The following is a 266146-nucleotide window of genomic DNA, read 5'->3' on the forward strand; positions in this document are numbered from 1 at the left end:
TCAGACTTTTAATCATGTAAAAATTTAGGTAACAGGAATACTGACCCCAACCTTAGCAAAGGCTAGATTTTGAAAGAAAATTGTATATAAATGGGGACTTTTTGCTTCTCTATTTCAACTCAGGAGCTGAGTGAGAGAATTCAAAATCAGGCCAAATACATAAGCGCAGGATGAATGAAAATGGATTGAAATGAGTTGAAAATTAATTTAATTACAACATATTACAGTGATGCATTCAATAGTTGCATCTCATACAGCATTTGGCAAGTAGGAATCCAAATTTTGTCCTGAGGCCTGTAAACACAACAGTAAAAAAAAAGTTCCCTTTTTGAATCCTCAAGAAAAGTCTTAGGAAAGAATGGCCTTCACATGGATGCATAAGCTGTCAAAAATACTACAACAATTAAATACCAGGAATTGCAAATTTATTGCATAATTTAAGAAAATCTTGCACATTTAAAAGGTAAGAAGTAGGACTGAGCCTCCAAGCAACAATATATTTAAATATTTAAATGAAATTCCTATCCACAAGAGAGAAACTGCTATTTATGACATGAAGGCAAATCTCTGTTGTGAGGATAAGAACAGCAAAGAGCAACCAGAGCATTTTACTTCGTTTTCAAATGTCAGGCGTTAAGTTGGGAAAATTTGCATGTGGCCATGGTTTGAGCTGTGCTTTGGCCCCACTCTTTTGTGCCACTCATCCTGCCTTTCCCACAGGGAGAGGTGGGATGTTGTGTCCAGAAAGGGGATCCTTCCTCCCTCCCTGTGCTTTCAGGCAGTGTGACTCTCTGGGTGATAAAGCCTGTCTGATGCTGCAGGAGAGAAGGATTATTAAGGCTTTACACAGTAGAGGTGTCATCTCGTTCCAGGTTGGTTTCTTCTATGGGAATGTTCCAAATGGCATCTGATATTTAACCATAATTGAGACATTTAGAAGCAAACTGATATTTTAGAACAGCCACTCCCGTTTTCTAGCATTGTATCGTTGTGAGCTGCATGTAGCATAAAAATTACCATGAGATTTTTCTGTTTCATTCTCCATTCTTAACCCATAGGTAAAACTCTTGGTCACAGATACATCCTATTAAGCTCTATCATGATAATGGCTGTTTTTCACAGGAGCTCACATAATGCCAAAGTCCCTCTTAAGCTCTGGAACTGAGAGGATCCCTATACCTTATATTGGGAAGGGTCATCATGCAGCAATCTTTTGTAAATAAAGTACAGAAATAGGAGGTGAAATCCAGCAACCCAAACATCAGGTTGAAATAATATGCCAAAATATGATACAATGTGGGTTAAACCATAATATATATCTCTGTACATAATGAGAGCACTCAGAAAACATAATATTTTTAGCATCTGAATAAAAAATAATTTAACAGAGCAAACTTGTGTTTCAGGAAGGAGTGAGTACGATGCAGGAGATGGATACTTTTAACTCACCACACTCTAAGTGGGAGGGGTTCCTAAGCAAAACTGCATGTTAACCTGAAACATGGCTATGGTCTTTTGTACCTGTAATTATGGGATCAGGAATTCACAAATGTATCTTTTGGCGGTACGACACACCTCATCCACCCACTTGCCTTGGGATGAAAGAGAAAAAAACACACAGTTCTCACGCTTGCCCCCATTGGGCTGGGCACGATCCCAGTTGAAGTACTGCAGAACCATGCCATTGACATCAACAAATTTCCCTTCATTGATCATGTCAGTGACCCCCAGCCAGAACTCGGATGCTCTGGGCGTGCTTCTCCTGCCGTAATCTCGCAGAATGTTTGTTTCCTCGTTATTCCTTGGGATAGCCAGTGTCCCTCCCTTGGTTATGCAGTCTTCATTGGCTTCATGGAAATGCTTGGTGCCTTCTGACATGAGGTAGCACTTCTTATGGGCCTTTGTCCCACGGAGACACACTGGGAATAGAAATGAGTTTGTACGTTCAGTACAAGTGTGGGCAAGAGCTTTCAATGATGGTTCTTCTAAAGATAATTTTCTAAAGGTGTGTTGAAAATGGAGCAGACAAGTCCCTCAGCAAGTGAAAGGCTTTGACTTCCCAGAGTGGAGTTTCTTCTTTTACTGAATAACCCTGCTTTCACATATTTTTTATCTTATTTCATCAGTCTTGAATAGATAACTTATGGATGTTTATATTGCTGGCAGATGTGAATTGGTCATCAGGAAACCTTTGTAGTAGAGACAGATCTTTATGGTAGAGACAGATCTCAATGTCTTTTAATATTTATGCTATTTAAGTGCTAAAGTAAAGTAAATTTTTATACCTTAACTAAGCTCAGTTTCCAGCAAGCAAAGGCAGGAGTGAAAAGTGCTGTATTAAATGTGTCCTGCTTACCAGAAAAAAGACTGATTTGAAATTTATAATGCAGATCTTTGAATGATTGATAAAAGTGTATTTCCACTTGCAGAGTTCATATTCACCTCTTTAGGTGTTAATTTCTTTCCAACAAAGTCCCCCCCTTCAAACTCTAAATTCAAATGAAGTAAAGTGACTTACATCTATAAGCACTTTTAAAAAGTGCACACTTATTACTGAGCTTGCAGGACAATCTGGACCAAATCTTCTAAATATTTGCATTTATAAATCTGTTTGCTTTTACTTCTAGTGGAAAATATAAGGGAAGTCTTGATGTAAAGTCCAAATGCACTAGAACATTAATTTGGCATATGCTCTGTAACTGGAATTGCCTTGCAGAGCCGCTGTCGGAGTCCTTCCAGCCCAAGGTCTGTGAGGGAATCCTTAAACTTTGCTTTCCAACTCTCCTAATGCAGATATGTGAAAAACTGATTCTCCCAAGAAAAATACTTACAGCAAGAGAACCCTCCTTCTGAGCTGAGGAAGGCAGCAAAGGCCTTGAATAAACTCCTGTGACAATTATATTTAGAATTCTACATGTGGCTACTTGCAGATTATTTCATTTATTGCTTAACCCCATCTTGTACTTACAACATCTTCTGCCCTGATGTTTTCTATAATCTGTTTCTAATTCCTGTCGTCTGTTCTTGTAAGAAAGTAATTATGTCTCTGATCAACAGGATATGGAAATCCACTTTGGACCATATCCTATGTCTCAGTTTTTAGTATTTCCAGTTGTAGTATTCACTGCATTCCTTAGCTGCATTTCATGGTCATAATTTTATATTAGGGCTTAAATTTCAAATTTTAACCCTTCCAACTGCTAATGGCCAAAGAGGAGTAATAAACGTATTTGTTAAATGTGGAATGCTTTAACAAATTTATATTTGTGGGAAAGATCAGAGAGACTTTATCTACTTCAGCAATGCTGCATCAATGATAAAGACAGGCCATCTTTAAGGAGAGAGTGATGTGTGGCAGCATTTCACATTTCACGCCATGTAAAAAGGAGACCTAGGAAACTCAAGCAAAAGAAGATTTTTAATGTGTATTTTAGAAATGTCCATAAGCTAAAAAAGCAGCTCCTTTTTCAGTTATCATAAGGACATTAACAAATACAGTCAGAGCTGGGGTGGTGATAGGTCTCTTTTTGTCAGAATTGGAATCCAGTTGAACAGTGTGGGTTATGAATTTAGAATAAAGTTCAAAATAAGTTTTGAGGATAAAAAAATCTCCTGGCTCTGGTTTCATTTCTAAGCCACTGTGTGCTTACTCTCAAGCTCCTTCTGGAAGCAACACAAGAGTTACTTTTAAACAAGAGTTACTTGTCTAGCACAGGCTCCCTCTTTTAAGAAACTTCTAAAGCCTTATTATAAGACATTTGAAATAAAAATATTTTGTAAAGCTCAAAAAGCTCTGTTTAACCCAAGGCATAAAACTGGACAACCCAGATATTACCATCCCTAAGGAAAATATGTTCTGTTTCATGGGAATGATGTAATTTCCTCTGTAGTGTCTTCTTGTACAAGATTAAATGCCAAATTTTATGTCAACAGCTGTGAAAAAGCACAACTGTCTAGTAGGTGCATGTGTATTTATCCTTCTGATTTTGTTTGGAAATTTCCATCTGGTTATTTAAATACTTAAAGGACTCTGCACATTGGTGCAGGGCATTTCTGAACTCACAGTGGATATAACTTCGAAGTTTTATGGCAACATTCAAATTTGAATGTTGCAAACTGCACATTTTAAATAGGCTCTGTCCTTTTAGCTTCCTTTTTGGGGTATTCTCAGCCTTTTCCATGAATGCTTTTGCCTTTCTAGTTAGCCCATGTTCATATCAAAGCCGGGCACCTCACTCTGACCACTTAAACCCTCAAACCCAGAAACCCTCGTTGTGTTGCCTTTGATGATATCAAAACTCACAGCTCTAAGTTGTGCAAAGACAAACGTAGTTTTTGTTCTAGATTGACTCTTGCTCTCAGACTTGATTTTATTTGTTCAGACTTGATTTTATTTGAATCCTTGCTTCCTTGTCTCACTGGTACAGCTGTGGCACACCATGCTCTTAAGCAGTTGTATACCTTAGTCACAAAATCCCATGAAAGAAAGGGATGGGAGTGAAGGGGAGAGGCATTGAGAACTTCTGGAAGCCATTGACCAGTGTAAGCTGCTTTACCTGTCTGGAGTGCTTGCATTTCTTTCAGAGCATTTACTTCTCGCCACAATTTGTCAATCTGGGTCTTCAGGTCATCTTTTTCTTAAATAAAATCAATATACAATATCAATATCAATAACAGATATGCGCACACACACAAATTAAAAAATTATATGTTAAAAGCTGTTTCGAAATATCATGGGTTGCTGCATTGCTGAGATGTGTTTTGATTATTTTTAAAGATTTGTCCTTAATGAAAGAATTCCTGCAGGATTCCTACAGACCTGTGTTACCTCCCCAGTCCTCCAGCTGCACCCTGGAAAGCTCCTCTCCACATTCCCTGCTGCCTGTGGGTATAAACCTCACTGTCCTCCATGGCTTCCCCAAGGCAGGACTTCAGGTTCTCCAATCTGTGCTACTCTGTGCTGGCACAAATGGTGTATAAGCAGTCTGTCCTTAGGATCCCAAACTTAAAACCCTGGAGATTCCAATGTCTATAACTGCATGGCTCCAGAGCAGTGCAATCTTCTTGTACAATGGCTTTATCAAAGTGTTTTTTTCATTAGCCAGGAGTTCAAATATTTGCCACCAGTGTAACCTCCATCATACCCTCTTTTATTAGAAATAAGTCTTTAAATTAAATACACAGACATCTCCAAACAGCATTCTGTGGTTTTGTATTTGCTCTGTAAGCTTTGCTGTGGGAATTGATCCTTTATCTTTTCCTGCTAATCCTTTTTCATTGGTTTGACTTGCCATTTCACAGTACTTTTCACACAAGTAGAGTAATATTCCACAAGTATTAGACAGATATTCTGTTAAAATTAGAAAATGGTGCAAAAATCTGAACAATAATCCTTGGAGACTGAATACTTTATTCTGCTTTCCCCCCCCCAAACATGAATTTCCATTTTTCTGATTTTAATCAATATAACTGTGTAACTAAGAATGACTGGCCAGAGTCCTCTCTCAGCTGTACCTGTGAGTTCTAAATAATGTTGACAGAGGTAAACAGACATAACAGAGCAATATATTTACAGCTTCTATACTGCTCTATTTCCATAACTCATACTGGCACCTTATTCTTGGCTTTGCTAACTCACATATAAATGTTTTAAAGACAAATATAGTACAAATGTCCTTTGTTATTAAGCATTTGTATAATGTAAGTTTCTGGTTCATGCAATGCTATTTAAAGTACACAGTAAATTTGCACAGACTATAAACTTCTATCCCTCCTCCCAGTTAAGACCCAGTACCTTTCACTCTACGTTTGCTGTGCCTCCTGGCTTTGAATTTGGAAGCCTGGCTGATGGTCTGATCCACCAGTAGTAAACTTATGAGTAGGAAAATCATAAGTCCAGTTTGTGCCATATCTCTTTGAAAGACCTTAACAAGGACCTTCAAGAGATTCTCTTCAGCAGCTCTGAGAGCAAGTCACACAGACACATCTCAGTGGGGACTGCCTGAGGTCAGGTTTATAAAGTGTGGTGCTAGGGTTGGCTGTGCTCCTTGCTTACTAACTGTGTGTAATACTTAAGCTGGCTGTAGCATAAGACACCCCCTTGTTCTCATATCCCATCTGAAATTCCTATTTCCATTTTGAGCTCAGTTGTACCAGCACTGAACAGTGCCCTGATTGCCTCACTTGTAAGCGCCGTATCTCCTGTTTTAACATTGAAGCCAAAATGTATGGAAGATCAGATGAATGCCCAAAACCACGCTGTGCAATGCCAGCCCCAAAGAGGGGGAGCCAGAAGATTTCTACAAATGTCACAGGCTCACCCAGAATGTCTCTGTGCCAAGCTGGTGAAGTCATGACGGTGACCATCCTCTTACACTGAAACAAAACCAGAACATCCTTCCCTGAGTTAATGCAAACACTGCAACTACAGACCCACATGGAGTATATATACAGTAAGATCACATTATGTGAGGGGTGCTTTTATTGCTTTATGAAGAGTTAATAAATGCCTGATAGATATGACTGCATTTCTGAGTTAGAACAGTCCATGCAACCAGCAGGGTCTAATCAGGGGAACAAAAGGTAGTAATGCTCTTCCAAAGGTTCCCAAGTCCTGTCTGTAGGGTCTAGGAAGAGTAAAACACAACATGCTTGAAGCAGGACAGTGTCTCTCTGGATTCTTGAGAACTCTCTGCATTTGGATTTCTTTTATTTACTCTTGGGCTCTGTGGACTTTTGTGGGGCTACCTTTAACTGGGGTTGCTATGGGAAGTAGAACCTCTTACTGATTTTGGTGGACAAATGAAATTGTCACAAAACCGTGCCCATCCATCACATTTCTCCCTTTTTTTGTTGTTTTGTTTTGTTTAGTTGTCTGTTTGTTTGTGTTTGTTTGTTTGGGGTTTTTTTTTGTTTCTTTTTTCCCCAGTGAGAGAGAGTTTGTCTAAAATGTTGACACCAAAGCCATTGCTAGGTGCTGGGTGCTGGCAGGTGTAGTTCATGCCCTTCAGAGCTGTTCTTTCAGACATCCCTTTGCTATTTCTGCTTTGACTACATTCTGCTGCCTTTTTTTCAGAACTGCAACAGCAAGAGACTTATTGCTTTACTAAATGAAAGCTGAGATTTAGGAACATGCTGGTGTACTACCTAAATGCATACTGGCTTTTTCCAACCCCCACATAGAGTCTAAAAGCACTTCATGATTTACAATGCACACCTACCCCATGTGTCCTGGACACCTTTAAACAACTTGCTGTACTCTCATAGTCAGTAACTAGTAATTATCTCCTAATCATTAGTTAAGAAACTCTCCATAAATGCATCCCGATGTAATAAAACTTAGTTCCAGTGGTCCTGCTCCAAAATATTTAAGTATTAACATACATTTGGTAGGGAAACCTCTGAATTTTTGTGGTTGCTCAGTTCTCAGTGCTATTACAGAGCACAGCACACTGGAAATGGCTGTTGTGGGTCCCACCCATCCAGAACTGCCCAAAACATCCCACAGAGCTGCACATTTCAGTCCATGGTAAACGTGGAATGGGCTGGCATTCCAACTAGCACACCAGGAGCTGAAACTTTAGCTGGTGGGGAGGAAAACAAGGAGCTTTGCAAGGGTCTAGTTCAAGATTTGATCTTTCATTTAGAACAAGCCCTAAGTCCAGGCTTGATCCATATTTTATTCCAGTGATATTAGGGCATCAATAGAAGTTAATTAAGGGCAGATGGCTGAATCAATAACTGCCTCCAGTTAGTTTTTCACTTGGTGCCTTCTCAGATCTTGTGGAATTGCACCCAAAGCTGATCCTGAACCACTGGAGCTTACAACCTGACTAATTAAACTAGTGCTAATTCTGGGTTACCTTGATAAGGGAGCTTTAAACCCCTGGAGCTGTTTCATGTGGAGCTTAACTGTCCCACAGGCTTTGGGGGAGGCAGGACCAGTAGCTGGAGTCAATAAGCCTTTTAGTGTGCGTGTTTAAGGTCTCGGGATCAGAATGGATTTGTTCTTGCCCCAAGGAACTTCAGTTTGCTAACACAAGCTTCTTTTCTTTCTCTGAAATGAGTCTGACAGAGAAAGATTTGTGCTCTGCTGAGGTAACACACACCTCAGTAGAAATGGAGGGATAAAGAAAACACAGATCTGGTATTCTGACAGTTCCTGGCCAAGAGTCTGAGTAAAAAACCTGCTTTTTGGAGTATGCCATGTAATGTCCTTTTAAGAACAGGGCTGAAATTCTGTTTTGAAAGCTTCAATGCCCTCGTTCACTAGTCTCTCTGACCATTTAACCAGTTTGCAAGCAGCTCAGCTGGACCTCACTCTTAAAAAGGGTATCACAAAGCTGCCCTTGCAGCTTCTGGGATAGACCACAAGGATATAGGGTCTAGAATTCATCTAGAGTACCTGAGAAATAGCTTTCATACTTATGACTAATCTACAGCAACTGAGGAAGCAATTTTAACTTCTTGTATATGGTATGTGGGCAGGAGAGCCAGAGAAAAGTCAAAATATGCTGCTGAAAAGATGTAACCTCCCAGTGCTACTGTGAGGAAGCAGGAAATGGAGCCACACAGGAGGCCTAGAGCCTCCCTGAAGTGAGTACCTGGTCTTGTATGGGCTTGAAACAAACATTATAATGTCATTTAGAGATGGAATTTTTCTTTTACTAGCATAGTTACAGTAATATAATACAGGCCAGGGAGTGAACATAATTATATATGAATAGAAGTAATTTATTCCTGGAACAAATTATTCCACTTTCCATAACAGAATGTGCTATACAAATATAAATATTCTCATAGTTTTATAGCTGCATCCAGACTAGGATGGAATCATGCTTTTTTTATTTGCACCAGTACAGTAGAACTTGAGCACACAGACAAAATTGTGGTTTCTCTTGAAGTGCTTAGTTCACTTCAAAGCACTCTTGAAGTACTCTGTCTGGTAAGAAACATCTTTCAAAAGCCATAGCTGTACTGCACTGGCACCAGGGGTTTTGGCTCCTGTCTCCCCACCTCATTCTGTTTGCTTTCAGACAACTGGACCATTCAGAGCAAAACCATCCTTTGGTAAAAGGTTTATTTCAGTTTCTCCACAGAGAGTCTTCAAGGTAAAACATCTATTTACTTCAGAGACAGTTCTGCCTTTATATGCTCCTGTTAATTGGCTGCTTTTTCCTCTTCATTCTCAGCCACCCCTGGGTTTCTGGAAAGAACAGGCAATGGGACAGAGTATGAGAAATCAGTGTGAGATGAGGACTGGATGCTGGGCTGAGCTCCTGAAATAGGTCTGGCTGCAGAAGTACCACAGTACTTATAAAAAGTAAAATCTTTAAAAAGATTTAGTGCTCCAGTCTGTTGGAAAGTGAACTGCTCACATGTTGCCAGTAGACTGTCTGTGTTTTACTGAGACCTACAGCCCCCTCGTGCTTCAGAGCTAATTGTGCTGGGGGATGTTTGACCAAATGGGAAATGGATGGGCTGCATCTGCTACTGGAGTCAGAGCAAACACTTGTTTTTTGCAGCATTTCAATTCTGGAAAATTCAGCTCAGCTTCAGGATTTGTCAAAAAAAGCCTTGTATGTGAGTAACCATTTGTCCCTTCTGCTCACTATAAAGAGAAAATGAAAACTGAACAGAGCTGTTGCCAGGCTAAGGAAGTGCAAGTGGGGCAATCTAAAGAGCCAGTATGGCCAACAAAAGTAGGTAACACAAAGATTAGTGAAAGATTTATCACCTCTGACACATCAGTTTTTACCACTGTCTTGGGTGCTAAATGGGATCCACTGGTTGATTTTTATTTGTTTCAATTTAATGTAGCAAATTTTGCAAACTCTCCAAGTCACGGATTATGTCATGTTTGGAAAATTACAGTAAGCTTGGTTTCTTTGGCCTTGAAAAGTCTTACAAGTCTTTCTTAAGGATTTTATCTCAGTCTAGTCAGGTATGAGGCAGGATTATGGCTGACATCCCAATACCAAAGCTATTTTGGGGAAATTTGTGCAAACAAACCACGTTTAGAAAAGGGAAGGGCTGGCCTTATGGTATGGGAGGTTTTGTGAAACTTATTAATGATATTTTGGGGGTTTGCCACCAGTTTCAAGTTTTTTCCTGTCATGCTAATTTGGTGTTCTGAAAGAAAATTTGCTGTGTACGAGTCATCTGCTCTGTCTGTCAGCATTAAAGGAGGTCCCAGGTTTATTGCAGAACCAGGCTGCCCACCAGTGACCTGCACTGAATGTCACGGAGGTTTGAAATGAGGGCATTCATGTCTTCTTTAAATATGTGATGCTGCTCTCCCAGGCACATGCCTCACCTTGGCACTGTGGCACTGATACTGGGATTGATCAATAAACTGGCTTCTCAGGGTGGTATTTTCCTGTTCCAAACTGAGCTGTTTTACCTACAGGTCTGGTACTTTTCACTTCCCATGCTTTAAATAGAAGCTTCAAAAAAAGAAGAAGTTGAAGATATAAATAATGTATGTGTACTGAAAAGCAATTAGGGCAGTATTTCGAGCTTCTGGAATAAGTGCTCTTTGTATCTCTGATTTTGGGGTCATTGTAACAAAGCACCTCACAGCTCGGTCTCAGCAAGCAGAAAGGAGGCGAAATGGTTTGCAAGAGGCAGCAGAAAGACTTGTCTTACACCTATCACAGATATTTAAGGCAAATAGCATCATCTTGTCTATGTGACCAAACTGTCTCACCTGTATTCCTTTAATTCTCCTGTAATGGCAGTGGATATGGATTATAGGTTGTAAAGTGGAGAAAATGCAGTTTATCAAAGTCAGAAGAGACTTGGAATTCAGAAGAGATTCACCAAATCTACACAAAGCAACGTGAAAAAAGCCACTGAGCTCTTCTTTTGGTTACCTGTCCACTGCAGTCTGCACTGACATTGTGCCTTTTAAAGATGTTCAGGTGTCTCAAAGGAATCACGGAGTTGCCAATTAATTTTTACTTCAGGCTTTTAGCTGCAAAAATAAGAAGGTGCCTTGTGTTTTTCTGATTGTCATTGTCTAGTTCTTTAAGCAGGAAGGACCCCAAAGAAATGGGTGTTTATTTAGAGATAAATGTTTTGACGACCATGTGAAATGTGCACAGAGAGCAAACCATGATCCTCCTCAAAAAAGAGACCTTTTACAGGTCAGCTGACTCTGGCATCTCTAAAAGATAAGGGAGTTTAGGAGAAAAATTAAAGCAGTTTCTTTGCAGTCCAGGTGCAAATAGAAGAGTTGAATAGGGTCTTTTAAAATGCTACTCCCACGGACTTGGCAAAGTTACCATGTTGGGAATTCCTGGCAGCAGCTCAGCCCTTTTAGCCCTTGGGATGTGTGTGAGAATGTATCTCTTTCTCTTTTGTAAACACAAATTACCTGTTGTGCTATTTTTTTCTCCTGTAATGTGTGCTGCCTTTTTTCCTCCCTGGAAATGACCTGAAAACATCCTGAGCATTTGATTTCCCCCTTTAAGTATTTAATTTTTGATCATCATAGTGTCCCCAATATGAGGTTTTCCAGCTTCACATTAACATGATCTTAATTGGTTCTGCTCATCCTTACATGGGCCAGACAAACTGATCTGGACAAAGCCTTGCTTTAGGCACTGTGAAACTCTCCAGACACTCTGGGTTGCACATCCACAGGTTCACAGCAGGTTTCCAACAGTGCAGCTTTGCACACACTGCCAGGAGGGCTGGGCAGAGTGGGGATTATGTTTTTGGCATGTGTAGGTGTTTGTAGGATTTTCCTAAACAGGATGGAAAATCAGACTTTGTCAGGAGTGTGATCGTGTCTGCCTTTGGTGGCTGCACTTTAACAAGGACTTGGAGGTTCTGCTCAAAGGCTGAGGCTTTCTGCTTTGCTAATCCAAAACTCGAGTTCCCTTCTCATGTATGGCCATATATATTGCCTTTGAGCTCCCCAGCTTCTGCACCACAGCCTTTTTCCAGAGGTGCTCCCAGAGATGCTCCTGGTGCTGCTGCTCCCACCCGGATGTGTGGCTGCCCACTGACAAGGAGATGCTTTGACTGGACTTGATGATCTTAAGGGTCTTTTCCAACCTTAATGATTCTGTGCTTCAGCTGGGGCTCCCAGCCTGGCTCAAGACAAAAAGCCAAACCATGGCTCTGCTGTTCAGGGCTGTCACAGGATCTGCAAACACCTTACCCTGCTTTACTGTGTCTTAGGAGCAGCCCTACCCCCATGCACAGGCATAATCATCTCCTGTGCCAGGCCCTGGGCTTGGAAAACATGGGATGTAGTCAAATAAACCACTGCTCTTTACAATGTAAAGGAAATTTTCAGCTGCCTAGTCAGGAAGGTAAAATAGTACCTAAATGTAACTGCTTGGGAGATGCCTGCTTGTCTCTGCGGGCAAATTCAAGCAGTGGAAGTGGCCCTGGCTTGCTGGAGGCTGGGAAGGGGCAGCTGGGGGCAGGACAAATCCTGCACCAAGCCTGACCCCCCATACACTGTGCATGTCCCTGCCCCACGATGGGAGGGAAGTGCAAACTACAAATCAGCAACTGGATGATGCTCAGACAAGGATGCTGAGAGTGCAAAAGAAAAACTAACCTGTGTAATTTTCACTAATGGCCCAATACTTCCAGTCAGAAATAACATTTCTCTCTGGGAGGGCTGCCCACTGGGAAGCTCTAACAGGACCTGGAATCACAACACAATAGAATTTTTAAGCAAGAGGTTTGTAAACAAGATTTGTAAGTAAAGAGGGAAAGAGATTTGTGTGATCTCCTGTTGCTTACACCCATTCAAAGCCTGAAACCTGTCTGGGACTTCAGTGCCAGCACATGATGCTACTTATTGTCCATGTGTGTCTGTTGCATGACCTCACACATCAGGGATGAAGGGAGTTCAAAGGCTGCATTCACACTTGCAGTTTTTAGAAACTGAAATTTGATTCCTCAGCAGCAACTAGAATGGCAGGAATAAACAGGCTATTCAAATATTTTTGAATACTTTCAAATAGAAAATATTCTAGCATTTTTTGAGCAATTTAGGCACTGTCTCAGTATAAACCTCTCAGAAATATTCATTATTCATTCCATCATGCACATTCTTATTGCAGTTTATACTCATTTCCAGCAGATGTCTTCAGTGCCCTAGGAATGATCAGGAGAGCTGTGATTTTATATTGCTTATCCATCGAATTAAAAGAGAAAATGTCAGGCTTTCCTCTGCCTGCTTAATGCTCAGGGTAAATCCACCTTGTTGTATAGCCTCACACCAGTGCTACCCAGTAAAAGATCAAGTTCAGATGATACATTTTCTAGATGCCTCTTTATTCTCAGAAGAGCAGCTGCAGACAAACACCCATCAGGTCAATCATGTCTGTAAATTGGGGTGTCCATGTTGTACAGGCATGGTACAAAGGAAAGGGAGACAGTTTGTCCTGGCTTTGTCAATACTGTTTCCCAAAATAATGGGGTCTACATGGAATATATCAGCTTCATGTAGCAAGGTGACATGATTTCACAAGTTACATCCCCACTGCTCCATCCCACAGAACAAACCCCCAGCTCAGGTCCTCTGACTGCATCTGCTTTGTGGGATTGTGGCACATGGAGGGGATGCTGCACTGGGCTGGAAACATGTGGGAGATGGGCAGTGATCTGGGGGTGTGATGTGAGGGTCACACATAGCCCAAGCAGTGCACAGAGACACAAACATATCATTGGCATCACCCAACTCTACCAGAGGAATCTCATTTTTCCAGAAGAAAAGAAGATGAAGAGAAGTGGGCATTTGTGTCCCACCTTTCAGGGCCAACAGGCATTTTCAGGCAGTTGTAATGTTACAGCATGAATTTCTTCAGTTCTAAGGGATAGTCTGTCCAGACCCATCTCTGCTTATGAAGTCTCCCTAAGATGCAAATGGCTGCACCCTCTCAGGTACAACTGCAGCCACATGCCGTGGTTCCTCCTCTCTCACATGCACTGGGATATCAAACACTGATATGTTTGATAAAGCAGAGAGCTGTTTTTATGGCTTTAGCAAGCCCTGTGCCCTCCCTTGCTTAACAGACTTGCATACTACTGGGAGGCTCTCAGCCTACAGGAATGGGAAAGTGGAAATTCCTGTCAGTTAAATTCTCACTAAAGGCAACAGAGCTTTGCTAGCAGAATGCCAACAGTCTTTCCTGCTTCTCTGATAACTAATGGCAAAACTGTCTGGGGCCATCTCTCTGTGGAGAAAAAAACTGATGCCAGGTCGCCAAAGCTGGACATGCACAAGTGAGCCACCAACATGTGTGCAGCACTAGATTTGAGCTAACCCAGCCTGCTGAGGTGGCCAGGCTGTTTCCAGGTAAGATGGCAGGTGCACAGTCCCTCCTTCTGCTACATGGATTTAACAACTTGGGGCTCCACGGGCTGGAGGAACTCGGCACTGCACGCTGCTCCTTGGTGTAGATGCTCCCCAGGTTGCAAGCAATGAATGGTCTCTCAAGGCAGCCCCTTGGCAAGGGATCTCACCTGACCAGGACACAAACAGCTGTTCTAAAGAAAGGCTGGCAAATTCACCTCCCCACATGCAGGATCTGTGAGACAAGTGCTTGCTTTGCATATCCAAGCGTCCTAAACCCCCTGGCACTTGCTGCAGGAGCTTGGCTGCCCTTAGCACACTGCTGCTGGCAGAGCTGAGGGCAGTGAGGCCCCTGGACTGTCAAATGCAGCACACCTGCAAATGCAGAGGAGCAGCTGTATTCTCTGTACAACGATTTTCCATTTTATACTTCATTTGCTTATTCTAGCCGCTCCATAAAACCGGTATAAACCAATATTGCATCCTCAAGAAAGATAACTGGGTTTGGCAATGCGTATTTTAACATGGAGGGTTGAGTAAGGATTTAAAAAGGAATCCTGTGGGGTTTTTCCCCCACCCAGTAAGTTGCAACATGGACATAAATACTACTCACTGAATTTTTAATGCTGCAGCTATGATTAGATTCATTTAGAGGACCAATCAGCTTGATGCTGTCCCTATCAAAGCCAGTGGGAGCAGACCTGTGAGATTCCAGTTTAAGTTGAGCTTACCATTTTAATGGGAATAAGGAAGGAAGCTTGCAACAATTACCCTTTTATTTTCCTGTTTTGCTCGTTGATTAGTGAACAGAACACTGTAATGACTTTATGCATCTCTGACGTGTTGAACAAAATACAGATCAAAAATCTCATATGAATCACGTTAGGTATGCTTTATTAAGTTAACCTACAACCCCAGGGAATGTGCTGCAAGAAAGACAATAATGAAATGAGACTAACATTTAATAGGGGAATGGTGAGAACTGGCCAAGAGCAAGTGTTGCACAGCACAGCCGGTGGCATCCAGCATGTTTAGGTGAGCAGATGCAGATCAATCATTCAAGTGAGACCTTAAGGACAATTCCTTCTGTAAATCTCCTGCCCTGTGCCTGTGCTGAGCCTGAGCTCTGCCCCTCTCTAGTGCCACCCTGCACAAACACACCATGATGTGCAGGTCCAGTGTCCCCTGGCAATCAGACTTCATGAGGGCTCTCATTTTTACATTTCAGGATGCAACACCATTTCCCAGCTGATCCTCAGGTGGAGCTGCCTCAGTTCTCCACGAGGTGAAGATGAACCAGAAGGGCTGGATCTGCAGCCTCCTCTTGAATCCAGGCACCACTAGTAGGCAAAAGGCTGGGTTTGGGGATCTGGGTCCCTCCTTTCCCTGTAAGTCCCTACCAGAGGCCATTACTCAGATGTGCATGGAGAGAATGATAAAAAAAATAGTAGAAAATTCTTACAATGGCCACATTCAGTGTTGGTTTAGGCTCTGAGTTACCTGATGGAAAAGCAAGGAAAATTTAGACTATTGTCTCTCAAATGCCTGTATTTCTATGGGGCTTTGCTTGACCAGGTCTCAGCTGAGGGCATTCTGAATTCAGTTCTGTGCATCTCCATTGCTTTGGAGCATGTATGACTTAAGCCAGCTTTCAGCCATAGAGGCAAAGCTTCCAGCTCAGCTGCTAAATTAATCAGGATTCCTTGGTAAATGGAGAATTAAATACCAGAGAACTGTAAGTCCTTAAACCAAATGGCAGTATTATGGCATTTGGATTAATTTAATTTTCCCTGTCTACAGTAGAAATGGCTCAGGAACTCAAAGGGATGTTTTTATACAAGCAAAGATACTTGGCAAGTCACAGAAGACTTGGTTTGATTTATTTTTTTTTTTTTTTACAGTGGGAAAATATTCCTAATATGAAATGCAGACATTAGAAGGAAAAAACAGCAGCAGAGAAACAGAAAAATAATCTGCCAAATCAAACTGACTTAGAAAAAACACTTCATTTATCATCATCTCTCTTCTGTGTTAGCAAAAAAAAAATGTTTTCTCCCATAAGACTCTGGAAGACATCACTGACCTGAGAGGGCCTCCAGGCACAGAATGCCTGTGTCACCAGAAGACACCCCACTCACCATTCAGCAAACTTCACATACCAACCATTACAAATATTTGGTTATTAGCTTATCACCTGGCCAGGCCATGGGCTGGCCATTTCAGGCAAAGTAGAGAAATCCTTATCCTAAATAATGCATCCAGCATGTCTGCCATCTCAGAAGATGCTGTGTCATGTCCTGCTGCACGGCACGGGGAGCCCCAGCTCTCCATGTGGGAAGTGCATTTACACAGATTACCCGACGGGCACAAAAGGATTTGTACTGGAACCTGCGGCTTATCAGGACGATGATGTTTGGCAGGGACACAGCTGATGTCTGGCAGGACGTAGCACATTTCCAGCTCTGGCAGTTGCAAAGGCAGAGCTGCTTCCAGCAGGGCTGCAGGAGCAGGAGGCTGGATGGCTCCAAACCTGGACCTGTGGTGGGCAGAGCCCCTGGGCTGGGTGGGCACAGCAGCTTACAGGAGCAGTGGACATGGGTGGCCCAGGTGCTTCACAGCTGTGGCTCTAAGAGCAAACCTGCACCCAGCAAAACACTCAGCTTCTATTCCCCAACCCCTCAGCCCTCATAGTAAAACAGTTTTTCCTTCGGTACTTTCCCCCCAGTTCTTTTGGGTTAATTGTAGCATCTCAGCCTGGTCACTAGGCAAGAAAAAAAAGCTCTTTCTGACAGATCAAAGCCCTCTAAATGTCAGAAGGAAAATCAGCAGGTCCCCACCCCTACAGCCTGCCCTCTGTCACAGACTACATCCCCCAAACCACAACCCTCTGCCCCTTTCCATAGTTGGCAGCTGCTGGTCTTAAACTAACAAGTGCCAGTGGCAGCTCTTAATTTAATCCCATTTAATCCCTGGCTGCCCAGTTTTTCCAGTGTTGTCTGTAACAGGCATGAAACACCATGAGGGTTCAGAAGCTGAAAGGTTAAAGGGTCTTCCTTTGACTTTATAGATGATGTTTTAGTTGAGACAGATTCAAAGCTTCTACCAACGATGCAGCCTGTTCCCTCCTAAATGAAAGCTGTTCTTACATGATGCAGGTGTAGGAGTTTTTAAGAGACAGGCCAATCACTATGAGGGTTGTCAATGCCTGTTCCTTCCCTTTTTTTCCCTCATCCTGCCCAAAATGCCTGAAGTTCCTGTAAGTGAGAGGAAAGGTTTCCAGATGTGAAGGGCTAATCTAGCTGTGTTAAATCCACCTGGAGTTTGTCTGTCACTCTGTGGGGGATGAAAATGAACATGACCATATTCTTCAGAAGGTAAATATTAATTTTTCCTGAAGTGCAACCAGAGAACAACAGTGATGATTGAGTATTGCAGGGACTCTGGAGCCCCTGCAGAGAAAGGCTGGGACCCCCATGCCAAACCAGGTGAGAGGTGAGGGACTGGTAAAGTATCTCCAAGGAGGACAGGGACTTCAGCAACAGCACTGTGGGTGTCATCTTTTGAACCTTCCCTTTTTTGGCTCTAAGCAGGCCTGGCTGGGGTGGGATGCAATGGTACAGCTGTCCCATTTAACCCCCAGGTCTGTGTTTGTGGCCTGGCAAACATCCATGGCTTCCTACAGAGAGACAGGAGCCAAACTGAGCTCTGAGTACCAGTTTCCCTGAAGTGAGGCAGGTTTCCAGTGAGGGGGTAAAAACCAGAGCAAAACCACAGAGCCTCCAAGGCTGCTCAGGAGTGTGACCCTCTGGACAGTGACTGAACCAGCCCTGTAACAAACCACCTCAGGTACCACACAGGAACCAACACGTAACGCTGCAAATCCCGCTCACTTGTTACTCTGGGGCACAATTCATTTATTTTCCTACATTCATCCTCTAACTCTTCCTCATCTGCACTGCTCTCCCAGCACCTTCCAGCGTGCCAGGGGGGAGGTGCCCAACACAGTGTTGTCACAAAAGTGTTCAGAAACCCCTGCCATCCACTGCAGAGGGAGCTGACAGAGCCAGGCCAGGTAAACACAGAAGCAATGGCTTGGGTAGGGTCAGCCAGGCACCATCAATCAGCAGGACAGGACTGAGGAGATAAAGTGACATTTTGCATTCATTTTTTAACCTGTCCTCTCAGAGAACACTGGGATGTTTGCCTAGGAGTTACAAATTACTTGGGAAAAAGGTGCTTTGATGCAGATAGCAATTAGAGTGTGTTGATTGCTTTGGTTCTTTCTGCAGTGGAACAAAACACTGGCTGACATCGAGGGACCTCAGTGCTGCCAGGGGGAGAAACTTCCACACAGTTTTCCTGGAGCTGGGGGGATTAGGGGTTTGTGCTGGCAATCATGGCCATACCAGAAGAATCTTTTTTGACAAAACCCAATCAGGATGAATTGCTCAGCTCACAGAAAACGAGAGGGGAAGCACAAAATGGTGAATCGGGAACCAGAGGCACTCAGGATCCTAGGCAGATTTTTTTCATTTCTTCCAGAGTGATGCCACCAAAAGACAACCTGCTGCATCCCTGCTCTGTGTTAGAGTGTGTGACAGAGGAGTACAGACAGCCCTGGGGGAAAGCTAGTAAAGGCAGAGCTTTATTAGTAATCACAGAGAGTTTGCAAAAGGCTATGGCTGTTTGCTTTCAGCCTCATCTGACCCTGTCATTAGGGATGCACTGATCATTATTTGCTTGTTAGGGCTTGAAAACAGAGGGCAGAAATTCACTCTGCTCCTCTTCACACTCAGAAGTGTTCCTATCATCTTTTAGATGTGAGATTTTCCAAGGACTTACAAGCTTTGGAATTTGTCCTGCATGACTGGAATGAACCAAAGCCAACACTTCCTCTTTGTTTAGATACTAAACTGAAGGTTTTTTGGATAATTTCTTCCCTTCATGAGAGAGACCTTTAAAGCCATGTACTCAAGTACAGTGTAAGGTTTGGTAACCATTACCAGTTCTTTCAAAGACATGGTGAAAGCCTCCTTGCAACCCTGAGTTAAGACCAAGGCCCAGGAGAGTGGGATTTAAGATTCAATCATGTCCTCCTGCTTTATTAGCTGATTTGGTGGTGGCTGCTTTGTACTCTAATTTAAAATTATATCCTCAGAGGATCTCAGTTTCTGAAAGGAGCTGTCTCTCTGAGGATAATTTCTGTGGCAATCTATCTCCCAGTGCAATCTGAGTCCCAAAATTCTGGAAACCAGTTTCTCTTCATATCAAATACACTTCCCTGAGCATTTAATGAATGGTGCTTATACAATATTTTGAATTTCTTAGACTGTGACATTCAACATGTTATATCCAAATTGTTAATGTTCTGTAAAGTAGCACACAGCCATTTTAATAATCTCAATTAAATCCTTACCAGAAAAAATAAATTCTTCCTATATCTCACAGTGACCAAAACAAGACCTCAAATTTTCCTCTCAACCAATTCCAAGTTAGTTCCCTAATGTGACCATAATATTAGAATAAAATATGGAGGCAAAGGATAATGCTATGCTCAACATTTTATTTATATTTTTGTGTAAACATAATTTGCTTTGTAGGCACAATATAACAAAAGCTCTAAAGCAACAAATACAATTAAACAGTGTTTCAGTTCACTTCAATCAGGCTTAAGTTAAAGAGAAGCTTTCACAGTTCCTTTAAGGCAAATTGAGAAATAATTTGTTTCACTTGAAGAAACTACCCAATTGTCTCAGAGTTGTTTAAACAACACTGTCAGTAGTAAGCACAAACCTTCATTTCTGCTACAGTGAGACTTGGTCAGTACCCAGTCTCGGCTTCACCAGTTTGTACAGCACAGTCTCCACCCCTCCAGGCGCGATACTACTGCTTGTGGTCTTCTGAAAGGTACTTAGGGCTTGTGGGCCAAATTCTGCTAGCACACATCCTGCTTCCCGAGTGGATACCAGAAAAACTTCCATTCATTTCAGTAGTAACCCTCCTGCATGCCATGTTAATAGCAGTAAAACACAAGAGCAGAGTTTAGCTTGCTGATGGTCATCCTCAGCTGTGTTGCAGTCAGGTAGTTCCAGAAGTACTCCTTTGTACTCACTGCAATTACCTGATATTCTGCTGATCAGAAAATGGCCCTAAAATTGGTATGAATCAGCATGAAGAGTAATTTTGCCTTGCTAACAAAACCAGAAAGAACTAGCCAAAATTATTTGATTGTTGTCCCTGTGGTGTCTGTGGCCATGACCAAGACCACCCATCTTTATTTGTCTTGCAGGGTAATTTAAGTGTAGAGCCCACCAGACTGTGGTTTAGAACAGAAGAACGGGTTTGCTATTCTGCTTGCCCTACTAATTTAAGGCCTTGAGAATGCCACTTACTGCCAGCTCAAAGGTCACCAGCAATATTGTTCACTTTGGCGTCAAATCAAAGTTCCTAGTTATGTTAAGGTCTGTTGCAGGACAACATCATTACACTAACTGCAAAACAAAATTGGGCATGTTTCCTACTGCTGTCAGCTTATGAGTCATGAAAACTTAATGGCCTTTCTTAAAAGTCCAATTGGCAAGCCCAGCAAATGGAAAACTGTCACTGAATATATATGTTCTGTGGATAAAGTCCCTGTTTGGGCCCGATATGGAACTGGAAGTGTAGGCAAGTCTACCTTGAAAAGAAACTCAACTACAATGAAGTTGTGCATCAACACCTAGAGAAAATGGAAGTTCTGGTTTGATTAATATTTCAAAAGCTTTTTTTGGCATTTTTCTCCACCGTTATTTCTTCTTGTTACCTTTGAATTTGTTTAGCCCAAGGGAAACTCCTTCAGAATGAACCATCTGCACAATTATCTGGCATTAGAACAGCGACTTCATGAGTACAGTGTAAAGAGATGGACATTAATACTCAGGCAGCAAGATCAAACAAACAGAAAAAACCAAAAGAGATTTTTCTAAAACCACACATAAAAGTCATCCAGACCCAGAAGTCTTTTCACATTGACAAAAGTCTGAGAAGACCTCCCTCTCCACTTTTCTGTATTAATTTTTTACTTCTATCACTAGAGGCTACTTGTAGATTTAGGTAAACAACTAGTCATGTCTGAGTAAATACTTTCATTTGCAGAAAAAAGAAGATCAGTTCAAAGCTGTATGGCATTATGCAAGGTCTCTGACAGTCCTTCAGCATTTCTACTGTAGGTGATTGCAGTAATTTTAAAATAATTGTTTTAACAAGATATTTGAGGACCTGAGTAGTTGCCATTTGGATAGGTGAAAGATATGGAAAAAATACTAAATTTTGTCATGTTTAGATATAGTTTCCACTAGTGGGAGGTAGATAAGACTAGCTGGTCTCTGAATACTTGATCCTGCAAGAAATTACAAACATAACTGTACATATGGAGCAGAGCTTTTGACAGAACAATTCACCTAGATAAAACGATCCCTGTGCATGATTTGTGGTAGGTTTAAGGCCTAAACCTCATTTTTTGCAGAGCTAACTTCTGCAGGAGTTCAGCTCCAGCTTGATAGTTGACCACACATTAGAGATTTCACAGCAGCAAACTCTGTCACCAAATTTCTTTCCACATACTGATGAGTGATCTTACCAATGCAATTTAAAAATGAAATTTAAAATTGGTTTGGGTTTTGGACACGGATGAGTCAATGTGTCCTTAAGCAGAAGAGGTTGATCAAAGTCTCTCAATTAATGAGTTCTTGCACAATTTCAGATTCCATGATTCTAAATGAGGTATTTTTGAAAATGAAAATAGGATTGCTTATGTAATGATAAAGTGTGACTGAGGAAAATGAAAACTCATCTTTGTTGCAACTTTTATTTGTGGTTCTCTAAAGGAAAAATATTTTAACACTGAAAATCCACAAACATAAAATTTTCCCTCCAGTTACTAGAATCTTCCAGACAGCAAGTGGGGAATTTTTTTTTTGTTACTGTTTCCAACTTGCAAAAGAAAGCTCAAACCTCCCAAATAACTTTATGGAAAATGTTGGAATTTGCATGAGAAAGATGCCCATCTAAAATTACACAGTAAGTTAATAAGGCTTTCAAACAGAAACAGAAAAATCCATGGGACTCCTACAGGGAAATTGGGTATCACACAGAAATGTCATAATACTGCACTGGATGAGAATGGCACTTGAGTTCAAAACAACAATGATCAACAGCTCATAGCTCAGCTGACTGCAAACAAATACAACACACACTGTACTACAGCATTTGTTCACTGATGCACAGAAGAGATTTCCCAGTCTTGTTCCCTTCTACTTCACCACTCTCCTGGCTCCAGCGCCCCTGGTGTTACTGGATGAAGGGCATGCGCTCCTTGTTGTCATTGTCCCCTTCGTGGTCCTCCTCCTCCTCTCCAGCCTCGCTTGTCTCTGTGCTGTCGTTGGCCATCTGCACCAGGAGAGACGAAGGACATCAGAGCACCTTTCTCACTGTCTGACTCCTCATTTCAGCTTGATTCCTCTGATAAGTGACTTTAGGAACTCAAAGAAGACAGACTCGCCACGTGAAAATAAACATCCTGCCCATGCAAAGCCTTTGCTGGCACTACACGCCTACCAGCTAAACCCATAAGCTGTTCCCTCATGGCTTACAGCTAAATTACCTAACAGAAAACTGCTTTGCAGGACAGTTGTACACACAGACTCTGCCCTGTGCACATGTAGTAAACTGATAGTAAGGCTCTCAGACAGGAAACAGCTGGGTAGGAAGTTTACAGAATGTCAGACCTCTGGTTTACAACTCCTGTATCCGCTCTTCTGGAAACAGGCAACTTAAAAGCAGGGAATGGATGGCTCCATCTGAGGCACAGTGTCATGAAAACTCAGAAAGCAATTTTTCTCTTTTATATATTAAAAAAAAAAATAATGAAACTTTATAGAGCAGTGGATATGTGGATGCTGGCAGAACACCCTCACAACAGAGTGCAGAACTCAGATCATACAGGAATGGGAAGAAACTGCACTTCTGTATTTTACTGAAGATGCCTGTATAGGTAGCAGGCAAATGCAGAAATTCGTAGTTCAGGACAGCATCTAAGGACTACACTGTGTGTTTTTTCACTTGGAAATATTTATTACAAGCTGTGTAAAGGTGCAAGATACTCCAGTACCTCACCCTGACAGTGTGACATCTCTCTGGAGGCACAAGAGTCTGGTTCACTGGAGGGGGGGTAATGTTTAACAGCACAGATTAGTGTGACTGGATTCTCTCATACACCCACATTACCTCCTGTAGGATGCAGAAGATTCCTGTAGTAGCTTATAATTACCACAAAACCAAATAAGCAAGGGACACATTTACTTTTTAAAGAGAAATGCAGTGATATTGTTCCTTCCCTGTTTGATTACTAGCCTATGCTGGAGATAAAAATCTCAAACACAAGCTGATGCTAATGCTCTGAAGTTACCCATATTTTTGACTTAACACCCTTTCATGAAAGTGTTTCAAATTAATTATCACCATCTTACCAGTGGCTGTTGTGAATATCAAGAGAACAGATGGAGTAAGTGTAATAATGTTGTGCTATGCATTCTTGTTTACAGTTCAGGATGCAATTCAGCTAGAAAATAATGCCCAGTTTCCACACGTGATGTCTCCAAAGCCTTCCTTTTCCTTGCAGCGATTTTGTGTGAGATTTGGGGGCAATTAGAGGTTGAGCTTGAGTTAGAGCTTAACTGTAATTCCATGTTATTTTCTGTTCTTTTGAAACAGGAGATAGCTCAGGCCTGAAAGCAACTTCATACATCAGTATTGATTTAAAGTCAGTTTTTCATTACCTCCTTTACTGCTCTTTCCTACATCCTCAGTGAACGCTCAGGCATGAGCCTGGGTTCCATTCACTGCTGCTCTCTGGAAGGTTTCAGGACCATGCTAAGTGCTCCAAATCCAGGGGAGCAGGGCTCCATCCCTACTGTCTGCCTTCAGGACATTTCTAGAAGTATTCAGGCATTATACTTCATATATTATAAAAACCAGTAAACTAAATTCCTACCAAAAGTATATTCTGACTTTAGTATGAAGATCAGAAAGCACTTTAATGTTTGCACACTGAAGTAACAGATTGGGGTTTTTTTCCTGTTCAATCAACTTATTAATACAGGATTTTTTTTTTTTTTTAGTGTGTGAAACATCTATTTTGGTTTTGTGAAATGTCTATTTTGTTTTACATCACAAGGACAGAAAGACATGTGGCAGCTTTACCCTGATTTAAGACTTGCAGGCACATTTTTGGAGAAGTAGACAGTCATTCAGCATAGAAAAGTAACTCCTGGGTCTTCAGGAATTACATTTCACTTTAGGTTAAATACAGAAATTATGATTACTGGTGGTATTTAGGTGCTATGGATTTAGAATAAATCAGCATTAAAAAAAATTGTGCAGGACATGTCTCCAAAAGTCACTGCCAGGCTTTAACGTGTGTGTGGCTGTTCAGCATGTCTGCAGTGCTTTGCACTCACCAGGGGAGTGGGTGCTTTCTCCACATCCAGAATGAGTTTTCCTATATTTCCTCGGTCATGGATTCTCTGCATGGCCTCCTTCACCTGAAAGAAAGATCACCTATTGATAATTGTCAGTCACACACAAGGAGAAGCCTGAATTCCTCCCTTCCAAAACCAGCAATACGCTTAAGGCATACCCTGTGCAAGGTCACTCAAACAGCTGCTTGAGAAAAGACTAATGGTCAAACATTTTTTAGTGAACTTGTAAGGCCTGGTTTTTGCATTGTGTTTGCTACTATGGGATGTGAGTCCTGATGACAGTTTCTGAATAACTTAACACATCCATAACGTTAATGCAGTGCCAAAGTGATGGAGAGATGAGGTGCAGAGAGAACTACAGGGAGGTGATCCTTACAGGGTGTTCATTACATTCTATCTTTCCAGAATATTTATCAAGAAGCCCTCCTTCGTACTGGAAGTATGAAATGTTTTTCTAATTAACCTATGGTATTTTTCAATTAATTTCCTTTGGGTTCCCACAGGGGAATGCCATGTCCAGGCAATGGCTGGGATTAACGCAGTACTGTGGCATCTTGCTACATAAGCAAACATTTATTTACTTCTTTTTCCCATTTTTAAAATTTTTTTTAAAAAATGTTAAATAAGTGGTGTCCTACTGATACCACTAAGACCATCTGTTTAACAGCTGGCTGCAATTAGTGCACGTGAGGAAGGAACAGAAACCACTTCTTATGAGTGCACTGGAGAGATACTTATTTTGATGTATGAAGTTTCAGAACTCAGGAGAGCTCAGTGTTGATGAACTGAAACTGTGTGTGTGTTCAATGTGCAGCATACAAACCACTGCTAAATCACTGGCACAGGCTGCTCAGAGAGGATGTGAACTCCCATCCCTGGAAGCGTTCAGGGCCAGGCTGGATGGGGCTTGGAGCAACCTGGTCCAGTGGAAGGTCTGCCCATGGCAGGGGGGTGGAATGAGATGAGCTTTAAGGTCTCTTCCATTCTATAAAGCACTGAAAATCAGAAAATGTCAAGTTTCCTCACTTTCATGGTGGGAAACTTCAGGAACTGAAAATATACACATAAAAAAGGCTGTTCCATACCCTCATCACACTACTTTTTGCCAGCATTACAGGGTTTGTTGAGACAAAAATGAGTTTTATGTTAATAGGATTTACCATCTCTGACATAGTTCTTTGAACATTTTAAGAATAACAGTATGTAAGTTTGAAAGAAAATGCTGAGTTGGGAACTGGTGGGTCCCACAGTACATTTAGAAGCCTGAATTGCGGTCCAGGTCCCTAAAATAATACCTGAATGTCTAATACAGCAGGATGTATGAGATTTTTAAAGATGTTAAGCAAATACAGTTTTCAACTTCCAATTAAATTTAATGGATGCTGGGCACAAAATGTCTTTCCCATCTGTCTACCTTACTTGGAAAGCCGACTGCAGTGAACTCAGTATTACCACTTGAATTTTGCAGAGATGTTCCCTCAATTGTTAAACACCAGACTTAAGAAAAAATCTATTAGAACAAAAGAAAAATTGCACTAAAAACACGATGGCTTTCTACCTTAGGGCATTATTGTAAATTAACCTGAGAAAACACAGTCTTATGAAACCCACTGGACAGAAGGCTGACCTCTAAATATAGTCCACAAAATCACAATGCCTTTTATGAAGGTACCTTAGAGCATAAACACCCCCTAACTATCCTGTCAGACTAGTTCTGCACCGTGGACAATATTCCTTTAAGAATATCCAACAAAGACTCTGAAGAAGCAGCAGCTGTATAATTTTTTATGACTGTTGTTAACCAAATCAAGCTTTTAGGAGGTTACAGCACAGCATAAATAACAGAATTGGAGAAATCAGCAAACACACTTGCCCGTCCATTGGAATTTATAACCAGAACATCATGTGGAAAGCAGGGTATGCAACATTTATTTTAATTTGTTCCATATCATATTTAGCAAGGCAAATTTGAGAAAATGTGCTTTTCCTGCATTTTTCACATATCAAATTTAAGCCCCTGGAGAAAGGTTCAGGAGTTGTTTCCAGGACACTTGTAGGTATCCTGCAAATGCAAACAGCAGGCAGAGGCAAAGGGAACAATAAAACTTATAACAGTAATAGTGGCTATGGAATCCAGATGGAGCTATTAAAATATATAAAAACATAGAACAAAATTTGAAGAGCTGATACAACATCTGCGAATTTTAGTGTTATTTGCAACTTACCTACCCAGTAAGTCAACTTCTCTACTAGTGCAATGCCATTCAGCACTCCATGTCTGGGTTAAGAGACCATGAGCTATTTTATAAATGAGTAGTTTTTATGTTTATGGCTGCTAACAGCCCACTTATTGAACCAAGACTGCAATTACTTGTTTCCCAAGGTGTCTGAATATTAAAATTATTCTCTCTTACCCTCTAGAAGACAGAGAGGCTTAAAAACCTTTGTTATGCAAGTATGGTTAAGGCTTAAGTTGTTCTGTGCAGACTATATAAGAGAATTTACTTTTCCCTGTGCCTTTTGTGGAGAGTGGAGCTTCTGTAAGTTTGTGCCCCAGTGTTTGCATGTTCCCAGTGAAGAAAGTGCATCACTCTGCACTTGGTTAAAACCAGACCCAGGCTTAACTGGTAGTACAGGGAGGCCTGTGGGAATCCTGGAAATTACTAGAGGATCCCTGAAGTGGCTGAAGTTTGATTCAAAATAAATATCCCTTCTAGCAGCAAGGATCACAAGGGTTTCCCTCTTCTTACACCACTGTGCCCCAAATCCCTTTTCACCAATTATTCCATATTGGTTGCTATTTGCATTTGTCAGTTCAGAGCCAAGTAAATGGATTTTACTTTTGTTTATATGGATGAGTTAATTGAAATTCTTCTTGGGCAGTATCGTGAGGGCTCTTGGATTGGAAACAGTGAAAAGGAGTGTTCATTGATCCAAAGATCTTCCATTGGAATAAAGGACAAAAACTCTCTTGGCCTGTGTTTGCTTTCATTATGGCCCAGCCCTTAGAGGGTCTGTGTCTGAACTAATGCCAAACTACAGATTTTAGCCTTGAGAGCCCCCAGTATGTACCACAGAGCTCTGCACTGGAATCAGAACTATTCTTACACAAGTGGACCACTGGTTCTTGTAGCAATGATGCAATGGATTGATAAAGTATCTCCAAAAAACCCCCATATTTCCATTTTTCCTTAGCTAATGATTTGTGAAGTTTTTATTTTACTAAAAGCAAAAGTGAATATAACAACACCCATAAATTATTCTCATCTGCTGAACACATCACCAGTGTATACACTGGGAATATGGTGTGATTTTATTGTAGCCATTCTGTCTTTGGTGAGCTGATAGCAATTTCAGTTTAAAATAAAGCACAACCTTGCATAAAAAAAAAAGGTAGAATACTAATTATTTTGGTTTCTTAGTACTATTTCTACAGTAGTAAAGTACTAATAGTAGCACTAAAAGTGAAGCACTAATACTACAAGTTAGATGTCAGTTTTTAGGAATCCCATTATATCCACAAATTACTTAAAAAAGTTTAATGAAGTGCTCTGTCAGCACTCCTAATTTGCAATACTCTTCTCTTTGAGAAATATATGTAAAAAAGCACAAAATTAAGCATGTTGTTATCTGTAACCACTCAGACAAAAAGAAAGGATCTCCGTATTGAAAATACAAATAGCAGGCACAACACATTTTTTACTCCAACAGTATCTTCAATTCTAAAGCAACGAAAACCAAGGTGTATTCCAAACAGAACAACTAACACAACATGCTATCAGAGGCTGACATGGTATTTGGATATTTGGAGCTAGCTTCTGATTACACTGGTTTTGATCTCAGGGTGTAAAATCAGTCCATTTTAAATTGACTAAAAGATTTTTTCCCCCCTGAAATGCAGCTTGTACGCTTGCCTTTGCTCCCTGTTCCCCCTATGTTTTCTTGGATTTTTCCTGTTTGTTTTCAGCACTAGGTTTTCCGCAGGTGGAATCAGTAACTGGGGCAGATTTCTTGTCTGGCTTTTCGAGTCATTCATTTCAGGTTTCCACCTCTGCTGTCCTGGTTCCTTTTCCTTTGGAAAGTTCCAGAATAGAGATGGTTTTGTGGGTGTAAGTCTGACCTTCTATAAATAACATAGGCCCGAAACAAACAATTGTGCTCCAACTTTCTATTGCTGTAGTCAAGCCTCCACTTATTTACCCATTTTACTTCAAACTAATTTGTTGGCTGTTTGCATTTGAAAGTAAGAGCCAACAATAATCTCTACTGAGATATTCATAAATGCTTGCTGACATTCAGTTGGCTCTGGAAATTCATTCTGCTGTTAGAATATAGCAAGAGCAGTCTACTGCCTTATAAATACAGGAAAATATAAATGGAAAATGTATTACTAATTATCTGTTGCACCATTTCACAGTGTGAAAGAGAAATGCAGCCTGCCTAAGAAACGGATGCTATTTTCAAGCCTTTGGATATTATTTTAAACATAATGATCCATTTCTGTATTTGGCTCTTACAAGGAACCAATCTCAGGAGTAAAATAAAAGAGACTGGGAAGTTGGAACACAAAACCACTCACTTTGCCAGTATAACACACTGGGGGCTTTAGGCCCACGTCAGGAATATGGATGTTTAATAGAGAGAAACAATGCAGGCAACATGCCATGGAAAAGCTTCCTAGTGGAAATGTCAAAACAATGCTTTTATCATCCTACATGAAGCTGTTTAGCTCAGTAATATGATTAATTGCATCAATTTTTTAAAAATAAAGTTAAACGTTTACTTCAGGAAAAAAAGGAATTGAAAGACACGTGCAATAGAAGAGTGGATATTCTTTAACTGCATGAGGTTAAATGCAGTCTGTTGCACAAAATGCCATCTACAGATTGCAGTTTCATTTTTACAGATAACTTCTTTACCCCCTTCACTCTCAGCAGGTTTATTGGATGGTGGCAGAGGATTGTGTTCTTTCTTTTCTTGGGCCCCTCTGATGGCAGTGGGTTTCCCTGAGGTATATGAAAGGATTTCTGCTTACAATAAATGAATCCTTCATTCCCCCTTTTGGTAAATCAGGCCATAGTACAAAAGGCTAAAGAATCTTATGCCAAAAGTGAAATTAGTTCAATTATCTCAGTGTAATCTGTCAAACTCCCCACTCATTCTACACGGTGTCGTCATGTGCTGTCGAAAAGGTGATCAGCATCCAAAGGAAGGGAACATCCCTCACCTCCAGATGGGCACAGCGAAGCAGAGCATCAGCTCAGGTTATGATCTACAACTGTAGTTTCCCCCTCATTAGTTCCACACCTTTAGGTTCAAGATTACCACTTATTTTTACACATCATCTCAAAGAATCACCTTTTGTCCTCTGTTTATACAGTGAGAATGTCCAAGCCTTCCAGCATGCCAAGATTGTTCCCCTCTAGCCATGAAATAATCCCCTCATCCACTGTAACCTGTGCTGCACACATCACCCCAAAGCCTCATTTTCCAGCTGCATTCCTCTCCTCTTTAATCTTTCAACTTATTCTTCAAGCTAAAAGCAAAGACATAAGTAGCACTATTTACTCTCTGCATCTGGCCACCAAACTGAGTCTCTTCTGTCCTCATCACCTCCTATGAGCACTTTTGTCCAGTATTATTTTAAGGACCCACATGATTTATTTTTTTTCCCCACAGAATAAAGTGTCCAACAAAGACATCTCCAAAACTTCAGTGATTCTTTACAGCAATTCCCCAAACAGCAATGTCACTGCACACCTCAAACCCTGCACTTACTGGCTCATACCAGGTGATGCTCTTGGACAGTTTCTGAAGCCTGGACTGTGTCTCCTTAGGGGGGTGCATGTCATGTCTACAGACCCCCCATCTGATTCTAGTCCAGCCTGCTCATCACAGCTGGAGCACCCAGAAATAGTAACACCACCTTTTAACCATCTGTTGTTGCCCAGCCCGTTTCATAAATAAGTAAAAGAGATGGAACAAAGCATTTTGCAACAGAAAAATAGTTTTATCTTGAAGGTTGGCTGGCTTCTGTTCTCCAAATAACATGGAGAGAAAGGAGGGAGCACCCTTTAGGCTGCTTAACCACCAGAAACAGAATTATGTCTCTTCCTAAAAGGTTGGTTTGTTTGTACTCTGTTGTCAACAAAAGTTCATAAGATAAAGAAGTAGCATAATGCAGAGGCCAGACACAAGAAATACAGAAACTAGGAAAGGGTTTGCTAATAGGGTCAGATAACAGTCTAAATATATAGGCATGTGCTAGAAATTAAAATTCAAAGCCTGGGTTCAGAAATAGGTTAGAAAAGACAAAGAACTATGAAATTATCTCATGGAACCTTTCTAACACTCAGCCTAGTATTTGGTTTGGTATCATGCAAAACAGATTAAAAATCTACTTCACAGTCCCACTGTTCAGTAGATGTTGGAAACAAAAGCACAGCATGACAGTTACTTTTTGAGGAGAATTTGGAATATTCTTTGCACACAAACAGATTTTGGTCCCTTTTTCACTCTTGTAGCCTCCCTGACGTCCCTGGGTTGTGTGTGAGTGAATAAGAGCAGGTACTGGGAGGGGAGTAAAGCCTCAGCTCATAAGGGAATACCAGTAGTGTTCAACAGCCTTCAGACACTCGACCCTACGTTCTGTAAAATCAGTATTATCATTCAATCATTCAAACATGATTTTCACACAGGTCAGCACTTTCTGAGCATCTCTCCCATCTAGGCTGAGCATGAACTTTCCATCAGGAGAACTCAGTATTTTCCTTACGGAAGCCAAGAGAGCTTCCCCCTGTTACCCCTGCCCTGGTCCTCTAAGTGCAGCTAAAACAAATAGGGAAAGTTTAGCTTCTGCTTGACTTCTCTGCAGGCTCTGTCTGACAGAGCAGAGCTGCCTGCAAGAGCACTCCTCACCAACAATTAATTCCTCTCTGAGCAGTCTGCAACTGCATCATGCCTGCAAAATCACATGGACAGGATCTCCATGGTGACAGTGTCATGTGGTGTGCAAACATCAGCTGGCTAGTCAAGGTTACTTTGGCAACCCAAGTGTCACAGGTAATGATCCAAATCCCCTTCATCAGATTTATGAAAGAATAATCTGAATTAAAACATGCCCATTTTTCATTCTAGGACTGGTTCTGTTCTGTTGCTGTTCATGACAGACACTATTTCAACGAGCCCAGACGTATCTCCATTAGAATTACAAATGTTAATATCAGGAATAATTATTTAAGCATCATTTCTATGCAGTAATGGAGAAAAAAGATGCATACAGCAGTCGATTCTAGCTGAGATACCACATAAGCAAAGCTTCAGCACTATAACTTTCATTAGTGCTACAGAGCAAAATAATTTTTGTTATCAGGCTCACTGATGTGGTCCATTAGAAAGCTGTGCTGTCTTTAATATGGACTGTGAGCTGCATTCTAATTGCAGATGCTCTTGTCGGACCAGGAGAAGGGTTTTTCTTTCACGTCCTTGGTACACATGGCTTTTAAAACTAACACTGCACTCCACACAAAGAAAAATCACACAGTCTGTCCTCTGGATTACATCTGTTTAGATTTGGTCTGCAGAAGGCAAGAAACTCAAGGAACCAAGGAGAACAGTTGCTCAGCTTGCTGGCAGCTCTGGGGGCAGTGACCTGGTACACCATTCCCTGCAGACTCTGCCAGGGTGCTTGGGAGCACAGAGCAGAGGTAAATCTTCCTTTTCAGCCACATTTGCCATCTGTTAGGGTGGCTTGGGCTAAGAGAAGGGACAGGCCACGGGCTCCCTGGACAGCCAGGACACACATATGGCCAGCAGCCACTGCCTCCTTTGCACTAATGACTGTGTCCTTCTACTCTCAAAAGTGACATCCATCAAAATTTAGTCCCCTTGTTTTGCTGGCATATTTCCTCCTTGACAATCTTGAAATGTTTCTCTCATGTTTATGCAATATGAAGTCATGGAGTAGCAGTTCACTGAAAAACATACTGACTGTAAGCTTTTTTTTATTTTTTTTTAAGTGCATTTGCAATACTTCCCTCTTCTGTACAAGCTTTTGTAGAAAAACTGTTTGCCTGTGTGATTACTGACAATTATCATACCAGACACAGTTATTTGGACAAAATCATCATTTGCTGGTAGGGATTATTTCCCTTGGGAGCAACGGAATAACCTGTATCCAGCACAACACACTTCCATGGGAATGATCTGTATTCATGACAGGAATATTTCCCTTGCACTGTGTAGCAGAATAGCTGGCAGAAAAGTGCTTCTAGTATTTAATGGACTTATCTGCTGTGACAAAATCCTCCAATTACCTGTTTGTGTGGGAGCTGGGGATACGGGAGACTGGCAAACCCACATCTGCAACCCACCTGGACTCTCCTCTCTTACCTACACCATTAATTCTGAAGAGGCCTCCCAAACTCTGCTCTCCTGGATGCTGAGGGCATGCAGCAGCTTGCATGACAGATGGAAAAGCAGCATAATATTTACAGGATTTTGAATAGGCTCTATTCCTGCCTGTGGTGAATGCAGCCAGCTCTTAAGATGCAGAAACTGAGCACTGAGAATATGCAAGAAGACACATCAAACTCAGGGTATCTGGGGCCCAATTTTCATAAATGCCTACTGGGGAAAAAAATGCATGGAGAAAACATGGATACAATCAAAATGTAAAAAGTTAGTCTCACTAGCAATGATTTTGAGCTGGTTAGAGTATTTTTCCTAGAGGGGTAGGGAAGTAACTTGGATCATGAAGTCTGTTTCCTTGCCATGAAGCAAACACATCATCTCATGTCATATCATGTCATCCTGCCAGTGCCCATCTGAAAGCCAAAATTACTTTATCCAACTCAACTGTTTATGCCCCGTCACGTTGAACTTTAGCCCCAGTGGTTTTTCCTGCCCATGTTGAAACAGAAAGTACTTTTTAAATCTCTCTCATCCCTCCACTGCTATTCACAGCTGCAAACAGCAGCTCTGGCCTCTATTCCCTTCTGCTGCCTGTCAGTTAGGACAGACCTTTTTGTCTGGAATACCTTTTAGCCTCTCTATGTTGCTATGGCAGCAAGACTAAAACCAGACCCAAGATGAGAAAAATGTCAAAGGAATAAAAACTGACACTACAGGCAAACTCTGAGTCCTCCCTTGGCTGCTGAAGATACCTATTAAGTGATATATCTTCTAGATGGGGAGCTACAGCTGCAGAGCTGTGCTGTTTTCACTCTTGCCTTATTCCTATAAGCTCCTGCTGACGTCAATGGGTATTTGTTTTGTCTCGGTAAAACTCTAAGAAAAAGAGATTTAAAGCCTTGTAATCACAGAATAACTGAGCCAAATCTCACCAGCCTTTACTTAGGGAGTCAATAGGGATAAAGCAGAAAAAAGGCTGAATCAACATCAAATTAAATATTTAGAAGAACTAAACAGCAGTGCCTAGACTATCAGCTTGGTGGGAGCTTTTCTACATGATAAAAGAGACAAAAACTTGAAATTTGATCCATCAACACAGAGAATTCCATCAAGTTAAGATGGGTCAGGGGTATTCAGCACTTTGACAGTTACAGACTAATGTGCTGGTTGCAGAGAAGTGCCATAGAATGGACATCTCTCTAAGACTATGTGCAGTATCTCAGAACCCACACAGAGCGACAACAGACACCAGTTTTGATTTAAATTTGCACAGCTTTTCTCTGTATCACTTATTATTAAGATAAGCTTAAGAGAAAAGTGATTTTTCCTCCATGAATATGGAAAATAATTATCTTAGTAATTTCAAAGTCAAGGGTTTCTTCTGAGGGGTAGAGATTTGGTGACAAAATCCCTTGGAACACAACTGAGTAGAAAAGACACATCTTGTGAATCAGGATGAAGCTTGAAGGATCCTGTGCTGGAATTTCTTTTAGAGCAGCAATAAAGCCAGAACTCCTAATCTATGCCTGTGAGCCACTGACTCCCTGCTGCTGGTTGAGCCTTTGGGATTGATGGCAGAAGTTATAAGAGCATGTTCCCAATTTCCCCTAGGAAGATGGCTTTAAGCACATCAAAGCCATGAGCAGAGGAGCTTGGAACTGGTCACCTTCATGCTGCCTTTCTCCACTCTGAGCATTAATGCCTCTTACAGTAAGTTGCAGCAAATTGTCCACACAGGGATGCTCCAGGCACACCTGAAGCTTGGGGTATTCAGGAGTGTTAGTGGTTCAGATTCTGCTCTGGTGAGGCTGGTTTGGTCTGCTGCAGCAGCTCTTACACTGGGAAAAATTCCTTTACCTGCGAAGGACCTCTGGGAATCGCAGGCAAAGAAACAGGCCCTCTGTATTTGGTTAGGATGAATCAGTCTCCTGCCTAAATTGAATTCATATATAATGTTCGGTTTGCTGTATTCCTGTATTGCATCACAATCTGCTTTAACAAATTACAGCAGGAAATAAACTTTACTACATTCATCACTATGCAATTAAAAAAAAAAAAGACATCTTACATTGTTATTGACTATCAAGCTCCACAACAAGGGTTTTTAAACTCTTTCCTCAGCAATGCTGCCCTGTGATGTCTTTGAGAAAAACTGCACCAACCCAAAAGAACATCTTATTTGTTCTCTTTCATGTCATCCTTACAAGTGTCATTAAACTCTCCCTCTCCTCCACCTCCTGAACTTGCATGCTCAATTCTAAGCACTTTGTTTTGTGCAGTGCTGTACTGTTGGCTTTCAAATCGTAAGGCCTAGACTATCAAAGGGGAATGTTGCTGCCTTGCAGCAGCAATCCTGCCCTGTGGGAATCTGGCAAACAGAGATCCCTCTTCACACCCAAGTGAAAGATCAGTCGGCCTCTCTGGAACAGCCATATGAGAACTCCAAGTCTGAAGTACTCCCAGAAGCACAGCTTTTCACAGGGACCATCTAGACACTTGCAGGACATGGCTTTAAGATAGAGGAATTTTTGATCACCACATTCCCAGCTGGCTCTGAGCTAATTAGCTTCAAGGTGTTCCAAGTCAATCCATGTCTTATCTCTGCCTCTGGGCAAACGGGCCCAAACATTGTCACTTGAGGCTGGGGGGATCCCCACAAAGCAGCTTGCAAAGGGGATTCTTGAATATGCATTTACCAAGAATCAATGACTATTCTACCACGTTTTGGACACATATGCAGTTACACCAGAACACACATGAACTACCAAAGGTTCTTTTCTGCAGGGTCTCCACTCACTCTGAGTGACATGTGGGACTGTGAGGCCCCCCCCGCCGAGGTTCCAGGCACAGCACACTTGGCATTACTGAATTAGACCTTCACAGTGACAGCAGATGTGGATATTATTTGTGGATTTAACACTGCTTCACTGTATGGCTGAGTGCAAACATCTGAATTCTATGCCCTGGTTTCTTTAAAACAACACACACAGTATTTACACAGCCCACAGGAATAGAGCTGTGTGCCAGCACATCCATCAGGTGGCCCTTCCAACCACACCACAGCTTCAGTGTACAGGCTACTACAATTGTTAGTGTTGAGGGTCAAATAACGTAACAACATTTTGCCAGAAAGCTCAAAGTGCCCGTTCCAGGTGAGATTTCTTTTATAGTCTCTAACTAGCAGCCCTTGCCATCTCAGAAGCTGGAGAATGGTGGAGATGGAACCCTGTTCTGACCTCATATGATGCAGATCTACACACCCCGTTTGGGTTTGTGTCTGTATGCATAAGATAATTTGTACTATCACTTTTTTGCTACTACAGTGAAAAAAAAAAAGCTATTCTTTTTTAAATGTATGTGTAGACCAAAAGCCCCTCCAATTACCTTAAGAATACAACAAAACCAAAACGCCAAGTGTGGCTACTTTCTTGATCTTTCCTAAGCTTTCATCAGCATCTGTTTATTCAAATTTCTGTTTACTGACAACAAAAGAGTTTATTTTATATAAAGGAGATTTTTTTGTGTGTGTACCTCTCTAGAGAGGATTTGCTTTGTTTCAGGAAGCTGCAAAACTACACAAAACTACACAAAACGAAGGTCCTTTTTTTATTTCCTATTGTTTTACCATCACTCCATGATGATGGCCTGTATTATTTCCACCTCATTTGTCTTTCCTGCTTGTTCCAGTTCTCCAATCCACCAGATTAAAAACTAATAACCGGACCTTCACAAAAAACCTAATTTCTGACTAGATTCCTTCTTTCATTAGATTGCTGGGATTGCTGATTCTGCCTTGCTTTCTTCTACTCGAACCTTGCAATAAGATCCTGCCTCATAAAAACATGTCTTTTTCCTGTACCTTTCCCAATGGCAGGTGATTCTTCTTGGAAGTCAGGCACAAAACCTGTGACCAACATGGCTTCTGCCACTAACATTGCATCTTATTTTCTAAACAATTCAAATGAGTCAAATATTTTTCTCCCAAAGGCCTTCTATCACATATTCCTCAGACTCTTCCTTCAGCTCTATTTTGAACTATTTATTTCACAATATGAGACCTTAAAATCAGTAATAAAAAAAAGGAGAAATTCCTGTACAACCTCGCTGCTTATTCCAAGGAACTTGGAGTCTTCCTTTATTACTTCTACGAAGAAGAAATTGTGCTTTATTCCAGAACCACAATTCCAAACCATGGGATCTAAACTTAGTGATTAAAAATTATAGCAAATATTCAGTCTCCCAGATGGTAAAGAGGTAATCAGTAAAAAGCCTTGACACTCCAATTTCCAAAGTCTGAGAAGCTTAATATACAAATCCACCTACTAGAATCAGATTATCAGAACACAGTAATATTGTGTTTTTGAAAAATATCTCCATGTCCTTTTGTAACAATGGCTTATCTTCATTAAAATACATCATCATTGAGTAAACTAATTATGTAAATTCCTGAAACTCATCAGGTAAATACCAAAGGTCTCTAGAGATACCAACGAGAAAATATTTTGATTTCTTGTGTAATTTTGTTTTGTTTTGTTTCAGAAATTAGTGCCATGAGGACTGCAAATCTAATTATTCAAAAGTCATCACAGTATTTTTTGATTATTCAAAAAGCTAAGTCAGATCTTACCATTGGGTGCCACTCTGTAACTCAATTAAAATTAAATTTAAACAAAACCAAAATGCACTGATATATTAAACTGTAATACAGTTGTAATATTAGAGACTATGATTCATGCTTAGCCTCAGTTTGAGCTACATTGCTTTACAGCAAGATTGAAATCATTCATCTAGGCAAGAGGAAAGGTATTTGAATTTTATCTTGTTCGCTAGTTGACAGTTTGACAATATATATTGCAGCCCTATTTGCTTTATTACTTAATATTTCTCCTGGCACTGTTAAAAAATGTCTCATTCTAAGCCTATATTAAAGATCTTAACTTCCCGTTAGCATTGTACCAGTGTGATTGCTATAAAATTGATTTAGTTTACAGCAAGTTTAATGCTCATGTGTGAGCACTCATTCAGCTCAGCATTACATTTTATCGACCCAAATCAAAACGCGATGTAATTGGTACTGGGGAGCCAAAGCACAAGTGTCCATGTGATAGAATGTCCCTGATGCAGCCAAGGCAGTTTCTAATCTAATTCAATTAAACTTGCATGTGTAGAGACACCCAATCCCCCCCCAGCATGTACACTGGCTACAGAAATGCAGGAGAATAGGCAAGAACTTCAATAACACACATTTTTTTAGCTCTAGGCCAAGGTAGGTTTAACTTGGAATTAAGCTGGATGTTTCCTTTAGATTAAGGGAAAAGACAGAGTACTGTGTTAGTGCTCCTAAAGAGTTCAAAGGTTATGCCCTTCTTGCTGAGGAAAATTTAAGATCTTTGAGATATTTTACACCCAGCATATAACCACAGCATGGAATAGAAAAAAACCCTCAGGTTCTTCTCAAGGTTGTAGGTATTTGGTGGTGGTCAGGAATTAACTTTTACACAACCTTTATTCTACTAAACTAAACACATTTAAACAAAGATTTGGACCTGTCTGTGATGTGTGAGGCTTTATTTCTTATAGATACAGCCTACATTTCCAGATGTGTGCAAGTACCATCTTCAAACCCTGAGCTTTGATACTCAAACTACCATCCTTGGTACAATCAAAACCCTGGGAAATCAGCTGTTCATTTGAAACTCTTCAATTACATTCCTTCCTTTTAGTATTGTTTTCTCAAAGTCAGTCATCATAACAGAGATTTTCCCTACAAAATACCCTTGTGTTCAATCATTCCCAGCAGATTAATATATATATACATACATACATATATATATATATATATATATATAGGAACCTTTTAGTATCAACAATGCATCTGCTTTGCTGCCTCAGTGTAAATTTATATCATTATCTGTAATGAGCAACAATATCATTACTAAACCGCAATACCACATAAAACTCTCAATTATCACATTAAATTTGGATTATGTTACGCTCAGAGATATCTTTATGCCCAAGAGTAATTTTACTTTTAAAACTCATCTGTGTTTAAAATGATTGAAAAGAATATATGAGCCATTTTCATTAGATGAGAACAATTATCTTGATTAATAATTGTTATGCACTAAAATAAGGTGTTATTTTGAGAAAATCATGGCATTTTGTTCAGGGTAAAATGATGAAAACCAGAAAAGCCAACTTGCTTCCAACTAGAGTCCCTACCGTACTTACAAAAGGAGAAGTTAATCATAGTACACACTAATGTTGTAAAATGCTATAATATCTTAATGCTTTAAGACTTTAAAAATCACATGACAGGGAATAAAGGCAATCTGGTAACCTAACTAGACTACTAGTATGAAAGAAAAAATAAATGAAACCAACCCAGGAGATTATTTTTGTGCTACTGCTCCAGAGATTTCCAAGATTTCTACCAGTCTGCCAAAACTAGTCATCAACATGATTAGTTCCTGAGAGACAAACTTGGTTTTGTTGATGGAATTGATAATTTACTTTGACTGCTGTTACATAGATACACCAACAAGCAGATCCTAGGAGAAGAGCTAGAATGTTAGAAACCTTAGAAAGGCATTTCTGTGACCAAAAAGGCCAATTTAATTTTATTTAATTACCAGAGTTCAGTATCTACTAACATCTAAATGTCTCTCTACTGTAGCTAAAAGCTTATGCCAACGTTTTCTCTTTATAGGTCAAGCACCCAAAATTCCCCAAGCAGAAAAATGTGAGGTAGAATTTACAGCACCTACTGGTGTTTCTCACCACACTAACGCAGCAGCCTCTGAAAGCATCTCATTTCCTTCTGCTCTATTAACCTTTCTGCCCCCTGTCAGTCATGGAAGAAGGGCACAGGGGTGATGTCACCAATGCAGCACCATTTAGACAAAATGGACCCATCAAATTTAAGTATACAGAGATATTTTCATTACTCTTATCTCCCACTGCCTTTTGATTCTTTTCAGTGACTTCTTAAGTGGCTTTCCAGGCATTAATTGATTAATGAAGTAATAGACTCATAGATTACAGCCAGAAAAAGAAACAAAATAACTAGTCTGATTTTTTAGCAAATCAAGTGGCCAAAACCTCATCCAAAATCATCAGGGATCTCTTCCCAGTTTGAAAATGGGAAGGTTTCAAAGGCAGGAGGAACCCAAATAATTTTTATTCTCTCTTGTACTAGACATATAGGGATGACCTCTCCAATCTCTCCCAACATCACCAAGTAGACTTCATTATTTCTCTCTCTCTTTTTTTTAATCCTTAGCATCTGTGAAAATAGGTCTGTCTTTAATTTGAATCGAGACCAAAAAAAGTTTCTGAGAGAATGTAATCACGAGGAACTGTTAACACAAACCTCAGATTTCTCCTTCATGCTCCCCTGAGAGAAAAGATGAATTTCTCACCCTAGCAGCCCCTGCCAGCTGAACTCCACTGACCAAGACCTTTCTTCCCAAACCAGTCAACTAATTAACAAAGAAGTGTGAGTGGAATTTTTTGACAGAGGGAAGTCCTCGGTTCCATTCACAGGCTGTGTGGCTTAAACTACACACATTAACAATGCACAGTACAAGAATGAAGCGACATCTAAATATGGCTTTGAAAACTTAGTTTCTAAATGTTCTCCCTTTAGTACCTGCTACTTTTGTCTAGTGAGTTTCATTCACAGGATCCAATAATTATTTCTGAGTGACAGAAAACAGTCATTGTTCTAAATCTTATGAATTCCTTGCCAATTAGTGGTACTACCAACACAGTAAACTTTCTGCTAGAATTCATTTAAAAGTATTTCTGCTGGTGGGTGCAATGTATTGGCATATATTTAATCCACATGCAAGTGTGGGAGAAGGCAGGTGGATGTTTCCTGCATTATCAGAGAGAAATTAAAAGGAATAGATTGAGGCATGCTTGGATCAAGGGTATAAAAGTAAGTAGCTTTTATTCTCTAATACTTAATGATGAGTGTAGAAATTGTTTTTGAATAGGGAAATGACTCCATGAAACCCTGTTTTCCTGACTCTTGAGAAGAGTGACACAGACAGTAAAAATGAAGTGGAAAACAACTGTGCTACAGCCATTATTCAAGATAATCAAAGAAGAAATATACTCTGTCTTCTGGAGTTACACACACAGGTTGGTGATTTTAAAGGCATCATGGATGTCTACAGCAAAGCTTTCCCTAACTAGATCTCTGTCTCCTTGCAGGGGAACAGTATCACCATATCAGTTCAACACATAAGGAATGTGTGTCAATTTATTACTTAGAAGCCAGCTAATATATTTCAGAAAACAGACTACTCCTGTAAAACACTGCTTCTTCACAGTAATTTATCAGCAGTTTGCTCAATGTAACAGGTTGGTCCCTATTTTTCTAATAAATGGCAGAGCAGTTTTCCCCATATCCAATCTCCTGTTGCTAATTTAATTAACTGGAAGCATGTGACTAGTTTCTCTTCAATAGTACACACTTTTTTCTTGAGAGGAACCTATCAATGCTTCCCATATTATTCTCCTGCCTATTTCCCCAAGCCCTCACATTATGCTTTAGGACCCAAGTCCACGTGTTCTTTCCCTTTGGCCTGTAGTTCCAGAAAGCTCTTATCTCTGTGGCACACAAGGGCAGACAGAAAAGACAGCCTGTCCTGACCCAGAAGCACGTATCATGACTCACCACTGCACTTTCAACATCCAGTGTCTCATGCCTTCCAGAATGTATTTTCTGCCTGTGTATCTCCATAACTAATTAATTCTTAGCAGAGTGCTTACTAAGTAGATGAGAAAAGTGCTGTAGCTGCAGGCTGTATTTATGTTAATTGAGAGGTTTAGTCTCACACTAGTCAGCTTCTAACCTTTGTGACAGCAACATCTGAATCAATGCTCATCAGAAATATTGCCAAAATACTTTTCCACGTTTGCCACTTCATTCCAAAACATGAAAATACAATTCCCCTGAAAATAAACAGCTTAGTGACCTCTGGTAGAACACACACCACTCTGAGACCAGAGCTCTGGATCACAGAGGCTCTGAGATGCTGATACACAGCCCAGGGCCTCGGCTGTGAGGGGCCAGAATTAGAAATTAGAGATTTTCAGGCTGATCCATGATCTTTACACTCCCATGTTGTATGGTCTCAGGCAAGTGATGATATCTCCACCACCTCTTTTGTTATTTATCTACTAAATGAGTATTATATCACGAATATTCTCAGTGTGCATAAAGGAACATTCTGAAGATTCAAGATGGCAAAATCGTTTAAACACAGGTATTCAACTGGCAGGCTAGACAAGGCAAGCTAAATTTCAGAAGCTGCAAAACAAAGTCATAGAAAGCACAGAGTTGGAATAAATTACTAGTTTAATTAAATTCTGTTCATGTAGCTTGAATTTCACACAGTGTTTATGAATAATTTATAGCAATTGAAAAGAATTGACTTCTGCTTACATACTTACCAAGGGAAGTCTAAGTTTCCTAAAACAGCTCATTTACCCAACCCAATTTTGTGGCAATCACAGCCAATGTCATGTATCTGGGGCCTTATTATGAAGCCATGGTACCTCTATAGAAGTCTTCTCTTGCTTCTTTCTCAGGCTTTTAATAAAATCATAATCATGTTACATTGCCATCAACAGTGTGTGAATCCAAAAAGACCACTGGGTTATGCCATCACTTCCTGATAGTGGCAGGAAGGGTAGAATAAGTTATGAAGTAACATGAAGTCCTGTTAAACAGCATTACATGGGGAAGAAGTGCAAATGAAATTATATAGGCACTTCATAGGAACACAGTAATTCATGTAAGAGCAGTGAAGATCCCATAATCAGGTATACACAATGTTTTGGAGGGAAAAATACCTAATTAACCTCCAGTACTTTCAAGGTATGTTTTACTCATCTGAGCATACAGAAACAAAATTATTTTGAGTTTTAATTACTATTTACTTCATATATGCATCTTGGGAAAAATTCTATGTCAAGTCTAAATTGAAAATCACCTTACTCATGGCTCAGTTTTCAGTCATTTAGAATTTGTTTTCACTACATTTAATGTCAGTGAGGTAAAATTCAAGTGGAATAGCTTTCCCCTTACTCTGAGCCTAGAGAAGAGAAGGTTTTGAGGGCTGCAGGAAGGATGGAGAGGGACTTGGATCAAGGTCATGGAGTGACAGGGCAAAGGGAAATCGCTTTTCACTGACCAAAGGCAGGGTTAGATGGGACACTGGAAAGCAATTCTTCCCTGAGAGGGTGGTGAGGCCCTGGCACAGGTTGCCAAGAGAAGCTGTGGCTGCCCCATCCCTGGAAGTGTCCAAGGCCAGGTTGGACGGGGCTTGGAGCAACCTGGGATAAAGGAGGGTGTCCCTGCCCATGGTAGGGGATTGGAACTGGATGGTCTTAAGGTCCATGATTCTATGATTCCCAAATTGGAAAGATATTTTGGCCTCTGTGTATATTTTGACTGCAAGCACAGAAGCAAGCTGCCCTGAATTATTCAGATTTTGCTTCTCAGCCTGCTTTCCCCACATCTCTGTTTTCAAACCTGTTGCATCAGTAAGACACAGTTCCTTGCATTTTTGCATGCTTTGATAACTGCATGAAGCTTGTATCAAACTTGTGTTAGACCTGTTTGTATACAACGAAACAACAGTGATGTACAGATAAAACACTTAAATTTACTTTGAACTACGGGTATTTATTTCGTACAGTCAGAGGGAACAGGATCCACACACAGGAAGAACAAAGAGAGTTATAAGGCAGCATCAGAGGACAGTGTATCTGCAGAGTTAATCCCTGTACATCAGGAAAGCTGTTCGTGAAGAACTGCAAAAGAATTTGTTCTGTCAAAGAAATAATCACAACACCAAACCAAGCAGAGTCTGCTCTGTAGTGCAGAGGAGCAAGCACAGCACAGACACACCAGCACACTCGTGGGAGGTTTCACAGAGTGAGTTACAGTTCCCTCTCTCGACACTATAATACTGCAAATTAAATTGTTTTATGCTTATGGAAAAATTAATCTTTTCTGTATTTCAGGGAGGCTGATTACTTTGGTTATAAATGTACTTCCACTTTTATCATGGTGCTCTCTGTTATTCTGAATACCCTGAAGAACAAATACAGGTTCTAAATGCTATAGAAGTCCTTGACTTCAAAGAAGGCACAGTTTGTTCTGCTGGAGAACGTTTTCATCAAGCTGAAAAGACAAAACCCTTTACATGCTATTATAGTATAACTTTAAAAACAAAAATAGACCCGAGATGGCATTTAGTATTCCTAACAAGGTACCAGCCTGATCTGATATTATTAGATTGCCCTCTTTCTATGTTAAAAGTAACTAATAGGTCAATTTTCTCCATGTCTCACCATGGTGATACATGACAGGCTTTTTGCCCTGAAGCCAAGATCAGAGAAAGGCACAAATAGCTTTTGATGAAATTAAAGTCTCTGCTTTAGGGGGCTCACTGTTATTATTCTGTTATGGGTTTAAGCTCTCCCGTCCCCCCCCGCCTCACATAATGATACTGTTGATATCTAAAAGCCTGCACTGAGATGGTAATTTATAAGAGAGGATGGGTTCAGTGGAAAAACACAGGTTTACAGTACCTGACTCATTTGAAGCCACTGAGCAGCGCTAAACCCAGACATATTGTGATTGCCTTGCCCTCCCCAAAACCTGCAACAAATTCTGTACAGAAAGTCTTCCTTCATCCAGTCCTCATCACTGGATTGCAACTCGATAGGGCTGAGATCTTAATGGAAGGTTTCTACTCTTTTCCTTTGCATGCTGATAACACTGGCAGCTAACCCAGAGAGCACAAAGGATGTGAGAACAGCAACCTGGGAGAAAATGTTAAAGGAAATTTTTGTATCAGCAGGTATTCTATAATGTCACTATAATGTGATTAGGTGCACTGCATTCCCTTAGCTTTAGGTTCTTAAACACAGCTTGGGTTTCCTTAGCAATTTACTACAGAGAAAAGCTCTGGCTTCAAGAGCAGGAAATCTCACTTATATAAAAACTGTACTTACAGTCAGACCTGCAACATCTCTCATAATTATTAAGCCAAAAATACCCAGCAACTGGTTGTGCAGTGATCATTACAAACTAAATTAAGGTGCAGGGCTCTTTCCACTTCTGTACTCTATGCACTGACCACTGTGCACAGTCATGAGAGTTCTCTGATATTCATATCAAGATCTGTAAGAGTATTTAGTGCCTTGATTCCGCTGATTTCAATCAGCTGAGTGCCATGGTGTATTCCTGGATCTGGCTACAGTTGTTGCATTACTATTCACCAAATGAGGTGTTGCTAAAGATATTATTGCATTATCACTCCAAAACAACAGCACAGAGGGATGTTCAGTGACTACTATAAGGTATCAGCCAATTGTTGATATGTTATCAGATTATCCTCTTGCTTTTTAAGAGTCAGTAACAATTCTATTCCACAGGTTTCAGTATCTTCATCACTCTGCCCTAGAGCAGTACCAGTCTCTGATATCACTATTACTACGTAACTGCACTCCTTTAAATCATCTGAGAGACAAGAGTCCTTTTTGAAACAGGCAGTCTATGGGGAGGGAAAGATGCCTCAGATATTTTGACAACATGGACCATGACTGGTAGTTTCTGTGCAAGAATTTTTGGGGTTTGTTTCACACACTCACTGCTGCCTTTAACTGCTGTAAATCACCAAAGAAGGTGAATATAACTTCTGTGTCAATAACCCATTCTACCTTGAGTATGCATTTTCTTTTGCAACTACAGACATGAAAAACCACAGAATTTTAATAGAATAGTGCAACATGCACATTTTTGTTCAGCAAACTAGATTTTTTGAGAACCTTCAGTTTTCATGCTGCTTACTAATCTTGAATTGTCATCTGTGTAAAGTCAAAGACTTACAGACCCTCAGGAGAATGCTAATGTATAAATGTGCTACAAATTAATCAGAACGAAGTCGAGTGACTAACTGGAAATTAAGGATCAGATAAGTAGTCACTGACAAAGAAAAAACCACAAAGCTCAACAAATATTCACTGAATACTAATTCTATTTTAAACTCTACTATTTGTAATGCAATGCAATCTTACCAGACAATCAGCTTTCTACTCCAGAACAGCATTTTAAGCATGCACCATCTACAAATCATCCCATCTTTTAAACACTTGAATGCATAAACAAATAGTTGCAAAACAGCAAGACATCTCACCAGCAGCTAATTTATTGTATGACTTCACTCGTCTCATGATGAATAATTCCCAAGTTGGATTTCCATTTTAAAGTATCTGTGGCTTTTATTACTGTCTCTTAGTTAAATCCTTCTTACTTTCACACAATAAAATGGTTCTAATTGCCTACTTGAGAAAAGACTTGACTTCACTAGGATTTATGGATGTAAATTTCTGATTAAAATTACCCTTCCCAAACAAACACCAACAGCTAACACAGCAATACAAATAGTTTTGTTCCACAGCAGTAGTCAAGAGTCTAGACCCCGACCTTCCTTGTGTCAGTACTAATCTGAAGAAATACACTTATTCTCTGAAGAAAACTGAGTCACTTCTAAGTTTCTCTCTTGGGTCAATTGGTAAATTCATTTAAGCAGCCTGTACTGAAGAGGCAGGGCAATCCTTATCCTAAAACAAAGGCCAGTGAAAATAGGAAGCCTTCCACGGACTTCATGGCCTTTGGATGCAGCCCTAAAGCAGAGAAATAAGGACACCAGGAGGGATTATATCCTAGTTAGAATGATCTTGTGGACACTCAGGCAAACTTTCATGGTTCAACAGGAACAGTATCAAGCTAAGTCCATCTAATAATTTCTGAACACTGCTGTCTTTAATATTATTTGACAATCAACAAGACATCACATAACATAGACTATGTGACAGAAAAATGGGAATCCAGTAACTTTCTCTAAATCCTGTGTTACTGTGACTTGAAACACTTTAAAATGGAAAATCTCACTGTAATTACAATATTCTCTAATCAGTATGTTCTTTTAAATTCAAACTGTCTGCTCCTGCAGAAAGTATTAAGAAATAAATCCTGTTCAAGGAACGATACTCAGCTTTTAGAACAAAGAAATACTTCTTTTACACAGTTCATGGAGACCTATTAAAACACTAAGCCTTTCTCTGGCTGTTCTCACAAGCACTAGAATATAAAGCCCTCAATTTTGGGGTTATCATGCAAAGAAGCAGTCCTGTACCAACCAGCCCTGAGCAGCAAAGGGGAACACCAGCACAGATATAACTCATTGTCTCCTAAGACTGCAAAGATGCTTTTCAGCTCTGACACATGAATGGCAACTGAAAAGATCAGTACTTGTACTTTAATACAGCTTTGAAAGGAAACCAGGTGTCTTCCATGTTGGCTTTAGAGAGTCTGCATTAATTTGTGAATTAATTTGCACAATGGAATACACGAAAACAAATGCAGATGCAGAGTGAATAAAGCCAGCTGAAGGGTATGCTGGGGATGTGCCTCTTATACAGAGATCAAAACTGCCATGTGATAATATATTCAGGTATTTAACATAAAACATTTGGAAAGGTGTCCCACGGTTGAGGCTCCTCTGTGAATTTTCCTTGAAATATTTTTATTTTGAATGTCTCTTACTGGATTCAAGCTCATTTCATGGCAGATTTTCTAGATAGAGGACAAATGGATTCTCCCATAAGCCTCTGGAGAAAGTAATATTCTTCCACAGAAAACTATTCAATCCTCCATTTTTAAATGCCATGTAGGCAGTCCACCTTTCTGACACTCTCGAGCTAAACATTCATCCTCAATGCTCTCTTGGGTCGGGAAGTTTCCTCAGGAAACCTCAAAGGTAACAACTGGTCATACACTGGTTTAGTGACAATCAATCGAATATCAGACTCTGAAGGGGGGAGATGTTAGAGCTATGGAGTTAAAAATAAAAACCTCCCAAAATGGAACAAATATACACACCAACCTTTCTTCAGTTTGGTTGCATTTAGTCCTCGGCTATGACACATTTTCTGTGTATCATATTAACTTAAGAGTCAGCCCTAAGTTATTTTTATACCTGCAAAAATATCCCCCAAATGATAATGCCCTGAATGAGTAATATTTCAGCAACACTTTGCAACTGAATAAGCAGCTCTTGCACTACTGTATCCCTGAAGATACCAGCCAGACATTTCCTTTGTGAATTACCAGACAGCTCATGGGAAGCGAGCAGGCGTGACAAATGAGCTGGAGTTTTCTAGACTGTGCTTTACAACAGACATATTTACACATTTCACAACCTACTGGTAGGGACGGTGCATCCTACTGCCAAATGTTAGATGAAACGTTATCAAACAGAAGTCTCCCAACAAATTCCCATCATGTTCACTACTCAGATCAGCCTGCCATGTGTAATTTTTCATGGTTATGTCCTCAATCAGGATTTTTAAGCTATTGTTACTTTTTTAATTACCCTTTTTTAACTCACCAGTACATGAAAAGTACGTATTTTACACGAACAAAGAAATTACAGAGTGCCTGTCTACAGACTTGTGCCACTTAAATTTTTAAATGACTCCATAAGCTTATTTAATAATTAAATTTAAAAATACCCCGCATCAAAAACATAAATCTCACAGAATTGTTGCAGCACCTTCTGAACAACAAAATACAACGGATACAGACACAATCAGCAGAGCTATTGCAGATTATGCATCTTAAGTGATGTGTCAGGTTCAGAGCACTTCACAAACACATAAACCACAAATATTAATCTGGTGGTGGTATATAACTATGGGTTTTTTTTCATATGATAATGTCTGTTCACACCTCCAAAAGTACTTCTGCCTCTTTATCAGCATCTTAAATATAAAGGTCTAGGAAACAGTGCTTTGGACAGGAGGTTTATAATTTGTCCAGGCTGTGAGCACAATAGTTTCTTTACGTGTCTTTAAGGAGAGTTGAGCAATTAGAAGGAAAGAAAACAAACAAAAAAAATATCCACAGTCGACAATTTTAACTTACTTTAAAAGTGAGTTATGATTTGATTGTCTTTGATACACTTCCAATAACCTCCTGAAAGCCTAGAAGCTTCCAAGGTTTTCTAGCACAACCATGGCACCGAAACTAAAGCTTATGTATTAAAAGCTACTCTGAGGAAAAGATCTAAGTTGTTTTCAATTTTAATGTATGCATTTCACTCTGCACTTGTTAGTCACACGTTTCATGCACCTAGGAAACAAAAAAGGTTTTCTAAGACTGAAAAAACACATTTATTATCAGTATTTTCAATAGATATATTTAGTGGAGAAATGTGTGGATAACTCTGGATCCTGGAGTTTCTGAATAGCAGGGGGCTCTGGAGACAACTTAAGCACAATAAAAAGCTGCATACATTAATAACTACAGAACATGTTTAAAATTGATTTTACACTTAAAAGTACATATTTTTCAGAAGTTTCAAAATGGGGAAAGAAATTTTGCTCCTACCTCTTCCAAAGCCCATAATGAATCAACCACAGGCTTGATCTTCTTATTGTTGTATAGATTTAGCAGTTTGTCCATCACACCCTTGATCAGGCCACTTCGATTCTGTTTGAAAAGTAGATTCAACAGGGAAAATCCAGCAATGACTTTGTTCTCCTCATACAGCTTGATAGGATTTACTTTCTCAACCTGCCACCACTGGAAACCAATAAACAACAGCATGGTTAGAAAAACATTTTTCACAGGAAAGTTCACAAGAAAACTGTCTGGGCAGGTGTGATAAACGACTCAACTGTCAGATCTAGAGCAACGGACGAGAGAAACAGCAAAAATTTGAATTAAGGATGAGGCAAAAAAAGTATGCAGCTGACTGACATGCAGAAATAAAACACAAATTTGTGTTTCCTGAGGCCAGGGTGTCAGAAGGATGGTGAAGAGATTTGGGGTTAGGATGTGAGTCAATAAGTAACGAGTTTGGACCTCTCTTCTTACTTTTGCTATCCTTTGTTATCTCAAGACAGCCACTCAAGCTCTCCAAACATTCACAGGCAACTCTTGACTATTACTCTTCTCTCAAAACCAAGGGAACCAGACTGCTTATCAGCTCCCAGTTACTTTACACCCATTATTATGTTTGTGATACTTGAGCAAACCTCATAATATCTAATGAAAGGATTTTATCTCATTTAGCCCAAGAGCATCATTGAGACTGAGATGCCACTTACTTGCAAATTTTATTTGAATGGGTAAATTTTTAATTATAATTTTCATACAATTTTGATGAGTTAATTTTGCAGCACAATTACATAAAGAAACTAGTTATACTTTCATACATTTTATATGCTTTCTAAATTAATTCAATTTCTTCATATTTATTCAGTCAATAAATACCAGTACTATCTGAAAACCATTTCAGTCGAAATTTATTTAATAGGGCCAACCTACCCTTCAAATTATATGCCTCTGGATATCCTGACATTAACAGTAAAAAGGCTGCATAGCAAAGATAATCTTTAGTTCATAAACACATGACAATAATAAGGATTGTCCCACTATAACCAATAAGGATGCAAAGAACAGCTCCTTGCTACAGTCTCTGAATTATCTTGTTTTCAACTACACAGGGACTTTTGAAGCCAATTCCTCCTGGGAAGGAGTTGTTGCTGGAAGCTGTAAGTGAGCTCTTGGCAGAGAGATCATATGACAGATCTTCAGACAAGACTTTCCCTCTGTTTTTCTTGTATAAAGGAATCACTTTCACTCCTGGATAACTTATTTCTCGTCAGCAGTTTGTTTGATATATTTGTCCCCTTTTTGATCTCTAGGATTTCTGTGCAGATTTTTGTAGTTAGCTGAAGAAAAAAAAATTAACATTTGAACTTTGAATTTCCCAGCATCGTCAATTAGGAAACAAATGCCACACCATCATCTCTTTGATGTCACTTGAAATGAACATAGAGAACAGAAAAATGCATTTTTGTAATGAAACAAACTCCTGAAAAGCTGGAAATGACTGGACACAGGCCCTATCTTGAGACATATTTCCTTTAATTCACTGCACTGTCGTGAGAGTGTCTTCAGATACAAGCAATCTGCAGGGTACAGTTATTCATATCCATGGAAATTCTATTCTGCCATAAGTAAATAAATAATGCAGCCTAAACTTAGCTGTATAACAGATCTATATCTGATAACTAACAATTTCAATAGGCACACAGATCCAATTGCTGTCTAGCTGTCCTGTCAAATGTAAACACGGCACAAAAACACCCTCTTTAGCAACATCAGGAATAACAACTCAGTAGAGATAAATGAATATTCTAAAGATGAAAATGCTACAGCAAAGACTGAAGTTGGAGAACAGAGCAGAATCACAGCACTGGGACACTTACTGATTTTGCAAAACTGAAGAAGCTTTTTGTCTCCCCAGTAACCATATTAGATGAACCTGTAAAAGAGGAGTACATTCACGCACAGCTTATTACATGCTAAAAGCAAACCATTTTATTATATGTAAAATAATTTCCATGACTCATATTTAGGGGGAAAAATGCCCAGGTTTAAAAGGGATTAGTAGAAATCCATATACTTTGGGAATAATTAAGAGGTCAAGGTGACTGAGCCCTACAAGTTTATAGGAATTTCAAGATGACACTGACAATCTCCCAAGTCTCCCAAGGGCAGGGACAATGCTGTCCCCTCCAGCAGCAGCTGGGCCAGCTTTACCCACACATAACAGGGCAGCCTGGCAGAACTGGCAGGGAAAATGTGTCTACTCCATCTGTGGGACAGTCCAGAAGCAGGAATGAAAATCTGAACAGAAGCCTGGGCTTGGATTCCTCAAAGTCGTGTCAGATAAAACCAACAGTATTCTCCCTGAAATTGCCCTTCAGCCTCCCCTCCCACAAAAACTCCACTGCAGTTTCCTTGGCCACACAAGGTGCGTGGAATGAGAGATCCAAACTTTCTCCCACACTTCTCCTGTATCACCCAATGATGTTTTAACAAGCTGAAACCTTACGTTCAGTTTCACTTTTGGATTTACATTTTTTAAATTTTTTTTTTAAAGACTTTCTTTGCATTACCTGTTGTTTCTCAATAATTTAGTCCATGCTCAGCTTCACTAAAATCCTTGCATGGAAATGGTTAAATTGAGAAAGCATAACATGTCAGTCACCAGTTCTGGAAGGAGTGGCACGGATGATTCCAAGCTTTGCAAAGCTTTAGTTATGAAACACGTCCTGTATTCAGGACATATTTCCACTCACCATATAAAATGTAAGTCCCAAGTGGTTTGAGAAGACTGAGGCCTTTCCCAGTATTTTCTCCACAAAGACAGTCCAAAACAATATCTACTCCATCTGTTGAGATTCTAAAGAGCAAGGAAAAAAAAAATCTTACTTTGCAATAAGATCCACAGGGCTGGTCAGCCAGCATGACACAGGCTGATTGTTAATGTAACACCAACATTGTCCAGGTACTTTAGAAAGAACTCTGAGGATGAGACTTTGACTACATGAAAACTTTACTCTCATCAAAAGACATTTCCAACTCATTCAGTGGTGGAATGCAGGTTTGCCAGGCTAGGCAACCTCTTAGGGTTAGAAGAGTGGGAAACCATCTTGTTCCTCCCTTTTGAGGGCTTTCAGTAAAGTTATGTTATCAAAAAACAGGTGATAGAGTTCTTTTTTTTTGAGTGAATGAAAATGTCACAAAATGTTACTTGTTTTTGGTCAATGAATATTATAGAGAAAAGGTATATTTTTCTTATACACCTATTCTGGTATTTTTCTGAATTCGTAAGGAAATGGATTTTCTTATCCCAGTTCTCAGACAAACTGACTTGTAAAGTTATTTAGAGAGCCTTGTATTTCAGACTTTATATCAATTAGATGTCAGCAAAGAGTTAAATCAAAGAGAAGTCACCAAGAGCTAGAAATCCTCAGGTCATATGAAAGAAAGTAGAAAATATTTATACTGTTTCAATAAACAGCATACTTATTACTTTCCAACAGTGTTGTGAATGCAATGTCAATATGATGCTAAAGAACTAAAAAAAAAAATGCCCAAATTTCCTGATTTAGGGGAAAGAGGTAAAGCTTTATGGCTTGTAATGCATCTGTTTCCTCACAAAACAAAGGTGAGACTCAGACATCCACTGGTTACAAAGACCACTATAACTGAGCAACTTCACACCTTGGCACTGCTGCCACATGTGGGGCAATAAATTGTTCCTGTTCAGGCCAATGGATGAGCCCTTGCTGGAAAGGAATAAAAACTTTACAATCAAACAGCTTTTGGTGGTTTCCCCAGTTGAACCGATTTCTCATGTCTTAGAAACAGTTTCACATTCACATCATCTCTGATGGGTCTTTTTGTTTGTTCATTTGTTCACCTGCTTGGAGTTCTAGGGGTTGGGTTTTGGTTTGGTTGCTTTTTGTTTTGTTTTGGGGGGTTGTTGTTGTTGTTTTGTTTTTTTTTTTAACTTTTCTCCCTCGCGAAAGCCTTTCCCTGGAACACGTTGGTCACCTGCAATAAAGCAGGTTCTTACCACTATCTTTTCTCTGCCACAGGTCCACCCTTTTCTGCTCACACACTTTTAAGAAAGGAACACCTTAGCAGAGCACAGTACACAGCTAATATCCATCAGGGCAAACAACTACACCACTCCCTCACTGCCTCTGCTAAAGGACAATTTGTTGTAACAGCTATCACAGAACTACCACTGTACTTTCATTAAAAATATTTTCATTTTCACTTTGAAATGTATTTTCACTTGAAAATGCACAGATCTGAGCAACAAACCAGAGTAGTGGCAGATTCTACAGGGTACCACTTCTGTCTTGCAATCAGGACTATTTACTGTGTTAATATTATACAGCTCTATACCAGGAAAGAAGCACCAACTGGCTTGCTGCTTTTATGTTTTGCCTTTTGTAGCCACTGGTTCCCTGCCTCATTGGCCTATTGCAAGGTGAAAAGGTATGTGAAAATGCAAGATCACCAAAAGGGATTTTAACAGACTTAACAGAGCAGAATTCCACCCACCCCTTGGTAGCCAGGTCTTTTGATTTCAGCAGCTGTGATCTGTTACACAGCCAGGGGTGGTGGCAGGGAACTGTCCCAGAAAGAACTACCCTGCTGAAGGGCAGAAGCAGCCCCAGGTTGGTTACCTGCAACCAAAGTCATCAGAACCTAAGGGGACTTTATTCACTTCCTAAGCACCAATTTCTGTCATATCTGCTCCCCCACCACATACCCAGATCAAATCTTGTGCTGCCCCAGCCAAGAGACAGGACTGAGGTTGGTGCTGAGCTCTGATTAATGTTTGCAAGTGTTCTCTCTTGGTTGTTTCTCAGGTGGGGATTCATCTCACTGCAGCAATTCTCCAGGGGCACCAAAACACTCAGGTTATGTGTACTTCCCCAAGAGAAAGGTTATCAAAAGGCTGAAAACCATGCTACAGTTATTCTGAGCTCTAAGGAAACGGTAGAAGTATCATCTGCTCAACAAATACTAATCTTTTTTTTTTTGGTGAAAATTCCCATATGGAAAATTTTTTCTTCAATATAAAATGTCCTTTGTGATGGATAATTTCAAATGTTCTCTTCAGCCCTGGGGAGTGCTCCAGAAACAGCAGCAGGACACCCTGATTTCTCCTGCAACATCAGCCTGGGTTGCCCACAGCTCAGACAGAAGTTCTGCCACCTGCATCAACATCAATATCTAAAAACAGCCAGACAAATAGGAAAACAAAGTATTTGAAAGCACATAAACAGAAACACACATGATGGCTTCAAAAGGCAACAGGATGATTTTAATCTGAATGCAAACAAACAAAATCTAAGGATCTGAAACTAAAGCAGACATCATGTGCTCCAGTATCAATCCCTGGCAGAGGATAAAAACCCAGGCAGATAGAAACACACCAGAGAACTCCAAAACCTGGATACCTTACAAATCCACTGAAAACATCTTATTTGGTGCATTGCAGTGAGCAAGTACAGATGCAAATCAAGGCAAAGTACATCCTGTTGTTAAGACGTTTAGTATTTTTCACATAATTTACTTTGCTCACAACAGATGTCCAAGTAGAAACATGGACTAAAAAAGCTTATGTTGCTTATAAAGAAATAGGGAGATGCTTGCTATCTTGTCTCTAGTGGGCAGATGGAATATCTGGAATAAACTACACCTCCCAAACTCACAAATGTAATTCTTTCCCATAAACAGGATCAGCCTGGTGCCTTTAATAGTATTTTGCCAGATACTATACAGACCTTACTCAGGAAAATACAAGATTACCTTTTTACTTCTTGAACATAGTCTGCATTTCTGTCAAACAGGTGAGTTACCGAGTTTTTGATTGCTTCATGTTTGAAAGATGAAGCTGTTCCAAAAACAGTAACATTGGGAATGGTTGAACAGAGCTGAGCAACAGCTTGACCCTGCAAACACATTATTATGTTAGTTCACTGACATGGAAACTGGTTGACAGACTTTGCAGCTGCCAATTCACTCATGACACAGCAAAATCCAAGACCAAACATGTGCAAGGACTTCCCAAACTAGTTTCTTTCCAATGAAATGCAGTTCAGCCACAGGAAAGAGACACGTAAATCACAAAGATACTCTGAAGACAAAACAACTGCAGGGATAAAAGTAATTTAATGTATCAAAAAATGTATTGGAAAATAGTTTTCTTATGGTTTCAGGAGGAGAGAGCAAGCTGCTATAAGAAATGCTGCACAGTAAAAACCATTTGGGTTACCTCTTGTTAATAATTATTACTGATTATTCAAAATGCAGGAATAGCCTCGAGTCCCACCAACTGGTCTGCTTAGGCCAGTGCCCCTGCCTGAAAACTGGTCACCAGCAAAGGGGCTGAAATGGCCTAGAGCACATCCAGGAAAATCATTCTCCTGGTCTGGGCAGGAACCTGCTGGGGTCCATCAGATGCTACGTCAGCATTTATGTGGGACTTGGGGCATTGGAGAATTTGTGCAGTCAAACATCTGTACTTCCAGTTTGCAGCTTTGGGCCCTGCATTTTAACCTCTAATGTCACGAGGCTGAGAGAAGAAGGGAAGGAAGCACTGCCTAACAGCTGAACCACCTGGATTTGAAAAACAGATCCCAACAGGTCATCTTTATACAGCCCCAGGTTTTGTTTTACTGTTAACACACTAACAACAGGAAGACAGGCTTTTGGTAGCCACATCCTATCTCTTCTTGTAACCCCATTATTCCACTGGAGCTTGCACGGTTACATGGATATGCCCAGAAGGAAAAAAAAAAATGGCACTGTCATTCTAAAAACAATGTCTGATGGAATTAATCACATTATGACTTATATTTACAGTCAAAAGACTGTAATTTGCAAACTGTATGCATGACTAGTAAAATCACCCACGGATAAACACATTTCTGTTCACTCAAAGCAGAAACACTGATTATTATTTGTACATACCAGTAATTAGACTTGGGTTTTATTTACTGTAGAATAATTAGCTAACCCTGCACACCCTGGGGGCCTTGGCATCTTCACACATACTGCTGAATGTAACTGCTAGTGACAATCCTCCAAGCTGAACATCACAAGAGAGGACAGCATTATTTATATGTGGTGGCATCCAGGAGTTCCAGACTGGTTTCCTACTGGATTAGTCAGTAAACACATACACAGCAGGGCACAGTCCAAGTGATCCTTCAGACAGGTACCAACAGACACAGGGAAGAGAGCAAGAGAAGGGATCCATTCTCTTCCCTATTTTATAGATGAGGAATGGAATACCACAGCAGACTTGTCCAACAGCTCAGAGAAACTCAAAGCAGGACCGAGGTAGGAGTGTTGATTCCTGGCATAGTAATCCAACACCAAACTAAAACGCCCTTTTCTTTTTAAAATCATCCACTGTTATCCTGGTTTGCAATCCTCAATCTCTTAAAAATCATAGGAAAATCCATTCCTAAGGGGCCTCATCTCACAACATGTTCTGTCTTTGGGGAGCAGAAAATGTTTCACTCTTTTCATACTTCATTTCTCTATTACTTACCATGTCATTCTAAATCCCTCCCAGATTTTAGCCTCCACAAATAATGTAACATAAAATTACAAGAAAAAAAATAAATTTGGATTTTGTATATGTCCTTCTCTTGGTCATTTTCACTAGCAATCCTCTTTTCCCACTTTCTGTGTCTCCCAGAAACCCATCACCCACAGTGATTTAGATAAATCAGTATTTTATAATGCATGCTAGTTGAATGAAATTCTGACATTATTGATCTATTCTCTAATTAGTTTTCTGCGTTTTCAATCCATCTTGGGAAGAGGAGGAATAATGAATACATCCTGAATCAAAACCACTGAATGTTTAAAAGGTCAAATATTCAAGAAGAAAGCAGGCTGATTTTTATCCTGCAGAAGACGATTAACATTTAACAAACTGACAGTCAGATGAATAGGAGAAAGGCACAAAAACCCCAGGACGTGAATAACCTATTTTCCTCCTGACTCCAACTCGTTAGTACACCTCTCCCTCCCCCCCCCCAGAGATAAGCTTATCTAAAATCCCAGATCAGAATACTTTCCAGCTTTCTGTAGATATTTGAAGTCTAAAACTGACTCATATGACCAGTACTTTTATAATTGGATGAACAACATCACTGAAGTATTTTGAGGCACTTCCATGAAACATTCTTCCACAGTTTTCTGAACACCTCAATTTGACATTGATTTGTACTTATTTTTGTGCAAAGTACTCTTAGTAGTTGTATCTCACAAACCTATGAATAAAGGCTGATATTGGACTTTTCATGCTTTCCCCACCAAAACAGGAGAACTGAACTCAACCTATGAACTCAAACACTTCCCTAATTTCTGTGGAATTCGACTAAGCTCCAAAACAGCACTGTGGCTATGCAAGTCACTCTTAAGTCTCCTTTCTAATCCCTTGAATCATGTAGCTGCCTCTGGATTAGCTGCTAGTGTTTAGAGGGTTATACATTTTAATTGCAAGCCTGTAAGCCCCAGCGTTCAGAATGTCCCCAGTTCACAAATGAAGCACAAAGGGTTTTGCTGCTGGAAGGACGAGCATCCTCTTCCCAGGGCTGCGGAGGAGCAGGAAAGGTATCCATGCTGTCCCCCTCCACACTCCCACCAGGAAGCACCCTTTGATCACAGGGGCACGCCAGCCTTGTCCTGCCTCTTGGATCCTAAAAACTGCTTTGTGGGAGACAAAGAGAAGAGAGATTTCTGTCTCCTCCCTGCCCAGAAAAAAAATCACATCACTCTGCTTCCAGCTTCTGGAGACCACAGGGATTTGGAAGAAGGAACTGTGTTATCAGAAACAGTGTATGAACTCTTAACACCTTCCAAGAAGGTGGTTAATTCCATAAGCATGATTTGAAAAATTAGAACAACATTCTTCACACATCTAATTTTTCATATACCATGCAAATTTCTACATGTAAGTACTGACTAGATTCTTGCTTCCTGAACACAGAAAAACTAGTAAGTTTTAATGGCAAAAAATAATTATCACTTGGACAATTAATTTTACCTTTAACGGAATCTAGCAGTCTTTGGGAAAATAAAATCAATCAATTACTGAAGGGATAGATATGGGTATAAAATATTCCCTAAAAGTGGAATTAATCTCCTTTAAAATATTAATATATTTTATATACTACTTATCAAAGAGTCATTATGGCTGGAAAAGACCTGTAAGACCATTGAGTCCAGCCACCAAACCCAGCACCACCACCATGGTCACCATTAAACCACGTCCTCAAGTGCCACATCCACATTTTTTGAACACTTCCAGCAATGCAGGACATCACATGGTGAATCCTCAAAGAAATTAATATCTTGGATTAAAGCATTTTTTGGAAATGAAGCACATCTCCTACTGCTGGATGTGTCTCTCTAGCTTCACAGTCTGTTCAGTGGATTCCTTTTCAAGGTATCTGGTCAATCTATAAGATCAGTATGTTGAACCTCATCTACACATATATTATTTCTATAAATTATTATAAATTGATATCCTAACAGTAGTTTCAGACCCTCTAAACCCCCCCCTGAGATTTCTTTCTATTCCATTGCATTAAAACTCAACTCTGAACCTGAAGGAGTGGAAACTTCTCATACCAAGATAATCACATAAAAGAATGGAAAAGTAGATTTCTAGGAAGCAAAAATTAAATAGGCTGTGCATTTAAACAATTTCTAAGTTAAAAAAAAGGCATTGATATTTAAAAGTCAATATAGAAAGCATGAACAGAAGAAAACTTACTAACTTCCAACTTACTAATCTAATTAGTTTATTAGCACTAATGTAATGCTGGATAAATATAAATAAGGTGTACAGTTTAGCAGATTTCCAAAAGGGTCTGACCTAATGCCACCAGCCAGACCTCAGTCTGACGTGCAAGCTGCACACTGAATTACAGCAGGTATAGGGCAGAATACTTTCAAGAAAGCATCTGTTTTGCTATTATGAAAACTGAGGTCAGATTTATAGCAAGAAAGAATAAACCATGTAAAAGACACCACCCTGCAAAACTACATCTATTAGAAGCAACAGCATCAGTAAAAAATTACCATTCCTGTGATATATTTTTGCAGTCCAAAGGTGCTACAGCGTTTTTAAAAATAGCATTCAGACTTAATCTTGCACGAGAAACTTGTCTGGAACTGAACGTGAGGAGAATCCCTGTTTCCAAAATGCTTTGATTCCACACAACCATACCCGAAGGTGAAGTACACAAACACAGCAAGCAAACTGCAAGAGAAAACACCCACTAATCTCCTGGCATCAAGGAAAACTTTTCTCCGGTGTTGGGTGAAGTCTCATACACAGCACTTCATCTCCTGAAGGTGTCATTTTCCCAATTACAGCAAAGGAAATGGGAAACCAAACACTGGGGTGAACACTGCAGAGTGGACAAACTGAAATGTGATTCTTGGACGAGCCTAAGGCAGTATCTGACACACTCAGTGCACCACAGCAAGTTTTAGAGTAGAAGGATGGGAAGAGTCACCACTAAATCATGCCCTGTTCTACCCTTTAAAATATTTTCTGCAACAATTAGCAGGGTGTGCTTTCCTACCCCTTTGTAGACTCGTGCAGCTGAGGTGAATCAAAAACTCAGGGCTGAATCGGAATGTGGCATAAACCCTCTGCAGTTCAGTGGAGCTACGACACCACATCCCAGCCCAGACTAGCCCAGAGGACACACTCTCTCCTTGGGAGGGCAGAACAGCCAAGGAAGAGTTAAGCACTGTCTGTGACCTGACTCAGCAGGTGACTCGGGGAAAGGACACGTCCTCTGGGGAGTGCAGGGCTGCGAGAGGAAAAAAGAAAGGCCTTCAAAGACTGCAGCTTGCTTTGGTCAGGGAAATTGCTTTTTGTGTATGGCTCACTGGGCTTTTGTGTTTGATTAACAGATTATGCTCTGAGGCAGTGTCTGGAAATAGCCTCAGCCCTGGCACTGGGGCTCTCCTGCGCTGCTGAGGGAGCACATCCCCTGCTTTGGAGGCATCCAGCAGCACAGGGCAGCTCAGCTCAGCCTCCTCACACCCTGTCTGGCTTTAAGTGAGAGAGCTTGGTACTTCAAGCAGCCTAGACTTGGTTAAACACAGCTCTGTGTGAGCTGATTTATTCCCTTCCTTGGCTGCCGGAGATGAACCAAGAGGAAAGCACTTTATCAAATGCAGAATGGCTACGAGCTGCTAATATGAAAAATAGCAAGTGCAGTCCTGGGAGGTATCAGGTAAAGGTGTCAGCAAAGTGGGCTGTACTAATGCTGTTGCACAGAGTGCTGGCCAGGACCACCACAGGAGCAGAGTAAATCCTAATTATTCACATTCAAGGAGTTCTGACTCGAACACAAGAGTGCTATTTAATGTGCTGCTACCTGCTAAGTGCCGACAGAGCAGCCTACCCATACAATGTTTAGAAGGATCAGGAATGCTGTGAGATCTATTTTAAAAGGCTCTGGTTTTCATACCAGTTTAGTGCTGCTTTTTGCTGCCAACCAGCTCAGAGCCAGGAAACACATCTGCCTGGAGCAGTGGCTGCAGGATGACCCAGGAAACAGACATCCAGCCTTACAAAAAAGGGGTATGAGCAAACAAACCTGCTTTTGGCCTGAAAAATACAGGCTCTGCAGGAGAGATTTGATTGTGAGCTTGCTGTAGCCACAAAAACATACACATCCTATCCAAAAGATCAGAAAGAAGTGCCCCAAGAGGGAACAGTAGCTAATTTTAATTCATTGACAATACCAGCAGAAGAAGAAACATACATTAACTGGTCACAAATACAGTCTGGAAATTGAAAAAGTTTTCTCACCAAGCGAGGTATTTTTTCAAGAAGAAATTTAATCATTCTCTTGAAAGGGTTCCTTTCTGCTGTCTGTGATAGCAGGTGACTAGATTTACTAAGAAACGCCAGATCATTGTCAGATAAAATATCACCACTTCAGTGCTTCAGTTTGGAACACATCCTCAAATATTTGCAATTTGTGCAGGGGAGACACAATAAAAAAAGAGGGTTCCTGCCAAGCAGTAACCAATCCTGCCAGGATGGCCTAAATCTGTTGCCAAGTCAGATCTACCCTTCAAATTCAAACATGAGAACTGCATCTGTAACTTACTCTGCTTGCACTTCCTCTGCTGCTGAGCCTGAAAGGGAAGGTCAGATCACAGCTTCAGGATGGCAATCAATGCTCCTGCGTGAAAGGCAGCTTATTTTTAGCATCTGCAAGATCAAAATGCTAAAGAATTGGCTAACAATTCTGCCTTGCTGAGGGGCCAAGTGATGAAACTGAAGTGTTTACAAAAACTTGGTAAATAACCAAGACTTTGTGCTCCAAATATCCAGAACAGGAAGTACATAGAGACAAACAAATAAGCAAATGGACATAATGGCTCTCTCTCACAAATCTAAACCTCTGAAAGCATTAATTTTACAGGTAGATATCACAAAGACTGGATTTATTAAAGCTCGAAGGGAAAAGCCTAAGAGTTTTTTCCCTTCTTTTTTTTTTTAATAGAATCCTGTATTTATACTAATTCAGATAATCCAGGATACAGTTTACAAGTTTACATTAATAATTTTAAGAGCAACTTTATAATCTCATAGAAGCCTGTGCTGTGACTTGCACTGAATGCATTGAAAGTCTTCATTTTAAAGAACTAATTGTTTCATGCAGCAGGCCAGTCCCAGCAGGGTGCACACTACTGCCCAGTTTTCTCAGGGTATTTGCTTCAGTCACCACTTTGCTTCACTTGAAATAAAGATGTGGGAGCATAATTGGGAAAGGAGCTACTCCACCACTGTCTTACAGTCATTTCAAACATTAATTACAGCACTTTACAGTTAAGATGGACCAATACATGTCCTACAGTAAGTCATATGTTCTTGCAAACTCATTATTCTGAGAACTGATCTTTATATACCAAGTTTAGTTAGCTGCTTTCTCCCTTTTTCAGCAACCAGTTCAGAAGGACACTCAGACACTTTTGCAGCTTTCAGCATTTAAAAATCTATTTGTATTAAGCAATTATATTTTTTGTTAATTACCAAACTGGCCTGCTACTCCATATAACAGTTGAAGCAGAAGCCCTAAGTATCTTGCCAAGCAGAGGGCTGAAAGGGAGTGTGTGACAACCTTGTTAGATCTTGGTCAGCAGCAGCTTGAGCAATGGTAACAGAATGATTTGTAAGGTATTCATCTCTTCTCAAAGCCTCAGTGAATCATGGAAGCAACTGTAAGTTTGTACTGTGCTGTCCAAGAAGGATATTTCTTCATCCTACTTCACTGCTCAGGTTGAGAGCTGAGTCAGTCTCCCTTAACTGCCCCATCTCACGGGGTAAAACTAGCCAGGAAAACCAAAGCAGCCCTTTTCCAAACAATCAAAATCAACAAGCCAGCCCTAGGAAAACCAAATGGAATGTTTCCTTTCAACCCCCACTTCTGAGCACTGCAGCAGGTCTTCCTGTTCTAAGGGAAGGCTACAACACAGCAACAGTGCCAGGGCTTGAGTGTCCACTTCTCTCCTGGTTGGGGGAGACAAGGTGCTTCCCTACAACAGCCACGTCTCATTCCATGACCAGGGAAGGTGGCATGATGCCCTGACCTTTCTGCTGAGTGGGTGGCAGAGAGGGTACTCATTTGGGCCAGGGAACAGGATTCAAATCTGTAACACAGAGACAGGTATGTGACACTTTTTTCAAGACAAGTTATCTCGGCACATTTCCTTTTTCTCTACATCATCTTCTGATGTCCCCTGGAACTTCTGGAATAAATAAGCTGACTTATCTAAAGGATCCTGTCAGACATTAAAGGATACTGTTCCCTACTAATCACACTCCAGGCACAGATGGGAAGACAATTGCTATAGTTACCTCACTACCAAAAATATCTATAAACAAAATAAGGCCACATAAATAAACTGAGATAATACAAAAGAGTAAAAGGTCCTAGAGAATTTTCACTGACTCGATTTACTGAAAAAGCTGCAGGATCCTCCTAAAGGGGACTGGGGAGCCATAACAAAGAACCTCAGAAACATTTTAGAAGCAACAAGTTCTTTTTCATAAACTGCCTGAAGCAGCTAAAATAATGATCTTGCATAATGAGAAAGGAACAATTAGAAACTTCTAGTCCCACAGGCAGCCTATTGTCTCATTAAAGTGTTGCGGAATTTCTCTGACATTTAGAAACAAACTGGACAGATTTCCCACTTGCAGAAAGTGGGAAAGGGCCTTCTATCTATTAAAGCAACAGCACAAAAAATACCTTTTCCTATAGCAATTTCAGTACCAGTTTTCTGTTCATTGACAAAGAGCTTTGCGAGAATGATTTGTTGGATTGAGGTTGTTAAATTTTTCAAAGGATTAAGAGACAGATTATTAGAGTAAGACAGATCCCTCTGAAATCTTCATGTCTGTTTAGCCAAAAGAAAAAAATTCCATGTACCTCCAGAGTGATTTTTTACCTGTAAAGCAATAGGAAAATTTCTTACCAATTCTAGCTGTACGTGCTCCACAGAACAAGGGGCTGGGTGAGGCACTCTCCCCTGGGACAGCAGTCACCATCCTGGCTTGCAGGTCAGCCAGCCCTGTCTCCCTCTCACATACACTCCCCCTGGATCCTACACAGCCCTTGACTGGGCAGCTTGGCTGTTCTTCCTGCATGTCTGGTCTTTCCCTTGGAAACTCTGCTTTATTTAACTACTTAGCAAGTGATGGATCTGATTTCTTGTTGTTCTCCTGGCAGCCAAGCAGGACCCATCCTTCCTTCAGCTTCTCTCAGAGAAGGTTCTGAGCAGCCACAGCAGAGGACCAGCCAAAAAAGCTGCTCATTGAGTATCTGGGATAAGAGAGGAAGCCAGTAGCTCCCTCCAGGAACAGCCCAGCACAGAGGTTGGGCACTAGTGCAGAAGACTATGTAAGCACAGAGCATTAACAGTCCTTCAGGAAGAGAAGGAAGAAATAACAGAGGTGAGTGAGGTCAGAGAGAGAAAGAAACAAAAGAAATTTAGCAAGGATGCTTTATCTTAAAAAGGAGTAGGAGTTCATTTTCTCCAGATACACACAGTATGTGCAGGGATTGCTTTGGGGCTAATTCTGTGTGCTCAGCCTGGGTCTGTGTAGCACCAGTTGGGCAAGTGGCCTTAGAGCTACAGCTGAGCCTTCAATTCCTGCAGAATATTCCCCTAAATGTGTGGCCTCATGTTGCTTTAACAGTCCCGAATTCCACACGAAGGGATTTAATATTAAAGAACAATAGTCAGCCCTAACACTCGGGGTTGTGCTGTGCCAAAGCATAATACGATTATAAATTCCATTCATTTACAGGAGTATTCCAATAGGACCATTTACTGCCAGAAGGATTACTGTTAGCTAAAAATACTTTGTACAGGGAACTCATGAATTTATTCCTTTGATTACAACCTTCATTTATATGAGAACCTGAAAGAAGGTCTAAGGGCACAGAATTAGGGAGAAAGTGTCTGGGGCTGCCCACCAGGCCTCAGTAGACAACAGAATATTAATTTAGCATAAATAAGGCATAACAGGAACACAGAAGAGGTACTCTGATTTGAAAGACTGCTCTCTGCTAATGTTCTCAGGTTGTAAAATCTGTCTTATGAAAAAGGACTTCATCGTTTCAAATGTAAACAAACTCCCGCCAGTATCTTAATATTCTGCACAAACTTAAACATTTTCCAAAGTAGAGAGATTTTCCTAAAAGATAGTTCAAGGAACTGGTTACACACAAATTGCTGACTATTTCATTGTGTGCCCTGGTATTCCCCCAAATTCATCCTGGTGTCGCTTTGCCTGTGCCACACAATGCCTCCTTTGGAATGATCCAAACTATGACACGCAGCAGCCACCACTCCAGACTCCAGTTCAGCATCTGTACCTTTTCCTCAGGGTTCACATGAGAACTTTTCACTGATTTCAATCCCTCTACAACAATGGGGAAAAAAAGTCTTCATAGAGAAAGCATCACACACGACTGCACATGGTATGTGCAGGAGTATTCCAAGAGGGACATTTACTATAAGGAGGATTATGATTACCTACAAATACCTTGTGCAGGGAGCTAATTTATTCCTGTCATTACAGACTTTATTTACATAGAAGTACAAGTGTGTAAGTTCAGCAGTGCAACATTTGAGACAACATTTGCTCCTCGATTGCTGACAACCAATTAGGGTTTTTTTTCGGCGAGGTTTTTAAGTCACAACATTTTTATTTCATCAGGAGCTCCTGCCAACCATTCACATCAGCATTTTGATGGGAAAACAGATGCAGTTCCTCCCACTGGAATCTCTCACACATAGGGAAGTCTGATATCAAATCAACAGCAGGTTCTGGCTCATTTCAGAAATCGAGGTGGATCAAACTGCTTCAGTTACTTGGTGACAGGAAAGTAAGAAAAGTTCCAACTTACCACCCCACCTCCTGCTGAGTGAACCAGCACAGACATGCCTTCCCTCAGGTTAGCAACCTCAAAGAGCATCATGTAGGCAGTTACAAAGTTCATGGGAAATGCAGCAGCTTCAGAAAAACTCATGTCATCTGGGATCTTGTAAACAAATTCTACTGGGGTACAGACTACTTCAGCCCAGGCATTGTAGTTTACAAAAGCCATGACTCTGTCTCCAATCTACAAATGAAGAAGAAAACAACGTTGACGATACGATTGAGACTGTAGAGAGAAACTTGTTAAGACCTTCTACATTTCTGTTCAAGCTGTGGGTCACTCACAGGCTGACTATGAAGAAAATGGTCCTCCACATCTTTGGCAAAGTAGCAGTTAAGATGCTCAGCTTTGGGCTTTTACCAATTTTTTAATTTAGCAAAAATAACCAGATCATCTTTTGCTAGCAGAGCTCCTAAATTACAAATGTAAACAATGAAACCAGCATTCTTACTAACTTGCTCAAAGACAGAAACAAGGGGGAAAGGTTATAATTATATTGATGAGATGCATGGAATAAAGAAAATTATACCTAAGATAATTTTCACTTTGTTTTCTCAGTCCTCACACTAATTTAGAGCTACTTTCCTCTCGGTGGATTGAGCAGGGGAGGCCTTGTACTCTGGTAGATGGAGCACATGAAAGGGTTCAGAAAGCACTCAGAAAATAACACCATCCGTATCCATTCTCTATTTTTATTATCTTATTAACTGATTCTACCAATACATACCCATGATTGTCATTTCTACAGCCATGTATCAGAGCACAATTTGATCCCGCAACATCAAATAAGCCACCTTAAACATCAAAAATATACCTCTGGATTTTAAGGCACTATGAAATCTACAAAGTGAATTGGACAGGATTTAAAGGAGCAGTGAAATGTTATCTTTGAATGCAACATTTCTCTACCCAGTTTCTTTGAAAAATACATGGTAGTGTGGAGAAATAAAGATTTTCTGTAAATATTAGATATAGTTGGTTGCTCCTCAGAGCTTTCAGAGGTCCAGGTACATCAGGTTCATATGTTTGTCTATGGCCTTCATTGCAGCTTCAGGTTTTTAAAACAGAGATACTGACTCCCCACAGGTGGACAAGAATAACAACAAGGCAACAGGAGCTCTGAGGCTTCTGCAGGGGTACAACCTTAAAGCAGAAATTGAGCTGCTGGGGCTACGAGGGAGAGCCACAGTGAGCAAACGTTTGTCCAGTGTATATTAAAACCTTCACAGGCACAGTTCTCACAAATACTCCATAATGGCTTGTCACCAGCAGCCCCTACACACCTCTTTCCTTGCCTTAGCCCCTTTGCCTTTCTAGATTACACCAACAAAACCAGCATCCTTAACCATGAAAGGAGCTCTTCAATGGAGCCACAGTATAACTCAGGAATAGCAAACTTCAGGCCTTTATGTTTTAACTAAAACTAACAGCAACTGTCCCTCTAAAATAACTTTGCTTACCTGCCTTATACTCTTACATTCTGCTAATACCTCTAATACTTTATAAACACTACAGGTGTGTAATAAAGCACAATACTTTTGCCTTCAGGCAAATGTTTACAGCACAAGCACATTTTGGTCTCCCAAGTACTTGTCATCACTTTGGCTTTGGGATATCTCAGGTTTGCTAAAAGCTAAGATGCTGCTGGCAGCTCTGAAGGGTTTATCTCTTTTAGAATGAGAATGCTGAAACAGAACTGTCACTCCAATTTCACTGAGATGCCCCCTCCTTTTGAAAAACATTCAAATTAACAATGCCTCAAGTGGTAACCACTCTGTGGTTCCCTCCTGCACTTAGAGAAGTGTCTAAAATAGAAAGGCTGCTGGGGCTAATTAGTGCAGATGTTAACGTGCCCTGTATCCTTGCCATAAACCATAAATGATTACCAAAAAGAATGCAGAGAAGTCCCTCTTGGTGATTCCCAAGGGATTTCTTAGTAACAACACACACCACATTTTACCACAAATGCTATACAGAGCCCAGTCATCACGTCAGATTAGACCTCAGTTCCTGAGAATCATCCCCCCAACTGGAGAGAAATCAGGCCTGATACAGCAGAGATGATTAGAAACCACCTTTCTCTTTTCTCTTTAAATGGGAGAAGGAATAGGCATTAATTACACCATTATTCCACAAAAAAGACAGTAACTGGATGGCAATATCTCAGGTAGCACAGGCTAAGGGTCTGTAAGACATTTTTACCGGGTGCAAAATGTCCACGACTTTAAACAGGACTTGAACTAGAGTAGATCTACAAAGGGAAAGAAGGCTAGAAGATATAGGATGCAATCTTTGTCATTCCTGCCATTGCTCTGGACAGAGGTAACAACATATGCCAAGGGGACACCAAGCATCTAGTGTGCTCCCATTCTGTGCAAGAATTCCATAAAGAAACCAACAGAACGTTCTTGCATCTTCCTCATGGCATGTTCTCCTGCTGATGGATTCACACCTACACACAGGAGTGGCTCTGAGTCTTGACCCTTCTTCTGGATCACTCAAACACTACCATGGCTATGCAGATCACATGCAGAAAATAAAATACCATGGCTTGTTTCAATTACAGGGAGTACACCAGTGCACAGACATGTTCCACAGTCAGAACAAAGATGTAATTTTAAAAAAAGACACAATATATTCAGTCAGGTGCCACGTTATTCAAACAAGCACCATATGCTGTAACCTCATGATGCCCTTTAAAAATATCAAGAACTTCTAAAATGAGAATGTTGATCTAGAGCAGAGACTTTCTATACTCCTCTCATAAAATATTCTGTGATATGGAGCATAACTATAAAACACAGATACTAGAGTGGAACTACTGAGGCAGGAGTGTTTTTCAAACAACAAAATTATTGTTCAGTTATTGCTTGTAGTAAAATACATTGAAAGACTATGACTTGTTTCAAGGCAGAGATGGGGCAGGAGTGGAACAGAGAGAAATGTCCTAAGAAGACCATCACTGAGACACTACTTGGAACTAACTTGGCCATTATATTCATTCAACTGAGAAATTTTACAGCTTTTCTAGAAGAGCAAAATGTTATCTTTAAATGAAAATATCTGTATTTATTTTTACCTTCTTAAGATGTAATAAGAATTCAGAAAATGTGATTACTTGATGACATGACTGACTCCACAAATACCTAAGATAGGACTGACATGTATTAACTCAGGTTTTATTTCCAAAATTTTCTACCTACTCAGGAAATAAAGTGCAAGATTGAAGAGAATACACATGTTTACTATCAATAAAAGAACAGAAGGTAGGACAAAATGCTGTTTATATGTTATAGGAGATACAAAAGAGTCCATAAACAGTTATGAAAGCTTTATGATATACATTAACTATTTCTCATTTATCACATTCTGTTAGGTAAAATGGATCCCTTTCCTGAGCAGTCAGAACAAGTCCTATACCCAGAATCAGGGTCCAAATTTAATCTGCATCTCCTGAATGCACACAATTGTAAGAAGCAATGCTTATTGTAGATGGGGCTCTTGCTAATTCAAGATCAAAAGCTGGAACTAGAATCAGCAGCACCTTGGCTTTGAGGAAAAAAACAGTGATGACAGCAAATACAGCCAAGAAAAGAAACTTAACAAGGTAATTTAATTGCTTTCACTTTAGTAGAAGACATCAGTTATGCTTTCCAGTTCCTGTTTAGCCATCAGGATACACACATGGCAAAAGTGACTTTTCAGGAGGGATTTTAAAGAGATGACAGTGGCAGCTTCAGAAACTAATTCCAGAGGTCATTCTCATGCTTGGGAAGCAGCAAGGAAAAACTGACCTTTCAAACCTCAGCAGCGTGGTGAAGGCTCCTGTCACTGGCACAGCAGAAGGGACGAGGGACAACAGAGTGAACTGGTGATTATTTATATGAGACTTATATATCCCACTATGGAAATAAAAAAATATTACCTCGAATCCTTTCACACTGTCTCCAAGAGCTTCTACGATTCCAGAACATTCAAACCCAGGAACAAGTGGCGTCTTGGGAGGGTTGTCGATGTTCCCCTGTCGCACCATCAGATCAATGAAGTTCAAACCACTGTAAGACACAGGAAAAATAAAATCAAGACTATTGCCACAGATGAAAGTAGAGGAGGAAAACCTGAGCTAAGGGATGGGAAAACCAGGAAACTTTGGGGCAGCATTAAAAAGCTCTGCAGGGACCCAGCAGACATTCCTACTCCCTGTACTCTGTGCCTCGGGCAGAGGGTGCACGTGCCAGGCAACCACATCTGCCATCAGCCCCAAGCTTACCAGACTGTTTAGGAGTCACACAGGGCACTTAAAAACTCAATACAGGGAAACATTATAATTTCTATGAATGCATTACTAGCTGGCAAGTAAACTCAGGTCAATTTAAGAATAAAATCCCAAACCTCACCATTTATAGATATCTTGGGCTAAGAAGCTACATGATGTAACGGTCCTAACTTTTGATGTGACCCCAGGAATGCATCTTGTATTTGTTCCAGGCAGGAGTCCAAACTTTTACATGAACTTATTAAGTAGCAGATAGCAAATAGCCTCTTGTTTTAAAACTGTTCCTTCCTGGATCACGTTTGAGCAGTTCTGCAAAAGTTATTTAGGTCTTTGAAGTCCTCAGGGTTGCTGCTCAGAAAAAATATACAGGTCTTCCCCTGTAGTTTCAGTTTTGCAAAAATCTTAAAGCACCTTTGATTTGTTTTTTGTATGCTATACAATTTTATTAAGGAAAATTTTGTGGTTTTCTAGGCAGCCACAAAAAAAGGCACCACTTATCTACTATGTGCGTATACTGATTACTGGCCTTAATGCCATAGTTAAAACTCTAAAACTGCTAACTAGTTAGAATACATCTCAGCATTAATCCACTACACCAAAACACAGCCCTGTATTTGTTGTTAGCCAAACACACAGCCAGTCCTACTCACACATATGACCCCAGCAACTGCGTGGACACGTAACGTTACTGACGTGCACAAGGATTTATTAGATGGAGCCTTAGTCAGACACTAATCAAGACACAAACAGATTGAACAGACCCATCCAATTAAAAGACAGAGCAGACACACAGCCTAAGCACAAAGACAACACAGCATTCATGGGATGTAGGTCACTGGGGAGAGGGAGGGAAATCCCACCAAATGTAAGCATTCATAATTGTGGTGGAGGGTTTAAGAGCAACCTGAACTCATAACTTTCAACATGCTCATACACCAAGTTTATAATATCAAGCTTATAATATCAATCAGACCACCTCCTTACATTGCTGCTGTAATGTTGATAATGAAAGAGAAATTCCATTCCAAATAGCAAAATGCATGTAAGGAAGTCATCATCTGGGGGAGAGGACCAAAAACAGACAAAAAAACCCCCAAAACACACCACAAACCCAGAATCCCCACAGCACTGATGGTGGCAATCACTGTCTGTGCACGTTAACTTCAGGCCTTTTGAATAAGTGCAAAAAGGGCACAGTTTCTTGCAGTTGTGTTTTTGATCCTAAATCAAGAGCTGGATGCAAACGAAGATAGGGGAGGATACTAATTACCACAGGGCTCTGCAAGAACCTTTCTGTGACAGAGTAGGGATGTCTCTCTGAACTGTACAAGACTGGATTACCTGTGCACTGCTGGAGGCAAACTTTATCAAACACAGAACTATCCCTGAGTCTGACTTTTCTAAGTCTACCTTAACACCAGTTTTGAGAATCTTGAATACTACTTTTTACATTTGTGGTTTAGCTTTGCTGCATTTTTATTTCCTTTTTTTTTTTAAGTGTAGGAAGTCCTGTGGGAAGCAACAATCAACTTGTTTCTCCTTGCTCTGTCCCACACACTTGAGTATGCCCGACACCTTCTACTGCAAAATCCCAAGTTATGCAGGCCACCCCTCACACTTTGGTTTGGAGAGGTGCTGCTTTTGATCTGTCTTTCTTATTTCACTGTAAAGCTCCACTGAAATGAAATGCCAACAATCATTAAAAAAAAAAAAAAAAAAAAGGAAAGGTTTAAAATTATCAGATCTCATGCTTTTTATCCAGGAACACCCATACCATATGATCAAGACACTGATAAAGTGTCCACTAGTCTGTTACACTCAGGATTCCTTTTAACTGCTGCAGTTTTTGTAAAGTGCTGTTACCTCATAGTTAGAGAGTCAGAGGGTCACTTCTGCCTCATTCCTCATGACGCACATGTACAGTGGCACAAGGAAGAAATAGTTATAAGAGAGAAAAGAAAAACACAGGGAGGTAATTACAGGGCACCATTCCTTATTCACACCCCCATCTGATCTACTGCTTTGGTTTGTCTCATCGTTTAAACAATATGTATACTAATGTTCTGCTGCCTGCAAATTACAGTACAAACAAATACAGCAATTTCAACTGCTTCATCATTATCAATCAAAAATTGTTTCAGGAAACATACAAAGCTGTGACTCAGCTTGGACATCAATGGTTGTTCCATTTCTTAGTCACTGAACGAGGCTAACACATGACTCATCTCAGCTGACACATTTTCAACTGGATCATTGATATTCCAGACCTTCAAAGGAATTATTCATCTGGCTTAGTGCTAATAGCAACATATCCTCCATTTCTAGTACCATACTACAAAATGTGTACATACGACCTAAGTGGTTTTCATTCCCAGGGAATTCAGAGACCACACAAAACTTTCACTTTTTACTGGTATATACTATTTATTGTGCAAGGTGCACATTATTCTTAAAATAAAGATTATTTTTCTCCATCAATCTGTCAAGAAAAATAGTAATCATCTACAATGATGGTCAGCTGCCAAGCTGATACAACTGAAAGCATGATTTGTACCACGTATTGATGACCGGAGCAGCCCATTTTCGGTGTGCTCAGCACTGCATCCATCAACATGTGCACGCTGCCCTGGGCAAAGCCAACAGCTCTCTCACTCCGTCTCCCAGACTACAGCCCAAGTCCATCATCATCCCGATCAATCTCCTGCATTTACAGGCTTGGGTCAAGAAGATTGGCAAATTGATTTTGCTTTGCTTGGAAGCACACTTTGGTGACCAGGTCACATTTCAAGCCCCGTGGTCGACTCCAGTCAGGAATGACAAGCAGATGCCATGCAGCCTTCAGGCTCCCTCTGGCTCGAAGGGAAGCTTCCCAAACACACGTGGCATTGTGCAACCTGGCAGTTAACTAAGGAGCACTGATGTCAAACAGCACGTGTGCAACTCACACAGCTCACTACTGACACTGCAACCCTGGAGAGCAACGGCAGCTGTAGCAGAGCCGAATATTTCTGTTTTACAGCCAAGTGTTCTTGTGCAGGTAATTTGCTATTTGTGATACACACATAGATACTGCTCTGATGAAAGCGGAATTCATACAGGCACTGGAGAGTGCTGTAAACCCCTCAGGTATTTAAAGGGATATGTCCAAGTACTCAGAACATTTTTAAGTTTTGCATGTTAACTTCTGTTAAACCAGTGGCTGAGAAAAAAAACAGATCACTCAGCAAACAAGACAGACTGTTCTCAAATGGAATTACAGCCCTGCTTCATAGCAAAATGAGCTTCCCAGCAGCTACTATGCTACCATTCTTACATTCACTTAGCACAGAATTTCTTGCTTTTCCCCATGTGACCAGTGGAGAGAAAAAAAAGAGTGCAAAAAAATCTCAACTCTTTATTTATTGGTCCTTATTCAGATTGATGGATATCACAATAAGCAACACCTTGGCATGGAGAATACTCACACAGGTCACAAATCTTATGATCCCCTCAAGTACACGATGAAAAACCCAGTGTCTGAACAGGTCAAGACACAGTTACCTTAACCTACCAGCAAATTCCAAGATCTGAGGTATATCCACTGGATACATCACTCAAAGGAAGCTTACTGCCCCATACCAGCAAAATTTTTAATGCAAGTTACTTCTGAAGTAAACAACTTGGCCTTCACCTTGGAATTTATCTTCCAGAAGCACCATGTTTTCACATAGCAGAAGAGGACAACAGAAGATACATCCCTGCCTAAGCAAAATTAATTCAGTCTTTGGTACACATCAAGTTGTGTAATAAGATCCTAATGTTGCTTCTTTCACTTAAAAGAATTAATCCCATTTTCATGAAGGAACACGTGCACTAAGAACCGGTGAATCTAGGAAAAACAACAGTCTGCTGCGATTTTCTGGGAGTTTAAAAAAAAAAGCCATCTAGGAAAGCTCGCTCAAGGATGCTGCCAGACCGCAGCCACTTGTCACCTGGGCACAGGGACTAACACTGATAAGTTCTCCCGAGCTCCAGCCGCGCTGCCACACCAGCTCCAGAGAAAAAAGGATGGTGACCTAAGTGATTCCCAGCAGAAAAACAACAGCCACTGTCAGAAGGGAAAGGGGGACGGGTGCTGAGCAATACACACAAGCTGCTGTCCACATTTCTCAAAGAAAACAAATCCCTGAATGCAGCTGGCCGGGTTTTTCCCCTCGTTTCTCCCAGCTAATACCGTGAAATTCAACAGCAATTTTTCCCCCTTCGCAGCTGCTGCTGAGCGCACACAGCCCCCTGCCTGGACCAGGGCGGCCCGAGCTGAACACCGACCCGGGGGGAGGGACGGGGAGCAGCGGGAGCGGGGCTCCCCCCGCGGGGAAGCCACAGGTGAGGGAAGCTGGAGCGACAGGCGGGGGGCTGCGAGCCCGGGGATGCCCCGCGGCAGGAACACGCGGGACCCCCGCCCCGCTCCCCGCGCGGGTCCCGCACCGCGCCCGCCCCCCGGGGAAAAGAGAGGGCGAGGGGCGATACTGGACCAGGCTTTGACGCGGATCTTCAGCTCGCCCTCCTGCGGCTCCGGCATGGCTTTCTTGGACACGCGGAGCTTGTTGAGCCCGCCGAAGGCGGACAGCACCACGGCTCGCATCTCCTTCGCGTCCCCGGCGCGCAGGCTGCCGGCCGCGCCGCCCTCGGCCGCCTCCTTGCCGCCCTCCTTCTCGATCATCTGCTCCGTCTCCTCGGCTCGCTGCGCTCCCTCCTTGGCCATGGCGGGGCTGCGGCGGCTCCCGCGGTGCCGGCGCGGTGCGGAGCGGAATGGCCGCGGAGCGCCCGGGCCCGCCCGCCGCACTGCACCGGCTGCGCCGCGCCGTCCGCCCGCCCCCGCGGGGCCGCCGGGCCGGGGGCAGCGCCCCGCACCGCGCCCCTGCCGCGCACAGGCACGGAGTCACGGGACGGAGGAGGCTGGGAGACACCTCTGCGAGTCCAGCTTGTGAGCAAACACCACCTTGTCGGCTGGAGCAGAGCACTGAGTGCCACGTCCAGTCTTTCCTCAAACACCTCCACGGGGATGGAGACTCCACCACCTCCCTGGGCAGTCCATTGCGATGTCTAATCTCCCCTTCTGTGAAGAAATTCCTCCTAGGGTCCAACCTAAATCTCTCCTGGTGCAGCTTTAGTACATCCTCTCTCCTGTCACTTGTTACCTCACCCGACCCACACCTGGCTACACCCCCCTTTCAGGTAGTTGTAGAGAGCCATAAGGTCACCCTTCTTCTCCAGGCTAAAGAGAAGAGCCTCCTCCTCTCCAGGCTAAACAACCCCATTGTCCCCTTAGGCCAGGGTACAGCCCAAAGCCCCCGGGAGCTGAGCGTGGGGGCAGGTGAAAGGCTGGCTGGTCACACCACCTACTCTATCATTCCGTGGCATCATGGATTAAGTCTCCACTCGAGGTGCCCAGATCTTGAGCCTCACTGGGGAGCCTGGTGTGCTAAGTTGCTCCTTCCTAATTCCTTGTCCTGGAGCTGTTCTTGGGGCCAAACCAATGAACACTTAGCATCAGAAAAACCATACATGAGGCAGCTGCCTCACGACTGATTCGTGCACAGAAATACAAGCTTGAGGCTCTGCTGTAATGCACTTTTAAGCCTTTATACTGCACGTCTTTTCCTGTGATTGATGCCAGTCTCTGCTGTTCCTGTGGGGAGCTTAATCCTTTAATGGGAGCACAGGGCATAGGACACTCACCAGCCGGAGCTTCCAGGGACTGGCCTGGTTTGAAGCCCTAATGAGGCTCAGGCATCAGCCATTTAGTTAATGATGGTCAGTGCCTGCAGCCTCACCTGGGATAGGTGAGCCTGGATTTTGAGGGATTGCTAGTTGTGGTTCCATGGATGTTGACAGAGCGCCTGTTTTCATTCACATTAACAAAGTGAGATAGTGGAGGAATGGGTAGAGTTTACATATTCCTTTGTACTTTTTATATAACACTTTTGGTTTTTTTCTGTCTAGTCTCTTTGCGGACAAAGTATTTTTTAAAGGCCATTTCTGAGAATTTGTCATCTAAGCCTGTCATAAGTGAAGCAGTAAACAAATACCTGTTAGGAACAAGGGAGAAGGAGTACTAGCCTCAGGGAAGCTTCACTAGCTTTGTTATCTCAAGAAGCTCAAACAGATTTTATCAGAAGTGAAGTCTGATGCCTTAAACACCTCTTACACCTTTGGACAAAGATTCAGAACCAGCCCATTAACACCATCAAGAATTTTCTGAGTGATGTGTTAAAGTGATGGCATCCACTTCATTCTAAGTAACTCTGTGGATGGATCAAACAGTTTTACAGGTCAGGAACCTTTTTTCCTCTCTTGCTCCCCTGGTAATACCATGAATATCCCTTCCCTGTTCCCTACACTTGGCTGATTCAGTGCTGTAACAGGGAATACAGAGTTCTGTCACTTTAGATCTGGCCATTTGAATGCATGACCAGGCGGGAAGCAGCTGAATAAAGAATAACATGCATTTGACTCCAGATGATTCACTCAGCTGGCATCTTGTTACAGTTCTAACTCAAATGAATGGTGAAGTGCAGAATGACTGGGGAAAGTAAAACAGATAACATATGGCAACTAAGTGACATCCAGAAAGATGAAGAGATTGCGGGACAGCTCACTCGTGTCACTCCAGCAGTCTGGGACAGCCAAAGAAGTGAATCTGGACCTTCAGACTATATTTGTTTTGCAATGGTTTGTGAGTCTTCTGATCAACTCTCCCCACAATGATTTAAAGCTATCTCTTGCTTTAAGTTACCCTTAGTCCTGAACCAAACGTAATTTATCCTAAGTACCTTCACCATGCGCTGCTTGCAAGTCAAAATGTTGATGGATGGTTATGTCGTGGAAACACAATGTATGGCAGAACCAGCACTTGCACAGGTCAGTTGTGGCAACTGAGGTAACATGTAGCAGATATTTTTCCATAATCCTGACTCCATTATTTTGATTTAATTCGTAACCACTCCTTTAAGAATATTAGATGATGCAGTACAGAAGATTACACTGAGATATAAAAGCAGGATTTATTCTCACAGTTGACTGTAAATTTAACCACTTTAGGAATAGGCTGTGGGATGGCCGTTCCTATCACTTAAGACTTCAGTAAAAGCATTCCAGTGGTGGCTTTCCACTGACTTCAGTGGCCACTGTAAAAGTGAAAACACAGGGCTCAATTTGACGGGTATAGACAAATAATGTAATAGTAATGGACATGCTGTGAGAACCTAAACAGAAGGGAATCAAGAGTTCTTTTGTCACCATCTTCTTCTGCTGGCAAAGTTGGTGATATCTGTTCCTTGCAATAGTGATTTTCAAAATGCTGTGCAGAAAAGGAGGGGAATGGAAATAAATCCTGCATAAATCCTGGCAGTTGCAGTCAACATCTCCTCCTCATTCAGATCCTTTATTTTCAGAACATAATCATTTGTTCTGCAAAAGAACATAGATTATATATATATTTTATATCTATATATCCCCCTATATATGACTATATCAGGGACAAATTGAGGGTTCAGACCTGAATTTCATGGAGGGGAGCTGGCATTTAGGAGAAATCTAACTGTAGTATCACCATAGTTTTGGAATAAGTTACCAGAAGAAATTGAATTTGCTACTGGAAATACAGACTGGGTGGAAGGTCGATCAAAAACATAGATGAAGTAAATGCAAGGTTTGATGCTGTGTGGAGATGAAACCAAACCAAACCAAATAACCCTTAGACCTTTGTGGAAAAGAACTATCCTGCACTAGAACTATCCTACACCACTCCTAAAAGAACTATTCCACACCACTCATTATGTACTTTATATCACTTTTTTTTGAAGAACAATGAGGTTTGTGTTCAAGAAGGACTTGATGTCATTGTATCAGTTTCTCTTCTTAGCAGGAACAACAAGTAAGACCCTGAATAATGGCTAATCACTTTGCTCAAAGGAAGTAACACATAAGTGGCAAAAACAAATCCTCAGTTAGCGTGCATAATACTGCAGTTTTATCTCAGTAATTTTCTCTGAGGCATAAATCACATTTTGTCTTAGAGAATAAAGTATGAAAAACATTTTTTGAAGTTAAATTATGTATTTTTTTTCCCAACAGTTATAAATTAAATTAGTAAAATCATATTGATATATGTTCTGGCTGCCTTAATGCATAATCAAGGCAGCTTTTAATACATTGAGTTCCAAAACATTGTTTTCTTTACAGTCTGCTGTTACAAAATTCTGTCTAGTGCAGAAAACAAATCCTCAGGACTCCTGTAACTTTTCAATCTTATTCAACATCTTCCTGGTACAGCTTTTTGTGCTATAAAACATTCATATTGCTTGACAGTAGATGCATCTTATGTTTTGCATGTTCAGAATACCTACTTCAGCTGTTGTTATACCCTATAGTTCACAACATCTCTTATCAATAGGAAAAAAATTTTAGTGACTTTTCTCATCTATATCCATGTGTAGAATGTATTAACAATGACAGACATTTCCAAAGGAATCTCTAAGAGTATAGGATGCTAGATTTATTTGTTTGGGCTTTTAAAAACAAGAGACCTTAATTTCCTAAGGTTAATTCCCATTAATATAATTGTTTTATTTTATTTTAGCCAGGGGCTTTCTCTTACTGGTGAAGCTGTGTATGAATCATAGCAGCAATGAAGCAATTCTCTGTTTATAGTCACTAAAAACAACGGTACAGTTCCCTTCAGCAGATAGTCACAGTTTAAAGCTCCTCAGAATCATCAAAACTGATGAAAATGTGTTGCATTTTAAATTAAAGAGGAAAAGAACTGAAAGCATTCACACAGGATTTGGCAAGGCCAATATATACCAATATGATTTATCCTGTTCACTGCTCAGTTATCGTAGTCCTTCATTGCTTTACCAATTGTCTTGTACAGAGATTGTGCTCAGTGATGGGTAAAACAGAAATTAAATAAATCATAGGTGATCAAGAAATAATACAATTTAGGAAAATTTAAATGGATTGTGGAATCTTTACATGATGGTGATGATAGTTGTCACATGCAGACCAAAATAAGCCCTTTTAACAAAGCTTCAGTTCTATATTTGTTCCTCGAGCTATAGTATCCATTTGTTTGGCTGATGTGGTATAATGAAAAAATACTGTTTGGTATCTTCTCCTCCTGGTTATGCATTCCAGCACTTCTGTTGTGTTTTCTGAAAGCTCTGAGTATTTTTTACTCTGAAAAAAAATATTATTATATTATTTTGGTAGTAAAATTGAAGTTCTGTGTTTCCTTTCGGCGATCAGCTGGGAAATGTGGGGAAAAAAAGGTCAGAAAAAAATTGCAGAGGTGGATAGTAAATCACAAGGAGCAAAGTTACAGGATATAAGTACATTGTCATTGCTTAAAAGTGTCACTCACAACAAGCAGACTGGCTACACTGTCCCACTCCATCATTTCAACTCTCCATGACTTGTTTCCCACGTTGTAAAGCTGAGTTGAACCATGTTTACCTTGTATCAATAATAACTAGTAGTACACACAGTTACCTTCTCACAAGTGCTAGGTAACCTTAGACTTTTCTTAGGATGCCATCCCTGAATTCCAACAGGTTCAAGACATTATTCCTATGTTATTCTTTTAGGTAATTCACAGCAAAAGTAAAATATTTCTGCATGTGTTACATCTCCTGTTGTAGGTCCTGTGGTCAGTAACTGGACTGGTCTGTGTCTGGGGATACACAGGTTTTATGTGCTTATTCATTCTGTGTGACTTTGAGCACTGAGAAGGAGTAATCCCCCTTGGCATTTTGACTCTGGTCTCAGTAATTATGGATCTGGAGTAACTTGTTAAAAGCGTGTGAAAAAATGTCTCTGAACTTCACAGCAGAGCTGAAGTGTGCAAAAGAATGAGAATTCAATGAATACTGAGAATAAGTTTGGAAAAGCATATCCAGTTATCAGACTGTTTATGTCCAGTTGTTATCCACTGTTACAGTACCATGCACAATATCAGCAGGAGCATTGCTCTGTGAATGTCACCTTCCAGACCGATCACATATAATAACACACTGTATTTCTGATCAAAGTTACTTTCTACAAATTACCAAGCTATTTTGCCTTTTTGTGGCTCTTGTTTTTTTTCTTGTTAAGTATTTACATGTGTAATACAGGTAGCTCTTGGAAGGAAACAAAAGTGAGCTTTTATGTTTACCAAGCTGAGGTCTGCTTTGCCTGTTTCTGTAGTTACAGTCTAAGAGCATGCGACAGAAAGGTTGCTGCTCTGGGAGCAGGGATGCTTCTAGCTTGAATTTAAACTTGAAGGCATTGTACTAATTGACAGCTCTTATGAGAGCTCTATCACTGCACAGAATTTCCACAGGATTTACAATACAAAGCACTCTCCTCTTCCCTCACAAGCTCTTGATGCAGCTTTCTGTGCTGCTCTGGTTGTGCCCTCTGTGATGGGCCTTTTGCAGATATTCTTTAGCATAATTGTGTTTTCTATGGAGTGTTTTATCACGGTCTATTAACATTCTCTTTTCCTCAGTTCCACAGCTACTTACTGCTTTCTAACTCATTGATTTTAATAAACCAGCTGAGCATGCTGCTGTATTCTCTTCTACTCTCCCTGTATTCTCTTCTACTCTCCCTCCAGAGGAAAAAATATTACCCATAACAACAAACATAAGCACCAGCCTTTCTGGAGACTGGTTTGCTCTTAAGATGCTAATGGAACTGTTCATTATAAAGCTTCTAGGTTAGCTCTCACTTGGCTGGCAGAAAGAGGGATTTTCACTGAATAAATGCATATGAGTTTGCAGGCAAGGTTTAGAGCCTGTATTCTGTTTTGCTGGGATGGAGTTATCTTTCTTCATAGCAGCTCATATGATGCCATGTTTTGGATTTATGACCCCAACAGTGCTGATAACACAGCAGTGTTTTTGTTATTGCTGAGCAGTGCTTACACAGTGCCAAGGCCTTTTCTGCTTCTCACGCCACCCCACCAGGGTGGGGTGATAATGGCTGGGGGTGCACGGGGAGCTGGGAGGGGACACAGCTGGGACAGCTCACCCCAGCTGATGGAAGGGGTGTCCTGTACCATATGGCATCTTGCTGAGCAATAAAGGCTGGGGGAAAGAAGGAGGGAGGGGAACATTTGGAGTTATGGCTGTGGCCCTACTCTCCTGGAAATGACTGAACATCTGCCTCCCTGGAAAGCAGGGAATAAATTCCTTATTTTCCTTTGCTTGCATATTGTGAAGCTCTGCTTCACTTACTAATCTGTCTTTATCTGAACTCATGAGTTTTCTCAGTTTTGCCCTTCCAATTCTCTGCCCCACCCCACTGCAGGGGAGAGAGGGAGCAACTGTGAGGGGCTTACCTGCCTGTCAGAGGTGATCCACAACCCAAGCAAAAAGTCTTCTTTTTATAGTGATTTTAATAGGGAAACTGATAAATAAGGAAACAGGACTCAAAAATCTTAATGCCTTTTTCACCTAGAGAAGTAATTCCTTATTTTATAGTTAGGCATACTAGTGAATACTTTGGGTAAGCTTTTACTATTGATAATGGCACTGTACCAAATGTTTATAATGAAAAGGCTGAGAGAATTGGGATTGTTCTGCCTGAAGAAGAGAAGCTTTGGGGTGCCCTAATTGCAGCCTTCCAGTGCCTGAAGGGAGCCCACAAGAAAGATGGAGAGGGACTATTTACAAGGGCCTGGAGTGACAGGACAAGGGGGAATGGCTTCACACTGAGAGAGGGCAAATTTAGATTGGATATTAGGAAGAAATTCTTCCCTGGGAGGGTGGGGAGGCCCTGGCACAGGTTGCCCAGAGAAGCTGTGGCTGCCCCATCCCTGGAAGTGTCCAAGGCCAGGTTGGACAGGGCTTGGAGCAACCTGGGCTAGTGGAAGGTGTCCCTGCCCATGGCAGGGGGTGGAACGAGATGAGCTTTAAAGTCCCTTACAACCCAAACAGTTTTGTAGTTCTATGAGTCTATGACTCAGTAATTTATTTATTGCATCTGTAGGTGTATTGCACCGTACTGAAAGATAACATAAAAAAAAGAATTGTAGTCCGAAATGGAACCATTTGCTGACAGCAGTGTTACTACACAGGAGGACTGACTGTGCCATTCTGTTTTTTATCCTGTCCCAGCGTGGGCTCACTGCCTGGTGCACAGTGCCAGTTCACACAGCAAGGTGAGGTATTTCTATTTTTCATTCTAGTTTGTGCAAACTGGGGAGCTGGGCCATAACCCACAAAAGGCTGGTTCTGCGATCATCAAAAATTTACACCATTTATACATTTTAGCAAACAAGGGCATCAGTATTCATTGGCTACAAGTTACCTAGTTCTCCTATTAATTAGCATTCTACCTTCTGTTGGTTAAATGATTTTCTGGCTTCTCATGCTAATCAGTTCACATGCTCAGTCTTTCTCCCCCTGCAATCTCCTACCTTAAAGGTACTGGAGTTACCCTCTGCCCCGTCGGGGCTGATTTCAGCACAGTTGCTGAGCTGGCTTTGTTAGTTTCTTCCTTATCTTGGGAGTCCTGCCAAGTGTCCTTGTGGCCCATAAATTCTGCATTCTCTGTGCCCATTATCAGTAGCACATCCTTCTTCCCAAGCTTTGTTAACCTCCCCCGGGTCTGAGATCGTTGAAGCATGTCAAGACCTAAACCTTAACAAGGCAGTTCTACCAACAACTAGTTTATCTCTCTAACAGCTGGGCACCATTTAGGGGCTTTGAAGAAGTCCTGGTGTAATTTCCAGTGTGCTTTTCAATAATAATCAGCTAAATGTCACGTAAAGATGATTTCTGGAGACAAGATCAAGGTAAACACCACATAGCAAACCTTCCTAGGTGCAACCAAGACAAATGATTCTTCAGTGCTCCAGCCTTTTGAGAAATCAGATCTGGTCCAATAGATTCCATGATTTGTAAGTGCATTTGGAAATTTGGGGCGGGAGGGAGGGTCAGGAGATGAGAGCCCATAGAGCATTCTCACTTCTTTCACTGAGGCCAAGTTTGTGCTTTGAGGGACATCTTAGTAGCAGGGTAGGATGTGGTTGTAGACTCAAGGTAGACAACACATCGTGTTGCATAAGGGAAGCATTCAATTCTTCTCCCTCTAGAAATTCTGCAGATTGATTAGAATGCCTGTGAACTATCAGGAACAAGTATTCAGATAAGGTATTAAAACATGAATGGCCACAGTGGCCACTTGGCCACAGTAGCCATTGTTAAAGGGCTTCAAAGTCCTAATGAAATGATCTTCTATGTGGAAGTTTTAGACCATAGCCACTATCTCCCTGTCTGACCTAACACAATTAGATATCAATGTAAACCATAATTTTCTCGATTTTTTGTCCAGTCTAAGAAAACCTGCAAGAAAATTTGGGCACTCTGGATAAATCTTTTTCCTTCAGGGTAAAATGGAAGGGTCACAAATACTTCCTGAGCATGCAGTTTGATTTCCCCTCACTTTGAGATAATTTCATATCTAAAGCCTAGCTGGTTGATACATCAGATGATTTAAAGTAAAATTTGAAACCATTTTAGGCAAGAGTTTGGAATGCAGCCAAGAGTCTCTTTGTAAAATCACAGTACAAGGTGGACTACACAAGTGCTGGCATTTGCTTTACTCTTTAAAGAAATAATTCAAAATGCAGTTTATATCTACAGTCAAAACTAAAAGTCGGGAAGTGAAGTCAGGACAAAGGAAATTGAGATTTCTAGGGAAATGGGTATTTTGCACTATAAAAATAGAAAAGCTCCTTTTTTTTAACATAAGAAAAATATACAGAAACTTTTCTGCTTGATGTTTTAACCATGAGCTAAGCAATGTCCTTTCATGGTAGGTAACCAGCCAGCATCTCTCTTTAAATGTGGAGATGCTGACTAGTATCTGGAATCTCAGGTGGAGAAGGGGGATTGTGTTACCAGATCAGATCCAAATACCAATACTATCTTGGTTAAGCTGCAGCATCAGAATTATTTCTGCTGAATGTCACCCAAGTTTCCTCAGAGACCTTGAAATCGGAGGGATTAACAGGCATGTGCAGTCCAAAAAGGAATTTTTGTAATAAGGGGCTGGACCTTTTGTCACCTTGAAGTCACCTCCCTTGTAGCAAGATGGAAAAAGGCTTGCCCTACTTTCAAGTTTTTAACTGAAGGGTTTAATTTCTCCAGTTTAGAAAAGATAAAGCTATTGTTGGGTTAATCAAGTTAAAAGAGGAGCAATTATTAGCTAGGTTCAGAAAAGATGAACAGTGCTCCAGGAAGTTAACCTTGCAGGGTATTTCTCTTATTTTAACAAGGTGGTGGCAGGGGTGTTGAGCTTCCTATATTTTGAGAGAGAAGTGTGGGTAGGAACATGAAGAAATGAAGGGAGAAGGCAGTGCCCCACAGACACACCTAAGCTAAAGAATCTGGTATCAGCTCATGGGAAGCAGGTACATCAAAAGAGAAATCTGTGTGAAGCCCTCCAGAAAGGTTTGTGGGTTACTTCTGAAAGTGTATGCCCTATCCAAATAGAACATTCCTTCAAGACAGGCAGGAATTCTTTGAAATAGCAGGATGAGTGTTCAGTGGTCTGAGGTACTGTGATCCATCAGGCACACAGAACAATACTTCCTTCAGTGATGCCCCAGCTCCAGGGCTACTGAGACTGAGCTCTGCAGGAGATTTCAAAAGCTCTGCAGAAACAACTGAACAGCACAACCTATCAGCAAACTTCCTGCATGACCAGACAGCCGTGAACTGTCACCAAAGCCCTCCTCAGATAAAAATACAGAGCCAAGTCTTGCTGAATTTTAGAGGAAACTGCCAACAATTTTAGCAAAGATTCTGAGGGACAGTTACAGTGATCACAGCCCACTCTGCTGGTGAGCAGCATCAGAAATAGAACAACTGCAGTTAAAAGGCAGGAGGTCATTTTAACCATTGAAACAAGAGAAAATGGAGGCCTTTAATTGGAAAACTGTGACAAAGACACATCAGTGTCGAAAACAGTGACAGCACATTATCCCCATCCTACAGTGCTGCAGTGCAAGAACAGGTTCCTGCCAGGCTCTGATAGGTGTGCTCAAGCACCTCAGCCAGGAGCTGGGTTTCTTTGCCAGAATGGAGAACAGGAGATTCCTTCATCAGGAAAAAGCCATTCTGAGAGGGTTAGTGCAGCCTACTGGCAGCATATCCTTATCCTGAACACATGTGCTCCTTGACAGGATTACAAGATACGCTTATGATACATCCCTGACAATAACTCCCCTTTATCATCGCTCTCTCTGTTGAATTGTGCCATCTAAGCAAGAAGTGCTCGTGCAGTAGATCCTGTAATACCCCAGGCAATGTGTTCCTGATGCCTGAATCACAACCTACACAACATGGCTATGCTGCTGATTGGTGACAGAGCTTAAAACAACCCCTGAGTCACAACTTCCAGTTCTCCTCTTACTGATTTAGGCCTGTGATTGATATCATGCCTTGCTGAGTTACTTCCTATCATCTGAGCTGCAGTAATGGATTTTGCACATCCACAGATCACCTAATCTGTGAGGTGAATCTCTTTTTCAACCAGACCACAGAGCAGGGTAGGAAAAGAGCACATTATCATTCCACAGGAAGATTAGCTGTCAGGAACTAACTAACTATAAATCAAGCTGCAACTCACAAAGTTTCCAGCAGTTTCAGGCATTCTCACTTCCCTCTTGCCCATTCCCACAGACCCTTGCAAGGTGTTGCCTCTTCAGCTGGGCTGGCCCAGCCCCTGATGTGGCCACACTGACACACCAGGGAGCTGCCAGGGCTTAAAACACCCCAGTGTCAACTGTGGGAAATAAACATCTATGCAACAAGAACTTACAGGAACACTTTCGGTACTTTTTAACCCAGTGATCTCTTTCCCAGAGTTTTTCATTTCCCAGGCGGTACCAAAGACCCTCTTGCATACAATGTGTCACCTTATGTGCCAAGTTGTGGACAAATAATTCAATATGGGATTCCTGTTGTTAAATACTTCCTGCTCTCTGCAGTCACAAAGGTACATTCAGCCAGGGATGGGCCTGATGCTGCTGCTGCAGCTCTTCCTCTCCCTTCTGGACACTTTCCCATCAATCAGTGGGATTTCAGACTCCAGGGGAGGAGGAGCCTCAGTAAGGTGCACTCCCAAAGACAAGGGTAGTCTAAAGTGAAAATCACTGCCCTAACTCGTGCCACTTTGCTTCTGATTTTAACAAGAGAAGCATCCCCACAAACACCCATTTTTGCATGCTCTCTACCTCCAGCCTTAAGCAGAACTCAGTAATTTAGCAGTGATGACTCAGTATTAACAGGTAAGTCTTGCCTCCACTCCATTAAAACTATACTTTCATACTGGTTCTAGGTAGACTAAACAAGAGTTGGACTTTTTTTGGTGTAAAGTGTAATGGTTTGTGCAGAGTCATCAGGTGCCAAGGACAACCTATACACTGTAGCAGTTCAGATGAAGCAGTTGCCACGACAACTCAATTAAGTAAATAAACGTACCTGTTTGCAGCAGCAGCTCATGTCCTCTGCATCATCTGTACCTCCACACAGACCATATGTGCCAGGGAATCTGTCCCTCCTCCCCTCCCAACCAGGGGAAATGAGGTACCACCCAGTACTGCTCATTCCCAGCTGGAATCTGACAGGAGTGTAGCTGCTTCTGACAGTGCAGAAATCTGGGTCAACTCATTGTCATCTTCCTTTTCCTCCCACTCCTCCCCAGCCTCCCCTTGATGTTGGCTGAATAGGTTCGCCTTTCAGGAATTATCTTCTAGCTCTGTTCTAATTAAAGGCAAAAAAAGGACAGTTTGGGGGTAAATACACAGTAAACTACCTGCTTGCCCATAAAATCCGTTTGTACACAAAGAACTAGGACAATCAAACAGCACAGCCAGCCCGAGGTTGTCTTTAGATCAGCAGGTTTTGGCAATGCATGGTCTTTTAGAAATATGTACCACAGCAACTTAAGTTACTCATATATAGCTTTAGCCACCAGAGAGCTCTGGAGTAACTGACATATCTGAGTCAATGCTTAGGTCACAACTAAGTTTTAATTGCCTTTACTACAAAAGGAATGTAACGTTTCTCCATAAAGGAGTAACTGTTCTAATATCTCCCTCAAAACACAAAGCCTGAAGGAACAGAATAGATAAACCCCAAGGGTTCCTTATTAGAAAGCTGTTGAGGTTACTGCAGGTTGAGGCCCTAAATGCAATATAAAACCCAGATAACATCCACCTGCAATCCCTGAGCATCAATGGCCTTTCTTAATCTTTGGCAGCATCTATTTTTGTGTTCCATCTTTTACCCCCTATATATTTACACCCTCTATACATTTAAACCCCAGCAACAATCCTCCCCAAAACCCCACATAAAGCTTAAATAGTGTATTCTCAAAGGATAACATCTCACTATCAAATTCCTGGGCTGTCAGATTTAAGCAGAAAATGATGGATGAACTAAATCAGCATTGATTTAAAATATAATCCTCAATTTAGGAGAATAGACAGATGTTATAACTGTTTTTGAGGTGCATCATCCCATTGTACTACTGTGAAAACATGAAGCCTAAGGATTCAGAGTCTGTTTTCTCAGGCACATATACCTGAAATTCAATAGAAAGTGGCAAATTGAAGAAATTCAGTCCACAGAAGGTTTAATTATACAGAGTGGAAATAAAAGACTGATGATTATTCTGAAGAATTTCAGAAATGTTACTAGAAATTGTGAGAAGTTTTGGGTTTGTTGCCCAGGCTGGTGGAAAGGAATTGGGTGTTCCTCTGCTTGGTCTGCCTTTGCAAGGTAGCCCAGGAGCCCGTGATGGCTAAAAGGCACTGAAATCTGGGCAAGTGTAATGGGACTTATGCTGACAGGAGCTGGGAGAACACCTGGATTGCCAATTCAGGATTCAGGCAGAGCTCTGGTCCTGTTTATCTCATCAGTCTCACTGCGTGCAACAAGAACTTCTCCAAGCTTTTGAATAAAACACATTTTTGTTCAGAATAAAGCCAGAATTCCCCATGCCTGCTTTTCTAATGGATAACTCCACACAGCAGACGAATCATCAGTATCTCTGGAACTAATTTCCAGCAGCTGCAGATCTGACTCACAGCACCTAAATGAAACAGAAATTTCTTTATATCCTGAGCTCCACAATACGTCTGCAGGAGCCATATGACTGCCCACCACAGTGTTGTGAACCATCTGTCTCTCCTGCTTAATAAGCCTTAATGTTTAATAAGTAAATTAAATATTGAACATTTCCAGAAATCAGGCTGCAGGTTGTGCAGTCGCCAAATGCAAAATGGCCAAAAGAACACACACAGCTGCATGCCTGCCTCTGTGGATGGAGCTGAGGAACTCTTCTGATGCCAGACACTTTCTGATATGAGTATTTCTTAATGAGCAACTTTCAAGAGCAGAAAGTCTTCCTATTCTTTTGGGAGAAAGGGCGCTTGTGTATTAAGTAGGGCCTCTGGACACAAATGCAGGTATTAATAAATGGGATCAATAGTTCAAGCAACTAAACTTTTTTTCCCCTTCTTCCATCCTTCTCCGCTTGTCTCTTTAAATTCTAAATTTACTTCTTTTTCTTCATGTTAACACTCACAACATAAAATGGTAAAAAGGCTCACCTAAAACTTTTCAGCTTGGATGTCTCTGAATAACCAGCTCAGATGTACAAGACAACTTGGAGGATGTCAAAAGAACTTTCTTACTCACAGACAGGACCCAAGACACTTATCTAAGTGTGGCCTGTTTGCAAGATTAGATACTAGCCCTCAGATGTGATAGCTGGGCAAGAATCTAACAGTGCTACTCCATAAAGTCTTACTGGTGCATTTATTTTGACTGATGCTCTTAAATTCAGAGCAAGGCTTTATGTAGTACATAGATCAGTGTGGTAATCAGCTATCTTCAGTCAAAGTTGGGTAAATACCACAGCAAATTCTATGCATTAGAATCAGTGTTACAGTTTTAAATAACAGGAATATATCTGGAAGACAGGTCTCAGACCAAAGATATTTTTTCCTTTCCTTGCTTGTGGTCAGTGATGTGATGCTGAGGAGATCTACAGCTACAGTCCTGTTCTGCACAGCTGTACATCCTCCTTCTGGATAACCCTCTCTCTCCTGCCCCACAGAGCACAACACCCACTCTAAGGTAGCTCTAACCAGGTGGTACCTTTTCCTTGCAGCCTTCTAGAGCTCCTCCCAGGCTGACAGGCTCTCAGATCCAGAGGCCTCAATCAGAGCAGCTGCCTTTTAGCCCTTTCAGCCTGATGGCTGTAGAGAATGTGCTCCATCCACTGCACACACCTTTTTCCTTTTCCTAAAGTAAGGAACAACTTGATGCCAGGTGTATAAGATCAACTTCCTTTCTTTCAATGGTATTCCCAGTTTTTCAAATAGCAGTGGGCCTTCATTTACATCTGTTATTAATTCATCAGTGCTTTTGTAGTTAACAGTTAATAGTTGAAATCCACAAATAATGAATTCTGTAGAGCTCCATTTTTAACAAAGAAACCTGGCAATGAACTATAGCAATCCCATTTTATTCATTTTGCTTCCCATAAATATCAGTGAATCAGTACTGTAGATGATCTAAAAAGATGTTGCTCTTGGATTTAAAATTACACTCAGTATTTTAAGAACAACTAACAATATATTCTAAACAAAGGCTTCTTTAAAAGTACTGATTTATTAAGTAGAACTATTAATAGCACCTGTTACACAAATTCTAAGAAATAATTGAAAGATACAAGATAAAATGTAACAGATAATATGTGTTATCAGTTAAATTAGGTATGCAGTATAAACTAAGGCCTCAGAGGATGTACTTTGGAACAGCTATGGTAAGGTCAATGAAATTGCTGTGATTTTTGCAACTACAGATCTGCAGCAATTAAATGATGAGAAAAATAAAATGGTTTCATTAATTTTATCCAAATAGAGAATAAATAAACACCATTTAGGCGTTCTGTTTGTCAACCCCTTTTCTACAGGTGTTTGTTTCTATGTACAAATCCATCTATGTAAAAATCCATCTCAATAGAGATTTACATCACTATGTCCATAATCTTTTGAACTTATACAGAACCCTTTGTCTGGAATTATTCATATTCATGTCAACAATTGGATATGTGGCTCTTATGGGGGGCTCTGGAGGAGCATTACAATCTACACAAATTTAGCTTTTCTCTGAACAGCAGTTCCTGTTCAGAGAAAAGCTAGCACTTCACCACAACAGCCATAGCATAAAAATATTTTAGAGCAGCTGTGCTGGTGGTCAAACACTGCAGCAGCTGCAGAATGAATGCCAGGGGTGTCTCTTCCAAGGCCAGGTTGGACAGGGCTTGGAGCAACCAACTGGAAGGTGTCCCTGCCCAGGGCAGGGGTGGAACGAGGTGAGCTTTATGGTCCTTTCCAAAGCAAACCTTCCTGTGAGCCTGTTAACTTTAATAAAATATATGTCCAAATGAAATATAGTGGAGATCAAGGCAGACAAACAGCCAAGCCTGGACAGTCTGAAGGATTAGAGACCCCAGGATGAGAAGAGGTAAATATGCCCACAGTAATGACTCTCTTTGCAGCCAGAGAACAATCCTGCCCCTGCAGCAGGCTCTGACAAACAGGATGACTCTTCTTCATTAATGTTACATTATTACTTGGATGTTTTCCTTCCTAGCACATGTACTTTTAATTTTGAAAAACAAACAAAAACCTACCCTAAATCTGAACTGCTAAGGAACAGGCAACCATTCAATGTAGTATATTTAGTTAACATCATAAAGCATAAAGAAATCTATGTTAAAACTCATAATCCCATACACTAAGTGAGCATTCTGACTGCAGAATGAGCTTCTGCAAGGAATCAGAAAAAGTGTGATTCTTTTTTTCTCTTCCTTATTTCTTAGATTACATTTTGGGAAGAGTAAGGTTAGGGGGACAGAGGGATTACCTAATGACCCTTTTTACTGTAACTATTTCTTTTAAGCTGGAGATGATTTAACATTTACTGTTGTGAAAGCTGCATTGCTATGGCAACCTTCTAAAAAAAGGGATCACTGTAGGTACATCACATTCATATTGACATGCAAACACAGACATGGGGTTTTTCTTGAAAGACAGAAGCATCTCCAGATTTTCTATTTTATTTACATGATTTAGGCACAGGTTGAATAGAAGTAATCTGCTTTCTTGAATATTTACATTCTCATCTATCTATACATGCCTTAACCCTGTATGAACTCCAGCTGCATTTTAACTGAGCAACACACACTGAACTGCTAGAGATGAAAGGAACATTTTGTTTTTTCCTCACGCAAATGTGCTGCAAACTAGTCTAAATACTCTTTTAAGTAATTTTTATTATTTTTATATGGCTATAATTGTTAAATACCAGTTTACTTATCCAATATATGTGCTTTATGTTCACATAAATGTTAAATACCAAAAGCCTGATTTGAGAACTGAAAAATATAGAAATGTTAAATGTTGAATCACTGCACATTAACTAAAAGAATGACTAACAACTCACATTCAACTGTACACCACTTATTTTTAGATAATTTTATATCATATCAGTAATTTTCTTGTTCTGATACAAGCCTTTGTACCCATTTCACTGTCATGCTAACATCAGTTATCCCATAGCTGGAGAATATAATCTGGAATTTATTTTTCATACCTTTTCTCAACTGAGTAATGACCTTGGTGATTTGTTTGTAAGAAAAGCTCAAGGAATAAATATACATATGTACAAACCACCTTTTCAGATTAGAAGCTATATTAACATACTATACTTAAGGTATCAGTGCATTTGCAATCGATAATGCAAAGTACAGGCACCCTTTAAAATCACTACATTCAAAATAAAAGTGGGTGGAAATAAATTTTAGTAATATTCAGATATAACACAGGAACAGTAGAAAAGAACCCTGCCCAGGTTGAAGGGATTTGTGTTCTAGTTCCTGCCCCAAAAAACTGTGGAAGATTTTTATCAGAAGATTGCCTAAGGTAACAATTTCCAATTAATAAATGTGGGACTTGCAGAATTATAGTTTTGGTAGCAAGCACTGAAATTTCCTTCTATTACTTTTGTGCTTAAAGTAGTTTTTTTGGCACTCAAATCCCAGATGGATACCTAAACAAACAATGAGTCTTTTGAGTTAAGAAAGTACTTCCCAAATTTCCAAACTAACAGCAGTAAAATTACATAGGATGCTCAGTGTGAAGCATGAAGCCCCACTGGTTTAACTGTAAATCACTCAAGAATTTGTGGCTGGACCTCTGTAAGTTTTGTTTTTCAACAAGTTCAAATGGCTGATTTATAAATCAACACAATTTACATTTTCTAAAAGGAGCAACAGCTGGAACTGCTGGTGCTGTGTTGACAGTTTCCCACAATAATGTTTAAATAGAGAACTAAAGCCAAACAATGGTTTGAATTTGTACAATTTGTGCAATTTCTGTTCAGATCAGGTTGAGAGATGAAAAGAAAAAAGTCACCTGGGAGCAGAGGAGGATGCTAAGTAATTATGTCTCTTGGTACCTGTTTTGTTTACTAATCAAAGGTCTAATTGCTTTGCTCTATTTTAATTAAAAACATTCTTGTTTTAATTACTTACTTTTCCTGCACACATTAAGCACTGAGAGAAAGCACTGAGGCTAGAAGTAATATGATGAAGAGTTTGAAACTGCACAAGTGCAAACACCCACAGGAACAACTGAGAGTTTTTGTTCCTCTACTTCAAGACTAGCACTAGGGCACGAGATTCTGAGAGACACTGCCTGCCTTCAACTCACCTTGGTACCCAGGGAAAATCAGCTGTCCAGGCCTGGTAACACTTGGAGTTGTGAACAACATCTCAAATCCAAACTAAGTCACTTTAACTTTTAAAAACTTCACCATTTGCCAGCAAGGTCACGACCACTGTGAACAAGCTTCTACTTCTCCAGCAATGAGGGAACAAGCACTAAGAGCACCACGTGTCTGACACTGCCAGGGTGCCTGGGGAAGGAAGAGCCAACCATACATTAGCATTTTTGTCCTTGTGAATACTCACCTCCACTTGTCTTTCCTGGAGATGACTCCCCAGTAGGGATGCTAACAAGATGCTGAGGAGCAACGTTAATTCCTGTTGCCTCTATCCTAAGTTTTCCACAGCCCACAGAATTTCCTTGCGAGAAACGATGAAATGAGCAAGATTCATTAAACATATCATCCCACCCTCTTCCCTCCACAAGCCCAAGCAAAACAAAACAAGACTGTGAAAGCAGCCAACACTTTTAATATTTTTATTGTGCGTTTTGTAAGTGCTTAAAGACACCACATCAGACTGTATCCATTGTGTTGTCCATACGTAGTTTGCCACATATAAAAAGACAGGCAGACCCCCCAGAGCTTTCATATTCCAACTCAAAGAGACACAAATTAGATACAATAGTATCATCTCATTATACAGAAGGCAAACCATAGAAAGTATCTCCGATCACACAAAACAGAGGCAGGAACTGAAACAGACCTTCCAGAACTGTGTTTCATCAAAAATGCTGCGTGCTTCTGGCAACTTTAAAAGAGATTAAAAATTATGTTAATCTAGTCAACCGAAAAACATTAGTTAGAAATAAGCTTTAAGAAGTTCCCGATTCAGAAAAAAATTCAAGTGTCACTTTCAAACAAATAACAGGTACAGTGGGAATAAACAAAACCCTTTTTCCTCCTTCAGTATAAACTGATTGCCAGACCAGTTTGTCACAGATTACTCTTCTTTCTTTCATATATAGAAGCATACAAATTAATAAAGTAATTCTCGGAGGATGAAATCAAGTTGTCAAGGTCATAATCCACTTCAAAGGTAGGTCTCTCTCCAAAAATTACAAGAGCAAGAAATACAGCAAAGTGTGCAGTAAGTCCCCATATCTTGAATGACTTTTTATGTTCCTGGTCATAATATATAAAGCAGTGCATCAGAGTTAAGGAACCTGATGAGGTTTTATAGGACAAGGCCTTGTACTTTAAGGGCTTGATGAAGTACTCCAAAGGCACAAAAAAAACCTCGCTCACTTCATCTGGATTAGGAGTGGCCTGGAATGCATCCTCTATAAATCCTACAACTGGTGTCACCAAATGATTCATCTAAAAGGAGAGAAAAAGAAACAATAAGAAAACCCTATCAACAAAACCCTCAAACATATTAGGTTTGTACCAAGTACAAATGTTCTTTATTTTAAAAGCATTTCAGCTGTTGCAAAATGAGTACAAGAAGCCTATGAACTATTCTTAACTGTAATGCAATTTAGTCCCTCTAATGGCAAGCTATGTAATTTGGTTTTAACAATTTAAAATTATCTTTATGTATTTGTTAAACATGATTTTACAAATATTCAGTTTATTCAGTTCATTCTGTATAATCATATTGCAGTTAAAAAGGCTTGTCACTCTGCTACAGAAATAAAAAACATGCATGCTTTCTCATGGGTCTTCCTTATTTGCTTTGTCAAATTCTGATTTTAATCTAAATTTTCCATATCACCCATGCTTTATCATATTTCTGTATCTATTTTCCTAGGATATAGGAATTTTCCTGGAATATAGAAATATGTTCCTATAGATACAGAAATATGATTAAAGCATATCTAGCTATAGAACACACGCTTTTTGAAACCACCTATCTATGGACATTTTAATTTTAAATGTAATCCCTTCTCCCATAGGGAGGCAAAATCTACTGAAATAGTAGTTTGTATCAAGAGCACACCAAAATTTGTTAAGATATTTTGCTAGCTTTATTTATTCACACTAACGAAGATCATTGTTCAGTAGAAAGGAGTAACACCAAAACAGCATTTGTGCTCTTTCATGCACGGCTGGAGAGACTCCATCCGAGTCAGAATCACCTGGAATTCTGTACAGAGAAGACAAAGTAGCTTCCGACAGGTAAAATTTTTGAGGTCCAAAACCAACACGGTTTTTTCTACTGACTGAGACAATTTACTGGAAAACACTGAAAATTTGATCATTTTTACACAGAGCCTCTGAGCTACATGACTTTAATGTCATCTGCATAGAAATTATAATTTAAGAAGTTAACTAAAGCATTTCGCAATAAAATTTCAAAACCGGTTCTTCTGGTTTTTAATGGGGAGAGGATATTGCTAACAGATAGAAAAACAGAAAACACAGTAATAAAATGTTACCTGGAGAACAAAAATAGTCTTTAGAAACAGCAGCCCCTCTGTGCTATGGGAAAATGCATCTTCTGCAACACTGAAGATTGTTATTGAAATTGGCAGGCTGTTAATTTACAAACAGAGACCAACACTCCAAAGATAACTCCGGGAGTTTCCCTGATGGAGTTTCCTATGGAATCCCAGTGCACATCACCTCTGGCAGGCCCTTTCTGCCTGCACAGCCCTGGTGTCAGCAGGACACTGAGTGAGAAACTTGTGAGGCTTCAGCAGGACATTGGAGCCCTGTTATACAGCCTGTCAGGAACATCTGCTCTGGTTTTGGGCTAACCTCATGGTAAAGAGTATTTTCCTTGCATCTTATCCAAACTTCCACATTGCTGCTGGTGTCCACTGTCTCAAGAAGAGTCTGGTATCATCCTCTCTACAGCCACCCAGGAGAAGAGAACAGATAGCCCTGCTGGCTTTCAAACTGAGCAAACCCACCTCTCTCATCGTCTCCTCATAAGCCATGTGCTCTAACACCCTTACTGTCTTCATGGCTCTCTGCTAAACTCTCACCAGTGCAGCACTGTCACCCTGGTACTCCAGTGTGTCACTAACTGGTGCCTCAAGGCTGGTCTGACAAATACCAAACACAGAAAAAAACCTTCTTCCCTTGAGGTTTGAAAAGGTCACTGTCAACCTCACAAAATATAACAACCCATCCTATTTTCTAATTTTATGTTGACTTACCTTATCAATTCCAGGCACCAGCCTACAGATCACCTCCACCTTCTCTGGCTGGAGTCCCACCTCTTCTTTAGCTTCTCGGAGAGCAGTATCAATTTCATCTTTATCACTGGCTTCACTTTTACCTCCTGGAAAACACACTTGCCCCGGTGATCTTCTCAGCTAGAATGTAAAGGAGCATTACTGTTAAATATAACAAGTTGTATATTTCCTCTTGGATGAACACAGATACTTGCTGGTATTGCAGCATCACTTTATGTTTATCCTTTCAGTCAAAGCTGCTGGAAATGGTGGTTAAGGTTTCTGCAGACCAGAAGAAACATGCCTTAGCAAGAGCTACACAAGAAAAAGCTGAGCCTATCCCCAACTAATCCATAAACCCTCACTCTCAGAAATACACTGTATCCATATAGCGTTGTGTAATTCATACCGTAACTTCTGCTTTAGTATGTCAAAGTTTACATTTTGCATCATCTTGTTTGCATAAGAAACTGACAGATGAGTCCGGACAGACAACTTGAATAGCAAGATTAAAATACTCCAAGTAAGAGCAAGAACTTCAGAAAGACATAATTAAATAATGTACTTTTAGGTACATTCCAGTAAAAGGCTTGTGCATCAAAGAACCGTAAAAAATCACATTTACAATGAGCTTATCAGCTACGTAACTGTAATTATTTGGATCTTTCCAAGCAAAACCCAAAGTATTTACTGCAGACTGAAAAGTCTCATTAATAAAAGCTGCACTGCATTGTAACTTTTCTTCTTGAAGTCACCGTAAACAATCATTTCCTTTCCTGCTCTGGGAATCTTTTCCTGTCACGGGTTTCCGGGGCTCCGACATGTTTCTGGCACGAAAACACCAGAATCACGGGAGTGTAAAAACACATGGTCGTGCCCTTGGGCACATGAGTCGAGAGGGGGCTGTGCAGATCCCGGGGCAGCGGGAGGGTCGGGATGGGGCTGTGCGGATCCCGGGGCAGCGGGAGGGTCGGGATGGGGCTGTGCGGATCCCGGGGCAGCGGGAGGGTCGGGATGGGGCTGTGCGGATCCCGGGGCAGCGGGAGGGTCGGGATGGGGCTGTGCAGAGCCCGGGGAGTGCACAGCGAGTGTTCCCCGGGCAGGGTCGCACCCTCGAGCCCCCCGGCCGTACCTGCATGGAGCGCACAGTGAGCAGCAGGTGCAGCCGCCCCCCCCGCACCATCAGCGGCAGCAGCACGGCGGCTTTGGGCAGCGGCAGGCGGGAGAACCTGTCCCGCACATCGAACTCCCTCAAGCGGCGCCGGGCGTTCTCCTTGACCCCCTGCCCAGGGGCGGACGGAGCGGAGCGCCGGGACCCCCCGGCCGTGCCCGGGCCGAGCGCTCGGTGCCCGTCCCGCTCCCCGTCCCGCTCCCCGTCCCGCTCCCCGTCCCGCTCCGCCGCCATCCCGGCCCTGCCGGCGCGGCTGTGCCCGGCCCGCCGCCCCGCCCCGGAGCCGCCCCTCGGCACAGCTCGGGTCCCTTCCCTTTCCCCGCTCCCTGTGCCGGATCCGCGGGGCCGTTCCCTCCTTGCCCAGCACGGGGCCCCATCGCCCCAGAAATGCGGCGCTGACGCCGTTTGGCTCCAGGGACCCAGTTCAGCCCCGGCTGAGCGGCAGGATTGGAGCAGCTCCCGGCGGGAGAGGGACGGGCAAAGTGCTGCATTTCTGCCCAAACATTTGGAGAATCACGGACTCACAGGATGTTAAGGGGTTGGAAGGGACCTTAAAGATCATCTTGTGCCATCTCCCTGCCATGGACCTGGTTGCTCAGAACCCCCTCCAGCCTGGCTTTTTGAGAGTTGCAGGGCTGGAGCATCCACAACCTCCCCGGGCAACCTGTGCCAGTGTCTCACCAGCCTCACAGTAAAGAATTTCTTCCTAATATCTAAGCCATATGTCCCCTCTTTCAATTAGTACCCATTACTCCTTGGCCTGTCACTACAGTTCCTGACAAAGAGTCCCTCTCTGGCTTCCCTGCAGGCCCCTCCAGGTACTGGAAGGTGCTACGAGGTCTCTTCTCACAACCTTCTCTTCTGCCTGTCACTGACATGGGTTGTCTTACTCAGCTAAGCTCTGGGACAGTGGCTGATGTTGGGAAGCACCTTGGAAACAAGGAGCAATGGACAATGAAGGCTGAACCTTCCAGTCCTAAGGAAAGCTGGATTGTAATAATTACTGAGGCAATGGTAGTGCTCCCCTCGGGCTAGGGTTCAGGTAGCAAATGCTCCAAGGCTGTCAGGGGATAACTGATCATTGCCACTCTTGTCCTTCACCCCAGCCTTTAGCCAAGCAGCTGAAGTTCCTGCTACAGTCAGTGCTGCTCCCACATTAGCCATGCAGAGTTCCTAGTGTGATCAAGGGACACTTCACCACCCCACCCATTACACAAAGGCCAAGGAATGGGAATTCCTAAGAGAGCAGAGCAGCCTATGGAGGAATAGGGGTGATGTCTGATCACAGCTGCTTTCCTGGAGATGGCTGAGCCCCAGCTCCCAACCAAGCACCACACGGACACCTGCTCACTCCCCTCCTGTGGATGTGGGAGAGAACTGGAAGAGTAACAGTGTGAAAACTTGTGGGTTGAGACAGTTTATTAGCTAGTACGTGGATGACGTAGAGGATGGGTGTTGGGGGTTGAAGAGCAGCTGGGGAGGCTTCTGGTGAAGGCTGGGAAACCATGAGCAGGAGAAGCCATGACATAAATGGTGTCACTCTGGTTTTGCTGACTGTTGCACCTTCTTCTTCGGCTTGCTGCTCTGGGTTTCACCTTTTTGCAGTGACGTAGAGCGTTTGAGATCAGCCTTCCGCAAATAGCCTTTCCCCATCACAAACACCGATGGGCTCTTCTGAGATGGCTTCAGGTTAGGAATGCTGGGAAGAAAGGGACTGGTGTTAGCCAGATGAACATTTCCAGCCAGCCAGCTGCTCGCCTGTCTCCTCACAGAGCACACAGTGTCACATCCTCTCTCCATGCAAGCAGCGAGCAGCAAATGAAACAGAACTGCACTGCCTGCCATGGAGGCAGCAGAGGTGGAAGGGCAGAAACACAACCAGTTATGGGCCTGGGGACCAACTGCAGCATATGGGGCTCCAGGTAGAGAAGGAGGCTGGGCTTGTCCCATAAGGAAGCATAGCTGGGGACTGGCTGGCCCCTTGGCAGCCATTCTGGATCTCCCATTCCAGATTTTGCAGCCCTCCAGGAGCTTAGTGTTTCATACAGTGTCTTTTCCCATTGTCTCCACACAGATCCAGAGACATCTCCACAGACATCTGGCCTTGGCCAGATGATCATCTTTCTGTGCTCTTGGATGCTGTGTGTTCCTGCTGCCTCTCTGGGGCTGGCTGTCCCCAGGGCTGCACGCTCACCACTCCAGTCAGAGGGACTGAAGGGAGGATGTCGGAGGATGGACCAGGCTCTGCTTGGTGCTGCCCATCAATAGGACAAGAGGCAATAGGCATAACCTGATGCAAAACAAGTTCCACCTGAACGTGGGGAAGAACTTCTTTCCTGTGCAGGTGACAGGTTGTCCAGAGAGGGTGTGGAGTCTCCCTCACTGGAGGTATTCCAGAACCCTCTGGACACAGTCCTGTGCCATGTTCTCTGGGATGACCCTGCTTGAGCAGGAAGGGTGCACCAGATGGCCCATCCTGTGATACCCACCAGGAGCATGGATTGGAAAGCACCTGGACATTTCTTACCTGCACAGCATTTCAGCCTTAAATTCCCCCACACGTGTCGGGCAGAATTTCACTTGGAAAATCTGAGTTTGGCCAGCAGGGATGGTGCCACAGTCAGGCTCGACGGAGAACAGCGGTGGGTCATCGAAGTCATCTGGATACAGTTCCATGGAGGAACTAACGTGCTTTGTAAGGCAGGTCATCTGGCTTGAGCGGCGCCGACTTGGCGTGGGCTGAGTAGAGTGGGGCAGACTTGACTGGGGCCGAGTTGACTCGAGCGGCGATGCCCAGTGCACCCGACTTGGACGATGCTCAAACCAGTGATCCACAGTAGCAGAGGACAAGAAATAACCTGCAGGAGGGAAAAGGACATCTTTCAAAGACAAAATCCTTTGTTCCCAACAACTCTGCCTCCTGCTGCAGGTGGGTGGAAGAGAGCTGGGATGCACTTGGAGCACCTCTGGCCAAGTACTTTCAGCAGGAGATAGAGCGGCTGGGAGCAGGGTCTCCGCCTGCAGCACACACTCCCATGCTGGGGCAGGAGGCTTGGTTTTAGACAGTGACTTTGCATTTGCCCTGGAGTGGGGAACTGCATACAGACAGCGGCTGCAGGGCAGCTCAGTTGTTCCACCCTTGTTTTTCCCAGTCTCAGAGACTTCCCAAAGAGGTGCCCTGATGTCCCCCTTCCCAGTCCTGACCCAGCATGTGGCTCTCCTCAGAGCCCGGCTCAGCTCCTGTGCAGAGCACAAGTGGCAGAGCAAGAAGAGGAGGAGCTAAAAGGCAGAGAGGGGGTAAGGAGAAAACTCTCCAGCTGCAGCTGGGAAGTGGACAGGGATGAAAAAGCAATTAATGTTTTGGGGTGAAGTGGCAGGGTCTTCTCCCCAGGCCCTCAGCTACCAACTGAAATGTCCCAGAGCCAATGACTCACGCATTAGAGTGACCGAGTACGGCTTTCCAGAACGCTTTGATGGTCTTTCCTGCTCCAGATCCACCTCCCAGGAGTATTTCAGGGCTACTTTGCCTGTATTGGACATCTGGAAACTGAAAAACAAGGAGGAGGAATAAAAAGCATGTACTAAAGTAACACTGTATGGTGGGCTCCTGGTACCACCTTCTGCTGAGGAACGTCTTCTTCTCCAGGCAACTCTGCCACATTCAGAATTGCTGCCCTGGGTGGCCCAAACAAAGTATTTCAAAGTCTGGAAGTTTAGGAGGAAAGGGCCAACATGGTGCCCAGCACTCACGTGCTTATCTCTGTCTGGAAGGGCTCAGTCTGCTTCAGATGAACCTCAACTGTGTCCAGTTTGAACTTGGCGTAGTCAACCTCAGCACTAAGGAAAAGCTCAACCTCGCGGCTGCTCTTCTCCAGGACGGTGTGAGTTGGTTCCAGGACTGCCTTGGCCACCTGCAGGCAGAGGAGGGAAGAATCACTGAGCAAAGCCCAGAAAGCCAGGCTGAGCTGAGAAATCCTTTGACCTCCAAACTCAGCCGCATAGAAAGGACATTCAGGTTTATTTCCCTGGAAAGATGACAAAATTGGACTGTTGTACTACAGCATTGGTTTCTACCCACTGATCAAAGCAGTCACCACCACAGCTATTAATACACTCATGGGGATTATGGCCAGCTGTCAGTCCCTGTGCTTCAACCCTGAAGAGCCTCTGACCTTTTCCCTGGTCCCCTATAAATCCAGCAGGTCTCAAGGTTAGGATTAAGTTCCCCTGCTGGAGCCCTGTAGATGGAGAAGCCCAAGACTGACTAGTCCTAGAAAGAACTTCCTTCTCATCTTAGGAGAAAGTGCCCTCCAGATGGCACATGGGGGGTGGGAGCTGGCTGTGGGCATTTTGGGATGCGAATAAACTCACTGGGAAAGTCTCCAACTGCTGATGCTCTGATGGGGAAGTTGGGTTTACAGGACTTACAAAGTTCTCAGAAAGAACCTTCACCAAGACAAGTGTGTGTGGCAATAATGATAGAAAGCAAGAGTTTCTGGAGATGATGCTTCTCCAGACTCCTGCACAGTGCCTGGGCTGCTCCATAATGAGATATCCCCCACAAGACAGAGGCCACACCCAAAATCTCTGGTATCGGTGTAGGCAGAGCTCGGAGCTCACTGGTGTACGTGGAAGAGCACTTGTGCTGCTCTCCCCTTCAGAACAAGAGACAGAATGCAGTGGAATTAACTCCTTGTGGGTGAAAAGGCACCAAATCAGATGAAGAGATTTTAACACTGTAAAATGGGATAAAATCAAACGTGACCTCCCATTCAACATGGGCTGCAACACTTGGCTTGTGGCACAGACTGGCAGTTTGCATGTGGATAAAGGTCTCTTGCCCAAAGGCTTCCCCCTGTGGTGTGAGCCCACCCGCTCACTGTGCATCCGCCTCTCCCTAAAAGGCACTGCTGGTGAACCTCCCGGCTGGAGCCAATGCCCAGGGGAAGCAGGAGCTGCTCTGCCAGCAGTGCTGGTGCTCTGCTGCTGTCGGCAGGTCCTTTTGCAGAAGCTTGGTTAGCTTTTGCTGCTGTGCTTCTTACCTTCTCCTTGATAGGCCAGCGGGCTCCTGGTAATCTCTCATTGGTGTCCTCCCACTTCTCAGTGTACATTCCATCATCCCAGTTGTAAACCTCTTCTGGTGGCAGCTGGTATTTGATCTTGTCCACCTTGCAGTTCACAGAGTGCCTTTTGATGGTGACTGGGACTTTGGATTTCAAGGTCACTCTGATATCCTTGGCACAACCAGGCTGGAGGTGTCCCACCTAGGGAGAACCAGAGAGTCAAGACCAAACTGGAATCACTGGCAAGGGCAGCACTGACAGCAAAAGGGATTGATATGGCGAGCAGCTGTGCCGGGAATCTGCACCTCAGTGAGGATTTATGTGAGATTTGATAAAGCAAAGTATCAACAGAAGGTGCCACCTCCCATAACACGGAGCCTTTTCTGCTGGGCTGACAGCCCTGTCCCAGCCAGGGGGGGATCTCCTGCATGGCACTGGAATGGGCTCTCACTCTGGTGACTCCCTGCCAGCTCCCAGGAACACCGGGAAAGGGTTTGAGCAACTGGGAAAGGCAGGGTTGTCCCAGCTCACCTTGGGGGAGAACTGGAATAGGGCGTCTGCCAGCCACTCAAACCGCATCACCTCCTTGCTGCGGTTGGTGACTGTGAAGGTCTTCTCGCAGAGCTCCCTGACTGCACAGTCCCCGAACTCAATGTGATTCGCTCTGATAGCTGTGAAGAAGGAGAGCAAGAGATCTCAGCATGCAGTGAGGTCCATCCGCCCCCCTCACGTGCAGAGACACGTGTATGTTCAGCTCTTCCTTGCACCAAGCCTCCCTCCCTCTGGGGGGTCCCCAAGCCCGTGGCTGTGCTTGTGCCCAGCGACAAGCAGCACAGCAAACACTCCTCTGTGTGCACAGCTGGCAAGCTCACAGGCCCCCAAGTCCAGTGGGTGACAGCCCAGCCCTGGCTAGAGAGAGGACGTGCATGATCAGACATTTTCCTCTTCCTCGCTCTACCTTGGCAGCCTCTCCTCTCTTACCCTCAATGATGTCGTCCTCCAGACTGCCCTCAGCATTGCTCTTCTCGCTGTCTTCTGCTAGTCCAGGGAGGTTATCAAAGGTGAAGTCATCGTCGTAGCCTTCACCCACCAGCTCTATGTTGATTTCATTGTTGCCTGACAGTGGCACACGGATCTTCCCTTCCAGATGTTGGGCCAGGGTGGGTTTGAAAAACACATCAAACTCTGCTGACTGCCCATGTTCCAGGAGCATGTAAGGCTTCTCGGGATGCTTCTTGGCTGCACAGCAATGGGAATCAGATTTAAGTAATACAGCTGTACAGAGGAAATATTTCCCGGGGTTACACGAGGAATAAGAGGTTGGAATCAGTTGCTTCTAAGCACAGGTTCTCCCACCAGTGGTTCCAGACCCTCTTCCTGTGTTCACAAGACTATGCCACCATCACACATATCACCACTTAAGCTGCTTAACCTCAGGTTAATGCCCAGCCCTCATTCCATCTGCTTCCAGCCAGCTCCTGCCGTATGGAAGGCTGAGCCAAGGAGTAGTTTTGGCTTCTGCTGGCTGGCTTGTGTGCTCAAGGGCTGCCTCCCTTCAGGCTGGTACCTTCCCACACGCAGCAAAGACCTCAGCCAGTCCACTGAGGTGGTGATAGTGCCCCACAGCTCAACCCACCGTGTCTCAAAGAACAGAAAAACTTCCTACAACTTGCTAGGAGGAAACCCCGCAAGGAATCCACAAGAAAAGCTCGGGGGACAGAGAGACCAAGGAAAGAAACTACGTCTAACATGTGGCTGCTGCTTAGACAAGCCAAGATCAGGGCACACCTTTTCCCTCTGTGAGTGATCACACTGCACGGTTAATGAATTTACCTTTTCCAGTGGAGTCCTCTTCCATGTCTCCAATGTGGAAGGCACAGAGTGAGGACTGCCTGCCTTTCATAAAGAAAACTCCCTTGTCATCCACGATATGAACTGTAAACTGAGAAAAGGGAACACAGAGCACAGTGACATTGGTGTGAGTAGAGGCTGGCACATGGGTTGAGCCCGTACGGCCGCTGGTCCAGCACGGGGAAGCCAGACCACCTCCCCACCTCAAACACAGCGCCCAGCACAAAGGTTAAGTGAAGTCACACAGGGGAAAAAGGGTGTTCAGAAGCATATGGATAAACAGGACAGACAGTCATGAGCAGAATGTAATTAAACCATAACTAATTTAATTAAAATGGAGTCAGCCAGTATCAAATGCAATCTCACGGAACTGGGACATCATACATGCCCACATGAGAACAAAATGTGAGCTGGGAGATGGGGGGAAAAACACCCCACCACCTTTCTTGTGTTGTGTTCAACTAAAGAGGAAAGACTGGACAGAAAATCACATTTTTTGGGACCTTTGCTCCATGGGACAAGCACTTGTTCCCAGCCCAGAGCATTCCCCGAGCAGGTCCTTACCTTTGTGGGTATGACGCCATCGTTACGAAGGACCAGGGGCAGTGCCTGTGAGTCCCCCAGCAGGAGCCTCCTGAAGCGCAGCACAGGGTTTCCTCTCTTGCTCCGAAGGCCCGGGTACTCAACTGTCACCTGAGGCACGTGCCCCTCTCCACTGATAGTGAAGGTCAGCTGTTGGGGTTTCGTATTCACAGAGCTGCTGGAGAGGCACAGAAACCATTTCAGCCAGAGCCTTCCAGAATAACAGTTCTAAATAATTTCCCTGATTTGAATCATGCTGTACAGCAGATAAATAATGAGGCACCAGATGAGACGTGGCAAATCCTCTGGCTGCAGTGATACGAGACATATGCAACAAGCAAAAGCACACCATGAAAACAGTACAAAAGCAAGAAGGGAAAACCAAACCAACAGCACCATCAGTAAAGATTATTTCCAAGGATACTACAAGAGGAACTGCTTGTTAGGGCAGAAAGCTGTTCCAATTCAGCCACTAAAGGCTTGGGGAAGGGCAGGTCAGAGCCCCAGTACACAGGTCCCAGGGAGAGGAACTGGGCTTCTCTTTGATAAGAGCTCCAATCACTCCCCTGATATAAAAATAGCTTAATGCATGCAGGGAACCACACAGGATCACTTCCTTTTACAGAAATAAGGAGGAAATCTTGACTTGCTGGCACAGAAACTGCTTCATCTAAGCCTTTTGTCCTTGGAAAGCCCCAGTTCAGCTGTTGCACTTCTCAGTAACTTCCAGTTGGCTACCTAAGGCCCTCTCTTCAGAGTCCCTCACACAGGCTGAAGTATCCTCCCCATTTTTCTGCTCTGCTCTGCCTAACAGTTACTACCTCCCAGATCATCTCATGCCAAGTACTCTGCCTAAGAGTACTGAAAGCATTAGAGGCACCAAGAGGAGAGGCAGCTACCAGAACGGTCCCCCCCAATACTTCACAGGGTCACTCACCTTTTTGGGATAACAACAGAAGCTGTGAAAGTACACTGGTGGTCCTTCTTTTCTTCTGGAGTGAAGGTCACTGTAGCAAAGCCATGAGATAAGCCAGGAAGCTTCATCTCAACAGGATCCAACTTGAAGATGTGGCTGATGAGGCTGTGAGGCTTGGGGGGAACCCACAGTGCAGTGTTAGTGTCACATCTTTCAGTGTGACCCAGTACATCCATAGATGCATCCCTGGGAACAGCCCCAGACAGCCTGTCTTGCTTCATGCTTCCCTGGGCAGGCTCCTCCATCCCAGGGGATGCTGACCTTGCGCCAATGCCCAGGCATACAAAAGCTTGCTTTGATGGCTGGGTAGCCACCCCAACACATGTGGGAGGTTGGGGCAGCATGGAAAACCCTGCAAATAACCCAGGACTGGCCTTTCAAGAGAAGGAAAAGCCAGGAAATGCTCTGCTTTGAGCTCTGTCCCATCAGTCCGTAACAGCCCCTCTCTGAGTGTGCTTTCCAGAGATGTTCAGGATTCCCACCAAAGACCCAGAAGCATGAGCCAAAATTTGCTTGAGAGATGTGGAATTCAATGCAAGTGCCCCCCTGGCATTGCTGCTCTGCCCTGCAGTTCGACCTGCACTGAGCTGGACTAGTCCAGCTGGGCCAGAGAATGCAATGACTCTGGAGAACAAGGCAGGCTCTCACATGGGCTTTAGAGAGCAGTGGTCACCTTGGCCTCTTGTTCTTACCTCTCCAGGCAAGGCTTTGATGGAGAGGACCACATTACATGGGATACTGCTGGCATTAGAGATCTTGAAGTAAGCTGTGGCCCGTTGCCCAACCAGAACTTTGGTGAAGATGAATGTGTTATCATCTCTGATGAACACACCATTGCCTTGCACTGACTGTAATGTCTGGTGGAGATTGATGTTGCTGTGGATCGGGTACTTCTCAAAGATGGATGTGACGTCTTCAACAAGTGCTGCAGACAGACCAGAGGGAGGGCTGAGGCTGGAGAAGCCTCTGCTGAATTTACCTGGACCCAGTTGGCCTCTCAGAGGGCTTCATAAGCCCTTTCTGCCCAGGTGACTGCAAAACCCAGCCTTGGATAAGAGAGCTCAGTCAGTGAGGATGGAGCTCAGTCAACCTCAGTCTTAAAGGGCATTGCTTTCCTTTTATGCTTCCACACATCCCTCCCAGCCTCTCCCCACTGGTGGACTTGAAAACGACTGTAACCTCTGAGGATTTTAAGGTGGGACTTCAGGACCAGGGTGCCTCTCTATGCAAGTAGCAAGTTTAGGTGCTGATCAGCAGCAGGACTGCCCATGGCAACCTGTGGACAGTACGTACCTGGGAAGCAGGACTCGGCAGTCAGAGTAAAGGGAATGCCGAGGGGATTGTCCTTGGGGTCTCTGTTGCTGATGTCAATGTACACCTGCTCCTCGCATTTCCCCTCTGCTCCTGCGTTGCAATCCACTGTGATGTTTTGCTTGCCCCAAGGACCGATGGAGCCGGAGCAAGGGGACACGGTGAACATGCCTACAGTGAGCTGAGCCTGCAGAAAGAGCACCAGGACAGGCTGATGCCCGACAGCCGTGCCCTGAACACCCCCAGCAAGGAGGACGCCATGCCTCGGCCTCCAGCTGGGCCCAAGCACCCAGTGTCAGGGCAGGGAAGGATGACTCCACGGCCCAAAGGCAGCCCCAGGATGAGATGAACAAGCCAGAAGGAGCTGCACGTCTGTCCCGAGTGGCAGAGAGGAAGGAGTTTGGTGAAAAGAATGAAGGTGGTAGCTGGGATCCTTCAACCTCCAGGGGTACAGGAGAGCAGAAAGGACTGAGAGCAATGATGGGAGAGAGGGAGAGGATTGGAAAGAAGAAAAAACAAAGCTGTCAGTGCTCTACGGATTGGGAGTTCAGATGGGGACAGTTTGCTCCTGTGGTGTTCACAGATCTGTGCTGGCTAGCAGCCACCAAACACAGGACCTGCTCCCCTCTCTTGACCCCACAACTGCAGGTCAGAGCCAGAGCATGGGACTGTCAGTGGAACTGAGCAGATAATGGACTCTCCATCCCGCAGATCATGTCCTATCCCTCATGTCCTATCCCCAGCCTGGGCACAGCTGCATCCTCCCCCATCCCCTGCAGCACCACATGCTGGGGAGGAGCAGGAGCCACCCACCTGTGTCGAGTGCGTTTTTTCCCTGACCGAGGGGGCAGATTCCTCTTCCTGTGAACTGAGAGGAGAAAGCAGAGATGTGTCATGCTGAGCTCCCCTGCCTTTGTCTGAGGCCAAAGCTGGCCTTCCTCCCCATGGAGGAAAGCCTTCCTGCTCCTGATGGCCCCCGGAGAGCTGCCTGCAGCACCCATTGCTGCAGCTCATGGACAGAGCAGCTCTGTCACCAGCTTTGTCCCACACATGGGGATACTGAGGTGTTTTTTTGCTCCCTCTTCCCAAGCCAGTGACCCAAATGGACAATAACCCAGGTCTGGCTGCCTGTCACACACCAGCTGTGTGGTGGTGCCTCCTCAGACAAGAAAGGCTGGTGCAGGTCTTCTCTTACCTTTGCAGTGGAGGTGCTTGGTGGATGAAGAATTTGAAGTTGAGGGCGCCTTTGTTCTCTACAGTTAAGACCTGGGTCTTCTTGGTGCCCTTAATCATGGTACCAAAGTCGATGGGCGAGGCAGGCTCGATGCTGTACTTGCTGTACACTGCTCTCGCCGACACCCTCACTGGGATGGTGGCAACAGTCTCACCTCCCACTTGGGGATCAAAGACCTGCAACCAAAGGAGGGGCTGGTAAACACAGCAGAGGCCAGTCTCTACCCCTGTCCCCTGACCCCACCCCAGGTCTCCAGCAGCTCACCCTCCCTATTTAAAGGCCTCTTCCAGAGCCAGATTTACAGCTCTCTTATGAAGCCTCCCAAATGGTTCTGGAAGTTTTTGTTTGTGTATGTAGGAGAGAGGATGCCCCAGCTAAAAACTTCTTTGCCAAAGACACCTCTCCTGCTTATGCTCCCAAGACACACTGTGCTAATATAGCCAGGCCCTGGCAGCTCACCTGGCAGAGCAGGATGGGTCTGCTCTTGAGAAGCATTTCAGTCATAGGGTGGAAGAGGATCTCAACTTTCACAGGTGGCTTGGAGGCTTTCAGCACAGCCCTCTGTGGCCGGACAGTGAAATGAGATTTCAAGTCACCCTTCTTGGAACTTCCAGTTGTCAGCTTGAAACTGTGGAGAAAGGGAAAGAATGAAGACCTCTGCAGTTGAAAGTACAGGTGCCACCAGCACAGCCAGGACTTTGCATAGGACCAGAAAAAAAAGAAAAGGGAGCAGCACGGGAACAGGTTCTAGCCATGGACAGAGGGAGAACGCAGGCCTGGGAGCCTGAGGAAAAGCTCAGCACCAGGCAGCTGGACTCACTTGTACTCAATGTCATATAAGCCTTTGTTCTTAAGACTGAGGACTTCCTTCTTATTATCAAAGACATTAATGGTTCCAAAATCCACGCTGCCGTCTGGACCTGCAGAAAACCCACAGAGTGAGGTAAGAAATGGTGAATATTTGTGAGCTGCTGCAGAGCACTCCCGGTCACAAGCTACATAGTTGGAGTTCTTGTATGGCACAAAACCCTCTTCAGCAAGTGTCCCTTCTCAGAAGTGTTCTCTAGCTACTTGGCTGCCCTTTCTCTTCTTACTCCCAAGTATCTGCAGGGTAGAAGCCAAGGAGCTTGGTTTCCATTTCCTTGCTTCCAAGCACAAATCCAACTGCTTTATGTGCTGTGCTGAGCCTTTGGGCATTGCCAACTGCCTGTTCAGATGACTGTTATTTCAAAGCACCAAATGCAATCTGCACATGAAGCTGCACATTTCCAAGTTCAGAAGGGAGAGACTCAAGGCTGTTGGTGCCCTGACAGTGCTTTACTTCATGCAGCTTGCAAGGTATGTGCTTTATGGATCTGTGCCACCCTTGCCTGCAATGCCATCCCCTCCCAAGGGCTTTGGTTGCCCACTTGCTAAGGTAGTAAAATGCATCTGGACTGTGTTGTCTGGGAGGCATCCACTGACCTTCAGGCATGTTGATGCTCAGATTAACATCATAAACCTCCACAGAGACTTTGATGGTTTCCGCATGAACAATGCCCAGGATGTTTTCTGTATCTGAAACCTGAGGCAGCAAGAAACAAACACTGCTTAGACCATTCTTTTGGAAGACAGTCTCTAAGTCCTTGTCTCTTCCAGCTGCTCCCCCCATGGCCTCCCTGGCTTGACAAGCGTTTGTGGACTCCCAAGTTTTCCTAACCTGCCCATTTCACAGGCTGTCCCAGTGGGATTCTGCTGCAGTAAGAAACCTTATCAGCCCAATTCTGCACTCCCACAGCAGGGAATGGTGCTGCTAAAGCACCCTTGAGAGGGCCAGGGCTGTAAACACAACCACAAGAAATGTGAGGTGTCCCAGAGCAGGTGGCATTGACAATTAATGCCCTCCTCTTCAATCACCTCGCATGCTTACTGAAATGCAGCCTCTAAACCACAGGGAAGAAAATCCCAGAAAGGGTCCAGAGAGAATGCTGGTCTGTACAACCAAACAACAGCCTTCAAGCGTGCACAGCAGCAAGGAGGCTGTGGTACAGGCTGCGGATGCAGAGCCTGGGCACCCGGCCAACCCAGCACAGAGGCAGAAGTTGGGGCCACAGCACCCCCGTGTCTGTCAGATGCAGCTCTCTCTGTCCCTAAGAGCACACGGCTGCTTGCTCTGCCCTGCTCTGCCAGGAAGGCCCAAGTCTCTCTCACCTCCACTCGGATCATCTTATTTATGATGCCAATCTTCTCAGCCCTAAAATTCAGTTTAACTTCTAAGTCTTTCCGGGGCCCAACAATGCCCCTGCCTTGTGACACAGAAAAATCTTCTCCAAGGTCCTCCAGCCCACTCAGATGCCATGCCATGGGCAGTGGGCTGTCATTTCTAAGGACCAGGGTCTGGGTGTCAGTCCTGCAGAGACAGGAAAACACTCAGTGTCAGCTGCTTGGTGTTCACACCAGTCTCGCCATTGAATGCAGCTCGAAGCAGCTCTATCTGAGCCTCTGGAAACAGAGTCTAATCTCTGTCACAAGCCCTGGAGTGCCCTCAGCCATGGGATGACTGACCTGTGCAGAAGAAGCTTGTTGAATTGGAGCTCCTGGGGGCTGACCCCCAGCTTCACATGCACCCCTTCGCAGCACAGTCGGAACACCACTGGCTCTGCGTTGTCCTTGACGTGGCAGATGAGACTGTCTTGCATGAGGCCAGTGGAAGTCGGGTACGCCCAAATAGTCAGCTTCTGAATCCGTCCCCACAAAAAGAAATACAAAGAGCCCTCTGTGAGCAGGAGGAACGGCACTTCTGCGGTGCCTGCCCTACCTGCTCGCCTCCTACCTTCTTCTCTTTGGGCTGCAGCCTCATGCTGGGAGGGTCCAAAAGGAATGTCTCTCCTCTGCTGTCATTCTCAAAGGAGAAATGGACCTCTGCCTCCATGGGGGAGTCATTGAAGATGGTTAACTTCTCACTGTTGTCGGGGCAGTTCTGTGCCTTGTACCTGTCCAGAGAAGGGGAAAAGGCTGCAGAGGAGACTGTTGCCCTCACCACACACCGAGGAAAGCACTGTGTGCCAGCTGCAGGAGGTGGCATTGGAAGACCATGGTCTAACAAGCAGGGGAAGAAAAAGGATCCCTGTCAGGGGCACGAGGCAAGGTATGTGTGCTCATCCTTGCCTGGCTTTGATGCCTGCCCCTGTACCTGGTGCCTGCACCCCAGAAGCATGACGATGCACAGGCCATTTCAAGAGTGTTTCACACAATATAAATTCAAAGGGCCTGGAAAAACAACAACACACCAGGCACAAGGGTTCTTTCCCCTTCTTTCTTGGGGTGCCTTCCCTGCAGAGGATAGAGAAAGGCTTTGGAAAAGATGTTTTCAAAATAGTTCTGCTTATCTGTTTTAGAAAGTCGTCAGACTAGCACGGGTTAGCTCAAAAGTGTGAGGGAAAGAAATCAAAAGCATCAATTCCCAAGGGGAATGTGAAAGATAACAAATGACCCTTCCCTGAGGTGTGCAACTGAATTTGGAGTGAAAGGGTTAAAGAGGCAAACAGAAATCTCAGACCATCCATCAGCCTGGCCCTCCAGAGCTCCCATGGAGACAAGAACTTAACTTCAAATATTATTAAAAAAATAAAAACAAGAGTGACATTAAAAACAGAAATATGCCAACAGCTACAATGACAACATTTTTAGGCAGACTTTTTCCAGCACTGCGGATGCAATGGAATCTCAGGAAAATGTAATTCCTGCTGTAGGTTCCCCTCTGACACACACATATTGGCAGGTCAAATCACAAAATCTCACTACTATTAGAGATTAATGCAAGGTTTACAAAACCATCTAGAGAATACTTGCTTGCTTAGTCTACCTGTAGAGCTCAAAGCACTTGAAAAAGCACCATAAGGTTTGTTTCCTAAGGGGTGGAGCTGAGATGTGGAGGGGGACACAAGTTGCCCCAAGTCACCTTCGGGCTGACAGCAGTATGTGGCTCTGGACACCAGGGCACCCACCAGGTTGGCAAGGCAGCTCCTCCAAGGCTCATTTGCCTGTTATCTGCTCACGCTCACACATCTGTGGTCCCTCACCCCGTGTGTCTGCCAGGTCTCTGCCTGGGACTGCCCTGCATTGTGCCACTGGGACAGTGTGTCTGCAAGTGTGTCCAGGAGAGCACAAGGCCCTGGAGATCCCCTCCCGACATCTCAGTCTGTACAGGCAGCACACAGGGATGCTCACTTGGGAGCAGGGAGCACATACCACTCTCTTGACTTCCCACAAAGCAGTGGTCCAAAGTAGAACTGCTTTGTGCTCATGACGTACTCCTTGACGATGATGTCCTCCTTCTCCTTGTTCTTCCTCCAGCGAGGAAACACCAGCCTGGGCAGACAAAATGGGGAATGAGGAGCTCTGACATGCTCCAAGTAGGAAATCTAGTCAGAAAGCCATCACCCTTCCTGGTGGCTGAGGTTCAGCCTCCCAGCTCCCAGCAGAGGAAGAGATGCTGGGTGCCTCAGGCAGCACCATCTGCCCCAGCCAGAAGGTCACAAGGGGCAGCCCTGGCTCTGAGGTCGGGGGTGCAGTGTGGGATGCTCCCGTGGCCCAGCCTTACCGTGGGTTCTGGCTGATGCTGGGGTACAGGGCAGTGGCACTGCAGGGTAACTGGTACAGGCGTTTTGACCCCAGGATCTCAAAATTCATCATCTGGTCAAACTGCCCTGGCATTGTGGTGCTGAAGCGGATCTTCAGTTCCACCTCCCCGTGGGCAGGAACAATCCACCGGAACTTTCTCAGCCTGGCAGTTAAAAAGGAAGCTTCAGACATTGCTAAGGGGCAAACGAGACAAGGAGGAGGGCTGTGCACTCGCCATCCCACGGAGGCACTGGCAGAGGGTCGCTGCGGAGCTGAGGACAATGGACCTTGCTTGGCAAGATGAGCGTGAAGCACAGGGATCACCTCCTCCCTTGCAGCTCACCTGGTAGGTCTCTCAAGGGTTGAGTCACTCTGCAGTTTGCTTTTCCTTGACTCAGGCGAACTTCTGGGTGTTTCTGGGGAGTGATCCCGGAGACTTTTCGGGCTCTGGGGAGAGTTCCGCTTTTCCTGGGGAGAGTTGCATCTGCTTGTATCTTCCTCCTCCTTCAAATGGTCCTCTGCCTCTGCCTCTGGGGCCTTGGCATAAGGGGAGAGAGAAAAGGGAGAGAGAGGTGAGACCTGCCCTGAGACACCCCCATCCTGGAAAGCAGAATGGGGTTTGTTAGCCAACAGGAGAAAGAATAAATAATCACCACCTGCCCACGAACTTGGTCTTCCTTATTGGTCTTTGTCTTGCCTCGGACACCCCTCCTTACCCAGGACCCTCTCCCTGCTGAGGACCCTCTCATCAAGGTAAGTTGATGGGTTTAAGTGATTTTTTTTCCTGTTGTCTTACAGAACTGCTCTATGTCTATGCAGAGCCATCTCTTTTCCCTCATCCCTGGTGGAAAGGATGCCTGCAGACATGGGGCCCCATCACGTCTTCACTGCCCCTCCATGGTGACCCTTTTCCATCTGACCTGTTCCCTGCCCTGGCACCCTCACTGAAGGCACAAAAGGAGTACCCACCACATCATCTTCTGCAGCAGCACTTTCAGGTTCAACGAGGATGAAGTGTCTGAGGTCTTCTGCTGCTGCGGGGACCCTGTCCTCCTCTGGGTAGGGGACCACAGAGAAAAGAAAGCCTGGGAGAATGGGAGGCCCTAAGGGACCCAGTCCCAGAGAGTCCAGAATCTAAAACAGAAGAGAAAAGCCTGTTTATACTCCTGTCACCTTCATTCTCACCCTCCTTCTCTAAAGGCCCTGAGCTTTTGGCAGTGGAGTTTTTGATTTATATGGAGTACAAGTGCTTTTTTAAGCCCAGTGGGTTAGCAGGCTCCAGAGCAGGACCTACAGTGGGACCAAGAGAGAAACCTCTCCCAAGTGACTCAGGTGAAGAGAACAATGCCTGTGAGCTGCTCTGCCCTGGGACCATTTTTTATGATTTCCAGACTGAGAAACTCTCTAAACAGATGGGATGCTTGGACACACATCTGAGGGAGGCTGAGAACATCCACATAGATACTGTGGAGCTATTGTGGAACATCATCAGTGCCTCGACAAGGCTCTGTGTTGTTATCACCTGGGGGGCACACTGTTCCAGGGCCCCAGACCACGTCAAGCTCAGCATTTGAGCCTTGCAGGCTTTTACCTGCTTTGCTGGTGGCAGCTTCTTGCTCTTCAGGATCTTCTCAAACACGTTTTCACGACGCGTGATGTGGAAGTCCAAGCAGGGCACTCCGGTACCATGGCTTCTGACTTCCCCTTCCTGCTGAGGACTCTTGTGGCTGCCATGTTCTTCCAAAGACTTCTTCTCTGGCCTTTCCAGAGACATACTGCTGCTCTTCTCACCTTTGTGTTTAGGGGAAGACTGGGACTTGTTCATGATACCCTGAACCCTGTCCCAGGATGACAGAATATGTCTGATCTCCTTCTGTGCAGACTCATAGATGTTAAACCTCAGGTCCAAGATCATGTCCCGCTTACTTGGGACCTCTGGGATTTTAGTTTCCTGCTGCTGTTGTTTTGCAGCTGCTGTTTTCCCCTTACGGACCTCTGGTTTTTTCGTTTCTTGCTGCTGTTGTTTTGCAGCTGCTGTTTTCCCCTTACGGATGTCTGCACTTTTCGTTTCTTGCTGCTGTTGTTTTGCAGCTGCTGTTTTCCCCTTACGGATGTCTGCACTTTTCGTTTCTTGCTGCTGTTGTTTTGCAGCTGTTGTTTTCCCCTTACGGACGTCTGCGCTTTTTGTTTCTTGCTGCTGTTGTTTTGCAGCTGGTTTTTTGCTCTTCTGCTGGACCTCTGGGCTTTTGGTTTTCTTCTGCTTCTTTGAGGCTTTTGACAATGCCTTTTTTCTTTCCTCCTCCTCTCGAGCCAGCCGCTCCTGCTCTCTTCTGCAAGTCAAAGAGAAAACACCCCCGAGAGTCACTATCAGAAAAGTAATCCCAGCTGGCTCTGCCCTTCACTCCTTGACCCTGAGGCCAGGCAGAACTGTTAGACCATCTCTGTGGACCTTCCTCAACCCAGAGAGCTTGGGAACATCCCAAGTGAGGAAGGGTGGGAGGTGAAGTGCTGGGCCAGCCAAACCTAAGCCTTGCCATCATAAGGTATGAACTGTGCAACTTCTCCCCTGAGGTCCACCTGGACACCTCCAGCACGCTGCCAAAGGCTGATCCACCATCTCTCTGCAGTGATGACTGAAGCCCTCTCTCTCTTGGTTTCCCAGTTTAAACCTGCCCATAAATTGCTTAACACCTACTTATCCCTCCTCCAATGCTTACTTGGCTCCTTCTTCCCCCTTCTGCCTGGGCAGAGCCTGCTCATTAATGAGAATAATCATAGCAATCAGAAAGCAAAGGCTGCAGGAACTCCCCTCCTGCAAATCAGGCTCTGAACCACCAGGTTTCCTGCTGGAACACAGCTGTGACCAGGGCACACTTGTGCTGTCTGTCCTGGGAACTGATTTGAAGCAGCCCTGGCCATCTCCTCCCAGTGCAACAAACATCAGCCTGGGCTGAGAGAAGTGCTGAAACACAGGCTCGCTTTAAGCAGCTTCCCCTCCCAGCTCCACACTCTTCCTGTGCGTCCTCCTGAGCTGGGCTGCCTTGCTGGGCCAGAGCTTCTCCTGGGTTCACCTGCTGCTGCAGCTGAAGGGCAGCCTAAGCTTTTATGGATGGTGCTCCACCCTAAGGAAAGCCCTGACACATCAGCATTGCAAGGACTTCATCTAGAGCAGGACTGGGGTCTAAATCAAGCCAGCACAGCTGTGTCCCACACCAGCCCACACCACAATCCTGTGGGTTTGGTGAAGGAGGGGGATGATGAAGAAGATGAGAATCAACATCACACACTTTGAGACACTTCTGTGGGCAGTGGCAAGGCAAGCCCAGAGCCCAGCTCCCCACAGGCCATGTCTAAGCCAGAGGGCTCATGGCTAAAATAGAGAGAAGACATTCTCATCTCAACAGAGGAAGGTCCTTCCTCTCTTGGGAACTGGGGACCTGGATCTGGCCATCCTTTTGCTGCTTCTGGCCTTTGCTGCTGAACCCCTCTGAGCTCAACCAAGGTCCTTGGAGCAGAGAAACCCTCCGGGGACACTACCCTGAGGAGTAACCCAGAGGAGGTTTACTTACCTCTCCCTCCGCTCACGCTTGATTTTTTCTATTTTGTAATCAAGAAGAGCTTTCTGCTTCTCAGTGAGGGCTTCATACTCATCCACATCCACATCCCAGAGACGTTTTTCCTTTCTCCGGGCAGCTTCTTCCTTCTCCCGTGCTTCAGCACAGACCACAAGAGAAGCCATTAGTGACTGCAAGCAGAGCTTGGGGCTCTGGGTCAGCTGGGAGGATTCACAGCTCTTTCCTGACCCAGCCTCTCACCCTGCCAGGAGACACTGCGGAGCTCACATCCCTGCTCCAGAATTCAGACAGCCCCCCAAACTGTGGCCTGGCTTAGGTGCACCATGGCTGTGGACAGCTGGCTGGGGGTTAGTCACTGAGCCACACCAGCTTGCACTTGCACCGAAGCTTTAATGATTGAGATTAAGGTGAGTCTTACAGCCTCAGCTCTGCTGTATTTAAAGAAGCTGTGAGCTGAGTGCTGGCTACACTGAGGCAGAAGGTGGAAAGATCAATAGAAAGATTTCTTACAAGCTCTGCTGCAAACCCAGATACACACAGCTAAGGGTGAGGGCTTGAGAGAGATTTGAGAGGGATGGAGATATCTCACCTTTCTGCTGTTTTTTAGCTGCCTTCTTCTCTCTTGCAGCCATCCGCCTGCCTTTCCAAAACTCAGAATCCTGGAAGATGTTGACGACGTGGATATGCGGGCGATTGCTGACAGCTTTGAGCACACACAGGAGAGAAGATGCCAGGCTGCTCGCAAAGAGGGTCTCCAGGCCATCAAAGACCACTCCCCTGTAGCAGTCGCTCAGCTGCCAGGACAGACAAACAGGAACAGCGAGTCAGCCATCGCAGATGTTGGGCTCGCAGCGGGTCACTAAATGTAGATGTCTCAGGACACCAGCTGCTGTCATTCCAAGTGCATTAGCTAGGACCAGCTTGGGTCTTGCACTACACTCTGCTAACTTAGGGCATCTGCAGCTTCCCCCAAGGATCTCTGCATGCAGCACAGGTTCCTCCAGCAGCAGGCATACATACTCCTCTCTGAGTTGTACCTCACTGCCTGTCTCTCTGGAGCAGGAACGTCTCTGTTTCCTCCAAGCCACATACCTGCAGCCGTTCAGAGATGATCTCCACTAGCAATTCCTTGGGCAGCACACAGCTCAAACACTTCCTAATTTTCTCCTTTCTCCCCGTCCTGGTGAGGATGATGAGTCGCTGTGGCGCAGGAGCGGTGGCACAGGAAATGGCTGCCATCTGCAATGTGGAACATGGTAAGGAAAATAAACCCCTGCAGAAAGCCCTGGACAGTTCCCACTGCTGGGCTCGGATCTGGGCTTCCTCTCTAGCGGAGACAAGGACAACCCTGCAGTGCAGGCTGGCAGCTGCAGGAGACAGCCCTGGAGGGCTCATCCCTTGGCCAGCAGAGACCCAAGCTTGCAAGCCCCCGGCACAGCCTCCCACAGCTTTGCTCGCCACCTGCAGCCAAGTTAGCCAGGAAGGCACTTTGCCAACAAACCATTAAGAACCAATAGTGCTTTTCTGCCAGAGCACATTCCCACCCCAAGCCATGCCCAGCTGGCTCTTGGTACTATAGACCCTGCACCAGGGTGACACGGAGCCTCCACTGTAAGCAACCCCTTCTCATCTCAACAGCAACAGGAAGGTCCCAGGCATTAACCAGTGCAGATCAGTTTTCACCTTGGAGGTCACTGAAAATCTTGCCTGGGGTTTATCAGATGCCTTATCCTTGCTTGCTGAAGGGCCCTGGTGTCCGACACTGAGGGTCTTCTTGCTGGTTTTGTCTCCAGGGCTGGGCTGGGTTTTCTTGGCCTCAGCACCCTTTTTACCTGCAGAGGGGACAGATGGCTCAGCAGGGCTGTGAGGAGTGAGCAGGCACCTTCCAACCCAATGGGCACAGCCTTGCCCCTGGAAGGGACACGGCACTTGTCCCCCAGCCTGCTGGGCACTAGCAGCACTGCTTCCCAGAAGCAGCTCCTTCCCTGCTTATCAGCACACCAGCCCATACTGGATTTTAAAGCCAGCTCTAGGTCCCTCCTAACAAATGTGCATGCAGGTGACACTGCTAGCACAGCAGTTCCCCTATGGATCAAACCAAAGATTCATCCTCCAGGACCATTGTTCCACACCTTGCACCCATCCTGCATTTTCACATGGAGACTGTAACATGCAGCCCTGCCCCAACTGCATCACCCATCTCTGCTGGAGCTAAATCCTCCATGTGGGAAAACCCCAGCTGGGATCCACACCCTTCTTCCTTCCACCAGCTCTGAACCCAACCAGGTTCAAAGCGGAGCAATGCAAAACTTCTCCCCACACTGAGCAGGTCTGCCCTCACCCTGCAGAGCTCAGGGCACCAACTGCCCAGTAAAGTTTCCTGAAAGTCTCCAGTCTGATCTGGAGAACAGCACAGCGTGCACAAGCTGTGTGACCCGACAGTGGGCATAGGAAAATCTCTGGAGAAAAGAGCTCATCTATAGCATGTCTCTCATTGGAAACTTCTGTGGGAGGTTATTCTTCCCTTCCTCTCATGTTTGCAAAGCCACACTCATAGTTGTTTTGTGCTTAATGAGCCACTTCAGAGGGCTTTTTCCTTGTGAAAGTGGGCAATGGTTCTGCCTGCCCATGAGGAGCAAGCTGGATTCAGCTTTGAGGAAATATAAAAAATTCAGAGAAAGAGACAGGTGTGCTTCACCACCCCTAGAAAAAGGAATATGTGCCAAAAATGGCAGTAAAAGTGCCCCTGTCAGGAGCCCTTAAAATCGAGCTTTTTGTTTTAAAACTAGCCAGAGATGCACAGCACCCATGTCCCCTAAGAGACCCGAGGGCTGTCAAACCATTTCTCTGAGCAAGCAGAAGTGGACGGTCGTGGTGGTTTCCTAAGCATGCTCTGGGTGCAGCGTTTCTCCTTACCCGGCATCTGCTCCCTCATGGCTCTTCGCTGACGGGCAGCTTCGATGCAGAGCTCCCGGGCACGGAGCCCCGCCGAGCTGCGCTCGTCCGACATGGCTTTTATCACTACTTGGTCCAGGGACAAGCGGGTGACACCGTAATACTTGGACAGGGCGGCTGCCACCCTTGACTTTCCTGAGAGAGAGAGAAAGACTGCTTGGTGACACTTCCACGTGAGGCATTTTCAGGGACAGGCTCTGGAAAACTCACAAACAAGTTTCGAGGATGGTGGGAGAGCAAGTGCCCTTCTAGGGGAGACCACAAGGGAGGCAGCTTTAGCATGGTTATGAGCACTGAACTCCAGCCCCAGGTGGATCATCTCCACCTCATATGCAGCTGAGGACTTTGTCTCAGGCACCACGGTCCACCAGGATGCATTTCTCCTGCTTCCCCCTCTCCTTGCAGCCCAGGGCTGTGGCTCCCGTACCTGTCCGGGGTGTCCCATAGACGATGATAACAATCCCTCTGGGCATTTGGGCTTTGATCTCTTCTACAACGGGACGGGTGTAGCGCCTGATGGCCTGACGGATGGGCCCGTCAGACTCATCCACCATGTCCTTTAACAACTCGATGCTCTCTTGAAGCGCTGCTGTGCAGAACCAGTAGAAAAGTCAGCCTCCTGCCCACCTTGGATCCTGATCATCCTCCCTATCCCCTCAGATCCCAGGAAAGGAGACAGCTGAAAGCAATGTGAGCTTGTGCTTTTGTTGCTGGGAAGGAACAAATACAAAAGAGCCAGTGATATTAGACCTGGTCCTACTGGCTGAAGTAGCATCCATCTGATGCTACTCTTTGTGGCTAAGGGACGAAAGGGGATATCCTGAATATTTCCCCAGTCCATGGCAGGCAGATAGGAGCTTGTTTTGGCTACACTCCAGGTTGGCAGAGGATGCCACAGCCCTTCACCCAGGAATTCCTCCACCAGGCAGGAGATCAGATGGCTGCTAAAAGCATGGGCTTTGCATGGAGAACAAGGTGACAGAACGCTCAGGGTGTGTGGGCTGGGCTCCCTGCTATGTCCACAGTCAGAACAGCCAATGCCAAACCCTTACCATTGTCCTCACCTGATTCTTCCTTGCACTTGGACATAATTTCTTGACCCAGAGCTTCCATCTTCTTCCATTTCTCATAATATTCTAGCACCTCTGGAGGCAGCTTCTCACCCACAGCACGTGGAGGCATCACCACGGCTGCCTGGTCTCCAAACTCCTCCAGTGTCCGCAGGATCTGTGTGTGTGGGGAAGAGAAACCATCCATAAGATTCCTCTATCAACCTCCATCATACCAACAGACTCAGCCCATCTTCTCCCTCCTTCCTTCCTCCCAACAACACAGGCTATCCAAGCCCCTCCACAGACTGCCAGCAGGGATGGCTCACCTCAAAGTGCCACCAGGCTTTGCCTCAGGGATTGCCTCCATCTCCCTGGCACAAGCCTGGGAAGGCTGGAGTGCTGCAGAGCTTGGGGAGCACACACATGGGGACCAGACCTTCCCTCTCACCTTCTCCTCCTCACGGTACTCCTCGTCAAAATCCAGGGAGTAAAATTCAATGGGGAACTCGCAGGGGTTCTTCACCACCACTGTCCTCTCCAGCTCAGGGCTGCACGGCAACACTGCTCCCAGCTTGATCTCTGTGGGGCTGAACTCCAGCCGTGGCTCCAGACCCTGTCCTGAGATGTGCAGTACGAGGAGCTGGCTGCTCCCATGAACGTTGATCTTCAACTCGGTTTTGTAGGACTTCTACAAAAAAAAGAGAAAACTTGTCCATGAAGTCCTAGGTGACAGGACCCCAAATACAAGCCTTGCCCAAAGGTCAGGGGTGTTATCAGTCCCTTCAGGGGGAATGGAAACCCAGATATTTACTTATGGTAGGGGCTACAGCATCTGTGTCCTTGGCTCTGAGTAACTGGGATGAATCCTGGTGTGCAGTGTAACTGGGTATTTGGGTATGAGATGGATGTAAAATGGATTATCAGATGTTCTCTCCCCTAGTCATGGAGGAGCACATGAGAAAGGCCCTCAGTCCTGGCACTGCTGCATCAGGCAAACACCACCTCCATGAGAGAGGCAGATAAGCTCTTGCTGGCTAAAAATAAAGGTTGTCTTCTCTGCTCAGTGTTTGGTTCTGGTCAAAGCCTGACACAAGATGGTTGGTTACATCTTTCTAGCAATGAAAAGATCCCTGGGACTGTTCTTGGGCATGGAAGCACTTGTGTCCCTCCTGTTACACCCTGTCAGTTTCCAAGTCCCCATGCAAAGGGCTTTTGGGAATGTTCCATCCTTGAAGTCGACTCCCCAGCTGCACAGCAATGTGTAGGCAGGCTGGGCCAGAGCCCCAGAGACTGCTGGCAGCACACCACTACAGGTGACTGTCCTGCCGTGCCCAGGAAGGTGTCTGGTGGCTGTTTTGTCTGTTGGTGCCAGCAGCAGGATGAGCCAGCATTGGCCCTTCCAGGTTGATGCCCTGTGACTGTGCCAGCTGTTCTGCACCCAGCGTCGCAGGCTGCAAATACAACCAGGCAAGGGGGAGGACGAGGGGAGTCAGGCAGATCTCCCCCATGGGCAGAGAGGCAGCCACAGCACAGTGCCCTGATGTTCTCTGTGAGGCACCTCTCAGAAGGGTGTGCTGCAGGGGAAACTGAGGCCCAGTGAGTGCAGGGCTTCCAGAAAGCTGCCTGTGGAGGAAAAGCTCATCTGCCACTCCCTGCGTCAGGCTCTCCTTACCACCCTGCCCTGAGAGAGCTCCTGGGGCGACACCTGCCAATCTCACCTCTTCCAGGGGGGAAAACTGGATCTTTAGGTCACACCACTCTCTACCATAAAGGGTTCCCTCCTGGGCCTTCCACTGAAAGACTTGGGAATCGTCCTTCACAGCCTGGAGCTCCTTCTGATGCACAGCTGGTTTTGAACATTTGTTCACCTGAGCACAGAAAACAGTTGTGTGAGGTCTCCTTGGTCTGTGAGGACAGAGCCTTGGTTCCTGGAGTGCTCTGAGATCCTGTCCCGGTGCTGAGAGCACCCAAAGCAAACCCAGCGTGGCCCCCACAGTCTAGAACTGGAGGGACAACCTGCAGGCAGGGCAAGCAGATGGGGAGCCAACCATCCTGTCTTCGGAGGAGGAGGAGGAATGGGTGATGATGGCAGAGAAGCAAAGCATCAGACAATGGAACAGGTCCAGGCAAAGCAACCTTGATCTGGACCCTCAAAAGCTTCCTCAAACACGTTGCAGCAAGCACTCAGGCAGCCACAGGCACAGAAAAGGCAGGAGGTGCAAAGAAAACCCGACCGCAACGTTCCGTGTTACATTCGCCTGGGCTTTACCTTCTTGGCAGGTTTGCTGGCACTGAGGAACCATTCACAGGGCGCGTTGAACGGGTTGTAGAGTCGGACTGTTTCACACCAGCACTGCCCAACCTGGACATGGGGGAACTGGAGTCTGTCCTTGGAGAGGCTGAGCAGTGGCTGAATCACAATGGCACGGAGGCGGATGTGCAGCGTGGGGCCTTTCTCTACCTGGAGAAGGACAGAGAGTTCAGCTGAGAGTCCAGCTGACACGTGCTGCTGTGCCCAGCCTGCTGCCTACCACAAAAGCTGCGGTACCTTGATGGGCAGGAGCACATCCACCTTTCCCACAGGCAAGTTGGCACTTGAAAACTTCACTTGAAATGGTATGGTGTCACCGTTGATCAGGGACTCCATAGGCTCCAGGTATATGCTGAAACCTTGAACAGATGAAAACAAAGCAGCTGAGATACACAAGCAATATGAAATGTGTCATAAGCATGTTAAGGCCATATGGGTGTCCTGCTGAGAGCCTTGGAAAAAACCCCATGCTGTGCTGTTCCTGGAACAGAAACTTAGAGGAGACACCTGAGCAGCCCTCAGACACAGTGAGCCACTTTGTGATGGAAGTGCAGATTTGCCTCCAGGCCTTTTTTGGAAGCCTACTTTGATCCACCAGAGGATCAAACAGGCTGTTTCCTCAATAAAGGCTGAACACAAGAGCTGTGACAGTGTGAACTCCAGACAAAGCACTTTCCAACCACAATAGATCCCATCTGTTTGCAACACACCCATGGAGTGCCCAAAGAAACTTGATGCCAATGGGAACCAAAGGCAGAAGATGCTGGCAGGTGAGGAGGGTAATCAGCCCATCAGGCCCCTGCAGGGAAGCGTCAGGGCAGTCTCAGGCAGGCCAGGTCCCTGGGCACGGCTGGCCAGAAGAATTTTGGCCCTGAAGCCCCCAGCAGGGGCACTGGGAGGAAGAAGCTCAAAAAACCTCCCCATGTGCAGTGACTTAAGCTAATCTATCTGAGACAGCTCCTTGCAGCCCACGGGAAGTCTCTCCAGCACTGGTTACCTGTGTCACGCAGGGCACGTCCATTGGCCCGGACGGCCACTGGGTACTTCCAGGTGTTGGTGATGTTCACGGTGCAGATTTTACTGAAACCCTGAACGACAGTGCCCATGTCCAGGATGTACTCAGGTAGCTCAACTCTGGAAGGAGGAGTAAGGACAGTCCTTAAACAACAGCGCGGCTACATGTTCAAGCAGCTCCAAAGCTCAGCACGGCGCTGGGGAAGGGAGGACAGTCAGCTGCTCACGAGCTATTGCTGTCACAGCTACTGGGATCAGACCCTTTCTAAAGTGCCCACTGTTCCCAGCTCTGCATGTACAAGGAGCTCTCAGAAGCAGGGGACACTGCTGGGTGTTGCCCTCAGGGCACCTGCAGAGAGGGGACAGGAGTCCCTACTCACTTGACAAGCTTCTGAGGAACGCTGTTGTCAAAGACAGTGTCCTCTGGGGGGCGGGAGATGAGGGTTGGTTGCAGCTCCAGAGCATCTTCCTTTATCAGCATCTGGTCCATCTCCATCCTCAGCCAAGTGTTTATCTGAGGGAAGGGAAGGCAGTGGCTGGTTAGCAAAGACCCTTCCCAAGGCCCAGGCTTGTATCTGAAAGAGGATCCCACCCTGCTCTTGTTGAGAGGGGGAATGGGGGTCCTCCTGTCTGGCTGCTCAGCGTCCGTGACACATTCTGCTCTCTTAGCCAGGACCTTCTCTCCAGGGAAATAACTGCAGCATCTGTGCCTTCCCACCTACTGCTATTAAAGCTGATCTGGTCAGACAGACAAGCCAGCAACCTTCCAGAGCTTCAGGTATTTGCCTGTCCCCAGCCAGTGCCAAAGCAGCTTGGACAAAAACTGCCTTGAAAAGGGAACCCCGACCAAGCTGGTGCCTCTTGGAGTTGAGCACTGCCAGCACAGTCCCAGGGCACAGTCAGGCTGCTTCTACTAAGGTCTGTAAATCTGCTAGGGCTTGATTTGGGAGCAACAAACTCTTCAGCAAGGGGAGTAGCTGGGAAGCTTGGTACATCTCCAGGAGAGACCATGACCAGAGGTGGCGACACGCTGAGCTGATGCATGTTTGTGGTCAGGTGTGGGCAGGGAGGTCCCAAGTACCAGCAGGGCACTGAGAAGCTGTTGTGGGGTGTTGTGGGGTGCCAGGGCCTCAAGTGACATGGGGAGGGTGGCATGTGCCAAATGGGACTGCAGCTGTTCTTACCACAATGTCAGGGCCCTTTACCTGATTCCTGATTCGAGCCTTTCTCCAAAGACTTGCTTTCTTGAGCTGCTTGTCTTTTTTCAGCTTTTCTTTTGCCTGTTTCAATAATCTCTTGTATTTTTCACTTCCTGAAGGAAGAAAACATTCACAAATAGAAGTGTGGGTGCAGTGCCAATGCCATTTAAGCTGAGAAGTCCCACTCCCCTGAATGCTGGTCTCTCCCAGACACAACCCATCAATGGAAAGTCATCTCTGGAAAGTGGACACTGCTGCTCGTCTCTGAATCCTCATGGTCACTCCTACCCATCTTCCTCCCCACAGAGGAGCATCTCATCCCCTGCCAGTCTCTTACAGCTTTCCCAAGCTTTTCTGTCTAGTCATCTTTCCAGGCCTCTGACAGATGTGCTGGCAAGAGCTGCAGGATGGTTTCTGGGACAAAGCCCATATGTGCTTGTCTGCTCAAGACTCAGGAAGCAACCAGAGGGGTGAGTGTTGGTCTGGCAGCCCTGCAACCTCCAGGCTTGGTGGAGATGGGTGTGAGCTGCCCTCTGGACATTACGGTAGGGAAAAACCCCAGTGGGGACTTTGCTGGGGAGCAGATGGGCAGTGCTCACCTTCGATGCTCCAGGGCAGGTCCAGATAGATCCCGGCAAAGACTGCCTCTCCTTTCAGGGAGATTTCTGCAGGTTTCAGGTGACCCACTTTAATCTTGAAAGTCCTGCAGAAGACTCCTGGCATTCCTGGCAGGTAATAGAGCTTCAGTACTTGCTCCTTGCCAGGTTCAATGGAAGCCTGCAAGGGACAGGAGAAGAGAGAGGCAATGCATCAAAGAGGGTGTGATGGAGGAAGGCTCAGGCCACAGACAGGCTGAGAAGAGAAGACAGGTTCTCATCTGGAAGAAAACGTCAGACCACATCACCTTCCACCTTCCTTGTACCCAAAAGCCCGACCCTCCAAGGTGAGGGTGCAGAGGGTGCAGTGTGTCCTTCTGAGGGCTCCTAAGGCTGCACCCCCAGCAGAGCCTGCCCTGTGCTCAGCGTGAGCACGGCTCTGCTGCTAACGGGGTTTGCCCTCTGCTGGCAAGAGCCAGGCTGAACAGATAAAAGCTCTTTTTCCACCACTCTGGAAAAAGAGTGAAGTGCCCACGTTCTCAGCAGGGCCAGCAGCTCCTGTCACCCCTTGTAGGAGACAGGCAGGAAGAAATGGGAAAGCCAACTGGCTTCCTCTTCCCATTGCAAAGAGGGACAAAGACAGGAACACTGCTTCACCTCAAAGACATCCAGGCAGCACTGAGAAGCTGGGACAGTGGTGGGATGCTCCAAATTCCTCTCTTTGCTCTTCCAGCCCCACTCCTCCCTGGCCCCCTCACTGCCCCACAAAGCTGCTCCAGAGCAGCACAGCTGGGGGGAGGGAAGAACCAGCACAGGGGCTGCGACAATTTCTGGCAGAGGAGCTTCAAGCCCAAGCAAGGAATATGTAAGTGCTGCTTAGTGCTGGCATGGGGGAGGCACGGGCAAGGAATAAGTCCTGTCTGATCCCACAGCTGGGGTAAGGTGACCCTCAGAAGAGCCTCAGTGCCAGCACAGCCACAGAGCTCAGCAGTCAGGGGCCAAGGAGTGACCAACATGCTCGTGCCTCCCGCCAGTGGCTGCCCTGTGATGGCAGAGCCACTCGGCAGCCAAGGCCACAGGGAGTCTGTCAGGATGGCACTTGCTTGACCTTCTCTGCCCCCAGCAGCAATTGCTTACAGCCCTGTCTCTAAAGGCTGGGTTTGGTTTTGTTTTCCCCCCTTTTTTCTCTTTAACCCTCTCCTTGGCCACCTGATACAGGGCTGGCATCAGTCAATTGTGCCACTCACTGTGTTGGGCAGGACTGCAAGCACACCAGGCAGAGGCTTGTCTGCAGTGCCAGTGCTGGGGCTCTGTACCACGTAGGTGAATTCGATCTTCCCGTCGTTCTGCAGGGTGACCTCTGCTTTAATGACTTCATTAAAGAGCTGAAGAGAGGACAGAGGAGTGGGAAGTTACAGACACAGGCCTGCTGCTGGGAATCTCCTTCCTCTTTCATGGGGTTAAAAGCAGACACACCACAGGAGCAGGGACTGGGAACGAGCTACGGGCACTTGGGAATGTGGGGAACCCCCAGGCACAGGGACCTGTACAGGAACAGAGAGTTCTGGCAGCACGCAGAGGGGCAGGAACAACCATGGGAGGGTCAGTAGTTAATGAACCAGGGGACACGGGCCCTCTGCACTCTGAGGGGTCACCAACAGCCAGGAGAAACAAAGAAGGCGACATCAAGGCATTCCAGAAGAAAAGGCACCTGCATGCAAGTATTGGCAAGCAACATACCAGCAAAAAGGGAGACAGATGGAGCACCAGGACAGGGACAGCAGCTGGAAAGATCTGTGGACTTTAAACTGAGAAGTAGCAAAGTGGGGATTATTCTGGGACATTCTCTCCAACTGCAGTGACGGGAAGGCCAACCGGGTTATTTTGTGGATTAAGCAACAGCATTAAACAGGAGCATCTCGTTGGAGCTCAGGCTTTAGGAGTGGGTCAGCAGAGGGATGTCTCAGGGACATGTCCCTCTGGACATCCCCACTGGGATCCTGCTTGCTCCAGGAGGCAGCATTAGGTACCCTGAAGAGAAGGAATTCCCAAGATTTTGGAGGGGAGGGGAGATGGCCATTACAAAGCAGTCTGGAGGCCAAACATATCCCTCCAAGGTTGTACTTCCAAGCCCCAGAGCCAACAAAGGAGGTGGGAAGGGGAGAGAGCCCTGGGCTGGGCTGGGCAGCAACCTGCTGGTGATGGTCCCAAGGCAGCAGCTCTGCCAGGAGAAGGGGGTGGTACCTGCAGCCCAAAGTTGATCTCCTTGACGCTCAGGTGGTAGGTGAGGACTTTAGTCTCCCCCCTCAGCTCCACCTTGTAGGTCGGGCCTCCCTCCACCCGGCACAGCGCCGTGACATGGGCGATGATGTCGGCGTGGCCAAAGAAGGTGAAGGGCACCTGCTGGCTCTTGCCCGGCTGCAGCACACCAGACACCGGCTGGACACTGAAAACCTGCAGGAGGGGAGGAGGGATCGAGTCGTTGAGCATAGAAATGGGTGCAGAAGAGCAGCCGTGGCTTGGAGCAAAGTACAACCGTAGCTGGAGGGGCCTATTCCTCAAACACCAGCCAGAAGCATCCTAATCTCATCCTGCCTCCATGCCACTGACCAGTGGAGGGAGCATGGCGAAAATCTTCTGCCATACTCACTGCTCAATGCATTAATACCAGACATTAAAATAAACTGGGATGTCTCCTGGCAGCAAGACATTCTCTCTGCTGCAGAACTTGCCTTTAAAACCAGTTTTTACTGCCTTCAGAAAAGCAGGAGACTCAGAGGTGAGAGCTCTTGGAGCTGAGGGAAGGACTCCAGCCCAGCTCATCTGACTCCTGAGGCTTTTCCCTCTCTCTCTGACTTACAGGCTGCTCACCAAAAGATCCTGAAAAATATCCTGTTGAGCACCTGATGAGGTACCAGGGGAGCAATGCCCTCCATGGGTGCTGCACAGGAAGTTCTGTAGCTCTGGGGGCAACAGACCTGCTTGCCACGCTGAAAACGTGCAAGTGAGAGAGATTCCCACTCACCTCCTCTGCTCTGAAGCCAGGGGGCTTTGCCTCTTCTGACTGCCCAGACTCCTCCGTCTCTGCTGAGCTCTGAGGCCCTGCAGCAGTGGATGGTGGCACCTGGAAGACAAGGCACTTTCCATTCCAGGACACAGCCACCTTGCCAAGTCTCACTCTATAAAAGCCAGCTCTGGGGCTGTCACTGCAATGCTGGCACTTGGGTGAAGGCAGAGACCTGAAAGCAGGTGCTCTAGCTGGGTTGGGAAGGGCATACATGGAGATCAGGATCTGACACGGCTTGCTACAGGAGGGAAACTGGAAACCTTCTCATCATGATGCAGAAAAGCCTCATTTTACATTGTAAGGAAAATAAGCCAAAAAAATCCCAAACTCAGCATAGGTCTGTAGGATCTGAGTGGGCTTCTCCAAGGAAAAGTATCCTATTTCTCCCTCCCCAGACGCCCCATGTCCAGCCACTGGCCCTGCTGCCCAGCCCACTCTCAGGGCACAGAACAGCAGGGCAGCAAAAGGGGAGGTCGGCACGAGCACGGCTTTTTGGTGGCAAGCTGGGGGAGGCAACACAAGTGGCAGGTGCACAAGAAAACCCACCTTTGCTTCCGGGGAGTCTTCTGAATGCGATGATTTTTGGCAAGAGTCCTGCTTTGTTTCCAGGGACTTCTCTGATGATGACTGTTCAGGAGAAATGTCCTCTGTTTCCAGGGAGTCCTCTGAATCTGATGACTCTTCAGAAGAATCATCTTCTGTTTCCACGCAGTTCTCTGAATCTGATGACTGTAGTGAAGAATCTTGCTCTGTTTCCAGGGAGTCCTCCCAGTCTGATGACTCTTCAGAAGAATCTTCCACGCAGTTCTTTGATGTCTGTTGGGAACAACGCTGTTCTGTTTCCTGGTAGTGTGCTGACTGTTGGGAAGAGTCCTGCGCTGCTTCCGGGGCTTTGGCTGGTTTCTGCACACTTCCAGGTCTGAAGTATCTCCTTAAATAACGCCCACACTCAACACAGCCGAACCTGGCCATTTGTGGTTGGGGTTTCAATGTAGGCGGGGAAGGTATGAACCTGGAAAATAACATAACTATGATCACAGACCTGCAGTGGGAGGGAGGGACACCTGCACGAGCAATTCCTCGTCAGGATGCAGCCCCTGGGTGGGTGCAGGTGCAGTGAGCTCAGAAAGGGGGTGTCTCAGAAAAGGAGAAGGAAGGGGAAGGTAACAAGATGTTCAGCATCAGCTCAGGTGCTAACTAGCTCTTTCTGTGGTGTGAATTGGGACTTTCTGAGCATCTTCCAGCACTTCCAGGCCAAGGCTGGGCATGCAGAGAAGGTGGCAAGGAGCAGAGAGCAGTTTCTCTGCTTGCAGAGAGGACCCATCCTATAGCAGAGGGGCCAAAGGGCTGTGAAAGTGCCTCCACCAGCACTGTGGAGCTGGGACTAGGAGCCCTTCACCAAGGTGGTCACTGCCTCAGGCCACAGAAGTCTGAGAAAGCAGATTTCCCCACCAGCTTTCCTTCCTAGAGGAAACCAGTAGGGGGGCTACAGCAGGACCAAACTCGTGGAAAACACTTATCCCCTGAGCATCCAGCCTGACCACAGCTGTTATGGTCGGTGTTATTTCCACAAGGGAAAGTCAAAAGGAAAACAGCTTTGGTCTTTGCAAAGTACAAACAGGACATCTGGAAAAAGAGCTTCCAGGAGAGGGCAAAGGTGCACATACCCTGTTGGGTACTTCTTGCTGTCCACCTGGAATGACCAGTGGTAGTGGGCAGGAATGGGGCTGCAGTTGGTCATCTCCAGGTAACGCACTTGCTCTGTGCCACTCACGATGCAACCAAAGTCCAGTGCTTTGGTCGGGATACAGAGATTTGGGAAGTAGACCTCTCCCTGAACGGTGATCTCTTCCTCATAAGGATGTTCCACAAGCCGGATCTTCATAGTCTTCTTTGCTGCCCAGCTGATCAGATCCTTTTCATAAGCTGGGTTAAAGCTGATGTAGAGATGAAGTTCCTGACCTGCCTCCATCTTCACAGGCTGCAAGGAGACAAGGAGTGTCAGTCACCCACATGATGAAGTCCCAAGGTCTGACAGCACGAAACCGTGAACACTCAAAGTGTGACCCCAGCATGGCCTTCCCAGTCCACCCTTCAGTTCTTTACAAGGGGGGGGTCTGACTGCAAGCACCACACTCCGGTGGGGGATTCTCAGGCTCCTGTTTCTGTGCTCAGCAGCAATACAAGAGGATGGCTGCTGGAGAGCTGGGATGCTCTCCAGGAGACACCTCTGCTGCATGGTTTGCCCACACCTGGCTGCCTGCTCCCTTCTCCTTGTATCTTAGAGCCAGGAGGGATCTTTCCAATTCAGATGGAAATGATTTGCTTCCTTCAGCAGCTCTGCTGACTCAGTTCACAGTTCAGGCCAGTCCACTGCTGACTCTACGGAATAAACTTCTCAACTCGAGGACCCCCCAGCAGAAGGGCACCACCACAGCCCTCCCTCTTCAAAGCCCACTGGCAGGAGAGTCCTTGTCTGCTCACCTGGGCCCCTGCAGGGAGGGGCTGCTGGTTTGCATCACAGATTAGGAATGGCTGCTCCAAGTCCATCAAAAGGTGGAATGGTAGGCAGCAGGTGTTTTTTAAAGACAGAGGCTTGTACTGAAGAGTCAGGATGTCATCGGGGTACTACAGAAACAGGAGACAAGGAAAAACAACCTCAAGGAGCCACAGATCTCCTTCCCCTTCCAATGCATTTCACATTTTTCAACCTCAGAAGTGCATACATCTCTATTTACTCTTTTTATTTGTTTCTAAACCTTCCAGGACATTTTTCTCTAGAGCTGATTCTTTTCATGTTTGGAAACCACAGCTTCCCCTGGGAGACAAGGAAACGCTCCCATGTACAGAGGAGGGAATAGGGCCCTGAGAGGAGGCAGCTGCTTGAACAAAATCAAAGGCAGAAAATGACCCCAGAAAGTTTGTCTCCAGTTTTGTCTCCTCTCTTGGGCACAACAGCACAAGATGATCTTCCTTCATGTATAGTCATTTCTCACAGCCTTATGGGCTCCAGCAGCCTCCTAGAAGCAGTGATGCCAGTCAGAAGAGAAAAGCAAGCAGGATTTGGCCCATGGTGGAGATCCTGCAGCAGCCCAAGGTCAACTTTGAACATTCCATGAACATGCGGCCAGCCAGAAACCTCAACAGTCCCTCTGCAATGTGTCCTGCTGCCTCTGCTACAGGCACGTGGTGTCTATAACCTCAAAGCTATAATCAGCCTAAGCTCCTTCTTCTTGCCTGTGCATTGTGGTGGGCTTCTTGCATGGTGCAGAGAAACCAGAGAGAGTTTGGGAAACTAGTTCTGGATATATTGATATCAAACAGCTGCAGTGCCAGAGTATTCCATAAATCAGTGTGGCATCAAGCAGAGCACAGGCAGGCATCGGGGAGAGCTGAAAAGCTTCTCATTACATCTGAACTGCCTGTTCCCAGGATTTAGTGCTTCTATGGAAGCCTGGGAACCTGAGGAGAGACCCAAAACCACAGAAACTAAATAATGCAACATCTTTTCCAGACCCCTTGTGGGAATGATGATGCAGAAGTTGGGATCCAGAGACTAAAGGGCACCTGCTTTGCCTCGGTGTCATCATCACTGCAGCTGCAGGACGTGTGTGGGTCCTTTGAAGCAGACGAGGCTTGGGGAAATGCACAGAGCTATACCATATAGCTATACCATAGAGCATCCATACCAGCAGCAGAGAAAGCAAAGACACACAGGAGATGACAAGTTTTTCTTCATCAGCCTGAGGAATTGACAGAAATCTCTGGTTTTCCCAGCTTCCCTACAGCACTGGTGTTCAGACATCACCGTGCGTTGGAGGATCCTCAAAAACCTCCCTTGACAGTGAGCACAGAAAGGGGCATTTCTCTCCAGGTGGCCACGGTCCAGGTGGCCACGGTCCCCCTCAGCAGCGCAGCTGGAGCCGCAATTCTGCTTTGAGGAAGTTAAAAACCAGTCTCATCTCTAAAAACATCCTCACTTACTTTGCAAAGTGCCTCAGGAAGGGTAAAGAGGGGTGTTAACACAAGCACACCCCCTCCACGAGCTCTCTCACTGAGCCATGCTGTTAAATGCCAGGATGCAATCCAGAGACTTACCTTCTCCACATGGAAAGTGATTGCTCTGGATGATATTTGCATAGAGGGAGAAATGAACTTGCAGGTGACCTTTGTCTTGATTATCTCTTTTTTTGTTATCTCTGGCTTCACGATTGCCTCACACACAAGTTTCTCCTCCACGTCCTGTATGCAAGAGTCACTTGTCACCAGTGCTGCTGGCAGGGTGTCCAGCAAACACCCTGCATTGGCTCCTCACCCACCACGGGCCACAAAGTTACAGACACTGCCCCCTTTTCTTCCTGTACTGCAGCCTATTTCTTCTGTGCTCCAATGGCCATAACACTGCACCCCAATAGCCACAAAAGGCACTCGTGAGACACTCCCTCCCTTCACAGGGCTTCTCCTTTATTCTCTGCTTACCCCAGAGAAACCACTTGGCACTTGTTTAATTTACTTTCTGCTCGGGCTCCTACTTTTAAGTGTAACCTATTTTCTCTGCCCTTCCTTTGTGCCTCAGCAGGTGACACTGGTAACCTGTTTGCCCCGAAGGAGCAATACTTCCTTCAGCCCGTATTTTGGGATCAGCACTGGGGTTTGGTAGCTATGGAATCACAAAAAAGCCTTAGCAACTGATGGTGGCCAGCAAGGACAGCCACTGGTGCTGCCATGGAAACCTGTAGCCTTAAACACTGTCTTGAAGGCCCTTGCTCATTTTCCCAGGCAAATGTCAAGGGGCTCCAGGAGAAACCCCTTGGCAGGGACCTCACCTGGACAATGCTGGAGAAGCCTTCCACCACCAGCTCCATAGTCTCGCCTGGCTGCAGATCCATATTCCGTGGCCGCAGCTTAAATACAGGAGTGGTGGGACTCTGGGAAGCATTTTTGCCCTTGGTGACACTGAGGGCAGGGAGAGGATGACGCTGTCGAAAGGTGCTGAAACCTTCTGTGCCCCAGAACAGCCGCTGGAACTGACGCCCCTTGTTTGTTACTTTGAACCGCAAAATGCAGGGAAGGAGGCTGGAGGAGAAGCAGAGATGGAAAAGGTCATGGGAGCTGCTATTTCCCTGCAGTCAAGTGCTCTTAGTGAGCAATCTGAGGTGTTAATAGCTTGGAGACCATCCTCATTTCCCGCTCTTAATGTGGACCAGAGATAATGTTTGGTGCCCTTCTGATGTCGTTATTGCAAAGAGGAATAGGTTTATACTGGTGATGTAGTATTTCCACATCTTCCCTCACCACAAGGGACTTCCTTCATCACCATGGGCTTTTTCCCTCACCATCCTGGGCTTCCCTTAATGGATCCAGACTGAAACCATCATTTTGAGAACACTTCATCACCGAGAAGGCCACAAGAAGAGGATCAATGGGATGCCTTTGGAATCCAAGGAGCAGTGATATTTTCTCTACTTAATTTGTCTCTTTGTCATTCTTTCTCTCCCCCTTTCTCTCTTTTTCCAATTTCTTTCTATCTCTCTCTACCTCACATTTACTGTTAAATAAAAATCCATACTACTGACTTTGGCAAATGGTCTCCTTTGCCCCTTAATTTGGGCAGAGGCGTCTCTCTAATAATTTAAGGAACCTGAGCATAACAACATGTTTCTAAAGGAATCTCTGGCTTCAGGGAAACAGAGCCAGGAACACTGAACAAGATTTAGCCTGAAAGTCTACAGCATAACTGCTCCTTGCTGAGCCAAGAGGAGAGGCAGGAGTTAAAGAGATCTCTTACTTGAACTGGGGTTCCAAATTCAGCTTCGGCGCAAACGGTTTGTCAATGGTAATTGTGGTGCCGATGCCCACAGCCTGGATGGGGATGACACTGGTAAGGCTGTTCTCAATGAACAGCTTCATACTGCCTTCAAATCTCCCAGTGTCATCCAGGTTTGCTGTGACAACAACAGGAACCTCAGCCTTGGCAGGGACCACTCCTTCCCTGGGTTCAATACTCAAGCATCTGTCACCCTGTAAGACAAGCCAAACATGCATTTAGGGTGGAAACCATGGACCCCGGTGACTTGTGGGGTGTGAGAAAGGGAATGACTACAGAGAGGAGGATAAAAATCATAAAGGCTTCGTTTCCCTAAATCTAAGCTACTGTGTCTGGACAAGAGCAGAGCTTATACAACCTGTATTTTACTCTCCTTTAACCCATTTTAACAGACTTTTAAGTTTTGCCCAACCCAAGGGATGCTCCTCCTCAGGAGAAGGTTATTCCCTCTCCAGTCTTTTCTTGGAGTGTGTGCCAAGGGAAGCTACTTTCTCTCTCCTGGCTTGCCCACGACAGAGCTGGGTTTTCACAAAGGCTCAAGGATGCAGAAAGCCATAACTGCTCAAATCCCACCACAGCTGGAGGATACTGCTGAGAGCCTGAAGACTAACTGCAAAACTGCTTGAGCAAAAGCCCAGCACCAAAGTCCTCGCCCCTGAAGGACCAAAGCTCTGGCTTCCCACTGAGCATCAGCTGCCAAGAGGTGCCCCAGAGCCCTCTGCTTTGGAAAAGTCAGCTCTAAATGGCTATAGCAGGGCAGGAAAACAGTAAGGAGAAAGAAGACTGCCCTGTGGGCACGGCCCAGCCTTCCCAAGCACTCTGGTCCCCTGCTTCCTCATGGACTTCCCTCTATGGATGGGGTAAGAAAGCTGCAAGCTGCCCTGGGCAGGGAGGGAGGGCCTTCCACTGGGACAGCTGTACAGACACAGCTCGGCAGGTCCCGGCCAAGTATGAGCATGCAAAAACTATCATTTCCACGCCAGCACCACCCATCCGAGGTGGCTTGCTCTCTGCAGGGGTGGAGAGCAGAACTTCATTGTGGAGTTGGAGAAAGCTGCCCCCGAAATCCCTCACTTGGAGGTTACATTTCCTCCTCAGACACCTAGGAAAGCAGCAAGTGGAAAACTCGCTCTCCTCCTCCTTGGTCAAGGAGGCAGAGCCCGGACTCTCCCCCACTGCCTGATGCTTTATCCACAGACACAACCACACCCACCGTGTCGGGACTGGCTTCAACCAGCTCCAGCCCACTCAGCATGGTGGAGAACAAACCCCTCCTCCCAAGCCTGTTTTCCAAGCCCCTCACAGCCCCCCCTGCAGCGGGGAGCACATCCCAGCCAGCCCAGCCCTGCTGGCTGCACCAACTCTGCTGCACCAGCTCAGCTGCCCTGCCAGGGGAGCAGCCCCAGCTCCTTCTGTCCTGTGCAGCCTCCACGAATTAAATAGCCTTTCTCTGCAGCTGCTCTCCAGATACTCTGGAATGCTACAGAGGCCACAGGCTCCAGGGGTGCACAACCCCCGCAGGTGGATTTGTGTGCAACAGCCCAGCTACTCTGACCCCCAGGAGGGGGAAACTCCTCTTCCCACCCGGAGCTTGAGGACAGACCTCACACCCTGGTCTCTACCATTAACAGCACTTTGGCACAAAGCAAATGTAGATGGTATGAGGAAACCATGGGGAAATCCTCGGCCTTTCAGGAGCAAAGGGCCACAGGCTCCTCTTCATCTCAGAGCTCCAAAAATGTGCCTTGCACCTTCCACAAAATAAAGGGAGAACTTCTAACCACAATGCAGACTCACTTCTGCTCCTACAACTCTGCAAACTATTTCACTGAAAGCTGTCCCAGCTAAAACCACCTGCAGAGCCAGGCTCCTCTTGCCTCAGATGGAATCTCTTGCCTCCTCTCTGCCACAGAGCGACAGAGAAACCTTACATATGAAATCCAAGTCCTGGGCTGCTGCTGACCAGGGAGTTTCACTGGAAAACAGCCCCACAGACACTTACAATCTCTACTCTGAAGGCTGCGGGGATGAGATCCTGATTGCACAGCTGTAGAGTTTGGGAAGTGTCCTTTATCACTTGGATCTTGCCGAAGTTTATCTTATTCACACTTGCGTAGACAAGCGGTATCTTTCCAGTGCACATTAAACTCATTTGCTGTTCCAGGGAGCAGGTAAGAGAGATTTAAAAAAAAACAAACACAACAGGGAAAGTTAAGAAAGCTTAAACAGCTCAATCGCACTCAAGTCATTTCTCTAGGGACAGATATGACACTCCAGCTAAAATGCTGGCCTTTTAGGCAAAAATTTGACATATTTCCCTCCAACTTAAAAAAAGATTAAAGTCTGGGAAACTTTCAAACTGTAAACTGTTGGCCCAAAGGTAAAAGCTTTGCAAGAAATCTGTAGTTAAAAACAGTCTGACAGTTAAACAACTGGTTATTCTGGTGGGGAGAAACCCTGCTCTTTAAGGGGAGCAACCTGATAGTTACGAGCAAGCGTTTTGTTAAAAGTCAGGCTCCCCTGCACAGCCTGCACTGCCTGGCCTTCCTGCTGACTGGTTTATGTGCACAACGGCAATGGCCCGGCTTGAGATGTTTGGTGCCATCCAGGGGATTTGGCATCATCATCATTTCCATTTGCTTGAATATAAGTTTAATTCCCTGCAACCACTTTTCAAACATCAGCCTTCCTTTCTGACACAGAAAACTGAAGATTCCCAGAAACCCTCCTTTTGTGTTCAGAGAGATGACATTTTAAAAGAGATGTTTCCACAGTTACCAGCATTTTAAATGGAAGATTAATTAAATAAAATGATCTTCAATTTCAGCTTAGATGAACTATATGCTGAGATCACTCCCTGGGAGGACTCCACTCTTCCTCTTTTCCAGCATAAACTGCTTCTGCCACCAATGCTGTCTTTCCTTGTCCACACCAGCCATATACAAGTCCCAGCTTTCCCTGGAAGAATCCCTCTACACTTCACACCCTCCCCCCCAGGATGAGCTGCACAAAGGCACACGTCTCCCCTCGCACTCACCAGTGGGGATCTCTCCTTCCCGAACACGGCGATGTCCACCGGGATGGAATGAGCACCCACCGCCTGGACTTCAGCTGTAATTGGGATCTCCAGCACGTCGTGACCTTGGATAATCCCACATGGTTTGGGGCTGGAGTACCACAGAGCAGTGGCCTCTTGGTTTCTCTAAAGGGACAGAATCAAGTGCAACTTCAGAGGGACCTTTGAGGAAACTTTAAACTCCTTAACGTCTACCACAATGGCAACTCACACACGTTTTTTAAAAATCCCCAGGAAAAAGCTGAAAGGCACAAAAAAAGATGCAAGAATTGTTGGGGCTTAGCATCCTCAGAGGGTCCCAACAGCTGCTGCATCCACAGACACCCACTCCTGTGCTGGCAGCCTCCTTGCAGCAGCTTTTCACAACCTTCTAAGATCTCTCACAAGAAAATATCCCAAACACTAGAATATAAACTGCTTCCTGAAGAGGTTAAAATGCTTCCTGAAGTTGATATTCAGGTAGGTTCCAATTTAACTGCTTCCTAAAGTTTACATTCAGGTAGAATCCTATTCTCAGTTCACCTTTAAGTCTGAACAGAAGCCAGCAAGGTCTTATCCAAACCCCATTTGTCCCTAATAAACCCCTCAGTAGTATTTGAGAGGAGGAGGTGGATGAGATGCCAAACCTGAGGGAGAATTCTGTAGCATCCTGGAAGGGGGCTCGGGTTCACAAGGGTCAGCATCTTCTGGCAAGGGACCTTTGCAGAGCACGGTCCACAGTCGAGGGTGGAGGTGAGCAAACACAGCTCAGGAACGACACATCTGGGCAAAGAGATGACCCCGAGGGAATGAGAGATACTGAGAGAATGGAGAGCATTTACCCTGCAGAGCATGGAATGGAGCATAAGACATTTGTGACTGTCCAACAGACATTTAATACCCCTACAGAGATAAATCACCTTTCATGTCTTTCTACTCAAACACGTCTTGTCAAGGAGGGGCAAACCCTGAGACTCAGCTCTGCAGAGGCTGCCAAGTGCCCGGGCAGAGCACGGGCCTTGTCCCACAGCTGCCTCAGCCCCTCCTTTGCCCAAGGAGGCTTGCAAGGACTCCCTCAACAAGCCCAGTGAGCTGGGGGGAGCCTTCCCATTGAGGGTCAGTGCTCACCAAGGCTCAAGAACACAAGACTCCAGTGTCTAAGGAAAAACAACTCCCTTCTCTCCCAGGGTGCTGTTGCCCTGCCAGAAAACTCAGCCGTTTGCCCAGCGTTGAGGGCATGAGCCACCACCTGCCCTAGGGAGTGGGTGATCATCCTCCCAGTTCCTACAGCTCCCTTGCTGCTGCACCCCAGGTCTGTCCCCGTTGGCACTTGCTTTACAAAACTGCAGCCCAGGCACTGACTGGCTGGCTCTGCCTGGGAGAGGGAACGGCACCAGGGAACTGCATCCCTCTTGTCATTCAACTGACACCCAGGGCAGCACCACAGGAGGGAATTTGGCTGCAGCGACAGCAACACCTGTGTTAAGTCTGAGAACGTTAATGCTCAAAAGAGCCAGAGGGAAGCAGGGAAACCTGAGCCCACCTGCCACATCCAGGACTACTTTCCCCTCGTAAGATCTTGCCTTTTTTGCCCTCCCCACTCCTGCCATGAGCCCCTTTCCCATTGCCACGTGCCCTCGTTAACTGAGCCAGACCCCAGCTCTCAGCAGGCTGCTCACTGTGTCCCAAACCAATGCTGCAGTGTGGTTGGAACCCAGCACAAGCCCACCTCTTGCAGGAAGAAGGACAGGAGGACCTGGGGAATTTTTACACCTCAAGCAGCAAAAGCCAGGCCAATAAATAATGTCATTCCTGTTCCCCATAGAAAAAGGCCCAGAGCCATGTCTGGCTGTGAGCAGGGGTGCTTCTCACCACGGGCTGCTTTCCAAGCACTGCTGTTCTCCTACCTAGCTGGGTAGAACCAGCTTATTAAGCAAGCCTTCTCCTGGAGCTGCAGCCAGCAAACCCCGAGCAAGGCACTGTGCTGGTGGCGGGTGCATGGGGAAGGACAAGCAGCTGCAAGGAAAGCGCTGGTACCTGGCTTTGAGGCGTAGAGCCAACACCTCCTTGCCAAAACCATCCACATCCACCACCATATCACAGTCATATTGTCCCACGTCGTTGGAACACAGCGTGACCTGGTGGAAGAGAAGAGCAGTAAATACTTCCCTTCTCCCAGAAGCTCATTACCCATGTGTGGTCTCCTCCAGTTCCTGTTTTACAGTAAGGAAAGGGAGGATTTTGCCTTAATTCTTCTGCTGGCCCATGCGTAGAGCACAAGTTTCTGGGAGTAACACAAGCCTTGTTAATTTGTTAAACACACCTTGCAGCTGTCAGGGCATAGGTGGCTAAATTAAAGCATTATTCATAATCACATATAATGAGACTAAGCTCTACTCACCACTGTCTTCAAATTAGGGGCCCATTTTTCATTTGACTACAATAACATAAATGCAAAGGAAATGTGTTGACTTGGACAGAATGAGTTCAGCTTTTCAGCAGGAAGCTGAGAGCAAAGTGTGCTCCTGCAGATGCTGGGCAGTTCATGGCTGCCAAGTTTTTTCTTTCCTCACTGGGGATCCCTGCAGTGACCACAACTCATTCTGCTCCCCGGGAGAGGAGAAACGAGACCAGGAAGAAAAGCAAACTACTCTATACAGTGGCATCTCTCTAACAGCCACCTTCTGTCCTCCTCCTTCCTCTGCCTGTTCTCAGTCAAAGAAGTCACGCTCAAAAACAACACACGAATGGCTTCTGTTGACCATGTGATCTCAGTTTATGATTTTGGAGACTAAATGGTGCTCCTTCAGGAACATTCCAAGTAACCCAGCTCCCACACCAGTGCAGATCCCTCCCTTGCACACACTGAGAACCGGCAGCACTAAAGCCCTCCCACACCCCAGTGAGGTTTCAGCCCCACCTACTGACCCACGTGTGGCCAGACTCCTCCCATACCCTGATCTCCTGGAATCCGTGGGCAGGGATAGTCCCTGTGCTGGGTGTTATAGTGAATTCCATTGGCTTCTCCTGACATGGAGCCAGTGTGCCTTTTTCCCAGTAGGGGTGAGTGTTGTATTTCACTTGGTCAAAGCTGGTAAGGCTGGGCTGTCCCTGGCCGTCCTCAGGAACGCGAAGATGGAAAGTGATGGGCACCACAGAGGTGTTGATCAGGTGGCACGACAAGGTCTGAGGAAAGCCTAGGAAATGACACAAATGGCTGAGTAGGCACCAAGCATCTCGTGATTTCTGGTGTGAATATCCTGGTAGGATGAAACTGCGCTTGGAGTTTAGCTCTTTGTTATCTGAATGACAGCTCACTGAGCAGCTCGGCGAGCAATGAATCGTAACTTGGACACTGGTCTCAGGTTGCTGCCTTGGAAATGCCCACTCTTAGCCCTGCTGAACACCACAAGTTTCTCCCTCTGTAACTGCCCCAAACCAGCACCATCAATTATTTCTGCACACTGATGAGTGTGCATCCAGATCGACCATTTACCCTGAAAACTCAATCCATAAAATTCCCTGTTAACGCTGCCAACACTCCCACCATTTTCAAGATATAAAAGCACTGAGCTGTCATTGGGGAGAAGCTACAGCAAAAGAAAGGGAGGATGGAACATGATGCAAAGCACCCCAATGCAGTTTCTTTAGGCAGGATCCTTAAGGTATCTCCTGGCTTGGGGCAACCACGTACAACTCACAGCCCACTTCACTAGAGGCAAACCTGAGGCTTGCTCTGAGATCAGTGATTAGAAACCATGTCTCGTCTTATCCGACAAATGGGGACATCACAGCCACACTGCACACTGGCTGTGATTGCTGCCCACAAGAGCTGACACCACCTTAGCTCTGAGACTTGCTTCCCGTAACGGAAAGCCGGGATACAGCCACGCCTGGTGGGGATGTCCTGCAGAGCCAGGACACCAGCCCACAGCCTGCTCTGCAGTGGACATGTGGCTTGGCTGGCCAGCTCTGTGGGGAGGAGACATCTCCCAGGGCCTGCTTACCAAGCGTCATTTGAACCCAGATGGGGAGGAAAACCAGCTGCAGGCACAGCAGGGAGCTTCTCCGTGCCCATCAACAGTGACACTGCCCAGCTCCAGCAGTGACTCCAGCAGGGAGGCAGGAGGGGCACAAAAAGGACAAACACAGGTGTCCCAGTCCAGAATGAGACCAAGGTCACCAGATGCAGACAACAGCCAGCAGCATAGTTAAAAGAAGCAAAGATACAACAGCTGCCTTCAGCTGAGGAGGTCTTAGGAATGAAATCAGAGTAAACAGGATGAATCTCCTGTAACAGAACAGTATTTGTGCCTACTGCCTTTCGTGTTGTTTCATTTATTCAAAAGGAAACTAAGAAGGGGCTCAGCAGTGATGGAGGGGAGGAAGCAGCTCAGGAAAGATAATGAGTTTTTTCTTAAAAAGTCCATGAACTACATGAAAACACAGAGGCATCCTGGGTGCAGAATGATAACAGCCCTTCAGCCAATCCATGACTGATTTCACATTTAAACTGTAGATCATCTCAGTACAAAGCCTTTTGTGAGCCTGGGATGGAGAACTAGAACCAGCATTTCAATGGCAATGCTCTGGATGTTCAGCCAAAAGCTCTGTCAGCAGAGCTGGGCTTCTCCTGGGGAAGAAGAAGAAGCCCACAGCTCCGAGGACACAGGTGCCTGAGGCAGAGCTATTGCTGGGGCATCTGACCTGCTCAGGGATAACGAGGTGCCCTCACACCACTAATTAACATCCCACACTAAAGGTACATGGCTTAAGCTCCCTTCTCCTGCAGTCCCATCCCCTGGGCCCTCCTGGGACGAGGACTTTTACGGTCGTTCTGCTGGCAAGGACTGGGAGATTGGAGCAGAAGAGACTACGAGGGACACCAGAAAATACTGACTTTCTGTTCCTTTGGTCCTTTTGGATCTCATGATGGTGAAATGCCATCAGCAGCCCTGGAGTTAACACCCTGCAGGCTGCCATGGAAGAGCACGAGTGACAGATGCTCTTCTGTTCAAATGCTCCATTTTGGCAAGGCACAGATCCCCCCTGCTGTGTCCAAGCCCAGGGAACACTCACCAAAGGACACGTCATTGAAGTCAAGGCCATTTGTGCTGAAGTGCAGGCTCAGTCCGGTGACGTGACCCCTGCGAGGACGAGGACAGAGGAGGCAATGGCTTGGTTAAAGGGAACTGCAAAGCCTTTGGCCGTCCTTCCGGCTCAGGTGGGTCAAAGCTGGTGTCAGAGCCCCGTGGGTGTCGAACCAGCCCCGCACCCTGTGCTCAGCACGGCGTCTGTGGGCACAGGAGGCAGCCAACAGCTGCTGATGGGGCTCAGGGCACCACGGCAGGCAGGGCATGCCCCCGAGGTGCTGCTGGCCCCATGGAGGACCCTGTACACACACCCAGAGATGGCTCTGTGCCCTTGCCTTAGGAGAAAGACCGACTCACTACTTTTCTCTTGCAAAGTAATAACCTTTTTGTTATGTTTTATCCATTTCCCTTATATTATTAGTAGAATGGACTGCAGATTCCTTTTGTTTCTTTACTACCTTGATTCAGTGCCTCCCAACAGTGGCCCAGACACAGCCACCTCCAAAGCTCCAGAGCTCTTAGCATCAGCTTTCCTGCCTCCACCACATTACCCCACCAGCCCATGGTTCAGACTAGCTGGGACAAGCCCTCGTGCTGCTGTGGTGCTGAAAAGGGAGCTTTGCCTCTCCTGTCATCACCCCTTCTCCCCTTTGCTGGGCGAGGATTATCTTTTGCAATGGCACCAGCCCATGGGAGGATGCCCAAGTCCTTGTGACAGTCCCTGCTGCTGCAGAGCTCCCCATCTCCCACCCCAGTCCCTTCCTGCTGTGGAAAGGAGGTCCCAGAGCACTCCCTGCACAGGACTCAGGAACACATCCCTGTGCACGGGCACGAGGGATGATGTGAGACTGCTGCTGCCCCTTTGGCACGGATCATTAACAGAGGATTTTAGAACCACTTCTTCTGGCTGCAGAGTCACCCAGGCTGGCCCATCTCCAAAGCCCTGGGTGTTCATAGGGGACATCCCAGACCAGCAACTGCCCAGAGCTGATGCCTTCCCACTGCCTGGCACGGCCAAAACGGAAGGAAGACCCTGCAGGAAGGAGTCCCTCCAGCTCCTGGGTACCTGCACTGGGCAGAAGGCACCCCCACACTAAGGGGATGCCAACATCAGAGCCAAGACTAAGACCTCAAGCAACACCTTTTTTCTCTGCTCCACCACCAAATGAGGCAGGTGGGAGATGATTACTCAGAGACAGCTACAGATGTGCCCACCAAGCTCCCAGAGCCTTCCTCACCTGACAATCAAGGTCACAGGTTTAGGGCATTCAGCCACATTGAACTGGAACTCTTCCTCGAACTCCCCCAGGGTGCTGGAACTGAAGAAGATCTGGATGGGCAGGATCCCATTGCGTGGAATGATGCCCTGCCGGGGCTGAAAGGTGAAGCAGGAGCCGTGGACTGTGGTTGGAGGGATGAGCCGGAAGGGAGCGTTGATAGCTCCCGTGTTAACCAGGATTGCCTGCAGCAGCAAGAAAGCAAAATGGAAATACATGAGCAACCTTCCTTTCTTACAGAAGGCTGAGTTGCTTTCTAATAAATTATTAACCCCTGGAAAGGCAGAAGATGCTCTGTGCTGCTACGTGGCAGAAGCCAAAACAGTACAACAGGTGCCTTGAGTCTGAGGCTGGAACAGAAGCCTCTGAACACTTCAGCTTTTTGACCCAGTGTTGCTTTCATGTGTTGAGGGGTTGTTTTGCAGAAAGCATCCCAGCTGATCTCCAAGGGAGGTTGCCAAAAAGCAGGAATTGGGGTTTTGTGAACAACAGACAACACCTTTCAGATCCTGGAAAAGGATCCAGATTCTGTGAAATTCCCCAGATTTGACTAGGATGTCAAATATTCCCTGCTCACAACTGCCCAACTTGCCAGAAATTCCACAGGTCCCCCAGGCTCCCCTCTGCCCCAGGAGCCATCAGGATCTACCCCAGCCCCTGCTGCTCACCTCATAGCTGTAGGCTTCTCCAACCAAAACTTTCCCCATGTCCAGTTCCGGAAACTTGAAACGGAGGCAGGGCCCGAGGCCTTCCCCTGTGAGGCACAGGGGCAGCCTGCTCTCACGGCCTGGGGAGAGATTTCCATTTCAGTAGAGTAATTCTTACTCTCTTATCCTGCTTTTTCCAGGCTGTCTCAATGCTAGTCCCTGACTCCGAGATGGGTGAGACCAGCTCCTGATGCTCCGGGGGAAGAGATGGACCCTTCTCTTCCCTCAGGTGATATGCCTTGGGGCTGGCTTCCAATTTCTAACCCACCCCTTGGGCTTGTTTCCCATTTAGCCACCAGTTTGCACCCTGAAAAAGCAATGCTGAGTTTAAAACATGATTTCCGTAGTGATAGGACAAGGAGTAATGGGGACAAATTGAAAGAGGGGAAATTTAGGTTAGATATACAAAAGAAATTCTTCCCTGTGGGGGTGGTGAGACCCTGGCACAGGTTGCCCAGGGAAGTTGTGGCAGTGTTCAAGGCCAGGCTGGACGGGGCTTGGAGCAACCTGGGCTAGTGGAAGCTGTCTCTGCCCATGGCAGGGGGGTTTGGGACTAGATGATCTTTAAGGGCCATTCCAACCCCTTATCATTCTATGATTCTGATTTCCTTCCCACGCACTTGGAGGAGCTTTGAAATCCGTTCAGTGAAGGGACAAAGCTCGCAAAGAGTTGGACATTGCTGCCTGGCTTCTAACTAAATTGGGGGGCAGTGGCCCTACAGCACAGGACTTTGTTGCCAAAGTCTTCAGCTTCCGCTGCTTTCTGACACTCAGCATCTTGTTCACAGAATGTCCCCGTGTTTGGTGACTGGCTTGGAACATGATTCTCATCTGACCATGTCAACAAACAGAGATGCACAGTTTCACACGATGCAGGACATCACAAGGAATGCCTTGGGAGCAACTTTTTAAATCCCTGCTTTCCTTCCACAGCTCTAACAATGGCAGTTGGTGGGCAGGAAGAGAGTTTGTTAGCATGAGCCCTGAGTAGTTACTGTAGATGGCATTTGTTGAGTTATCCCTGCACAATTACTGTCTAAATAAAAAGCTTCCTGACACTTGTATCCATCAGCTTGGAGCAGGAAGGAAGGCAACAGAGTAGCTGGGTTAGGGATTGCAGTGCCCTCCAGAACGGGAGCCTGGCTGCTGGAGGACCATGGGCCTCCCACCTCTTTCTCCTAGATGGGCAAACCCAGAGTATTCCCTGGATGGAAACCTGACAGCCATCTCCCACTTAAGGTGAAAAACACTAAGCAGCACCATGCAGAGACAGAGAGGAAGGACAGGGGAACCTGAACCACATTGTGCTCTGTGAGTGTTCCCTGCCCTGTGTGGGCACAGCAAAGCCACCACCTCTGTGAGGGGGTGACTTGGGGTGGGGGAGCAATGATAACTGCTCCCAGAAAAGGACTTGACAGCACTCCTGGAAGCTGAGCACAGCAAGCCCAGTGGCCACCACCTGGACACACCTCAGCCTGAGAGCCAGAAGGTGACAATTCCCACGCAGGGAGAGAAGTAGGTACTGGCTAGGGGTGGTCCTTCTGCAGACAGCCTGGGCTCAGCAGGGCTCAGCCACCTCTGGTCTGCTGTTGTCTGGGCAGTGGGAGGTGATCCGGGCTCAGGGAGCACATTTCTACCTCAGCTCCTACTGCCTGATGATGGATCCATGTAATGAGGAGCCATCCTGGAGGTCAGTGCTCTAGAGGGGCTTAGTGCCTGTGCCCTAAAGCTGTTCTGCTGTGTAGCTCTTTGGTCTTTGAGGAAATACTGGCAAACCCATGTCATGAAAGCTTAACCATGCACTGCTTGGATTGTTCTGGGATCAGTGTCCTGAGCCCTGGCCTTGCATGGGAGACCACCAGGAAGCCGCAGGGACAGTGGACATGAGCCAGCACTGCTCTGCTGACCATGGACCCTTCCCAGCACTTCCATGGGAGCCCAGTGGGCTGGAAGAGTATTTGCACCTCCCCCTCACTGTGGGTGAGAGAAAGAGGAGAAGGAGCCATACCTGAGATGGAACAGTAGGCCACTTTTGTATAGACTTGGGCTTCCCGGGGTTTAAAGAACACCTTGATCTCAGCTGAAGAGTGTGGCCCAACCTCTCCCTCCTAAAACAGAAAGAAACAGCAAACGATTTACCTTCCAATATCACATTTCTTCTTTTCAACCTGTAAGCCTTTACTTAAGAGCAAGGAGTGAACAACAGAAAGAGCCTGAGGAAACACTCCAAACCAGCTCAACACAACCGCAGGATGCTCTTAATGCTCAGCTGATCAGCTCCCACTCTACAATATTCCTACTGCTCTGACACAAGCTCTTGGTCACATTGTGCTGCTGTCAGCTACAGTGGTGTGAAACTGCTGTTGTGTTGACACTGGTGGCTCTTGGCCTTAGATGGGCTATAGGAGTAATCAAGAAGAGAACACGATCCCCTTCCTTGGAAAGAAAAAACTTAGTTCAACTTATTTTAAAAGAAAGCAGAGGCTGGGATTATTGTAGGGTTTACTCCAAGATGAGGAAGGATTTTGCACTGCGCAGACAGCGGGGATTCTTCATCTCACGCTGTGCCAATACTCATAATCAGGGCTCTGGTTGATGGAAGGACATGGAGGTCTGCTTGCATAAACAGAAAAAGATTTTCTGTCCCTGCGTGCAACAGAACTCAAAAAGTTCATTTCAAAGTCTTGTGTTCAGGCTCCCAGATGACACTGGAAGGGAGACTCAGACATGCTGTAAGTCCTGGTTCCAGGGAGGGATTGGCATTTCCATGACCTTGGGTTGAATTTGGCCTCCTTTTCGCTTCAGGTCAATCTGTGAACTGACAGTGCTCCAACACCCTCTGCTAAGCCCCACACATCACATGTAAGCTGTGCCCCTTCCTGCGGTAACTGATCCCTCTGGACACTGCAAGGACACGCACCAAGCTCCCTTGACGTCGAGCCCTTGCAGCAGAGCTCAGCTTTAGGCAGGTTCCTGCTGCCTTCCAGGAGCCCACAGGGTAGCAATGCTTTTTGCAAGAAGCTCTCCAGCCTCACCAGGAACCTGATGTCTTCTCTCTGGGCACATCAAGCCAGCTGAGGTGGGGATCTGCCGAGTGAGCTCATTCAGGGAGGGGGAGGAGGTTCTCAGCTATCACTTACCAAGGGCTCAATGGTGAAAACATCGTCTGAGAACAGCATGGGGTCTGCTTCAATCTTTGCTGTTGCCTTCTCCAACTCGCGGTCATAAAGGTCCAGCTCCTCATAGCGCTTCTCTACGGAGAGCCTCGCTGTCTCCAGGGGCGGCCGAGGCAGATTGAGAGACAGCCTGCAGCCACAGGGAGAAACAAAGGCAGCAGGTCATTTAATAAGCCACTTATTTGCAGAGCTGAGTGTAAGTGCAGAAGCAGCAAAGCGCTCAGGGAGGAGCAGCAGCAGCTCCCCAGCAAGGGGCTGAGCCCAAGCCACGGGGCAGCGCATTCAGAAATGTTTCTCCATGGCTGACCTGCAGTGCTGGGCATGAGGAGGGCTCTCAGCCACTTAGATGGCAACCCTCTACTCAACCTCCATCAACAGACAGTGATTTCACCATGATGTGCCAGAAGGCCCTGATACTTTGCACCCCCACCTTCCACTGCCTTGTGTTATATAACAAGTGAATACCTGCCCAAGGGCAAGAAGCGGAGTCACAAATAGGACGATTGATTTAGGGGGCACTCGCCTTGGAGGACCCCCAGAGTGGACCCCTGACAACCACTGAACTAAGACCTGAGCATGTGGAATGGCAAAACTACTCCCACTCTCGCCTCTCATGCTAATGAGGGACTGTATAGAAGTAACTCACATAAATGGCCAGGAGACAGAGGAGCTAACTAAAAAAATAAACCTTTATTCTAATAAAAGGGAGAGTTCACTCAACAAACCTCAGTGAGGTCCCTCAACTCAGTGGAGGCTGCATCTTCTTTTATCCCCTTTGCCTGGAGCACAGGTCCCTCCCCGTTTCTCCATTGGCTGGGATACTCTGGAGTTACAGGCTTCCCAGCAGGCCTACTGTGTGTCCCCCATTATGTGCTGATTAGGTGGCTCTGGAGGTCACTGACATTGTTCAAGGTGAGGCCACAGCACTTCAAAAGGGAGGACAGGGCCACATGATCCTCCCATGCTGCTGGTTGGTCCCCCTGTCTCTGAGCAAACTGTACCTCTCCCGAACTGACAACTGAACAACCAGCAACTTTGTTGGCTCTTTACTGCGAGCTGTGACTGCCCTGCAAACTTTGCAGGAACACCTGCTTGTTCCTAATACCCTAAAGCACTCAAGAGCACAAGCAGCCCCTGAGCCCATATGTTAGTTTTACCCTTGGGCAGTGCATGTCACCGCATCTTTCAGACCAACCTGATCTTCTGTGGATGCTCCTCTGCCTCAGTAGAAAAAGCCTTCCACTGGAACCGGGCTGTGATGTTAGTTCTGTTGTGGATGACCATGGTTTTTTGGCTTGACAGTGTAAGATAAGTCTTGTCAAATTCCAAAGAGTACTTCTCCAGCCCGACGTTGAAGTCCTTAGCTTTTCCAAGAAGCCTGGTGTAGGTATCTTCATCTGGAACAAAGCAAAGAGGAGTCTGTGCTCAGCTCACTCGCTGATGGAATTAATTACAAGGACCAGAGCAAACCACAGGTAAATCTCATCCCTGTTTGAGGGCATCCACTTTATCAACCCCCTAAACACTAACTAGTTTTCACTTTTCTTTGTGGTAAAGCTGGGATGGGGCAGTGCTGCTGGAGGGGGAATTCAGGTGGCTGGGACAGTGGGGAGTTGGTAGAGGACTGTGGTGGGGGTGCAGGAGGGAGAACACCATGCTGACACCAGGGTCCCCCCAGGGATGGACCAGCACACAGCCACACACCACATCCAGAACAGGGACAGACTCAGCCTTGGCCCCTTCTTTGCTCACTTCTGAGCACTGAAACACACGGAGGCTTGAAATGAACAGTTCTACAAGTAGTTTGCAGAGCAAGTCTAACGTTATTCTGCTTAGAAAGGGTTCTGCTGTTTTGAAGGATGCAGGGTGAGTGCACCGTGCAGTGCCCAGCACTCACCAACTATGTTGTAGTGCACTGACAGGGATGTGGAATGATGCCCAATCTCCTTTGGGTGATATTCCACTGTCACTTGCATGGCTTCACCAATGTCGAGGATTCCCGTGGCTGGACTGACAGTGAAAGGGCTGCAAGACCGAGAGAGAGATCAGGACTCCTGGGGGAGGTTTGGGGATATTTGCAGTCTAGTTCACTTCAGCTGACTTGTGCAAGCAAGGAGCAAAGCAACCACAGTCAGCAGAAGACAGACAGAACACACAGCATCAGAAACAGCTACTGACTCTCTTCTGAGGAGATGCAGCCCGCAGAAAATCCTGTTGGATAAAATGAACTCATCTCCCCCATACTCTGCATGGAGGCTCAAGGGTCTGACTGCCAACAATCCCATCAGAGAGTGGTTTGGGAAGAGCACAGAGAGGGTTTAGAGCTATTTGCATACACAGCTTGACACTGACTGCCTCAGAAATTTCTCTTTTTCAATCCCCTGTTCAAGAAATGCAAACGGCAGGGCACTACCTGTCCTGTGAGATTACAGCCTAGGAATCAACGGGGAGAATAAAGTCTTCCTTGAAGACCAGAGAATAATGAGTTTAATTTGCAGTGTGGTTGTGTGGGGTTGTTTTTCCCCTTGTAAACATCCTGGTTTAGCCCAAGAAAGGGCACGTTTTATCAGCATTTCAGTGAAAGCTGCTCGAAGAAAAGGAGCAATGAAAACTGAATGAGTGCAACTGCAAATTGGAGCAATACAGTGACATGGAAACAATACCCAAAAGGAGGGTCCCGTTTACAGCCTGAAGGATTCAATCCCAGCTAAATGAAGTGCCATTAAGAGCAGCACAGCAAGGGAGCTGAACAGGAGGTTTCTGTGTATTCAGCAGCCATGCAGTCTGGGATTCTGGAGTGTCATCAGCCTGGTAACTCTTTGCTTGGCCCACCAGAGAAACAAGGGTAATAATTAGGCAAATGTGGGTGCAGTTTGGATTTAACAGGAGCAATTTGGCTTTGTCACCAGGTAAACAGCTCTTGCCTGACAGACACAAAACTCAGTGCTTTAATGCTTCGGGATAGCTCAGGTGAAAGGTGCTTCTGCCCAGTGGCTGCTGGGCTTTGTGCTCTTTGTACAGCCCCACTGAGAAAAAAAACATTAGTGCTTTGCTGATGGTTAATTTGTCACCTTAAAAACATTTCCTGGGGACTCTGATGATTATTAGAGAATGCAACACAAAAAAAATAAATAAGAAGAACAACTGGAGCCGTGTGCAAGCTGAACTTTGTTCCTCTCAGTGGTGACAGCTGATGGAATTGCTGCTCTTTCTGCTCCTTAAGGAGCTATTGCTGCAATTAGGGGCCTGACCCGGGCCCATTACCACCAGTGAGAACATCACTACTGGCTAATGGAGAAGCCTTGGGCCAGCAATGTTTTTGTGCTGGGCCTGAGACTTTGGAGAGAGAGGAAGAAAGACAAGGTCCCACCAGCCCCAGAGCTGGATTACTCTCCGTGCCCCTGCATCTGCCCCGATGGGGGTGCCAGGACTGCTGCAGGGCTCTGCTGGGGCTCAGGGGTTCATTGCCTGGCCTGGGAAAGGCATGGAATTTTTTTCCTGTTCTTTTGCCAGAAATTTTTCCAGAACAGAGAAGCTACTACTTAAGGGAAATCCCTGGCAACTCTTCAGCACTACCTTCCCTCCCGTTCCCTTCCTACTCCTGCCCCATGTCCATATACTCCTGCCCTCAGATGGCTGGATGGGGAATGAGACTCCTGGCGCTGACTTCAGGGGATGCCTGAGAAAGAAGGTGTTTTCCTATTTTCAAATTCTCAGAAGAGGATCCAGCCAAGTTCAGGACTAAGAACTCAAGTGCAAATCAGTCCCTGCATCTCCGACATTTTCACATATTCCCCAAATTGCTCCTGTTTCTTATACACCTGTGCATATGCCTATGGGCAGATGGTAGATCAACAGGTATGAGAGGACCTTGAAGAAAGTTCCCAAGGAAGAATGAATGACAGTTTGACAAAAATTTAACCAAGAACAAAATAAATTGAAAAAAAAGCAGAAACACGGGAACTTCAGAGTATTTTAAAAGAAATCTGAATGAAAGGTGGGGGACACTTAATTAGAATAAATGCTTCTATTCAAATATTAAATGATCTGCTTGAAAATTTATACTGGCTTTCAAAGGTTCTTCGTGAAACAGGAGAGATGACTGATGCCCTCAGCTGACAAGGGAAATCAGATCGGCTTTGACTAACAGGAATGGTACAGGCTGTTCACAACACAGCTCACGTTGGGCATCTGATGAGGGGCCCCCTGATGTGCCACATGCTGGAGGCCTCCTGGAGAATGGGTTTATTTGGCTGACACTGGGAGGCAGCCATTTCAGAAGGTGTTGGTGCTCAGGAGGGTGCAGACCAACTACTAACGTGTTCCAGCAGTCCCCGGGAAATCTGGGAGAGACAAAGCTCAGGGCTTGCATCCTGCTTAAAACACTAGAAGCAACAGCAGGCCCCACATGTCCTGCCCGCTTCCAGCTGTGGCTGCAGTGCAGCAGCTCGGATGCTCTGGTTCCTTTGGGATACTCTTTCCCAACTCTGCCATCACCCAAAGGTGTTTTGCACTAAGACAGATGAGCTGCTTTACCTCTCAGTGCTGAGGCTGTAACAGGCTTCCAGGTTCCCGGTGTTGCGAACCAGCAGAGTCTTCTGCGTGCTGTGGTTGACAGGACACGATGAGAAGTCCAGCTGCTCGGGGAAGTCCAAGACCGGGCGGGCACCAACGGCCCGGATTGGCACAATGAGCGTTTCCCCTTGGCAGACGCAGACAAGCTCGTGGAAATGGTCTTGCAGGAAAAGAGACTGACAAAGCACAAGGCATTGAGTGCCATCCTCATGGCAGAAGAAAAAGGGCTGTTTTCTATGAGCCTTTGTGGGCATGAATTTACCTCTTCCACCCCAAAAAATGACCACTAATTCATACTAATAAAGGCTGGAGAACAGAGCACGTGAAAAAGCATAATTTTTGCTCCATTCCAAAGGGGAAGAATAAAGCTCTCTGGATCTTTTTGTTCCTCTGGTATTTTCCATAATTAAACCCCTTCCAGTGAGCCTAGAGATGGCTAAACATCAACACCCCTTCCTGTCATTTCCCTGCTGTTCCATGTGCCTCTTCCCTTGTGAACATTCAAGAATAGGCATGGAGGGAAAGCAAAGCCCTCTAGGCCCAGCTGCAGGGACTGGTAGCACCATGCTGTGCCAAGGTGTTTAACCACTGCAGGGACTGGCAGCACCATGCTGTGCCAAGGTGTGACCAGCTCCAGGCTGCCTGCCCCCAGCCCAGAGCTGACCTCACAGCACGGGCTGGGCTATAACCAGTGTGCAACAAACGCTGTAGCTTTAGAGAGAATGTTCCTCCAAACTCACCTTGTTCCCCTCAGGGGTGAAAAGGATGTTTAGAGTGCAAAATGAGCCTGCTGGGATTTGATGGCACACACCATTGGGGCCGACCAACTTGAAATAAGGTGACCTGTTCATGGTGACCTTCACCAGCCGAGTAACCTGCAGGAAAGGCACAAAATGGTGATTTTGCCACTTGTGGAAACAGGAGGAGACCTGGGTGTGCCCTGGTGACAGCCTTCCTTGACCATTTTCCCAAAGGACTCTTAGCTCTGGAGGTACAAGCAGAGGATACACAAGGGTGAACTTGAATCCCTTCTGCCTGGGCAAAGCAGCTCGGCCAGAGGCAGTAGGGCAGTGCCTGCTGGGAAGGAAGGTCAGGCACCAGCAGTATGGAGATAGAACACCTGAATCAAGTCATCCTCATTTTCAACAAGCCCAGAGAATCTGCTTGCTTCTGCCTGCACACAGCCATGCAGCCCTGTTCCAGAGGGAGAATGTGCTACCTGAAGGCCAACCAGCACATTATCCTGGGGGAAGGAAGAAATTCCCTTCGAACAGACTGAGTTAGAGTGGGGAAGTCCAGCTGTGAGGAGATAGTCATATGGGCACACCAGCAAGAGGAGACCAGACACTTGGCCTTACTGGGAAACTGAAGAGAAAAGGAGGAACACAGCACGACAAAGAGACAAGCCCCAACACAATGAGATGGCAAAGAGAATTTAAATGGGCTATAAAGAAGCAAGGGAGAAGCACAAGACACTGCCAGGAAAGGCTGGTGCAGAAGATGAGAGCAGTCAGCTTGCCAGAGTGATGGAAAGCCAGACGGTCCTGCAGGCTGTGTCTATCAACTCTGGGCTTCCAAGGTATTTTCTGCCTGGAGAAACATGACCAGCACTGACAGTGTGGTTTCATTATTAAAAGCCAATCTCAGCTCTCCAGGGGCTCTTGCTGCCTGGTGATTATGGCCAGGCAGCTGCCAGTGCAGGCAAGCCAGAGTGCTGGGCATTCCTGCAGCCACCCTGCTGCCAGTTTCTGCCCTCAGGGGAACACAGGCACAGGGACAGCAAACAGGCATTTTCTAGCACACTCTCTTCTTCTAGCACAGCTCCACATCCCAGCACTTACCTTGCCTCTATTCCTCAGAAGCAGGGGCATTTCACAGACCTTGCCAAGGGGATAATTCTGAAACACCAGCTCGGATGGGTAAGGCTCAAGCAAGGTCTTGTCCTGGTCAGGTGATGAGAACTGGAGAGGCAAGAGAGAGCAGGGAGAGGTTCAGCTGCTGGGAGGAAGGTTTGTGAATGACACTCCTCTGTTGATCCCCGGTGAAGGACAGGCTCTTGGTGACTTGGTCTGCCCAGCTGCCACTGGGGGAAGAGTAGCTCACCCACCTCTGCTCTGAGCTGATCAAAAGCTGCTGGACCACACTGAGAAGGCTCAAGCTGAGCAGCTCTTTTGGCAAGAGTTTCTCCAGCTTTCCTTCTCCAAAATGCCAGGCAGCACTTGCCTCCAGCACAACCCTGTGCTAATGGAGTCCCAGAGCTCTGGGCACTCACTGAGCACTCAAGCAGTAAGTGAAACCCAAGAATTTACATCAGACTCCATAGGAAACAATTTTTGGATGACCTTTACTCTGAGGCAGGGAGACTGAGGCCCACACAACTCCAGACTCTAGAGCTTAGACACCAGTAAGAAGAGAACAGCACCAGAGGAGGTTAAGGCAAAAAGAAAGTACCACAGTAGATAGGAATAGGACAAATAAGGTGAATGCTGGATGAGGATAAGGTTCAGCTCTTTTCTCAGCAGTGCTGGACAACTTGAGTAAGACTGGAGTTGTGTTAAATTGGGAGTAATTACCTCAGGCCCTCAGCCTTCAAAGGCCAGTGCTGCCACTGTGCAGGGAATCCTATGACCCCCAGCATTTGTCAGTGACAACACCAAAGCAAGAGTTGGCTCTTTCAGAGGGACAATAGAAAATGGCAAGCTTTTTGTCCTGCCCCAGCCTTCCCCCGGTATCGTGCCTTCACCATGGTAGCTAAACTCCAGCAAACCCCACCAGCTTCAGCAGAAATTATTTGTGTTGGCTTAGCACAGATCAGGACTCCAGCATCTCACTAGGAGAAAACGTTTTGCCTTTACCCCAGCAGAAGGAACTCAACCACTACCAGCAGTTTGGAATAACAACAGGACCTGGACACTGAGGTGTTTCAATAAGCTGGAGGCAAGGCACACAGCCTCTTCAAATGTCACATCAAACAGCAAGGAAAAGGGCAGGAAAAGGCTACCTTGCATTTGGAGTTCTCACTTGGGCGTGGGTGCTGGACAATCTTGGGCAACTTTATCTCCTGGCTGTCCGGCTTCTTCCTGAGCCTGAGACCCATGTTCCTGATGTCAAAAATGGTGACCTGAAAGGCAAAAAAACCAGCAAGAGCCTCAGAAATGCCCTTGTTCAGAAAGGCTTTTCTTGTTCAAGTGGCTCTGATGAATCATTTGTGATCACAGCCACCAGGACAGTCCTGGAAGTCCTGGAAGTTACCTGCTGAAATATTTAACATCAGAAAACTAATGGTATCGAGCAGAACACACTTGCTCTAACCAGGTGGCTCTGCCTCATTAGCTTCTCCATGATTTGATGTGACACGTGTGGGGATTTCTGCTCTTGGGGCATTTGCGTCCTCTTTACTTTCACTGGATTGAGCCAGTGACCTTTGCAGAGAGCGGCAAACTGCCCTAACTCCATCCCTGCCCAAGGCTCACAACCCCCAGCGTGTGAAGATGTCACTGCTGGCTGAGTGTGAGAGAAGCAGAAAAGCAGCGTTGTGCCAAGACAAGAGGTGCAGAGCAATAGGTCCATAGTTCTCTCTTTGTAATTAGCACAGGTTTTGTCTCTGTCTGGCCTCACAGTCCCATCCACAGAAGAATATAGAGAGATGTCCTTGACAGAGCCTCAGCACTGGGTCACCTCCAGCCAAGTGAGCTCCAGGCAGCAAAGGGGACGTTTGTGGGTGGGAAGGAGGACTTGCCCCAATTCCACTGCTGCCTGCAGGGCTGGATCTGTGCTCCACACAGGAGATGAGACAGAACAACTGGTTAGGAACCTGTTCCAGGGGGGACCAGCCACCTCTCTCAAGGCTTCAGGCAGCGTTTGAGCTGCCCACCATGTGCCCAGGTGCCTGGAGGGCAGGTGTGGTCAGAGAAGCACAGTGACTGTGCCAACCTGACAGAAGGAATTCCTGTGCTTTACATTTGTTTAACTTGGCTCCAGTGGCACAGCCAGGCAAGACTCTGGACTGTACCTGACACACCATGACAGCCCCTGCCAACAGAAGCACGGCCCTAAGAGCTGGGGAGGGGGTCTGTAGCTTCATGGTGCTGCTGGACAGCAGGAAGGGCTGGGAGAAGAGGGACACGGGAGGAGTTTCCAGCCTTAACACAGCTCCTGGCCACAGCAGGTACTTACACGCTTGTGCTTCTCAGGCTCTTTTGGCCTTAGAGGACGAGCCAGCATCTCTCTCTTCAGGAATCTGGAATCCATTCTGAAGGATGTTGTGGGTGGATAAGTCGTGGCAGTGTCTCAGCTCACCTGGAAGGAGCAACAGTGGAATGCTGAAAATCCTGAATCCCATTCCTGGCAGACCCAAAAGATACAGTGGTGCTGCGAATTTTATATTATTTGAAAGCAGCTAAGTGCTTGTTTGGTATAAGTAAGCCAGAATTGTTAGGCTGGAAGTTGGACTTTATTTGAACTATATGGCTACGTTGTGTAATTCAAAGATGGATCAGAGTGAAATCTGGAGCTAACATTCTGAACATTAATAATAGTTACAAGAGACAAAGCTGTAGCTTAAATATTACTTGAAAATTATTAGCTAGAGTGGACAGCCCATAGCTGGTGGTATAGGAACTGTAACAATCTCCTCTTCTGCAGGCCAAGCCCAACTTCCTCAGCCACTCCTCACAGGACTTACCTCTAGACTCTGCGTGTTCCCCCTCCCTGGACCAAGTCCAGGGAGGGAGAATCTTTACTGCAGTGAAGGTCTCAGAACCAGATACAGTACTTTTGCCTGTTGAGAAACACAAATGGATTTGATGTGATTATTTCACTGAACTCAAGGGCAACTTTTGATAGCTACCTTTGTACACATAAATATAGATGTTCCCATCTCTGTGCCTGCATGTGTGTGAATTGATCATGGTCTATGTAGTAAGCAACAGAGTGAACCTTGCCATCAGACTTTGCTAGGTCACTGAGGAGACACCATTAAAGGGACGTGAGCCCTTAGAAACACAACCTATGGGGGAGCAGGACCACGTCAGACTTTATCCTAGTGGCAGTTCTTCTCCAGCATCCTTATCCTACAAGAAGCTAAAGGTAAACAATCACCAGCCTGACAACCACCTCTCTCTGTTTGTGTCGTACAAAGTCGGTGTGCAAGAAAGGGCAAGAAGAGAAAGTGGGTCTCAAGCACTAGAAACACAAGAACACAACACTGTCTTATGGACACCAGGACATGCTGCAGCAAGAGCTAGGATTTAAAGCTGGAAATTACCATCGAATGGGGAATGGAACATTAATCTGGATTTCAGTTTTGAGAATAACTGGGTTGTGGGAGCCCAAACCCAGCTTTCAGCAAAGGAAAACAAGGCGGACAAACATCTCGTGATTCAAGAAGTTTGGACCCTTGTCCAGAGACCTGCTGATGTGCAAACCGGAGATATAAACCTGGCTCCAAGAATTAAGAAAGGACTTTTTGGGATGATTGTTAAAACTATGTCTAAACCCCTGTAATCCCTCTATCCCCCATGTAATCCTACTAGAAGAAAAATTAACTATTTGGAAACTGCAGTAAAAACTTGTGTAATTCCCTAATTAACATGTCCAAACGCAGATGCCTTTAAAACAGTGTTCTCGTGTTCAATAAACTATTCCAGTTCCCCCATACTGGGATCGTGTCTGGCTTTTATTTTTCAGACTGCCACTAATGTCGCCACAACCGTGGGGCTGAGAGCCTTCTAACATTTAGAAGATTCGCCAGCCATCGGCTGGCTGGACCAAGGGAAGCAGCACTCCTTGTGTTTTGGTGGTGTGTGCCTAGTCAGAACTGAAAGAAGGCGGAAGATGTGCACGGAAACTTGTCCTCAGCAGGCGGGAACTGCTGAGGTGAGCTGACTACGAACTCCAGATTGGGTAATTATTTTTCAAAGACTTTGTAACAATAAGTAGGGTACAATGGGGACTCAAATATCTTCTGAAAAAAATCAAATTTATTTAATTTTATAACGCGACCTTAAGCAGCATAGCGCGAAAATTGGCGAACAGCCCTTGCAGAACCTGTTGCTGTGGGCCCAGCGTCCCATGTCAGAACTGAACGTTACCGACCTTCTCGATATGCGCTTGTGGGACTCGGCGACCGCCCGAAAAAACCTCAGCAGCCGCTGCCCGGGACGGGCCCCAGCCCCTGAGCGGAGCGCACAAGCACATTGCAGACTGACACACGCTGCCCGGAGAGAGCCGGGCGAGACAGAACCACGGCCACCGCCGCTGCGGCCACCCCGGGCAGGGTCGGGGTGCGAGCCAGGCCAGCGAACTGCCGCGCTTCCTCGGCACGTTCCTGCATCGCCGCCCGCCGCCGCTCTCAGCAGCAGCAGCCGAGCAGCGGCCGGAGGCGCGGGTTCAACACCCTGGAGCAGGTCCCTGAGGAAGGACCACAACCTCCGGCGCCCCAGCAAACAACGAGACCGAGAGCCCCGCGCCGGCGGAAGCAGCAGCGGGAGCCGAGCGGGAACCGCTCCGAAGGCAGGAAGGACCCGGAACACGGGACCGAAAGAGGCACCGGGAAAGACAAACGCAAGCAGAGCACGAGGTGTGCAAAAACCGGGGCTGTGGAGCGTGGGCGGCGGAGAGGATCCCACAGAATCCCCGGGGGGGCTCCGGGAAAGGCCCGAGGGAGGAAAGAGCCCGAGCGGGACCGGCGGCGAAGGAGGGAGCGAGCGGAAGCCCGGCGGCAACAGCAGGAGAGAAAGCCGGGAACAGGGACCCCGGAGACAAACGGAGTGGGGCAGACACAAAGCTGCCGACTTCAGCAGCAGTCAAAGCAGCAAAAACCCCCTTCCTTGATTTTTTTTCCTTTTTCTTTGCAGCCTTGTGAGAAATAAAGAATCGGTTTTATTACAAGCAAATACAAGGCGTATCGCGGAGTTGTAAGACGCCGGATTCAGCCTGGAACCGGTGTCGGGGAAACGTGCGGACGGGAATAAGGAACTGTAAAATGAATATTAGTAAAGAAACCCCCTATGCCACATGGCTGATCCTGAGAGACGTCATACTGCTGGACGCTCCACGTCCCAGCACGACACAGAGGGAAACGCCTCTTCTATTACGTAACAGGGTTGAACCTTAAGAATGTTTAAAAAGCGGGACTTCTGAATTGGAAGGGGTGTTCCTGGGAATCCTGTATGCCTAGGACACCCAACACGTGTTGTAATTTTTCCTTTTCGTTTTATTCCTTTTGTTTTGCAAGCTTTTGCCGTTTTTCTAAATTTAATAAAATGAGATTTTTCTCACAGCCTGAACTTAGAACTGGTCTTTTTTTGCAAACCTTTTTGTTTATTAACCTGTTTTGTTTATTAACCTGTTTCAGTTTCACAGTGTGAGGCGAACAAAACGCTACCAATGGAGAGATTGTCCCCCCCGCGCAAAAACAAACAAACAAACAAGGGGAAAAGCGAAGGAAAGCAAAGAACCTTTGCTGAATGAAGATACCCTTCCATAACTATTAGTCAAAATTGTTTTTAAATGTATGCATAGCTGTATTTTTGAAAATTTTTAAGTTTTTGCAATAACAATTTTCCTTAAGTCCAAAAGCCAAATTAACACAGAAAGACATATATTTGCCTTAAAAATAGAAGAAGTATATATTTTATCCTTGAACTATAGGAATGTTTATATGTATTTGAAATTTAAATTGAACATGAAGCAAAATATGTTTATGTTTTTACAGGTTATACTATCATCAAAACAGAAAACATATATTACTAATCTGAGGGTGAGAAACAAAAAATGCCAATTTCTCAGTTCATAACCAAAAGACACTGTAAAATGAAACCCAAAGATATGTTTGTGTGATGTGTGTTTGATGGCCATCGAGTATGAATGTGTAAGTGTATGCATGCGTGTGAATACGTAATAATTAATATGTTCTGATTTATACACAAATGCACATTACCTCACACATGCACAAACACCCTTAGATAAAAAACAGAAAACATATCACCCTGAGTTGAATAGAATTTCACTTGCAGAAATGTTTTAGGTTAAACAAAAGTTTTCAAAAACAAACACTAAAAAACACTTTCAGGTAAAAATCAGGAGCATACGAACCCTGATGTCATCAAGTTATTAAGTTTGGTTCAAAATCAATTGGTTCAAAATCTGGGTTACTTGTGCCAGTTTTCTAACTGCAGTTTCATTCACTTCAAATGAAGCCTGTCCATCATGCCCACACTGCTGTTCACAGAGGGCTTCCACTCTCCACACCCCCATCCAGGCTAGCAGCTTCCCCTACCCTCTAGCCCTGGCGTGATGCTCTTCCATAGCCCCACGGTTCCACTTCCATAAAGCCTACAGGGATCTGCCTGCCAGACTCAGGGGAAGGAGCAGAACTGAGAAATCAGCCCCATCTCTCTCCAGGGACAGGACAAAGCACAGCTCCAGCCCACCACCGCTGTGTCATGGGGAGAGATCTTCATCTTCCCCAGAGGCAGACAGCCCTTTACCCAGCCCACAAGTTAAGGGAGGATCTTAATTCCCCCTCTGCTCCAGGCTCAGGGCACAGACAGCTCTGGCCCCTCAGCTTTGTGTTCAGAGCACAAATGGCCTGAGCTTGGGCAGAGGAACCAGCTGTGCCAGGACACAGCAGCGAGGCCACCTAGGGAAGCAATGAAGAAATATGGCCAGGGCTGGGGAACAATTCGTGACGTGTCTCAGGAAACCCGGGTCTATCACAGCAGGGTGTCAACCTTAACATCGTCAAGCTTTACCTTCCGATAAAGGACACGAGTGATCTTCAAAGACAATTCTGTGCAAGGGCTCAGTTGGTGAAGAGCCCGGTCAGTCTTTGCCTTTCGGCAAACGGGAAGACTGACTTTTTGGAGAGTCAATCTCTCCAAAAATTCGCTTGGGAAAGCGTTGAATGTCGCTGCCTGACAGAGCTCAGGCCGCAGGGAACAGGATAAAGTGAGAGGGAACAGGGAACTGAGGGTGTCGTGGTGCCAGCACCAACGCAACAGTCGCTGTCACAGCGTTCCAGTTGCCAGGCAACGGATGGAAGCTGGAAGGGAGCCGTGAGGGGCTGTGTGGGGGCCGTGCCGTTTATATACAACAGAAATAATGTGCTATTTACTATACTAAATTAAAACCCAAACCTCTTGATATGCACTTGTACATGCCATGGCTAAACAGGTTCCAGGTTCCCGCCTGGTTGCAGCAGAATACCTGAATATCTGGTTTATGGCCAGTGTTCTGTTCAGGTTTCACTGAAATTTGAACAAACCTCATTCACCTTTAGCTGTTTTACATAATCACTCTAGGAAATAATACATTGACTAGTATGTTTAGAAAATGTTGTCGTTCTTCAGTGAAAAAAAGTACAATTAGTAGGTCACTTCTTGCTTGCCCACACAGTTGTACATGTCTCTGGACATGTTGTTCCAGAAGACTGTTGTTCCAGAAGACTGATGTTATCACATCCTATATTTCTCTTTGGCATTCTCTTTCAGAATACAGATATGCTAAAGAAAAAAAAAAGTACAGCTTTAGTCAATCTTTACTTTCAAAGGAAATTCAAGAAAGATTTTCAGTCACATTACTAGAATTGTAAGGAAAACACCCCAGAGCCATTTTTGTCGCAAGTTTCCTACTTGCAGTAAAGTTGTGATGTTAATATTCTTTCCAAGCTCACCTGTAACATATAAATTTATATATTTTGTAGAAGTCAGGTTTGTTCAATTCTTTTATCCTCCTTCAGGCTGCTGTGCAATAGCACAAATTGTTTATGTCTTTAACAGAACTTCTTTGTCTCAGTAATCAGACTTTCAAGTGAAAAACTTTTCCACTTAACTAGATTTAAGAAAGTACTTTTGAAAACAAAAGCAGGAAAAAAAGATCAGTTCTTTTTATCAGCTAATGCTCACTCAGTGCAGCCCAAGGAGGCTGTAATGGAACAAAGGAAGAAATATCTTGATGAACACATTACACAGTGTAGGGAAAACCTTCACTTACGGTCCACACACAGTTGTCTTAAAGACTTGGTTAGAAAAGAGTAACATAGGATTGCACTAAGAGAGACAATCAAATGAATGTCAAATTACAAGTTATTTCCTTTTCAGATGTGGTCAGTAGACTGTGTGCTGCTCACCATCCTGGGGGATTTAAAATGTGGTACACCACAGATGGGCCACGGGACTTGTGGAGTAGAGTCATTAAAAGATAAGGCATGAAGAAGTTCTTATGCATTTACATTGAATTACCAGCTTGGCACCTTAAAAATTATTTGTGCTTTTAACAGAAGTTTCTAGTCAGATTTGAGGGTTTTATAGTTGTTGAGAAGCTCTAAGTGGATATTCTTGCTGGTTACCTGTGGTAGCTTTCATACCTAACAGCGGAGGCACATGCATATACTTACATTTAGATCTCTGAAGTATTCGTTATAGTCAAGGGCATATCCAACCACAAATTTATCTGGAATTTCAAAGCCTATATCTGTAAGAAAGTACAATTCTTTTTATACTCGGGTGGTGTAAATAGTTTTTAAGTACACAGTTTGTATTCAACTCATGCTTGAACTAAGCACAATTGCTGACAAATGTCAAGCTTTCGGGGTACTGAGCACAATTCCTTAAGAATCAGCTGTAAACTGACAACAGAGGTTAGAATATAAACCATTCCCATCAGTTAGTAATACAGTTAAAGTGCTAACAGAATGCATTTTATGAACAAAATAATTGTTTAAAACGTAGTTATGAAGTAGTCCTGAAAGATGAGACAAGGAGTGAGATTTTACTTGTGTGAAAGTAGTTGCACTGCGACTCAATAGGACTTTTCAGTTTGAAAAAAAGGCAAGTTAAATACAGAGTCAAAACAATTGCCCTCTGGGGTCAAAGTCAAACAATACACAGCTAAGGTTGGATTCTGTTTCTGGTATCTAAATAGTTAAATTTATATTTAATTATTTTATTTATTGATTTTTAAAATTAATTTTTTTATCAAATAGCTTATCCTGTGCTCAGGCCAGCCAGGGGGATACAATGAAGTGGTCATGAGGTCTCAGGGTGAAGTAACTGTTCATCAGTTCACTGGGTTTCATGTATTTTCCACCTATTTCTCTTGGCCTTCCTGAAATTTATATGCCAGTTGTCAGACAGACCACATGAAGTGAAATTATGAGACTGTATTTTGGGTAACAAGAAAAACACAATACTTACAGTCTGGCCTGTAACCTGGGCTTTGACATGTCCTTTTAACAAGCAGGCTGTAAGGCAGAGCAGAGAAGGTAGAAGCTGTAAACTTCTCTTCTCCCACCCCTCCCCTTAGGCTTCTACAATCATGCAGTTAAATTAAAACAGGGAGATTACTGTAATAGAAAAAGGTACTTTTCAGCTTTATAATGGAGGGAGAAGGAAAGGTTCTGATCTAGGTTTGTTCTGGAGGTCCAAATGGCTCTGTGGTTTTAAATTCAGGTCCTTTCAGTTCCATATCCCAGATCGTTATCCTCCCATGTATCAGCGCCTCAGCAAACTAGAATAGCACAAGAGGGAAGCACATTCAAGTGGAAGGTAAAGATTTTAGTGGGGAGGGAAGGAGAAGGGGACAAGCTGTGCAATGTCACTCCAGTTTCTTCCACGAAGTCATATCCATTCTTGGTTTTCCTGTGCCCTTTGGAAGAAACTGAGAATCTCCAGGACAGTCACTAGAAGGAGAATAACCAGCACATAAAACAAGAAGTATGGTGATCACTTGATAGACACAGGAATATTCCCAAAAAATTCATTTCAGAGGTCTACTAAAAACTGATGTATAATGCTACTTAAAGTAATCTTGCAAGATTCTGGAAACTTGTATTAGTGACAATTTTAAGATGTTGTCATTCATGTATTGAGGCAACTGATGTGGTTATAGCAAACGGATGGAAGAGAATAATTTCCTTCAAACAGGAGGAAGTAGGCAAGAGAGAATCCATCAGATTTTATGGACTACAGAGAAAGAGCCAGAAAACCTTTTTAAAAATTTTAACAATGAAGGTGGTAGTGCATGGGTTAGTTTCCCAGTTTAATAAAGACCTAGTTTTTCAGCAGCTGGATAAGGATTGCATCCTGCATTTACTTCTTCTCCCCCCAAACTTCAAACCAAACCAACACCCACCAGCATGCATTGCCTATTCACCCAAATGATTTTGCTATATCAATACAATAACAATACATGTTATTATACCTTACAACTTTAACCATCCTTGGTTTCTTGTCTTTTATTTTTGAAAGTAGTGCTTTCATTGTTCTACCCGTCTCAATAATGTCCTGAAAGAGATTAAAGAAATAAACTGTCCTTTGAGTCTGAAAGGAAAACCAGACTGTCAGTGGATTAAGTTAGAGCATAAAACCCTGGCAGCCCAGTGACATTGTTTTATATGCAATATGTACTAAGTTGCAGAAAGGGGAGAAAAACATCCATGTCATTCCCCACCCCCTCCAACCTTTACTTACCTCTACTACTAACACATTCTGGGAGAGATCACGTAGGGAGAGAAAAGAGAGAAAAGAAAATATTTACATGGCAATATTCAGTAAATTATATGTCCAGGAAAAGCACACTACAAACTTTAGTTATTAGGAAGTTGCAATTGATTTTCAAAGGAGCTTGTTGCTTAACTACTGACATTACTTTAGTACTTTCTGAAGAGTCTTTCTGTAAGTATTTATGGAAACTTAAAACACGGTGAGTCAAGTTGTATCTATTATTCTATGTATAGCACTAGTATTCTAGAGCCATCCTGATGAGTCAGTTTGGTGTTGTTCATTTCTAGGGGCTATGGGATAAATTGTGGATCCACTGAGGTCAGTGGGAATTGCTCACTATTTCAAAGTCCAGCATTTTAAATCAGTGTCAAGTGGCTGTAAGTATGCAGTACCAAAATCTTAATAAAGATGCACTTCCTGGAAGATAAACAAGAACAGTTCTTTCCCTTTAAAAGGTAAAGATGCTAGTTCATACCTTCCCATTTAGTGTAGACAGTTCCTCGCCAACAAAACTGATTTTTCCTGTGGGTGAATCATTCTAGAAAGAGAAAGAAGAGAGGGAAGTCACATAAAACATGCTAAACAGTGTCATCCTGTATGTATGTATGAATGGTGTGCTGCTCTTGCTTTTTGCAAGAGGAGGATGTTGGATCCCTGCCGTGGCTTTGTCATGTTGATTCATTCTGCTGTATGTTTGTTGAAGTGAATGTGTAACATCCATCTGTTCATTGGGGCAGTTCAGTAAATCAGTTCCTTTTCAGTGTGTAATCAGTTGAATTGCTTTGAACAGAATATATGCATAAACTCAATTTTTGTGGAGTTTTCATGTAAACTACCAGCATTTAGAATGTCAATCTATGCAGAGAGTCAATTTTCCAAAGAAAAGAAAATTGCTTACACAGTGGCTTTTTATTCTAACAAAATCCACAGTAATAGGCACAGATTTGTCACCATTTTGATTTAGTGCTTTTATATGGTCCAGCAAATCAGCAAAGAATTTATAGCCTCCTTTAAGGACACAGAGTGCAACAATGTCATGACTTCCCATGTCTTGCATGATATCTCTAGCCAAGCGTTCTGTCCTGGGAGATAAAAAAAAAAGAAAACACACTCTGTAAAGTGTTTTGTATATCACACTTGTTTGTCCATATATTAAGCAGTGTCCAAGTTAAAATTCTGATCTTGCTGTTAGGTTTTTATAACTAGCAAGTTGTGACCACAGGAAGAAATAGGAAAGTTATGTACTTGCAGTGCACAAGATGATGCCTAATCCACTTGACATATTGTTGGTTTCATCCATAAATCTAAACATTACAGGATAGATGGGTTTGGAGATATCTGAGGTACTATGGAAATTTAACTGGTGTTGTAGAGGAATCTTTTCCATAACCCTCTCCTGTATTAAACTCTAGAACAGAAGTGTTAGAGCTGCAGAGTTTCCATGTTTCTCATGGGCTGCACAGGGAAATTATCATTGACTTCACTTTGCTCTTTCCTCTCATACCTGTCCAGGATGAGTCCATGAGGAATGAAGACTCTTTCTAAATCTTCTTCATAATGCTTAGGAATGCAAAATAGATTTTTGTTGTAGCCACTTTGTTCGTCTCTTATCTGCAAGTGAAAGGTAAATAGCTCTAAGAGTAGCAACAGAGTCATATAGGAAAAAGCTTTCCAGTCTGATAATGTAAAGAAAGAATTCCCCCCACCCAATAATGTGTCAAAACAGAAATATTTCTGAGAGTTTTTGATCTTTCTGATAGAACAATTCACAGTCTGATAACTTAGGAGCTAGTGTGCTTGTCTGAGTTGTGACTGGATAGACAACTACTTTGCCCCAGTCATTGTAAGAGAAATTCTTGGCCATCATCAACCCATTAAAAAACCCCAGCCAAAACAATAACACCCCCCCTCTTGTATTCCATTTCCCCTTCTGCAGAGCACAGTAGCTTGATTGTGTGGTAGACAAGCAAAAATTAAAATTTAAGGCAAGTAGATTGGGATTATAGGCCAGCAGGTTACTTTGGGGTGATGCACTACCTCGACTATCATTTTCCATTGTGCAAAAGAGAAAATTCTGCCTCCTAAGAGTGAATTCACAGCTGAACGTTTGACATACCAACCACCAGAGGACAGGGGAGATGACTCACCCCAAAGGAGAAGGTTTGAGATGGCAGTGGGAAGAGGAGAAGCTGCAGAGGGAGCCCATAGGTGGGAAGCAGGGACCTGTTTGTGCTGTTTGCCCTGTGAGCAGAGATCCTCAGCATGGCTGGGGACAGGCCATGGCTGCTTCCCACCCATTAGAGCTTTAACCCTTTTGACACCAAGATTTAGAATTACAGTTCTTTATTCAACATACTCATTCCACCAGGCTGTTGCACCCAGAGGTGTCCGCCTAGAGGCTACACATTCTCCATTTTGGGCTTCTTTTCTGGCCCCAAATAGATCTGTCTGTGGATTCAAGACCTTAGTGGATGCTTTGTTCATTTATAATGTGGTGGTACAAAAGCAGGCAAGAAAAAAATATATAATGAGGTAGAAGGAATTGTGAAAATGAGGGCTAATATGTTTGAGAAATAAGTCCAGAAAAAATCAAATTAGTGAGATTTTGTCACATCTAATATTGCCCTGCTATTGTTAAAAATACAGAACTGACTGAAAGAAACATTCAAAGCTGGCTCAAAGTTTCACTAGTGCAAAATAGGTTATGTACACACCAATCACATTCCACAGAACTCAGTACAGTGCTTTGCTAATAGCACAGAGCTGTGGACTAGGCAGTGATAGCATAAAGTATTGATAACAAGTTAACACCTGCAAACTCTTTAGAAAGATGAATTGTTTTTAATTCTCCTTTTTTTGGCATAGCAGAGATGAGTACTTAGGAAGAAAAGAAAAATGGACTGTAGGGAACAGTAGGAGGTTATTACTTGCAAAACTCACAGCAGCCAAAAATGAGATAAGCAATTACTGCCATTTATTTTGAGTTGGCCATGAATAGCTTACTGCGTTTAAAGATAAAGCTTGAGACAGGTGTTAAAGATTTCAGAGAACAGATTATTGTATTACAAGGCAATGCATAAAGAATCTCACCCTGGCTGGACTAACTGTATTCTGCAAATACTCAGAATTGATAGGCCCTAATGGTCCAAGATACACACACAGAATAACCTCACAGCTGAGCCCTGGTTGAGTGGCAGCAGTACTATTTTGCCTGGTTTAGCCACTGTTTTCTTCGTGGCTAAAGTCAGCAAAGTAAAAGCTTAGGTGAAGGACTGTTTTTGAATTAGGTTTATTCGTGCCTTATTGATCTTGGGAGAGGCTCTGGCAGTGACACTGGTATGAATGTGGGTCAGCCTAGACAATGGCATGCACAGCAGCTTCAGTGCAGTGCAGAGCTGCTCATTGTTTGAGTGTTGGATTAGCCCAGCTGGACAGCTTGAAAAGGGGTAATTTCTGCCTGTGTGAGGTTGCCAGTGGTGAATACACAGGCAGGGTATGGGGTTCTGTCAACAAGAGTCAATGACAGTAGGAATTCATTAGAAGCATCGGTACAATAACAGTGTTTATTTGAGGTGACAGGAACACCGAAGCATGATTTTCATTTGGAGTTCCAAAAAAGCACCTTTAAGGGTAGTGACTGACATGATGAACAGTTTACAAAGTTCTGTTTGTTTTATTGTTGGATTTTGGTTTGTTCTAATTTTTTCCCAATATCCCCATCTCTCTTGCATTCTGCATAACTGCAGCTAAAATGCAATGACAATGCTCCCTGCGATTGGAACAGTTTCTTTTGCCCAATCATGATACTGACCGCAGTGCTTAATGGACTTCAGCTTTACCATTTGCTTTTGCATTTATAAATTGGGCTTTCATCTGCACAGCAAGATGATCTTGCACAGCAAGATCAGCCTCCTTGACAGTAAGTTCAGCTTCCTGCTGCACTTGATGAGAGGCATCACAACTGGCTCAGCTCAAGTGAGGGAGGGGCTTTGTCCATGTTAATGTACCTATGGAATAAAGCTAATCTTAAGGCTTACAGGTGTGCACAGTCATCACTGTTTAGAGCTCCTCCAGCAGTGCATCTTTGTACCTTTTATTTGGTTAACAACTGCGCTTCTTGAGGGTATTTTGTGCAAACAATATCTGTTACATTAATACTTTGTTTGCTGCTGTGTGTGAAGGCTTTTTTAAGGTCTGATGGAAGGTTCAAGAACAGAACCTTAAGGATTGCATCAGTTTGAGCACCACATCACCATAGCAACCTGCTGCATAGACCCAACAGGCTCATAAAACCATTTGTATGGTGGCACATGCTAAATAATACAGCAGCAGCCCATAATAATAAAGCAGTCGGCTAAACTATCATACAAAGTAATTAAATTTTTAAATCATGAGTTTATAACTTGAGAAATTAGTTGTTTAATTTAGTTTCAGTGTCATCTGTTGTTCAATTACTGTAGGTTTCTGAGTTTAAGGGGGAAAAACCCAACAAAATGAACTACAGCAATTTTGTACAGTAAAGAGATTTTATAAGTAAGTATTGTTTCATCAGCACAGAATGAAAGAGTATGAATACAGGTATATTAAAGTCAAACAAATAATGTCACAAGTTTGTAAAAAAGTGAGTCTATTAAGATACTTCTGTTCTGAAATCCAGTTTTTCTCCTGTAAGAACTGAGGCCTTTCATGACTTACTATTTCTAATGTTCTACTATTTTTGCTGAAGCTGACCTCCTCCCCCCCACCCAAAGCTCCCTTCAAGCAAAACAGCAAACATGAGAGTATTATTCTTTCTTACCTGCAGTCCATGAGCCATAACCTCACTTTGAAGGCTGCTCTCGTGGAATGAGTTGGCGTTCTTACTGCGGTTTGGCTTGCTCTGTTTTCATCTTGCAGGCAGATCAAGACCTGCTTCTAAAAGGTCAAATTTGCCATCTTTCCTGCAGGAAGCATTACTTCCTTCTATTAACGCACTGACATCACAATCCCAGCTTCTTACCTAATCTGATTAACCAGAAATAAAATAGGCTTGAGCCCTGCTGGAACCAATTGGAGTAAAGGTATGGGGAACGAGGGAGATGCAAAATGAAGCTCATGAATCAAATGAGTGGGAAGGACTAGTTAGAGCAGTCAATTTTTAATTGAAAATGCACATCAGATATCTGGCTGTAGGAGGTGGTAATTTAGTGGTGTATATATAGAAGGTAAGTTTGTATACCAGTTTCTTACACAGTATTTGAACATCCATTGTTGTGACAAAGTCCATGTCTTTTTAAAATTATTGTCCTAACTTGCTGTCAGAAAATGTCAGTCAGAGATAAAGCAGAATAAACAAAACCATAATTTTAAAAAGGACTTGAAGCAGAGCTCTGCAGCTGTTGAGAGTCTGTGAACCCTGCCTGACATTCTTCCAGATCATCCTTTCATAAAATGAGAGGGTGATAGTTCCAGTAATATGCTTCACATCATTTAAAATCAAATGGCACTGACATTCACTGAAATCTGATTAGTTTACCAAACTGCTCTATTATCTGGGATTAACGGGAAGTCTTAAATTTCTAAAAATTAATCCTACTAACAAAATGAGCTAAAGCCAGCTTGCATATAACATATTATAGAATGTTCTTACCAGATTGGGTACATGTTATTAATTCAATGATTTTAGCGTTGTCTTGGGGAGAGGGCACAGTAGTTAATGAAAGTATACTTTTCTCGTTTCTTTGTAGTCTTACAGTTGCTCTTCAGATGGTGGCTGGTAATACTTGAGATAATGTCATTCCAGTGGATTAATGGACATATCCACAACTTCCAGTGATATGTTAAATAGTAGTACTGTTTGGGAACTATTAATGCCTTGAGGGTACCTGACTCCTATTTGATGTAGTTGGCAGTACCTTCCTTCTATGAATTCCTTGTCATTTTTCCTGCCTTACATACGTGAGCTCCATACTCTGAGAACAGCCTTGCTTTTCTAATTCTTAGTGTCAGGCAGTCCCTTCTAGCTGACATATCGATTTCACAATTGTTGGTTGATTCTTGTGTAGTTTTCCACATTTAAACAGAATTTAGCCTAATTTTGCTAAAATCAACAATGTGGCTGAGACTACTTGTTTGAAGCTTCTTTCCAATTAAGGCACTAATTATCGGCACTATTCTCTGTTTACCATTTCCAGCAATCTAACTGAGCACAGTCACTGAAATTACAGTGAAGAAATAAGTATTGTTTGCATATCTGATATGATCTGTATCTCCCATCTTAGCTGTGCCCTGTTTTTAAATGCTCTGCTATTCTCTTCTCTTTGTTATATAATTTTTTGCATGTTTAATCTTTGTACAGGGAAACCTTGGTGGCAGATCCCCCGTGCTCAGCAGCCTGCTCTCTGAACAGGCCACTTGAAAATGTTCTCGTGTGTAATATATTTGCTTTGGTTCTGGATATTGGAAGACCACCTCTGTTATATAAATTTTATAGACCCCTTAAGTCTACTTGAGGTGATTTTGATTCCACACTACTCACATTTTTATAAATTGTATGCTGGACCTTGCACACCTTTGTGTCTCTTTTAGGCACTGTGCAGTTAAATCTGATCTGAACTGGGCCTGGGCCTGAAGTTCTGTTTAATTCTGTTTCAGAAAAGCGTTGGAGAAAATCCCTCTCACTGACTTTGCATTTTGGCTGCATGGGGAGTATTAGCTGAGTGACAAGTGAGCAATGACTTTATTGATTAGAGCCCATGTTTACTATTTCATTAAACTTTACACTGGTTCAAGAAATCTCTGCCTGCTCTATTTGAAAACTACTTCCCAGATCATATTTGTTAGAATAAATTCAGGATTCTCAGTCAATTCCATAGAACCACGATATGGTTCCCACATACCCCTATCACCTGGCAAGTACTTGAAACTCCAATAAATGTGTTGGTGGTCTCAGTTAGTGGACTGTGGTTTGCATTATGAATGTTACTGCTAGAGTGAATGTTTTCATTGTCACATTCTGAAGAAAAAAGAATTCGCAGGTGAAGCATTCATGCTAAGACAGATCTTTGTCATTGCTGAATAATGAAAATAGAATGTAGCTAGCTGGCATCCTTGGATGGCTTTTCTGTTGTAAATTATGTGAGCATACTGCCACAGGAAAGAACAAAAGAGTTTAAGCTTAAATGCATTTGTTCCATATAGGAACTGCAAGTGCATCTTTGTAAAATTAAATGTTTTGAGGAAAACAGTGCACCAAGCAGTTGAGTTACAATCTATTGCCCTGTTCTAGATAACAGCAGAGAGTTAGGAAAGAGCCAGTAAGTGTAGCCCACACAAACAGACTGGAAATTTATTAGATCAGCACTGATGACTTGGTGAAACAGCAGCTGGTCAGTACGGAACAACAGTGCTCTTGTCCTTGTATCCATTCCCTGAACTGCTGAATCAGTAATTAAATTTTTCAGGACATGATTTTACTGTTTGCATACCTGAGTTTGTTAAACAGGTTTACATTCTATTACACTTTGGAGTGACTGGTCTTGAGACTGCTGAACACATTTTAAAGGTCCTCCAGAAGGGTTGCATAGACACTAATAAAGTGCTGACAGGCATCTCCTTTTCACTGTTTTCAACCAGAAAGCAAATACCTGCTGTAGGATGTGCTGTACGACTGTTCTTCGGTTACCAAAGCTTGCGAACCAAAGGCGGGCAGTGCCCACGAGAGGGCAGCGCCGGCCAAGGGGAGCGCCGGAGCTGAGCAGGGCAGGGCTGGGCTGGGTGCTGGCAAAAGGTTCTTCCCCCAGAGGCTGGTTGGGCACTGCCCAGGCTCCCCTGGTCAGTGGGCACAGCCCCAAGGCTGCCAGAGCTCCAGGAGCGTTTGGACAACACTCAGGGACAGGGTGGGATTGTTGGGGTGTCTGTGCAGGGTCAGGAGTTGGGCTCGGATGATCCGACAGAGAAGGATGGGAAGGGATGTTTTACAACAGCATGTGGTGACAGCACAAGGGGAAATGGATTCAAGCTGAAAGAGAGTAGGGTTAGATTGGATATTAGGAAGAAATTCTCCCCTGAGAGGGTGGGAAGGCCCTGGCACAGGTTGCCCAGAGAAGCTGTGGCTGCCCCATCCCTGGAAGTGTCCAAGGCCAAGCTGGACAGGGCTTGGAGCAACCTGGGCTAGTGGAAGGTGTCCCTGCCCATGGCAGGGGGTGGGACTGGATGAGCTTTAAGGCCCCTTCCAACACAAATCATTCAGTTACTCTGTGATCCCTTCCAGCTCAGAATATTCAGTGATTCTGTGAAATATTTAGATCAGTTCCAAACTTGTATAATTTTATATTACAGGAAAACTGCTCTGATTTGCACTGTTGAAGACCTGACCCATGGGTTCCAGGTTCCAAGTGGCTGATAAAACCTTAAATTAAAACTGAACACTTGTATTCAGTGACTGATGTGTTATTAGGAAAACTGATCAATAGACTTTGCAATGGCTCGACTTCAGTAATCCCCAGCCCATCCTAAATCTGGTGGTTTGTTGGGTTTTTTTGTTGTTATTTTTTTTGATCGGCACTTTTAAGTCTTAGATAAGACCAGCTGCTTAATTGGTTTCCTAAAAATCTGTTTGGAAAAACAGCACTGCACATCCCATGGTGAACAGTGCATGTTTACAATTAAAGATTAGAAGCAATTGCACAAATTTAAGTCTCCTTATGTACTGCTGTGAATTATGTAGCTTGCTTTACATAGAAAAGTTTATGAGTATGAATCTTCATACTTTGTCTATTTTCTGTCTGATCTGAATATGAGATGTTTATTATTTTACTAAAACAGAAAAGTGATATAAGTCTTGACCAATACTGGATATTTATAAATGTTGTGCATGAAAATGTCTTCTGCTTTTAAAACTCCTGTGATAACTCCAACAAACCATCAATAACCCTAGCAAACACAGACTGACTGATGCCAGAACTTGAAGGAAACACCCCGTAAAAGATTGCTCAGATTTTAAGTTTGAATAATTCTTGAAAATACCTTCAGAGCAGAATGATGAATTCTCAGGCTCAGAAATTCTGATTGCTGACCTGGAGGAAAAGTGCAATATATATTAACAAGAGTCTTTGAGGCCATAGCAGAAATATTGGAGTGACTGTGTGAAGGAAACCTTTTACTACCCTTGGTTTGTAGATAGGAGAAATCTTTCACTCTCCTGGACTGTCTATATTAAAAAGTTGTTTTGAGAGAGGATCTGATTAGGACTGGAGCAACAGAGCAGAGAGACAAGGAATCAGGACTTCTGGGTTTTATTCACAGCTCAGACACACAGTTTATTTGCTGTATGACAGTGGTCAATTTACTTTCCTGACTGCTCCTGTTGTACCTCTGACCTCCCTGTGCCCTGCTTTTCCCCATTGCCTCTTATAATCAGCTGACCTTAGTATTCCAAGACTTCTGCGCATGGGTTGTTGTTAGTTTTGGGAAGGTGCCCTCTAAGAAACCCCATTGCTGTCACTAACTAGGGGTCAAATGAATGATTTGAAAAAAGATCTTGATCTGTTGACTTGCATGTGAAAATCCAGTTGTTACAGTTTAATGTGTCCATGTTTCATGTGTCCATGAGCAAACTCCATGCCTGCCATGGTGTGCAGTGTGTCTGATCCAGGTCCCCCACCCCCCAACAGCTGGATGGGTTGTTTAACCTCGGGAGCAATGGGTGGTCTGGGAAGCAGCCTGCTCTGCTCTTGGGGAGCTGGACTCATCTCCACTACAGAGATGTTTAATAAAAATATTTGTTAAACAATGGCTTTATCTGAGTGTGTGATCACAGCTGTTTTATTTTAGCAACGTAACAGCAATAACAATTAAATCCATATTTCTCCTTGGATATTTATTTTCCTGAATTCATTCTTAGTGCGGTGAAAGAATTTGGTGTGAATTGCTGAGTTAAAATAGAACTGCTTGCAGTGGATTTCAGATTGCTTGTATTACCTTTGTATGATTTTTCTATTACTTGAGACCTTAAAACAGTACAAAAATACATACCACAGAGAGTCCATGTTTTAAAATATTCTAAAATTCTTCCCTCTAATCACTATTTTTAATTGTTAAAAATGTTCTGTTCTGCAAAACCATGTTTGACTCCTAGAAAAACTAAGTACCATCTTCCCATATAACAGCATGTAAGAAAAATGTGGATCGTGCATTTTGGTAAAATAAAAACAAAAAGCTCTTTTAAAATACTATGCAATTACTGCATTCAAATGAAGATAGCTCCTCTTTAAATCTCAGTTTTATAGAACTGCCTATTTCAGTGTTGCCAATGCCTTTTGTTGAGATGTTCAGTATTGAAGATGACACTTTTGAAGGAGCTGGCTTAGCAAGATTTTACTGCAGCTACTTACGTTTCGTTGCAGGCTATTCCAGTGGCTGGCAACTGGCAGGCTTGCCCACCATGTGAGAAGGAAATTCAGTGCTGGTCAGTACAGTTCCCTAAGACAGTGGAGGGGAAAAAAAGAGAAAGCTTCTGTCACTGATTCTTGTTTTCAATTCGTTTGTCAGATCTCCATGAAAGTATTCCAGTTATTGCCTCTTGAATCTGATGGCATGGATGTCTCTTTGGAATCTGTTTACATAGTTAAGCATCTGAATTCCATAGGGCCCTGCACTGTTGTCAGGCCAGTAAATCCTGGTAAAGATGTTCATAGAATCCTAGAAAAGCCCAGGTTGGAAGGGACCTTGAAAGATCATCAGGTCCCACCTGTCATGAGAAAGGGAGCCACGATGAGATTGTCTGGCACCCTGTGCAGTTGCATCTTGAAAACCTCCAGTGCTGGGGATGGGACCACATCTCTGGAGAGGTTTTTCTGGTGAATGATTGTTCTCAGTGTAAAAAATATCTTTCTTGCATCAAGATGAAATCTCTTCTGATGCATTTTGTATTGTTTGTTGCTCCTTGTTTTCTCCATGTGGCACCTTGTGAAGAGGGAGCCTCCCTCCTCTTTTGTAGCCACTCTTTAAGTATTGGAATACTGTGATGAGGCCTCCTTGAGCCTGGTCTTCTCCAGGGAGAAAAGACCTTAACTCTTTTAGTCTGTTCTCACAGGACAGGTTCTTCAGCCCTTTGATCATGTGTGTGGCCCTCCTTTGGACCCTCTCCAGTATAATATGGTTCTTTCACACTGCATAAAACACTGTATTTTTTACTTCCAGCACCCTGATGTCATCCCTTTGCCTCCTTACAGGTTTCCCCCTGTCACCATATGCACTGAACTCATTTCCACCTGGTTCTTACACCTCCCAAGCAGTATTACAACTTTTCCATCAGCTCCCTGCTTTCTATCCTCCTGGCTCACATCACCTCTCATTTCTCTCCATTCACTGAGTTATCTTCATAGGAGATGTTAGGGCTCTTATTTCTTAACTCTGCACTCATGGCAACTTTTCACCTGGTTAATGTCTTCCTTCTTCAACACTTGCCCTTGTTTTGCTTTTTATTTCATTATCTCCTTCCCCTCGACAATTGCCAATCTCTTCTAACATACTTTATTTTGTCTCACATTTTCTTTTATAACTGTAACACAAAAAGAAACAAGATCTACTTTCAACACAATTCTCTTTTATCCCCACTAGAGATAATAAAAAGTCCTTCCTTTATTGAAATGAAGGGATTATGCCCTCAGTGCACATTTCTGTGAGAGTCCTCTGTAGCAAAAGTCTTCAGATATTTACAGCAGTTCACAACATTTTTATCCTGCACATATAAATAAATTCAGGCAACTGCTTTTCTTCAGTCTTGCATGACCTGTATCCCAGACTGGTAGATTTTATGTATATTTAATACATGTATTTTGCTAGCTTAAAAACTAAACATGGCTGGTTCATGGCAATTGACAGCTGTTGCTGAAACAGGATAGGAAGCTGGAAAGGTGCTGGAATCTTCTTTGGTTTTGGATTATTCTCAAATAAATCCTTCAGTGTTAATAAAATAATTTAGATTTCTCATGAAGCCTCTTTAGGGAAATTTTTTTTAAAAAGCAGTAATTCTGAAAAAGGATAAGTTCTCAGGACTGATGTTTCTGAAACTGATTTATTTGTCCTTTAAAAAATATTTTGCTAGTGTTTAAAAAGTGTGCAAGAAAACAACCTTTATTGTAACAAATGTCTTCAGCTCTGCTTTCCTTTCAAAGTCATAATTTTAACCTGGTGTAAGGCCAAGTCTTGTTTATGTAAAATATATAAAGTGTTACACTTTAAATCTCATGTCATACACAGTCATATGGGAAATACTGATTTATCCTATGCAGAACCATACATTTTACAGAGGTCTAAATAGGGAATATTTGCTAGAAGCCATGTCATTGAAATGAGATAGACTTTTAAGAGATTTAAGCAAATTAGAGCACATCTCTCAGCATTTCTGAAGACACCAACCTTCCACTGGCATCCAGCTCCTCTTCACCAGTCATTATGCCCCAAGTTTTCAGGCCTAAGTATTTGAATTACTTGTATGGCACCTTTGCTCTGACCACAACATGAAAAATGAGTACATAGTTTTGTGACTACACAGAAATAGGTGGGATGTATAAAAGATTTTTAATAAACACATTGTTTCATTGTTCCATTATGCTATTATAATGGTTTTGATCTGTGAGAGAATTAATAAAACTAGAATCTGAATTGTTGAAAATTAATGCAGTTCTACTTAGTTAATCTACACTACTTTAAGATCTGTATTCACTGATAGTTTAACCTGTGCCAGTCTGTTTAAAAACTGGAAGTAATGTTATCTAAATTTTAATCCTCAAGTAATATTAATATTTAAAATATAATAGTTAAGGCTTGTGCTTCTTTATGACAAATTGTTTTGTTTGGAAGTGATTGATAAAATCCAATTTTTTAATTCATAAACAGCCTTGTTTCATCTAAAAATGTTTATCCAGTTTTCCAGTTTGAAATGCTGCCCTACTGGCACTGCTCTTGTGTGCCCCAAACCCAGCGAAATTAATTCCCTATTCACTCTCCTAATGACAGCCAGTGTGTTATTCAATAAGAACAAGTTAGGTTTGTTTCCAGCTCTCCTTGAGGCACCTTGGCTCAGAGCAGGGAGCTTGTATGTCATCAAAAGGATCTTCCAAGCCTGTTAATAAGAGCCACGCAAGTTTTTATGGCACAGTGGACACGGCGACTGGATTTTGCTCTGCTCAGCCGTTCACAAGAGTATGTCACAATGAAGCTAAAACCCGTGGTTGAATATTAATGAAGGCAATTCATTCTTCACTCCTCAGCTAGTCTTTGCCACGTTGGATTTGAGTGTTTGCCAAAACTGACATAAAACTAATAACCAAGAGGGAGCCACCTTATGTAACGCTGTGCGATGCCCTCGTGTGACATGGCAACTTACTTTTCTTTGTGCACTGCTGCTGTTAACCTGCATTTCAGACAGGGCCATACAGCACAGACTGGGAAAATCTGACTTTGAAGAAGATGTGATGTGGTGGTAATGAGGGGAAACCAGAACGTGAGGCTGTGGGTTCAGATGCTGGCTGAAGATCACTCAGTCTGTCCACAAATCTAAAAATGCAGCACTGTGTGGTAAAGCTGGAAAATCTTTAATGTCTTGGCTTTTGCTAACAGAAAAGAAGAAAGTTAAGCTCATGGAAGACAGCTGTGATAATTTTGGTCATTTCTAGACATGTTAAGTTTTCATTATAGCAATTATTCTTTTAATTATCTTTTTAAACAGCTTCCATTTAAAACATCATCCACCATGACTGGCTTTTCAAAAATGCATTTTAATCAGTAGGGATCCAATTTAGGAGAGCATAGAACTCTGCATTAAGGACTATCTTTCCTGAAGGCAATCACTGAAACCATTCCTAACTTCAGGCATGTGCTAAGTCTTCAGTCTAACTTCACTCATGGTACTAAAGAAGCTCAAATGATTTCAGGCATAGTGTAAACTGGAACTGAAAACCAGTTTACTGCAGCTTCAGCTCTGCAGCCCCTCATCTCCTAAGGGGATGTGTGTGATGGCGACAGAGGGGAGACCCATCTTGGTGTCATAGGCAGAAACTCAGACATTGAGAGCAAAACAAAAATTCCAAAACCAAACTGTCAGTTAGAGGCTGTGACAGCAAAGTATGGATAATGTGGTGCATACAGTGAATCTACCCAGGAAAAACAAGACCAGCTCTTAAAAGAGAAATAAGTTTTGGACAGCTGAGGGTATAACAGTCCTGCCACAGCTGTGTCAATGGGCTAAAAGCAAAGGCTCTGTGAGTTAAAACACACACTATGTTGTTATGTTTAAGTGTATTAAAAAAAAAAAATCCATCATCTCAAGCTGTGTTTTCTGTCTGGAAGCTAGAAAAGGTTGAAGAATGGGCTGCCAGGGATCAACAGGGGACAACTGCTGCCGAAAGGATGAGGAGCTGAGCGTGGTAACACACCAGGCAGGGCTGAGCCCCTCAGTACCCGGCTGAGGGGAGCAAGACGGGACTGGGGAGGGGACTGGGATCGACCAGGAGTCCAGATCACCAGGAGGGGTTGTGGTGATGCAGCAGGTCCGAGCTCAAGCTGGGAGGTCAATCTACAGATCAGGTCCAGTGCTCACCAAGCCAGTGCACAGCAACAAAATGGATCCAGCTGAGCTGGAGGCAGATGCACGTGGAACATGGCTCTGACAAGAACTGAAAGCCCAGAGCTGAGATCAAAAGGAGCTGCTGGACCCTTGGCCCCAGGTGAGACTGGCCATGGCCAGGCGACCCAAACTGCAGCATTTTCTCTTTAAGAAAGCCCTAAAAAATCATATTTAGAGTTAATCAGAAGAGAAAAACACAAGTAAGACACAAAAAAATACCCAGCTTTCATAGTTTTTAACATAATATCTATGCATACTTAAAAGACTAAGTGTGGAAAACAAAAAAAAAAAGTTTTATTTACTCTAGCAAGAGAGTTATGAGATCACACAAGATTTGTTCAAACCATAGAGGAAATAGTAATTTCCAAAAGCTCACATGTAACATTAACCATTCGGGTTTAGCACTGAGGCTGTGAGTTAGTTAAAAAGCATCTAATTTGCTGCCATGCAATGCATCCATAGTTATGCATCTTCAGAGGAAGTGAGGAGATAAATGGCTTGATGTAGCACAGGGCAGCTGGTTTGGATCCTTGTCCCCAGATATGCTGGAAGAGCACTAGAGCAATTATTCTTACCCCAGGCATGTTCAGGCAGCCCATCATCATAAAGTTAACAGAAAACAGGTATGATCTCTCAAGTATCTAGAACTACATACCTCCCAAGCATTCTCAGAGAGGTCATTTATATTTCTATCCTGATTTTTTTTCTTTTATTATTTTTCAGAAAGAAAGAAGACCCACCTAATCTTTCATTTACATGCATTGTTCCCTGCTAACTTGGATGCTGACAGGTCTTTTACGTGGACTTTTGCATCCTGCATCTGTACAGTAACCTTTGAGAAGAATTTAAGGGGAATTTCTTACTTTCCCTTTTTTATTTGTGTGATGGAGGTATCCATCATGTGTGTGCAGTCAGGTGCATTATTCAGGATATTGGGAAATTGGGATAGGTCAGGTAATGGAAAGCAGATATCACGTAGGTATTGTGGGATGTGAGATCTCAATGCAGAGATTCCCCAGGATTTCTGTCTCAGTCCAAACTTGGTAAAGCTGAGCAGTGACCCTGTTATGCTATGTGGTGTAGCTACTACCTCTTGCAGTGTCCACACTGTGTATCTCTGCTTCCTGTGGCTCCCAGGACCTACCAGAGCAGTGCAAACTTCAAAACTGAAGCAGTCCTGTGAAAGAAACTGCAGAGCACGTTCTGAGAAATGTGAAATAATATCTGCAAAACAGAATTTCAAAACTGGTATCTAAGGGACAGGAATTAAAATTAATATCCAACAAATAATTTTTATGGTGATCAGTTTTTCTGTTGGTTCCACATGTAACTTTTCACACATTGTATGACACTGATTTTTTTATTCCCTTTCCATGATTTTCTTCAGTCTTATTTGAAGGTAATAGAACGTTGTTTTTTTTCCCCTTTTGAGTAATATGTCTGATTCTCAGGTTTGGTGCATAAATAGTAATTTGTGTGTTTTATTGAACATCTCTAGATAAACTTCCTTACTGCTATCAAGAAGAAGACAAACCTGTCTGATAAACCTGTACTGAAATAGAAGGATTGACCTGGGGATAACTTTGGGCCACATTTTCATGTCTTGCTGTAACTGACTCAATAGTTTTATTAACATGTCTACTCATTGAATAAGGAGTTACTGTGCCTGTGTAACAATATGTGTGTATGGACTCAGTGTCTGTTCTTACAAATGTCACTGTGTTAGAAAGGTGCCAAAGGCAGATCAGGTTCTTTGCTTATTCCAAAAGCAAAGGGAAGTATTTTTGATTAGTTTTTGAATTTTTGCTCTGAAAATTTTGTCTTTTTCTTTTTATAGGTTACCTTTTTTTTCTCCCCTTGAATGGTAGTAAACTTCTTAAGATGGGGACTGTCTTTGGCTAGTGAACAGATAATCTCAGTGTAAGGTGATGTTATGCCTTACTAATGTTATGAAAACTAATGATGAAAGGACTGCATTGGGTACAAGTCAAGGGATGAAATTAATTTCCAAAGTATTGGGAAAAAATATGGAAGCTCTTTTGTGCATATACTAATTTTGTGTTGTTTGCAATGCATGGAGAAGAAGAAAACTAAGCAATATATATTAAACTATATTTTATAATGATATAACTGTGAATGCAGTTAATTAGCACAGGGGAAATGTGATCCTAAAAATAATGTTGTAAATGGAGTCTGGTTTAATAGTTGATAATGCTTTTGCTGGCTATGTGACAAACCCCAGTACAAGATGTCTAGTCTGTAGATTCCACCACTGAGTAACTCATTGCTGTAATTCATGTAAAACAATACAATTTTATCATTCTTCTAATAAAATTAGCTACAAAGAGGGCTTGTAGTGCAGCATTTCTCCTGGTCTCTATGCCCCAAAGGTCGGTGTATTGTCTGCATAAAATGTTTGAGTCACATTTGAAGGAAGAGTAATGGGATAAAAATGTCTTTATTGGAAGCGTTTGCTTCCCTGGAGTGTAGGAGCTCTTGAGTGCTTAACCATAGTTCTGTAGCAGATGGTGAGCAGCCAAGCCACTAGAATGGGATGAGAATCTCTAATGTCAACGTTGGCTTCAGGAATGAAAAACACTGGTTTTTATAGAGAGGGGTCTTTCCTCTGTGGTGTAACAATACCTGTTCATTGCATTTTAACTAAATGGTTTTATTTCCTGCAGCAAATAAAGTATCTATGTTGGGATAATAGGAACTGCCATTTTTTATGCATAAAAATCTGGTTCTGCTGAAATCAGTGGCAAGATGACTTGATTTCAGTGGAATTGAGGTTTCACCAGTCCATTTAAATGTCAAATCACAATAGTAGGCACTTGTGCTTTAAGCAGTATCAATAGTAGGTCTATATATTTACTGTATTAGCACTGACACCATCAAAATTGGGTGTAATTGTGAATGACAGTAGATCACCATTCACCATATGGTTGTCCTTGTGCCTAAAACTCAGTTTATAAGTGGGTCATAGCAGTTCTATGAGACAAATCATTCTGAACCCTGAATATCTGTGCAAAAGCTTTTTTTGTGCATTAACCAGCAAAATCACATCTTGCCTTACTTTCTGAGGTGGTGGGAAAAGGCATTATGCTTGCTGGATGAAATCTGAAATGGTTTCACTCTGAACCAGCTGGGAGTCACAGGCCTGGAATGACAGGGTCAGGAGAGCAGAGACCATTCTGGTTTGGCATGAAAGAGGAGAGACAGAGATGAGGGACATGGAAAACATCAAGATGTCTAACTAAACAAACGAGCTAGACCTCAGCTGGAGTAAATCTGAGAAGATGCAACTAATTCAGTGAAGTCTACTCTGGTTTACTCCAGGCCCACAGACTTTCCAGGGTTTGAGTGATCTAAATCATATAGCGGTTCTTTTAAAGTTTATCCCATCACTAATTATTTGGTGTATCTGAATGTCTGACATGCACTTTGTGAGGCTTTTTAAGAGATGATTTTGCCAAGAAACCGCAGGATTCAGGGTAACATTTTTTAGACTGTTTGTTGTCGGTGGTGTTTTGACTCTTTGAGGTTTGCTTTGTTCCAAAGCTGTGGTTTTAGTGAGAAAATCTTCACGTAGCATCTGGCTTTCCATTGCCTGTTCCTGGTGATGTTTGCTGAAAAAAAGCATAGATTTCCAAGTTGCAAGTGAAAAGTGTGTGCCCTGTCAAGAACCTTCCCCCAGCCTTGTTAGAGTGCAGGTATGCAGCCCAAATCCTACTCAGAGCTCTCATTTTATAAATAGAAGCCAAAGTACAAAAGGCAAAAGCTAAACAAAACTGAACATAAGTCTAAAAGCTATAAACCCAAACAGTCCATAAATCAAATGATAAGATACCACAAGATGAAGAATTCATGAATAGCAAGCATATAAGTTCACTTGGTAGCATGTTGGAAATGTGCCACCTCCTGCAATTGATAATCAAACCCACCTGAGCTAGTGGTTTATGACTTAAATAATGTGGAATATTTTCCATCTACTGTATTAGAAGCTAGATTAGAGAAATCAAAAAGAAAGGTTTAACTACTCAAGAAAATAAGAAGGGAAAGTTGTGTTTTCACAGACATTTCCTTTGCAGTAAATCAACATTTGCCTCCCTTTAGTGTCCTCTTCACTTATGGAGGAGGAGGTTACCTTTCATTTATCAGAGGCAGTGAGCTATTTCTGCTCTTGGAAATGTTGCTGTAAACTAGATGTGTCTCAAATGGAATCTAATTTCTCATTACCATTCTAACCTTTCAGCCTTTGCTGATTCCATAATGAGGAATTTTGAAAGGAAAGTTCAGAAGCAAACTGAATCCTTTCAACAGCCCTCTCTGTTTAGTCAGATAAGAACATCTGTGAAATTTAAGGGGAACCTTCAAAGGTGTTCATGATCCCCTGATTTATTTTTTTTTTGCAGTTGGGAATTGACATAAATAAACCCAGGCCTGGACCCAAATGCATGTTTTCTTGAGACTTCATTTCTCCTTTAGTTTCTAAATTTTTGCCTGTTGGTGAGAGGTAAAAAACCTGTCTGTAGAGGAATATATTTTATGGTTTAACTTCATCATCATGTGAAACTAGATGAAGTGCCCCTAACATAAAGGAGATGAGATGCTGAGCACAACTCATTCATAAAAGTTGCAAGTCTCCAAAAGAAGGCTGCAGTGTTATTCTTCAAATTCATTGCTTTTTTGAGTCTATTAATAAGTCCTCTGAATGAAAGCAATTGTTACACAGTGTTCAGGGACAGGATTGAAGCCACATTAAAATCTTCCATCATGATAGCAAAATTTAGGGAGTTGAGGCTGTGAGCTCCAAACCACGTCAACCTCCTAATAACTGGTGGTTGTCTTAGGAAACCATAAGACAACATGTACTATTAGGTGTATCATTGTGTGGTAACTATTGTCTACTACTGATTTTTTCCCTTGTAACTAGCACATTTTACTTATCTATTTATGCAAAGAGTTTGATTTAAGTCAACACTTTAATTAGATTCAAGTCTGAATGAGGTTTAATTGCCTCGCATTTCCAGATGTTACTTTTTCAATGAACTGAACAGAAATATTAAATGGTATGGCTTGAATAGGACAGAGGCACAGGGTAGAAGTTTGCTCAGGATCCTTCAAAACAGCTGCCCTTTTACACAGTGATAGGAGAAAACATTATTCCTGATGTGTAAAGAATGGACTACAGAATGTATTAATTTGAAAGTATGAGAAAAATAATAAAAATTTTTCTCCTGCAAATTGTCCAAATAAGGAAAACCAGTAACATGCCACAATCTGTTTTAAGTGTTGTTGCTTTGCACTTTCTGAGACCTCTTAGAAGATTCTGTAGGGGTAGATGAGAGGGGCCAAGTGGTCTGAAAACAGTAACTGCAGATCTGAAATAGTATTTAAATTGAGAAAAAGATCTGTGACACATCAGCTGTTTAAGCATTATATGTATCAGTGACTATCAACTGTCTTTGAAAGAGATGTGATATAAAGGATGGTGTAATTCAAAGTAAATTTGTGTAAGTTATTTTCTAGTAAAAAACCCTACATCAAACTAAACCTCAGAGCAATGGAAACTGGTGCAATCTTCGCCATGCCAAATGCTCAATCCAAACCCAAACTATTGTCCTTTGTTGGGTCCTGGAAATATATTTCCCAACCGTTAATTTATATCTTTAAGTACTGACTGCCATATAATAACAGTACACAAACTTGTACTATTTAACAGAGACATGGTATTGCTTTCCCCTGCAATTTTTATTTTAATTTCATGTATTTTTCATGTTTTTTTGGAGGAATGTTGCTGAGCACTGGGGGAAGGCATAAATTAAGGAGGAATGGCATAAATTAAGACTATCCCTATATTCCTGTAATTCCAAATATCAGTTTTAAATAAAATAAAGAAAAAAGAAGATAAGCAAGCTCCTTGTCTGTGTGCTGATGTGGTGGTCTCAGATCAGGTCAGACCACAAGTCCATTAGGGTTTGTTTGCTCTTGGCTTCCATAGTTCTAAATTTCTTTCTTCTACTCCTTTACAGACAGAAGTCCAAGCCTATCTCTGCCAGGCCTTCACACCACCTCAGTGTACTAAAAATGATGTCAGCATCCTCAGGAACTAGAGGCCCAGAAATATCCTTGAGTTGAGCAAACCCGTCATCTGTGCTCTGGACCAAGCCCTCAGTGGCTGTCCTGTTCCTTTAGCCTCCTTAGTCTCCCAATGAACTGAGATTTTTTTCCTTCTCACAAAGCCTCTTCAGCTCATAGTGAAAGGAACACAGATATAACCATATTTTTCACTTCTAAATGTTTTTTATGCATTGTCTGAAAGAAAGCCATCAACAACCAAAAGACAGTCGCTTCTGGTAGATACTGAAGAGCAGAACAAGCACAGTGATATATTCCCAGAATAATCAACTCCCCAGATTATTTTATATTCAGGGACTTTCTGAGCCAGAGGATCATCTTTGTGTTTAAAAGCTTTAATTAGATTTCTTCAGTGCATTTGTTTAATCCCTTGCAAGCTTTTGTGATCTTCCAGCATCCACAACATCCTGTGGCAAGAAATTCCATGAGGCAGTCTGTTAGAGTGATGATTGTGCTGCTATTGTGTTTCTACAACATGTGGAAATTAACTGCTCTCTTATACCTCTGTTACACCTTCCTACCCGTGTTTTTTTCATCTGTCCACACTATTTGCCTACAGAAATTCCTATTAGATTGTCTTTGTGAAGACTCTGCTCTTTATTCTAGGAGGGAATAATTGGGTGAGTTCTCTACTGTAGAGAACTGCTGCCAGGACTGTGCCTTGCCTGGTGATCTAATCAGTCCTGTCTGACTTTGAAGTGTTCTCACATGGCGAATATACAGGACATAAAGTGACACAAAGTCTTTCTTGAAAAGACCCCAGAGTTTTTCACCCTAAGGACAGATGACATCTGTAGAAACTCTGCCTATTGCTTACTTGACAGCGGGAAAAAGAACATGTAGAGCTGAGTTCTGAGAGTACTTCAGGCTACAATAGTCTTGGTGTCTCTCAGATCTTACAGGTAAGTATGGAAATGCATCACATTGCACAAAACTCCTTCTTCCTGCTCTGGGTTCTTTACGATGGGACCTCTATTTTATCCTCATTACATAAATTTGGAAGGTGGCTTTATGCACACGAATCTTAAAGCCTTGAGAAGGTACTTGGTCAGGGCAGATTGAGAAGTTTCTGGAGGCCTCTCTTAGGAAGACCTTGTTCAGATAGTTTTTCTGAATGGAGTTAGAAGTGGGAATAGTTTATCAGAGTGGGTGCAGCCCATACTTGAAGGAGTTCATGCTGGACTGCATAATTGATACAGACCTCACTGCCAGTAGTGCTTTGGCTGCAGCAGCAATATGCTTAATGCTGGCTACCTGCCCAGGGATGTAGCCTTCTTTCTTGGCAGATTTTGCAGCCTGCAGCCATGTCTTGAAACAGCTATTGACCTGGATCTTAGCTGATTAAAACTAATCTCAGCATGTAGCATTTATCCTGGAAGTTCTGCCTTCTATCTTCCAGAAACTCAGCACATATGTCCCACCTATCTTGCTTCCCCCCAGTTTTAATTGCTTTTGATTCTGAGTATCAGGTCATCTTTTCCCCTTATTTTCGCAGCAGACAGTTATTAATGGGAAAAAATGTTCCTGGTGTCTGGCTGTGGGGTGGATCATATTCCAAATACAAAGAATGACCTAGTTTCGGTATATGATGTGGCAGTTTTCCTCAACTCTGTATTTCAGTAGCACTTAGCACCCTCACCTAACTCCTGCCACAAAGTGTTTCCCACTGCAGGAGTGTTCATTTTCAGTACAAAAATATCCCTAACAAAATGACAGATTACCAACATTGCTGCTTTTTAATGAAGCAGACTCTCTAATGTAAAATAGTCACTGTGGGTTTCGGTTTGGCTAAGAGGTGGCTCGCAATAAAATATCGAGCAGTAAAATGGTATGTCAGAGTAATGCTAGAGTAATACCAAATTGTGCATGCCTATCACATTTTATTTCTGCCCTTGAAGGGTTGCTCTGTTTTTACTTAGAGCAGAGCCTGTTCACCCTGTTGGAAAATGTCCATTTCAGATTCTGTATGTGCTGACTTTTGGAGGACTTGAAGTGATTGCTTGGCTCTCATTTGTGACCATAACTTGTAGTTAAACTTTTAGTTAACTTTAACTATTTTATATACTTAACTTTTAGTTAACTCGTAGTTAAGTTTTAGTTAAAAGTGGTCAGCTCATAGGTTCAACTGCAGACACCTTTGGCAGTGCTTCCTTGTGGCAGATAGGGCTTTGGATGCCCTCACTCACAGTGCTCAGTGACAGTTCTTTAGGACCACATGTAAATGATAGAATGCCAGTCATGGCTGACTTGTGCATAGGAATGTGAGCTAAAAGGGTTTAAAGGAGCTTATCTCTGCTGCAGGATCAATATATTCTCCTAGAACCCACCAAAATGCTGATGTAGGAGATGCAGTCGCAGAGCTTGTCGTGCAGGCCCTAAGAAGTCCTGTCCAACTCTCTCGACTGTTTCCACTTCAAAAAGGGCTAGGTCAGTCCTGAAAGGTACTGAGTGCTTCAGATTAGTTTCTGGAATCTCTTCAGTTCCCTGCCTGCATGCTTGTGCAGTTCAGACTGCTCAGAAATACGTAGGACCAAGTCTTAAATTAGAGCCTCCCTTCATCCTGCTGGCAGCGTCTTCAGGGTGAACGTAACCTTCGGAAGGCAGCACCAGGCCTGGGCACTTGGTAAGGTCTTCATAAGTCCTGTCTTTTTCACTTGATTGTTTCCACTGCTGGAAGTACCACCTTTTTGGAGCAACAAGAATGTGTGACTCTCTCATTTCACAAAGGCATTGACAGGGAATCTTTTGTTACTGCCAATAGTTTTACTTCTTTGAACTGACCGAGATTAGTTATGATGATAATGAGAAGCATGTTTTGAAGATTACCATCCAGGTGGCAGAACAGATTTTTGTTTATTATGAGCTGATAAATCAGGTATTATTCAATTTGCACAGAGCTGCAACAATAATTACTTGAATATATTGAACGATTATGTCTAATGAAGGTGGATTTATAATGACTGTTACATCCTGAAGTTCTTACTCATCACATAGTAACAAGAGCTTTGAAAATTAGGACAACTTTAGAGGAACCATCTTGTGAAAGCTTTCTGAAAAAGTAAATTCTGTTCAAAGTCATTTGGTGGGAAACACTCCAATTTTTTGCTTCTTCTTCAGGTAGATGTGCCTTATTAAGTGGTAGATGGACAAAAATTAGGTTAAATTATTGTCCATATGGGAACTAGTATATTATGGACATTGCTGAATGATGTAAATGCAAGAAAAATGGTATGTTTTTATTTATTCTGGTGCCGAGAAAACAATACAGTTGGAGGAAAGTATTTGCAGTATAACAAAGGAGCTAAAATATGGATACTTGGTGATTTGCAGAACTCTTCCCATGTCGTCAAAAGATATGGGGCATGGCCTCAGACATTCATAAGCATTTTGCTTCCTCTCTCCATACCAGCAGACACAAAAGCTGTCTTTAATTTGCCTCTCTAAAGGTCAGAAAGATTATATCACAGTGAAATACCACAGTGAAATATCACATTCTGTGTTTTGCTCAGGATCACAGAGCTGGGAAGAATGGGTGACCAAGACATTGTGCATTCTGAACTCACTCCTTGGAGGGATGATTAGAGTGTCAAGGGGGCAGAGAAGAGCTGGGTTTGGAATTAGGACAAGAAAATATCTCTGGCAAGAGAAGGAAGGGAAGATGAATGTGGACTTGAGCTGTGAATGGACTAGACCATTTGGGTAAAGTGGGAGAGGAGGGAATAAGAAATCAAAGGACATACTTAGGTTTATCTGGTACTTATTTATTTTGTTGGAACTTCAGAACTTGAGGTCTTTCGTGTCTTATCCCTCTTTTATTTCTATAAATAACTCATTCACTGCAAAACACTGCAGATTTGCTACCTGCACTACATACCTGCAAAATCTTTCCCTTGGCTTCAGTGGAAGCAGAATTATCTGTGCATACTTAGTCTATAAGCACTGCAGAGCTATGATGATTTAAATAGTTTTTTGTGCAGGCTGACTGGCATTGAGCCATTTCATCCTGGGCTGTGTTGTTGTATGTGTACGGGTTGGATGATTAACTGGACTCTCTTCTGCTTTTCAGACTGTTTCATTGCAACTGTCTTACTTGGGATACATGTATTTTTAATTTAAAACATTATCTTCTGCATTCCACCTTATGGCATTTTTATGTTTGAGACCTCCTCATTTTTTAATAATTTATGATAAATGTGGTTCTATCACTTCATAAAAATTATGGTTTCACATAATGCAGCATGATGTTTTAAACAGCAATGCTGCAGACCTCCAGCCCTTCTGATTGGCAGCATCAGCCTCTGTAGGGACTCCAAAGTCAGTAATTTTTGTGCAACTCATATTGGCTCAGCAATGCATTGCCCAAAGAACTGGAACAGAAGCAGTGTTTTCCAGTGACTGTGCTTTAAGGCAAACCTGAGGTTTGAACACCTGTCAAAGAAGGAAAGCAGCCATTGTTTTTTGCTGTCAGTTTTGACAATCAGCATTCATTTTGAGCCCAAATCTTTATCTGGACTTTTAAAAGTCCAAATTTCATAAGAAATGTTTTCCCAGGCACGAGGCAACAAATCAGGTTGACAAACAGTTTTACTTCTCTGGAGGTCTTCAGCGCTGTTTTCTCAGTGATGAACACAAATGCATAATAATGAACTATTTTGGTTTTTTTTTTAATTCTGTGGAATACGGAACAACCTGAAGTAGAGTGGGGATATATTTTATGAAGGACAGCACAAACAGAACACAATACAACATTCAGTAATCCTTTTTCAGGTCTTTTTTTTTATGAGGGATGAGTTGGAAGGCTATGCACTTAGATGGACACTGAGCTGGGATACCAAGATTTATGCACTTGTTTCAGCTCAACATCTGACTGTCTATATGACTTCAGCCAGGTCTTTTTATCCTGGTTCTTTTTGCTTGTTTAGGACTTAAAGATGTAGAAAAAAGCCAGAGCATAATTTTCCTCTTGTGTAAAACACCTATCTTCCTTTTTTTTTTCATAGTGATCTTAAGGTAATTCGATGTTTTTGGAAATGCAATGCCTTAAATGGAATATATTTCAACAGATGGAAATGCCCAAAAGTTTACTGGGGAAGAATTGACTTCAAATGCCTTTGTGTAATCTTCTGCAAGGCAATCATCTATGTCTTAACTAGACACAGTAGCTTCTGTACTGCTGTTCTTTACGATATGGTTTAGTGGGCATGGTGGTATTGACTTAGTGGGCATTGAGTCCAAGGTGGTCTTGGAGGTCTTTTCCAGCCTTAATGTTTCTATTACTCTAAAAATAGGCACCAGCAAGAGACAGGGTGGACTGTGGTAGTACCATGGTTTTAAAAGGGTGCAGGTTCCAACTTTAGTATTTAATTTTTAGACACAGAAACGTGAGGCAATTCCAAGCTTTTGCCTGTGTGTCTTTTACTGTGTTCCCGAGAATTTTTAGTCACCATCCTTGCCAGCAGCCACACCTGCTTGCATAAAAGTATGTCTTTATGGTATGTTCCTGACACTTACCTGGCAGGGGGTGCTAAATTGTCCTGTACTGTTTTTTAAGGAGGAATCATCTCTCAGTATGTTTTGGCATGAATTGATGTTGATGACATATTTACCATCTCTGTGCTGATTTCTCTTCATTCTCTAAAGCCTGAAAGGTACCACAGTGTCTGTCCCTGATGCCAGTTTATCAGCTGAGGTACATCCATAGCTGCATTACACTGATCACTTAGACAGTTCAAGCGAGTATGTAGTTCTGTAGGTTTTGTGATTTTGTTATATTGGGCATATTAGACGCTTATTTTTCCCTTACACAAGGGGAAAATACATTTCCTGTATTAATGTTCATGTTTGTGGGGATGTATCACTTTAAAAATAAAGATTAATAGGTTTTGTTGGAAGGTTTTGGTACACATCCAATCTATCTGCTAATAAAGCACAGTAAGCCACGATGGCTGCAGTGTATGTCTGTCTCTGTGGATGATGATTTTTAAAGGCAGCATATTTCAAAAAGCTATTAAAATGCTTTGTTTGTAACTCGAAGAGTATATACCATGAAGTCATTAAAATCTCTTTCATCATTGTACTCATTAAATTATCTTTAAAGGTCAGGCCCTGCTATCTGATCCAGTGACGTCAGTGAGAGCGTTACGTGGCTGAGCAACACTTGGCTCTAAATCATCCCAGCTAAGGGGACAGATTGGTGTAAGAGCTGTGGAAAAAACCTCCTCCTACGTTTATTTTGCTGTGAGTTCAATCCTGTATTACTTGACTTGAGCTGCTGCTCACACAAACTCCAGTGAATTTAATGGTGAGGCTTCCAGTTGGGGCCGTTGGGCATTTCTGAATTCCAAATACAAGAGAGGAATTCAGTGGCTTAAACGAGCTTCAAGCATGCAAAATGTATATGTTGTAACCTATATTGGCAGACAGTTTTGTTTCACTACAGCTTGTGGAAGCATCTTTGCAAATATAGGCAGCAGATTCCCTTAGTCAAAAACTTTTAAGAAAATTCTGACTCCAAGTTCCTTTTCCTTACAACAGCAGAGGTTTGTTTTGTGAAAAAGGCTCCAGTGCACATGTTTTGGGAGGTGAATAGTGTATATTCAATGTGAAAGATTATGCAGTTGCTCTGTAGAGAACATTTTCTGTGGATTCAGCCTAATGAAACATATGCTTCCTATTATATCAAATACATTTTTTATAATAACCATTTCAACATTATGAAAACGTTTAGATGTTTGCTCTATAATTTATATCCTTCTTCAAATGTCACCTCTTAAAACTCATAGTCATTTTATGAAAAAATATTTCAGCTCTTTTAACAATTATTGCACTCAGAAAACAAAGGAAAGCCACTCATATGTATTCCATCCCAAACCAGGTTTGACCTCATTCAGAACTAATAGGATATTTTTTATAAGATTTTTTAAAAAAATTAATAACACTAATCTACCACTCAATTCCATTATTCTTCCTTAATTGTCTTCTGCAGTTGCTCTGTCTGTGTCTGCCATTCTGGCTCTCTCCCTGTGGAATACTCTGGGAGCCTGTTGTGCAGAAGAAGGATGAAGCACGAGGAGCCTGTGGTGCACTCTGGCATCCTCTTCCTGTGTGCTCTGCAGGGCAGGAGGGAAGCACACGATGGAGCAGTGTGTGAAGCACTGGACTTTTTGCTTTGCTCTTAGGAAGTACAACAGAGAGGCAAAGTGTGCTTTAGGAATTACGAGTTTCTCTTTGCTGGAATCCAGGAATACACATTTTGGACTTTATTTCTTTAGTCTTGTAGGGCTTAGTTCCCCTTTTCCTCAAAGGACAGTGGGTCAGGACTTTATAATTCCCTGTCTACTTTGATTTCTGTGTTCACTACAGTTGACTGCAAAACAGTCTTGAAGGGGGAAATTTTCTGAATGAATAAGTTTAAAATAAAATCAGTGATATTTTGTGAGTTACACACTTTTTTCCCCTGACACCTTAAAATGCTAAAATACTCTCCCAGCAGTAAATCACATATCTTTCATTTACTTTCTTACTATAACAAGCTACATAGGCTTTGAAAAAGACAAACTACTGAAACAAATTGCTATATTGTGGGTGTGCATTGCCTCTCTGTGATGTGATGAGAAAGAGCAGTGAGAGCACTAGTTATGTGATGTAACTGGATGATCTCCAGAGGTCCCTTCCAACCCCAATCCTTCTGTGGGTCTGTGCAAACAGCTGGGACATGCTTTCAGGCTCTACTAGGAAAAGGAAAGGAGAGGAATCAGACTATTTTCTTGTTAAACAATGGTTCTTTATAGCAATTGACCACTATGAATCTACTCATACAGTCCACTGCTATTCCTTTGTGAAAGTCTCATTCTAACTTTGGAGAATGAAACAATTACCTTTCTACCTCTGATTTCCTTGAGATCCTTCTGATGGCCTTTGGGTAGGTTAATGTGTAAGGTATGACTGAAAATTAAGGTGCTGAACCAAAGGCATTGGTCAGCACAGCATAGGTGGGCAAAAAACCCTGAAACAGAAGGGGAATGTAAGACCTCTTTGAGCAATCTCACCTATATAGACAAAGGTGCAAGAGCTGTGGGCCTGTTTGGCAATGCCAAAACAGGGAAGTGGGTAAAGAAATAACTTAGTTTGCTAATGGAGAATCAGTAGGACTGTTTACATCTTGCAGACCTGAGCAGAGAGTTCAGGGCAGAGTATATTAATTTTTCCTTTGCCGAATGGAAGAAGTAGGAGCTTATCTAAGATGGATTTTAACTCAATTCTCTGTTGCTACTCAAGCTGCTCTATGATTGTCTATACAGTGCCTGCAACTGTAGTGCCTTTAATATGTGCACAGCAGTGAAACTGCTTCTCACTGAAAAATGCCACTGGTGTGTGGCTGATCCTCAGTTCTGCTTTTACTCTACCCTGACACATTCACCATGTATTTGTCCAGCGAGATGGAACTAACAGTTTTCATTTAGATTAGGAGCCTGTGTCCATACAGGGGCAGCTACAGACATGGTAACGTTGAGACAGATTTTTTTGAGTGTGCTTATGCTCAGTTTTAGTTACACATGCAATCTGCTTACCTGCATTTGAAAACCAAACTTGGACTTGCCTCCCCAAGTGCCTGACCTAAGTGATGAAGATTGTCTGCAGGACATATTTGAAAATGAGACGTAAACTGTGTATGGGTGTTCACGATCAATCAAGTTACCAAAATTTAATGATTTTGTAGGCTGATTTAAGCTATCAAGTTGTATTTTACCATGGGGGTGGCCAGGAGTAGACATAGTCTGTTTGTGAAGCTCATTTGATGATCAGAGTTGTATCCCAAGAACCTACCATCATCAATGCACACCACAAAAGTGGTCTTTCAGGCTCAGATACATGCTGGGACAGACATATCCAAAGCACAGCAATTTTTTTCACCACTGCAGTTGGAACCAAATGATAAGAAAATAGAAAAAAAAAAAGACCAGAAAAACCCCACCAACCTTTCCCAGTTCTAATCTTCAAAGTACAAAAAAATAGACCAAAGCCCTGAATTATGACCTTTGGTGGTTAGGATATGCTGTCACAGGGGTCGAGCGTTTCTCAGTTTGCTATGCATGAAAATTGAGAATAGGATCTTAGCCAGTTTTCACATCCATAAATATTGATTGACTAACAAAGAATTTTAATTTCCAGATACCTTGTTATGAAATATTCGGAATATAATCACTACAATAATTTTCCTGCCTAAGGCAAATGTAAACCCTGGCTATCCTACACCTTTTCTAGATATGACATGTGATGCTAAGATGTATTCCAGATTTTCAAAGTCTTTGAGGGCCAAGGCATTACAAAGCCCCTATACATTTGCTTTCCTTCTCTGTTTTTAATTCCCAGACTTCAAAGCACCTGTCAGATTTTGTTATTTACTTCTCAAAATCAGTATTTGGTTGGTACTGCCCAGCCACTGTGGTTCTCATGTGGGACACTGATGTGCACAGTGTAGGTGACTTGCTATTGGGGACACAGTAATATTTAACTGGTATGATATATCTTTAATTATGTCATTCATATCTGAAGAGTTTCTCTTTTCTTTGTCACCTCACTTTGATCAAAAATCCCTAGAATTTATGTTGATAACAGCAGAACATGCATCAGTCTCATCAAAAATGTTCAAGACTATCTGCAATTTAGTCTGAATTACTCAGATGTGTAAGTGAAAAGCTGTTTAAATGAACTCTGAAAATCAGTAAAAGAAACTGTCTTCCAATCCCTTCATTATAAGGTGTTTGTTTTGCCTTGCAGAAAGATATTTGTGTTTTTAACCATTCAGCAGATTGGTATGTACATAACAGCAGGCTCAAAATCACATAAGGAAAGATTGCCCCTTGAGCTTTAATTTGAAACTTGTAAAACAATCATAAAAATACAAAGGTTTTCATAGGTAAGTGCTGTTATAAGTTGTGCATAATTACCATATCAGTGTTTCTGTGACTTCAGCAGTCCATTATAACAATTTAAGACAGACAAGACCCATTCTGTTATAACCATTTCTAACTGGTGTGAATATTAAATTAGTGTGAAACCTGACAACCATGGAATTTATCTGGTGAAAAAGTGGTAAATCAGACTCTGGGTAAACCAGTGCATTTTGGGCCTTATGTATTCTGTGGGAAAGTTGGTATGAAAAGTAATCAAGAATAATATGGAATTTCATTCCACCTTTCACTGAAAGACTGTGACATGTTTGGCAGATATTAAGAATGGCTCCCAAGACTTTGTGAAAGAGGTGACAGCCATAGCCACCTATTATCCTGCTCCACATTATAAGCAAATATAAGTAGAAAGAAGTTGGGACATTTCCAAACTTGCACAAACCGTGATCTGGAATCTTGAGACCAGATTTATCCTCCATTTGAATTACATCAGAATAAATTTGGCTTTCAATTTGTTCTTGGTTTTGACTCAAGACTCTGAAAATGTTGAATTTCTGGAAATGTTTTCAAGTCTCAGACGCAGTAATCGCTTCTCTAATTGACACAATTGAGAGAGTTCTATATAAAGACGGTTAAAATTCTTGCAAATTCTTCTTTTTAAACTTACATAGACTCAATCCCAAACGAAACAAGCTTCTCAGCTAAGGATGGTGATATCAATTTCCACACATAGACAATATACTTGCTAATATCTGCTCTGATGGGCATTGACAGATCTTGTCATTTGGTTAAACAAAGATTGGAAAATCAATCCACATAAAGGCATTTTCTTCAACAGTCTGTTCCTAACATGATCTTTGTTTGTGAAATTCAATAGCAGCACAAGAAGACAAGTCTGATATTTCCTCGTATACATCCTATGGGAAGGATTTTATTGCTGTAGAGGGTAAAAATTGTACCAACAGACAATGTTATGCAGTCAAACTGTTCATTATTTATCTGTGGCCTAACATCTAACATTTGATGAATGAATTTACAGCAAAATAAGGTTACTGGAGCTTGTTCAATTGTTTCATGTGGTTAGGACAGCTGTAGGCAATCTGTATAGGCTCTTCTGCTATTAGAAACCTATACATGTTTAGGCAGTATGTATTTCATTTATGATCTGCCAGAAAGTATATTAAAACTGAAGATCACTGTATGAATATTCCTCTATGAATAAGAGGAATATATTACAGCATCAGAGGAATTTCCCAAGACTAAAAGTAACCACAGTAATTTCATTTGAACATCTCGTGTAAATGAAGTCCGTCTGTCTTGAACGTGTCTTCTACATGTGCCCTGTACAACAAGAGAGATCACTTGATATATATTGTGTCACTTAGTCTGACTCGCTCCTAAATTCCAAAAAATGTCTTCACATGTCTTGTGTCCACATATGTAAAGACTCTGGTTTTCTTAAAGCCTTGATTCAAGGCTTTGAATTTGAACCTTTTAACAAACCAAGATTATTCAACCAGAAACAAATATCACAGTTCCGGCACTCCACATGATGTTAAGTGGAAATAAAACTAGTCGGAGGTTGAGTCATATAACAATCAAATACATGTGAAATTCAGTCCCAGGAATCAAACTCAGCCTGTTTTGCCCATCCTCCTCCAATCCCCATAGACATTTTCCAGACGAACACTGATTCTTTCAGTTCTGCCTCTCTCTAACTTTGCATCTGTGGTCAATTATTTTGTCTTTGTCAGCTGTTCAAACAGAATCTAAAAATACACTGAAGCATCCACTTGCAAACTTTTCTGCCCAGAAGGAACCAGGAGGGTTTTGACAATGGTTAGCTCATCATTTATTCCAAACCAAGGAATTAACCTCCATCTTTTTTCCTGTGCAGGAATCCTTATAAATAACAAAATTAAGTGACAGACAGGTTTGAAGTGCATGAAAGCACAGAAGGTTCTGACTTACATGGATATACACAGGCAGAACAGACTTCCTCACAGATAAAGATTTAGCCAAGTTGAACTTTGGTGGAATTTTGCTAAGGACAGTAAAAGTTACTCTGGCCCATTTTTGATGAGCTTCTAATTGACAAAGAACTTCATACTTCTGTCCTAAAAACCTTAATACGCTTTATTGGCTATCACAGGGCTTGCAAGAAGGTATTTTGAGATCCAGAGAGTTGAGGATACCAAACCCCCCTCATTAAACTATGCCATCTCAAGGAGTGGGGCTGCAGTTTTAATTACCATCCACAACACAGTACAAAAAAAGCAAAGTTTCATAGTCAGTGTGCCTAAGGTGTCCACTGAGCTTCCTTTGCTTGCCTGTTGCATGTCCACATGTGTGTTTTGCTTGTTTATATTTAGCTGTTAGTGGTAGATGAGTTTCTGTAAGGCAGTAAGTAGAAAATCATCCCACTGCTGTTGTGGACTCTGGTTAAAATGTTGTGATTATTTCTTCTGTTGTGCAAAGTAACTGTACTTAATACTGGCTTCTTCTCTGTCAATAAATCCAGGATTCACCTGACAAATGAAAGTGCAGCACATATTTAGGCTTTGGTATCCATGAAACTACTTGTTTGCTTGCAATTAACTATGCATTGAAATATAGTGGGGAGTTTGCAATGAGTTCAGAACATATAAATTCACACAATGGCTGAGCTGTGTGTAGCCTTGGTTAACTCTAATTCCCTGTGCTTGGTGGTGCAGTACCATATTTTCAAGTGGAATACTCTTGAAACAAATAAACAGAATTTTTGTGGCATCTTCAGATAATTAGCAGGAATGTCACAACCACTGTAAGGTTAAAGGTATTTATTTTCTTTAAGTCCCACAGCCTGGTGTGAGAGGCTGTATTTAACCACCTCTCTTGGTATGAAATGTGAGGCAATTCCAGCAGCATCCCAAGGTAAAATTTCCTTCTTCATGGGTAGTACTTGTTATTGATCAGCTGGGATCAGGAAAAGGTGAAAGTAAGATACTGGAATATAAAGCAGAACAAGGATGCATGATATTAACTGTGAGAATATGTTTGCAAAAGAGCTTTGCTTTCATAGAATGATGGTCTGTGTTCATGCTGTGTATTTAGAGTAGGCAAGCCAGGAGCACTTCACTGCCCTGCACCAGACTCAGCTGCAGACTCCAGGAGCAAAACACAAATTTTACTGATGTCAGTCATCAGAATTCTATTTCTTATTTGAAAACATAGTGCACACTGTACCAACACAGACGACATAGAAACACCAGGGTGATGACCCAGGACCTGTTCATTCCCCCTGCATGGCAGGATGTGCATCTCCCACGTGAGTGACTCCACAGCACCAGTCCATCCCAGATTGTGTCTGATCTCATGCCTGTACTTATGCCTGTGGCTTGAATTGATGTTGTCCTCTACATAATAGAGGTTGCCTGCAGCTGGGTTACAAAAGAGGGAAGGAGCTGTAAGACACTGTCAGAGGGCTGGAAGCCACATCCTTCTTGTGTCAAATGTGCTCCCAGGAAAGGCAGCAGCAAGAATGCCTAAGGTCAGACAAACTGTTCTGAGGGGCTGGAACACTGCAGTTTAGCCTCTAAGGTATGCTTGTATCCATGCTTGAATTCTTATTCTAATATTTCTGAGTTCAGTTGCATGCTTAAGGAAAAAAAGTAATTGTATGGATCTATGGATTTGGCACATGAAAACCAGGCACTTTGTTTTGTTCTTTTAGAGTACCTTCTCCTGGCATTCACGGTGGGTTACCATGCACAGAGTGGGCTCGTGTGTCTGGGAGATTGGCATTATCACAAGCTCTTTTTATTAAAAAAAGTCCCCATTGTCATGCAAATAGCAAAGGCAGCATTTATTGTAATCATTGCCTTTCCAGGTATGCACCTATGAAACATTTACACAGTTTGCTTCAAGAATTTCTTGTTTTGCAAGTTCGTACAAACCACAGAAATGGCTCACTTAAAACATACATCAAAAGGGAAATGGTGGTAACACATGAATGCTTTTATAAAATTAGCTGGGGACAAATTCAGCCAACAGCATCTTGGAGCAGAGCAGATACCTAATTCATAGCAAAAATTAGGAACCTGGGCACTTTTGAGAATCTTGCTACCTACAAAACTACAATTTCAGGCACCTAAATTCCTTAAACATCTCTCTTTAGGTGAACTGGGAACAAAACTGATAGTGGCTTTCACAAGAACTTATACTCCAACATCACTTAGATAATTCCAGATGACCATAAAAAGGGTCAAAACCAGTTTTGCATGTTCGTAGCAGAATATATTCAGAAGCCAAAAAACTATGTAACTTTTTATAGTCAGTTAATGTTTGGGTAGGTACTGTGGGGAAAAAGTTTGATGCATGCAGCTTGGATTGTCTGTATTTTCAGTTTGCTGTCTTTTGTTTGTTTGCTTGTTTTTTTCACTTTCACTCTTTTGTTTTACTTTGAACTTAATTTATGTACAGTCTTTCTACATTTTCAGTAAATTTTATTTTGAAATGGATGTTCACTGAACATCTCTAAGATCATGTGTTTCAAGACAGAGTTTGGAGGGTCGAGTATTCTTTAGATCACAGCAATGATCTTATCTAAACCCAAGTCCGGTGGAAATCACGCAGAAACCAACATGAAGCTGAACTCTCTAATGGTACCATTTCCTAGAGATGAATTAGATCTTGCTAAGTTGAAAAAACACCTTTCAGCTGGTACAAGAGTTCAGACCAAATACAGACCGTTATCATTTGCAGTCATCTGGAAAGGAAAATGCTCTTAATGCAATGCCAGTAAAGGATATTCCCTTGACTTTTCTTGCTCTGAGCTACTGTAGCTTGTTTACATTCCCCAAAGAAGCTGTGTGAAATCTTTCACACACACTGTCAAACCTTTGAAGAAGTTTAAGGTAGGACTTAGGTTGCTGGAATATTGTAATCTGTTTCAGTAAAAGTTAACATTTCAACCATAAGAACTCCTGAATCCTGCTTCCTTTTTTACCTCCATGTACCAATCACTGCGGGAAGCATTAGACTTCTAAGACATTTATAGTGGGAAACCAAAAGAAAACTATCCAGCAGGTCAAGGCATGGAAAATAGTAACAAACACCTGCTGCTTCTACATATGGATAGATTTTTCACTTAAGTGGAAATCACTTAGCTGAAAATGAAAGCACTGGTGGAAGGCGTATGAAAGCAGTTAAAGCCAGAAAAGCTCGTACAAGTGTTTTATGAGAAAGCCTGTAGCTCCAAGTGTTAACTTCCACAGAGAAATGTGCAGAATTAGTGAGCTATTTTGTCTCTTTCATTTGCTAATCAATTTTCCCCACTACCAGCCTATGACAACTAGTAGGCTTACACATTTGTTTCATATGGCTAAAGAATGTTTAACCCCCTACTGACCCTCTGGTGTTTGCTCTCCTTCCCTCAAGGCACGGAAGACTTTAAAGTAGAACCCGATGAATGAAAAGAATTAATCTCTTGGGGGCTTTTGTCATGAAAGCTTGAAAGGGGATCAGAACATGACATGCTGACAGCTGAAGTCAAGAGGAAAATTATGATATAATACAGCAAGTAAAAAAAGTTACATGCCATCTTATCCAAAAGGCAAACAAAGTGTGCATATTGCCTTGGTTCTTTTTTGGCTGCTCTTGCTACTGGTAACAACAGTAAAATCTTTAGTGGGACCCCTTGAAAAGATGAAGGGTATTTGTGGCTGCTCTTTGAGAATAAAGCTGTTGAGCTTCTCAAAGATGGGTGCAACATGTAAGCTGCTTCTGACCCTTGTGTCTTATCCCTTTTACAGTCTATGATGAATCTCTGGTTGCTGTTACTGTTACATTTTTGATCAAGTTTTGTCTTCTAATGAGTTTACTTTGGACATTGTGAGACTTAGACTTGATAGTTTTACATTTTTCTCGCTGGATACAGCATTGGCCAACTCCTCATGCCAACAGGGACATAGTTTGTTGAGTGAATTTGTGGGCTAGCTCAGATACCTTTTCAGTTATTTTCATTATTAATTTGAATGAGTGACTTGCCTAGCAATTCTAGAAGTAATCAAGACCAGAATGGGTTTGTAATTTAAATGGCAAGAGAGATAAAGTCGGGGTACATTTGCATTCAAAGATAAGAGTCCTATTCTTTCCTGTTGTCTTCAGTCTAAGCTCTTGAAATGGCCATTAGATCAAAGAGAAAGGTCCGGATAACTTGCAGCAAAAATAACACATTTTCAGTCCTCCTGTGCTTATTCCTTTTCATTCTGCTTGGTATGGAAAGCCAGGCACATCCACAACTATGCTCAACAGCTACTGGATGATGATCCCAAACCCAAATACATTTTCGGAGTGGTATTTTAAATCTGTGGCTGACTTTCTGGTTAGCATAATTTTAGGAGTCTCCTGAGCTCCCAAGCGAGCTTTGCCAGCCAGGACAAATTGAGCGGCATTGCTTTGAGTTTCCAAACTGTATCACAGTGAGCCAAGGGGAATTTTCGCTAATCATTCTGCCAGGGGATTGTCCGTTTGCAGCGGAAGGTGTGAGGCTGTGTGAGACCGGAGTGTGCCATGTGTTATCTCGGCAGGACGGTCCCTTAGCGGGGCGAGCCGTGGTGTCCGTGCGGCTCCGGGGGTGACCAGCGCTGGACGTGCCAGCGCGGACGGGGCAATGAGTGTGTGTGGGAGGGACCGGGAGGGGTTTGCGGACCTGTGACCGCCTCCTTCACATCTGCCCCTTGCAGCGGGACACCCCGTCCTTTCCTGCTGGGAACGCACGGACCTTCCCTTCCCCTGTCCCGGCTCCGTGTCCCCGCGCCGGAGCCGCTGTTCGCGCCGTGCCCGCCGGGGGGACCCATTGTCCGGGATAATGGTGTTAAACTCGATCTCCTGGAGCTTAAACCCGGTTTAACGGCGGGGTCGGAGCAGCTCCCGCTGGCAGAAGGACGGTCAGAGCACTGTATTTCTTCCCAAACATCGTGCCCGTCGCTGGCACGGGGTGTCTTAGGCAGCCGAGAAGTGGGAACGTCTGGCGGGGGGAAGCACCTTGGAAATGGAGCCATGGAGAGTGAACGGTGAACCTCCCGGTCTCACACAGAGCTGAGCTGGAAGACTAAAAAAAACCTTGAAAATGTATATACTAGCATATACTGTAGGTTAAAAACTAAACCAGCAAAATAGGACAAGTTTTAAGTTTTCATTTTTCAGCCGAAAAGGATCCAGAGTTCATCAGAACTTTGAGATCAGATCTTTGGATTTTCTGAGTGGAAGTGAAAAGAATTTGCATTCTAAAAACCGTTGAAGAGATGACAGATCTCTTCTTTGGAACTACAATTTGACAACAGTTTTCTAATTTGACTTTTCTTTGAGGAGCAAACCATGTAGACCTGGATTATAACCCTGCAATCATCAGGAGGATGATACAGGACACCTGTATTGCCTTACAAGCTCACTTCACACTCTGGCTGCACAGCAGAGACTAATCACCTCCCCTAATCACAGTGTGCAGTGATGGAAATAGCTCATATCATGCTGATTAAAGCTGGTTTATAACCTCAGTTTTCCACGTCTGTGCAGAGCAGGCTTTCAATCGAGGTGTCAAATGTTTACTAGCAAAATTAATGAAATTTTTCAGAGCTATGAATGTGAAATGCTGCTGGTTTCCCTAGTGTTCTAAAAAAAAATAGAAAAAATAAATAAAAAAAGTCTCCAGAAATGGAGCTGATGATATTAGCAAATTCTCAATCCATTAAAAGAGCAGTTTTACAGTGAGAAGTGGAAGTGTTAAAAAAAAAAAAATACATGCACAAAGATTAATCAGTCATTCTTGACTCAAATACCTCCTTGTTCCATGGTTCTAAGGCTATTTGGAAGCCATGGGACTCCTTTTCTTTCAGCTCAGAGCTAAGATGTTCTCAGCAAGAGGATGATAAGTTTTGGCTTCCTTTACCCATTTTTTGGAGCACAGCTGAATGCTCATTTGGGTTGTATCCTATCTGTGGAAATTCCACTGAGCTCAGTGAAAATAGCTCACAAGGAGGGGCAGGAGGAGAAAAGAGCCTGAAATTTGGATTGAGCTGAGGTTGATAAATTGAAAACTTAATATCCACAAAACATTGATGGGTTCTGTTTGTGTATCCATAGTTACTCACCACATATCCTTCCAGTATCTTGCATTCTAAGTGCAACAAGCAGTAAGAGAAAAAAAAGTTACTTTATCTGGATCTCTTTTGCTTGAGGATACAGAATTCTTTTGAAAACATCCCGAGTGGCTAATACAGTGTTTTATATTAGAGCAAGAATTTTGGTTGTGTCCCAGCAGTTTAAAGAGATGCTTCAGGAGATCTTTACAATGAGAAAACCTAAACTTAGAAGTCTGGAAATAAGGTACAAAGAGACCAATTCTGTTCTATAATGTTGCTTTTAGCTTTGTCTAAGTGTTATGGCTATTCCAAGTTTTATCTGGGCTAATATGCTGCCTAAAGTGGTTTCAAAACAAGCATTTATCTGTGAAAAACAAAAAAGAGAAATAGGTACTCAAGGATTAGATTTGGTCCTTTGGATGGTGCAACTCTTACTTAAATTAGTATCAGTCTTACACTAAATTTAATGGGAGTTGTTCAGAGCGTGGAATGGGGAATCCTCATATAGTGACAATATGGAAAATACCATTCTGAAGTTTTTGAAAACTTCCTTTAAAATATTTAAAATTAAGTCTAGATATGCTGACTTCAGAATCGGAAGACAGCTGTCCTGAATTTCTTCCTTTTGTCGTGCTTTTCTTCCACAAGTTTGAAATTCGTGGGTTTGATTTCAATGAAATAGATTTCAGTTGAATTGGTTTGAAGAGCCATGTGGGGCTTAAGAATTTTTTCTGCAATTCAGAGGTCAAGGGCAGAATTTTTCAAAAAATGAAAAATTATGCTTCTAAGTAGGTAATATGCTTAACATAAACATTTGTTATGATGAAAGATCCTTAAAAAACCTGGAGGTTCATTGAAGTTCTTGGGGTTCACTGGACCATAAACTTGTCTTCTAAAATGACACTGCTTTACATGCTTTTAAGTTTTCTTAATGTCTTAAAGTAGTTCAGCTGTAGCTCAGATTTGATCACATGTAAAGATAAAGAACACAGGAATGCACAGATACTAATATTTACATTTTTATGTGCAAAGCTCATACATTTGCAACTGGGTAAGAATGTTAGCATTTATCCCAATTTTGGGTAAGAACACTGTGATCAAACTAGAGTTAATGGGCTCTGATAGTGGTCAATAATATTTGGTCTTCAATATTCATTGACAAGATTAATATATAAATGCTATATAAGCTACAGCCAAGCCAGTTGGCTAAATATGAATTGAGTTGACATTTACTGATATGTTGGGATACTTGAAGCATAATTTAATTGTAACCAAATGCTAAAAAAATTTAGCAGTTTATGGTCATGTTGCTGAAAAAGTGCATCTAACTGCCTGGAAGGTATATCACACAAATTATGGCTCAGTTGTTTTTAAGCAGAGCTATGGGTTTCTTGTATGAGCACTAAAATGATACTGACAAGTGCTGCTTTCCTTCCAGAATTACTTAATATGTCTCTTCTTAACTAGTTGCAGTATATATGAATCACATACTTTGGTCTGTAGCTCCTGGAGTTGAGGCCATCAACTGTTACATTATCCTTCCTGTTTGAGTGTGTTTGGCAAAGAGAACGAGCCCTGCAAGTAGGAGAGTGATCCATTTTGTGTTTCCACTACTCTGGCCACTGCTGCAGTTGTTTCATTCCCTTTCTGTCAGGTGAGATCATTATTACATGTCTTGTCCTGGGCAGTTATTCTCATTTGGGGTGTGTAGGTTTTGAGGCAATCAGTCAGAGGTCAGATTTGGTCAGGGTGGGGAGCCTTTCCAAATTACTCCTGGAAAAGGTGGGACCAGTTCCTGAGGCAACATTCTGTGAGTGGAAAAAATTATTTGGTGAAAAGCTGTAACATTTCATGCATCTTTTATAGGGCAGCACTATATAGGAAAGCCTGAGAACAGACAGACTGAAAGTGAACAAATGTCTTAATGAGAATTCATCAGAGTGAGCTCTTCTGTGGAACATAAGTTGAAGTACATCTGAATTGCTTCTCAGTACAATGATTTTCTGGTGTTGTGATCAGAATTAAGATTCCATTATGGAGACTGTTAAATTATTCTTCATCAAATGAGACTAAATCCCTGTCCTCAGTCCCTTGTTGTAGAACCTGGACATCAGACTCAGCTCTGGATCTGCCTTTTGCTCCTGGGAATCCATCTTGATCAATAGCTTAAACCTGAGTTAAAGTAAATATGAAATAACTGGAAGCCAAGTTAAAGCAATTTGTCTTGTTTTATTATTTGCAGGCCACAACTGCTGTACTTAAGCAGCAAACACCAATACAGATAATAAATGGGAAATGCCTTCATTTAGAACAAGTCCAGAACTATAAACTATGGAGGACACACAAGACCCTTTTAAAGGTTTAGGTTTTCTGAAACAGAATTACTGAAATAATAACTAAAGTGAGTGCACTTTCACTAGAGACTGGTAGTTACTAGTAATTGTGTTGCATATACACTTTAGACATTGACCTCATGTCTCAGACATCCAGCATACCGAAAGCTTGGTTGCTTAGCAGTGAATGCTAAGTGACATATTAAGTTCAACCAAATGTCAGTCATTGCAATGATGTCATGTTGTCCAAAACCCATTAATTACTTTGAAAATTCCCACAGTAACTGAAAATCTCAGATTATCTGCCTGAATTAATGGGAGCCCTGTAATTGAATGATGGATCCCATGCTGTTATTTTGTACCCTATGTACTTTACATATACATTTTGAGTGAAGGTGGCAAATACAGGTTTTGGCGATCTCTACTCATCTTAGAATCACTGCCAGTTTTAATACTATCATTCAGAACAGTTCTACTAATAATAAGAAATGTGAAAGGTCATATTCCCCACAGTACACCTTAGAAACTAATATTCCTTGTGAGTGATATGTAAAGATTTTGGTGGAATTACACGGCTGAGAGTTGGAGACTGTGCCAAAACCTCTCATTCCTGTTTTAGCAATGTTCAAGATTCCAAGGGAGAGAAGTTAATTTTTACATTAATTTTTTTTTAATATCACCTACTAATTGCAGTGTCCTTTTTCTTTTCTTTTTTTTTTTTTTCCTTCAGTCAGGAATGTGTAAAGAAAGAAAGTTTTGAAGTGTGTTTGTGCACTGAGTTACCAGGCAGTAGTTAAATTCTAGACCAGTACAGGTGAATGCCTGGGGCTTCATGATTTAGTCAGCCAAGAGCTGGGAGGTGTTTTCTTACAAGCAATTACAGGATGCAGGACACTGTTGTTCATTCCAGATCCCTCTTTAGGCTCCTGGGAAAGATGGGGCAAATCCCTGTTTGGTGGTGTCAACAACCAGTCTCCCCTTCTCCATTTGCTCACAAATTCCCAGCAGTTACTGTATTTTATGTGACCTGGCTTCGGTGCTGCTCTATTTTATAGGTCAACCTCTATAGTAGTAGAGAAAACTCTCTGAATTCATATTATGAGACTTGAGGAAATATTTTCTAGTGATAATATTCCAGCCAAAGCCAGTCTCTCTGTTGATAGAAACTGCAAACAGTTTGCAATCTTCTTGATTTTTCTGAAAGAAGATCTTGTTGAGATTTTTCTTTCATTTTAATGGATTGATTGTGAGCAAGTTGCCACTGTGAACCAATATTCAATGTTCAGAATTAGGATATGTTAAAGTTCTTCCCAATGTGACCTGACATATTTGATTTGTAGGAAGCAGGTATGAGAAGGAAGGAAAGAAAGATTAATTAAATTCTGGTTTTATGATTAATCATTAGGCCAACTTTCTGCTGGTGAGAAAAAAATCATGAGATTGTCTGGTCTGTCACTCAGATTGCACTGAAGACAGACACGACTGAGGCTGCTGGGAAGGAAAGTATGATTCACAGGATGGTGCAATTAAACATATCTGCACTTTCTCTTTGATAAAGAGATGCATAATCATAAAAGCAACTTTCTTGCTTTACCACTGTATGCAGTTATTCTTCATTCTGTTATTCTTCACATGTGTACAAGCCATGTTCAAAGAGAAGGCTCAGAAACTGGCTAATTTGTGGTGCAGCCAACAGGCTTTGGAAGCCAATTTCTAGATACCTGATTTTTTTGTGGTACCCCTCAGTAGAATGGTGGGACCATATGGGAAGGTGATACAAAATATTTATTTATTCTATCAGCTTACGCTTTCCAAAAAATTACAAACTCAGTGTTTTCCAGGATGGCTCTATATTTCCCCAAATATCAAGACTGTGTACTGTGGGGAATGTTAGATCCCATTCAGTTTATAATGTGTTTTTTTCAGTCTTTTCTTTGAAGAAGAGTGTGTGTCCTTTAAAAAAGGAAAAAAAAAAAAGAGAGAGGGATGTTTATTGGAGTCAGTCAGTCTTACATAGCTTATATTGAGCTTAAACAAAATAATGTATTAGACCTAATACATGTAACATGATCAGTGTAAAAAAGAAATCTAAACCCCCAGAATATATACAAATAAAAATGCAAGCACAAGCAGTGCTTGGCTATGTAAAAAGTGGGACTGGTGAACATGCAGTGAAGTTTCTGAGGCAGCATAAAACCCAAACTCAGTTTACCAAAGTTGAAGTAAGTCTTTTGGAATCAATGAAGTGATTTTGGCTTTATTCCAGCCCAGGACTGGTCAGCAGGATCTATTTTGGGGATGAGGAATGCCCCAAAGTGCTGAATGTAGAAGTCAGGGCCACTGGGGCATATCATTATCCATTTCACACTGTGGAATGGGCTGTGTAATTACCTTCCTCGACTGAGGAACCAACAGGCCTGCAGAAACCTGGCTGTCCAAGCCATCTTCTGCTTTTAGCAAGCTCATTTATTTGCAGCATTTTGCTAACGTTGCCATTTAAACGGCCTAAGAGCCAAACCCATTGTGACTTGCCCCTCCCCAAAGGGATATCTCCTTTCCTAGTGTGCTAACTCTGGAAATGCAGTAGAAGAATGGAATATCCTTAAAATTGCACTTCTCTGCCAGGAAAATCAGATTTCACTCCTGAATCTAAAACTATCTCTTATTATTAATAGCAAACACGTATGTAGCAACTGTGTTTGCATTGCACTTTACCAAAAGGAACAAGACATTCTCCTTGCCCTGATTAATATGCAGACTGAATAAACCAAACGTGGCACACTAAATTTATCTATTTTAAAACACATTTAGCTTCCATTACCAGAGACAGCTGTCACTTTTATATTCTTGGTGGGTTTTTTTTCTTAAAAATAGGCCTGTAAGACAATGTAATGCTGTTATTTCTGTAGGTAACTGAAGCACAAGAAGCTGATTAGCTGAAGTTCACACAAAAACATGTTATGGTAGAGGAAGGACCTAAAATGACATGTTCTGGCAACGTTCTGTTGTCCTGGCTGGTGTATTTCTCTTGAAATCAGCAAAAGAAGTCAACGAGGAAAGAAACAGCTTTTCCTTTAAATGGCTTGTCTTCTTGGACACCCTGCAAGCAAAGGCTGTGAGTTCTTTGCTTGCTTTTAGAACCTCAGGAAACACCTGCATCCAGAAGAAACTCCTCTAAACCCACAACTCTCAGATGGAATATATCTGATCATCAGACTTCTCAGTCATGAAGTGGGTAGGACAACCTAGAGGAGTATGTGGAAAGGTACTGTTATCACTAATCACAGAAAGTAAAGGCAGTATTGCTTAAGGCATGTTTTAGAATATTTTAGATGCTTGTTGGTATTTTTTATTCAAGCTCAGTGAATTTTTTCTCCACATCTCGGGAAATGGATTTTCAGGGTAATTTTCCTGAACACTGGCAGGTTATACACAAAGCTCAATTTCTGAAGTCCAGCTCTGTGGTGTTGCAATGGAGAGCTCGTGTAACATCCCCAACTAATTAATCAAACAATTTTTGAGGCATACTAACTTATCTGAGTACAGGAAAGCCGGGCTCTTTTAAACTCATGGGGGAAAATAAGAAAGATTTGTGTCTTTCTCAGCAAATGCCTTTATTAGATCAGTTTTGAAAAGGTCACTTTGGATATTGATAGAAGAAAAATAAACTAATCTAATGTAGAGATTCTAAGCCTGAATTCTTAACCTTGATTTTTTCTTCAGCACCCAGAACCACAGCACTGGATCATCTAGGCATAGAACAGTCCTTCAAAATTTGAGTATCACAACATATAAATTTTTCCTTAAAATGATCATGCTCTCTTCTAAACAGAATCCATCTAGTTAGGAATTCTCTGCACAGTTTCACCTTAACTCTATTGATAATATTTTGATATTGTTACCTTGGGTCATCTTGGACTGTAGTTGCTCAGCCTCAGTGAAGAAATTCATCCATCATGTTTTTATAGGCATCAATCCCATGAGCAATTCCTTTTCTCCATTTTTCCCCTAGTGTCTCCTGCTGTTCTGTCAGCTGATAGATGATGCTTTCCACCACCCACTCTTTTCTTTACAGTTATTTGCACTTAGAAAATTAGCCCAGTGGTTTATTACAATGGAATGGGCTCTGCAGGCAACTGGGGGGGTTTCTTTGCTCTGTATGAGCTCACACTTCCACAGGAGGCACCTCCACCGAGCTCTGTGCAAACTTCTGGCTGCAGCTGGCTGTCATCCAGCTGGATTTCAGAGTGGGCAGAGCCAGTATGTGTGTGCCTGGAAAACCCCAGGGAGCCACCCCTGTGGGGTTCTCTGGCATGGCCCTTGTTACAGCACATTCTTGCAAATCAGCTGAGTGTCAAAGCACTGTGCTGGGCTCTGGGTGGAACAGTTTTCAAGGGCAATAGGAAATACCCCAAATAACTGAACCCATAGGAAATAATTGACCAAAATCCTACTGAAGCTGATAGAGCACCTTTGACTTCACTGACCTTCAGAAACAGGCCTGAGAGGTGCTCAGCAGTTGCACTGCACAGCCAGATCTGACCACATAAATGTACTGCTGAGTCATATTCCACCCCGCTCTCTTTTCATTTTCAAGTCAAATAAGTGACCAAAACAAGAATCTGCTGGTTTGGGTTTTTTGGTTTTTTTTTTTTTTTTTGGTTTTTTTTTTGGGTTTTTTTGGGTTTTTTTGGTTTTTTTGTTGGTTTTTTTTGGGTTTTTTTGTGTAGATGCTCCCAAGCCTCTAGAAAGTGCATATCAAGTAGTTAAGGCTGCTTGTTGATGGTAAGAAATTTGCTGAACCGTAGTCAACACAAACTTTTTTCCTCATGATTTGAATATCTTAAAGCCAAAATACAACCAGTCAACCTTGTTCTTTTTCTGTGGGTTATGCTTTATCCTGAATTCATACAAATCATTTGGCTACCAATTGTGAAGGCCTGTTAAGTCATTGATTGCCATGGGGCACTTAAAATCCATATAAGCTTCCATTCACTACTGGTTTGGTTTTATTTTACCTTATTATCATTTCAAATGTGCCTCATATATATGCATTCTTTTAAAAACTGTTATTTTAAAAGGTTAAATTAATTTTAAAGAAAGTATCTTTCCCCAAAATTAGCACATATTTTGGATGCCACAAAGTCATACAGAGTAGAATAATGCAATACTAGATTAATGCCTTAAATTAAAATTAAGTCAAAGTTAGTGGAATTCCCTAATCCTCTAAATGCTAGATATTCTAGATTTCTGGAGCCAGAGTACTTGCAAAGTCCTTAACTAGTGACTAATTGGAAGAAAAATGCAAACAAATTACAGAGAATGAAGACAAGAGAAGGAAGGAAGATTTGGGAAAGAAATAGTATTGAATGAACCTTAAAAGACAGAACATCTCCTTGCTGACCTTCTTACATGTAACTTATATTATCCACTGCAATTTTGGAGTGATTAAATATTTATGTCACAATAAAAAGAGACAAGATGTGATGGCTTTAGGGAAATTAATGGTAAGAACAACAGTTGTTTAATGCTAACACTCTTACTGCTGAATAAGAATCATTCCATTCTGTGTTTAATAACCTTGCATATGGTTTAATCCAGGTTTGCAAATAGATTGGCTGTATATCACCTCCCACTCAGTGACTGAGCTTTGTGCAGTTTCAGCTAAATGCAGGAAGAAAAGCAGAGACCACCTTGTGTAAAGAGTCAGCCAGCAATGGGAAAAAAACCTGCTCCTGCTGCAGAAAAGGGAAGTGTGTGAGCAACAAACTTGATGTCACCAAAAGAGGTCCAGACTTGATCAGTTTTAACTGATCAGGGAACTATTTTATTTACATCTACTTTGGTTATAGAAACCACACATTAGCCAATTTGACTTGTTAAATATTGACAAAATTTAAGTAAAAGAATAAATAGAAATGAAGAAACAGCCTTCACTGTCTATACATAAAAATTACACTCTAAGTATTGCCACACATTTTGCTCTCCATAAACAGTAACAGATATTTTGTGTTGACCTAGAAAGCATTGAATGTATACTTTATTGCAATTAGTAGTAACCAAACTAGTCTGTGTAAACAGAAAATTTTAACAGCTACTAAGTATTTTTAAGGGGTTTTTTTTTTTGGAAACCGATTCAAGTGAATGCAAAAATTTCAAAATCAGTAGTAAATAACACTGACTAATTTTTAAGTTTCTTTGAGAGAAAGCTGTTTGTGAGTCTCATCCCATTTCAGGGCACAGCTGTGAATTGGCTCACATTTTGCTTGACTGATGGGTGGTTAGATCACAACACCAAGAGATGCTGGGAGTAGCAGAAACACAGAATATTTATTGATCATGTTCTTAGTTATGGAGTGTATTTTACATCAACCAGCCAACTCACCTGAGGCTGGAGGTGTCCCCTTTTCACTCAGCACCTGTCACCACTGGGATTTCCTATTCCAACAGTTCAGTTACCTCCTCCTGCACTCATTTATGCCACACAACATGGCAAGTTCCAAACATAGAAAATACACAGTTCTTCCACTACTGTGTCTGGCAGACAAAAAAATAGGAAAATAGGGAGTGTAGGGACCAGTTCAGCAGGAGCAAGAGCAGAAAGGGTGGAAACCACCCCAGGTACTCTGTCCACTAAACAGTTTCACAAGATTCTGTATGTGCTTTTACTAGTCACAAATTATTCGTAGACATTACCAAATGTGAGTAGGTACTTTTTCACTTAGATTATAGGTTTGCTTTCATTTAAGCTGATGATATTTCAATTTTGGTTTATATGCTTTAAAGTGTATTTTTATCTTAGGGCTGAACATGAGCCAATTTTATCTTGGCATTTACTGGAATGCCGTAATTTTTTTAAAAAATGAGATTTCCTGAAATGTGGCTTATTTTGCAAATTTAAAAAGTGTAGAAAGCCACATTCCTGATCCTCTTTTTAAGAATCAGATCTTATCAGACTCGTGTTTTTCTACCATAAATTCCCAAGTGTATAGAACAATGCCTTATTTCATTAAAATACTTCTACTAAGCATTTTTTAAAAATATTTTAATTGAGACATTTACATTTTTGTGCATTCATTTGGTATTTCTAATAGATCTTGTCAGACAGAAGAAATCTATAAATATAATGTATTTTACAATCTGGTTTTAGCTTCTGAATAACTCTGACTCAGCACAGGTTGTAAAAAGCCAATGGCTGTTGAAAATGGGTTGGTTCTGTTTGGTTGACTGAGATGGTAAAATATGCCAATATAAGCACAAACTAATAACACTACTAAATAGTTTTCTCTTTCTATTTGTCTCAAAAGTAACTAAATACTCTTCAGTTTTGCACTAAGAATTATTTGAGTTGACTTCTGCTTCTTCAAGTAGGAATAATTCCATGTTCATCTTTTGGTGTAAGATTGGATTTTTTTGTGTGTCTTTGTAATATCACTTTATATGTAATGAGGTTTATGTATAATTCAGGGGAAAATGTGCTTCTCCAGATGTTTAAATGGAAAAGATCCTAAAACTTGTGAGAGTATAGAAAAAAAAATGTGATAGTGTTCTTAATTTAGGTGATGTCTGACATGCTCACCAACTCTTACTGTCACACTATTTTTATTTAATTCCACAAATGTAGACCAAGAGTGTTGTGTCCTTTTCTGGAAATGAGAGGGGGGAGAGGGTATGTGACCTTTCTTTTTATCAGGCTGAGTTTGTGGGATGCAAAGAAAGAAGGTCTCATGGCCATCTTGTGGTCTGTGGCCACAGGGAGAAGAGCTGGTGCACTGGTCTTTGATGTGTTTGATGTTGTTTTACTTTCTCCATCCCACACAGTTGGACCAATTGTGTTTTATCAATCATCCTGAAATAGCTGTTTGCAAAATTGTAACACCCTTGGACTGAGCAGTGAATCATGCTGACTCTCACTTCTTGATTCCCTGCTTTCTTCAGGTTAAAAGTAATTTGTTGCTCTCCATCGTGCACACCCTTTGATGTATTAGAGGGGGAACAGTTTTGTGCATAACATTCCCTACTATTTAAAGAAGCTGTACAAGTCCAGTGTAAGTTCCTCCCTGTATTGTCAGTGACAGCACAGGCTGGAAATGGAATCCATCTGAGATGGGCACCAGTGTGGGCCTTCACCAAATTTTCCCAAAGCTTTCTAAATGCAAGATGTTCAAAAGGCTGATTCATTTACTGGAAATCACCTGTGATCTTAAGGTGGATCATTCCCATAACAATTCTGAATGCACAACCAGACTCCTGATTGCTTCCCATTCCCTGAGTTGTCAGTAAAGCCACTGTATGATATTCCTATTACCACGTTCTGTGCTTCCCAATCCTCAGTTTGGTTCTTAGACAAAAACAAGCTGCAGATTCCCCACCACCACTGGAGTTGTAAGGCAGTTCAGTTCTGTGGGGAGAAGGGTGTTCAAACAGAGCACAGGATCACAGAATCATTTAGGTTGGAAAAGACCTCTGAGATCATTGAGCCCAACCTGTGACTGATCAGCACCTTGCCAATCAGACCAGAGCACTGAGTGCCATGTCCAGTTGTTTCTTGAGTACATGTTGAGAGCAGTTAAAGACAATCCATCCCAGTGACTCAGAGTTTGTTTAAGATGTTCATCCCAGACCCAGGGCCAGTTGAGGGCTGTACTATTGTTGTGCTTATTGCAAGCTGACAAGTTTCTGACCAAAATTATAGAATGTGTTGTGTACAATAGCAGAGGAATTGACTCAAGGAGGTCTGCTCCAGTTCTTTGTTTCCCCCAAAAACCCAACTGTTGAGTTCAGAAATTGGCTCAGTTTCTATTAAAGGAATGCTGAAAGCCTCTGTGAAGATGCAGAACCTCTGGGGAGGTTTAGTGACATATGGAGATGTTAGTGCCCCACAGAAGGCGTTGAGAAGTCATCTCTGATATGTGGGTGTCCTGGGAAGGGCTTATGCTGAAATATGTGTAAAACTAACAGAGCAGAAAAAAAAATCTGTTGGAAAAGACCACTTAGCAATTATCTAGAAAATACAACCATTGCAGCTGTTGTTTTCAGTGTTTAGATGCTGATAGTCATGTGTTATTTGGGAAGAACTTTCATCACTTTTGGTCTGAAAAATATTTAAACGTGGAATTGTGTTTTGCACATGAACAAAAAATTTGAGCCTGGTCTCAGGAAAGAGAATAATATACTGCAGTTATATATTTTACATATGCAGCCCTCCTAAGACAGTTGCAGAAAATGGTATTGGAAATGACAGAAAATTAAGATCATTCAGAATTCAAAGCATTATGATTTCATTGTGAATGTAGTATTTAATAAAAGAAAGGGGGAAAAATATTCCTGTAGCTTTTGAGTATTTGTGACAACATACATGTTAATCATTGTCAGTCTGTGCAACTGGAGGTCAAAATCTGTATTTTGAGTAGTTTTAAAGTTTCACAGAAACCTGTTTTTCACCAATTTTATTTGACTTTCCATTAATGACTAAGATAAATGCACATGCAAAACTTGTAAGTTACAGTTAACTGGGAGTGTTTTTCAAATATTCTGAAGAATAGGATGAGAAAAGCTGTGTGGGAAAATACTGCACAGCGTTTGTTAAAGAGAAATATTCGCACCTATTCCAGCTGCTGGCTGCAGATGTTTATACACATCACACATTATTCTGTAAGACTTTGCTCTCTGTTTCCTTTGGTTTTACACTGCAATAAGATTTATTTTTTTAATCCTGAGATTTCTGACATTAATGAGACTTAACGTCAAATTGGAGAGAAAGAATAAAAAATAAGAAAAAGTGCAATTTCTGATCAGAAATAAACATATAATTAAATGCTCCATTAAGTCACAATGCATGTATCAGGTTCAATAGGAAATGAGGGGGAAATGCTACATTCAGGTGAGAGTTTTGCAATATATAAATCATGCACATAATATTTCAGAAGGAATTTATCCAATTGATCACAAAACTGGCAAAGAAATCACTGAGGAAACAATCCATGACAATAGGCTTCATTGTTCCTCACAGAATTTCCCATGTATCATTTTCCCTATTTCATTGGAACAGTCCTCTCAACTTGTAAGGCAATAAAATCATGCCAGTAGAATCAGACAATAAAATCAGACCCCTACCCATGGTGTTCACAGGACAGATACTGCAGTGTCACCACAGCACTCACATGCTTTGTATCTAAGAATGTGACCTCCTCTAGGATAGCATGCCTAAACTGATGGGCTTTAAAGTGAAAAACAGCAGTTATTTTAGAGTAGTTACAATGGTTATAGTAGTTAAGGGGACAAGCACTGCATCCTACAGGTGGAAGCAGATGCCATCTTAACTTGGCACTGCAAAATCCAACCTGTGGAAATATTGCAGGCTCTTGGCATCAGGTAATAGGAATCTATTTTTTTTTCTGTCTTGCTTACAAATTGCTGGGACCAGCTTGTAAAGAACTTGGTTATTTTACTTAATGTGTGATCTGTAGGAGGTGTTCGTTCCTCAGTTTCCCCCTCTGTGAGAGGCAGGGCACTTGATCTCTACCTTTCTTTCAAGAGACCAGGAGTACCCGTGAGACACAGGAACGATTATGGATCAATTCCTTTGAAATCGCTTGACAAATGAGTCTTTGTGAGCAGTTAGCAGCTCAAATCCCTTTGGCTTGGCAGTGTGGCAGTGAGGAGCTGTTTCTGTTCCCCGTGAAGCTTGACACCTCAGAGCAGGACGGGCATCAGTGCTCCATTATTGCCAACTCAAGATACAGTCCATACAAATCTCCCTGCAATATTAACTCAGGGCAAACATGACTTTCTGTAGAATTATTTTAACTGGTGGCAAGCTAATGACAGTTGAGTTCATAGCATGGGCCTTTCAGAGCTGCACAAACTGTTTGCTCTACTCCCCCTCCACTAATCAGAGTTCATGTGAATATACAAGGAAGAAATGGACACATTTCAGCATCTTAACATGCATATTGCAAATAAAAACCCCAAAGATTTTCAACTTTAAATAATTCTCTGCCATCCAGCTTAAGTGCTTTTTATCCCTTAGAAGTCATTTCCTTTAGCTTAAAACCATGGGAATTTGTCTTTTCTCACTTGCCAAAGCCACAGTGCAGAACAGCCATCATAAAGTAATTAACACTGTCTGTCTTTTCTCATTAAATTAACCAGATGTAAGGTATACGTCTAGGGTGGAGGTTGAACTTATTAAATGGACCTCATTTAAAACAATAGAGTTGGTATTTTTCACCACATTAATTTACTAATGAAGAATTTTTCCTTGTTCAATTTTATTTTAGTGCTAGAGCAAACAGTTACCCTCTTGTTGTGATCGTTATTTCTCATCTATTAATAATTTCTAAATCATAAGAAAGAAGAATGATCATAAAATTACAATTTAAAAGGAACTACAGTTCAAACTGGGCATCATTGAAAGGTCTGTGCACATCCTTCATAGGTGTGAAAGTGCATGTAGGCACCTGGGAGCACTGCATGCCCCTGTCTGCTGCCCCTGTTGGCAGTCCCTGCTCTGACCTGGGTTATAAAATCTCCCTGATGAGCCATTTTTGGATGCAGGATAATGTGGCAATGATCTGTGTCACTTGTTTAACTGTCTCTGCAGGACAAAAGACAGGATGCTTTAGTGTGAGCTGAGCCTGTGCTGTATCACCAGGTAATCAGCACCCACCAGTCTGACCTAATGTCTGAATATCAGTCATGGTCCTCCAGCTCAGGGCACTGAGACCCCCTTGATCCATTGTCTGTGTTGAAGACAGAGGTAAAGAAATCATTACACACCTCTGCCTTGTCTCTGCCCCTGTTTTTGAGGTGGCCATCCTCATCCTGGAACGGGAAAATGTTATTTCTACACTGCCTTTTGCTGTTATTATGTTTTAAAAAAACCTTTTTAATGTCCCCCACATTTCTGGCCAGTTTCATCTGCAATTGAGCTTTGGCTGCACTAATTTTCTCCCTGCAGGGAAAAGCAGCATCTCTGAATTCTTCCCATGTCACCTGACCTTGCTTCCACTGGGTACACACCTTCTTTTTTTGCCTTATTTCCAAGAGAAGATCCCTGCTCAGCCAAGTTGGCCTTCTGCCTCGCCTACTTGACTTCCAGTATTTGGGAATTGCTGCTCCTGTGCCCTGAGGAGGTGAAAAGTGACCAGCACTGATGAACCCCAGCACCCACAAAAACAAAGGGACCTTCCTCACTAGTTCCCCGAGCAGCCTGAAGTCTGCTCTCCTCATGGCCAGAGTGGAGGTTTTGCTGGCACTTTTCCTCCCGTCAACAGAGATTTTAAACGTGGTCATTTCGTGATTGCTGTGGCCAAGATGAGCCCAGTCTCCACTTCACTCATGAGACTCTCTCTGTTGACAAGCAGCAGATCAAGGAGAGCATCCTTCTGAGTTGGCTCCCTTAGGACCTGTTCCATAAAGTTGTCATCCAAGTTTCCTAAGAATCTTCTGGTATCAGGCCCTGGCCCTGGCCTGCAGGTAAAACACCTGAGCAGTCAGCAAGGGCCACTCAATTCCACTCAATTAAACACACTTCTTGTGCTGGAAAGAGGAACATAACCTTGGAAACCAGAAGCATTTATATACCTTGTTGGATTGGGTAGTATTTGAACAGATGGGAAACTTAGCAGCACCAAAGACTGTGGTGTTTTATTGTCATGTGTTTTAGGTGTAATTTAGCATTTCAGCACAGACATCCGTTAAGTTGTTTTAACATGGTAGCTGCTATGGTTCCTCTCAGCTTTTGAGTATGCCAAGCCTGCTTCTGCATGTAATGAATGGTGTAAAGTGTTTTCCAGAAATGCTTTGCTTCAAGGTTATGGTTTTTGCTAAGTGACACGAGTTGGCAGTTAATTGTGGGGAGATTGCCAGACGATCAGAAGGTAAAGAAGGAAATCGTGTCAGTAAGTGCTTTCCCTGTTCCTGCAGACCTTACAGCTCTGACTGGGCTGTGTGTCCCATGCAGGAGCGTGGATCTGTGTTGCACAAGAGTAGAAAACCACATATGCAGAAGGATTAGACTTCCCCCAGTGTCACCAGCAACGTTCCCCACCAGCACCAGGTCTTTCCCAGTCTGGATGGAGCAGCTCGTCAGGTGTGCCGGGTGTGCCAGAGGAGGCTCCTGGCCAAGGACCTGGCTGCTCTCCATGATTTCTCCAGCAGCATTCAAACCACATTTCCTTGCCAACAAATTCCTTATGCCATTCCATGAGGAAGGAGGGAAGGGAGGGCTGTGCTGCAGGCTGTTGGAGGCAGGTGTGGCCCTGGGGTCTAACAGCCACAATTTAGAGCATCTTACAGTTTCTTCTAGACAGTTCTGGGAACCCCTTGGGGACCCCACCTGTTCTGGGGAAAAACAATGGTGTCTTACAGTACTTTTGGCCCTTTCCCTTCCTCTGAGGTGTGCCAAATGGAGTTTGTGTATCTGTCTGCCTCTGTTCTTAGGCATTTATGAGACATGGCATATTTTGGACACATCCAACTAAGCTATTTATCTCCATGAAGATTTTTTTAAACACAGCGGGAAAACAGGTAGAGAATTTGTTTATCAGATTTGTTCCCTGATGAATCTGGGAGAAAAAAAAATTATGGTTAAAAGCTTTAATTAATTGAGATAATTTGAAAATCAGATCCCTTTATCATTTGATAATCTTTCAGACTTAAGTCATATTTATACAATCACACCCACAGAAAGTGGCCAGAAGAAGGCATCACAAAAAGTTATTTAGATTTTTTCAAATTTTTTTTTTCAACGTGTACATATTCCATTCTCTTTACTTTGGAAGTTGATGAACGAATTTTTTGTATCCCTTGTTAGCATGATCCAGTCAGCTGTGGTAAATGGTAATCCTTGCTTTTAATCTTGAGAGACATATATTTGGAACTGAAGGAACAGAATTTCATTATCTGTACCTTGGTGAGACATGAAATATAATCCAAATCCTCTTATTCAGTTTACCTGGCTTACTTTAAAACAGTAAAGTCTTTTGTCTTTAGTCAGTTGTTCTGTGGAAAAAATATTTACTTAACGTAAGGTTGGTATTTGTCCAAAAGCTGTTACTCGATTACCCTTGCATTCAGGGCAACAAACTGTAGATGAAGGGCTTCAGCTAAGCACTCCAGTGCAGTTTATATGTCTTATAGATAATGCTATCATAATGCTCCTGAGGGACTAAGAAATGTAGCTCCTCCAGATTGCTTGTGATGACCTGCAATACAATAGGGAGACAACACTTCTAACCACTGAGGCTTCTTCCACAACATCAACAAATAATTCTCTGAGCAGAATCCACTTTATGCTTCCTCTATTACAGTTCTGTGCTTATATTTTATCTGAAACACAGCTCAACACCTTTTCTGAGTCCTCTCAGCTGTTTAAACTCAAGTATTTTGGGCCTCACTTTTCTCTGCCCTCAGATAACGAGTGTTCTAATGTGAGCATGAGCTGCTGGTACCTCTCTGCAACTGTATTGAAATCTCTCTCCTTGCTGTTAATTATAAGACACTGTGAGCACATTGTGTTGTTCTAACATGAGGCAGTTCCTGCAGGTGAAAAATGCCAACCCTCCCTTGGATCTCAATTTCCAGACATCATCATTCCATGTGGAACTCAGCACAGGACACATTTCCCTTTTTTGTTTAGCTGCAAGTGAAGGCCTGGAAAGATATCTTGATTCTGCTCAAAGCAGGATTTTTTTGCATGGGGAATGGCAAAGGGACCAAAGGGAATCATGTTGGCTGTTTGTGACAGAAATGACTAGCAATGGCTGGAGGGTGACAGGATCAATTCTACCTGGCAGAAGCCAGTATGGCAGAGGGTGGAGGGCAGAAGGCCTGGGGCAGTGTCAGAACACAGGCTCATTTTAAAAAGTTCAGATGTATATGGCACAGAGAGGTGTACCAAAGTCTAATGCTTTTATCTGCAAATTAAGCTCTTTCTAAAAAGACATTCCTAGAATCCAGGTACTTTGTGGAAGAGGGAAAATCATGGGATGATGGTTTCTTAGAGTCTGAGGGATGCTGAGAACAGCAGAAAGTAGTTTTCATTTGAGAGCAAGCCTGCTTATTTAGCTGAAGTGTTTTGCTTCAAAGTTTTCTTGGAGCCTTCAGTAGTTGAACACAGAGTAGCACATCACAGGGGAGACTGGACAGACCAAACACCCTTACAGCCTTACATGGGTTAGTTTTGCAAAGGTTTGCATAGTTCCAGGCTATACTTTGCTGTCACACTGGCAAATGGTTATTAAACATTGACTTTAAGACGTTTAAGATATAAGAAATCAGTTCTTACACATTATGTTCCCATGTAGTTTGCAGTAGGTTTGAAGATGGTGGACCACAAGTGTCTGTGGTGGATCCCCAAATCTTGTAGTTAAGAAACTTGTGGCTTTAGTAGTGGTAGTTTAGTGCTGATTTAACTGACTCACACTCATGGAACTAACTCTAAATTAAACCCTTACTTTGGAGGTAAAGCAGTTATTGAGGTACCACCCACAGGACTCAGCAACTTCTGGATTATTTCAAGATGTAGGTTAGAAGGAGGCAAAGGCAGTTCTCCACTGACAATGTAAGATGGCTCTTGGGAACGTGCACTAAATGGGAACATATCCAGATGTTGGACTCCCAGATGTGTGAGTCATTGTGGAGTAATCATCCAATCAATCAGCTTGTGTAAAAGCAGGAATGAAAAGGCAAACAACATCTAAATGTGAATTGGAAATTGAAATTCAGTGGGTTGTAAGGCACAGAGATGGTCCTGTCAGGGCCTGGGACACTGGCTGTGCCATGGCTGGGAAGCTCTAGCTAAGGAAGTCAGTATTACCAGGCAGGGAAAGGAAGGCAAAATTTAGCTTCTCATTTGTGTATTGATGTGTAACAACAGTCAACAGAAATGAGATGTGCAACACATGAATAGCCAACTTGCTGAAAATCAGATCCTCTCATTGTTTACAAACTGTGGCAGGATCACCATAGATTAATGACGTTTAGAAATCACCACTTCCACTCCGTATTTTTATAATTGCTTTTTTTTCCTCTAATTTGTGTTTTCTTAACCCGTTGCAGTCACATTCAATATGATACAAATACAAATACTTGTAGTTTAAAGGATTTATAAACAGAAATGAATGAGGGAAAAACACCGTGGTACTTTCTTTGACCCAACATTTACACAGAAAGTTTTTTATTTTGACATGACTAGACAGATACCAAATGCCAAATGGTTTTAACTAACATCAATACACAATTAGCAGTCTTTGTAATTAATCAGGGCAGAAAATTGGAGACAAGGGCCTAACACAGGCTTCTCTCAGTCTTGATGTCCACTCTGCAAAAGTATAAACTTTTTCCCTACTCTTTGGACAATTTTCAAAATGGCTCCTGCACAATCCCGAGATGACAATGACTATTGTTGCCATTCATTCAGAGATCTGTCAGCCTTTGAAACCCTGTCATTAGTTATGTTCAAAGGCAGGAAATACTAATGAGCTTTGATTTCACCAGTCTCCGTGAGACTCCTTGCATATAATTCTCCTCACAAGATAAACTCACATTTTGTGTTTATTTTGTGAAGTATAAACTTAGATGTAAAACATGAGAAGACAGTAGCTGAGAGATGTTATCCTTAAAGGGTCCTAAAATTGTGGCACTCTAATAAATTCCCCAGCCCAGCTGTATCATTGCAGCCTGTTTCTGCATTTATGTGATTTTAGGTCTTTAACATGCCTGTTAAAAACACATTCTGCTTAAGAAACACTTTGGAGTCTTGGTATAACTGTATTTCAGTTTGAGTAATTTAGATTTCTTCTAGTGCAAAGTCTAAAACAAAAGCTATATTTTAATTTTCTTAGCCTCATGGAATTAATTAAAAGACACCAGAGTTCAGTCAGCAAATCCTAAGATGTTTACTTAATTGGAATTTTACAAAAGAACTTTGCAGCGAATTACTGTATTCACAGCTGAGTTATTTTGCTGCACAGTTTTTTGTGTGAATCATAGAAGGCTTTTGGAGTTCAAGCTTTTTCCACTGATATTTCTTGTGGCCTTTCAGAATGACTCACTTATCACTCACCAGTGTGATTTAGCATTTAACATTCTGACTGCTAATGTTTCCTACTCCAATCAAAAAGGTCATAGAACAATACATTACTAAAAAGCACAGTGTAATTAGGTTACTTGCCATGTAAATTATAGCTACTTGAGTTGAAATGAACTTCTGTACTTAGGTTGTTGTTCATCTTTCTGAATTTCATATTTTAAAATGTGGATTTAGTGTGTTTTTAGTTGAATAGCTGAAGGATTTTTCATGTGGCTGGTCCTATTGCACAGATCTGGCTTTAAGCTGGGATCAGAAGAAAAAACATAATCATGTATAAGAATTAATTACAGCTTTAGTGGATAAGCTAACTTTAAAAGATACAGGCAAATCTGTACTCATCAAACAGTGATTTTTTTCAAGCTTCTTTGTTGATTGTCTTTGTTGTGGGAAAGTATGAGAGACATTTCAGGAATGACAACCTGATTGCAAAGATAAGTACCAGAAACGATTTGATCATGTCACTGATATTGATGGGAAAATATAACTTGGGTTTTCATGGGGATTGACTTGATGGGCAAGCTAAAGTGCATGTGTAAGGATTAGGCTTGTCAGTGGGAAACACTAAGTCTGGTCATTACAGTTAGCTCACTTATGGTACAAAGAAGGAAGTGAACATTTGTAAGTCTTTGGTCCTTGCTGAATAAAACCGAATTATTTCAGTCAAACTGCCACCTTAGCTGTAAAATATCAGAGCTCTCAGAGAGGAGCAGTGATTAGTGACTGCAGAATGACACAAATGCATCTGTGTCTTGGCTACCATTGGCATGGTCTGTCCCAAATCATGAGACTAACACAGAAATTATAATAACTAATGATATGTGTTTTTTTTTCAAAAGTTACTGAGGAAGTTAATGGCTGGTTTGTGACAATACACAGAAATAAAAATAACTCAGAGGAAAAATGCATATGTTAACTGCCTGGTTTTCTTCTTTACATGAAGAACTGAAGAAAATAGTTTTAACTGACCACTGCTCTGAGAGGTGAAGCAGAGACTGCACAGCCCATGGCAAAAGGTTTCAGTGCCTTTAAACCTTGTTTTGAATCTCCCCTCTATGGTCATTCCCAAAAATCCAACTTCAAGAAAGCTTCCCCACCCTCCTTTCCTAACAGTTCCTTCTGCCCATCCAGCCAGTGCTGCCAGCTGATGGCCAGGTTCTGAAATAATCACTCCCAGCTTTTTTTCTTGTGGAAGGGAGTCATCTGATAGTTTTATTCTTGGTTGTCATAGGGTCTGCATTAAGAGAGCCTTCATCTTTCAGGTCTCAGGGCCTCAAAGAGCTCTTTATACCCCCATGGAGCTCAAAAGGAGGAAAATTTGGGAAAGAATCTGAGTGTTCAGCCACTCTTAACATTCAGAATTATGAGTCATGTCACACCAAGGTACAGCCCCATTTTGTTTACACCATACTTTCAATGCAATTCTTTCTGCTTCATCAATGGCAGAGTCATATTTCTGTGTTTCACATGGTATGTTATTACTGATTTTATTATAGCTCAGGAACATGTAATTATTCATGCTATTAATATGGCCCCAGTGGGATGGGTATTCTGTACTGCTTGGTGTGTGTCATAAAATCTGTAATGCCCACTGAATGCTCCTCTGTTATCAGTAATTATTCAGTAATGACAGAACAATAGTGATATCTTGATGTTCAAAACACAGAAGTATTATACATTTTTTCCAGTAGAATAAAACTTCAGGATATAAAGAGAGTTCCTCAATTCCATGCACAGTTAGGTCTTCAGGACTGACAGACACTTGCACAGCCCATGGGCATGCAGAAGTTTTGAAAACAAAACTTCAGAAGAACAACCTCAGTTTTCTGCTTGGGCCTGGTTATGTAGTTCCTTCTTCAGCCAGAACTGTAATTTGAGTATAATTTGTGAAATATCTATTTGAACTATTTCCCTAATAGGGACAAGGGAGTCAACAGAGTACTAGTGGTTTCTATTGCACAGGTAATCATTTCTAAACTGTGTACAGAACCCAGGGTCCTGGTTAAGCAGGCTGGTCAGTGCAGGGGCACGTACCTTTAACCACAGGAGCTGAGTTCACTTGTCCCCTGCAGTGGCTCACCACGTAGTGCAGAGGGTCTTGCTACCTCTGTGCTCCTGCAAGTGCATTTGTACTCCTGATTGCAAAGGGTAATGTCTAAAGATCAAAGTAGAGGGGTAATTTTCAACCTGGTAGTACCCTACAGTGGAGTCAATTACATGAATAATTCAATATTTCACCAGCCTGCACCAGGCAGAGGAAGTACCTTTCTGATAACAACCCCGGGTCTCTTTGCCCAAAGTGCACTGGGACTGAGAGCTTTTGCTTTGGTTTTTTAAATCAGTGTTCTTTTTGAAGTTTTCAAACAGTTTTATCCTACAGATAACAGGAACAATAGTACCTGTGTTGCACTGTATTACAGCAGCACTTTGAAGGGGTAAGCAAACAGCTGAGGAGGAATGTTCTAAGGAGCCACCAGAAGCAGACTGAATTTGGCAGTCAGTGGCCACCCCATCAGCTCCAAGTTTTCCCTGTGCTCCCATGCCTTCCCTGAAAACCAAGCAAAATGCAAATCATTAACTCGTTCCTTTCTTTGCCTTATCCTGACTTTTGAGATCTTGGTATTGTCAGGGAAGAAGAATCTGTACTCAGATGTACCTTCTTTCCAAGAACAGGCCAATGAGCATGAGCTTCAGTTAAAGAAAAGGCTGGCCCAGGAAATTCCTTAATAATAATAATAATAATAATAATAATAATAATAATAATAATAATAATAATAATAATAATAATAATAATAATAATAATAATAATAATAATAATAAACTCTCACAAGCAAGGAAACAATTTTTTCTCCATTAGGATAAATTAATTTAAAACATGTTATAGGGTGTGTCTCACATGCTTTGATGGGTATGTCAGACACATGACATTATTTAGTATTACACAGCACAAGGCATCATCTTTAAATCAGTGTTGGCCCATATTTTTGCTTGACATGTAGCAGATGCCATTTGCTTCCATAAGTCTTCAGATGAGGCTGTTAAGTTACAAGAATAGGCACAGTACCAAACAGAATATTTGAGTCCTTTGCAAGAAAAACTGTTCACTCCCAGGAGATAAAGAGCCCAAACTGCACCAGTTCTAGTGCCAGTTATAGGCCACTCCATCAAGCAGTGCTCTCAAACTATCATCCTTCTCTTTAAAGGAAACTGAGGCAGGTGATGACATTTACTTGAAATGCTGGTTTATCTCCCTGGTCAAACTAAAGGAGCAGAGGAAAAGGCTTTTCCTTTTTTCCTCCCTACCAGCTGGATCTTTATAAAGCTAGTCACAGTCTCTGAACATAATTTTCTTCCCTGTTCCCTTGGCATGTCCAAGAAAACTCCAGTTACTGATAATCAGGAGCCAAAGCTTAAGTACAGGAGCAACACACAGGATAAACCCTTCACAGCAGAACCTCAGGAGCCTGGAAGGAGCAGAGCATCAGCAGTGTACAGTGTGCTAGATCTTATGCTGCTTCTTTTTGAAACTGTTTCTCCAAGAGTCGTCCCTGAAATAATAAAGATCTGGTCATTAATCAACTTCTATTAATAAGACTTTTTTTTTCCCCTCCCTTTCTGTCCCCTCTTTTTGTCCCCTTTCTTCTTCTACCTCTTTTCATCTTTTCACACATTGCCTCAGGCATTTGCACGTTCACTAATCTTTTCAATATTCATAAAGGAAAAGTAATGCATAACCTGTGGGGGAATACATTCCCATTCTTTTCAAGGTGAAGTACAGACTTTTTCTGAAATAGTAAAGAAGCTTTATCCTGTTGTAATGGCTGGGACACATGGCCTGGACACTCAGGTGTACTCAGGGTTAGAGTGTGCTCCCAGTCACTGTGCCAGGCACAGACTCAACCTTGATACAAGAGAAGGGAAGGAATGAGCACAGAAAGTCTCCAGGATGTGCTTTAAGATGGAGAAGATGGGAATGGCAAAGATAATGAAGGAAAGAGTTAAGAAAAAATAAAGAGAGAGGAAAATATTAATAGAAATAGCAAAAAGCAAGCGAGTTGCCATGTAGAATTTGTTTGTACACATCCTTTTAAAAGAAACTGCTAAATATTCTTCACAAAGAGTTAGAACACAGCACTACACACTGCACACGTCATACAGTGAACTTTTAGAAGTCCATTTCAAGTCCTTGCTGAAACAAGTTTAGCAGTCTACAAACAAGAATGCTTTTAACATTGCAACACCCACAGCCATTTTATAGGTCTTGTGGCTTGGATCTTATTCTTGGTGGGGGTTGCTCTTTATTTCTTATCCAGAGTGTTTACATCTTTGTGGTGTCGGCAATACAGACCCATCTTTATAAGACCAGCAAGAAAAAACCAGCAATAAATCTCTGCAATGTGTTTTCAGTATGTCTATAAATCTGAAATATTTAAATGTAAAACAGTCCTTTTCTTTGAAAACTGTAGATTGAAATGCACAGAAGGATAGATTACAATATTTTTATTCAAGATGATCCGAACAAAGATGAGGCTAATATCTTTCCTTGAATGTACCCTTGAAATTAAGGGGCACTGTGAGAAAAAACCACAGTATTTTATTAAAGGTATTGTTGGTGGTTTGTCATTGTGGGACCAAAGCCAAAACTGTTCTTACAGAAAGAATTACAGTTCACTGATAAAATTATATAACCTGTGTGTTATAAAAAGACAGTAAAAAGTTCAGCTGTTTAAGTGAAAAAACAAAATAGGCTCTTCTATGTCTATATTCATCATCTTAAATGCAGACAGATCTTATTCAGACAGGTGAATACAGATTCCTGTCAGTAATCTGTAAGTAGCTGGGGAGATTTCGTACAACTGGACATCTGTGCTGTATTTTTTGATGAAATGAGATTTCAATCTCCTACTTTGATAAATGATAATATTTTCATACCAGTGCGATCCCCAAAGGAACAAAGATTCATTTTGTTAAGTGCCTTTAGAGTGTTCAGCACTTTCTAGAGTCAAAAATAGTTTCTGCCTGACAGAGACTTTCCCGAAAGCCTGGGACCCGAGACAGAGTGATAAACAGATAAGTGGGGTTTGAAAGGCAGGGGAAAGACAGACCCAGACAAAGAAAACTACAAAGCCTGGTAGATTTGAATAAATCAACAGCTTCTGACTGCAACAATGTAGAGTGACCAGAGAAGAGGTAGGATTACCTGGGTTGTCATTCCCTTATCAGCAGAGTGCTGAATATGACAAAGGTGGAGGTGGATTAATGTGGGGATGGGAGGAAAGAAAAGAAATTTTGATAAAAACAGAGTCCTTCCAGAGATTCAAGGTCAAAATGTGTGTTTTAATTTGAGAGTGGTCGCAGCCCCTCGTGTACATTTGCCCTCCCTGCTCTCTGTATCAGTACCCAAGTGCCATGAATTCCCTTCCCAGGAGTGTATGTTTGGGAAACTCACCACACAGTGGGGCCCCTCTAATAGGACTCCATATAATCCTTTCATGAATGAGAAATACTTTACATCATCCCTTCTCTGAGGCATATACCATAGAGTGTGTGTGCACCTATCTTCCAAGACATAGTTATTCCCAGGGCAAGATTCTACAAAAAGAGAAAAAGTCTGTACTCATCTATCTCCTCTGAACACCAGCATTTTTTACCTTATCTGCTTAACACACTTATTCTGTCAGAAAGCAGGTTGTTGGCCCTGGTCTGGAGAGCACCTGGTAGGTTTTGGTGATAAAAGAGGACACAGAGCATTGAACTTGCTGCAACCACATCCCATGCATGGGTTAGGTGTGCAGCAGGTCCATGGGCTGCCCACATGGATAATGCAGAGAATTTTCAGAGGTCAAGCCAGCCCACTGAAGCTCTCTGGATTCAGGCCACCTTGGCCTTCCAGTATTCAAGAATTTTTACAACAACAGCTTCAAAATATCAACGCAGAATTTTATAAGCTGCACATAGACAGATTCCACAAATAGTCACACGAGGCCAACCCACACACCCAAATGGATATTTCCCAGCTGCTGGAGCGAGTGGGGTCCCCTGCTGGAGTCCCTGTCCATCTTAGCAGCTGAGAAGGAGCTTCCTGCTGCTTCAAGGGCACATGGTCCTGTTTTCCACTTTTAGGATGGAAAGAATGGAAGATTCCTAGAACATTTTCTCTATCTGGGAGAGGTCTCTCGCTGCCAATGCTGCAAGAATAGAGTGGGTCTTACCATCAGTGACCTACTGTTATATTGTACTGTTTTAATTTGATTTAATGGGGACAAGGGGAAAAAAATGGAAGGGAAAAGTAGTTAATATTGAGCATAAGTACTGATGGTACTGAAGAGGAGATAGCACCCAAATTCAAGCATCCTAATAAATGGAGTGAATTGAAAAAACAATTTGTGTGACTGTCATGGGTCAAATCCTGAAAAAACACATTAGCAGATATGTTTATGCCAGCATAAATATTTAAGTAAATCACTGTGTGTTATTACAATAACACTGCATTTGAACTGAAGTTGTTAGAAATCCCCTTCTGAAATTAACCCAGTTATTGTTAATAGCAATTATGGCTTTTTGCAACCACATTCCCATTAATCATCTTAGAAATAGAAATATTTCTAATTAGCAAAATGGCAATAAAATTGAGAGAATTTGTGTATTAGGTAAGTGGCTGGAAGTGAGTTTTGCTCTCAGCTCTGTGTTGCTACATTAGCTTTCAGAATGATTGCCCATAGTAGTTTGCCAGAAGATTTACTCTATGTAAAGTTGTACAAGTGCTTCTGTACTCTAGAAAACAAGAAATGACAGGAATATGTTGTAAAAATGTATCCTCTCTGTTGGGAGGTTTTTTATTACACATACATTTAGTCCAAATAATTTTAAACTTACATTTCCACCAAGGCTCATCTTTGCTTTAACAAGTGTTTTTTATTAACTGGAATGATGGGTTTTTCATTTTGAACTGAAATCTCCTTTTTGTGTTTTCAGAAGGGCATATATCTGAAGGCTTATTTTTAAAGCTGAAATGCAATATGTTGAAAAAGCATTTGTGAACTCTTTTTCTGTAATTGAAAAAATACATGAGTTAGACTTTAAAGTGTGAAGAATGATACAGCTACTATCTGTGCTGACTCAGGCCAACTTGCTTCCATGCTGGTATGACCTTCAAAAGGAGTTAGAAAAATCACTTGAGGAGAAGAGAATTTCAGTCTAAAAATGGGAATGAAAACTTTTCATCGCTGCATGTTAAATATCAAGTGTAATGCATGTTATAGTTTTGATCTAACATAGCTTTTTTTCATAATATTAGCAATATAGTCTGACTACACCAGGATCCTAAAAGATCACTTTTATTTTATAGTTGGAAATTAGGCAGTAATAAATTTTCTTTCTTAAAAATGTAATGAGAAGCAAGTGTCATCACACCCATGTTTCTGTAACACTGCATTTTTTATTGTATATGGTTCTTTGTTATAAATACCCAGATCCAAATGTTTTGGTTTTATTGTTTGTTTGGTTTTTTTCTATATATTCTTTAAATAGTACCTAGGGATCAGAAAGGCCATAATGATCTGAATGGTCATAAGAATAAGTAAAACATTTTTATTGGTCAGACAAGAACTCTGATCACTTTTTAAAGGTATATAATCCACACTAATTAAGTTCAAAGGATTAATATGGCTTTATGTTCCAGAATTGTCCCTGCAGGTCCCCAAGTCAGCTAAGAATAATATCTAGACAGATTAATCAGTTTGAAATGGTTTTAAGTGAACTTCATATCCATACTCAGCTTGGTTTAACTTGGTCAAACATTTCACTGATGTACAGTTTACAGAAAAATGTGAAAAAAAATACACAAATTATAATTTTGAGTAGCATGTTTGTTAAGTAAATGGTTGATAAGTTACCTGGGTTGTCTGTAGAATTTTTACTGAGGGTGTAAATGATTTAATCTCATTAAATGAGCAAGATGATGTTTCAGTGAGCATTGCTGTGGTTTAAAAACAGACATGAATTGATGATTGCCAATATCTTATTCCAGACAGACTGCAGCAGTTAGCGTAGGTCTGTGCTTTGGATTTGTGCTGGAAACAGTGTTGGTAACTCAGGGATTTTATTGCTGAACTTACACAGTGTCAAGGGCTTTTCTGCTCCTCACCTCACCCCAGCATTGAGGAGAAGCTGGAAGGAGACAGAGCCAGGAGAGCTGACCCCAACTGACCAAAGGTTATACATTGTTTAGTATTTTACCTAAGGTTTAAAGTGATTATTCTTTTCCACTGAACACCCTTTATGTATTTCCTTGCACCACTGACCTAATGTGCTCCCCTCCCTGATTAATATAATTCCCCTCTGTCATGCCTATATCTGCTTGTTTCTTCAGGGAATCAAGAAAGCCAAGGAAAGTCTAGAACAAGCACTGTAATTGTCCCACTTGTCTTTCACAGTCTCCTAGTTTTCATGGGTCATTACCATCTTTCGTGAGTATTTTGGTATATCTCTTTTCTTTATGTGCTGGGAAAAAGGCGTATTGAAACTCCTCCCCAGGCACTTCACTGCTGTCCATTGTTGTTGGGCTTTACCAGTTCCAAAGAAGGAAAACCAGAAAGGATCACATTATATGTGTAGTCCAGAAACCACACAAACTTAGACCTTTCTGTTGCAAGGATGCCAACCTGTTCCTCCAAGTAAGCAATTAGGAAGGATATCATAATCCTCCTCCTCCTGTCCCCAAGACCACTCCATTGTTTCCTCACATTCACACTCCATAATCCAATGACCAAGATCAATGCACAATAGCATTTTGATGTATGTAGTGTCAGCACAGCTGAGGGAGTGACATAATACATCCCTGCCAAAAATCCTTTCCTGATGTTGGACTGTTTTGTTTTGTAGTACTTTTTATTATTTTGACTGCTGTTTTCTGCTTATAATAGACAATTGACAAAGTCAATTCACTAAGGGAATATTAGTAATATTAGGACTGGCAAGCTACACTGAAGGTGAATAAAGCAGTTTATTACTCTATAGCTAAAGAGCAGTATCACTTGCTGGGTGAAGTTTGTCCTTTTCCATTGCTTGCACTGCAAGAGAATGGTGCTGTTGTGTTTTGTAACTGGAGTTCTGCAAACAGTACAAACTTCATTTTGTGAAAATGTATGCAAATAATTTTTTCCATAGTTCTTTCCTGTTAAAATGTTCCTACCCACTTGTTTCAGCCCAGTGTCCCTCTCATCCATCACACTTGGCATCTTCTCCTCTCAAGCTTCTTCTTTCCCATGGGAGGAGAGGACAAAAGCTTCCAGTGGCAGGTTGGAAGCAGAGTACTTCATAATCTCCTAATAATGTGCAATCTACCTTATTACCTGATAGTGCTGCTCAGTGACCAGTGCAGAGAGCATCTTCTGAGGAGGTGGTTCTGTACCTCCCACGCTAAGTGACTGCATTGTTCTGATGTTGTTGCTCCGTGGGGGTCAGAGGCTTGAAGGAGATTAAGGCCTGCCCATGGTTATGCCTTGCAACCTCCCAGTAAACCCTGGGAATTAAGCCAGCAACTAATTCAGTACACTTGGTCATAAAGAACAGAGATTCTTGGACATTCTCTTTTTTACCTGACCATCCCTGCTCATGATTTGGGTTAGAAGCACTGCTTGACAACAAACTGTTCAGACCATAGAGCCATATTTTATTTGCTCAGCTCAGGTGGAACAGTCTGAAACCACCTGAAGTTGGTAGCACAGAAGCCACGGTGTAAACTTTTGGGCTGCACATGAGTCTGATGGCTCTGCTTACATAAACACAGAGTGTCTCCAAGATCTGTATAATTTCAGATCAGGACTGGTTTTATTAGTAAGTGCTGGGTTGCCAGACAAGAAAAGGTGATTCACTTGGATGGGGCAGGGGGTGGGAGAAAGAACTACAGCTCTTCTGTAATGAATTCATTATTAACACAGTGAGAGACAGAACCAGGCAGTTTCAAATTCACAAATCATCTGTCTTTTTACTAATATCTGTGTTTTTTGGCACCCCAAGAGCAGGCTCTGTTCCCCTGGAGAGACTCTTTCATAATGCTCAATAATGCATCTGTTATTATGAGAAGGATGTTGAGAGTTTAGAACACAGCAGCTCAGCTGAAGCAGCTGTTGCTTCAGAAACAGCAAAAGCAGAAAAATGGACATTTAAAATTTTTAAATGTATGCTCCCATGTGGTCTATTTCTCAGCCCAAAAAGGGGCCTTTGCACTGCAGCTGCCACCTGTCTGCAGTGGGGGAAGCTTTAGAAAGGATTTTCCTGGAGCTGCTCTTGGCTGCCCATTTCAGGCCACAGCCAAAGCCAACTGTTAAGAACCATTGTAAAGAGTGGATTCAGCTATTCCTCTCTGCTTAGATTTCTCATGACCCTGATCTTCCACAGGGGCCAGCAGTTGGGGAGAGTGGCATGGCAAATCCTGGCTGGTGAACAGCCCAGAGATCTTCAGAAACAAATGTAATTACCTGGCTGGTTGTCGGTACTTGATTCAAAGTGTGGCAGGAAACAGCAATTACAGTTTCACAGGGCAATGAGGTGTTGGGAGCCACAGCAGAGGTCTGTGTTTCAGCCAGGCAAGGACCCTCACCCTGGCCAGGGAACTGTTCTGGGCATCCCTCAGGGTTCTCACAGGGTGAGGCTCCACCTGACCAAACAGAATAGCAACTAGGGAACAACTTCCTTGGAAGGATGTCAGGAGAGAATCCTATGGATAAACTGTGTAAACCCTTCAAAGGCTGTACCTCACTGTACACAACCAAGCCACCACACTGTGTGCCTACCACTGCTTTTTCTCTGAATGGCAGAGATTTATTCTAATAAAGATTCTAGTTTAGGATCTAGTTTAGGTTCTGCCTCCCTCTCCAACCCACTTTCTCACACTAAGTAACCCCACACCCCTCAGTGAGTACAGCTCACTCAGCTGTGACTGGTAAGGAATGGTGAAAATCAGGCCTGTAGGAAGTCTTGTTTTTAAAGCTGTTTCATATAAGATTTTATATCTAACTTCTCTTAGTATGGAGTGGAAAAAATGAACAGTAATTCATGTAGTAGTTCCTTTTCTCTGTGTTTTGAAAGTGTAAATCAAAGGTAAGATTTATACAAATAAAAACCAGCAAGTGCCCGTTAACACGGAGAGTGTTGGAATTCTGGATTTGCCACACTGATGTGCAAAGACCAATGGGAGTCATATATATTTTAATGCATTTCTAGTAATTTCTAGAATTCAAGAAGTATCCTGTCCCTATTGCATATTATTTTGTTTATCTTCCTTGACTTCGCCAATTAACACACATGGCCATGCTTGGAGTTATGGGTTTTACAGACCCTTGTGGCTTTATGCTGACACAAATTGCTGCTCAAAAGAAAAGTAAGGGAAAGGAAAATTTATAGTTCAGCTCAATGCTGTATGCCAAAATCTAAAAATGGTTTAAGACAGCTTCTTAAATAATCACACTTCAAACAACACGCTCAAGCTCTTACCCAGAAATGTCAGGCATTTTTGTACTTCCCCAAACTCTGTGGAAATAAATTCGTTTTTTTTGTTTCTTTTTTCTAAATTATACAATTATTGAAGGAAGTGCTGGACAATTTTCATCCAGACTCAGAGCTGCCAGTTCTCACGAAACTGGGATTTTAAAAAATAATTCCGGTTCCTAGACCATGAATTGCAATAGATTCCTAGTTCTTAATTTATTTTTTAAAGGTGACTTCCTTGTTCTTCTAACTGTGGAAAGAAAAACATAACTGTGAATGCTTAAGGCTAAAAAACTTGAAAGCAAATTTCATAGTGCTTTTCTTAAAACTGTGATGGCTAAAGTTCATTTTGAAGACCTAACTGATGGTTCTACACCTGTGCCAATACTGATGTCTAATCTCAGATAATAGGTGCTGTTCTGGCATCAATGCTGCTAAATAGAATACTGTAATATTCATGTTTTATACTGAAATAATGCCCAAACTTAAGTGTTTTTACTGCAGATTCTAATGGCACATATGAGCAGAAAAGTGAATCTTTATAATTCTTTTTGATCTACATAAAATAGCTTGTGATCGCCCTCAAAATAATATTTTTAGAAATCCTCCAAACAGGTCAGATAATTACTGTACCAGAGGATATTGGGGGAGAAAAATACATCTGTGATGGTTTAAGGCCCTAGTGCCCATGGAAAGGGTTGGATTTAGATTTCTGGTCAAACATTTCTGTACAGACAAATTGCACAGTGACAAAGGACATGGTCAGTTTGTGTCTCAGATGAGATGGAGTGTAATTAGAGTAGCAGTAGGATTCATATAGAGACCTGGTGTAGATTATTGCACTACCATTACTAGGTTAGATTAGGTAAGCAATTTTCCAGCATTATTAACTACAGAAGAAATGTATTAGCTGTGAAGGAGACGTATATTTGGAATTTTTCTGGGGTCAGTGGAGTTGCACAGGCTGTGTTCCAGGCAGGTCTGTAACACGTTTCCAGAACAAACTGATGTCTGAAAGCTCACACAGAAAGCTGATACCAAGGTGTGCCACAACCACGGTGACATTGCAAAAGTGCTGGGGAGAGCCTGTTTTAATGCTGCAGACCAAAACCAGCCAAGGTTTGGGGCCAGTCGTTGAGCAGTGGGGTGGGTTGTCCCTTGTGAGTGCTGTCTCTGGTGTGGAGGGGGGTGATGTGTTACAGGAGAAAAGTGTGAAGTACAAATCCATGCACAGGAGAACTGAATTGTCCTGCAAAAATGAAATGCTGACTGATAGTGACTGATGGCAGCATTTGTAAATGAATTTCTCAACTTGCAGTCATTGACACAGAGGAGATAGTGGGGCTGAGTCATTAACCATAATTGCTGGAGAAGTATTCCAATTTTTAGCTGTTTATTCTTTTACTAATCTCAACACTTCAATGATAATCCACTGTTTCTTTTTCTTCCTAATCCTTTCTACTATAAATCTATGCTAATACCATGTATTTATGTATTTGAAGCATGGATTCTAAGGTGTGATGTAGCTGTGGCTCTCCACAGCTTTTTTCACGTGTGTATGAATATATATACATATATATAAAAATCTAAATATTTATGATAAATATGTAAGTCTCTCTATATATTTATGTATGCATGTATGTATGAATTTAGTTTCTGTGTGATTAATTCAGAAGTATGTGGAGACATGCTTATATAGTTTTTGCCTTTTGTGTACACATTTTTCCTTAGAAAGGGACAATATTGTGACATATGGTGGTGCATGCACAAACACTAAGAATTGCACAAAATGAAGTAATATAATTTTAAAAATAAAGTGCAGACGTGCCAGACTGCTGTCCTAAATATTTTTGTATAACATATAAATGCATTTATGCAAAAAATGAATGTTCCATTGCTGCAGAGATTTATGCATAGGCTTAAGTCAATAAACTGTGGATAATCTCATTATGATCAGTGGATTGCTACCAGGGTTTAGTTAAATATGAACCTAAGTCTTTCAAGAATTATGAATATATAAATTAAATTGTAAAGAACAGACATTTATTTGGATGGATGTGCACCATACTGAGAACATTTGATCACACTGTAGCAAATGTTTTCTTTTTACATTTAAATCCATTGGAAAATGTCCTTATATTTGAAACCCTGATGTAAGTCTGATGTATTGTTAAAACTTAGGGTTGGGAGGGTGGTTTTGTTTTCCTTTTTGCCCTAAGGATTGTCGAGGACTTAATCAGACTTGCTGATTTATTTCCATATCAAAGTTAAGTAGGAAATATTTTATTAACAGATGTCTGCATCAAAAACTTCCATTTGGACACCAGCTCTCAGCACGAGGAGTTATTGCAGAATCAAACAGCTCCTGTACTGCAATTAGAGTTGTCATTGTTCTCAGACAGGAACCCACCAGTGCCACAATAATGAATGCACTTACATATTTCCTCCAAGGAAAATTGCAAAAACCATCAGAGCACATCTAGATGGTGGTCAGAGCTGAAAACTTATAAATTGCTTTTGTGAACATTTTCCATCAGTGCTATAATGACATGGGGATCCTAAATTGTAATCATCCATACAGTAGAATTGATACTCAAAACTATAGAAAAGCAAAAAAAAGCACTTTCAGATGAGTTGATTAAATGTACTGAAGGAGAAAATATCAAAGACAATCCCTCAGATATTGCAGAAAGGGGTTTTACAAATCCAGATGTGAAAGAACTGTGTTTCAGTAAAATCTGAAGATTAGGTAAATGTTACTTATTGTTTTGGTTTTGTTGGTCATTTTGGGAAGGAGTACAGGATCGACCAGAGCTGTGACACTCCAGGATATTTATTTTACTCATTTTACAGCCTTACTACACACTGGAGTACAGCAGTGGTTTTGGGAGGCTATCTAACTGAGCTTGTAGATTAATTCCTTTTTAGAAATGTTTTTCCTCTCTGAAAAGAAATGTGCAGAGAGAAGCAGCATCCCCTGAAGAGAAAAATGATGGAGGTACCTCAGTTAGAGACTACAATGGGCAGTTAAGTAATTTATTTCATGCTGCTGAATAGAAGCTGATTTCATTCTCTATGAGTGGAGATTGATTCAATATAATTATCCTCTCTAGAGCTTTAAACAAACCACCTTTAAATATTTTAAGTGATGTGGCTTTTATCACTTCCTTTGGACAATATTTTCATTGTCTAATAGATCTCACCCTGAATTTTCTTCTGATATCCTGCCTAAATTACTTAACCACATATCATTATCTCTTACTCAGTTGAAATTCCTTATAACAAGCCCTGTCAATTACTGTTGCCAGGAGCTGCTGCTTCAAATGCTTCAGTAGTGATCATATAGCTAAAATCCTTCATCAAAGAAGGCATTCTCATAGGTATTAAAACATCTGGCATTAAAAACTATATATATTTCACAGATCATCTGAGTTTCTAAGCCTATAAAATAATCCTTAATTCAGTTATAAGGACCCTATCATTTATAAGTCATGCAAAGTTGAAGATTGATCTGATGCTAAGGAAGATATGCCCCTCTGGTAGCACTGTGGATTGGGATGGACAGTGGGAAAACCTCCTGCTGGGTATTGAAGCATTTGACATCATGTGCCATGATTTGTCTACAAACACTGTTCATGTCCTGCAGCCGTGGGCAGAAACAGGTCTCCCTCTCTTCTGGAAGTCGTTCAAGGTTCATGATTGCTCTGTCTGATGGCCGTGGGGATTTAGAAAAGCAATCCTGCTTTCTTGATGACAGGGGCATCAGCCTGGGTGATGGAGAAGGGAGGGAGCCAGGAGACTGCAGGGAAGGATTCAGGGCCTTACTGGGCAGAAGGTGGTTGGGTCTTGTCTGCATGGGCCAGGTTAGTCTTGGGAATATCAGATGGAGCACACAGAGGAGAATGCTGATGAGGGCTCAGTGACAGTGGTTACACTAGTTTTTACACGGGATTACTGATATTCAGGTTTGCTGATTAATTTATGGCTGTTTGACCAAAGCCCTGATGTTCATATCCAACCCACATGTCATTGAGAGAGCTCTTGTTACACGGGCTCTCCTTAGACAGACCAGAGTCTAAGCCCCTTGAACTTAAACAATCACATAATTTGCATTTTTGTCAAGTTCATTTTACAGTAAATGTTGGAATCTCCTCCTTTCCTTGAATCTTGACCCAGTGCATCTCACGGTGCTCTAAGGGATCAGCCCAATGTCTGGCTTCTGTTCTCTGCACAGAAGATGCTCTGCAGTGCCAAGCTGGTGCCAGGCAGAAAGGTGTGTCAGACACAGTAAGCAGGTGTTGGGCTCTTGCATTAGACCCTCAAGGTTCCTCACTTCCCTATAAATGCTTATTGCCAGTTGGCTCACAGCCTTATTCCTGGGGAAACATTTTCTGTGTTAAATCCCACAATGCAAAGCAATCTGTTGTCAGGTACAGATGCAGTAAATGCTGGGCATTGGGGCAGGACTTGTTTAGTGTTACATGTTTGGCAGAACTAATGGCTGCAGTGTACAGACAGACCCTCAAGTTAGGTCTGCTCACAGCTAAACTAATCTTTCTTATCTTGTGCTTCACCAGTTGCAGGTTGATAGTGACAGATGCATTTAGAAGCTTGTTGCATAATCATATGGGATGGGAAAAGAATTCCTGACATACTTTCTTTCCCATGGGATGGCAACATCTGCAGTAGAAAATGTTTTCAAGTAAGTTTCAGTCATGCTTTCTACAAACTCTTCTTCTAAGGCTTCTTGCAAAGAAAAAGAAAAAAAAAGATGTCCAAAATGCAAGATGATTTTTATTTTCTTCCATACTCTTTCAATCTAGTAGATATTCGCAAAGAAGAAATTAAAATTACCTGAGATAAAGACCAGTTTGAAGATAAAGTCTGCCAGGTACTATCCTACCAAGTGCTGAAGTGATGAAAAGTGGGCATAGCAGAACCATGAGTGTGGTCTGGGAAAAAATCTAATTTGAGACATTCTCTATAGGTATGGAATATGCTGAACTAAATCACTCAGCTATGTATTTGTAAGCAAACTTGCATTTATTCCTTTCTTTTATTGTACTGAATCTCCAGTCAGTCTGAAAAGAATAACAGAGCCTAACAGTTTGTGTTTCTGCCCTCCATAGCAGGCACAATTGTGGCATTTGGACAGAGACAGCTCCTGGTTCATCTTTAAGAAAAAACCAACCTGATTATCCTGTGTTTGGCTCATGGTGGCTTCAGCAGCTGGGGTTGGCAGAGGCATCACCGTGGGGACTGGGTACCTTACAATGCCAGCACTTTGGGACATCTTCTTGCTGAGGAGGTGCTCGTGTAACCACTTTAACCACAGCAGCTACACAGGGAAGGTTTGATGGTGCCAGAATGCTGTGAGATGTAAAAACAGGTCAAAGTACTTCTATTATATATATTCACAGGGTGGAGGCATAAACAAATGAACACTTGTGCTCAGGGATATAAAACAAGTGTATTCTCAGAGCAGACAAGGAGAGGCAGAGGAGGAGCCTGAGCACCTGCTGTGCTGTTGTCCCAACCAACAGGCAAGTCAGCTGGGGCAAGGGATACACAGAGCCTCTTTCTTAAGTTGTTTGAGGTCTCTTTCATTGTAATACACCTCAGAAGCTGTCCCAGACCTTGTGCTACTGTCCAACAGAATAGACTGACTCTATATCAGCTGTTTAAACCAGATGGTCAGAACAAGCAGTTTAGAACAGAAAAAAAGACTGCTAAAAGAAACATCAAAATGATACAGTCCCCATGCAAAAAACTCTGACTTTGTGGGCCAAGTCTAAGATCCCATAACAATAAGTAGAACAAACAACAGAGTTGTAAATTACTGTCTGAAAGGACAAAGCTGACTACACATAAAATCACAACAATAAAAGGGAGACTACTATAAGTCTTCCTCCTGCCTGTTTTTCAACCTACTCTGCCTCATGGAAGGACAATTAATGTATGCACACCCTCAATGTTGCTCCAGCACTGCACTTCCACACACAAAGCAGCTGAAAAGCAGGTCGTATATATTTTGCTTCTGCTGGCAGCTCCTCCCATCCCATCAAAGGCTAATAAGGCATTTTGGATGCTTCATCTAGTTTGTTATCTTCCTGATGGCATTATCATTCCAGTCAGAAAGGCAGTGAGTTCAGCCACCTCCGAGATCTCCCATCCCTTATGGCTGTGCCAGCAGGGAAGGCACATCCAGAATTATGATCCCCCTGCAAGTTCTTCCTCCAGTCACCATCACCACGGACATACACACCCTCAGAGACTGTCTCCCATATTTTTATTGAATGAGTTACATGAAATTGGCAGGGCAGTTATTTTAATTCCCCAGCCCTCGCTGTAAGGGTGGCCTCAGCACACTGCAGAGTGCTCACCCTGTTGTTTTACATGCTGTGCACACAGCCCGTGTTAAGTTGGCTTCAGCTGGCAACATGAAAACACTTGGATTTACATTGCTAATGCTCCACTACAGTATAGGGACCTCCCCCTCTGAGGGCTTCTGCAGAGCAGTGCCCTGAACTGTGACCCTCAACAGTGTCACCACTCACAGGCTGAGGCTCCCCACTGGACCTGTGCCATGCCAAGATTCAGGCTGTTCTTTTGCAGCACTGGTATCCAGCCTAACTGCACAGCAGGCTTTAAAATGGTGTAGAAATTGGTACCAGTCTTCCTAAGACGCCAAAACCATGAGATTATTTATTAGAAGATTTATATCTTGTTAATGATCTCAGAACCACCCACAAGTGTTTTGCTTTAGGGTCTGTACTTGTAAATTGATGATTAGGAAGTAACACAAGGGATTTGTTCCAGTGGAGCATTATTTTCTCTTTAATTAATGCAGGAATTTCAGGGGAAGACACTCTCACATTTGTCTCCTCAAAGGGAGAGTGAAACTCCATCCCAACATCACTAAACTTTGAAACATAAGTACTGCTTGGTCCGTATGTATGTAGGTAGTCCATGCAGTTTGTTCCTGGGATTTTTGCTCCTTGTCCTCAAAGGGGGCAGTGAGCTTCACAGATTTGGATAAAATAGAGCTCAAGGGCAAAGAAAGTGTCTGAACAAGGAACAAGGTTTGTGAGGATGAGTCTCTAGAGGACCAGCTCAGCGTCAAGCTGCTGTGGAAGAAGGAACTGTCAATTATGTCTCAAGGCTGACAGAAGGAGACCATTGCTCTGTGGGTCTTTCTGTAGGATAAGGACTTGATCATCAGGCACCATTCATAGCCTGAAAGAGCTGTGAATAGCTGGGAGGCAAATGCAGGTCAAAGAAGTCAAGATAAAAGTCCTAGATTGATGGGGATTTAGGAAAGATCAGTCTCTGGTGAGCAAAAGGGACTCCTGTGCATTTTGCCTGGTAGATATTTGTAAGAAATCAATCTCTTGGGTGCTGCAGTGAATTTTATTTCTGAGGCTGTAGCTGGACCCCATCACAAGTATGTGACATAACATGCTCTAAGGTCATGTTTTTCAAAACTATTTGGATTAGGAACCTGGCAGGATGACACAGGGACTCCTTTTGAAGACCTTGGGCAAGACAGTAAACATGTGCCAAATCCTCCTCACAGACAGAAATCTATTGAGAACTGTACCTATCTTCAGGTGCTTATTTTACACAGACTAAAATAAGCTTTTAGCCCCAACAAGAAGTTGCTAAATAACTGCCAGCTCAAAGAGATCTCTGAGACATGTCGTGGCTGCAGTAAAAGGGGCAGAGGATTCAAGTATTGAGACGAACCAGTGCTTGTGTAGTGAAACACATGTCTGGTGAACTGTGTGCTTGGCAGGCACTTCTGTGTAGTTAGTGCAAGGAAGTGACTGAAAGCAAGGTTTTGGAGGTGGTAACACTGTGTTCCTCGTTTTCTGGGGATCCAGCTTGAGACATCTAAGCTGATGTTTCTGGTTTGCAGATGCGGCGGGATCTCTGTTGCACTCACATCTGTTCTGAGTGGAAATGTGCTGTACATTGTAGTTGCTTGCAAAAGTCAAGCCCAGTGCTGCTTAAAGCAGGCAACTAAAACACGAGAGCACATGTGGCAATTCTGGAGGACTCAAGTCTGATGAGTTGCAGCAGGGAATGCAGGGAAGGGAGGGAACAAAATAAGCTACTCACTACTGTGGTGAGCACTGCCTGTTCCTCTACAAAGCATATGGCTGTATAATTAGAGTCTGCACCATAATACAGATAGGCATGCATGTCAAATCAAGACTGCATAGGCAATTGCAGAGGAAACCTTAATTTTGGTACCTGCTGGTAGCTTACTTCACAAACTTACTACACAAATCCTTATTTCACAAACTTAATGTCCTTCTGCAAATAGGTTTTGGGGGACTTGACATCATTAATTTGCACAACAGAACTCCCCAAAGGTAAGAGCTTGTTGAAAACCTATAAAAGGAGCACTGTGCAAACCTATAAAAAGGGGTTGGTCCTAAACCAAAGAGCTTATAATGTAAAGACAACAAAATATTTGATTGGGGGGGGGGGTATAAAAAGCACGTAAGAAGTGCCGAAAGAAAAATGTGAAATATTATATTACAGTGATCTCTACAGTCCCATATCAAACCTAAAATGCAGCAATTAATTCATGGTGGTAGGAGATGTTCATGCATTGCTCAGCCCCAGTTTTCTACTGACACTGAAAAGGTTAAAGACCCTTTAATCATCACAAGACAACATCCCTTTCTACAGTCATATTTTCTTTAATAAAAACTATTTGTATCATATTAAAAAACCAAATCACCTCCTACTAGTTCACTGGAAACAGGCAGTAATGTACCATAGGGTGCCTACAACAGGAGGGCTCTGAGCCTGGAGCCACCCAAAAATTCAATAGAACATCCCACTAATAGCTTTGAAACCAAAGATTCTTGAGACCTTCTTAAGTTTCCCTATGAAATCCTGTTGTGCTTTTCCTGACCAACCAAAACAACAAAGTACAGGTCCATACAAGTCAGAGAGCTGCAGGAAGACCTGGTGCAAGTTGAAAAACAAAAGCCCACCAGTGCTGGTGGGCTCCAGAGCTGGAGTATTGTGAACTCTGTGAGAATCTAACAAAGCAACCCCCTAACGTTCACGTAAGACATGTAAACAGAGAGCCATGTTTGCAGTATTTGGACTGGGTTTCTTCTGGGGGGCTGTTATTGCTTTAGCCAGACCACATGTACAACAAAGTAAAACATGTCGTGGTCTTTCCTTGGCTTTGCTTCTTTCAGAATTAAGTGCAATGTGAAGCTCAGCTTCAGGGGGGTGATGGACAGAAATACACCCAGGCTGCTTTCTCGTGTGTATTTACCTTCAACAGAAGAAATAAAAATTTAGAGTGTTATTACTCCTCTCCCCCTAATCCTTCTCTCCCCAGCTTTATGTCTGTTCAGCAAAAGGTCAGTCTTCTAAAGCATGATTTAAAATGTGCACTCATGAGAAGAGAAGAGCCAAACCACACAGATCCTGGATGATAAAAATGTACTCCTCTGTAAAGTGTGCATTCCTCCTGTGTCAAATGCACACTCCCTTCCTGAGGTCGGGCTGTTTTGTAGTGTTGTGAGATATGTTTGTGTGGAAAGAGCTGATATAAGTGATAGCACAGAGGAGCAAATGAAGGAACTGAGATCCTGATCATGTTCTTCTGCAAGACTACTAAGGAAATGGAGCTTTAATAAAGATCCTTGAAAAAAAAGAGCCATATTTAAAGAGCATGACTTGGGAGGGGGCAGGTTGAATATCTCCAGAATTCTCATAGGTAAGATCCACATGCTTTGCTGCTGCTTCCCTGATAGCACAGAATGACTGGGGCCTCATGCAATGTTTTCCTGCTACTCTCCTAACTCCACTTTTAAGCAGCCCCACAGCCTGGTGCCATTCTGAAGTAAAGTCCTATTACTTGGTGACCCAAGAGAGCTCAGGCCTGCAGCAGAGCTTCCAGGAGGCACAGGGTAGACAATGTGTACACTGCAAACATTAAATGATAACGTATAGGGAAAAAAATAAAATGTGGGGATTGCACGTGTCACAGAGTGGAGCAGTGCTTGAGGCTTGGTAATGCCAACCCTCTGGATGGGGACATGGTATCTGATGTATTTAGGGCTCAGCAGTTCCCCTCTGGAACAGCTGGGAATGGAGGTACCTTAAGGAAGGGTGTTGCACTGCTTGCTTTCCCCATCTCCTGCCGTAGGGACATTCCCTTATCCTGAAAGCCTGGAGTGATCTGGCAGATAAAACTGCTGGCAAAGGTGTGTGTGTGAAAGCAACAAACTGCTGCTGAAGCTTCTGCAGGCACTGGAGATGTGGGAATGTGGGGAGGAACAGTGCCCTGCAGCTCTGTCTAGCGTGGTCAGGCGATCGAGAGGACAGCGTTGCTGCTCTCAGGTCACGAACCAACCTGTGTGCTTGGGACTGGGTTCACTAAGTTTGCTGACAGTGTGTGTAATCTTCTGAGAGTGGCAGTAAAACACTCCAATCTTCCAATTTTGCATCCATTGAGGCTTTTAAAAACGCTGTGAATTTATCTCTAGTCGTTTGCAGGGACATTTTAATGGAGAAAGAGACATCATTATAGATTTCTTTACCTCACACAACAGGGAAGCAGGGCACCCACTGGCACAAAGCAGAGCCAGAAGCAAGAGAATAGTTCTCTAGGGGACCAGGAAAATACAGTTCTGCCTAGAGATAGTATTTTTTATTTAAAGCTTTTATTGTCTAGATTTTCCAACCGAGGCTTCTGCTGTGTGAGAATGGGCTGCGTATTGTGTGTGTTTGGGTTTTTGCTGTTGTTTTCCCAGGGATGTTTGGCGTCCTGAAGGAATCTGCAAACTACAGATGGTGCCCAAAGCAAGGAAATGTGGAATGTAGCTTGGAGTGCCACACAAATGCTGTGTCTGAAAGGCCCCTTGTCTGCTGCTGCAGGCCAGGGGAGCAGAGCAGAGGAGACTCTTTGCTCCTATGGTGTTGTATCAAACTGTTTGCTGCAGGAATGTTCATTTTCCTTTTCTTTCTCTCCATTGTCAACCCCAAAAAATCTAAATACTTAAAAGCCCAGTTTGAAGAGTGGAATGTGTGGTACATTCTTGTCTTGCCTGATGGGACAATGTCTGTGCCATGGGGGGTTGCTGAGGTAATTCTTTATTGACCCTGAGTAATTCTGGGAGCTTATTGTTATAAAATTTCAATGAACTGTATTGTGTCAAAACTATGCTTAATTTAATATCTAATTTAATTAACTTTTGTGTTCCCTGTGCTGAAGAATGTTGATATGGGAAGACACCTCCCAGGAATAGGGCATTTCATGGGTTACACTTGCTCTTCAGTGGCTTGAGCTGCTTTTCAATTATTATTTTGGATTTCGATTTAAGAATTTTTACATACAAGTAGAGGTTGCTTTTAAGCAGCAAAGGCAAATTTAAAAACCCTAGTGGTTTTTTATATTGGTAAAGAAAATTAAGAGTTATTGTATCATCTTTGTTTGTTTTTTTTGTTTGTTTGTTTTGCATTCATTTGACAAAAAAAAGTGTATTGTCTAAATGAAGATAATTCTTGTAAATAAAGGGGACTGGCTCTTCTGTCTGCAATCCCACAGTGAGACATCTGCCCTCTCTTCTGTGCTAAATTCTGTCACACCATGGCTGTAACAAACCAGCCAACAAACCAACAAAACACAGCTGACTGGGACAGAAATTTCTAATCTTCTAAAAAAATTGAGATTGCTTAGAAAAGAAGCCCTTTGGCTCAAGATGTAATCACAGGCTGTTAATTATTTTGAGGAAACTAAATTCTGAAAAATACGTTGAGTTGTCTCCAGAAGTTGTTTAAAAATTTCGAATAAAACCAGGTATTTCTAAGGTCAGGTATATCCAAATGGAACACTCAGACACTTTCCATCTCAGTTGTTTCTACTTCAGTAAAGAGTTTGTTGGAATGGACCAAATAGTCACCTGGGTATCACCACAATCCTGTCCCTAACACCAAATAGCCTGGGTACCTTTATGTTAAATGCCAGATTATGTTTTCCTTGTCAGCTGGGGGTCATGGCTAAAGAAGGTCAAACCAGTCAGTGACGTGATCCAAACAGAAATATTTTTTTAAAATTTGTATATTCAACTTTAGAAAAAGTTGAAGCTGTATAATGTTGCTTGTATCTGATTTAACCCCTCCCTGACAGCAAAACACTGGAAGAGGAACAGAGTGATTTAAATGCAGTCAGAACATGGGGTTGCTGATGTAGCAATGACATTCACATATCTTGAAGATGTACAACTTCTGGAATACAAGTAATCAAATTTGCTAGATAATTTAATTCAGATGTTTTGTGGTTACTGGAAAACAAACAAAGACCACAAACTGAGAGAGAGGCCTAAATATCCTCTAATGATTTATTAGGAAGACTTTCAGCCTACATAAGTGTTCCTATAAAATTGAGTTAATAACTGAGATATGAAACACAGTAAGACCAGACATTTTTGTCTTGCAGTTCAGTGTAACCATATCCTACAGCAACATTCTGAAAACTCCAGCAGATGTTGTTTAAATAAATTGTTTCATGAAATGTGCTGCTCTTTTCTTGAGAAGAGATGTCCCTTTGGCTGGGCTTTAATGGAGACACTTTACTGACTTCAGTGGATGGCAGAAAGAAAACTGACTATATTGACTAAAGGAGACATTTTTAGCTCTAAAATAATAATAATATAACTGAAGACCTTAGTGAGATGAAAATTTGTTCCTCTTTAAAGCTCCAGAGGCAAAGACAGAGACATGCTTCTCTAGGCATCATCAGGGCACCATGTTACAGCAAGGGAATATGGACAGGCCTTACCTAACAAGTGTGTGAGTGAATGGGAAAGACCCCTATTGATTTCAGCAGCCTCTGCTCACTGACTAAAGGATCATTGATCTTCAAACCTGAGTAAAAGCAACAGAAGCCTTGCTGCAGGGAATGATGCCAGGGAGCTTTTCTTTCCATGCCCATTAAGGAAATGCTTTTATATGCTTGCAGGTTGCAACAGGAGATCCACTCAACAACATTTCTTGCCTCCAGTGGTTTTTGAAAATCCCTTGTGGGCAGGTGGATCTCAGGCTGTGTCAGCCACCTGGGTAGGAAGTCAATTTTCAAAAGCCTTTTTTATTTTTTTTTTACTCTAAAAGTGAAATTTTTAAAAGCCTTATCCAAAACCTAAAGGTTCAGTGTAACCTGGGCAAAGCTCTTGGAGTTTGGTGGGGATTTTACTTTAAGAATCAGCTCTTCAGATCCTTAAAGACTTTCCCATGCTGAGATGAACAACTAACGATTTCAGCAATCAAATTTCTCTCAGCTGATTTGTTTGCTCTTGGGAAAGACTCTTCTGTGACACATCTTTTGGAAATGGACTGTCTTCTGTGTCCTGCAGTGCACATGGCAGTGTTGTGATGATACAGTGGAATAGATGGAATATTAATCCATATTAGTAAAGGATCCTCTGCCGGGCAGGAAACATGGGGAATACTCAATTTTCTCATCAAAAGGTGGCATGCATGACTATTATCAAGCAGACTGTAAATATGAATTATTCAGTGTCAGGTTCTCTGTAAAACATAAGTGATATTCATCACTAAGAAAACTCACTGTGTTGATGTTTATCAGGAAGAGACAGATAAGAGCCGTGGTATCAGAAATGGGTTTTCCCTGTACAATAACAATAACTTAATCAGTATTTCAAATGTACAGGACATCCCTCATTTTTCAGGATGTGCTAGTTTAAAATAGCTATGTGCACATGCCCTCAGATAAACTTCTGTGTCCTCTTCATGTCTTAGTCCTTTCAGGTGACTGCCAGTTCTTGCCGAAAATTTATGTCCTTTGGGCAGTTTTTTGTCTGTAAGTGTGCAGATTTCCATTTGATTTTGGGTAATGAAAAAGCACCAAGATGCTTAGAGCTCTGACCTATTTTTCCGTGGAGGCTGATACCAAACAAAGCAATAGAAAAACATTTTACACTTCTCTGACTGAAGCACAGTAGCTGCAGCAGCCACAGCACGTGGAAATTATTTTCTCTGACATTTGTTATTACCAGTTTTCCAAGCAGGTGAAGTCCATGGTGATGCAAGTGGTGACGAAACTTCTGTTCCTCTGCATGAACTGGCTTTGTGTGGAAAGCACCAGTGTAAATAAAAGCTTTACAGGAGGGCCAGTTGCAGGTTTGGCGTGGCAGAAAAAAGGTGTGCCCGGCACCAGTGATCAGCAACGTGGTTGGACCTGAGAGGAGACCACATACAGGATGTGTGAAAACACAGATTAATTGGCCTTAAAATGCTGTGTATGGGGCACAGAAGAGGCTGGGCTTACATTTCCCCCAGTGGGAACATGTTGCTGTAGTGGTCGAGAAGTTTTGCCAGTTATTCCTCTCTACAATCTCCAGGTGGCTTATGCTTGATAGGATTTCCCTCTGTATCCCTGGTTGGAGTGAATCAGCTAAAACCTTTTGCCATTTGGCAAAATAACAGCTATTTATGTTCTCTTCATCATTTATTAACGTTCATTTCTGCCTCAGGGAAATTTTATATTTGGTAACTCGTTTAGTTTTCGGCTTCAGGAAACCTGTCCAGTGGCATCTCTGAGCCTCAGGTCTGTGGGGTAGGAACACAAACATGGCAGGAGTACGAAAACAGAGAATTTCACTGGAAACAACTGTTACTGTAGGTGTAAAATTATGTAAGTAAATTGCCATCAGACACCAAGGCTGCAAGCTGCTGGAAATACGGCAAGAAACAAGCATCCATCAAACCCTGAATTCTTATAATGAAGGTGCTTCAGAACAGTACTGGTATTTCCTTTTTACTTGAGAGATGAATAGAAATTACTTGCTTGAGTTCATCAGGAATGCGTGTTATAAATGATGTACCAAGCACCTGCATCTGTGCTCAGTTTTGTAGTCATATATATTTTAGTGGAGCTGTTCATAAATGGAGCCTTTTCTAGAAGAAAAAAAGTTCCACAGAGGCTTTTTTTTTTTTTTTTTAAGTAGAGGCAGAAATTCAAGTGAAGAGAATTTCAAAGACACCCACAATTCTTGTATGTACTATAATTGATAAATGGTAAATTTTTATTTGATCTTTTGAAAAAAAAAAAAACCTTATGAGAAAAAGTTCAGAAAGCTCAAAAGCCCTTAAAATTCTTTCCTCTAGAAACAATTCAGACTGTTTGGAGGAGTTGTTCTCTTAATCATCACCATCAGACATCTCTTTTATGTGTTTGGCAAATTTTTACCTTTTTTTTTTTTTCTTTCATTTTGATTTGATTAATTAGACCACAAAGAAGACATTGGAATAAAATGGACTGGTTACTTCTTTCTTTGTTTGAAAAATAAACATTTGGTTTGAGATCACATTTTTCCACTTGAGTACATGAGAATATACTTTCATGGGGCTTGATTTTTGAAAATTTATTTGAAAAATATCAAACATGTTTCTGTTTAGCTTGCTTTATTTTTTATTAATCTATATTATTTGAACCATGTTCATATTCTTTGGGATATACTGTTTAGCAACTTTAAGCTACTGAGCCCCCGATAAAAGGATGATGAGAAACTTGTCAAATTCTAGAGGAAAAAAGAAAGAATAAACTTACCTTTTTTTTCAGCAATTTTAAATCTTTCCATCTCATGGCACACAACTTGTACAATCATTGCAGACTTCTGTGACGTAATCATGTGAAATTATGAAAATATATGGGGTGAGAGTATTACAACGTGATGACAGCTGATTCTTAATTTCATCATTCATTATATTTCTTTTTGAGCAGCTTGAGATAAGCTGATTTTTGTGGTTGGTATATTCATAGTTAACATGTTGCTGTGTTTCTTGAGACATATGTACTCTGCAAAATATGTTAACCAGTGAAAGCGTCTGAACTAAATAAAATAAGGATAATTTAGGACATGCTGAACCCATGCAGAATTCCCCCTTCCCCTTCTTCTGCATCTGCATAAGGAATGAACTATGAATCAGACCAGGAAAACAAGTTTGACAGTGCTCCTTTTGCAGGCCCACTGAATACCATGGAGAAAGATGAAGTGAAATAAAGAAAAAAAACTAGCTACAGACAAAAGTTTTGATTGTTTACCTGTTTGTCTGTGAGTCAGGCTAATTTAACATCATCATTTAAAGAGTCAGAGAGGAAAAAAAGGAAAAGCCTCACCAGTGTCCCTTCACAGGACGTTTTCACTCCTCATTACAGTAACAGCTTCAGTATTTGCTGGGAATCAAAGCAAGGTAGTTCTCCAAAGCCTCATTTCAAAGTGCTGTCTGCTTGCTAGATTACACCTAACTATTGAATGATAACCCACGATCAAATACTGAAATAATAGGTGAGAATGGGCCTGCAGTAATTTCTCCACTGTAATCATGTCCTTCTATTGTAAGATTTTTTATGTATTTTATGGTATGCAGCATTTCCACATTAACATTTAAATACTTAACTTTCTATCTCTGTAGTTTGATCTTATTCTTATATCCTTCAGCCTTTCATTACATTACTATTATCTGATAAATGCACAGTTCTCTGTTCCCTTTGAAGTAGTGAATTATTATACAATATGGACTAGATCATCCATAGATTATCTTCCATGCAGCACAAGTCAGGAGATTCTTGAGAGCCTGGGCAAACATTGCATCAAGCTGAAAGGTCTGGTTTAGTACTTGCTCCAAGATTATGGAAGTGAATTTTCCTTGTCTGGCTTCAACAAGAATCTGTAGCCACAGGCGCCTGAAGGCAGTGCATGAATTAGAACACAAACACACAACAAACACACAGACATCACACACAAACATCACAACAAACAGCAATTCATTTGTTTTCTCTGAAGAGTGGTTTCATCATCTAAAAGCAAAAATTGTCCCTGCTCTAAGAATAGTCAGTCAGTACTAGAAGGAAGTTCCAAATTCCCAAACTCTGATTTTTAGGTCCGATGTTTAAAGCTTTAGTGATGGTAGTAAGGAGGAGGTAATGTCCCAGCTTCCTTGAAATCATGTGGTCATTTAAGGACATTTAACCTTCCATCTAAAAAAACCCACAAGTTTCCAGTTTGTAGTTGTAAAAGAAAGACTAAAGTCTATGGAAAAATAAACCAAGCAACTAGTGCACAACTCAATTCTGCTGCATAAACCCTCCTACAAACATGACCACATAATGATTTAAAGGCTTGTATGGTTCTCTCATAGTTTTTAAGATGGCTCTGATGCATCTCATTAAATATGAAAAGATAGACTTAGGACTGGAAGGGGCCTTGGCCTTTTCTGCATTCTGGTAACATGGATGTCTGGGAGATGAGACATGGTCTAAATCTGTGTATAAGCAGCCCCAGGATTACAAACAAGTAAAACATACTGGCATCTGTGCTCAGGACTATGAGATCCGAACAGTTTCCTATAACATCTCAAACCCAAACATTCTGAAATAAAGGAACAAGAAAAGGGAAGATATTTTATCAGCCAGAGGTCTAAATGAAGGGGGTGTTGTCTGAAGCTTCATGAGCCCTGTAATTCTGTGTGTGGTTCCTGTTACTTGTTTCCTCGTAGGGCATCATCAAACTCTCTAATATTCACAGGGGTTGCAGTGAAAACAGTTCTGAAGCAAATGGCAATACCTACACCAAGACCTTCAGTCTCCTGTTTGGGGAAAATATTTATCTGCACAAAATTATTCGTGTTTCCCTAGTGGAAAACTCCAGCAGACTGATCTTCTGTTCTTTCTGCTGGACAATTGTTTAGAAGCTTATGGTCCATGCCTAGTTCCTAATAACTTTTTCCACTCCACACAGAGTCAAGTGGTGCCCTTAGGAAACGTGTGATTCGGTCATTCTAATTCTCTTTTAATTATTAATTTCTACTCTTCATTTATATTTCAGTGAACTGCAGAAAATCTCCAGTCATCACAGTGCCACTTCCGTCTCTTAACAGCCTAAAATATTTATTAAACTCATTAAGCTCCAGTCTTGGTAGCTAATTACAACAAATGGATGTTTATGGAAGCAAATCTAGCTGTGAAGATCAGATTTAAACAAGTGTTAAAAACTCCTTGCCTTCAGAGATTTTTGTTTTTCCTCTTTTTAATTTGTCATGCTGATTTGTAAATCTTCCTCCCTATTCTAGTAACATTAGCACTGTTGATAATAACAGACACTGTTTGTCTTGGAGAAGTGCCAGTATTCTAAGTACATATCTAATTTGTCCAGACAGTTTTAAAGTCTCTTGAATTAAAATTATAAGTTTAGCCTGAAGAGTTACAACAGCCAATTATGGATTAAAATTTGGAATGAGAAATTTCTAAACAAAACGAACTACTAGAATTCTTTGAAGTTAAAGGCACTGAACAAATTCAATCCCTTTTCTGCAGTGAATGTCACCAACCCTTGTAGCTGATCAGGGCTCTCAGAGGGTTGAGCATGTGGAGTTGATGCTGTTTAAAGGTTTCAACAGACCTTGTGTAGTTGATTTTGAGGCCACTGTTAGACCTAAACCTGTGTGTGTGTATTTACTGGGGTAGAAAAATACATGGCTGTTGCTGGAGGTTCTTCTGGAATGCCAACCTAGTTGGACTTCCTCTGAAGCATCCTCTGGAGGGCCACCTTCCTCTCCAGAACAATAGACAGGCTACTGGGATGAACCCCTTAGGTTGTGATAGGAGGCATTCTAGATCTTCAATCTATCACTATCTTCCACAACAAAATCATAGAATCATAGAATCATGGAATGTTAAGGGTTGAAAAGGACCTTAAAGATCATCAGGTCCCCAAAATTATTGCTGTACTTACACAGTCAGTCCACAAGAACCAATGGAATAATTCTTATACACAGGTTGCCCAAAACTTGCTGTGAGAGCACTCTCCTCTCTCCTTCAACAGAAAGGGAGCAAGCTGAAATGGTATTTTTAAATAGCATCTTTGAGACTCAAAAGGTGAAAGCCAGAGACTATTAAAAAGGCAAAAGGCCTCCCACATAATAACCCTTGCAATGGAAATGTTCACTGGTATTTTTTAATACAGCTGTTTTTGCCTTGATTTATCTGTTGACTGACTCTTGGGGATGGTCCTGTGCAGGGCTGAGGGCTGGACTCGATGATCCTTGTGAGTCCCTTCCAACTCAGCATATTCTGTGATTCTGTGAGTTCAGTAAGTGCCCTGAAAGGAACAACAGCAGAGTGTGTAACCTGAAGACCTGTGATCGAGTCTCTCTGCTGACATCTGCTGAACGGAATTCCAGGTTTACTGGGGAAGGGAATTGTATCTTGACTTGCTTCTTGGCTGCAGTGGAGTCAGGATATAAAATGTTATGGTGGTGGAGAACAGAAAAATTCCTTTATGCACATACCAGGTCTAGCATATCCTTCGGATGCGCTGGGTTCCACCATTTCCACACTGACTTGCTTTTCAGTTTAGAGCACAGGGACTGGATGCAAAAGTGTTTCTGGGTTTGGGATTGCCTGGTTCTTACCCTTTGGAGTTGGAAAAAGTGCTTAGCATTATTTTCATACGGTTTAAAAAATTATTTGTGAGTATGCTTTGAGTTAGGTTACTTAGCTTGAGGTTGAACAGGAGGCATCCCTCTGGCATTGTATGCTGTAATGAGAGACATTTTTAGGAAAAAGTGGCCATTTTTTTAAACCAAAGAAAGTAGAGTCAGATAAGATATCACAGCTTGATAGCCATCAGTGTATGTTGTAAAATAAAATCAGATTGTGTCTGAAAGTGTTTCTGTAACTGCCAGTGCCTCAGTATGTGCAGAACTTGGGCCGTGGTGTGGTGGCAGCAGTCAGGGGGCTGAGAAGGAGGTGACAGGGTCTGTGGTCACTGCTCAGCCACACTACAGTAGCAGGTACTGCCTGCTTCACATCCAGTTCTTTCCTTTAGTCTACTGCAATATTAATTGTACACTGCTGAGGATATAATTACTTCATCATTTGACTTTCCAGGGTCATAGTCCAGGACAGGGAATGTGGGGATGCACATCAAGTGCACATTCTGGAGTTCCAAACATTTCAGTCACTCTGAATACAGAGGACTATCCCCATCCAAGGACTGCAGAGCCTCTTCAAAATACAAATACACTGAAGTGCATTTTCAAAAGTGCTGAAAGTCCTTAAAATTTATGATTAAGATCAGGCTTTTTGGTGTATATTAGTCAAACACATATTTAGACTGGACAGAAAATGGCTTATTGGATTTCTAATGTTTCAGGAAGGATCTCTCCCCCTTGAACACCAGCAGTTATTTCTGTGCCTCTGCAGACCAGAGTGGACAATGACATGTTTTTCTAATCTCACTCTGTGGACACTTAGGGCAATAAAATGCAATTCTCCATTCCAAGTGTCTGTGGATACCATTCCTTTTTTTTAAATCTGATATGATGGTATCTTCAGGTGTTTCTGTAAAGATACCATTAGCATACCAAATGAAACCTGTACTTACAGGGTGTATCTAGGGCAGCATCTGACTTTTTCCAGGTATGTTCTCTTTTTCTACCTTGATGTTTTGTCTAGGTAAAACTGAGATTCTGTGAGGCCTGTTTAGTCATCTGATGAGTGGATCAAGGCCACTTGCAGACATCTCTATTGCACGTGGTCAGGTCTATTCTATGGTACATGGACAATGGACCTCATGCATTTGGGATGCACTGGGATCTAATGTGTGTGCACTGAGTAGGTGATCTGTGTGAGCACAGTAAATCCAATTCACTCTGAACTTACTGTATGTGCATAAATCAAGGATGCATCCCAGACACATTAGTCTCACTGCATTTCATTTTGTCTGGGAAAACCTGGACAGAAATATGGTAGCCCTAAGCTTCCCACATTCCACACTCCATACACATACATAATAGGTTCATGTCTTGAACCTTTAGTCTCTCTCGGGCTTTCCATTATTGTTGATACAACACATAAATCTCAGGTTAAGTGTTCTCCTGACTTCGCAGTTATTTGCCATTTTCCTATAGGCAAAACAGTCTTTAAATCCTTTTGAGTTGCTTATTAGAGTTTTAGGTGGGAAATAACAGAAGACCCTTGGTTTAGCTCTGAGGCTGATTCAGGAGAAATCTCTGTGTGGAATGCCCTGGTCTCCGACAAACCACTCCGAGTGATTTTTGCAGACGTGGGCATTGTTCTCTTTGTTTCATGTTCTCTGTTGTTTTCTTAGCCAAGTTGCTTTGGTATTTATTAATTGAGAGTTGTAAGTAATTCGGTTAATCTAACCCTTGATCAGCAATTTCAAATCAACATTTGAGAGGGAACATGCCCTCAGGCAGTTGTTATTTATTCTGGTCAGGTAATTCCTTTCTGGGCTGTTTAAACAGCAACATTTTCTGTAACAGTGAGGCTGCCCAACTTGGGAAAAGAGTTTGTAAAAGTCTGCCTTTCTCTTCCTTTCAAAGTTTAACTAAGTAGACTGCTTAGTGTGATAATGATAACCCAGTCCTGAGACGGGCAGATAGCAGCATAATTAGAAATATGCAACACTGCAATATAAAGTCCAGGCATCTGGTAAGGATTAGATTTGCTGGTTATACAAAATCATGAAGATACAAACCATTTTGACAGATCTGATAGAGAGAAGAAAGATGAATACATTACCATCTAAGCTGCCCTTGTAGCACTGAGAGATCCTGTAGTGCTGTCCACTTAAAATATTTTAACATCAAAAGCTAAACATTTGACTCTCAGGGAAAACTTCTCATATTTACATGTATCACCCATTGCTAAATTTTCCCTTAACTATTTTAAGTATTTTATTCCTTTGTGGAGGAAATATCAAGTATACTTGCTCACATTTGGGTTTTAGGAGATTTTTTTTCTCTTTTCGGAATTTTGGAGTATGAGTAAGTCTGACTTGGCATTCCAAAGGAGTCCAATAGTCATGAAGCTCCATAGAGTTGCTTCTAGGCAGCCCATAAGGAAGAAGTTAAAATAATCTCACTGAAATATGAAAGACTGAGCTACAACAAAAGCACTGTGATAATTCAGGGGCTCACATCTACAAGCCACATTTGTAGTTAATAAACAACCAAGCTTTAATCACTGCAAGGAGGTTGCTCCCTTTACACCTATTAAAAAGTCTTTTGAAAGTTAAGCAGCACAGGTACTCAGTGACAACTCTGACATTATAAAAGTTATACCTTGTCATATTTATCAACAAGGTAAAGCCATAACACAAGCCTCCATTCTCCCCTTCCTTTCTCCTCCCAAAAACAACAGCCAAAAGCTTTAAGCTCTATCATTAGAGCAGGTTTGTCCTGGACCTAATAAGGCAAGTGTCTGCAGCTCCAGAATAAAGTGGGAAACTGAAGAAAGCTTTGAATTTCAAACATCTTTCAGTGAGGAATTAGTTTTAAAAGACGTACAACAATAAGCCATGAAATAAGTCCAGACACCATAATTCAGGGATAGAACACGCTATGGAACTGGCAGGCAGCCAGCCCAGAGCCAGGTGCCTGCTTTGGATTAGATTCAAGTGGCCTTAGGCCACCTACGGAGCTTTCAGGTAGAATCTGGAAGCTGCTCACCTCAATATGCCCTACCTTACTTCTATTTCAGGTACTTGTGAAGGATTCCCAGATGGCTGGCACTCATCCAAACCCATCTGCTCTCGGCTCTCATTGTCTCCATACTGTCATGAGCCAGGTTGCAGGAAAAAAATGTATCTGGAAAACAGAGACTTAATAATTAACTGCCCGTTTTCCTCAGTTTGCAGTGAGAAAATGTGGCTTCATGAGAGCAGCATTTATGTCTTGCTGCTCTTGACACCCTTAGTGGGGGATTACAAATGAGCAAGACACAATGTACATATATAATCAAGGGGACACAAAAGGTAGATACTGAAAAAAATACATCTTGCAGCTTAGACTATTATAGGTCATAAAAATAAGAGTGCTTTGACAATCTAATTCATATTTTACCTGTCACATTCTTCTGTTTACTTTTAATTCTGTTTTATACTGGATCATGAAAATAGGCCAAGACAACCCAAATCCTGGACTTCAGTTGTAGAATTCTGGCTGTAAATAATTTCTGCCTGACCATGGTTGAGTCCTAGACATGAGCTGCTTTCCACAGTCCTCTGCAAGATCCTGTGCCTATCCCAGTTTCCTTCCATGAGGGTGGCAGGCAGTGCTGGCTGGTCGGGCAGAGCTGGAGGCAGTTTTTCCTGCTAGATGCAACTCAGTAAAATTATCCTGTGGGCATGGGTAAAAACTAATCAGGTTACCTTCAAACAGACTAACCAGCTTCAGTTTCTGGTTATGAAGCTTTAGCACAATGTTGTAGTGTCTGCTTTGCCAAGAAGGTTTAAATCTCATTTAAATTCAAGCTAAAAAAATCCTTCTCTCATTAAAAGTAAAATGATTGAAAAGGCCATGAAATCACTTTTATTAATGTTACACTCTTGAAGAGTTCATCCATGGAGCAAAACAACAGCACTTTCACAGTATTTGGTATTTCTTAAAGGGGAGGAAGGGAAGGATTTTGGTCATAAGGCACCTCCCAGCAAACATAAACATATCTAGAATTAGGCTCATACATAAGGTTGAGGAAAGCTTCAACCTGCAGGTTTCCAATTTTTATGAATAGTCTACATTTCTCTTATTGTAATAGGACTAGAAATCACTTCTTCTGTAACTCTCCCAGCTACCTTTCATTCGTGGTTCACTGCAGCACTTGCCTTAATACTCAAGGTCAGAATTGACAACATAAAGACCTAACTCATCCTTTACTAAACTCAGCTGAAAAAGGGCTGTTCTTTTCTGTATTATAGATGTACAGCCTAAAATGATTTTATTCCTTTTTCTTCTCAACATTCAGCTCTATTGAGAATAGACAAAAATCAAACACTTTCCACTTGGTACACACACAGAGTAAGATATTATTAGATGTTGTCACAGCAACTGGTGCAACACTGAGTTTGTAAAACAACTGTTTGACTCCTCAACATGCTGAAATCACTTTGGAAATCAACACCACAGTCGGGGAATAGTTTCGTTTGCAAATTAGGAATGCAAAGAAAGCTGTGGTAAATTAAATACTGTAAGCTGAGCTCTTGGGATAGGGACCAATTTTCTGTTCAGCATGTGTTCAGCACCTAGCTCAAGGAGCCCTCTACAGCGACTGCTACCATATTCTCCATCTGTTATCATCATCTTTTGGCATGAAAAACAGTGGTAAAAATAACTCTATTTGCAGAAAAATAAGCCATAGGTCACAAAGGCCATGTTTGCCTGGTAAAAGAGTATAAAGCAATTTAAAGGGAGTTAATACCCTTATACAAATCTCTGAAGTGATTGCTCACTGCCATTGTGGTGCAACATAGTCCTCAAGTAATGAGATTCTGGTCCTCAAAAGATACAACTTTCCAATGTCCAACACAAACCCCGCTCTCGTTATGGTACAAGAGTTTAGAGTCTTTCAGTGAACAGCAAACAGAATATCTATGCAGATCTTTTAGACAACACCTTCTTTGTGTAGTGTTGCATGGTGCTGCAAGCCCTTTCTTATAGAAGCAAATATGGAACAGCTCCATAATTCTGTGGGAGACCTTTTCCTGTTTGATTGCCAAGCTGTAGTTAAAATTCCCACTGAGAGGTCCAGTTGGGGTAAGAAAGAGATGAAGGTGGTGGGTCTGAGCAGACACCTACAAAGAGAGGATGAACACACACTGAACCAGAAGTAAAGGCATCTAATTTTCTTAGGAAATGGGCTGATGCTTAATTGAAAATGGTAAAACAAAGTATTTATGGGTACACTGCAACTGTTCCATGCAAGGGACTGAAAAGGCTCCTGAACTCCTTTGCAATCTGTGGTCCCAGCAAGAAGGCTGAAGTAACAAAGGCTCATTGATGGGAGAAGGGAGGGAAGTTTTTAATAGAGGAATCCCAGGAGCCAGCCAAAGAAGCATTATCTTGTATTAAAAAAATCTGCAAATAATGAAATTCAGAGAAAAGAGAAGCCAATTTTCTTTGCCTGGCCCAAGAAATTAGTAGCAAATAAAAGAAGAAACACATGTAAAAAGGACTGGAGACTAAATCTTCCCAGCAACATTCTTCCTGGGGTATGTTGTTCAAAAGCATACATGGATCCATGTTCAGAATTGCTCAGCAGGTTCAGTTCCTCTTGATTCCAACTGGAGCTGTGAATTCTTGATACTTTAGAAAATTAAGCCCCCAGAGTACACTTGAAATTTTCATCCCAGAACTCAGACTCCCGCTTTGAAACTAACTGGATACAAGCAGGAGAATTATCAGAGATCTTATCTGACACAGCAATACAAACTGATGCTAGCATTTGTAGTCACATCAGCAGAAGTCACCTTTCCAGTCCAGGAATAAAATGAAAAAGCAAGATAATACGTCAGGCTTGGGTGTGATGAAGCAACACCACCAAGAGTGGGGGAGAAAAGCACAACTTTTAGTCTCTGTTGGATGAAACAAGTATATTTTGTTTACAGACATGAAAAGAAGGACCAATAAGAAATAAATGAGGAACCATTTCATCCCAATGCCATTTGTTTTAGGGGTGGAGCAACTTCATACATTCCTATCATGGAAGACAGAGGTTGAAACTTCCATATGGATTTTGTTTCTTGGCCTGGTTTATCCTTTTCTGGGGTGCAGATGCTGGCTGACTGTAGCAGAGACTGAGCTTTCCTTCCTGCATGTGATGCCAAAGTACGTCTGAAACCAATACCAGTGTCTTAGAAGTAATTTGCAGGGGTTTTAACTGTGTCTTTGTGACTCTGTAGGCTGCCCAGCCTTCTGGGTAGAGTGCAAATCAGTATTTATTAAAAGCATTTTCAAAGTGGATCTTTGAACCTGCTGGACTGCACAGTTTCTCCCGTGCCATTTTTGATCCATTGTATAAATACAAATTTTGGCATGTGCACAACATTATAAACTGCATAATTGTTTTTATTAGAGTTCTGTGAGTTTGGAGGTACCTGTGCTTTAATTACACTTGGCAAGTTTCCAGGAAAACTCTTCTAAAATGTAGTGCTTGCAAAGCCTTCGTCGGGCCACCCACAATGACAGCTTTTATTTTTCCTCTATTAGTGATGGACATTTTCATTTAATTTTGGTCTGGGTGTGTGACAGAGCCCCCGTGTACTGAGCTGCAGCTTCCCCCTGCTCACTCTCCAGCCCCAGAGTGCGTCGGGACACCGTGGCAGCAACTTGTGACGTTTGGACCCGAGCCAAGCAAGCGCTGTTTGCAAAGTTTTTTAGGTTGTCTGTCTTGCTTCCTCGGTCTCCCCTCCCCCTGTTAAAAATCGCCGGTGACACTAGAAATGCAAGTCAGTTAATCTCTCCTAAAACCTAAGCACCAGCCTACAGCAGGCAGGGCAGGAGAAATGCAGAGCGTGGCTCGGGAGGTTTCCCCGTAAGAACCCGGCACGGAGGTGGGTTTAGTTCCGCTCCCGAGCCCAAATCTCTTGTGTCGCAGGACAGAGCAGGGACAATGGTAACAAGTCAGCAGGATAGCTGGAACTTCATACTCCATGCCAGAAAGAGGGATGTCCAGCTAGCACAAATAAATGTGTAGAACTAATCAAATTAGGATGGACATGCTGTGCAATACAGAGAAATGCATGTAAGCAGAAAATTGTGTTTAATATTTGTAATCAAAAGCATTTATTTGGGGCTATAACAGCCCAGTGCTACGTGCAAATTGGGTGAGGAAAAAATGTAAACATTTTTTCTTTGATTTCGTGGAGTTAGGGTGCAGCAGGAATGCTGGATCCTTTTCCAGGGGCTGTGATTAAAAAGCTATGTGAAATGAATTTAGGGGCTTATTGACAGAAAATGTCACTGTAAATGGTGGTGAAAACCTATTCCACAGAGATTACTCTTTGTTGCGTGGAGTTTGCCAGAATTTATAAGATGCAAAGTGAAAACTGTGGGTTTAGAAACAAGCTGAGGATATAGCTTCTGTCCTAACACCACATCTGAAGGCTTCTGCAGAAAGCAGAATTTAGTAGAGAAACTGGTGAGGAATTTTATTCTGTGAATTTTATTCTGTGAACTTTCAGGCCCTTAAGGATCAGGAATTACTGGAGGAACCATGCTATGTCAACCAGTACATGTTCCCCATAAACAGAATAACCAGTGACATGGTATAGCCCGTGCCACGTGTCACTGAAAAATGCAATTAGCCATCATGCAAAAGCAACTCTATTACAGTAGCTCATACTGTAAATGGCACACTGGTTAGAAATGCAGAAACATGCTTTTGGGAACACGCTAGACTAGCATTTTCCATGCCTCAGAATATTGTAGTCATCTTCGGATTTCATGGAATAAACAAAGGAGTCCTCACAGTTTCTATTTATGAGAGTAGCCTTTTAAAATTTGGGAAGAGGGTTAAGAATACGGTGTAGGAGTGGATTTGCTGTCAGCTGCCATTATAAGACTGTCTAGTACTTTATAAACCTGCTCTGTGGAAGTTAGAGCAAGTGTTAATGGTGCTGCAGCTGTGGGGCAGCTGAGCAGTGTCCTCAGGATGTGCCATGTTCCAGCTGCCCCCTGTCCCATACCTGAGGGGTCCCTGGGGCAGGAAGCTGGGCACCAACTCCCTCTGTTTATAATCTCTGTTTTGCACAAAGGATCCTTCTGGCAGGGAGGATACAAAAGAATACCTTCTCAGGTTCTGTAACCCAGCCAGAGAGAGGAGCTGTGATCATTCATGCCAACTGACAGGATTTGGCCTCTTCCTAAACTTTATGGTATTGATTGCATGGCTTTAGATAATGTACAGAGAGCCATGAGAGTGTGATTTAATACCAGGTGACTATATCCCTGCAACTGCACTAAATCTATACAAACCCTTCCTCAAGGTCTTTTTTAAGTTGCTCATGTTTTGTTCAACCAGCAGCCTTGTCCTGCTATGAGTGTGTAACAGTTGCTGAACTCTTTGGACAAATTATATAAATCCACAAAATGCCTTGAGATTACTGAATGAAAAATGTAATGGGAATGAAAAGCCTCCTTAGCAGTTGTGGTGTATATGGAGCATAACCAAGTTTGGAGCATAATTTCACTTTGGAGCCTCTTCAACCCTGTGACAAAGATGAACTTGATGGGTTTTAAAGACTACCAGTTCATTCTAAAGAGGGTCATTTGTAAAGGGGTTTCTGTGAAGACTGCTCTGCTGAAAGAGTTCCACCCAGCATGTGGTTAATCACCACTCACTATAAATGAAGGCAAAGGGCTTCTGTGCCTCTCAGGAGTGAAACATCTTCATGAGGATAAACACAAAGAGAGCATAAGGACTGAGCTGGAAGAATCCTATGGAGTGCTTATGTGTGTCCTGAGAAACACAACAAATACATTATTTGGTAAGAAATAGTCACAGAAATGCTCATGTAGGAACAGACAGTTCAGAAACTGAATGCTGCTTTAGCAAAAAAAGTTCTGCTCTGATTTTACTATGTGTGTTCACTGAATATTGATTAAAACAAGCCCTCCCTGCACCATTTCCCATTGGAAGTACTCTGCCTTCAGTCATCCAGTCAGATGTGATTTAAATATGATATAAATTATACAAATTCATTATTAATACAAATAAATATGGAAAAATAATCTAGATTGATGGGGAAGAGGTGATGGCTCTCAGACAACAGACTTCTGTGAATCCCTCAGTTATCTCAGTGGTCAAAAATGTCTCACATGAGAAGGAGTTTGCTCTAACAAAGATGGCAAAACAAACATGATGGCATTTTAATTCAGGGCTTGTTTCTTCTGCATGCTTGTCATTCATGTTACCAATAATCACAGACTCATAGAACCAGAGAGTGGTTTGAGTGGGAAGGGACCTCAGAGCTCATTTCATTCCACCCCATGCTGTGGGCAGGGGCACCTTCCACTATCCCAGGTTGCTCCAAACCCCTTCCAACCCAGCCTTGAACACTTCCAGGGATGGGGCAGCCACAACCATGTGAGTTCTGTGTGCAGCTAGACTCTATCACGATGGCCATGACAGCATAATTCTTGGGGGGAAAAAAGTCTACAGAAATGTATGAGAAAAGAGAGATTCTAAATTAGAAAGAATAGAATGATTAAAGATAAAAATCCATTTTCTCTGATAAGCTCACAAGTGGAAACAAGAACATCCAACATCTTTGCAGCTAGACATCAAGACAATGGACACTTTGCATGCAGGTGTGATCTGTCTAGAGTGGGGGTGTGAGATGTCCTGGTGAAACTCAGGCTATGCTCTTGTGAGCCTTGGTGTGGTGAAGCAGTAACTCACTGCTGGAGCAGAGCAGCAACCCCTTCCTTTTCCTTGCAGCTATGAGAGAAATCCTGATGTCCTGAGAATCTCTTCACACTGGAGATCCCTCCCCAAGGGTATTGCTACCTGTAGGGCAATGCTGCTCGAGGCTGATGAGCTTCTCCTGGGTCTCCACAATTCCTTAGATTCCCCAGTAATGGAAGAGTTTCTCATGTAAGTGGAACACAAATGTTACAGGTGGATACAAACTAGTAGGGGAAAATAAAGATCTACTGAGAACCTGACAAAACTGATCAGCATAAAAAAGTGGTGGGAGCATCCAGCCTGACAGCTTAGGGAGAATAGAGCCCAGTGAGACTGTGGCATGGTAATGACTGTCTCTGAGGGAATATACACTTGCTGGTCATCTGGGGTGGGACTTGCTAGGGAGTGGGGGGAGGAAAACCCCCCTCTGGCTGCATTGTTTACTCCACTGCTGACTGTGGAGCTTTAGTTCTCTGATGTTTTGCATGGTAAGTGTGTTTGCACATGGAACGAGCTGCCTGCAGGATTCTCTGATGTTTATGGCCATCACGGCTGGGACCTTGATTGACTCGGGGAGCAAAGTATGATGTTGTCTGAGCATGTTAACTGATCAGTGTTGCTGCCTACAGGCCAAGGAAGGTTGGGGTCCCCTGCCTAATGCCAACTCAAATTCAGACGCATGTCATTTATAGTCATGCAAAGCAGTGTCACATTTTTTTCTTCTTCTTTGATCATACCCAGAAACTATAAATCCCCAGGGTGAAATCTTAACTCTACAGAAATCCAGAGCAAACCCCCTTTCAGTGGTGCAAGGTTTATGGCAAAAGTTGTATTTTTATTTCTTAAACAATTCTTGTAATTGCTAGAGAATTGCATTTATTTCTCTCCCCTCACAGCAAATTAAATGTCAGCGTTCACAGTCAGGTAGTCTACTGCAAAGAGTCAGGTCTGTCTGTTCAGGGTGTTGAGGGCCGATAATAAAATTACAGCTCAATAATTTTCTATTTTTCTCCTCTTATCTGCCATGCACAGCATGTTTTATGTGTTCTGCTCCACTGGGACCATTGTAAACCCGTGGCCAGCTATTTCACTTGAATACACTCAGTGGGAGATGGCAGGTGCATTTTTACAAAAGAATCTTGAAACTTTATCATAATATATTCAGCGAGGTGATAATGTAAAACCTGCTGGGAAATAGAGAGAGGTGAAGGAGAAATTCCACACCTGGGAACTTAATGTTTAAAGACAGGAAATGCTTTAGAAGGGAAAATATCTCGGATCAGTCTAATCCACTGCCCCAGACTAGTTACCATGAGACACTCAGTGGAGGAGGCAAGTAAAGGAGATAACCTCCCTCTCACCTCAGCTTCCATTGTACTGTCCAGCTCCTGTGCCAACTGGAGCAAAAAGGCACCTTAGATTGACACAGTTACCATTTATTTTCACGATGTGACCCTAGGACAAGGGAGATTTTGAGTGAGATTGGACTGAGACACATAGTAGACCACTCTCTGGCACAAAAGGGAGATCATGAGGTGAGGGACACTTCTCCAAGTGCAGCCAAAATCATCAGAACCAAGTTTTGTGTTGATTTCCAGCCTGGACCAGTCACATTCACTTCAATAGTTCAGTTTGCTTTCAGATCATTTAGGTCTTTGATTCTTTAGTGAAGTTTTCTGTAGAAGGGAATGCGTAATAGCACAGCTAGGTAGCGTGGGACCAGATCTTGATGCTGTGTTGGCTCAGTGTGAGAGCCACTGCATGCAAGTCAGCTCCTTGATGGACATCAGTGCTCAGTATCCAGTACCTGCTCTGCCTGTCACAGCTGTGTTTGTTTCCCAAGCACCCTAATCTTCATGTGAATTGTTTCTTTGTTGGCCCATGAAGTGACTTTTAAAAATAACAGAAAATAACAGCACAAGTTATCT

At 42.9% G+C, this 266146-nt stretch overlaps 5 protein-coding genes across 5 annotated transcripts; all 5 read right to left on the reverse strand.

Moving 5' to 3' along the window:
- Positions 1-1527: 1527 nt before the first annotated feature.
- CLEC3A (C-type lectin domain family 3 member A) lies at positions 1528-5909 on the reverse strand. Its single transcript, XM_051806022.1, has 3 exons — positions 5795-5909; positions 4557-4637; positions 1528-1919 (listed from the first exon to the last, which is right to left on the reverse strand). Exons 1-3 carry the CDS (start codon positions 5907-5909, stop codon positions 1528-1530), a joined length of 588 nt encoding a protein of 195 aa, XP_051661982.1.
- Positions 5910-19866: 13957 nt separating this feature from the next.
- On the reverse strand, positions 19867-75356 carry VAT1L (vesicle amine transport 1 like). The gene is made up of 9 exons (XM_051806018.1): positions 75025-75356; positions 70160-70289; positions 66202-66417; positions 55535-55677; positions 52498-52601; positions 51622-51677; positions 49733-49927; positions 24820-24903; positions 19867-22750 (listed from the first exon to the last, which is right to left on the reverse strand). Exons 1-9 carry the CDS (start codon positions 75252-75254, stop codon positions 22652-22654), a joined length of 1257 nt encoding a protein of 418 aa, XP_051661978.1. The 5' UTR covers positions 75255-75356; the 3' UTR covers positions 19867-22651.
- An 18447-nt stretch (positions 75357-93803) lies between these two features.
- On the reverse strand, positions 93804-97901 carry NUDT7 (nudix hydrolase 7). Its single transcript, XM_051805769.1, has 3 exons — positions 97609-97901; positions 96459-96617; positions 93804-94671 (listed from the first exon to the last, which is right to left on the reverse strand). The coding sequence occupies exons 1-3, from the start codon at positions 97879-97881 to the stop codon at positions 94288-94290; spliced, it is 816 nt and encodes a 271-aa protein (XP_051661729.1). The 5' UTR covers positions 97882-97901; the 3' UTR covers positions 93804-94287.
- Positions 97902-99075: 1174 nt separating this feature from the next.
- LOC127479048 (hydrocephalus-inducing protein-like) lies at positions 99076-154702 on the reverse strand. Its single transcript, XM_051805531.1, has 64 exons — positions 154587-154702; positions 153486-153620; positions 152707-152921; positions 150068-150195; positions 149366-149567; positions 148135-148300; positions 147003-147102; positions 144956-145074; positions 144249-144472; positions 142997-143064; positions 140873-141114; positions 139955-140055; positions 138565-138700; positions 137900-138064; positions 136865-137017; positions 134824-135056; positions 133862-134111; positions 133134-133277; positions 131520-131663; positions 130703-131016; positions 129582-130047; positions 128994-129092; positions 128213-128422; positions 127216-127353; positions 125972-126149; positions 125358-125485; positions 124554-124687; positions 124157-124293; positions 123397-123518; positions 123118-123309; positions 122567-122716; positions 121297-121536; positions 120849-121023; positions 120224-120385; positions 119758-119931; positions 118549-118673; positions 117934-118302; positions 117431-117635; positions 116836-116977; positions 114858-115596; positions 114236-114400; positions 113610-113803; positions 113247-113429; positions 112895-113014; positions 111477-111636; positions 111209-111381; positions 110855-111053; positions 110129-110228; positions 109485-109584; positions 109124-109292; positions 108626-108840; positions 108244-108298; positions 107413-107617; positions 106812-107044; positions 106081-106232; positions 105126-105321; positions 104544-104652; positions 103692-103949; positions 103242-103381; positions 102690-102911; positions 101398-101558; positions 101082-101194; positions 100175-100505; positions 99076-99346 (listed from the first exon to the last, which is right to left on the reverse strand). The coding sequence occupies exons 1-64, from the start codon at positions 154614-154616 to the stop codon at positions 99184-99186; spliced, it is 11670 nt and encodes a 3889-aa protein (XP_051661491.1). The 5' UTR covers positions 154617-154702; the 3' UTR covers positions 99076-99183.
- A 6565-nt stretch (positions 154703-161267) lies between these two features.
- On the reverse strand, positions 161268-170174 carry LOC127479155 (hypoxanthine-guanine phosphoribosyltransferase-like). The gene is made up of 9 exons (XM_051805770.1): positions 170050-170174; positions 166756-166862; positions 166150-166333; positions 165727-165789; positions 165219-165236; positions 164950-165032; positions 163944-163990; positions 163145-163221; positions 161268-162251 (listed from the first exon to the last, which is right to left on the reverse strand). The coding sequence occupies exons 1-9, from the start codon at positions 170065-170067 to the stop codon at positions 162204-162206; spliced, it is 645 nt and encodes a 214-aa protein (XP_051661730.1). The 5' UTR covers positions 170068-170174; the 3' UTR covers positions 161268-162203.
- Positions 170175-266146: the final 95972 nt, after the last annotated feature.

Source organism: Manacus candei, unplaced genomic scaffold (assembly GCF_025592945.1).
Source record: "Manacus candei isolate 608988 ecotype Guabito, Panama unplaced genomic scaffold, ASM2559294v1 h1tg000065l, whole genome shotgun sequence".
NCBI lineage: Eukaryota > Metazoa > Chordata > Aves > Passeriformes > Pipridae > Manacus > Manacus candei.

Coding starts and splice junctions, on each gene's coding strand:
- CLEC3A (XM_051806022.1), bottom strand. CDS start 5,909: ATGGCACAAACTGGACTTATGATTTTCCTACTCATAAGTTTACTACTG. Junction 4,638..5,794: donor CAGCAAACGTAGAGTGAAAG/GTACTGGGTCTT, acceptor ATTTTATTTAAG/AAAAAGATGACCTGAAGACC. Junction 1,920..4,556: donor AATGCAAGCACTCCAGACAG/GTAAAGCAGCTT, acceptor TTCTATTCCCAG/TGTGTCTCCGTGGGACAAAG.
- LOC127479155 (XM_051805770.1), bottom strand. Junction 165,790..166,149: donor TTAGAATAAAAAGCCACTGT/GTAAGCAATTTT, acceptor TTCTCTTTCTAG/AATGATTCACCCACAGGAAA. Junction 163,991..164,949: donor AGGATGGTTAAAGTTGTAAG/GTATAATAACAT, acceptor TCTGCCTTACAG/CCTGCTTGTTAAAAGGACAT.
- VAT1L (XM_051806018.1), bottom strand. CDS start 75,254: ATGGCCAAGGAGGGAGCGCAGCGAGCCGAGGAGACGGAGCAGATGATC. Junction 70,290..75,024: donor AAGATCCGCGTCAAAGCCTG/GTCCAGTATCGC, acceptor TGTGTCTTACAG/TGGTTTGAACTTCATTGATC. Junction 22,751..24,819: donor AGAAAGCACCCACTCCCCTG/GTGAGTGCAAAG, acceptor CTCCTGGTGCAG/ATGGCCAACGACAGCACAGA.
- LOC127479048 (XM_051805531.1), bottom strand. CDS start 154,616: ATGCCCCTGCTTCTGAGGAATAGAGGCAAG. Junction 128,423..128,993: donor CTGGCTTCAGAGCAGAGGAG/GTGAGTGGGAAT, acceptor CCCCTCCTGCAG/GTTTTCAGTGTCCAGCCGGT. Junction 109,293..109,484: donor TTATATGACATTGAGTACAA/GTGAGTCCAGCT, acceptor CTTTCTCCACAG/TTTCAAGCTGACAACTGGAA.
- NUDT7 (XM_051805769.1), bottom strand. CDS start 97,881: ATGGCGGCGGAGCGGGACGGGGAGCGGGACGGGGAGCGGGACGGGGAG. Junction 96,618..97,608: donor TCACTGTGCGCTCCATGCAG/GTACGGCCGGGG, acceptor TTTACATTCTAG/CTGAGAAGATCACCGGGGCA. Junction 94,672..96,458: donor TGGTGCCTGGAATTGATAAG/GTAAGTCAACAT, acceptor CTCTCCTTTTAG/ATGAATCATTTGGTGACACC.